This window comes from Pongo pygmaeus, chromosome 16 (genome assembly GCF_028885625.2).
Source record: "Pongo pygmaeus isolate AG05252 chromosome 16, NHGRI_mPonPyg2-v2.0_pri, whole genome shotgun sequence".
Lineage (NCBI taxonomy): Eukaryota > Metazoa > Chordata > Mammalia > Primates > Hominidae > Pongo > Pongo pygmaeus.
Window position 1 is genome coordinate 31,587,058 of NC_072389.2, and position 288,358 is coordinate 31,875,415.

Consider the following 288,358-nt stretch of genomic DNA (forward strand, 5'->3'; position numbering starts at 1 on the left):
GTACATTCATTTCTTTATTACGGCTAGCAGATATTTAAGAATATTAGCACAGGTCTTTGAATAAATTTTGCTTCTAAGAGAAGTTACTATTTATTCCTAATTAGATGGGGAGGAAAGTCTTGAAGAGGAACCTCTATTGTACTTTTTACACTTTTGAACTTATATAAATGTGTGTATTTATGTTTTATCACTCCTATGATCACATGAGATAGAAAGTAAAAGCAAAATAGGTAATACAGATTTTCTAAAATTTCTCATATTTGGATAAAACTCTTCTAAATCACTGTGCAACTCACTTTGTCCGTGGATTTTTCCTACATTAGCATCATCTCTGCTAATTAGGAGCTTTGTGGATGCCATCTTTGTAGTGAAAGAACTATAAGAGTTTCTGTTAGATTATGTTTCTCATCTACTAACGTCCCTTTCCAAGTTATGATGTTAAAGATACCACCAGAAAGTGAAAATGGAAGTTTTTTACATCAAGTTCACGTGTGTGCACACAAAGTCCATCACATTATGACTGTCTTCTAACCAATAGTCTTTTTAGAATATTATGATCCATCTCTATTTGGAAGATGTAAAAAATATGCCTTTTAAAATAAATGGAACACACTATTTTTTCTCTGTGACTGCCCCCTTCTCAGTATAAAATTTTCTCAGCTCATCATATGTATTCTGGTCTATTATTGAGAAAACATGCTTAACTATAGTTTCAAATTAGTTGAACAACTCGCTTTACCTGCTACCTCAGGATTAGAGACAGAGTTATTATTGGGCTACTAGAATTCCTATTTTAAATGTTGCTATGAATTCTTTTAATTTTATATAACCTGGACATTCATTTTGTACATAGTTTTGACATTCTCATACCAGAAATAGGGTTTAGAAATCCATGAGTTTCCAGTTTGTGGCCTACTCCACGTTCCTCAAGGTGGTCATTGAACATAGCCCCTTAAAAAACCTGCTCAAGGTGACTACTCCATATATGACAGCTGAATATCACCTTTATCTCACTTCACTGTCCCCTGAGGGAACTACACAGATATTCGGCAGTAACCACCTCTCAGTCAGACTTTGACTCTGTGGAAATCATGGTTGCTTCACCTTAACCCAGCAATTTGAACTCCTCATGAGAAACCTGCTTGGGTAACACTCCAAAACCCAATGTGATGTTTAGTTTTAGGAGTCAACTAACTGTATTAAGGAATACCTAGAACACTGGCAAAGCATTGCTTCTGGGTCTGTGAGGGTTTCACTAGAAAGGTCTGGTAAGAGTGGGTAAGATCCTGTGATGGAGCAGGGACCCTTGTTAGGGGCCTGTAGCTTCTCCCATCAGGGAAATAAAGGAAAATCATGAGTCCCTTCAAGGGAAATCCCTGGTACCTAGCTAGCACTGAGAAAGAAATGAGGAACTTGATAAGCAAGAAGGTTATAGCAGCCTAAACAATAGCCAAGGAAGTTACAGTCAGAAGATGTTTGTTTTCTTCCAAAGATCACATCTTAACATACATTCCTGAGTCATTTTTCATAAACCTAGACCCCCACCAAATGCACCTGCTGACAAGTACACCTCAGATAAGGGGGGCCTGAAAACTGAATTCTGACTGTCATTCTTTGTACTAAATTTCTTCCTGAGGGACCTAGAGGGAGGCAAATCCATTAGACAAAGAGCTAACATTTTTTTCTGCTGACCCCCAAGTTTTAAAACAAACCTTCTTTTCTTTAACCAATTACAAATCAGAAAACCCTTGAATCTATGTATGGGCTGTAAGCCCCTGCTTCAAACTATCGTGACTTTTCAGGACAAAACCAATGTGTAACCTCCATGTACTGATTTATAATTTTGCCAGTAACTTCTGCTTTCCTGAAATTTACCCTGCTTTAAAAATACCCTGACCTGCAAGCCACTGGGGAAGTGGGAACTTAAGCATCAGCTGCCTCATCCACCTTGCTTGACAATGTCCAGATAAACACCTCCTTTTCTCTCACTGCAAATGTCAGTGTAGATATCTAGTCTTACTTCACTGGGTGAGCAGACCTGAGCTAAATTCTTTAGCAATCCACCCTCTATGTGGGTAGGCACCATCCAGTGGGCTAGGGGTCCTGATAGAATGAAAAAGTAATGAGAATGTTTTTGCTCTCCCTCTCTCCTGGAGCTGGTACACTCTCTGCCTCCTGCCCTTGGACATCTTAACTACAGACTCTCTTCCTTGTGACTCCAGGACTTACTTCTGCATCCCTCCACATTCTCAGGCCTTTGGCCTCAGACTGAGAATTACACTGTCAGCTTTCCTCATTCTGAGACTTTCAGCCTTGGAATGAGCCAGGCTACTGGTACTCCATGGTTTACAGCTTACAGAAGACCTGCCTTGGCTTCCATAATCACGTGACCCAATTTATCTAATTAATGCCCCCCCCCCATCTATCTATATATGTATCCTATTGGTCCTGTATCTCTGAAGAATGCTAAAGCAGGTTTTATTTGTTAAACCATGAATGATTGTAGAGAACCAGAATTTTAGGAATGAGATTCTTTCATTGGTTTTGGGGTTTCTAAAATTAGATCTCTAAACTGATGATACCTAAAAATGCTAAAGACTCTATTACTAACAGTCCAGACAACATTGCTTGTCTATGTCATAAACTGCTTAAGAGATAAGCCTACATCTACCTTTGACACTCCTAATCAACCACTGATAAAAGACAAGGAACTTGGTGATTCTGACAGCACACCTTTAAACATCTGTGGAAAATCAAGGACTCTGCTTCTGGCATTAATGAGTAAAGTGATCGATAAAAAAGATAAGCTAAGAGATTCAAATTTCAGAATTCAGCTTCACATAAAAAGCCTTAGAGCTTCTTATAGTGCTCTGAGTGAGAATTATATCTCCTGTAGTCACAGGGCTGAAAATGCTAAAAGTCAAACACAAACCCTCACTGTGAAGTTGGCTGAATTACTATGAAAGTTGAACTTTCAGCCTGGCAAGGTATCTACTGTAAATTTACAGCACTGTACAGAGAAGAATGGAACTCTGTAGATAGGGTTGGGAACATTTTGGGAGACCATGTTGAGGCTGGAGACGTTGAACTCTGAAATTGTGATGTCTTCTTTGCCAGCAGACCTGACCCACTACTGATACCCTCTTGGCAGTACCCTCTTCACCCACACGGGTATAGGCGGTTCCATCTCTGTCTGAAGGGATTACGCCAGCATTGCCTGAGGGAAAGTTAATGAACTCCCCTGAGGCAGGTGCCGAGGAATGCAATGTGGATTCTCCTAAGGTCCTACACCCACCACTCCTTTTTGCTTCTAGACCTGTAAGTAGACTCAAATCTCAAAATGCCCTTAAAAATGATATACAAAATTTGGCCCATGGGAGGTTCATGACAGCTCAAGAAAACTATTTGAGTTGATAATTTATACAAGCAGAAATCTAGAGAACATGTGTGGAAAAGGGTATTAAGAGTTAGGATAATAGTGGAGGAAATATAAAGTTGGATCACCTGGATTTATTGATATGGACCCATTAAAAAAGATACTGCTTGTAGTTTTGCAGCATGGGAAATTAGAAAGGGCCCTAACAGTTTGGTTGGTTGGCTGAACCATGAATCAAAGATGGCCCTTATTTAGCCAGTTAGATATGCCTGATCTCCCTTGGACTAACTTAGAGGAAGAGATTTAAAGGCTTAGAACAAATGGAACTCCAGAGTTCATTTGTCACTTGGTCTGTGCCCGGCCAGTGGGAGAGCTTTTATATCTTAAATTACTCAAAAGGTAGCCCAAGGCTTAGAAATCCCCTGAAAACTCCACACAGCAAGGAGACCCCAGTCCTCAGCAGAAGCAGAAAAAGCCACTTAAAGCTTAAAGAGAAAGTTGGCTAAACTGTGCTGGGAAACAGAGGAAAACTGGCTCACTCTCTTACCATAGCTCTTCTGGACTCTAATCATCTGGTGGATGTGATCATGCATTCTCTGACAGTAGTCAGCCTCTTTTCCCAGGCACCTATGTCATCAGTCACCAGGCTTATGAATAAAGTGGCCACAAGTGGTAGGGAATGAGGTTTTGCATACACACAGCAACCTGGAATTCCTTTCACCATGGCCAACCAGGTTACAGACCCCTCTGAGTGTTCCAGCTGTCAGCAGCGGAAACTAACACCGAGCCCCCATATGGCACCATTCCCCAGGAAGATCTGCCAATTTCCTTGTGGTAGGTTCATTACATTGGGCAGCTTTCATCAGGGAAGGGGCAGCATTTTGTTCTTCCTGGAATAGTAAGACAGTTACTCTGTCTATAAATTTTACTTCCTTGCATGCAGGTATTCTGTGGAAACTACCATCCATGGACTTAAAGAATGCCTATCTACCATCATGGTATTCCACACAGCATTGCTTCTCAACAAGGAACTCACTTCACACACAAAGAAGGGCAGAAATGAGCTCCTGCTCAGAAACTTCAGTGAATTCACCATGTTCCCTATAATCCTGAAGCAACTCACTTGAAACAATGGTGGAATGACCTTTGGGAGTTACATTTCCAGCACCTGCTACATGACAATACTGTGTAACTGTGGGGCAAGGTTCTCTAGAAGGCTGTATGTGCTCTGAACCAGCATGCATTATATGATGCCATTTCTCCCAAAGCAGTGTGGTCACAAACACTTCATCAGTCTCTAAGGACTCCCAGATATTTCCTATCTTCTAAACCCTCACAAGAATACAGGCTTTTACTAGTCTGCCTCTCCAAGATTGTTTTAGCCTCTGCCCATTACCCAGTTTGAAAGACACTTTCATATTTTCAGGTATTCATTTGCAGCACCAACCTACTTGTCATTACCAGTTTTCTGTATTAGTCCCTTCTTTGTTGTTTAAAACAGAATACAAAATATTGGGTAATTCATAAAGAAAATAAAGGTATTTCTTACCCTTAAGGCATAAATGATGGCTTGGCAGCCTCCACAAATTTCAAATTTTTTTTTTTTTTTTGACAGCCTGGGAGTCCAGAGAGAGAGTTGTCACAGTGCCAGATCCACTGCACAGAGCCCCCAGTAGAAGGATGCAAAACACAAATGTGGGGTTGGAGCTGCTGCAAAGAGTCCCCACCAGGGCAATGCCAAGTGAAGCCACAGCAGTGAAGTCACTGCAGAGAGTTCCACATGGGTAATGCCTAGTGGTACCAATACCAGGATCCCAGGATTGTGAAGTCCTCTATGGCATTCAATGCCTGCCTGGGAAAATTTCAACCGGTAGAGGCACCCACGGGTGATTCACCAAGGAAAACGGTAGCAGTGACACTGCGTAAGGCTTGCCTCTACAACCCTCACCTCAGTGTATTAAGGAGTAAGAAAAAAAGCCTCTCCAGCTTTAAGATGTAATGTTTGCCCTCCTGGACTTCAAATTTACTTAGGGGCTGTTACTGTTTTCTTTGTGTCTATTTCTCTCTTACAGAATGGGAATGTGTATATTATGTTTATCCTGAAATCAACTTTGAAAAAATTCTAACAGTGAGAAAATTATGACTGTAAAAGAGACATGACCTGACTGAATCCATCTTGCCTTTAATCTCCAAGCTGCCCATGTTTGTTCCTGGACAAAGGGAACATTAACATTATAGCCTATCTTTGAAACAAAGATGACAGCCCCTCCTTGAAACAAATCCTTTAATTGCTTGGGGACCAGATCACCTTTGTAAAACCAACAAATTAACCACAAGATTAGAAAATATGGCTCAAGAGTCATACAGCCAGAGGCCATAAGATTACTAACATCCTCAATTGCTCCTAGAGATAGCATTCATACTGTGAAACCTAAGGGGCCTAGGATCCCTATAAATCCACTGTCCGGCCTGCCCTGCAGACTCTTCAGTTAACAAAATTTGCTACACCTCCCTGAAGCAAAAAAAGTTGAAGTTTCCCTCTTATCTTGTTTTATGTCCTTGAAAACTTGACTTGGTAATCATGTGAGGGTGCTGTCCCTTGTTCTCCCGCATACAGAGGGTTGGAATTTCTGGATTCATGTCAGGCAGCCAGTCTGAAAGGATACATGATAATGTCACAGCTAGCTTTAAGGATTCTCTTGAGCAGCTAAAATCCCTGAAGCTTGGAGCTGACTGACCTACATTATTTCTAACCAACAGTCACTGTCCCATACTGTAGCTCAGTAACTAAGGTTTTTCCCTTTTACTGCAGCAGCCTGGGTTTGATTCTCAGCTCAAGCAGTAAGACCTTTCTAGTGTGATATTTGGAGACTTTTTGCCATTCATTCGATGATTTTCTTCTCCATGGATATGTTCTAACTTTCTGTCTTAAATTTTCCTTTCTAAGCTATCTTTGGGGAAATTCTACATCTCACAAAAACTGCTTGCCATCCCTCTGAGACACCTCATGCATCCATGGTTAAGTCATAACCTTAGTTAGGCTTATAAGTTTCTCATGGGCCGTTACCTTTGGAAAAGTTGAAAGCCAAAAATACTACCTATTTGTCTTGGCTAAAATCCATTAATAAAAGATTTCAGCAGATTTTCTTTTGAGAGCTCTGTAATCAAAAATCAACTTGTTTAAAGTTGATATTGAGCTATATGTGTACAGATATATTTTAAAGCCTTTGCTCTCCCTCCGTAAAAGTTTCTCATTCAGTGGAATTCTTTCTGATCCTCCATTTACTCATGTCTGTTCCTCCTTCCTCTTGTAGCTAATCTTTTTGACTCTTGCAGGGACCTGAAATTACTTTGCATTATGAAAAAAAAATTAAGTTTGTAATAGCTAGATAAAAAATATACTTTTTAAAATGAATAATGGGCCGGGCGCGGTGGCTCACGCCTGTAATCCCAGCACTTTGGGAGGCTGATGTGGGCAGATCACGAGGTCAGGAGATAGAGACCATCCTGGCTAACACGGTGAAACCCCCGTCTCTACTAAAAATACAAAAAGTTAGCCAGACATGGTGGCAGGCGCCTGTAGTCCCAGCTACTCGGGAGGCTGAGGCAGGAGAATGGCGTGAACCCGGGAGGCAGAGCTTGCAGTGAGCTGAGATTGTGCCACTGCACTCCAGCATGGGGGACAGAGCGAGACTCTGTCTCAAAAAATAAAAATAAAATAAAATAAAATAAAATAAAATGACTAATGGTAGTTGCTTATAGTAAGTGATTATTACTACAGGGTGATACTCTTTTATTCGTACATTTCAATAAGAAAGGTGTGCTCTAATGGGCTGATTACAAAGTGGGCTGATGGGCGTTGGGTTGTCCAGCAGCCTTGGGGAAATGTCCTACAATGAAATACACTGTGGAAGCATTGCACTGTGTCATCCCATATTGTTTCCCTCTTTAGGGGACCCAGGATTCGGTATAAAAATAAGATTCCTCATTTAGGGGAATCTGTTTTGCCTTCCAGCTCTGCCTGCTTTCTAGGCCCTAGAAACTGCATATTTTCCTGGTTCTGTTCCTTAAAAGGTTCCACCACAAAGGCAATAATCCCATTTAAAAACTTAACAACTTTAAGAAAATCTCCACATGTAAGAGTGTCTACTTTTCCTGGCTATCCTGACTGAACTTTTACCCCCACATTTTTCCTTGGTTTAGATAAAATATAAATTCTCTATAATTATTTCACCTAAGAATTATCCCTTTAAAATAAAAACTTGGAACTGCCTGGTTAAAAACTGTTTAGGGCAGGGAACAGGTAATCAAGAGACTGATGATCTAAAATGAAAAAGAAAAACTTAAAAACTGACAAATGAAGAATCCACATAATTCTACCAGATCTGCTTCTCTATGTCTGCACCCTTATGTGTGATCAACAGAGTTTTCCTGGCGCATTAATCAGTTGTTTAGTAGAAAACTGTAAACAGTTATGGTCAAACTGATTTAGATTGGATAGATTTGTTTATAAAGTTTTATGTAAAAATTGGGTTTGACATTAACAAAACACTAATGCAAAGGTAAAATTTGGTTTTCTCTTTAAACGAGATTTTTGTATAATACTGAGATATAATAAAATATTTTTTATTTGTCTTTTAAATAAGCTGAAAAAAGTAGTGGCGAGAGAAGACACAGATTCAGATGACCTCACGCTGTCTTTATTTGGTCCTGTTGTTTGGGAGCTGAGTCTCCTCTCTACAAATGAATAAAGGCTTTTGCCTTTTTAAATTTTTGAGCTATCACTTTGGCTAAACAAATGATTTGTGCTTATCTGGGATTCTATTTTGTGATATGAAGTGTTTTAAGCCTTTAATATTTGCACACTTTAAAAAATAAAATTATAAACTAATAATTTAATAAAACAATGGTTGTCCTGAGATTATTGTCATCCACAGATTATTTTGCTGTTTTTTTAAAAACTATTCAAAAGATGTTTGCTCTTTGAAATGTTCTCCTGAATACAGGTTTCTGATAACTAAAGATTGTGGCATTGAAATAGGAAAAAAACAAAACAAAACAAACAAACTTCCAGGACTCTCAGAGATAGCTGGTATGTTTATGAGGACTGCAGGCCCAATGTCAGACAAAGTTAACTGCATGGACTGAACTAGTAGAAGACCACAATAATCCTTTTATGACTTGTTGCTTGAAATGTTGCTGATCCTTTTTGTTGTTTTTCAGAGTCAAGACAACATTTTTCTTTTCAGCTATTTACACCTTTTCATGATTGAGTAAACTATATTCCTGTGAACAAAAGATGAAGGATATTTCATTTTCTTTACTTGATTTCTCCAGAATTTGAAAACTATTTATGAGTATTCTATACTATGGAGATATAGTGATTTACACAAGAACAATAAGAATCTGATATCTTTTGTAACAGAAAACAATTGGAGACACTGATTATATTACCAAAGATACGATTATTTTACCAGTGGAATGGCCTACTTTCAGATACAAACAGACAGGCTTGAGGAATTAAAGTTGACTAACAGAGATGATAAAAGCTCCTTAAGAAACCGACCTCATGACTGTTTACACAGGCCTTGTACAGGGTTCCTGACCTGTGGTAAGTATAAAATGTCACATTCTGACAGGCCTATGATTCCTAAATTATCTTGGGACCTGAAGAAGAAGAATTTCAATGAATCTGTACAAGTATTTGCAGGCACAGATACATCCTTTCAAGGCTTTAAAAAAGTCCAATCTGAGATTCCTTAGGGAACAAATTTCCAGCAAACCCAATTTAGAAAGGGCTAATATGGCAAATAGTTATTCTTGCTGAACTTTACGCAAATAATCAGGCTAAGTACAATAATACAAAAACTTATTTTGCAAATAAATATGTCCTACTATGATATGTCTTAGATAAAAATGAGAACTGGAGAGTGAAACATTGTATTTCAGAAAAATACTGTAGCACGCCTGTTGTTAGATTCTAGTCTTGTCCATTGTTTTTGAGCTTTTTATTGTTTTCTGCATTTTGGACTGAATCCTGAAATCTCTCAGAGCTAAAGTCCTCCAACTAACACATTCACATTTTTCTTCCATTTTTCTGACCTGGACTCAATGAAATGGCTACAAACTTCTTCCTGAGGCCCTGCAGGCTGAAGCTTATCCCTTGAGATACAGATGCGAAATATGTGAGACTGTCATTGCTATCCTCCTTTGTAACTTAAAAATGCTTTGAATTTAACATCTGGAGGCACTGTGCCCAATATCAACTTTGGTTATTATTTTATATTTCCATACAAATGCCTGTTATTAAAAATATTTTTGTCTTAATCACATAAGGGGGCCTAGTTCATTTGCAGTGACACCTCCTGGAATGAAACACAGCTAGGATCTATTCTGAGGACTAGGAAACTAGGTGAAATGATATGAGATGGTATATTTAAATTTGCTATTTCCTGTTTATCCCAATTTGTCTTTCTAACAACCTCTGACCCAAATCTCTCTTGACTATTGACCCCATGTCTGATTGGTTCTTGGGGCTATTCACCCGAATCCCTCAGGGATTTAGACGAATTATATAAAGACTTCTGAAGCTAGGACTTCCACTCCTTATATTAGGACTCATTATCCAATAGTCAGCTGTTCACTTAAGGGCTGTACTAAAACTGTGGATGAGAGTACTAACATCTTGGTCATGCAAGCCTAGGAACCCCAACCAGGCACCTGTGAATAATGCAGGCAGCTGCAAAGCAGTTTCATTCCATTTACTCTGGGTCCAAACCCTATGTCAAATATATGCCTTGTCAGCAGGAAGAAGTTAGAACCGTCTCTGGCCTTTTCCCAACTCTGTACCTCAACCCTTAAGAAAAAGATGCAATGAAACTCGGAAGGGGAAATTGAAATCACATTTGCAAAAAGAGTTAACAGTGAGAAAATTATGATAGGGAGAGAGATATGACCTAAGTGACTTCATCTTGCATTTAACCTCCAAGCGGCCCTTGCTTATTAAAACAAAACTAACTTTGGGAGAAATTTACTTTGTAGCTTAACTTTGAAACAAAAATAATAACAGCTCCTCCCTGAAACAAAACCCCTCATTGTTTGGGGACCACATCACCTTTGTAAAACTAACAAATTAACCACAATATTAGAAAGTATGGCTCAGGAGTCATACAATCAGAGGCCACAAGATTAATAACCTCCCCAATGGCTCCTATAAATAACATTACTATTGTAAAACCTAAGATTGGTGTTTGAGGTATTTTTCATAACTTGCCTTCTGACAGATCAGCGGATGCCACCAAAACCAGTAAACTGGCTCAGCTGGATACATGGCCCATACCCAGGAGCTGAGGCAGCAAAGAAGATGGCTTTGACTTCCTAAGATTTCATCCCTGACCCAACCAATCAGCATGTCCCTTTCTCTAATCCCCTGCCCACAAAAGTATCTATAAAAACTCTAGCCTCTGAATATTTGGGGAAGCAGTTTTGAGTACTACGAAAACTCTGCTCTCTCCTTTAGCCAGCTCTACATGTATAAAATTTTCTCTACAACAATTCCCCTATCTTGGTAAAGTGGCTGTATCTGGGCAGCAGCCAACATGAATCCACTGGCCATTAACAACCCAACTGCTGAATTTTGTATGAAGATAACTTGTTTGATTTCATGGGCTGACAGAGCAGACTTCAGATTTGGAACTTTCTGTTGATGCTGGAACAATTTAAGCCTTTCAAATATAGGAATGGGCTAAACTTTTTGTAAGTGACAGGGCATGATTTTTAGAGTCAGAAGCAGAGTCCTGTGGTTGGAATATTGCTTCCCTCCCAAATTTATGCTGAAATTTCATCCCTAACATGGCAGTATTGAATTGTGAGACCTCTAAAATGTGATTGGATCATGAAGAGTTTGACCCCATAAATGAATTAATCCTTTCATGGATTAATACATTAATACTTAAAGATTAATAGTCTATTATGAGAGAAGAGTGGCTTATAAGAAGGGAGACACGATCTTGCATGTCAGCAAGCTCTACTCCATTGCCATACGATACCCTGTAGGCTTCAGAACTCTTCAGAGAGTCCCAACCAGGAACAGGATCTCACCACATACAACCTCTCAACCTTAGACTTTTCAGCCTCCATAACTGTATGAAATACATGTGTTTTCTTTATCAACTACCCAGTTTCAGGTATTCTAAGTAACAGAAAATTGACTAAAACAAAATATTAGTATTACTATGCCCCGTTATTAAGTTCAGTGGATTTTTATAACCATTCCAGACAAGCATACAAATGCTCCAGATCTTTCAGGAATGAAGGTTTGCATCACCCTGCCAGGTAAAGACCCAGGACCAGCAGAGGGGCTTGCTGAAGACAAGGAGAATACCGAATGGGTAGCAGTAGAAGGGAGTTATAAACACCAGACAGGACCAGGTGACCAGTTACAGAAACAAGGATTAAAATTGTCACTAGTATTTCCTATCTACTTTTTAAAGAATACCTTGCGTGTTATATATAAATATATTAGGCAAATAACATTGTTTTTATTTCTCTCTTCTTTTGTCACATAACACATGAATGTATTAAGTTGATATTAGCAGTTAAGTGTTAGTAATTTAACATATTTGTATTTGTATTGAAGTTATGGGTTACCAGGAGAAGAGTAAACATCACCCACAAACTTCTACTACTCTTAAGAAAAATAGTATAGTGTGTTCTGGTTGCACAAAGGATCGTTGCATCATGTTACATACAACTATTGCCTTCTTATTGTCTGTATTTGAAGATTAGTTAGGGCTTAAGGTGATACATATAGGTGCCAACTAGAAAGGTGCTGGACTTGTCATGGTTAATTTAAGATGCTGACTGGATTAAAGAATACCTACAGAATTGGTGAAGCATTACTTCCGGGTGTGTCTGCCAGGGTGTTTGCAGAGGAGACTGATTATGAGTCAGAGAATTTAGTGGGAAAAATCCACCCTCAATGGGGGAAGGCAGCATACAATCTCCTTGGGGACCAAATAGAACCAAAAATGAAAAATTTTTAAAAAGTTTTCATGTCTCTCTCCTGGAGAAAGTAGACTCCTTTTCCTGCCCTTGGAAAAGAGAACTCCATGATCTATGGCCTTGAAACTCCAGAACTTATACCAGTAAATGCCCTGGATTCCCAGGTCATTGGTCCCAAACTGAGAATTACACCAAGGGCTTCCCTGGTTCTGAAAATTTCAGCTTTGGACTGAGCTACCACGCTACAGCATCCAAGGTCCTTAAACTCGCAGATGGCTGTCTTGGGAATTCTCCATCTCTACAATGTTACATGAGTAAATCCCCAAACAAAATGCCACTCATCTAACTATTGTCTATCCATCTATCAACTCTCCCATCTATGTATCTATCTATCTACCTACCTACCTATCTACCTCCCTGTAGTTCTGTCTCTCTGGGGGAAAAAAAAAAAAAAAAAAAAAAAAAAAAAAAAAAAACTGACAAATACACACATAAAGACTTCAGCCAAATGGCACAATACTATGTCTTTCTCTAGTTGCTCCTCCACCACCCCTGCTGCTTATGAGTGTATGTCCTGGAGAGCTCTTCTCTTTCCATCGGCACTTCAAGGAATGCTGCCTCTTCTTACTGGGATTGGTTAGTAATACATTACTCATGCCATTATATACATTTTGTTGATTTCCCTCCTCTGTATTTCACTTTACGAACACACATGGACATCACTTTTCTCCCACTTAGCACTCTCCTAGAGAGTGGTTACCTTGGTAGAAATAAACTAGACACAGGTCAGACAGGAGCCCCAGGGTGTCTTACAGTATAAACAACTACTCTGTGAGAAGGATACCTGGATGTAGCTGGATAGTTGGGCTTTAGGCCATCGACCAGGATAAGTAAGCATCCTATGAAAGGTACAGCCAGTACCAAACCCTAAGTCGTATTGGGCAGGGCTATAGGTTATAGCCACCATCCAGAGAGGCCTTAACAGCAAACAGAAGTAAAAATAAAACACATGCTGTGAAATAAAACACATGCTGTGAGATAATTTTATAAACTATAGTTCCAGGAATCCTTGAGAGGGAAAGTAAAACTGGCAAGGCATTATTTGAAAGTTTGCACTGGAGTGGTAGCTCTCCAAAGATAAAGAAAAATCTCAGGCCAGGTGCGGCGGCTCACACCTGTATTCCCAGCACTTTCGGAGGCCGAGGCGGGTGGATCACCAGGTCAGGAGATCCAGACCATCCTGGCTAACATGGTGAAACCCCGCCTCTACTAAAAACAAAAAAAAATTAGCTGGGCATGGTGGCGGGCGCCTGTAGTCCCAGCTGCTGGGGAGGCTGAGCCAGGGGAATGGTGTGAACCTGGGAGGCAGAGCTTGCAGTGAGCTGAGATCGCGCCACTGCACTCCAGCCTGGGTGACAAAGTGAGACTCCGTCTCAAAAAACAAAACAACAAAAAATCTCTATCTAGAGGATTTCAGCCCTAATCATAGAAATATAAGCAATGATCTCTGTAACTTATTCATTTATTTAATGGGGTTTCACTGTTTCCCAGGCTGGAGTGCACTGGTTATTCACTGGCAGAAGCATAGCACACTACACAGCCTCAAACTCCTGGTACCACATGTTCATCCTACCCACCCTCCCTAGCAGCTAGGACTGACTACAGGTGTGTGCCACCACACTTGCACAGATACAATTTTTAAATAAAAAAAGTTACATTTCTTTTTCTTCCTTCCCATAGTCATTCTATTCATGTGAAGAATGATCATACAAATCATTTTACGATTAGTTACTGCAGATGTAGATGCATTATAGTTTCCAGACAATCTTTTATGCTGTCCACTTGTTACTTGGATCAACTTTATTTTTGAATACTTGAGAAGAAGAATGGGTTTTAGTGTTCCCTGAAGAATAGAGTAAAATAGAAACTCATCTGATTTATATTTTATAATGTTATTGCATTTGTACCATGAGATTTAGGTTCCATGAAGGCTCAATTAACAGGAAGACCTGATCTCAAATATATGAGCCATGTCTACACTTCTATTTATTTTGAAATAATTTTAGATTTACAGAGAGTTGTTAAAATCTTACATAAAGTTGTATATACCCTTCAATTTCCTGTGATATTAATATCACAACAGAACCATAGACTATCTATGAAAACTCAGAAACTGATAAAGGCACAAAACTATTAACTAAAGTACTGACTATCTTCATATTTTACCAGGTTTTCCACTAATGCCATGTTTCCTTTTTTTTGAATCTAATCAAGGATAATATATTATGTTTACTGTCAAGTGTATTATTGTTTATTGCAGCATAGCCAATTACCACGTAGCTTAGTGGCTCAAAAGCACACACAAATTACTCACAGTTTCTCTGGGTCAGGAATCCAGATGTGGATGATGGCCAAGGGTGAGGTCTCACCTGAAGGATCAGCTGGGGAGGAATCATCTTCCAGGTTCACGTGATTGACCAGGGTGAGAAGACTTCACTGATTAATTATTCCAAACCTTTAAAATATCAACAGCAAGATTTTACTAACTGTTCTCCAGAAAAATAAAATGATAGAGAAGAGATCAGTGTGAAATACATTCTATGAGGCAGTTTCCTCTGAGGCCACAACCAAACAAAGGCAGTCCAAACAAGGAAAACTATAAACTAATATGCTTTATGGATACCCAGGCAATAATTCTCAAGGAAATAGTCTGAACACAAATCAGGATCGTAAAACAGAATTAAACACTAATTTATTTATTTATTTACTCAGGATCACAAGTTTGGTAAAACATATAAAAAGAATTAGTGTAATAACTATATTAATATAATAAATGACAAAATTTTCTTTATCATATCTAAAGATATGGAATAAGCACTTTCCAATCCAAAAACCCACTCACAGTAAAAACACTAAACAAATTTTGCATAAAGGGAATGTTCTTACCTAACACAGGCACCCATGAAAAATTCACATGACAACATATGGTATCAAGTAGGTCTCAGTAATTTTCCCAAAATTGTAAAACAAAAGGTTATCTATTCCCACTAATTCAACTAAACATTATGCTTGAGGATGTAATCTATAAAATTAGGCTGGAAAAATAAATATAAGACTTCCAAATTAGAAGGGAAGAAGTCAAACATCTATTGGCCAGTGACATAATCTAATGTATAGAAAATCCTAAAAAATCCACTAAAATAAGGTTGGAACAAAAAAAAATTCAGTATGCATGATCAATGTAATGAACTGCATTCTTATACAATAGAAACTAATCAAATAATGAAACTCAGAAAATAATTTCATTTAACATGGCATCAAAAAGGAAATGTATTTGAAAATAAACTTAATATAACTGCAAGATATATATATTGAAAATAATAAATGATATTGAAGTATTAAAGAAATCCTAAGTAAATGAATAAAATAATTAGTGTAATATACTATGTGAACTAGATTTTCATTGATCAGAAAGCTGTTAAGTATTAACCAAGATGCTTATACTTTCTAAATGTATCTTCAGATTCAATACAAGCCCTACTAAACTTCTAACTTTTTTTTCATTTTTAGCAATTCTTGGACCACTGATTCTAAAATGCATAGAAAAATGCAATTGATTCAGAACAGCCCAAAGAATGTTAAATATTTTTTACAGGAACACAAATGACATTTATAGAAGGTCTGTCCATAGGGGAATGGGGCATAATTCCCCACTTTTCATGTATGTGCTGTGCATAGTGATGTTTTTTCCAAAAGGTACAACATCAAAAGGGCAATAATATTAATTTTATAGTGGAGAAAACTGAGCTAAACTGCCTCATCCATGTGATCAAATAACATTAACTATGATAAAGCATCTGGGCACAGTGGCTCACACCTGTAATCCCAGCACTTTGGGAGCCTGAGGTGAGAGGATCGCTTGGGGCCAGGACTTAGAGACCAGCCTGGGCAATGTAGTGAGACTCTGCCTCTACAAAAGTAAAGTAAAATTAAATCACCCAGATGTGGTGGCGCATGCCTGTAGTCCCATTTACTCAAGAGGCTGGGGTGGAGGATCATTCAAGCCCAAGAGTTCGAGGCTGCAGCGAGCTTTGTTCATGCCACTGCACTCTGGCCTGAGCAACAGAGTGAGACCCTGTCTCAAAAAAAAAAAAAAAAAAAAAGTGATACAGCATGTTGACACTATGTACTCTTGTTATAATATCATGAGAATAAAAGTTTCCCTCTCTGGTTTTCCTCTGCTAAATCCACAACAGCCATCCAACCATTAGGAAAACACCAGAGACATCCCAAAGGAATGATTTCAATGATATCAGAAATAAGGAAAATCTGAGAAACTGGCACACGGTACCTAAATGTGATGTGGTGTCCTGGGCAGAATCCTGGAACGGAATATGGACATAAGGTGAAAACAGAACATCTGATTAATCGTGAATGTTGGTGAATGATAATGTATAATATTGGTTCATCAATTGTGACAAATGTCTCAAATGAATGTAAGAATTTATAAAAGGGAAATTATGTGTTGAATACATATAAACTCTCTGTATGTACTTCTAACTATTCTGTAAATCCAAACTACTCTAAAATAGATTTAAAAAATAAATAAAATATATATATTTTAAAAATTACACTATTGAGCTTACTAAGAAGAACATTGTCGATCTTGTAGTGTCCCAAGTGCTCACCTCCCCATTCCCACCCTTTTTGTTACCCTGGTGAACATTACTGTTATTTTTAATTTTCCTTTTCCCATTCGCAAACTTTTCTTTCTTAGTTTTGGTCTCTAAATTTGTATTTGTAAATAATGTCCTGTTCACTGTTTCTTGTCTTCACAAATAGATAATTACATGTCTCTATCTATATTGCTCAGTAAAATTATGAGAAACATTCAGAGAAATACAGATTTTGATACATTTTACAAAATATTTGACCTGTTTCCTCACAAAGTGAGGACTGAGAACCTGTCCCAGATTAAGCAAGACCTGACGTTGGCAGGTGAACTCTAAGATGGTGCACAATGATCCTCACAGCTCAATTAGAATATCTAATCCTTTCCTTGTGACTTTGGGGAGAAACTCAAACTTGCTTTGATACATTAGAAGACTATAACGTGATAGGATGTCACTTGGGCAATCCTGTTACCTAAGATTATGATACCTGTCTTGCTGCAAGCTCTCTGTCATGGTGGCTTTGATGACACATTCAGCCATGGGAGAGAAGCCAACATGGGAAATAATTGAACGCAGCCTCTGGCCACAGACAGCAAAAAACAGAGGCTCCTGGTCCAGTATCCTGCCGTAGAGGTTGTAATTTATATTTACAACTAATCTAAGCTTCTTTCATATAAAAGTATACTGCCTCAGAAGTAGTGTAACCATCTTATAAAAGAATAGTTCTAATGATTTCTTCGTTTATGCTGTATTTTTCCTTTTGTCCCTCTTTTCCTACCTTTCATTTTACTTATATGTATATCTATCTATCTATCTATCTATATATATACACATATCTATATATCTTATACTTATGAAAATATAATTAAATTAATTGCTGCTTTTCTTTTTTTGAAACACAGTCTTGCTCTGTCACCCAGGCTGGAGTGCAGTGGTGTGTTCTGACCTCACTGCAACCTCTGCCTCCCACATTCAAGCTATTTTCCTGCCTCAGCCTCCTGAGTAGCTAGGATTACAGACGTGTGTCACAATGCCCAGATAATTTTTGTATCTTTTTAGTAGAGATGGGGTTTCACCACATTGGCGAGGCTGGTCTCGAACTCCCAAACTCAGGTGATCCACCCACCTCGGCCTCTCAAACTGCTGTGATTAAAGGACTGAGCCACCATGCCCAGCCTTGCTACTACGTTGTTGAAAGGCACTTGTCTGCTATTGAATATAATTATTTGAAATAAGCTGTTATATGTAAGATCAATTAAGAATATGACAAAAGTTTTTATCATCTTGAGTGACCAATAAAAAAGTATAAAAAAAGTCTGAGATGCTAAGAAAGATGACTGAATTATATGAAAGGCTGAATAAAAACCACAAAAAAAGGAAATGAATGGAAGACAAAATGGAAATGGGCAGGGCAAAAACTAGAAGATAGTAACAAACATGGTGGATATTCATCCAACTATATCAATAATCACTTTGAAAAAGTGTCAACACCTAATTCAGAACAATCATAATCTGAATACCAAGATATGTGTGAGTCTATTTATGAATTAATTTCAATATTGCTTTCATTTTTATATGAATAAAACATAAATTTAAAATTCTAGAAGGACTTTTTCAATAAGTGTAAATAAGTCTATTATGAGTATAAGAGTTTAGACAGAGATATTATTCTTTCTTTGAGGTCCTACTTACGTTTTTGATTCACTGACATACTGTGGATGTCCCCAGTGAGACTACTACAGACATTACATGTTTACCAATCTGAGCTTCCCTTTAGTGATACAAAGGCCAGCTCGCTTGTCCAACTTTCTCTGAGTTTGGCGCACATTGTTCCTTACTCAGCTTCACACTGACAACTACATACATATACGAGATGGTACAGTAATGATGGAGTAATTGCAGGAAGAATGAAACAAAATGTTGTGGTAAAACTTATGGGGATTGGACATGGCTTATCACAGGTAAAAACTGATGATTCATCTGGAAGGATGGATTGCAAGACAGTGCACATCAAACAATGAAGGACAGTGACATCCAAGAGACGAGACGCGAAACAATGAGGGTTACTGTTGCCTCAGGTTACTGCTTGGGGAGAGTTTCCAGGCTGTGATGTGGCATGGACTCTGGAAGACAGTTGGAGTTGAGAAGATGGAACTGACAGTCTGGACAAAGAGGTGGCTGAATTTCATGAAGCCATCCTCCATGGCTGCATGAGGAGGGAGCACATGTGCCAACACCCATGCAGGCTGGACTGTGGTGCCATCATTAATCCACTGAGACATGGTTCACAGGAGTACTGGAGCAGTACAGAAACAAAAAGCAAGGATACAAAGAAAAGTAATTTGAATGAATTCTTTAATAAAGAGTAATTCACATCTATGCTTTCATCTAATTTCTGACTACAAAAAGACAAAGTTTTCCATGACTCAGTGATCTTGCATCAAACCCAAGGATGAAGGAATAGATGCTGTTTAGAAATAAATAGTGTGTTAAGTAGGTTCAGTCACCCTGTGTGGACACCAACCTGCCTTTCTTATGTTATCCTGTTAGTTGTGGCTGGTAAAATCACTACATTATGAAATAATTAAAGTACACTTTTCTACTTATAAGAGAACAATGTATTTGTCACCAAAAGAAGAAGCCAATAAAGGTTTCTTCCTTCATTGATTTTCCTTAAAAAAATCTCCAGGTTCCTTTGCACTTTAGAAATATTTTTTCTCTGTTCTTCACTACATGAATGCCACAAGCTATGCAGTTTGCATTAAGTATAGGGTTGCTCTTTAGACACAGTGAAATTAAATTAAAACCCAGTATACTATTTTCCTAAAATTTACCTTTGCATTTTTTCTTTTTCTCAGCGTTCACTCTTGCTTAGCTCCTTAGAAATGCAAATGTAACCTTTTCCTTCCTTTGTTTCCACCAGTGAAACAACCTGCAAGTATTGCCAGCTTATCTAAGTGTATGTTTCCTTAGAAATTCTAAGGACCAAATGTTGAACCAAAGCAGGCAACATCCAGAATTCTCTCTCACGGGGAGACTGTCTCAAGCCAATAGTTAATCCACATTCCAACTCTGTCCTCAATGACACTGTGCAGACTAACGGATGAACCCTTAGCTAAGTTTTACAGCAAGTCACATAGACCCCGCACCTCCATGTTCCTTCTGCATACCATCCACAAGAAAGTTTCTCTTCTCAAAACCCTGCTTTCTTCCCAAAAAACTGAAGCAGCTACTTTAGATATGAACCTGGTTCTTCTCCATTGCTAAGCTGTGAAATAAAGTCGCTTTCTTTTTACCACCCTCATGCTTGTTACTTGGTATTGTAAGTGACAAGCGGCCAAACCTGTGTTTGGTAACAAATGTGGTGGCCCATATGGGGAGCATTACGTGCTCTGGGCAAGCCAAGCCTGTGAGCTTGGTTTTGCTACCAAGACGGAGGGCTGCCTGTGAGCACCAGCAGCTGAAGGCTGGCAGACCCCACGACAGGAACGTTAGGGAACTTCAAAGCAGCTGCTGAAAATCTTTCATTTCCTAGACCCTCCCTTTCACTTCCTCACAGAACTTCTGCAGCCATCAACACTTCGCTGGTATAAAGAATGTGATCTCTGAATAAGCTGGCAACCCTTGCAACCAAGTGAGCTAGTCGGAGTGCACCTGGCTTTCCTGTGTCTTCTGGGGTGTCGCTGGGGCTTTGCTGTTTCGTCTGGTCCACTAATGGGATTATCATTTCAGTGTTTTACGGATTTGTATATATGGCACTACCGGGCACTGCTCCATTTGGTCTCAGACATCCGTGGAGCTGTTTTGAACAGAGGAGAGAAATTTAGGATTCTACCCAGCCCCTTAACTGGGGTTTCTTTGGAAGCTCACCATTTGTTTGTAAGTGTGAGTGTATGACCTTTGAGTGTGGGCCCTGATCTCTTCCTATCCTTTTCACATCCAACTGCATCTTCCTGACTATCTTGGAAGCCACCTCCAGCCTTACTCATCTCAGTCAAAGGTACCCTTAGCTCTCTCCAGCTGGAAACAGGTTCCTTCGCCCATGACTTGCAGAGGTGGGAGGGATTTGTCTCACACTGTGCGTGTCTAGTGGAGTCTCCCTGATGGGATGTAAGCAAGAGTGGTGGGGGTACCAACCCTATACCATGCAGTGGCTAGAAGGTTCACAAACCTCCTTTTCTTTCTTTTTCTCTTTCCCTCCTTTTAAAAGGCCTGGCAGGAACTTCATATTCTCATTCTCTTTGGGAATTCAGCTGGTTACTTATTAAGACCTACTTTTGTGAACATTTTAAACAGATAGGCAAATTATAGCAAGAAAACTTTAGAGCTCAAATGGTTAACTGCAACTATTAAGTTAAGCAGAGACATCAAAACCTCTCTTCCTCTGTTTTCTTTTCTGCCTGCTTCAAATTGGCTGTTATTAAGCTGTTGGTGCTGTGATAAGACTCATCATTTATGGACTAACTAGAAAGTAAACATAGGAAACTTGTTTAAAACTGAAGGAAAAAAAAAGGTAAAAGATGCTTTTTTAAAAACAAAACTGCCATAAAGATTGCTTTACCCAAATTTTGGTTCACAGCTTTCATTGGATTATATATTGGAGAAAAGAAAATTTAGCCATGGAAACAGGTTTCAGTTTTGTCAGACAATAATTTGTATCCAGCTATTTTTATAAAATACTGAGTGTGTACTGTTATTTTATAGTTAGAATCCCAAGGTAAAAGCTATAAGACCTTTGCTTGTGTGTATATACATATTTAGATATGTTGGTGTGTATGTACACATATTATGTGTTATGTCTAGCCTGCTACCAAATTGACTTATAAGTAAATAAGTGCTCATAAATTAAGTCAGGATGCTTTTCAAGTTCACATAAATTTAGTAATCCTTGACAAATAAAACTGGTTTTAAGATTATTGGTGACATAATATTAGAAATATCTTCAAAATGATCAGTATATATTTTTATCTGAGTTCACTGAACAAATGGTTTTGTATTTATCTCTGTCTATATATTAAGGTGTCAGGATATGACATCAAGGTTATAAGACCATAAACCCAGCGAAAAACAGAATCATTTTTGGTTGTGTGATTTTACAGATGAGTTAGACTAATTTAATATTGCTAGTTCAATGAAAACAGTTAAATCTTCTGTGCTATTGACAAAATGCCCATATATTGAACTTGAAGGTTCTTACTTAGGTAAAACAGCTAATGTCCACAGACTTTAAAAATGGGTAATAGGGACAAAACTAAATAATTACTACTTTGGTGTAATATCCCAGTTTTCAAAAGTACTCTAGGTAAACTGGTAAAATGGAAAAGGTGAGTACATGTAAATGAGATCAATGCTTCTAAGTGAAATTTTTGTATAATTTACACTGTTGGCGGGACTGTAAACTAGTTCAACCCTTGTGGAAGTCAGTGTGGCGATTCCTCAGGGATCTAGAACTAGAAATTCCATTCGACCCAGCCATCCCATTACTGGGTATATACCCAAAGGACTATAAATCATGCTGCTATAAAGACACATGCACACGTATGTTTATTGCGGCATTATTCACAATAGCAAAGACTTGGAACCAACCCAAATGTCCAACAATGATAAACTAGATTAAGAAAATGTGGCACATATACACCATGGAATACTATGCAGCCATAAAAAATGATGAGTTCATGTCCTTTGTAGGGACATGGATGAAATTGGAAATCATCATTCTCAGTAAACTATCGCAAGAACAAAAAACCAAACACCGCATATTCTCACTCATAGGGGGGAATTGAACAATGAGAACACATGGACACAGGAAGGGGAACATCACACTTCGGGGACTGTTGTGGGGTGGGGGGAGGGGGGAGGGATAGCATTGGGAGATATACCTAATGCTAGATGACAAGTTAGTGGGTGCAGCCCACCAGCATGGCACATGTATACATATGTAACTTACCTGCACATTGTGCACATGTACCCTAAAACCTAAAGTATAATAATAATAATAATAATAAAATAAAAAAAAAGACAAAAATAAAATAAAATAAAATAAAATAAAATCTTAAAATTGTTTTGGATGCTTACTAGATGTCTAGGTCATTTCCAATTAAGAAAGGGTTATTATATAGAGAAAACTGTTCTAAAAATTGTGAAATATTTCTCATGTATACAATACTAATATCTGATAGCTCAGGATTTCTTTTTTCCTAGGTTTCTATAAAATGTACCAAAGAAGAGGTGTCCTTATTGAGAAAAAGAATTATTTTGTCTAATTCCAAAGTTATCTAAAAGTTGATTCAAATTATGGGTTTGAAAAGGTTATTTATGAAACAAGCTGGAAAGGATGCAGTAAGCGGTGAAGAGAGATGTGAAGAAAGATATAGATAGCAACATATACTTTTGGTAAAGAAGGTTATAAAGGAAAAAGAGTAATTTTATATGAGAAAGAATCTTGTATGGTAAATTATTCTCCTAAAGTAAAATGATTGGTTATTTAAGAAACACATTCTTATTACAAAGTTAATCTAGAAAAAGAAAATTGAAAAAAATTAAAAAAAGAAGCAGGTACCATAGGACAAGTATACAGTCCAAGCATGTGACAGATGGTCTGTGTAAGTCATGATAAAGCTGGTGAAGGGGAATTTATAAAAGAAATTTTGTATGCAATTAAGTTAGCCATAAGTAAAAAGGAATTGTTGATAAGTCTTTCTAAAGAATGGACCCCTAGGTTAAATCAAGATTTTCTTAAGGTATCAATTTACTCTTAATAAAATTACAATAAATTTTAATTTTCTATTATATAATCTACTTCTTTTGAAAACTTCTGAGATTCAAATCTCAAATGTTCAATTGTTGTCTTGTTGCTATCTGCTTTTTCTCCCTTTGATGTGGCCTGGAATGATAACTCTATCCTTCAGCTTCTTGTCAGCTCCTGTAACTTTTCTCCTTAGCTGTCAATGTTGTTGTGGCTGATGCTGAAATATTTTATCTTAGAGGTCTATAAAAGAAATGTTTTCCTCCAGAATAACCTGATTCTATACTCTTGGGTTTTTGTTGTTGTTGTTGTTTTTGGTGTGTCTAAATTTTCACTGTAATCAGGAAACTTATCATGCAGCTACTAAGAGTCATGTATTCCCCAGTTCTACTCAAAACCTTGTACACACTCTTCCCATGTTTGATTAAATTCAAGCACTTTTTATCTTAAGTTGTACTTCCAGATTATCTAAATGGGTTTTCCTTTGACTTTTTGGTAACTGGCTTAAGAAACAAGATTTTACATTTTATCAAGATAGTTCCTAGGCTGCCTTTGTTAAGGGTTTAATTGCTTTTAAAAAACCCCTGAAATTTGAAAGGAGTAAGGTTTTTACACCCGTGTAACTTTTTCTATTGCCTTTAAAGTCTTTCAATGATCACTTTGGTTAAATGAATAACTATTGTTTTACAAGGACCTGCGGTTTAGTTTTGATCAAATATTTTAAGCTTTCTAACATCTTTCAGAGACATCTCCAAAATTGAATCCTAAATTAAGTCTCTGACTTATTGCTGGGGCTTATCAAAGCTAAAAAACATTAATCACTGTGAAGTGTATCACCACCTCCAACATCCTGAAAAAGTTCTTATCAGGTATTAACTAATCTTTGTGGTGTTAAGGTACAAGGAATTGACTCCTGGATACATGTAGCTCCTCTAAAGAAGACACAGACTCCTGCCAGCATCTAACATCAAACTCAACTTAACCAAAGCCTCATCTGTACACTCAAGCAAAGGCAATAATCAAAGGACACTGCTTTCATGCAACACAGGGATAGCCTGTATTATACTTTATTTAATAATTTTGCTTCTACCTGAAACAGAAATACATGAAATATAATTTATTCTCTGCCTTAATACTAAATAATTTAAATGTTTATCTACCTATAGGCTTCATTTGTTGTCACTCATTCTGTTTTTTTGAGACGGAGTCTCCCTCTGTTGCCCATGCTGGAGTGCAGTGGCATGATCTTGGGTCACTGCAATCTCTGCCTCCCAGGTTCAAGGAATTTGCCTGCCTCAGCCTCCCAAGTAGCTGGGACTACAGGCGTGCACCACCACACCCAGCTATTTTTTTGTATTTTAGTAGAGACTGGGTTTTACCATGTTGGCCAGGATGGTCTCAAACTCCTGACATCGTGATCTGCCAGTCTCAGTCCTGTCACTCTTAGAAAAAAGACAAGGCTTATGGCATTTTTGCTTAAAACGTTCTTAATGGTGAATATTTTGTTTTATTAATATATCCAGAATTTAAAACTGTTCAATTCCTCCAGAACCAGGGACTATCATGGAAGATATGAATGCATGAGATTGTAAGGGCCGATTCTTGTGGAATAAAATTAATTCAGACCCCCCAAATAAAGGATGGGCACATGGATGCCTAAACAGCTAAATAAAATACTTATGTTTTGTATAGCTATAGTTCCTATAAGCCAAGATTACAACAGCTCAATGCATAAAATTCAGAGATGATTCAGTTACATAACCTTACCTTTTGACTTTTAGTTTTGGCTCTTACATTGCTTAAAAGAGGTTTTAAGGATTAATGACTGCCTGCCCATCTTCATTCCAATCTGGCCTACAACATTTAATTGGATATAAGACTTTTGATTCTAAGTCCCTTGGCCATAGTGGTCGCACCAAGGAACATGATGGACACAGGTCACGTAGCACGCCGCTCTGGCATTGACATGAGAGAAAATAAAAGTGTGGCTACTGATACTGCCTCTGGCATACCTAGACAAAAAAGGAGAATATAAACTATAAAATAAAGTCCTAAGCCCCCACCAACTTAATGGACACTCCCTACCCTCATGTTAGCCAAAGCAACCTGAAAAACTAATTCAGGACATGACAACAAGAGGGGTGTTGAACAGGCTTCACTATACCTTCCTCCCATTATGGGAATTTAGGCACAACCAATCAGCATTAATGTTAACAATAAAAACTGTCAAACAGACTCTTTATAACAATAAAATAGCAAATTATGAACAGGACTTAAGAACATGCCAGGCAAGAGTTAAGTCTCACATTCCTACACTTTAAAAAAAGCAGACTATGTTTACAACTGCCACAAGGTTTCTGTGTTTCTCTAGCAGCCAAGCAAGCACTAGCCTCAAGATAAGCTGATTGACTTATCCCAGCCACTGTTCCACCAGCCATAACTACAGATTGAAGTAGACAAGAGACCAATTTTGGTAACTTTCTCCTGATAAATGATCACTCACCAAAAACTAGTTTTGGCCGGTTTACAGTAAATGCACACTTGTATGCCTTTGTCCTCAAAAGAACTTTTGAAATATAGGGCATAATTATAATACATTTAAAAGTTAAGTCTCTGCCCCAAAATCAATGAGTCATATGTTCCATGGATATTTGTTAATACACATGGGTCAGGAACACCTTCAAGAACATTTACAACTCCTCCTGTAGCCTGTTAAGTATAGTTAACCAACTTGTCCTCATATCTCCACAGGAGCTCTGGGTACAGCTGACATTTGGGGCTTTGCACTATAATTAAGACTTAATGTTGTGTGTACTTCCTGGATAACTCCAGAAACATATCCTCAGCCCTAAAAGACATGCACAAGCAAACTAATGCTATGTCTAATCTCATGATGTCTTTAAATCATATGGCTTTAGATATGTTCACCGCAGCCCAGGGTGGCACTTGTGCATTCACTAAGGCTGACCATTTTACACACACCCACACACACACACACCCACTAGATCATTCTCACAATATGACCCAAGCTATGCATGTAGATACCCATATTTCTGCTATAGATGCCCTCTCTCAGGACTCTATGACATCATGATTTAGTCGGCTTCCTGGTGCATAAAATCCTTTTATATATATTATTAATACTGTTAAATGCCCTCTTCAGCTGCTATGAATTTAATTGCTGTTGTACACTCTACATGGAGATGCAGGAAATCATTCTCAGAAATTCTTGGATCCTTACATCATACATGCACAGTAAGTTCCTGCTGAAAACTCAAGAATATTTCAAACTCCAGGTAAACAGGTTCCATTCTAATGCTCCAAAACTATGCTCCCTTTCAGTAGGAAGCACACCAAATGAGTATGATGCTCCAATCCCATAAAAATAAAGTGGAATTTGACAGTGGGGTGTTGTAACCAAGTACTTCATTTTCCTTAACAAAATATTTACTTTTTCTCTTTTTCCTGTGTGTTCATGTCTTACTTAGCTCCTTAGAAATGCAAATTCAAACTTTTCCCTCCTTCCTTTCCACCAGCCAAACAACTGGCAAGCACTGTCAGCTTATCTAAGTATATGTTTGCTTACAAATTACCAAATCTTGAACCAAAATAAGCATCCACCAGAATTCTCCTCCATAGAGATTGTCTCAAGACATCAGTTAATCCACAACCTGACTCTTTCCCCAGTGATGCTGGGCAGACTAACGAATGACCCATGACTAGAGATAAGTCATCCAGCAAGTCATGTAGATCCTGCACCTCCACAACCCTTCTGCATGCCTGTTTGCCAATATTTCTTCTTAAAACCATGTTTTCTGCCCAGAAAACTTATATGGTTCCTTCAATATGAATCCAGCCCTTCCACATTGCTAAGCTCTTTCTTTCACATTGCTAAGTGACTTTCTTTCTTTTTTTCTGGAGATGGAGTCTTCCTCTGTCCCCCAGTAGCTGGGATTACAGGCACACGCCACTGTGCCTAGCTAATTTTTGTATTTTTGTAGAGACAGGGTTTCGCCGTGTTGGCCAGGCTGGTCTTGAACTCCTGACCTCAGGTGATGGTCCTGCCTCGGCCTCCCAAAGTGCTGTGATTACAGATGTTAGCCACAGCGCCTGGCCAGTGACTTTCTTTTTACTACCCTTCTGTTATTTGATTTCGCAAGCAGCCATTGCCAAACCTGGGTTTGGTAACAAAATGGTGCCAGGCTGTAATACAATAGATGAGGGGCACATTTTCCTTAAAGCAGGATCAGTCAAATCTGTTTACAGCACTGAAGCCCACAGACCCTGACTGCTGCCATACCTAGCAGAGCAAGCGCCCATCTATTATTATATATTCGCATAAAATACCAGTGTTTTTGATCTGTGGATTGCTCATGTCTCACACATCTTGAACAAGTGTTCCCAACCCTCGCATGTTTTTTGACTAAGACAACAAAAATTAAAATCTAAAAAGAGCATAAGCATGAAAGCCTTTGGAGAACATTAAGGTAGATGAAAATGACAATAACTAAAAAACTGAAATTCCCTTTTTACAAGTCAATGGCACAAAAGTATTTTCTGATTACAGCACTCAATGTACACATTTTCTAAGTGGTATTTTTTATATCTCTGAGAACTAAAACCAAATTTAATAATCACTCATCAAAAATAAGAAAAATTAATATCTAATAGAATAGGTAATCTGTACAAAGAAATGTCATGTACACATTTATAGAAGTGACGTGGAAGGAATTATGGAGTCCAGTCATTGTCTAAATCTTTGTATAAGGGGAAGATAAAGCAACATCATGAAGTTCACACCTGCACAATGAAGAAGTGATTGCTCCTTGTATTCAGACGTGACTGCTACACAAATCAATACCTTGTTAACCTTTCACACGTACAGCAAACTAAGCCATATAATGGAAAGTTTCACACATCTTTTTAAGCATAAGGATCTGAGCCAAATTTTCTTTTCTTTTTTTTTTTTTTTTTGAGACAGAGTCTCCGTGTTGCCCAGGCAGGAGTGCAGTGACGCGATCTCGACTCACTGCAGGCTCCGCCCCCCGGGGTTCACGCCATTCTCCTGCCTCAGCCTCCCGAGTAACTGGAACTACAGGCGTCTGCCACCTCGCCCAGCTAATTTTTTGTATTTTTAGAATCTGTGCCAATTTTGCCTTGTGGCTTCCAGAACAGTTTCTGTCCTTCTCCTTTTCAACCACAGATATTTCAGAGAAAATTTGCAGAAAAACATAAAACAGAGAATGTGTAACATCTGTCTTTTCTAATAAAAGTGATATTCACATTCAATTTAGGAGAGAGAAATATGAGAAAAGATTAAAATAATTAAAAGTGTTCATTGAAAAATAATTTTGAATGCATTTTTAAAACAGAGAAATAAAGGCCTTAAATACACAACACAAAAATAAAACTTTGGTTTTAGATGATGTTTATGAGAACAAACAAAGAAAAAATATATACCCAAGTGTTAAACACATTTGCACAACAAATCATATCAAAACCAGGATAAATATTACAATGCAAGAAATAAAGTCTTAAGGTATCACTCATCAGCCAGCAGAATCAGTACTGAATAAACTCAGCATTATTCAAAAGAACTGAATTCCCCACCTCACCAACAGAAAGGACAAGGAGCTACTGCCCTTGTGCATGGAGACCCCAAACAGTGGCTGTGAGCTCAGAGGCTCCCATGTGGCTTTGACTTTGGTGGGCATGGTCTGGAGGAGAAACAACCTGTCACAGGGTCATCTACACCAGTGCAGGAGGTTACTATGGCTGCATCTCAAGGTTTTCAATACTACTGGCTGTTGTTGAAAGTATGTATACACAAACTGGGGAGTGGTGTTGGGGGACTGTCTCAGATTCCCAAGGATATTAAGGGATTTAAGAGTCTACAGCAACGTTCTAAGTTCTAAACCAGCCGGATGCGGTGGCTCACGCCTGTAATCCCAGCACATCAGTAGGCTGAGGTGGGTGGATTGCTTGAACCCGGGTAATCGAGATCAGCCTGGGTAACAAGGTGAAACCTCATCTCTACAAAAAATACAAAAAAAAAAAAATTTAACTGGGCATGGAGTTGTGCACCTGTGATCCCAGCTACTTGGGAAAGTAAGGTGGGAGGATTGCTTGAGCCCAGAAGTCAAGGCTCCAGTGAGCCAAGATCTTGCCACTGCACTCCAGCCCAGGTGTAAGAGCGAGATCCTGTCTCAAAAAAAAATAATTTTTTTTTTAAAAGTTCTAAACCTACAGCTTTATTGAAGGTACAGCTGAAAGTACTGGTGTAGCTGCAAGACATGCAGGTTGTTGCATTTTTTACTTCATTACAGAGAAGTACAATGGCTAAAAGAAGAGGCTCTGGGCCAGGCACAGTGGCTTACACCTGTAATCTTAGTACCCTGGGAGACAAAGCAGGGAGGATTGCTTGTGGCTAAGAGTTCTACACTAGCATGGGAAACACAGGAAGACCTGGTCTCTACCAAAAAAAAAAAAAAAAAAAATGAATTAACCAGGCACGGTGGCTTGTGCCTGTAGTCCTAGCTATTCAGGAAGCTGAGAGGGGAGGATCATTTGATCCCACTAGTTCGAACACAGAATCTGCTCTATGACTGAGCCACTATACCCTAGCTGGACAACAGGACGAAAGCTTCTCTCTCTCTTAAAAAAGAAAAAATAAAAAACAATCTCTGGAGAGAAAATTATTGTTCTAAATAGACTCTCTTAATAATAAGACAGTGTGGGTTAGGTGCAGTGACTCACACTTGTAATCCCAGCATGTTGGGAGGCTGAGGCTGGCAGATCACCTGAGGTCAGGAGTTCGAGACCAGCCTAGCCAACATGGTGAAACTCCATCTCTACTAAAAATACAAAACAATTAGCCGGGTGTGGTGGCGCACACCTATAATCCATTACTCGGGAGGCTGAGGCACAAGAATCACTTGAACCTGGGAGAAGGAGGTTGCAGTGAGCCATGATTGCACCATAGCACTCCAGCCTGGGCAACAGAGTGACTCTGTATCAAAAAAAAGATAACAATAATGACAATAATAAGACAGTGTGGAATTTGCACAAAGAAAGAAGAAACAACCAGTAACTTAAAAAATAAAAACAGAGCTAGAATGCAGACATATACATATATAAAAATTAATTTATAGATTGATGCATAGGGGAAAGATCAATTTTTATTAAAATGTTCCAGGAAATAGAATATCCACAGGGAACAACCAAGATCTGACTTTTGACCACACATACACGCAAAATCAATTCTAGTTGGTTCATAGGCTTAAATATAAAAATAATAGAGTATTCAGAAAACAATTTAGGAAAATATCTTCATGACAAAGGGTAGGCTGAGCTGTCTAACTAGACCTGAAAATTATTTACCATGTAAGACAAGACACATTCTACATAGTAAAAGTGAGCAAAGACTCTGGGGCAGACAGTATCAAACTCAAGGTTCCTTTATACCTTTCCTGCAGAAAGTCAGCTCAGACAACGAAATGGACCACAGAAGTGAAAATCGTGCTTACTTCATGAGATGTCAGCATGGATTGTATGAAATGATAACATATAAAGCTTGTAGTATATTATCAAGCCTATAATAACCCCTAAAAATTAATTTTCTAATAAATTGTGAGATATATCATTTGCGTCAATTGTAACATGTCATTGTTTCATACAACAGAATGGAAGAACAAAACCACTAACAAATGAAGAACCTAGTACTTTTATCACTTATAAATAAATCACATAGTAATAATATACATACATTACAATTACTGGGAAAAATATTTTCAATGTTCATACATGTGGATATTTGTCTTGTGTCATTCCTACATGGGATGGAACATACAAGAAAAATACATTGACAAAGTTTTTCCTAAATTTGCTCTCATTGAGATGTAACTCTCCTGAATCACTCTTCAACTCATCAGCTCATGATTTTCCCCATATTATTATCACCTGTGCTAATCTGAAGCTTTGGTGATGCTGCACTTCCTGCGAGATTCCTATGTTGTTTCTCCTGTGAGTTTATCTTTCCAACCTTCTGAAACCCCCTATGCAAGATATGATGTTGATGATATGACCTGAAAATGTCAATGGAAGGTTTATAGACCAAGCTCATGTATATGTAAATGAGGACAGTCACATTATGGTCGCCTTCTCGTCAATAATGTTTTAACACTATCAAATTTAAGGTGCATCTGTGTTTCATAAACGTGAAAATGTGCCCTCTACGATGAATGGAATACACTGTCCTCTGTGACTGAACATTTCTCAGTGTTAGATTATGGTGGCTCATTAACTGTATTCTTATCTGTTATTGAAGAAATATGCTTAAATCTTATCACATAAGTTTACCAAGTGCATTTACATTCTACATAGCTATTAGAGACATTAGAGTTATTAGGGGAATAATATAATTCTTCTGTTATCCATGGAAATGTAGTTTTATGAACTATGGTTTAAGAAATCCATTGAGGAAAAAGACAGAAATTATAAAGAGTTACTTGAAAAATTCACTGGAGTGATAGCTTTCTAAAGACCTAGAAAAAGCTGTATCTTGAAACTTCCCACTGCAATCTTAGGAATATGACCAATGATCCTTGTAAGCTTCATTATAAATTCCATTCTTTCAGCTATAACATTTATGTGGCTCGCTATAACATTCATGTAGCTCTTTTTTATTCATTCCTATTTGCTGTTTTAACCATATGGTTGGTGATCATAGAAATGACTTTATAATTAGTCACTGCAGAAGTAGATGCATAATGGTCTTTATAAAATGTTTTAATCTGCCCCATTGCTACTCTGCTCAACCCTGATTTGGGTACTTGGATTTGAGGATTGGTTTTGGTTTTCCCTCAGGAATACACTGATTGAAGAAGAAACACATAAAGTATGAGTTTCTGTATACTCAAAATTCAGTCAACTTCCTAAACTATGGGAGTTTCTTTATGCGTATGCAGAAACTCACATACAAAAACAAAAACTCACATAATTTAGGAGGTTGACTGAATTTTGCCCTACAGTTTTAAATTCCAGCAAGGCTAAATTAAATAAAGATAAAGTCATGCTCTCAAATATCTAAGACATTCTTTCATTGAACTCCAACTTCTAATCAGGTTAGAGTGTGGAGACAAAGTGTTGGGTATTTGCCTCATGATCTGGTCTAGAATTTGGTTTCTTTTAAATGGTATCTCTTTTAGAATTGTGGTGTCCAGTCCAGCCTCTAAGGAACTGTGGGAAATCCCATCTTCCATGCAGTTAGAGTTTGTCTGGGGACTCATTGCTCAGCACTTTGTCAGCTGCTTTCTCCACTCACTAGCATCCAACTGCAAAAAATCTGTTGTGTAAAAGATTCATATCCAGGTCTCTGTAAGTAGGGACTGGCCTAAACCAATTTATTAGAAACATTTTTTGTACTCTGCTTACCTGCTACCTTGGTGGCTTTAGGGTTAGCAGTGGGCAAAATAATTCCACAATGTGAGTGTCAACAGAAGGCACGGTCCCAAACGATTCCTGATGGAGTCTGTAGAATTAAAAGAACTAAATTAGAACATATTTTTCTGAAAGGTTTGAAGGTACAGTTGTCTTTTGATTACTTGAAGAAGAAATCCCTGTACCAAGAAAACATTATCCTGAAGGCAGAAATACGAGTTATGTTCCCTGTCACTGAAATTTCTTATTCTTGGCTTCTAATATCTGAGAGTCATATCTCCCAAAAATGCTTCAGTGGGATCCTGAATATACACTGCTATATGATGTCCACACATGGGGCTTTCTGGGATATGGGAAGGAAAGGCAGCTTTTTCTGAATAAGTGGTTGCTAACACTCCAACTGCTGAGTGGGTAATGGAGAAGGAGAAAAAGGATGACAGTCCCTAAAGCTTGATGGTGTCTTCTTGAAGCAGGTGCACTTGGGTTTGGAAAGGCAACTAGATAAAAAACGCTAGATTGCTTTTCTCTCCATATGTGCCCATTCATCTCTGGAACCCAAAGTCTTTTGCTTATGTCTTTGTTTTCTTTTAAAAAATATAATACTTTTAGAAAACAAATTTATTTTGAAATAATTGCAGATTTACAAAAAGATACACAGGTAGAACAGACAGTAGCATATACCCTTCAGCTAACTAGAATGTTACTATTATAACCACAATATATTCATGAAAACTAAGAATTTCACTGTTTCAAAACTATTAACTGATCTACAGACTTCCTTCATATTTTATCAGAATTTCTTTTTGTTGTATTTTGTTTTGTTTTTGAGATGGAGTCATGCTCTGTCGCCCAGGCTGGAGTGCAGTGGCGCGATCTTGGCTCACTGCAAGCACCGCCTCCCAGGTTCTGGCCATTCTCCTGCCTCAGCCTCCTGAGTAGCTGGGACTACAGGTGCCTGCCACCATACTTGGCTAAATTTTTGTATTTTTATTAGAGACAGGGTTTCACCATGTTAGCCAGGATGGTCTCGATCTCCTGAACTCGTTATCTGTCCGCCTCAGCCTCCCAAAGTGCTGGGATTACAGGCGTGAGCCACCACACCCAGCCTCAGAATTTCTAATAATGATATATTTATCTGTTCCAAGACCTAATCCAGAATACCACATTGCAGTTACTGTCATATTACTTATGACTTGGTGCATAACAAATTCCTACACATCTTAGTGGTTCAAAACCACACACATATTACTCACAGGTTCTCTAGGTCCTCAGTCCAGATGTAGGTGATGGCCCAGGCTAAGGCTCAGCTGGGGAAGGGTCTCCTTCCAAGCTCATGTAACTGTTCTTAGGATTAACCTCTCTGACCTCATCAAGAAGAATTCATTAGTGAATTATTAGAAACACTTAAACAATTAATACTAATTTATTAAAAATTATTCCAAAAAAGTGGAGAAGGCATGATTTCCCATTGTATACTGAGTTAGTTTACTCTGATACCACAGCTAGATAAAGACATTTCAAATATGGAAAATGAAGAACAATATACCTTATGAATACAGGGGCAAAAATCATCAAGGAAATACTAGTAAAACAAACCATGCTGTTTTGGTTACTGTAGCCTTGTAGTATAGTTTGAAGTCAGGTAGTGTGATGCCTCCAGCTTTGTTCTTTTGGCTTAGGATTGACTTGGCGATGCGGGCTCTTTTTTGGTTCCATATGAACTTTAAGGTAGTTTTTTCCAATTCCGTGAAGAAAGTCATTGGTAGCTTGATGGGGATGGCATTGAATCTGTAAATTACCTTGGGCAGTATGGCCATTTTCACAATATTAATTCTTCCTACCCATGAGCATGGAATGCTCTTCCATTTGTTTGTATCCTCTTTTATTTCCTTGAGCAGTGGTTTGTAGTTCTCCTTGAAGAGGTCCTCCACATCCCTTGTAAGTTGGATTCCTAGGTATTTTATTCTCTTTGAAGCAATTGTGAATGGGAGTTCACTCATGATTTGGCTCTCTGTTTGCATGGTACTGGTACCAAAACAGAGATATAGATCAATGGAACAGAACAGAGCCCTCAGAAATAATGCCACATATCTACAAGTATCTGATCTTTGACAAACCTGAGAAAAACAAGCAATGGGGAAAGGATTCCCTATTTAATAAATGGTGCTAGGAAAACTGGCTAGCCATATGTAGAAAGCTGAAACTGGATCCCTTCCTTACACCTTATACAAAAATCAATTCAAGATGGATTAAAGACTTAAACGTTAGACCTAAAACCATAAAAACCCTAGAAGAAAACCCAGGCATTACCATTCAGGACACAGGCATGGGCAAGGACTTCATGTCTAAAACAACAAAAGCAATGGCAACAAAAGCCAAAATTGACAAATGGGATCTAGCTAAACTAAAGAGCTTCTGCACAGCAAAAGAAACTACCATCAGAGTGAACAGGCAACCTATAAAATGGGAGAAAATTTTCGCAACCTACTCATCTGACAAAGGGCTAATATCCAGAATCTACAATGAACTCAAACAAATTTACAAGAAAAAAACAAACAACCCCATCAAAAAGTGGGCAAAGGACATGAACAGACACTTCTCAAAAGAAGACATTTATGCAGCCAAAAGACACATGAAAAAATGCTCACCATCACTGGCCATCAGAGAAATGCAAATCAAAACCACAATGAGATACCATCTCACACCAGTTAGAATGCCAATCATTAAAAAGTCAGGAAACAACAGGTGCTGGAGAGGATGTGCAGAAACAGGAACACTTTTACACTGTTGGTGGGACTGTAAACTAGTTCAACCATTGTGGAAGTCAGTGTGGCGATTCCTCAGGGATCTTGACCTAGAAATTCCATTTGACCCAGCCATCCCATTACTGGGTATATACCCAAAGAACTATAAATCATGCTGCTATAAAGACACATGCACACGTATGTTTATTGCGGCATTATTCACAATAGTAAAGACTTGGAACCAACCCAAATGTCCAACAATGATAGACTAGATTAAGAAAATGTGGCACATATACACCATGGAATACTATGCAGCCATAAAAAATGATGAGTTCATGTCCTTTGTAGGGACATGGATGAAATTGGAAATCATCATTCTCAATAAACTATCGCAAAAACAAAAAACCAAACACCGCATATTCTCACTCATAGGTGGGAATTGAACAATGAGAACACATGGACACAGGAAGGGGAACATCACACTCTGGGGACTGTTGTGGGGTGGGGGGAGGGGGGAGGGATAGCATTGGGAGATATACCTAATGCTAGATGACGAGTTAGTGGGTGCAGCCCACCAGCATGGCACATGTATACATATGTAACTAACCTGAACATTGCGCACATGTACCCTAAAACCTAAAGTATAATAATAATGAATAAATAAATAAATACAAACCAGAAACATGTAAAAGGTATTATACATTATGTCAAGGGTATTTACCTCAGGAAAGCAAAATTTGTTTCAACATACAACTAGTGCTATGCACCATATTCATATAATAATGAACAAAAACCACATAATCATCTCAGAAGATGCATAGGCACTTGAGAATTCTCAAACTCCCTATGAGAAAGACATGCAGCAAATGAGGCAGATAAGGGAACTGTCTTCCTTTTAAAGGGGATCCATGAAAAACCAACATATCATCGTACGTTATCTGAAAGGTTCACTAATTTCTCCAAGATTAGAAACAAGTCAAGGATTTCCACTCTGGACACTTCTTTTCAACATTGTATTGGAGGATATAGACATGGAAACTAGTCTAGAAAAATAAATGTAAGGCTTCCAGTATGGAAAGGAAGTCAAACTATGTCTGTTGGCATATGACATGATCTTATGTATAAAATTTCCAAAGGGCTCTAATCAAATATGGTTAGAATTTAGAAACGAGTTCAACAAACTTGCAGTATATGTCAATATATGTAAAATCCTCTGAATTTCTATATGCTAGCAATTAACAATCTAAAACAAAAAATTCAGAATGTTCCATTTGAGATGACATCAAAAATAAGTTTATCAAGTTAAGTATAAGATATATACACAAAAACTACAGAAAGCATTTTGAAAAACAATGGAAAAAAAACCTTTGACGATTCATTGCTTATAAAGGTTAATGTTGTTAGGCTGACAATATTTTCCAAATGGATCTATAGATTTAATGCAACCTCTATCAAAATCCCAGGTGACATTTACTTTCTCTAAATTCACAAAGTTTATCTAAAATTCATATATAATGCAATAGACCCAGAGCAGCCTAAATAATTTTAAGAAAGAAGAAGAAAGGTTGGCATGGGAGATACATACTTCCTGACTTCAAAACTCACGACAAAGTAATAGTAATCAAGATTTATAGTACTAGTATAAGAATATAGATGTTGATCAATGTAATAGAATATAATGTTCAAAAATGAATTCTTACATTTATAGTGAAATAATTTTATGTCACCAAATAAATTATATATGGATAAATATTTGTAATAAAACATTTCTGAAACAAGTGCATATTCCATGCAAGTCGAACTCCTGCCTCATACTGAAAATGTAATTGACTCAAAATGATCATATATCTCTATATAATAGCTAAACAGGCCCAAAATATAGAAAATAACACAGGAATACACCTTCCTGGTCTTAGGTTAAACACTCTTTTCTAAGATATGATGCTGAAAGCAAAAGGGAAGAAGAAAACACAGGTATATTAAACCTCACTAGAATTTGAAACTTTTGTGATTCATGCTACACCATCAAAAATAAAGACACCCAAAGAATGCGAGTAAATATTTGCAAACAAAAGCAAAAATTGGCAAATGAAATCTAATTAAACTTAACAGCTTCTGCACAGCAAAAGAAAACTATCAACAGAATGAAAAGACAACCTACAGAATGGGAGCAAAGTTTTGCCAACTATGCATCTGACCAAGGTCTAATATCTAGCATCTATAAGAAACTTAAACAAATGTTCAAGAAAAAAAACCAACCCCATAAAAAACAGGGCAAAGGACATCAACAGACACTTTCAACAGAAGATATATATGCGGCTAACAATCATATGAAGAAAAGCTCAACCTCACTGATCCTTAAAGAAATGCAAATCAAAACCACAATGTGATACCATCTAACACCAGTCAAAATGGCTATTATTAAGAAGTCAAGAAATAACAGATGCTGGCAAGGTTGCGGAACAAAGGAATTACTTACACACTGTTGGTGGACGTCTAAATTAGTTCAACCATTGTGGAAGACAGTATGAAGACTCCACAAAGACCTAAGAACGGAAATATCATTTTACCCAGCAATCCCATTACTGAGCATATACCCAAAGAAATAAAAAGTGTTCTATGAAGAAGACACATGCATGCATATGTTCACTGCAGCACTATTCACAATAGAAAGAACATGGAATCAGCCTAAATGCCCATCAATGGTGGACTGCATAAAGAAAATGTGGTACATATACACCATGGAACACTACGTAGCCATAAAAAAGAATATCATGTCCTTTACAGGAAAATGGATGGAGCTGGAGGCTATTTCCCTTAGCAAACTAATGCAGGAACAGAAAACCAAATACCATATTTTTTCCCTCGTAAGTGGGAGGTGAATGACAAGAACATATAAACACCCAGCGGGGAACAACACACACTGAGGCCTATCAGATGGTGGAGGGTGGGCGGCAAGAGAGGATCAGAAAAAGTAACTAATGGGTACTAGGCTTAGTACGCTGGTGATTAAATAATCTACAACAAACCACCATAACACAAGTTTACCTATGTAACAAATGTGCACATGTACCCTGAAACTTAAAAGTTAAATTAAAAAGCAAATATTTGCAAATTTTATAGGTGATAATGGTCCACTGTTAATCATATATGACAACATCTTAGAGCTCAAAAATAAAAAGGCAAATATCTCAATCAAAAATGGAAATTATTCAAATACCTAATTCTCCAGAAAAGCTACAGTCATGTCCAAATCACATGAAAAGACACTCAATGCCTTTTGCTGTTATGAGGTAGGAGACTGGCAAGTTGTTTCCTAGTCACAACCCTGCTGATCAAAACAAGATCTGGTCCAGACAGCATGTAGTAAAGAAACTGGCAAAAAGAGACAAAGGGATCCCTGGTTGTCCCCATTGCTCACTGGCATGAGACATTCCCTCCAGTGCCATGACTGTTTACAAATTCCATGCCAACAACCCAGAATTTACTAACTCTTTCCATGGCAACAACCCAGAAGTTACTACTCTTGTCCTGGAAAGTTCTGAATAACCTGCCCATCAAGTTTCATTGATCCACCCCTCAATTTACATGTAATTGAAAGTGGGTTTACCTTAGTGTAAAGATAATTGAAAAGAGCCCATAGGTTACCAACCGATGCAATGCCTATGAGTTAGCACTGCTCTTTAAGGAGCAGTAATGTTCAATAAAACATTTCTGTCCATCACCACTGGCTTGCCCTTAAATACTTTCCTGGGCAAAGCCAAGAACCCTGACAGCTGAAGCCCCAAATTTGGGGCTCACCTGTCCTGCAACAATAGGGGGAAGGGAAGTCTAAAAAAACATGATATATACTTCAAAAATCTAAAAGGTATATTGCTATGGGAAAAAATATAAGTTGGAAAAGGCAAAATACTGTGTAAGTCCACCTATGTGACTCTCTAGAAAAGGAAAAAATTATAGTGATAGCAAAGAGTTCGGTGGTAACAAGAGGCTTGGGAGAGAGAAAAGTGGGATCAGTGAAATATAGGAGGTTTCTTTGGGGCAATGAAATTACTCTCTCTGATTCTGTAATGGTGGATACATAATAATGTTTTCTGAATCCTGAAGAACTTTATAACACAAAGAGTGTATCTAAATTGTGCAAATTTAAAACCTTATTTAGTAGGTAGAGGGTTTCCAAGGAGGAATGCCTAAAAAAATAATGTAACTATGCAATGAATATATGGAATAGCCTCACTAAAGAAAGTGGAGGAAAGCAATGGACCTAAGTAATTTGGGTAATAAGTGAATATTCTGAGGCTAAACGCCAAAGTATTTATACCTAAGTACTGTACTTTACTTGATAAAATTGTTTCCCATTGGGGTATAAGTTACCAGTTCTGAAACCACTCTGCATGGATGTTCGGGTAGTATGATTAAGTGAATAGCATCAACTTCTTCACAGGGAGAGTAAGAGAATACACACATCATTCATATGGTGCTGGATTAGATCATATGGTATTGGAAACAGTAGAAATTACACAATTATACAATTAGCCTGGAGTACAATTAAATACACAGTTAGGCTGGAGCACCTAGTAGTGGTTAAAGAAAAGAAAATGCTAAAAACAAAACCAACCAACCATACAACATTGAACCTTAATTATGTGGGTATTTCAAAATTATACCAGAGATATCTAAAAAAACCTTCCAATAGCCAACCATGGAAAAATTTGAGCAATCAAATAAATTAGCATATGTAAAGTACAAAATAAATTTCCATGTTTAGATGATGATATAAATAATTTATGAATAAATATGCAATAGAATAGACACAAGTTTACGGTTGAGGGTTCAGATAAACTTGTAGACATTCTGCCAATAAGAAGGTAGATCATGAATCCCCACTTTCTTTTTTTTTTTTTTTGAGATGGAGTCTGGAGTCTCACTCTGTTGCCCAGGCTGCAGCGCAGTGGTGTGATCTCAGCTCACTGCAAACTCTGCCTCCCAGGTTCAAGTGATCCTTCTGCCTCAGCCCTCCGAGTACCTGGGAGTACAGGCACGAGCACTGTGCCTAGCTAATTTTTGTATTTTTAGTAGAGACGAGGTTTTGCCATGTTGGCCAGGCTGGTTTCAAACTCCTGACCTCAGGTGATCTGCCTGCCTCAGCCTCCAATAGTGCTGGGATTACAGGCATGAGCCATTGTGTTTGGCCCATGACCCGCACTTCTTGAATGTGTGTTGTGTTAGTGACTTTGTTCGGAAACATTCTATGGGGAAAGGGAAAAATAATAATAATTTCACAGTGTGTGATAATTTGATAAAAACAACCTCATCTAAGTGATCAAATTAACATTAACAGTGATAAAGCCTGTTGAGAGCCCGTGCCCTTGGTATGATGTGAGAAGAATTGCATCTTTCCTCTGTCATCTTCCTCTCCTAAACCCACAAATCTAGTCTTATCATGAAAAAACCTCAGAGAAGCCCACATTAGGAATGTCAATGTCATCAAAAACTAGGAAACTCTAAGAAACTGCAACAGTCAGAGAAGTCTAACAAGACATGATGTCTAACTGTGCTGAGGTATCCTGGATGAGATCCTGGAATAGAAATTAGACATTAAGTGAAAATTAAGAAAATCTGAATAAAGTATGAAGAGTAGTTAATGATACTGTTTAAAATTGGTTAATTGTGACAAATGTCCTACATTAAGAAGTTAATAAAAAGAGCAACTGTAGTGGGATAAATGGAAAGTTTATGTACTGTATTTAAAACAATTTTGTAAATCCTAAATGATTCTTAAATGTATAGTTTCTTTTTATTTAAAGTCACTGCTGATCTTATAAAATAGAACATAAACAATATGTTGATAGCCATTAATGGATCTCCTTAGCTTCATCATCTTCCTTAATCACTGAAGGTCGCCATTACTGTGAATTTATTTATCCTCTAATCTGTGTTTGTTATATTTATCTCTATGTTTATATTTCTAATATCCATAATGTTTAGTTTTTCTTGTCTTCAAACTTAGATGACATGTGTTTAATGTATACATGTCCCTAGTTTAAGAAATCATGAGAAAAATCCATACTGTGGGACATCTTACAAAATATCTGACCTGTACATTTCAAAAGGGTCAAGGTCAAGAAAAATAAGTGAAGACTATGAAACTTGCAGATTGGAGAAGGCCTAATGTGTCAGTTAGACCCTGCAATAGTGTCCAATGATCCCCACCTGCAAGAAATACCTGTGATTTGTTGAGTTGCCTCCTCCGTGTCTCACATGACCAACACATGTGAACTCAACTTTTTTCCACCTCAGAGCTCCCCTAGACAGTGGCTACCTTGGTGGGAATGGAGTGGACACAGGTCTGACAAGTGCCACAAGGATGTCTGACAGTATAAACAAATATCCTGTGAGAAGGATGCTGGGTCAAAGATTGTACACTTATGCTTTGGGGTATCCATCAGGATAAATAAGTATCCAATGAAAGGCATACTGTAAATATCCAGGACACAGTTTCCTGGTGTCCTGTTGGACAGGGTAATAATTTACAGTCACTGCCCCTAGAGAGACCTCAAGGGATTATTAGATATAACAAAAATACAAGAGATGTAGAGGTGATTTTATAAATTATGGCTCAAAGATCCCAAGGAGAAGGAAGACAGAAATGGTAAAGTGTTACTTGAAAGTTTGCAGCAGAGTGCAGCTCTCTGAAGACAGAAAATCCTGTATCTTGAGACTTTTTGCCTTAATCTTAGAAATATAGGCAGAGATTATTCTAAGGTGCTTTCCAAATCTGATTCTTCATCCAGATAAACTACATATATTTTTTCTGCCTCCCCTTTTATCCTTCGTATCCCATGAATGATGGTCATGTGAATCTCACTGTAAGCAGGGACTGCAGACACCTGTGCATTGCTGTTTTTTCTTTTTTTTTTATTATTATTATATTTTTAGTTTTAGGGTACATGTGCACAATGTGCAGGTTAGTTACATATGTATACATGTGCCATGCTGGTGTGCTGCACTCATTAACTCGCCAATTAGCATTAGGTATAACTCCTAATGCTATCCCTCCCCCCTCCCCCCACCCCACAACAGTCCCCAGAGTGTGATGTTCCCCTTCCTGTGTCCATGTGTTCTCATTGTTCAATTCCCACCTATGAGTGAGAACATGGGGTGTTTGGTTTTTTGTCCTTGCGATAGTCTACTGAAAAAGATGATTTCCAAATTCATCCATGTCCCTATAAAGGACATGAACTCATCATTTTTTATGGCTGCATAGTATTCCATGATGTATACGTGCCACATTTTCTTAATCCAGTCTATCATTGTTGGACATTTGAGTTGGTTCCAAGTCTTTGCTATTGCGAACAGTGCCGCAATAAACATACGTGTGCATGTGTCTTTATAGCAGCATGATTTATACTCCTTTGGGTATATACCCAGTAATGGGATGGCTGGGTCAAATGGTATTTCTAGTTCTAGATCCCTGAGGAATCGCCACACTGACTTCCACAATGGTTGAACTAGTTTACAGTCCCACCAACAGTGTAAAAGTGTTCCTGTTTCTCCACATCCTCTCCAGCACCTGTTGTTTCCTGACTTTTTAATGATTGCCATTCTGACTGGTGTGAGATGGTATCTCATTGTGGTTTTGATTTGCATTTCTCTGATGGCCAGTGATGATGAGCATTTTTTCATGTGTCTTTTGGCTGCATAAATGTCTTCTTTTGAGAAGTGTCTGTTCATGACCTTTGCCCACTTTTTGATGAGGTTGTTTGTTTTTTTCTTGTAAATTTGTTTGAATTCATTGTAGATTCCGGATATTAGCCCTTTGTCAGATAAGTAGGTTGCGAAAATTTTCTCCCATTTTATAGGTTGCCTGTTCACTCTGATGGTAGTTTCTTTTGCTGTGCAGAAGCTCTTTAGTTTAATTAGATCCCATTTGTCAATTTTGGCTTTTGTTGCCATTGCTTTTGTTGCTTTACACATGAAGTCCTTGCCCATGCCTATGTCCTGAATGGTAATGCCTAGGTTTTCTTCTAGGGTTTTTATGGTTTTAGGTCTAACGTTTAAGTCTTTAATCCATCTTGAATTAATTTTGCATTGCTGTTTTCATGAAATGCTTTGCTCAGACCACTTGTTACTCTTGTCAGTTCCACTTGTTGATACTTAGAAAACGAAACAGGCTTTGATGTTCCCCAAAGAGTGTACTGAATGAAGAAGAAACTCTTATAATGTATAATTTAGAATGTTGAGCATATTTGCACTGAGAGTTTCAGCTTCTACTAGGGCTCAATTCAGTGAACAAGAAGCCCTAATCTCAAGTATAGGAGTCATGCACCCTTTAAACTTTATTCAATATTCAGACTAGAGGGCGGAGACACCATTGGGTTCTTGCCTAAGGATGTGGTGGGATGATGGGGTGTTTTCAATGGCATCTTTCTGAGAATTCTGGTGGCCAATCCAGACTCAGCTATCATGGTAATGTTTAGGAGCTTAGTGCTCAGCACTGTGTCCTCTTGTGCCTGGGACATTATGGTAGCAGAGTTTTATGTCGATCACTTTTCCAGTCTTAACCCTGAGCACACAGAGCTCATTGACCCTCTTGCCACCTAGAGATGAGTCTGTCCTTCTACACATTTACTTCTGTCTCCTTCATGGCCTGCCACTTGGTGATTTTTTTTTTTCTTGAAGAATTTGGTCATGGATGATCTTCACAGTACACATCATAATAGACTATATGTATGCATTGAAATGAAGAGGAAAATGGGATTGTACAAGTCACTTACCTTATAGAAACTCCTGTTATAATGAAATAAAAAGAGCAAACCTCTAGTACTTAAGATTGCCAATTTAAATGAAACCATCCTTTCCTATGGGGTGAATTGTAAGATTAGAGGCATAAGAAGGTTTACTGAATTATAAACGCCCCAAATAATAGCACCTGAATTACTGCTACGATCTTCTCAGAAGTGAGAAATATGGTCAAGGTCAGCTCTGTCTCTCATTCTAGGTCTCCAGGACGCAGGAGTTTGTTTTCTCGCTGAAGCTACGAACATGGTATGGAGAATGTAGCCCATGATCACGGTCTGAAAAAGCAAGAGTCTTGACTTTGTGGATGTCCTTGGGAGTGTAGTATGCAGTCCCATGGCTTACTAAGCTTTGTGGGCATGGTTCCTGGAACATCCCTGGTGTTCCTCTGTAAAGTGGTGTGGCTGTGAACAAGGAGCTATGTTGGGGAAGGGGGACAGTCCTCCCTGCTGTGGGGATCTTTGTTTAGCCAGCACATTTGCAGAGTCAGCACTCAGCCTGCATCCATCTCTGAGATCACTGCATGGTGGGCTGGGGTATGTTGTACTTTCTTTCCTTTTTTCTATTAGGCTATTTCCACCTCTGCACAACACACTCTGTATCACTAACATGCCTCACATTCATATATCTGATATCTGTCTAAAGGTTCATTTCTACGTCTTTTTGAGCAGGAATTAAACTGCAACTCCATGATTATAAACTTTCTTCATATCTAGTTAACTTTCCTCCATGATAATGTCTAATGCTGTGGCTTTTGGGCTTGTCGCTTGAAATGGTTTGGCTGTGTCTCCACTCAAATCTCACCCTGAATTGTAATAATCCCCATGTGTCAAGGGCAGGGCCAGGTGGAGAAAACTGAATCATGGGGGCAGTTTCCCCCATACTATCCTCATAGTAGTAAATAAGTCTCACAAGATTTGATGGTTTTATAAATGGGAGTTCCCCTGCGCAAGTTCTCTTGTGTGCCACTATGTAGGATGTGACTTTGCTCCTCATTTCCCTTCTGCCATGATTGTGAGGCCTCCCCAGCCATGTGAAACTGTGAGCCAATTAAACCTCTTTCCTCTATAAATTACCCAGTCTTAGATATGTCTTCATTAGCAACAAGAGAACAGATTAATATACCACAGGACAACACAGATCCATGATGGGAGTGTCAAGAGAATGTGTGCTCCCATAAATTCGTGATGGAGTCTGCATGAAAGAAAACTGAATTATCACAGTGTTTTCTCAAAGGCTTAAGGCATCATTTTCTTTTAAAACTTGGGGGAAAAAAAAGTATCCCTGTACTAAGAAAACACTCTTAATGCGGAAATATTTATGTTCACCATCACTGGTGTTTCTCAGTCTTCTCTTCTAATGTCTGGAAGTCATGTCTTCTAAAATGTCTTCATAGTGAGATCCTACAAAGACACTTCCAGAAAGTGCCTGAAAACAGGGCCTTCTAACATATGTGAGAAAGGTGTCTTTCCTTGGAAAAGTGGTTATGAACACAGGAATTGATAACTCTGGGTAATGGGAAGTGTCATGGGAAAGAAGAAAATGGATGAGTGTCCCTGGAGCTTGATGGTGTCTTTCTGAAGCAGGTGTCCTGTTGTAGGAATGGGGGATAATAAGGCAAGCTACTTTGCCATAGTCTCCTCATATCTCCATTCATCCTCTGATATGTGGTTTTATTGTGGTTGAAATCTGTCTTTGTTATTGTTGTTTTATTTTTTGGTACCTGAATATTACATTTTAAGAAATATTTTTATTTCATCATAGTTTTAGTTTTACAGAAAGTAGTAAACATAATAGAGTTTCATATATCCTACAGCTTCCTGAAATGTTAACACCTTATATCACAATAGCATATTTATGAAAACTCAGAAATTGACACTGGTACAAAACTATTAACTGGAAAAGGTTTTCTTCATATTTTGCCAGGTTTTCCACTAGTGTCATTTTTCTGTTCTAGGATCTAAACCAAGATACCACATTACATTTACTGTCAGGCATATAACTTACCGATTGTTGTACAACATATTACTACATAGTTTAGACTTTCAAACCCTGCCCTACACAGTACTTACAGTTTCTCTGGGTCAGACGCCTGGCAGAGATTTCAAGGGAAGGCTCATCTGGGGAAGGATCCCCTTCCAAGCTCCTGGGATTCTCAAGAGGATTCGATTTCTTTCCAGGTCAAGATGACCTCACTGGTGAGTTATTCAAAGCCTTTTGGGAATTAATAACAATCAATAAAAACAGACGAGTAGAGAACCTTTCCTAATGCAATGTATGAAGCCAGTGTTCCCTGACACCAGGCTAGACAAAGACATTTCAAGAAAAGATTACAGACCAATATGAAACAGGTAAAAAGTATCAAGGAAATACTATCAAAATTAACTAGTAACATATAAAAAGGAGTATACACTAGGAGCAAAACTATTTATCCCTGCAATATAAGTCTGGTTAAACATACAAAAACAACTGGTGTTATAAACTATACTAATAGAATTTTTTAAAAAGACTCATGGTCACCTCCAAAGACACAGAACAGGCATTTGACAAATTCCAAACCCATTCATGATAAAAGCTCTGGGAAAATTAGGCATAGAAGAAAACTTTCTAAACCTACAAAGAGCATCCATGGAAAACTCACATAACATGAGGAAAGACATATAAGCCAACAGAATAGAGTTGAGCACCCCAAAATCAATCTTTATATATAGGGCAAACTTATTTTCAAGGTTGGAAAATTAATTCAAGATGAAAAAATAGTTTTTCAGCAAATGTTGCTGGGAGAAAGGGATATCCACATGCAAGTTAAACTGTTTCCTCCACCATGTATGTATTTGACTCAAAATAGAATACCTAAGAGCTAAAACTAAAAATCCCACAGAAGAGAACATAATAATAGATTTTCATGGCCTTACATAAAACAATGGATTCTAACATGTGACACAAAAGTACAAGTGACAGAAAAAAAAAAATAGATACATTCAACTTCCTTTTAAGATGCAAAGTACACCCTCAAGACAACTGAAATAATGGAAGAAGATATTCTCAAGTCATATAACTGTTAGGAGACTATTATCCAGAATATATGAAACATTCAGTCATGCACCACCACACCCGGCTAATTTTTGTATTTTTAGTAGAGATGGGGTGTCCCCATGTTACTTAGGCTGGGCTCAAACTCCTGGCCTCAAGTGATCCACACACCTGAGCTTCCCAAATTACTGGGATTACAGTCATGAGCCACCGTGCCCAGCCTCATTCTTCATTATTATTTTCTAAATTTGTATTTCTAAATAATATATTGTTCAGGTTTTTTTTGTCTTCAACATTAGATAAATATGTGTATAAATTAATGTTTAATCTTACTGAAATTATGAAAAAATATAACAAATCCATATTGTGATACATCCTATGGAACACCTGACAAGTTCTTTTCACTAAGATAAAGGTCAAAAAAATAAGTGAAGACCCAGAAACTGATACAGATTACACAGGACCTGATGTGGCAGGTAGGTTCTAAGACGCTTCCCAATGATCCACACCTCTAGATATGCAGAACCGTATTCTAATATCCTCACTGTGAGGTTTAGACATGCCATACCACATGTATAAACAAACACAAAAGGGGCAAAGTGTATGGAACAATGGTTTGTAAGAGAGATTATATCAAACAGCGAAGGACAGTGATACCTGAGACATACAATACTGTGACATGAGCTCTATCACTGCCTCAAGATACCACCTTGGGAGATGTTCCAGGCTGTGGTGTCGCATGGACTTTGGAAGACACTGTAAGTTGAGAAGATGGAACTGAGAGTCGAGTGCAGATTGGCTGGATTGCATCTAGCATTTCTTCACATCTAGCGGTAAGAATGGGAGACATCATCCATGTCAGCATCCATGAAGGCTGGATTGCTATTGTCATCATTACTCACTGAAATATGGTTCACAGAAGTATAGGAGCAATGCAGACAAAGGCAAAGACACAAAGAAAAGTTACTTGAATGATGATTTAATACTGCACAAAGACTGACACCTTTACATGTCGTACCAAAACCAAGGCTTAAAAAATAACCATTCGAGATAAAGTAAATGATGTGTATAAGTTGAATGAACCAACCAAGTTCACACAGACCTACTTTTACCATACAATTTTCACACATGTGGCTGATAAACTCAATACATTAGAAAATAATGAAAGTGGAGCTTTCTGTTTATAAGAGCAGAACAAAATTATCGAAAAATAAGGATTAAAAATATTTTTACCTCCATTTGTTTCCCTATAAAATCTTAAGTTTGCCTTATATTTGGAAAATAATTTGTCCTTTCTTCACTACATAAATTCTACTGCCATTCTAGTTTGCATGGAGTATAGGGTTGCTATTTATATGAAGTAAAATTAAGTTAATTGGTGCCAGGCTGTAATACAATAGATGAGGGGTTGTTATTATTGTTGTTATTTTAACCAAGATCTGTCATTGAAATTCAAGAGACCTTGACTGCAGCCCTAACTGGAAAATCAAATGCCTATCTACTGATTTGGAGCACTTGTAAAATATCAGTGTTCATGCTCTCTTAGTTGCTCACATCTCATAAATCTTGGACACATGTCCCCTATGTCCCTAGAATAATTTTAGAGCATTATACTGATTATTACCTTTCTTGTACAGTAGGCATATGTTACTGAGTTTCAGTGACTCATTCTGTATGAATGCTTCACTCACAAGAGGATGTGCTGTCAACATATTCGTGTTGGCATTAAGGCACTCCTCAGGGCAAGCTCTCAATAAATTCTGGTCTGTTTGTTGGAGTCCTGCTAAATTATATCTGAAAATGGGGCTTTTTGAGACATGTGAGTAATAGGCATCTGTCTTTCAAAAACTGGTTATATAGTTAGCACCAGATGCTAAAACTGGTGACTGAAAAATGCGGAATATGATGAAGAAGGTGAAAGAGGATGAGTCTCTGGAACTTGGGGGGATCTTCCTGAAGCAAGTGTACCTGTGTTTGAGTTGGTAAATCAATATGGAAAGATGCTTTGCTATTCTCTCTCTACGTGCCCTTTCATCTCCTGAGCTGAAGGTATTCTGTTTGTGCTTTGGAATTATTTTCATATCACATTTAATATTATTTCAAAAACATCTTTTTTCTTTGAAATAATTTTAAATACACAGAAATATGCACAGATAGTACAGAAAGCTTTAGATAGCATTGAATTACATGCATTGTAATAGATTATGTAACCATGAGCCCTAAAAAATAGTTGGCACAAAACTATTTATTGAAGTATAGGTTTTTTCCATATTTTACTAGGCTTTTAAGTAATGTCATTTTTCTGTCCAGGATACCATATTGCATTTACTGTCAGGTGTATTATTTATTGCTGAGTAATAAATTCTCACACACTAAGTGGCTCTTACTCACAGTTTCTCTGTGTCATGAATCCAGATGTAGATGATGGCCAAGGACGAGGTCTCAAGTGAAGGTTCAGCTGGGGAAGGATCCTCTTCCAAGTTCATGTGATTGTTGTTAGGAGTCAAGGCCCTGTGCTGGTTGAGATGACTTCACTGGTGAACTATTCCAAACCTGAAAATAATTAATAACAATCTATCAAAACTCTTCATAAAGACTTAAACAACAGTAAAAGTGGAGAAGAGATCACATCCTGATGTATACTATTAGTTTACACTGATATTACAACTAAAGCAAGACATTTCAAGAAAGAAAAATTAAGAACAATATGTTTATAAATAAAGGGCAAATGTCTTCAATAAAATGCTAGCAATACAAATCAGCAAATGTAAAAAGAATTATACACCATCACCAAGGGTATTTGTCTCAGGAATAAAAATTTGGTTTAACATACAAAATAATTAGTGTCATGCTGTATAAGAATAAAATAAAAAACAAAAGCCATATGGTCATCTCAAAAGATGCAGGAAAGGCACCTGAAAAATCCAAAATCCATTTTTGATAACAGTATACAACAAATTAAGCCTATAAGGAAAGTTTCTTTATTTTAAAGGGCATCCACGAAAAACTCAGTATCATCGTAATTTAATTTAAAGGCTCAATAATAGTATAAACTTGGACATACAGATCAAAGGCCTTTTAAAAGGCCTGGCAGGAACTTCATATTCTCATTCTCTTTGGGATTTCAGCTGGTAACTTATTAAGACCTACTTTTGTGAACATTTTAAACAGATAGGCAAATTATAGCAAGAAAACTTATAGAGCTCAAATGGTTAACTGCAACTATTAAGTTAAGCAGAGATATCAAAACCTCTCTTCCTCTGTTTTCTTTTCTGCCTGCTTCAAACTGGCTGTTACTAAGCTGTTGGTGCTGTGATAATACTCATTTTTTTTTGGACTAACTAGAAAGTAAACATAGGAAACTTGTTTAAAACTGAAGGAAAAAAAAAAAGTAAAAGATGCTTTTTTAAAAACAAAACTGCCATAAAGATTGCTTTACCCAAATTTTGGTTCACAGCTTTCACTGGATTATATATTGGAGAAAAGAAAATTTAGCCATGGAAACAGGTTTCAGTTTTGTCAGACTATAATGTGTATCCAGCTATTTTTATAAAATACTGAGTGTGTACTGTTATTTTATGGTTAGAATCCCAAGGTAAAAGCTATTAGACCTTTGCTTGTGTGTATATACATATTTAGATATGTTGGTGTGTATGTACACATATTATGTGTTATGTCTAGCCTGCTACCAAATTGACTTATAAGTAAATAAGCGCTCACAAATTAAGTCAGGATGCTTTTCAAGTTCACATATATTTAGTAATCCTTGACAAATAAAACTGGTTTTAAGATTATTGGTGACATAATATTAGAAATATCTTCAAAATGATCAGCATATATTTTTATCTGAGTTCACTGAACAAATGGTTTTGTATTTATCTCTGTCTATATATTAAGGTGTCAGGATATGACATAAAGGTTATAAGACCATAAACCCAGCGAAAAACAGAATCATTTTTGTTTGTGTGATTTTACAGATGAGTTAGACTAATTTAATATTACTAATTCAATGAAAACAGTTAAATCTTCAGTGCTCTTGATAAAATGCCCATATATTGAACTTGAAGGTTCTTACTTAGGTAAAACATCTTATGTCCACAGACTTTAAAAACGGGTAACAGGGACATAACTAAATAATTACTACATTTGTGCAATATCCCAGTTTTCAAAAGTACTCTAGGTAAACTGGTAAAATGGAAAAGGTGAGTACATGTAAATGAGATCAATGCTTCTAAGTGAAATTTTTGTATAATTTAAAATCTTAAAATCATTTTGGATGCTTACTAGATGTCTGGGTCATTTCCAATTAAGAAAGGGTTATTATATAGAGAAAACTGCTATAAAAATTGTGAAATGGTTCTCATCTATACAATACTAACATCTGATAGTTCAGGATTTCTTTTTTCCTAGGTTTCTACAAAATGTGCAAAAGAAGAGGTGTCCTTATTGAGAAAAAGAATTATTTTGTCTAATTTAAAAGTTATCTAAAAGTTGATTCAAATTATGGGTTTGAAAAGGTTATTTATGAAACAAGCTAGAAAGAAAGCACTAAGTGGTGAAGAGAGATGTGAAGAAAGATACAGAAAGGAACATATACTTTTGGTAAAGAAGGTTAAAAAGGAAAAAGAGTAATTTTATATGAGAAAGAATCTTGTATGGTAAATTATTCTCCTGAAGTAAAATGACTGGTTATTTAAAAAACACGTTCTTATTACAAGGTTAATCTAGTAAAAGAAAACTGAAAAAAATTAAAAAAACAAACAGGTACCATAGGACAAGTATACACCCCAAGCATGTGACAGATGGTCTGTATAAGTCACCATAAAGCTGGTGAAGGGGAATTTATAAAAAAATTTTGTATGCAATTAAGTTAGCCATAATTAAAAAGGAATTGTTAATAATAGTCTTTCTAAAGAATGGTCCCCTAGGTTAAATCAAGATTTTCTTAAGGTATCAATTTACTCTTAATAAAATTACAATACATTTTGATTTTCTATTCTATAATCTACTTCTTTTGAAAACTTCTGAGAGTCATATCTCAAATGTTCAATTGTTGTCTTGCTACTATCAACTTTTTCTCCCTTTGATGTGGCCTGCGATGATAACTCCATCCTTCAGCTTCTTGTCAGCTCCTGTAACTTTTCTCTTTAGTTCTAAATGTTGTTGTGGCTGATGCTGAAATATTTTATCTTGGAGGTCTATAAAATAAATGTTTTCCTCCAGGATAACCTGATTCTATACTCTTGGGTTTTGTTGTTGTTGTTGTTTTTGGTGTGTCTAATTTTCAGTGTAATCAGGAAACTTATCACCCAGCTACTAAGAGTCATGTATTCCCCAGTTCTACTCAAAACCTTGTACACACTCCTCCCACATTTGATTAAATTCAAGCACTTTTTATCTTAAGTTTTACTTCCAGATTATCTAAATGGGCTTTCTTCTAAGGAGAGGCAGTCACACTTAAAAAGGTTTTCCTTTGACTTTTTGGTAACTGGCTTAAGAAACAAGATTTTACATTTTATCAAGATAGTTCCTATGCTTCCTTTATTAAGTGTTTAATTGCTTTTAAAAAACCACTGAAATTTGAAAGGAGTAAGGTTTACACACCCGTGTAACTTTTTCTATTGCCTTTAAAGTCTTTCAATGATCACTTTGGTTAAATGAATAACTATTGATTTACAAGGACCTGTGGTTTAGTTTTGATCAAATATTTTAAACTTTCTAACATCTTTCAGAGACATCTCCAAAATTGAATCCTAAATTAAGTCTCTGACTTATTGCTGGGGCTTATCAAAGCTAAAAAACATTAATCACTGTGAACTGTAACACCACCTCCAACACCCTGAAAAAGTTCTTATCAGGTGCTATTAACTAATCTTTGTGCTGTTAAGGTACAAGGAATTGACTCCGGGATACATGTAGCTCCTCTAAAGAAGACAGACTCCTGCCAGCATCTAACATCAAACACAACTTAACCAAAGCTTCATCTTTAGACTCAAGCAAAGGCAATAATCAAAGGACACTGCTTTCATGCAACACAGGGACAGGCCTGTATTAAACTTTATTTAATAATTTTCCTTCTATCTGAAATAGAAATATATGAAATATAATTTATTCTGTGCCTTAATCCTAAATAATTTAAATGTTTATCTACCTATAGGCTTCCTTTCCGGTCACTCATTCTTTTTCATTTTTTTTTTTTTGAGAGGGAGTCTCGCTCTTTTGCCCAGGCTGGAGTGCAGTGGCACGATCTTGCCTCACTGCAATCTCTGTCTACCAAGTTCAAGCAATTCCCCTGCCTCAGCCTCCCGAGTAGCTGGGACTACAGGCATGCAGCATCACACCCAGCTATATTTTGTATTTTAGTAGAGTCGGGGTTTTACCATGTTGGCCAGGATGGTCTCAATCTCCTGACCTCGTGAGCTGCCCATCTCAGTCCTGTCACTCTTAGAACATGACAAGGCTTATGGCATTTTTCCTTAAAATGTTGTTAATGGTGAATATTTTGTTTTATTAATATATCCAGGATTTAAAACTGTTCAATTCCTCCAGACCCAGGGACTATCATGAAAGATATGAATGCATGAGATTGTAAGTGCCGGTTCTTGTGGAATAAAATTAATTCAGACATTTTTTACTTCATTATAGAGAAGTACCGTGGCTAAAAGAAGAGGCTCTGGGCCAGGCACAGTGGCTTACACCTGTAATCTTAGTACCCTGGGAGGCAAAGCAGGGAGAATTGCTTGTGGCTAAGAGTTCTACACTAGCATGGGAAATACAGGAAGACCTGGTCTCTACCAAAAAAAAAAAAAAAAATTAATTAACCAGGCATGGTGGCTTGTGCCTGTAGTCCTAGCTATTTAGGAGGATGAGAGGGGAGGATCATTTGATCCCAGTAGTTTGAACACAGAATCTGCTCTACGATTGAGCCACTATACCCTAGCTGGACAACAGGATGAGATCCTCTCTCTCTCTTAAAAAAGAAAAAATACAAAACAGTCTCTGGAGAGAAAATTACTGTGCTAAATAGAATCTCTTAATAATAAGACAGTGTGGGCTAGGTACAGTGACTCACACTTGTAATCCCAGCACATTGGGAGGCCGAGGCAGGCAGATCAGCTGAGGTCAGGAGTTTGAGACCAGCCTAGCAAACATGGTGAAACTCCATCTCTACTAAAAATACAAAACAATTAGCCAGGTGTGGTGGTGCACACCTATAATCCGTTACTCAGGAGGCTGAGGCACAAGAATCGTTTGAACCCGGGAGACAGAGGTTGCAGTGAGCCATGATTACACTATAGCACTCTAGCCTGGACAACAGAGTGACTCTGTATCAAAAAAAAAAAAAAAAAAAAAGATAACAATAATGATAATAATAAGAGTGTGTAATTTGCACAAAGATAAAAGAAACAACCAGTAACTTAAAAAATAGAAACAGAGCTAGAATGCAGACATATACATATATAAAAATTAATTTATATGTTGATGCATCGGGGAAAAGATCAATTTTTATTAAAATGTTCCAGGAAATTGAATATCCACAGGGAACAACGAAGATCTGACCTTTGACCTCACATACACACAAAATCAATTCTACTTGGTTCATAGGCTTAAATATACAAATAATAGAGTATTCAGAAAACAATTTAGGAAAATATCTTCATGACAAAGGGTAGGCTGAGCTGTCTAACTAGACCTGAAAATTACTTACCATGTAAGACAAGACACATTCTACATAGCCAAAGTGAGCAACGACTCTGCGGCAGATAGTATCAAACTCAAGGTTCCTTTATACCTTTCCTGCAGAAAGTCAGCTCAGACTCCGAAATGGACCACAGGAGTGGAAATCGTGCTTACTTCTTGAGACGTCAGTGTGGACTATATGAAATGATAACATATAAAGCATGTAGTATATTATCAAGCCTATACTAACCCCTAAAAATTAATTTTCTAATAAATTGTGAGATATATCATTTGCGTCAATTGTAACATGTCATTATTTCATACAACAGAATGGAAGAACAAAACCACTAACAAATGAAAAAACTAGTACTTTTATCACTTATAAATAAATCACATAGGAATAATATAAATACATTATAATTGCTGGAAAAAATATTTTCAATGTTCATACATGTGGATATTTGTCTTGTGTCATTCCTACATGGGATGGAACATACACGAAAAATACATTGACAAAGTTTTTCCTAAATTTCCTCTCATTGAGATGTAACTCTCCTGAATCACTCTTCAACTCATCAGCTCATGATTTTCCCCATATTATTATCACCTGTGCTAATCTGAAGCTTTGGTGATGCTGCACTTCCTGCGAGATTCCTATGTTGTTGCTCCTGTGAGTTTATCTTTCCAACCTTCTGAAACCCCCTGTGCAAGATATGATGTTGATGATATGACCTGAAAATGTCAATGGAAGGTTTATAGACCAAGCTCATGTATATGTAAATGAGGACAGTCACATTATGGTCGCCTTCTCGTCAATAATGTTTTAACACTATCAAATTTAAGGTGCATCTGTGTTTCATAAACGTGAAAATGTGCCCTCTACGATGAATGGAATACACTGTCCTCTGTGACTGCCCATTTCTCAGTGTTAGATTATGGTGGTTCATCAACTGTATTCTTATCTGTTATTGAAGAAATATGCTTAAATCTTATCACATAAGTTTATCAAGGGCATTTACATTCTGCATAACAATTAGAGACATTAGAGTTATTAGGGGAATAATATAATTCTTCTGTTATGCATGGAAATGTAGTTTTACGAACTATTGTTTAAGAAATCCATTGAGGAAGAAGATGGAAATTATAAAGAGTTACATGAAAAATTCACTGGAGTGATAGCTTTCTAAAGACCTAGAAAAAGCTGTATCTTGAGACTTCCCACTGTAATCTTAGGAATATGACCAATGATCCTTGTAAGCTTCATTATAAATTCCATTCTTTCAGCTATAATATGTATGTAACTCTTTTTTCTTCATTCCCATTTGCCGTTTTAACTATATGGTTGGTGATCATAGAAATGACTTTATAATTAGTCACTGCAGAAGTAGATGCATAATGGGCTTTATAAAATGTTTTAATCTGCCCCCTTGCTACTCTGCTCAACCCTAATTTGGGTACTTGGATTTGAGGAGTGGTTTTGGTTTTCCCTCAGGAATACACTGATTGAAGAAGAAACACATAAAGTATGAGTTTCTGTATACCCAATTCAGTCAACCTCCTAAACTATGGGAGTTTCTTTATGTGTATGCAGAAACTCACATACACCAACATGGCACATATATACATATGTAACTAACCTGCACGTTGTGCAAATGTACCCTAGAGCTTAAAATATAATTAAAAAAGAAAGAAAGAAACTCACATACAAAAAAAAAATTCACATAATTTAGGAGGTTGACTGAATTTTGCCCTACAGTTTTAAATTCCAGCAAGACTAAATTAAATAAAGATAAAGTCATGCTCTCAAATATCCAAGACATTCTTCCACTGAACTCCAACTTCTAATCAGGTTAGAGTGTGGAAACAAAGTGTTGAGTGTTTGCCTCATGATCTGGTCTAGAATATGGTTTCTTTTAAATGGCATCTCTTTTGAATTGTGGCGTCCAGGCCAGCCTCTAAGGAACTGTTGGTTTAAGACATTGTGGGAAATCACATCTTCCATGCAGTTAGAGTTTGTCTGGGGACTCATTGCTCAGCACTTTGTCATCTGCTTTCTCCACTCACTAGCATCCAACTGCAAAATCTTATTGTGTAAAAGATTCATATCCAGGTTTCTGTAAGTAGAGACTGGCCTAAACCAATTTATTAGAAACATTTTTTGTACCCTGCTTACCTGCTACCTTGGTGGCTTTAGGGTTGGCAGTGGGCAACATAATTCCACAATGTGAGTGTCAACAGAATGCACGGTCCCAAACGATTCCTGATGGAGTCTGTAGAATCAAAAGAACTAAATTAGAACATATTTTTCTGAAAGGTTTAAAGGTACAGTTGTCTTTTGATTACTTGAAGAAGAAATCCCTGTACCAAGAAAACATTATCCTGAAAGTAGAAATATGATTTATGTTCCCTGTCACTGAAATTTCTTATTCTTGGCTTCTAATATCTGAGAGTCATATCTCCCAAAAATGCTTCAGTGGGATCCTGAATATACACTGCTAAATGATGTCTACACATGGGGCTTTCTGGGATATGGGAAGGAAAGGCAACTTTTTCTGAATAAGTGGTTGCTGACACTCCAACTGGTGACTGGGTAACGGAGAAGGAGAAAAAGGATGACAGTCCCTGGAGCTTGATGGTGCCTTCTTGAAGCAGGTACAGCTGGGTTTGGAAAGGTGACGAGATAAAAAGAACGCTAGTTTGCTATTCTCTCCCTATGTGCCCATTCATCTCTGGAAGCCAGTTTTTTACTTACGTCTTTGTTTTCTTTTTAAAAATTTAATAATTTTAGAAAACAAATTTATTTTGAAATAATTTCAGGTTTACAAAAAGATACACAGGTAGAAAAGACAGTTTCATATACCCTTCAGCTAACTAAAATGTTACTATTATAACCATAGTATATTCATGAAAACTAAAAATTTCACTATGTTTCAAAACTATTGACTGATCTACAGACTTCCTTCATACTTTACCAGAATATCTAATAATGATATATTTATCTGTTCCAAGACCTAATCTAGAATACCACATTGCAATTACCGTCAGGTATATTACCTAAGACTTGGTGCATAACAAATTACTATACATCTTAGTGGTTCAAAACCACACACATATTACTCACAGTTTCTCTGGTTCTTCAGTCCAGATGTAGGTGACGGCCCAGGCTAAGGCTCAGCTGGGGAAAGGTCTCCTTCCAAGCTCATGTAACTGTTCTTAGGATTAACCTCTCTGACCTCATCAAGAAGAATTCACTAGTGAATTATTGGAATCATTTAAACAATTAATACTAATTTATTACAAATTATTCCCAAAAAGTGAAGGCGTGATTTCCCATTGTATACTGAGTTAGTTTAACCTGATACCACAATTAGACAAAGACATTTCAAATATGGAAAATGAAGAACAGTACACCTTATGAATACAGGGGCAAAAATCATCAAGGAAATATTAGTAAAACAAACCAGAAACATGTAAAAATTATTATACACTATGTCAAGGGTATTTACCTCAGGAAAGCAAAATTTGGTTCAACATACAATACAACTAGTGCTATGCATTATATTCATATAATAAAGAAAAAAAACACATAATCATCTCAGAAGATGCATAGGCACTTGAGAATTCTCAAACTCCCTATGAGAAAAATATGCAGCAAATGAGGCAGATAAGGGAACTGTCTTCCTTTTAAAGAGGATCCATGAAAAACCAACATGTCATCATAGGTTATCTGAAAAGTTCACTAATTTCTCCAAGATTAGAAACAAGACAAAGATTTCCACTCTGGACACTTGTTTTCAACATTGTACTGGAAGATATAGACATGGCAATTAGTCTAGAAAAATAAATATAAGGCTTCCAGTATGGAAAAAAGTCAAACTCTGTATGTTGGCATATGACATGATCTTATGTATAAAATTTCCAAAGGACTCTAATCAAATATGTTTAGAATTTATAATTGAGTTCAACAAACTTCCAGTATATAAGGTCAATATATAAAATCCTCTGAACTTCTATATGCTAGCAATTAACGATCTAAAACAAAAAACTCAGAATGTTCCATTTGAGATGACATCAAAAATAAGTTTGTCAAATTAAGTATAAGATATATACGCAAAAACTATAGAAAACATTTTGATAAAAATAAATGGAAAAAAACCTTTGACTATTCATTGCTTATAAAGGTTAATGTTGTTAGGTTGGCAATGTTTTCCAAATGGACCTATAGATTTAACGCAACCTCTATCAAAATCCCAGGTGACATATCTTTTCTCTAAATTCACAAAGTTTATCTAAAATTCATATATAATGCAATAGACCCAGAGCAGCCTAAATAATTTTGAGAAAGAAGAAAAAAGGTTGGCATGAGAGATACATACTTCCTGACTTCAAAACTCACTACAAAGTAAGAGTAATCAATATTTACAGTACTAGTATAAGAATATAGATGTTGATCAATGTAATAGAATATAATGCTCAAAAATGAATACTTATAGTGAAATAATTTTATAATATCACTAAATAAATTATATATGGATAAATATTTTTACTCAAATATTTCTGAAACAAGTGCATATTCCATGTGAGTTGAACTCCTGCCTCACACTGAAAATGTAATTGACTCAAAATGATCATATATCTCTATATAATAGCTAAACAAGCCCAAAATATAGAAAATAACACAGGAATACATCTTCCTGGTGTTAGGTTAAACAATCTTTCCTAAGATATGATGCTGAAAGCAAAAGAGAAGAAGAAAAAAACAGGTATATTAAACCTCGTTTGAATTTGAAACTTTTGTGATTCACGCTACACCATCAAAAATAAAAACACCCAAAAAATGGGAGTAAATATTTGCAAAGAAAATCAAAAACTGGCAAATTAAATCCAATTAAACTTAAGAGCTTGTGCACAGCAGAAGAAAACTATCAACAGAATATACAGACAACTTACAGAATGGGAGAAAAGTTTTGCAACCTATGTGTCTGACCAAGGTCTAATATCCAGCATCTATAGAGAACTTAAACAAATGCTCAAGAAAAAAAAAAAAAACCATAAAAAAGAGGGCAAAGGACATGAACAGACACTTTCAACAGAAGATACATATGTAGCTAACAATCATATGAAGAAAAGCTCAACCTCACTGATCCTTAAAGAAATGCAAATCAAAACCACAATATGATACCATCTAACACCAGCCATCTAACTAATTGGTGGATGTCTCCATTAGTTCAGTCATTGTGGAAGGCAGTGTGGAGATTCCACAAAGACCTAAAAACAGAAATATCATTTAACCCAGCAATCCCATTACTGAGCATATACTCAAAGAAATAAAAGGTGTTCTATTAAGAAGGCACATTCATGCATATGTTCATTGCAGCACTATTCACAATAGCAAGAACATGGAATCAGCTTAAATGCCCATCAATGGTGCACTGCATAAAGAAAATGTGGTACATATACACCATGGAACACTACGCAGCCATCAAAAAGAATATCATGTCCTTTACAGGAAAATGGATGGAGCTGGAGGCTATTATCCTTAGCAAACTAATGCAAGAACAGAAAACCAAATACCATATTTTTTTCCTCATAAGTGGGAGGTAAATGACGAGACCAAATAAACATACAGCGGGGAACAACACACACTGAGACCTATTGGAGGGTGGAGGGTGGGAGGCGAGAGAGGATCAGAAAAAATAACTAATGGGTACTAGGCTTAGTACACTGATAATGAAATAATCTACAACAAACCACCATAACACAAGTTTACCTGTGTAACAAATGTGCACATGTACCCTGAAACTTACAAGTTAAATTATAAAGCAAATATTTGCAAATTTTCTAGGTGATAATGGTCCATTGTTAATCAAATATGACAACATCTTAGAGCTCAAAAATAAAAAGGCAAATATCTCAATCAAAAATGGAAATTATTTAAATACCTAATTCTCCAAAAAAGCTACAGTCATATCCAAATCACACGAAAAGACACTCAATGCCTTTTGCCATTATGAGATAGGAGACCGGCAAGTTGTTTTCTAGCCACAACCCTGCTGATCAAAACAAGATCTGGTCCAGACAGCATACAGCGAAGAAACTGGCAAAAAGAGACACAGGGATCCCTGGTTGTCCTCACTGCTCACTGGCATGAGACATTCCCTCCAGTGCCATGACTGTTTACAAATTCCATGCCAACAACCTGGAATTTACCACCTCTTTCCATGGCAACAACCGAGAAGTTACTGCTCCTTTCTTAGAAAGTTCTGAATAACCTGCCCATCAAGTTTCATTGATCCACCCCTCAATTTACATGTAATTGAAAGTGGGTTTACCTTAGTGTAAAGATAGTTGACAAGAGCCCATAGGTTACCAACCAATGCAATGCCTATGAGTTAGCACTGCTCTTTAAGGAGCAGTACTGTTCATTAAAAGATTGTTGTCTATCACCACTGGCTTGCCCTTAAATACTTTCCTGGGCAAAGCCAAGAACCCTGACAGCTGAAGCCCCAAATTTGGGGCTCACCTGTCCTGCAACAATAGGGAAAGGGAAGTCTAAAAAAACATGATATATACTTCAAAAATCTAAAAGGTATATTGCTATGCGAAAAAATATAAGTTGGAAAAGGCAAAATACTGTGTATCTCCACCTATATGATTCTCTAGAAAAGGAAAAAAGTATAGTGATAGCAAAGAGTTTGGTGGTAACAAGGGGCTTGGGAGAGAGACAGACAGAATCAGTGAAATATAGGATGTTTCTTTTGGGCAGTAAAATTACTCTCTCTGATAGTGTAATGGTGGATACATAATAATGTTTTCTGAATCCTGAAGAACTTTATAACACAAAGAGTGTATCTAAATTATACAAATTTAAAATCTTATTTAGTAGGTAGAATTTTTCCAAGGAGGAATGCCACCCAAAATAATATAACTGTGTAATGAATGTATGGAATAACCTCACTAAAGAAAGTGGAGGAAAGCAATGGACCTAAGTAATTTGGGAAATAAGTGGACATTCTGAGGCTAAAAGCCAAAGTATTTATACCTAAGTACTGTACTTTGCTTGGTAAAATTGTTTCCCATTGGGGTATAAGTTACCAGTTCTGAAAGCACTCTGCATGTGCGCTCAGGTAGTACGATTAAGTGAATAGCATCAACTTCTTCATAGGAAGAGTAACAGACTACATACATCATTCATATGGTGCTGGATTAGATCACATGGTGTTGGAAACATTAGTAGGAATTACACAATTATACAGTTAGCCTGGAGTACAATTAAATACACAGTTAGCCTGGAGCACCTAGTAATGGTTAAAGAAAAGAAAATGCTGAACAACAACAAAACCAACCAACCATAAAACATTGAACCTTAATTATGTGGGTATTTCAAAATTATACCAGAGACAACTAAAAAACCTTCCAATAGGCAACCATGGAACAATCTGAGCAATCAAATAAATTAGCATATGTAAAGTATAAAATAAATATCCATGTTTAGATTACGATATAAATAATTTATGTATAAATGAATAAATGTGTAATAGAAAAGACACTCTTATCTTTGAGGGTTCAAATAAATTTGTAGACATTCTGCCAATAAAAAGGTAGATCATGAATCCCCAATTTTTTTTTTCTTTTTGAGATGAGGTCTAGAGTCTCGCTCTGTTGCCCAGGCTGGAGTGCAGTGGCGTGATCTCAGCTCACTGCAAACTCTGCCTCCCAGGTTCAAGTGATTCTCCTGCCTCAGCCTCCTGAGTAGCTGGGAGTACAGGCGCATGCACTGTGCCTAGCTAATTTTTGTATTTTTAGTAGAGATGAGCTTTTGCCATGTTGGCCAGACTGGTCTCAAACTCCTGACCTCAGATGATCTGCCTGCCTCAGCCTCCCACAGTGCTGGGATTACAGGCGTGCGCCATCATGCTTAGTCCATGACTCTCACTTCTTAAATGTGTGTTGTGTTCGTGACTTTGTTCTGAAACATTCTATAGGGAAAGGGAAAAATAATAATTTCACAGTGTGTGATAATTTGATAAAAATGACCTCATCTAGGTGGTCAAATTAACGTTAACAGTGATAAAGCCTGTTGAGAGCCTGTGCCCTTTGTATGATGTGAGAATGGCACCTTTCCTCTGTCATCTTCCTCTCCTAAACCAACACATCTAGTCTTATCATGAAAAAAAACCTCAAGAGAAATCCCACATTAGGAATGTCAATGTCATCAAAAACTAGGAAACGCTAAGAAACTGCAACAGTCAGAGAAATCTAAGGAGACATGATATTTAACTGTGCTGAGGTATCCTGGATGAGATCCTGGAATAGAAATTAGATATTAAGTGAAAACTAAGAAAATCTGAATAAAGTATGAAGAGTAGTTACTGATACCGTTTAAAACTGGTTAATTGTGGCAAATGTCCTAAATTAAGAAGTTAATAAAAAGAGCAACTGTAGTGGGATATATGGAAAGTCTATGTAATATATTTAAAAGAATTCTGTAAATCCTAAACAATTCTTAAAAGTATAAGGTTTCTTTTTATTTAAAGTCACTGCTGACCTTATAAAATAGAACATGAGCAATATGTTGATAGCCGTTAATGGATCTCCTTAGCTTCATCATCTTCCTTAATCACTGAAGGTAACTATTACTATGAATTTATTTGTTATCCTCTAATTTGTGTTTGTTATATTTATCTCTTTGTTTATACTTCTAATATCCATGTTTAGTTTTTCTTGTCTTCAAACTTAGATGACGTGTTTAATGTATACATGTTCCTAGTTTAATCATGAGAAATCATGAGACAAATCCATATTGTGGGACATCTTACAAAATATCTGACCTGTACATTTCAAAAGGGTCAAGGTCAAGAAAAATAAGTGAAGACTATGAAACTTGCAGATTGGAGAAGACCTAATGTGTCAGTTAGACCCTGCAATGGTGCCCAATGATCCCCACCTGCAAGAAACACCTGTGCTTTGTTGAGTTGCCTCCTCCCTGTCTCACATGACCAACACGTGTGAGCTCAACTTTTTTCCAACTCAGAGCTCCCCTAGACAGTGTCTATATTGGTGGGAATGTAGTCGACACAGGTCGAACAAGTGCCACAAGGGTGTCTGACATTATAAACAAATATCCTGTGAGAAGGATGCTGGGTCAAAGATTGTACACTTACGCTTTGGGGTATCCACCAGGATAAATAAGTATCCCATGAAAGGCACACTGTAAACATCCAGGACACAGTTTCCTGGAGTGCTGTTGGGCCGGGTGATAATTTATAGTCACTGTCCCTAGAGAGACCTCAAGAGATTATTAGACGTAACAAAAATACAAGAGATGCAGAGGTGATTTTATAAATCATGACTCAAAGATCCCATGGAGAAGGAAGATAGAAGTGGTAAAGTGTTACTTCGAAGTTTGCAGCAGAGTGCAGCTCTCTCAAGACAGAAAATTCTGTATCTTGAGACCTTCTGCCTTAATCTTAGAAATATAAGCAGAGATTATTCTAAGGTGCTTTCCAAATCTGATTCTTCATCCAGATCAACTACATATTTTTTTCTCCCTTCCCTTTTATCCTTCATATCCCATGAACGATGGTCATGTGACTCTCACTGTAAGCAGGGACTGCAGACGCATGTGCCTTGCGGTTTTCACGATATGCTTTGCTCCGACCACTTGTTACGCTTGTCAGCTCCACTTGTCAATACTTAGAAAACGAAACAGGATTTGGTGTTCCCCAAAGCGTGTACTGAATGAAGAAGAAACTCATGTAATGTATAATTTAGAATGTTGAGCATATTTGCACTGAGAGTTTCAGCTTCTACAAGGGCTCAATTCTGTGAACAGGAAGCCCTAATCTCAAGTTTAGGAGTCATGCACCCTTTAAATTTTATTCACTATTCAGACTACAGGGTGGAGACAGCATTGGGTTCTTGCCTAAAGATGTGGTCAGATGATGGGGTGTTTTCAATGGCATCTTTCTGAGAATTCTGGTGGCCAATCCAGACTCAGTACAAATCATATTTTCCACGCTATCATGGTAATGTTTGGGAGCTTAGTGCTCAGCACTGTGTCATCTGTGCCTGGGACATCATGGAAGCAGAGTTTTATGTCTAATCACTTTTCCAGTCTTAACCCTGAGCACACAGAGCTCATTAACCCTCTTGCCACCTAGAGATGAGTCTGTCCTTCTACGCATCTACTTGTGGCTCCTACATGGCCTGCCACTTGATTTTTTTTTTTTTTTTTTTTTTTTTTTTTTGCTGAAGAATTTACTCATGGATGATCTTCACAGTTCATATCATAATAGACCACATATATGCATTGAAATGAAGAGGAAAATGGGATTGTACAAGCCACTTACCTTATAGAAACTCCTGTTATAATGAAATAAAAAGAGCAAACCTCCATGACTTAAGATTGCCAATTTAAATGAAACCGTCCTTTCCTATGGGGTGAATTGTAAGATTAGAGGGGTAAGAAGGTTTACTGAATTATAAATGCCCCAAGTAACAGCACCTGAATTGCTGCTACAGTCTACTCAGAGTGAGAAATATGGTCAAGGTCAGCTGTGTCTCTCATTCTAGGTCTCCAGAACACAGGAGTTTGTTTTCACACTGAAGCTATGAATATGGTATGGAGAATGTAGCCCATGATCACAGTCTGAAAAAGCAAGAACCTTGACTTTCTGGATGTCCTCGGGAGTGTAGTATGCAGTCCCATGGCTTAGTAAGCTTTGTGGGCATCGTTCCTGGAACATCCCTGGTGTTCCTCTGTAAAGTAGTGTGGCCTGTGAACAGGGAGCTGTGTTGGGGTAGAGGGAACAGTCCTCACTGCTGTGGGGATCTTTGTTTAACCAGCACAGATGCAGAGTCAGCACTCAGCCTGTGTCCATCTCTTACATCACTGCATGGTGAGCTGGGGTATGTTGTACTGAGCTGTTCTTTCCTTTTTTCTATTAGGCTATTTCCACCTCTGCACAACACACTCTGTATCACTAACATGCCTCGCTTTCATACATCTAATGTCTAAAGGTTCATTTCCACGTCTTTTTGAGAAGGAATTAACCTACAACTCCATGATTATAAACTTTCTTCATATCTAGTTAACCTTCTTCCATGATAATATCTATTGAAATGGTTTGGCTTTGTCTCTACCCAAATCTCACCTTGAATTGTAATAATCCCCATGTGTCAAGGGCAGGGCCAGGCGGAGAAAACTGAATCATGGGGGCAGTTTCCCCCATACTATTCTCATGGTAGTAAACAAGTCTCACAAGATTTGATGGTTTTATAAATGGGAGTTCCCCTGCACAAGTTCTTTTGTCTGCCACTATGTAGGATGTGACTTTGCTCCTCATTTCCCTTCTGCCATGATTGTGAGGCCTCCCCAACCATGTGCAACTGTGAGCCAATTAAACATCTTTCCTTTATAAATTACCGAGTCTTAGATATGTCTTTATTAGCATCATGAGAACAGATTAATATACCACAAGACAATATAGATCCACGATGTGAGTGTCAAGAGAATGTGTGGTCCCAGAAATTCATGGTGGAGTCTGCATGACGAGGAAAACTGAATTATCACAGTGTTTTCTCAAAGGTTTAAGGCATCATTTTCTTTTAAAACTTGGGGAATAAAAGGAATCCCTGTACTAAGAAAACACTCTTAATGCGGAAATATTTATGTTCACCATCACTGGTGTTTCTCAATCTTCTCTTCTAATGTCTGGAAGTCATGTCTTCTAAAATGTCTTCATAGTGAGATCCTACAAAGACACTGCCAGAAAGTAACTGAATACAGGGTCTTCTAACATATGTGAGAAAGGCGTCTTTCCTTGGAAAAGTGGTTATGAAAACAGGAATTGATAACTGGGTAATGGGAAGTGTGATGGGAAAGAAGAAAATGGATCAGTGTCCCTGGAGCTTGATGGTGTCTTTCTGAAGCAGGTTCCCTGTGTAGGAATGGGGGATAATAAGGCAAGCTACTTTGCCATAGTCTCCTCATATCTCCATTCATTCTCTGATCTGTGGTTTTATTGTGGTTGAAATCTGTCTTTGTTATTGTTGTTTTATTTTTTGGTACCTGAATATTACATTTTAAGAAATATTTTTATTTTATCATAGTTTTAGTTTTACAGAAAGTAGTAAAGATAATAGAGTTTCATATATCCTACAGCTTCCTGAAATGTTAACACCTTATATCACCATAGCATATTTATGAAAACTCAGAAATTGACAGTGGTACAAAACTATTAACTGGAAAAGATTTTGTTCATATTTTACCAGGTTTTCCACTAATGTCATTTTTCTCTTCTAGGATCTAATCCAAGATACCACATTACATTTACTGTCAGGCATATAACTGACCAATTGTTGTATAACATATTACTACATACTTTAGACTTTCAGACCCAGCCCTGCATAGTACTTACAGTTTCTCTGGGTCAGATAACTGGCAGACATTTCAAGGGAAGGCTCATCTGGGGAAGGATCCCCTTCCAAGCTCCCGAGATTCTTGGAAGGATTCAATTTCTGTCCAGATCAAGATGACTTCACTGGTGAGTTATTCAAAGCCTTTTGGGAATTAATAACAATCAATAAAAACAGACCAGTAGAGAACATTTTCTAATGCAATGTATGAAGCCAGTGTTCCCTGACACCACAGCTAGACAAAGACATTTCAAGAAAACAAAATTACAGACCAATGTGAAACAGGTAAAAAGTATCAAGGAAATACTATCAAAATTAACTAGTAACATATAAAAAGGAGTATACACTAGGAGCAAAACTATTTATCCCTGCAATATAAGTCTGGTTAAACATACAAAAACAACTGGTGTTATAAACTATACTAATAGAATTTTTTAAAAAGACTCATGGTCACCTCTAAACACACAGAACAGGCATTTGACAAATTCCAAACCCATTCACCATAAAAGCTCTGGGAAAATTAGGCATAGAAGAAAACTTTCTAAATCTACAAAGAGCATCCATGGAAAACTCACATAACATGAGGAAAGACATATAAGACAACAGAATAAAGTTGAGCACCCCAAAATCAAACTTTATATATAGGGCAAACTTATTTTCAAGGTTGAAAAATTAATTCAAGATGAAAATATAGTTTTTCAGCAAATGTTGCTGGGAGAAAGGGATATCCACATGCAAGTTAAACTGTTTCCTCCACCATGTATGTATTTGACTCAAAATAGAATATCTAAGAGCTAAAACTAAAAATCCCACAGAAGAGAACTTAATAATTGATTTTCATGGCCTTACATAAAAAAATGGATTCTAACATGTGACACAAAAGTACAAGTGACAGAAAAAAAAATAGATACATTCAACTTCCTTTTAAGATGCAAAGTACACCCTCAAGACAACTGAAATAATGGAAGAAGATATTCACAAGTCATATAACTCTTAGGAGACTATTATCCAGAATATATGAAACATTCAGGCATGCACCACCACACCCGGCTAATTTTTGTATTTTTAGTAGAGATGGGGTTTCGTCATGGTACTTAGGCTGGGCTCAAACTCCTGGCCTCAAGTGATCCACACACCTGAGCTTCCCAAATTACTGGGATTACAGGCATGAGCCACCATGCCCAGCCTCATTCTTCATTATTGTTTTCTAAATTTGTATTTCTAAATAAAATATTGTTCAGGTTTTTTTTTTGTCTTCAACATTAGATAAATATGTGTATAAATTAATGCTTAATCTTACTCAAATTATAAAAAAAATAACAAATCCATATTGTGATACATCCTATGGAACACCTGACAAGTTCTTTTCACTAAGACCAAGGTCAAAAAAATAAGTGAAGACCCAGAAACTGATACAGATGAGACAGGACCTGATGTGGCAGGTAGGTTCTAAGATGCTTCCCAATGATCCACACCTCTAGATATGCAGAACGGTATTCTAATATCCCCACTGTGAGGTTTAGACATGCCATACCACATGTATAAACAAACACAAAAGGGGCAAAATGTATGGAACAATGGTTTTTAAGAGAGATTATATCAAACAGTGAAGGACAGTGATACCTGAAACATACAATACTGTGACATGAGCTCTACCACTGCCTCAAGATACCACTTTGGGAGATGTTCAAGGCTGTGGTGTGGCATGGACTTTGGAAGACACTGTGAGTTGAGAAGATGGAACTGAGAGTTGAGAACAGATTGGCTGGATTGCATCTAGCATTTCTTCACATCCAGTGGTAAGCATGGGAGACAGCATCCATGTCAGCATCCATGAAGGCTGGACTGTTACTGTCATCATTACTCACTGAAATATGCTAGATGACGAGTTAGTGGGTGCAGCGCACCAGCATGGCACATGTATACATATGTAACTAACCTGCACACTGTGCACATGTACCCTAAAACTTAAACTGTAATAAAAAAATTAGAAAATAATTAAAATTAAATTCTTAAAATAAATATAAAAAAAAAGAAGTACAGGAGCAATGCAGAAAAAAAGGCAAAGACACAAAGAAAAGTTACTTGAATGAAGATTTAATATTGCACAAAGACTGACAACTTTACATGTTGTACCAAAACCAAGGCTTAAAAAATAACCATTCGAGATAAAGTAAATGATGTGTATAAGTAGAATGAACCAACCAAGTGGACACAAACCTACTTTTACTATACAATGTGCCTGATAAACTCACTATATTATAAAATAATGAAAGTGATGAAAGTGGAGCTTTCTATTTATAAGAGCAGACCAAAATTATCAGAAAAATAAGGATTAAAAATATTTTTACTTCCATTGGTTTCCCTATAAAACCTTAAGTTTGCTTTATATTTGGAAAATAATTTGTCACTTTCTTCACTCCATAAATTCCACTGCCATTCTAGTTTGCATGGAGTATTGAGTTGCTATTTATATGCAGTAAAATTAACTTAAATGGTGCCAGGCTGGAATATAATAGATGAGGGGTTGTTATTATTGTTGTTATTTTAACCAAGATCTGTCATTGAAATTCTCCGTGTACAGTATTGAAGTCAAGAGACCCTGACTGCAGCCCTAACTGGAAAATCAAATGCCCATCTACTGATTTGGAGCACTTGTAAAATATCAGTGTTCATGCTCTCTTGGTTGCTCACATCTCATAAATCTTGGACACATGTCCCCTATGTCCCCAGAATAATTTTAGAGCATTATACTGATTATTACCTTTCTTGTACAGTAGACATATGTTATTGAGTTTCAGCGACTCATTCTGTATGAATGCTTCACTCACAGGAGGATGTGTTGTCAACATAGTTGTGTTGGTATTAAGGCACTCCTCAGTGCAAGCTCTCAATAAATTCTGGTCTGTTTTTTGGAGTCCTGCTAAATAATATCTGACAAAGGGGCTTTTTGAGACATGTGAGTAACAGGCATCTGTCTTTCAAAAACTGGTTATGTAGTTAGCACCAGATACTAAAACTGGTGACTGAAAAATGCAGAATATGATGAAGAAGATGAAAGAGGACGAGTCTGTGGAACTTGGGGGGATCTTCCTGAAGCAAGTGTACCTGTGTTCAAGTTGGCAAATCGATATGGAAAGATGCTTTGCTATTCTCTCTCTATATGCCCATTCATCTCCTGAGCTGAAGGTATTCTGTTTGTGCTTTGGAATTATTTTCATATCACATTTAATATTTTTTCAAAAACATCTTTTTCCTTGAAATAATTTTAAATACACAGAAATATGCACAGATAGTATAGAAAGCTTTAGATATCTTTGAATTACATGCATTGTAATAGATTATGTAACCATGAGCCCTAAAAAATAGTTGGCACAAAACTATTTATTGAAGTATAGGTTTTTTCCATATTTTACTAGGCTTTTAAGTAATGTCATTTTTCTGTCCAGGATACCATATTGCATTTACTGTCAGGTGTATTATTTATTGCTGAGTAATAAATTCTCACACACCAAGTGGCTCTTACCGTTTCTCTGTGTCATGAATCCAGATGTAGATGATGGCCAAGGACGAGGTCTCAAGTGAAGGTTCGGCTGGGGAAGGATCCTCTTCCAAGTTCATGTGATTGTTGTTAGGAGTCAAGGCCCTGTGCTGGTTGAGATGACTTCACTGGTGAACTATTCCAAACCTGAAAATAATTAATAACAATCCATCAAAACTCTTCATAAACACTTAACAGTAAAAGTGGAGAAGAGATCACATCCTGATGTATACTATTAGTTTACACTGATGTCACAACTAAAGCAAGACATTTCAAGAAAGAAAAATTAAGACCAATATGTTTATAAATAAAGGGCAAATGTCTTCAATAAAATGCTAGCAATACAAATCAGCAAATGTAAAAAGAATTATACACCATCACCAAGCGTATTTGTCTCAGGAAAAAAATTTGGTTCAACATACAAAATAATTAGTGTCATGCCCTATAAGAATAAAATAAAAAACAAAAGCCATATGGTCATCTCAAAAGATGCAGGAAAGGCATCTGAAAAATCCAAAATCCATTTTTGATAACAGTATACAACAAATTAAGCCTATAAGGAAAGTTTCTTTATTTTAAAGGGCATCCATGAAAAACTCAGTATCATCGTAATTTAATTTAAAGGCTCAATAATAGTATAAACTTGGACATACAGATCAAAGGAATATAGTAGAATTGAACGTCCAAAAATTAATCTTTACTTTTATAGTCAAATGATTTTATAAGGTTGCCAAGCCAATTCAATATGGAAAAATATATTTGTAACAAATATTGCTAGGACAATTGAATATCCACAAGCAAGTTGAACTTCTCACTCATACCATATACATAATTGGCTCAAAATAATCATATATCCAAATGTAAGATCTAAATAGACCAAACCCTTAGAAGATAATATAGAAATACATAATTTGGGTCTTAGGTTAAACGATAATTCCTATCATTTCTAAGATATGATACTTAAAGCCCAAGAAAAGGAAATAAAAAACATGAATATATTTAACTTTGGAAGAATTAAAATCTTCTGAGATTAAAAGTACATAATTAAAAGTAAAAAGATAATGCAAATAATAGAAGAAAATCTTCACAATCACATAGCAGAAAAGAATCTATTAGCCACAACATATAAAATATTTTACAACTCAAAATAAAAAGGCAAATATCACAATCAAATTGGTGAACTATGTGAATAGACATGTATGCAAAGATACTATATTCATATCTAGTAAGCACTTGATATGAGGCCTAAGTCTTTTGTCATTAGGAAAATGCAACTCTAAACAACCATGAGATACACTTCATAAATCTAAAGGGTATATTGCAAAAAAAAGTAAATTTAAAAAGGCAAGTTACTTTGTGTGATTTCGGTTAGGTGACACTCTGGAATGTGAAAAAGTAGAGAAATAATAAAATGTTTGCTATTTACTAGGAGCTTGGAAAAGAGGCAGGTCAAACTGATGAGGTACAGCAGATTTGCTCTAGGAAGTGAAATTATTCTGGTATCATACTGTAATGATAAATACATGATTATATTTAACAAATCCTAAATAACTTTATAATACAAAAGGTGAACTTAAAATACACAAATTAAAAACCTTCTACATTAGGTAGCAGATAGCACGGGGCTATACACATAACAGAATTAAATAACACATCAGTGAAATAACCTCACTGAATGGAGTGGGGGAAAAGCAGCTGACCCAAGGAACGTAGCAAGTAAGTGGATATTCTGAGTCTAAAGGGTATAGATTTATCCATGAAAACTTTAGTTGGTAAAGTTCCTTCTCATGGCCATATGTATTTCTAATTCTGAAAACCACTTATACAAGTCTTTCGGATTATTTGATTAAATAACAGAACCATCTTTATCACTGTTAGTGTGGTAGGCTACACACAAGTAAGCGGGAAATAGGTGCACTGATTCACTTGGTACTGGATTAGATCATGGGGTGCTGGAGGATTATTAGGAATTCATGTTCAACTTAAAGATACAGATATATGAGAAAATATTTGTGTGTGTCTGTGTGTGAATCAGTATACACAGATGTGTTTGCTCTGTCAGCACACAAGATCACGAATCAACAGATGCCACAGGAGCAATGAATATGCCAAGGGCCCAGATCTCCATTTTTAATTCAATTTTCCAATAAGAAGAACTAGGGCTCTGTGAAAAAAAAAATGGTTAATACCAGGCCGTGAGGAAATCCACACAATTAGCTTAAGCACCTGGTAGTGCCAGAAAAAATAAAATGCCAAATAACAGTGCAAACAACTAACCAACCACATAACAACAGAAAAGCTTAATTATGGTAGTGTTTCAAAATGACAAATGATCCAACTGAAACACCTTCCAACAGCCAACACTGCAACAATTTAAACAAATAAATGAAGTAGTACAAGAGTAAAAGAAATATCCATGTTTGCATACTGATAAAAATGATTGCATAAATATAACGATTATTGCAGGAGAACAGACACTTTCAGGATGAAAGGTCCAAATAACTTTTGGTAGACATTCTGCTTATAAAGTGGAGCATTTTTTGTTTTGTTTTGTTTTTTGTTTTTCAAAATGGCAGATTGGAGACTTTGTTAGTGTGCCTCATCTGCTTACAAAGAGCAAAATAGTATCTACAGATTCACACTGTGAATTTGTATCCAACAATCACAGGAACTCAACAGAAAAAGTGAAAGAACCTTTGGATACTTTGAAAGGAGCAGCAGGCAGCAACTTGCACCATGTGTCAGATGGGCAACTGAGCCTTCAGAGTGCAAAAGGGGGAGACTCTCTCTGTGATACATTCCCACTGGGGAACCAGGCAATCGAGGTCACAGGGAAGCGCCTTAACCCTGCCCAGCACTGGAGCTGACTTAGAGAGGAGGGGACCATGAAACAAGGAGTGGCATCTGGGTGTGCTACGTGTGCACTCCCAGATCCCAGCATGGACAGAAGGAAGATATTTCTGACCCTAATTCATAGAAGATCTTGCAGAAATCAGCCAAGTAACCCAGGCAGCAGTCACGCACTGGAAGAAGCTCCCAACTGAGGGAGAAGCTGACCAACTAAGATTTGTATTTGATCTAATATTGAGCAGAGGATGAACCCCCTAAGGCCTGAACCAAGGGGTGTGCAGGAAGCGTTCTTGTGCCAGGGTCATGGGAGCTGGGTGCTGCTGCTTCACATGTCAAATCAAGGGGTGTGGCCTCAGAGCTACTGTTTCAGTTTCAGTCTCCAGTGGGAAGTCTTGCAGCCTGGGGCAGGTTTGTGCTCGGAGCCTAGACTGCCTGGGACTTAGCTGGCTGTTGTGGGTGTTTGCCAGAAGAAGTCTGCATGTGTAAGACCTTCTGTGTTAAGGTCGTGGGAATTGACCTGCCACTTGCTACCCCTCTCTCCATCTACAGACTCTCATGTGGCAGAGGTGTTCTCCTCCCTAGAACATTATCCCAGTGGTCAGGGAACTGTCCACTGACCCCATTGTGGCTTCTGCTTACACCCAGACTTGGAGAGGCAGAGTATGGACTTTCCTGACCCAGCCCACACTCGGCTTTGCCCCTCTACCTGTCCTAGTACCAGAACAGGAACAGGGGAACAGGGACTTTTCAGAGTTCCGTGCCACTTCCCATCAGCTGACTACTTCCCCTGGGTAACAAAGGTTAAGCATAAATCCCACCACCATGACTGCAGCTGGCTCTCTCCTGCAAGTGCCACCTTCTGGCCCATGGTCAACCAACAAAGTCCATTACAACATCTGCTGGTGCACTAACATGGTACTCATATAAATGTAGACATACAGACCAGAGGAACAGAACAGAGACCCAAGAAATGAAGCCAAATACTTACGATTAACTGATTTTCAACAAAGCAGACAAAAACATACACTGAGGAATGAACACCCCATTCAATAAAAGGTGCTGTGAAAATAAGATAGCCACAGGCAGAAGAATGAAACTAGATCCTCCTCTGTCACCATATATAAAAATTAACTCAAGATGGATTAAAGACTTAAATGTAAGACATGAAACCGTAAAGATATTGGCTTAGGCAAATCTAAGACCCCGAAAGCAACTACAACATAAACAAAAACAAATAAATGGGGCTTAGCGAAACTGAAAAGCTTCTGCACAGCGAAAGAAATAATCGACAGAATAAAGAACCAACCTACAGAATGGGAGAAAATATTTGCAAACTGTCCATCCAACAAAGGACTAATCCAGAATCTACAAGAAACACAAACAAATCAGCAAGAAAAAAAAATACCCCATTAAAAACTGGGGAGATGACGTGAACAGGCAAAAGAAGATACAGAAATGGCCAGCAAACATATGGAAAAAAATGCTCAACATCACTAATCATCAGGAAATGCAAATTAACACCACAATGCGATACCAATCTTACCCTAGTCAGAAGGACCTTTATGAAAAAGTCAATAAATGATAGATATTGGTGTGGATGAGGTGAAAAGGGAATGCTTAGACACCCTTGGTGGGAATGTAAATTAGTATAACCTGTATGGGAAACAGTATGGAGATTTCTCAATGAACTTTTAAAAGCAGAGCTACCATTCAATCTAGCAATCTCACCACTGGGTAGGGACCCAAATGAAAAGAAGTCATTCTATCAGGGGCCACCTCCAGTCTTCCTGGACCCCGCAATTCGGGGGTTTCAGGCTCCGGACAAGTGCAGGGTTCTCCATAAAGGCAGCCTCAGTGGTGGACCTGACCCCTAGCAGCCCCACACGGAGGGAGCGGAGGGGCGCATTCTGCAGCCTGCTGCAGAGGATAAAAGGCAAATTCCACCTAGTGAACAAGAGGCACCTGTGGCAGCTCCCCTGGGGCTGCGGGAGTACAGGTGAGAGTGGCTGGCGGCCTGGCGCACAAGTGTCTGCAAAGCACATGCTCAGAAACCTGGAGCAGACAGGCAAAGGTAGTGGTCGCAGAGACTTTGGTTCAGGGGCTCAACATGCAGGCCAGGGATGTGGCCCATCACCTAGTCGCTGGAAGCACTTTGTGCTCCTCACTCGGCTTCCTGCTGCAAATTGTAACAACATATTTCAGAGGACTTGGGGGAAATTCGCCCTCCGGGCACCTTCAGGTTGGTTCTCATTGGCATTCTGCCGGGGAAGGGAGGAAGTCCCCTAGGATGGTGTGAAGGAGGGGTGCCGGACCTCGGGCTTGGCACATAGGCGAGCTCCACTTCCCAGCCCCGAAGCCCTTATTGCATCTGCTGCAGACTCCGTCAGACTGGGCAAGGTGATCCAAGAGTTCATCCAAGTGAGAAATCCGGGTTAAGTTAGGTGTTGCTGCCCAGCGGGAGACCCGAGCCTGCCTTCTTCCTGGGCCTGAGTGAAGTGACATGGCCACTACCGGGGCTGGGGTCCAGGGAAGCCTGTTTCTGGTGTCACTGTGCTCTGTGCCAAGTAGGGAGAAATGTTTTTAAGGAGTTGACAACAACTCCTGAGAAAGCTTTTCAGTGGTTACTGGAGGACTTGCACTCTGGAAATGCAGAGAACCCAGGACTGCTGCCAGGATTAACTGGGTGACTACACACGAGAGGGCAGACAGAGTCTGGCTCATTTCAGTACACTGCATGGGTTAGCTGCCACCATCAGCTGTGATGGGAACATGTGGTGATTGCTTCAGGAGATGACAGTGGCCCTGAGGAGTCTGGAGCCTGGGAGGTCCCAGATCAAGGCGCCAGCAGGTTTGGTGTCTGGAGACAGCCCACTTCCTGGCTTATAGTCAGTGGGTTTCTCTTGTGCTGGCATCTCTCCCACTCCTAGGCTAGGCTCCTTCTGCAACCAATCGTTAGCTGCCAACCCCTAAGGGCCAGGCAATACATTTGTAAATTACAACCTGGCACACCCAAGGTAGCAGGAGGAGAAGGAGCAACGTTTTGTCTTGGCAGTCAAGCTTCCTTGTTGGCTGGCACCCAATGTGCATTTCAGGTTTTTATGGTTCCTTGTCTGAGGTTATTGTAGCTGATTCCCAGGGTATCCTAATCTAAGAAGCAGTGAGTGAGCAGTGAGTTAGAAGCAGCAAGTGAGCCTGAACTTTGCTAACTGGAAGGACTGGCTGTCCCCTCCCCTTACCTTCCAGTATCTCTCCCTGACTGCCATGGACAAGATAGCCCCACCTAAAATAACTGAAGGCACTTCAGTTCTGTGTTGCTTTTCCTTGCAAAACATAGGTAAGATCTTAAAAAGATCCTGGAAGTGTGTCTGTGTGGCATGCATCGAGGTACGTATCCTTCCTTGAGGTGTGTTAGTTTCATCTTTCAGTACTCAGAGTTGTCTCCATAGTGCCAGGGACGGAGGAGGTGCCAACCCCCTGTGCTCAGCCAGGATGCCCTGGCCTGGCCATGCCTTCTGAGGCTTCCACAGACCTAAGAGGGACTAAGAGCTGGGGTCAAAATGTTCCTGTCACTGACGCCCTGCTTCCGGAAAGAAGGAGATCCAAAAGGAAAAAGAAAAGATGTTGGAACATTGTTTTTTCCTTAGCCACATCCTTTAGGGGTTGGGGTGGGACAAAATAAACATATGCTCAAGAAGACAGTCTATGCTGAAAATGACATACACTGTAACCACCCAATGGGTTCACCTTACCTGCTGCCTAAAAGAGTTGATTTATCAAGACAGGAAAATTGCAATAGAAAAAGAGTAATTCACGGAGAGCCAGATGTGGAGGACACTGGAGGAGTTTTATTATTACTCAAATCAGTCTCCCAGGACATTCAGGTATCAGTGTTTTTAAGGATAATTTGGTGGGTGGGCGAAGGCCAGTGAGTTGGGAGTTCTGATTGGTCAGATCAGAGATGGAATCACAGGGAGTCCAAGCTGTCCTCTTATGCTGAGTCAGTTCCTGGGTGGAGGCCACAAGATCAGATCAGGCAGTTTATCCACCAGGGTTGTGCCAGCTGATCCATCAAGTGCAGTGTCTGCAAAATATCTCAAGCACTGATCTTTGGAGCAGTTTAGGGAGGGTCAGAATCTTATAGCCTCCAGCTGCATGACTCCTAAGCCATAATTTCTAATCATGTGGCTAATTTGTTAGTCCTACAAAGGCAGTCTAGTCTCCAGGTAAGAAAGAGGTTTGTGTTGAGAAAGGGCTGTTATTGTCTTTGTGTTAAACTATAAACTGTAAATTAAGTTCCTCCCAAAGTTAGTTTAGCTTATGACCAGGAAGGAACAAGGGCTACTTAAAAGGTTAGAAGCAAGACGCAGTCGGTTAGGTAGCCAGGTGCAGAGGCTCACACCTGTAATTCCAGTACTTTGGGAGGCAGAGGCAGGTGGATCGCTGGAGGCCAGGAGTTCTAGACCAGCCTGCTCAACAAGGCAAAACCACATCTCTACTAAAAATACAAAAATTAGCCAGGTGTGTCACGCCTGCAGTCCCAGCTCCTCCAGGGACTGAGGCACAAGAATTCCTTGAACCCAGGAGCCAGAGGTTGCAGTGAGACAAGATTGGTCCACTGCACTCCAGCCTGTAGGACAAAGTGAGACCCTCTCTCTTTCTCTCTCTCTCTCTCTCTGTCTCTCTCACACACTCACACACACACACACACACACACACAGTCATTCTGTCAAAAAGGCACTCACATTTCGAGGTTTATCACAGCACAATTCACAATTGCAAAAATATGAAATCAACCTAAGTGCCCATCAACCAATTAGTGGATAAAGAAAATATGTGTGTGTTTGTGTGTATGTGTGTGTATATATTACAGAATACTACTCAGCCATAGAAAAGAACAAAATAATGTTTTTCAAAGCAATTTGGCCATTATCATAATTGAAGTAACTCAGGAGCAGAAAACCAAATACTGCATGTTCTCACTTATAAGACTGGGGTAAGCAATGGATATGCAGGAGCATGCAGAGGGGGATCATGGACATTAAAGATTCAGAAAGGAGGAGGGTTGGAGGCAAGTGTGGGATAAAAAATTACCTATGAGGTAAAATGTACACTATTCGGGTGACAGGTACAAAAAAAGCCCCAGACTTCACCACCATACAATTCATGCATGTAACCAAAAACTACATGTAATCCCAAAGCTATTGAAATTTTAATAAATTTATTTCAAAGAAAAAGCAGTGGTGTATGATTCTCCCAGTATTGAGTGTGTGTTGTATATAGTGACTTTTTTTATACACACAACATGAAAAGGGAAAAAAAAATAATTTTACAGAAGAGATTTTTAGAACTAAAAGATTTTTACCCAGGTGATCAAATTAATATCAACAGTGATAAAGCCTGTTGACAGCTCGTGCCCTGGATATTAGGTGATAGGAATGGTACTTTTCATCTATATTCCTCCTCCCTTAAGCCCAGAAGTCCAGTCTCATCATGAGAGAAACATCAGAGAAATCCCAGATTAGAAACATCAATGGCATCAAAAGCAAGGAAACTCTGAGAAACTATCACATTCAATGGAGCCTATAAAGCCATAATATCTAAATGTGATGACATATCCTGGAAGAGATCCTAAAACACAAACTTAACATTAAGCAAAAACTAAAAAATCAGAATAAAGTATGTATAGTACTCAATGACAATACATGATATTGGTTGGTTAATTTTGACAAATGTTTCACGCTATGAGATTAATAATAAAGGACACTGTGCATGGAGTATATGGAAACTCTCTACTAGATTTGCAACTATTCTGTAAATGTAAAACCATAGAACCATTTTTTGTTTTTGTTTTTGGTTTTTGTTTTTTTTTTTTTTGAGACAGAGTCTCCCTCTGTTCCCCAGGCTGGAGTGCAGTGGCGTGATCTCGGCTTACTGCAACCTCCACCTCCTGGGGTCAAGTGATTCTGCTGTCACAGCCTCCTGAGTAGCTGGGATTAGAATCGTCCATCACCATGCCAGGCTAATTTTTTGTATTTTTACTAGAGACAGGGTTTTGCCATGTTGGTCTCAAACTTCTGACCTCAGGTGACCTGCCTGCCTCAGTCTCCTAAAGTCCTGGGATTATAGGCGTGATCCACTGTGCCCGGCCTTGGAAAACCATTCTTTAAAACTTGTTTTTGTTGTTGTTGTTGTTGTCGTTAATGTCACTCCGAAGCTTAAAAAAACAAATCATTAGCAATATTATTGATACTTCCTTTGTGCATTTCCTTAATTTCTCAGTTTTCCTTAAGCACTGAACTTAACTATATCGTGAATTGTCATTCCATACTTTAAAAATAGTTTTTCCCCTTTGAGTATTTCTGGATACTATATTCTTTAGGTCTTTTTTGTCTTCAGATTTAAGCGAAGGTGTTTAATTCATTAATAGTCCTAGTTTAATCATGAGAAAACATCAGCTGAAACCACATCGTGGGACATCCTATTAAATACCTGACGGGCACTTTTCAAAAGGGTCAAGGTCATGAAAAAGAAGTGAAGGCCAGGAAACTGTTTCATATGGGAGAATACCTCATGTGTCACGTAGACTCTAAGTCTCTGCCCATTTATCCCCACCTTCTCATATATACAACCTTCTACTGTAATCCCACCCAAGTGAGTCTAAGCAGGAATTCTGACTTGCTTTGAAACAATAGAATAGTGCAAAGGTATAGAAGTGTCACTTGGATTCTTATATATGATGATGATTTTGGTCTTGCTAGAAATGTCTCTCTCGATGGATTTTATGAAGCCATGTCAGAGAAGCCCCCTTGGCAAGGCACTTTATTTAGCCAATGGCCAACAGCCAGGAAGGTAAGAGGCTTTTTGTGCAATAGACTGTTCTACAGTTGGAAATACTATATTTAAAACTAACCATACTGCCCAAAGAAGTTTACAGATTAAATGCCATTCCTACCAAAATACTAATGACATTCTTCACAGAACTAGAAAAAAACTGTGTTAAAATTCATATGGAACCAAAAAAGAGCCCCAATAGCCAAGGCAACCATAAACAAAAAGAACAAACCTAGAGGCATCATGTTACCTGACTTCAAACTATACTACAGGGATAAAGTAACCAAACAGCATGGTGCTGGTACAACAGCAGGCACATAGACCACTTGAACAGAATAGAGAGCCTAGAAATAAGGCTGCACACCAATGACCATCTGATCTTTGACAAAGCTGACAAAAAACAAGCAATGGGGAAAAGATTCTCTAATCAATAAATGGTGCTGGGAGAACTGACTAGCCATATGCAGAAGACTGAAACTGGACCCCTTCCTTACACCATATACAAAAATTAACTCAAGGTGGATTAAAGACTTAAATGTAAAACCCTAAATTATAAAAACCCTGGAAGACAACCTAGGCAATACCATCCTGGATATAGGAATAGGCAAAGATTTCATAAAAAAACTCTGAAAGCAATGGCAACAAAAGCAAAAATTGGCAAATGTGATCCAATTAAACTTAAGAGCTTTGCACAGCAAAAGAAATTATCATCAGAGTGAACAGACAAACTATAGAATGGGAGAAAATATTTGCAAACTATGCATCTGATGAAAGTATAATATCCAGCATCTAGAAAATACTTAAACAAATTTATGAGAGAAAAACAATCCCATTAAAAAGTAGGCAAAGCACCAGGCGCGGTGGCTCACGCCTGTAATCCCAGCACTTTGATAGGCCAAGGTGGGCAGATGATGAGGTCAGGAGATCGAGACCATCCTGGCTAACGTGGTGAAACCCCGTCTCTACTAAAAATACAAAAAATCAGCCAGGTGTGGTGACATGCACCTGTAGTCCCAGCTACTTGGGATGGGGAGACAGGAGAATCGCTTGAACCCGGGAGGCGGAGGTTGCAGTGAGCCGAGATTGTGCCACTGCACTCCAGCTTGGGTGACAGAGTGAGACCCCATCTCAGAAAAGAAAAAAAAAAGTAGCAAAGTATAAGAACAGACAATTTTCAAAACAGGACACACATGTGGCCAACAAGCATATGAATAAAAGCTCAATATCACTGATCATTAGAGAAATGAAAATCAAAACCACAATGAGATACCATCTCACACCAGTCAGAATGGCTATTATTAAAAAGTCAAAATAACACATGCTGGTGAGGTTGCAGATAAAAAGGATCACTTACACACTGTTGGTAGGAGTGTAAGTTCATTCAACCATTGTGGAAAGCAATATGTCAATTCCTCAAAGAGCTAAAATCAGAACTACCATTCAACTCAGCAATCCCATTAAAGGGTATACACCAAGAAGAATAGAAATCATTCTTCCAAAAAGACACATCCACATGAATGTTCATTGGAGCACTACTTACAAGAAAAAAAGACATGGAATCAACTTAAATGCCCATCAATGACAGGATGGATAAAGAAAATGTGGTACATATATATCATGGAATACTATGTAGGTGAAAAAAAAGAATGACATCATGTCTTTTACAGGAACGTGAATGGAGCTAGAAGCTATTATCCTTAGCAAACTGACACAGGAGCAGAATACCAAATTATCACATATTCTCACTTTTAAGTGGGAGCTAAATGATGAGAACTCATGAACACAAAGAACGGAACAAAGGACACTGGGGCCTACTTGTAAGTGAAGGGTAGAAGGAGGGAGAAGAGCAGCAAAAGTAAACATTGGCTAGTAGGCTTAGTACCTGGGTGATAAAATGATCTGTACAATAAACCTCCATTACACAAGATTACCTATACAGCAAAACTATACATGTATCCAAAAACCTAAATTTAAATATATAAAGTTAAAAAAAATCAAAATCATATAAAAACTATAAAAAAATAAAAAAAACTAAACTGAGCAACTTTTCAAATAAAGTTATGTTGCTTCACAGTTACTGTATCTTATAACAAATAATCCTAATTCCTTTCTCCTGTCCTTTGCATTATTGCTGATATCCACTTCATATATATATGTGTATATATATACATACACACACACATACAAACACACATGCACATGTGCATATATCTGTACACATATATACTTATACATAAGATATATGCATAGGCTTATATTATTTAACAATTTTTCTATTATTTTCAAGAAATTGTTTTCTCTTATAATAAACTAAGAATATAAAAATGTTACACCAATAAAAAGTTAAAATTATATATAACTGATATTTTTAGAAATACAAGAGATGGAAAAATGTAAAATGCTCAATGAGAACCACAAAAGGCAGAAAATGAATGGAAGATGAAAATAGGAAGAAGGAACAACGACAACAAAACGAAAATATTGACAAATATGATAAATATTAATCCAACTGTATCGCTTACCACTTTGAATGTCAATGGTCTAACTGCACCAAGTAAAAGACAGATTTACAAAGTGAATCAGAAAACAAGACACAACTGTTATTTATAAGCCCAACCTAAATATAAAGACAAATAAAAGTAAATGAATGGAACAAAATGTACGATGCTAACTCTAATCAAAGTAAACGAGAGGAGCTATATGAATTACAGGCAGAGCTGACTTCAAAGCAAGAAAAGTTATCAGGAATAAAGAAGGGCATTACATAGAGATGAAGAGCCATTCTTCCAAGAAGATGTCATAATTCTTAAAGCCTATGAGCCTGATAACAGAGCGTAAACTATGAGACAGAAATCAACAGAACTACAAGGAAAAAGATGAATTCAGTATTATAGTTGGAAACATTAACACCCTATATCAGATACGGACAGATCCAGCAGGCAGTAATTCAGGAGGGAAAAGCTGAACTCAACAGCACCAACAAGCAACTGGGCATAACTGACACCTACAGTCTCCTTCCCTCAACTACTGCAGATGACACATTCTTCTTAAGCTCACGTGGAATATTCAGCAAAATGTGCCACATTCCGGGACAAAAAATACCCTAACAATTTTTAAAAAGTAAATCATACAATGTCAGCTCTAAGACCACAGTGGAATTAAAATAGAAATCAAAGGATGACTGGAATGATAACTGTAATATCCCAAAATGCACTGAGATTAAACAACACGCTTCCATACAATATATGGGTCAAAGAAGATATCTCCAGAGAAATTTTTTTAAATTAACTAAATGAAAATAAAAACACAATTTATCAAAGTTTGTAGGATGAAACGAAAGCAGAATATACAGGCAAATAAATACCATTGAACACATACATAGGAAAGGATGAAAAGACCAAAAATCTGTCATCTGTGTTGCCACCTTTGGAACCTAGAAAAAGAAGAATATATGAAATCTAAAGTCAGTAAAAGAAAAGCAATAACGTTGTTAACAGTAAAACAAAAGAAAAGTTAAAGCAACTGGAATTTTCAAACACATACTATCTTAACAGTTCTCAGAACACAGAGGCATCCAAAATTAACAGGGCAAACAAAGCACCCCCAACACCCGCCTTGCTTATGGGCATGTAGCCATGACCCCCTCAGAAATGGGAACCCCGCGCTTCAGAAATGATCAGTCTCAGGCTACATGAGGCCTGGCAGTATCATTTCCTCCGAAGTCATGCTGTACATTTTAGAAAAGCTAAATAATATATTTTTAGTGTCCTCACCATAAAGTATTAGCTGGTGAGTTGATGCAGATGTTAATTAGCTTGATTGAATCTTCCCCAATGAATACAAGAATCAAAATATCACACTGTTTTCCATAAATATACGCAATGTGTCAACTAAAAATAAAAGTTTTGGTGAATTCTTTATCTATGAATAATTCACAAATAGGAAACGTAGGTAAATAACAATTGTTACATCCATAATATAAAAGGGCATATGTGACAGAAAGAAAGCTTTTTAAATGTACGTTACGGTCTCGGAAACACTGAGAAATCCTGAGGTTTGAAGAACAAACAGGGACGACAACACAGGCAGGCACCGCCGCAGGAACAAGCGCGCTTTCGCGGAGAAGCAACTTGGAAAGCGCAACGCTGACCCCGCAGACATCCGCCCTTAGTTCCCCTGTAGATCTCACCGCCCTCTGCCCCTCAGCCTCGCCCTCCCATCGCCGCCCTCCACCCTCCTCCCTCACTCCCTGTCAGCCTCGCCCTGCACCCGCGGCCCTCACGCCCCACTTGGGCCTGGCTCCCGCCCCCAAGCCCAGCCTGAGCGGCAGCCTCGGGTCCCCTCACTGCGCAGCTGCGACCTCCGCGCCCGCACTTCCCTTCAGGCTGCTCCCAGCCTCACCTGTGTGGGCGCCAGGTGGAGAGGAGCCCGTAGATCTGAGTTTTCTCGTCCATGGATCCCACCTACACCTGCAAAAGGACTGAGGGGGCAGAAACCTGCACTGGCTGGGAAGTGAGGTTCTGAGCGATGGAGAAAAGGCGGTGAACAAGGGCTGCCCCATGAGCCCTGCAGTCAGGCAGCCCAGGGTCCTCTTTGCTCTTCTCCACCCTCGTTTCTCCCAGACCCACGCCCCCCTGGCCTAGCCCAGGAGCCTCTCCAGGGGACAGGGCCCACTCACTCCTCAACGTCCTTCCCATAGGCTGAGCTCATGGGCTGGGGTAACATCTCAGGGAACCAAACCCAGACATTGGAATCCCTCCCCACAGAGCTCAGTCCTCAGGGAGCGGCCCTCCCTGCCTCCCCTGCCCAGTCCCTCTGTGGTCTGCCCTTCCTGCTCCTGAGTCCTCACCAATTACTCATCCCAGCGGTCCTTCCAATCCACCGCCCTCTTCTCATGGCCTGGCCTGTGCGGGGCACACATGTTTTCCTCCTGGCTTTCCCTCCAGTCTCCTGGACCCACTGCGCCTCACTCTCCAGCATCTCCTCCAATGTTCCTCCTCCTGGAGGCTTCCCTTGTCCATCCCATCCCAGGCCTGAAACCTGTCCTCTCAGTTCCCAAGGGCAGCTCTTCCACCTTATAGTTTAATTTTTGTCAACTTTTCTGAAACCCTATTGGACAGAAGCATCACAGAACATGGCAACTTTGTCTGTGGTGTCTCTGAGCCCCACACATGTCCTGGACAAAAAGCAACTCTGAAAATTCTCTGGTAATCTATAAAAGTATAAATCACTTTTAAAAGATTATTATCTGATAAAAGAAAATAAATCGAAGTTCCCACTTCTTTTCTACAAACGATAATCGGAAAACATTTGCTGTGTGGAGTTGTATGCACAAATTTTCGGAGTGGCTTTTTTTTTTTTTTAACTGAAGAAGCCATTTTGGTATTTACTCATCAAAGAGTAAGAGAAGAATACACACCTATATTATGAGCCATAAGGATAAGGAAATGTGTTGCAGACGTTTACAAATACTATGTAGAAGGAATCAGAGATTCAAGCCAGTATCTACAAATTTCAGGTAAAAGAAAAACAATATGCCGAAGTTTATTCGTGCATATTAACAAAATAACTGGTTTTTGTGTGCTGGAAGGGAGTCTTGATGTTCCATCTATTCAAATTAATGCTTTTGAACCTTGCAAATTAGAAGAAACTAAGCCACATACAATACCCTTTTTAAGTATGTGTCTAGCAAATTTTGTCTTGTGGTTCCTAGCAAACTTTCTGCACCTCTTCAACTAGAAGTATTTCTGAGGAAATTTGTGGAAAACAGTTATAGAGAATGGGTGATATTTCCATTAATTTAATAAACAGTGACAAAATATAAAAATAAAGATATTTTGAAAAATGGTTATGAATAATTAAACAAAATAAAAGGCATTAATACGCAATACAAAGATTTAAATTTGGTCATACATGATGGTTATATGATGATAAAAAAGTACGTTTACACGGAAAGTGTCAAAGTCCTTTGCACACCAAAACAAACACTGTTTCATTTGTTCAAAACAAATACTGTGTCATTTGTTTTCAGACAGCAAACAGAATGATTCTTTGACACACTCAATCTTTCCAAGAAATAACCGAATTCCCCAACCAACACCAGAATCAGAGCAAGAAAATGTTGGTGTTTCCCATGAAGACACCACAGAGACAGGCTCAACTCTCCTGCATCTACTCAGGCACTGTCTTGGATAGGCGTGGTCTGGAGGAGATAAACCTTGTCTAGTGAGTTGTCTGTGTCTGTGCAGGAAGCACCCAGGGATGTTTGTTTTGTAAAAATACAAAAGTATACATTTGGTTGTAGATGATGGCTATGTGACCAAGAAAAGAGTGTTTTCTTTGTGATTAATACACAAGTGTGAAACACATTTGTACACAAAACCAAAAACCAAGATTTAACATTACAGTGCCAGGACGGAAGGATAAATGTGCCATTGGTCAGAAAGAAGAATGATTATGTAACAAATTTATGCTCAAACAAAATAACTGAATTCCCCACCCCACCCAACAGGGAGCTCCTCCCCTTGTGCATGCAGACCCCACAGAGAGGTTCTGAGCTCAGAGGCTCCCTCCTGGTCCTGCCTTTGATGTGCATCGTCTGGAGGAGGAGACCCATGTCCACAGCATCATCTACAGCAAGGCAGTAGGCAGCCGGGGCTGCATCTCCAGGTTTTCCCACCACTTGCTGTTGTTGAAGGTATGAAATACATAAACTGAAGAGTGGTGTTCACAGATCTTATAAGATTAACTAAGACATTACAGACAAAAGAGACAACGATGATATTCTGAAACTCTAAAGCCACTGATTGATTCAAAGTCCAGCTGAGAGTATTGGTGTAGGTGAAAGGCATGGAGATTTTTAATCTTCTTTCACTTCATTAAGAGAATGGTCACAAAATTATCGTATTAAATGAAGTCTGTTAGCAACTAAGAAAGTGTTGCATTTGCACAGAGACAGAGGAATAAACCAATGAAAAAAGAAAACAGCATAAATACAGACGTGTATATATGAACATATCATTTGTAAGTCAATAAATGGGGACAGATCAATTATTCTCAAATTATTCAAAAAACTGAATATTCACAAGGGAATTAAAATCTGACCTTTAACTTCATTTTACACACAAAATCAGGTAGGTCACAGATGTGTATATATATATATATATATATATATATATACATACACACATACATATTTAGTACAGTATGTAGAACACATAAGAAAATATCTCTGGGACTATGTGGTAGGGTAAGATACCTGAAACTAGCCCTAGGAAGCACTAATTATATAAGAAAATATTCTACATATTCTACATAGTTGACTTGAGCAAGGACTTTGGAGACAGACTGAATCAAACTCAAAGCACTTTTAATCCTTTCATATAGTGCTTAGTGTCAGATTCGGAACTGGCCCATGGCAGTGGTAACAGTGCCCACCTCTTGAGATGTCAGGTGGGTTTGTATAAAATAATATATAAAGTATGTAGTATAATATCACGTCTATACATATCATTAAGACTAATTTTTATAATAAATTGTGAGATTTATCTTTTAGATTTATATATCAGAATGAAATAATAAAACCACTAATAAATAATGGAGCAAATATTTCTAATAAGTTTTATAATTATTTTAAAAACTTTCCTCTACTAACACGTTTATATTTGCCTTGTATCATTCCTGTGATTACATGAGACAGAACATATATGCAAAATACATTTACAAAGGTATTCCTAACACTTACTTCATTCAGAACAAACTCTCTGAATCACTTTCAACTCATCTTGTCCATGATTTTCCCCACAATATCATCATCTGTGCTAATCACAAGCATCGATAGTGCTGCATTTCTCATGGGACTCCTATGCTACTCTGTGTAAGTTTATCTTTCCAGTCTCCTGACACCCTTCTGTAAGTTTTGATGCTTGATGTAATTACTCAAAGATGTCTTTGGGGAGGTTTAGACCAAGTTCATGTGTGTGTGCCCAAGAACAACCACATCATGACTGCTTTCTGGCAATAATTTTATAACCCTTTCAAACAGAAGGAGCATCTCTCTTTAAAAGATGTTAAAATGTTTACCAAAGAATTGTTTACACTCTTTTTCTGTGTGACTGTCTACTTCTCAGTGTTAAACATTGGTGGCTGAGGCAGGAGAATCGCTTGAATCCCTGGGGCGGAGGTTGCAGTGAGCTGAGATTGTGCCACTTCACTCCAGCCTGGGTGAAACAGTGAACTCCGTCTCAAAAAAAAAAAAAAAAAAAAAAATCATGATGGCTAATCTGCTATATTTTAGTCTGTTATTAAGTAAACATTCTTGTATATATTTTCACATTAATTTACCAACTCTATTTACATTCTACTTAGTTATTAGAAATTTTAGACTTATTAGTGAAGTGCTGTAATTGTTTTATAAACTATGGTTCAAGAAATCTATTGATGAGGAAGTTATAAATTGTAGAGAGACGCTTGAAATTTTTCCTGAAGTGTTAGTTTTCTAAAGACTAAGGAAAATCTATATTTAAAAAAAAATGTGTCCTAAAGTTAGAAATATAAGCAATGATCCCTGCAAGCTATATTACAAATTCAATTCTTTAATCATAACATTCTTTATCTCTGTTTTTCTTCATTCTCATTCACCCTTTTAATCACACAAATGGTGATAATACATAGTCACTGTAGAAGCAGATGCACTGTGATCCTCATAAAATGCTTTGTTCTGCCCCCTTGCTACTCTGGCAAACTCTACTTTTGGACACTTGGATATTGAAATTAGTTTTCCTGTTTCCTTGGGAAAATATTAAGTGAAGAAGAAACTCATACAATTCATAATTTAGGACTTTGACTGAAATTTCACCTACAGTTTTAGACTCCAGGAAGGTTGAATTACATGAACATGAAGTAATGATGTTAAATATATGAGCCATTCATCCATTGAACTACAACTCCTAATCAGGCTAGAGTGTGGAGACAGCATGTTGGAGCGTTTGTCTTATATTGTGGTCTAACACTGGGGTTTGTTTGCAATGACATCTTTTTTTAGAATTGTGGTGGCCTGTGTGAATTTAGTGGCTTAGTATATTGTGGGAAATCATGCCTTCCATGCTATTAAAGCACTTGTTTGGGCACTCAGTGCTCAGCACTCTGTTCTTTGAGTCCATGACAAACAATATGGCAGTAGAGTTTTGTGTATGTTGCCTGTTTTCCTTTAAACTTGAGAACTCACAGCTCAATTATTGTGACCACCATGTGGTAGTCCTCATAACTCATGTCCAGGTCTAACTGTAGCTCATATCTGTCACTCTGGCCATTTTTGGGTCATTTATTGGTGGGCAGAATATTCACAGTATGCATCATAATAGATCAAAAAGTATGCATTAAAATAAAGACAAACAGAAGATCTGTCATTTAAGTATTGTACTATAGTATCTTCAGTTAAGATTTTAAAAAATGGAATAAACCTCCTTTGAGATGTCAAATTTAAAAGAGGAGTCGTGTCGTAAAGAGTAAAGTACATGGAACTTGGAAGACTTGGAAGGTTTCTTAAAGTATAGATGCTCAAATAACAGCACCTAAATCACTTCTATGCTGATATCAGAAGTGAAAAATGTGGTCCAGGTCAGTCATATCTCTCGCTCTAGGTCTCCAGGCTGCAAGATCTTATTTTCTCATGTAAGCTATCAATGTGCTATAGAGAATATGCCCCATGTTTATGGACCATCATAAAGGCAATAGTCTTGGCTTTGTCTATGTCTGTGTGAGGGCAGCATGCAGACTCACGGCTTGGTAGGCTGTGTAGGCATGGTTCTTTGGCACAACCCTGGTGCTAACACCACAGAGTGCTGTGAACTATGAACAGGGACCTATGTGGGGGAGAGCTGGACAGTTCTTCCTGCTGTGAGATTCCTTGTTTAGCCAGAACATGTGCAGAGTCACCATTTAGTCTGGGTTCATCTCTTAGATCACTGCATGGTGGGGGCAGATCTGTTACATACTGTTTTTTCTTGTATCTACTGAGCTTTCTCCAGCCATACACAGCATATGCTGAATCACTTACATGACTTCACCTGCCAAAAACCAGTTGTCTACAGATTCATATTGAGGTCTTAGTAAGCAAGCATTGTCATCAACCACCATATTTAGAAGCATTGTTTGTGTGCCCTACTCACCTTCTGCCATGATGACATTTATTCTGTGGTCTTTGACCTTGGAAATGGACAATATAATTCCAAGATGTGAAGAGCAACAGAATATATGGTCCCAAATAATTCATGATGAGAGAAATAGAAATTATCACAGTGATCTGATAATCAGTTGAAGAATAAATCCCTGTGCCAAGGGAAATAAAACACTCTCCTGATTGTAGAAATACAATTTGTGTTCCCTGTCACTGATATTTTGCAATATCGGCTTCTAATGTCCAGCAGTCATTTTTTCCAGAAAGGCTTTAGTGGAATTAGGTGAACAAACTGCCAGACTATGTCTGAAAATGGGGCGTCCTGGGATATATGAGGAACAGGCACCTCTCTCTGAAGGAGTGGTTATTGACACTTAAAATGTTCCTGGATAATTAGTAGCATGATTTCAAAGGCAAAAATGGATGAGAGTCCCCGGAACTAACTATGTTTAACTGAAGCAGGTGCACCTGGGTTCGGAATGGTGGACAGATTAGGAAAGCTCTGGTGCTGTTCTTTCCCTACTTGCCCACCCCATCTCCTGAAACCAAGCTAATGTGCTTGTGTCTTTTTGTTGGTTTTTGTTTTGCACCAAAATATGATTTTAAAATTATTTTGAAATCATATTTGACTTACAGAAGGAGGTATATATAGTGCAGAGAGTTTCATATACCTTTCACCTTAAAGGAATGTTAACACATTATATAACCATAGACTATTCATGAAAACTGAGAAATTGACAGTGTTATAAAACCATCAATGGAACTACAGACTTTCTTCATAGTTTTCTTCAGGTTTCCAATAATGTCACTTTTCTATTACACTATCTAATCTAGGATACCACATTACATTCAATGCCAGGTGTGTTACTTAGCTATTGTTGTATAACAAATTCCCACACAGCTTAGTGGCTGAAAAGCACATACACATTACTCACAGTTTCTCTTGGTCAGGAATCTAGATGGAGAAGATGGCCAAGGCTGAAGTCTCCCCTGAAGGTTCAGCTGGGGAAGGATCCTCCCCAGGCTCACATGACTGTTGTTAGGATTTAAATTCCGGTTACATGTTAAGATGACTTCACTAGGAAATTATTTCATACCTTTAAAGAATTAATACAAATTCATTATGAATTCTCTAAAAACATTAAACAACAGCAATGACAGCAGTGGAGAGATCACTTCCCAATGCACACTATGAGGTACTTTATCCTCATACCAAAATTAGACTAAAACATTTCAAGAAAGGAAAATTAAGACCAATATGCCTTATGAATAAAGACGCAAAAATCCTTAAGGAAATAATAGCAAAACAAATCAGCAACATGCAAAAAGTATCATACATTATGGCTAAGGGTATTTCCTCAGGAATGCAAATTTTGTTCAACATACAATTCATGCACTGTATTAATGAAATAAAGCAGAGAACGTACACGATCATCTCAAAGACACAGAATAAGCACTTGACAAATCAAAAACACATTCCTGATAAAGATATGCAGCAAATTAGAACTGTAAAGAAACTGTCGTCACTTTAAAGCATCCAAAAACAGAAAAACCCTCATATGATATAAAAGTTTTCTGAAAGGCTCAATACTTTCTCCAAGATTAGAAATAAGACAAGGAATTTCATTCTGGCCACATTTTTTCCCCACATTATGCTAGAGGATGTAGCAAGGACAATTAGTCTAGAAAAATGAATATAAGACATCTAGTATAAAAGAAAGTAAAACTCTCTTGGCAATTGACATGATTTGTGTATAGAACATCAAAATGACTCTAATAAAATAGAATGCAAATGAAATATAAGCTCAATACAGCTCCAGTACAGAAGGTCAGTATATAGAAATATGTACTTCTATATACTAGAAATTAACAAACTAAACAAAAAACTCATAAATCCATGCTATTTAAACTAGCATCAAAAAGGAAAAATAGGTAAGAATAAATTCAACAAAATATGCATATGACATATATATTGAAAACTGTAAGATACATTAATGTAATTAATAAAATTGTATAAAAACAAAAATATTGAACGATCATTGATTAAAAGGCTTGATATTATTAAGTTGACAATACTTTTTATATGGCTCTATAGATTTAATGCAATTTCTATGAAAATTCCAGGTGACCTTTTTTCACTAACTTGTCAAACAGATTTTAAATTGTATATATAATGCAATAGAGAAGAGTTAAAATAATTTTGAAAAGAAAACAGAATTTGTAAAATACTCATACTTTCTGATTTTAAAACTAAAACAAAGCGATACTAATTAATATGTGTGGTGTAGGCATACAGATAAATAGAATAAAATCGAATATTAAAAAGTTAACCTTTACATTTACGGTCAAATAATTTTAAAAGTGCTCCAAGTAAATTCAATATGGAAAAGTATATTTTTCATCAACGGATTCTGTGACAAGTCGACATCGTCAACATCAACAGGCAAGTTAAACTCCTCCCTCACAGTATATGCATAAATAGTTCAAATTAGTCACTGATATGGTTTGGACTTGTGTCCCTGCCCAAATTTCATGCCACAGCGTAATCCCCAATGTTATAGGAGGGACCTGGTGGGAGGTGATTAGATAATGGGGGAAGATTTCCCCTTGCTGTTCTCATGATAGTAAGTGAATTTTCATGAGATATCATTATTTAAGTGTGTAGGACCTCACCCTTCTTTCTCTTCTTCCTTCTCAGGCCATAAAAGATGTGTCTGCTTTCCCTTCTCCTTCTGCCATGATTGTAAGTTTCCTGAGGCCTCCCCAGCCATGTTTCCTCTACAGCCTGCAGAACTATGAGGCAATTAAACCTCTTTGCTTTATAAATTACCCAGTTTCAGGTAGTTCTTTATAGCAACGCAAGAACAGGCTAATACAGAAAATAGCTACCGGGAGTGGGGCATTGCTATAAAGATACTTGAAAACGTGGAAGTGATTTTGAAACCGGGTTATAAGCAGAGGTTGGAACAGTCTGGAGGGGTCAGAAAAAGATAGGAATATGAGGAGAAGTTGGAACTTTCCACAGACTGGTTAAATTGTTGTGACCACAATGCTGATAGTGACATAGGCTATGAAGTCTAGGCTGAGGTGGTCTCAGATGGAGATGAGGAACTTATTGGGAACTAGAGTAAGGGTCACTCTTGTTATGTTAGCACGAGACTGGTGTCATTGTGCCCTTGCTCTAGGGATCTGTGGAACTTTGAATTTGAGACTGATGATTTAGGGTATCTTGTGGAAGAAATTGCTAAGCAGCAAAGTGTTCAAGATGTGGCCTGGCTGCTTCAAACATTGTATTGTGATAGTGTGTGCAAAGTGATGCTATGAAACTAAAACTTATATTTAAAAAACAGGCAGAGCATAAAAGTTTAGAAAATTTGCAGTCCAGCCATTTTGTAAAAAAGAAAAATCTGACCAGGTACTGTGGCTCTTACCTGTAATCCCAGGACTTTGGGAAGCTGAGGCAGGCAGATCACAAGGTCAGGGGTTCAAGAACAGCCTGGCCAATATGGTGAAACCTCATCTCTACTAAAAATACAAAAATTAGCTGGGCGTGGTGGCACATGCCTGTAGTCCCAGCTACTCAGGAGGCTGAGGCAAAACAATTACTTGAACCTGGGAGGGGGAGATTGCAGTGAGCTGAGATCCCACCACTGCACTCCGGCCTGGGAAACAGAGTGAGACTCCATCTGAAAAAAAAAAAAAAAATAGATCAATGGAACAGAACAGAGCCGTCAGAAATAATGCCACATATCTACAACTATCTGATCTTTGACAAACCTGACAAAAACAAGAAATGGGGAAAGGATTCCCTATTTAATAAATGGTGCTGGGAAAACTGGCTAACCATATGTAGAAAGCTGAAACTGGATCCCTTCCTTACACCTTATACAAAAATCAATTCAAGATGGATTAAAGACTTAAATGTTAGACCTAAAACCATAAAAACCCTAGAAGAAAACCTAGGCAATACCATTCAGGACATAGGCATGGGCAAGGACTTCATGTCTAAAACACCAAAAGCAATGGCAACAAAAGCCAAAATTGACAAATGGGATCTAATTAAACTAAAGAGCTTCTGCACAGCAAAGGAAACTACCATCAGAGTGAACAGGCAACCTACAAAATGGGAGAAAATTTTCGCAACCTACTCATCTGACAAAGGGCTAATATCCAGAATCTACAATGAACTCCAACAAATTTACAAGAAAAAAACAAACAACCCCATCAACAAGTGGGCGAAGGACATGAACAGAGACTTCTCAAAAGAAGACATTTATGCAGCCAAAAAACACATGAAAAAATGCTCACCATTACTGGCCATCAGAGAAATGCAAATCAAAACCACAATGAGATACCATCTCACACCAGTTAGAATGGCAATCATTAAAAAGTCAGGAAACAACAGGTGCTGGAGAGGATGTGGAGAAACAGGAACACTTTTACACTGTTGGTGGGACTGTAAACTAGTTCAACCCTTGTGGAAGTCAGTGTGGTGATTCCTCAGGGATCTAGAACTAGAAATTCCATTTGACCCAGCCATCCCATTACTGGGTATATACCCAAAGGACTATAAATCATGCTGCTATAAAGACACATGCACACGTATGTTTATTGCCACATTATTCACAATAGCAAAGACTTGGAACCAACCCAAATGTCCAACAATGATAGACTGGATTAAGAAAATGTGGCACATATACACCATGGAATACTATGCAGCCATAAAAAATGATGAGTTCACATCCTTTGTAGGAACATGGATGAAATTGGAAATCATCATTCTCAGTAAACTATCGCAAGAACAAACAACCAAACACCGCATATTCTCACTCATAGGTGGGAATTGAACAATGAGAACACATGGACACAGGAAGGGGAACATCACACTTCGGGGACTGTTGTGGGGTGGGGGGAGGTGGGAGGGATAGCATTGGGAGATATACCTAATGCTAGATGACGAGTTGGTGGGTGCAGCGCACCAGCATGGCACATGTATACATATGTAACTTACCTGCACGTTGCGCACATGTACCATAGAGCCTAAAGTATAATAATAATAATAATAATAATAAAAAGAAAAAAAAAAAAAAGAAGAATCCATTTTCTGGGGAGGAATTCAAGCCAGCTGCAGAAATTCACATTAGAGGAGCCAAATTAGCTGGGCACGGTGGCTCATGCTTGTAATCCCAGCACTTTGGGAAGCTGAGACAGGTGGATCACGAGATCAGGCGATTGAGACCATACTGGCTAACATGGTGAAACTCCGTCTCTACTAAAAAACACAAAAAATTTGCCAGGCGTGGTGGTGGGTGCCTGTAGTCCCAGCTGCTCCAGAGGCTGAGGCAGGAGAATGGCATGAACCCGGGAGGCTGGAGCTTGCAGTGAGCCAAGATCATGCCACTGCACTCCAACCTGGGCGATAGAGCAAGACTCCATCTCAAAAACAAACAACCAAAAAAAAAAACAAAAGAGGAACAGAATTTTAATAGCCAAGATAATAAGGAAAATGCCTCAAAGCCACTTTACAAACCTTCCCATCAGCCCCTCCCATCATAGGCACAAAAGCCTAAGAGAAAATAATGGTTTTAAGGACCTAGCCCAAGGCCTTGGTGCCCTGTGCAACCTTGGGCCACTGCTGCCTGTGCCCCAGCTGCTCCAGCTCCAGCTATGATTAAAAGATCCCCAGATACGTATCAGGCCACTGCTCCAGGAGGTGCAAGCCATAATCCTTGGCAGTTTCCACTTGGTGTTAAGTCTGAAGGTACACAGAGGGAAAGAGGTGAGGCTTGGGAGCCTCTGCCTAGATTTCAGAGAATATATGCAAATACCTTGATGCCCAGGCAGAAGTCTGCTACAGTGATGGAGCCCTTAGGGAAAACCTGTACTAGGACAGCAGAGAGAAGTACAGAGTTGGAGCCCCCACAAAGAGTCTCCACTGGGGACCTAGTGGAACTGTGAGAAGAGGGCCCCTGTCCTCCAGACCCCAGAGTGGTATATCCACCAACAGCTTGCACTATGTGCCTGGAAAAGCCACAGGCACTCAATGCCAGCCCTTGAGAGCAGCCATGGTAGCTGAGCCCTGCCAAGCCAGAGAGGTAGAGCTTCCCAAGGCCTTGAAAGCCCATCCCTTGCATCAGTGTGGCCTGGATGTGAGATACAGACTCAAAGGAGATCATTTTGGAACTTTAAGATTTAATGACTGCCCTGCTGGGTTTCAAACTTGCATGAGGCCTGTTGCCCCTCTGTTCTAGCTGATTTCTAACTTTTGGAATGAGTGTATTTACCCAATACCTGTACCCCCATTGTACATTGAATGTAAGGACTTTGCTTTTGATTTTACAGGCTCATGGGTAGAAGGGACTTGCCTTATCTCTGATGAGACTTTGGACTGTGGACTTTTGAGCTAAAGCTGAAATGAGTTAAGGGTTTGGTGACTATTGACAAGGAATGATTGTATTTTGCAATATGAGAAAAACATGATATTTAGGAGGGCCAGGTGCAGGATGATATGGTTTAGATTTGTGTCCCCTCCCAATCTCATGGCAAATTGTAATCTCCAGTGTTGGAGGGGCCTGGTGGGAGGCGACTGACTCATGGGGGTAGATTCCCCCTTGCTGTTCTTATATAGTGAGTTATCATAAAATATGGTTGTTTAAAAGTGTGTGGCACTTCCTTCTTCTATCTATTCCTCCTTCTCCGGCCACATAAGATGTGCTTGCTTCCCCTTTGCCTTCCACCATGATTGTAAGTCTCCCCAGTCATGCCTCCTATACAGCCTGTACAACTGTGGATATATTAAACCACTGTTCTTTATTAATTACCCAGTCTCAGGTAGTTCTTTGTAGCAGTGTAGGAACAGATTAATACAATCATACACTTAAATAGACAAAACTAAAAACAAAAACAAATTGTTTAACAAAGGTTAAACAATGGTTTCTAAGATATGAAAACTAATGCACAAGAGGAAGGAGAAAATAGATATATTGAAACATCACTAATAACATATATCATAATGTAAGGTACATAATAAGAGAATAAAAACAATTTAAAGATGGGAGAAAAGTCTTTGTATGTCAAATAGCCAATAAGAATTTATAATCCAGAATATATTACAACATCTTACAACTCAAAAATCCAAAGGCAAATGCTACAATCAAAAGTGGAAAACTTGAACAGTCATGTCTCCAAAGAAGCTATAGTAATGTTTAATAAGCATATGGAAAGATGCTCAATGCCTCTGTCATTAGGGAAATGCAAATCCCAACCATAAGATATCCTTTACTGATCCAAAAGGCATATTACTAAGTCCAAAAAGCAATTTGGAAAAACCAAAATACTTTTTTTAAAAAAATGTATGACACTCTAGAAAAGGCATAAGTATAGAGACAGTAAAGAGTTTACTGGTTACCAGGGTCTCAGCCAAAAGGAAAGACAAATCTGTAAAGATAGAAAATTTCCTTTTGTATATTATTATGTATGCTACTGTAATGTGGATAAAAGATACAGTTTTTCACCTCCCACAAAACTTTATAACACAAAGAGTGAGCCTAAAAGTACGTAAATTAACAAAAAACTTATTTAGTAGATAGGAACAGCCCAGGAAGAAACGCAGAGAAAATACTTTATACAAATCTATGAAATAATCCACTGAAGGAAGGGGAAAAAGAAGCTGACCTAAGCAACTGACATAATAAGTGCAGATTCTGTCTAAAGGCTAAAGGATTTATACATAAGCAGTTGGTATACGTAAACAGGTGGTAAGGGTGTTTCCCATGGGGTTGTATGTTTCTTATTCTGAAACCACTATGCGTGCATTTTCAGGTGGTTAAATATTACAGTGGTAGGCTACTTACAGATAAGTGAGATGGGTAGACAGATTCACATGGTGCTGAATAAGATTAGGTGGGACTGAGGATGCTGCAGGAATTCATGTTTAATTTAATGTGGATACATATGGAGACTTGTAGAAATTTGTAAACATATGTGTGTATTTACTCTTCGTTCTGTTAGCTAACAAGGCCTCCAATCAACACATTCCCCAGTAACAATGTGTACAACCAGTGAGTGCCCAAATCTTCATTTTTAATTTCATTCTCCAACAAAAAAGGTAGGGATCTGTGAGAAAAAGGTTAATAATAGACGTCAACAGGGACTAAATACAATTAGCCTGGTGTATCTAGTGGTGATCAAACAAGACAAAATACTCAACAACAATGCAACCAATGAATCAGCCATATCACAATGTCAAATCTTAAATATAGTGGTATTTCAAAATCACAGGGGACTCAATTGAAAGACTTTCTGATGGCATTCAGCCTCATACTGAGAGTTTAACGAAGGTTTTCTCTGGTTTGAGCATTTTGGACTTAAACTATGGTACCCAACAAGCATCCCAGGATCTCCAGCTTTACATGGCATGTGGTGGAAATGGTCAGCCTCCATAATCATGTGATTCAGTTCCCCTAAAAATCCGTATCATTCTTTCTATCTATCTATCTATCTATCTATCTATCTATCTATCTATCTATCACTAACCCCTATGTATCTATACTGTTGGTTCTGCTGCTCTAGATAACCCTGACTAGTATAGATTTCGGTAGTAAGAATGGTTTTATAGGAAGATAATTTTAAGGATGAGTGTCCTTAATCAAATTTGGGGTTTCCAGAATAGGCTTTCTAATCTGATTGGTCCTAAATTCTAAGAACTGTACTTCTAACAGTAGAAAGAGCAATGACAGTCAATGACATGAACTGTTTTTAGAGATCCCCAAAATATCTGCATTTCATACTCTTAATTAAGCACTGATAAGAGGCAAGGTACTTGTTTACTCTGTATGTCATACAGACATTTGTGTAAAACCATGGAACATAATTATGATGGGTTTGTTACTTCTAATTCACTGGGAAATTTGAGGAAAGACAATAATGAGCTTAGGGATTCAATTTTGCAGAACCAGCTCCACATAAACAGCCTAAGAGTTTCTACCTGTGCTCTGAGCCAGAAAACTCTGCTAGCCACAGGGAAGTATTTGCTAAAGGTCAAACACAAGCCCTTATCATGGCACTGGCTGAATTACAAGAAACACTGAACTCCTCAGTCTGGCAGGGTGTCTACTGTTGAAGTGGAAGTTGAGAAAGAATAGCATCCTGTAACTTGGGATGAGGATGGATGGGAAGACTGATGTGGCTGGGGACATTGATCTCCTAAATTCCAATGAGTTTTTATTGCCAGCAGAAGTGGCCTCCTTACAGCCACCCCCTTGGCAATGGCCTTCCCACACAAAGTGATGTAGGCCTTTCCATATGTGTCTGAGTAGCTTACATCTACAATGCCTAAGGAAACGGTAATGGCTTACCCTGAAGCAGCTGTCAAACAATACATTGCTGATTATCTTCAAAACCCACCCCTGACAGCTGTGTTTCTTCTAGACTCATGGTGAGACTAAAGTTACAACAGGCGCCTAAAGATGATGGATAGTATTTCCCATGAGGAGGTGTGATATATATCAAAAAAGCTACCTGAGTTTTCTAACTAATGCAAACAGAAATCTGAATTCCCTATGTGGAAATAAAGATTATGGGTGTGGATAGCTGGGTGTGGTGGCTTGTACCTGTAGTCCGGGGTACACGGGAGGCGGAGGTGGGATGAATGCTGGAACCCAGGTGTTTGAAGGTGCAGTGAGTGACGACTGTACCACTGCACTCCAGCCTGGCCAAAAGAGCAAGACCTCATCTGTAAGAAACAAAAACAAGAAAAAAAAAGTGTTGATAATGGTGGAAAGAATATAAACTTGAATCAGTTCAAATTTAATGATATGGGGGATTAAGCAGAAATTCTGGTTTAATGTTGCAGCTTGGGTATTTAAGGATGGTATTAGTAGTTTTATGACTGGTTGGCTGAAATATAGTTCAACAGATGTATGACCATGAGCAAGTCGGTGATTCCCCCAGTTTCCCTGTATTATGTTGGATGAAGGAATTCATAGGCCTGGGGAGTTAGGAATGCTAGAATGGATTTGCCATTTAAAAGCAACTTACAACAGAGCATGGTGGCTCGCGCCTGTAATCCCAGCACTTTTGGAAGCCGAGATAGGTCCATCACTTAAGGTCAGGAGTTTAAGACCAGCCTTGCCAACATGGTGAAACCCCATCTCTACAAAAAACTACAAAAATTAGCCAGACATGGTGGCACACACCTGTTGCCCCAGCTACTCAGGAGGCTGAGGCAGGAGGATGGTTTGAATCCAGGAGGCAGAAGTTGCAGTGAGCTGAGATCATGCCACTGCACTCCAGCCTGGGCAAAAAAGTGAGACTCTGTCTCTAAGTAAATAAATAAATAAATGCAACTTACCCATATTGATAGACTCCAGAAAACATACTGTTTATCAGGATTTTGTTAGGTGGATTTATGAGGGGAGGCTGGGCACAACTGAAGAGCTCCCTGATCTCTCTTCTCTGTAGACCAGACCTTAATATAGAAACCACAGTACACCAATTGGAAAATCAAAATGCAATGGGAATAACTGGGTTTCAAGGAACCTTGGGAGCAAGCAGCAACATTCAATCTTCAAAGGCAAGGTTGGCATAGTTATGTCAATGGACAGCAAAGGCAAAGCAACAATCAGGTTCATCTGATTCCTATAGATTTATGTTGCTGGCTAGTTTATTATAGTGTTCTTGGAACTGAAATACACAGGTAGCCTACTAAATGCTTACTTGATTTGAAGAAGCAGAAAATCTTTAGATCAAATGAACAAGATTCTGCCTCAAATCCTAAAAACCAGAGACTCATAGAACCTCACTCAATTCTCACAACTGAGCCAGTATAGAAGAAATTTTGTATGCAATTAAGCCATAATTATAAAGGAATTGTTAATAATAGTCTTTCTAAAGAATGGTCCCCTGGGTTAAATCAAGATTTTCTTAAGGTATCAATTTACTCTTAATAAAATTACAATACATTTTGATTTTCTATTCTATAATCTACTTCCTTTCAAAACTTCTGAGATTCATATCTCAAATGTTCAATTGTTGTCTTGCTGCTATCAGCTTTTTCTCCCTTTGACGTGGCCTGGGATGATAACTATCCTTCAGCTTCTTGTTAGCTCCTGTAACTTTTCTCCTTAGTTCTAAATGTTGTTGTGGCTGATGCTGAAATATTTTATCTTAGAGGTCTATAAAAGAAATGTTTTCCTCCAGGATTACCTGATTCTATACTCTTGGGTTTTTTTGTTGTTGCTGTTTTTCGTGTGTCTAAATTTTCACTGTAATCAGGAAACTTATGCAGCTACTAAGAGTCATGTATTCCCCAGTTGTAGTCAAAACCTTGTACACACTCTTCCCATGTTTGATTAAATTTGCTGATTAAAATTGTTAATGGCATGGTTGGGAAGGGAATCAACACTATTAAGCTTAAGTACCTTGTAGTGCCAGAAAGTAAGAAAAAGTTAAACAACACAACCAACCAACACACTACACAAACCAAATCAAATAGCAATAATATGGGTATTTCAAAGTGGTAAAGCAGCTGACTGAAAGGCCTTCTAATGACCAGCACTAGAGCAATTTGAACAATACAATAAACTATTCTAATCACAGTGGAAATAAATATTTATTATTTGCCAATATTCCACATAATATAAATGATTGATTAAATAAATGTAAAATAAATGCTGGAGAACAGATACATTGCCTATGGTAATGAAATACAAATGATACTATAGAAGTTCTGCCCTAAGGAGGTGAAGAATAATTCCCCACTTGTTAAGTATGCGCTGTGCATAGTGACATGGAAAAGGGGAAAATTAATTTCACAGTGGAGAAACTGGACCCACACTGCCTCATCCAGGTGCTCAAATTAGTATCAATAGTGATAAGAGCATTTTGATAATATATGCCCATGATATAATGAGTATTACACTCACCCCTGTCTCTTCTTCTTCCTCATCTGCAACTTCAGTCTAATTGTTAGTAAAAACAATCATAGAAATCCTAAATGGAGAATGTCAATTCCAACAAAAACATGGAAATTCAGAGAAACTGCAGAGACAGAAAAGGCTTAAGGAGACATGATATCTAAATGTGTTATCCTGGAAGAGATCCTAGAACAGAAAACAAACATTAAGTAGGAAGAAAAGAAATCTGATTAATATGTGGATATCAGTGAATGAGAATGCATAATGTTGGTGTGTTAATTGTGACAAATACCCATGCTCATATAAGAGGTTAATAATAATGGAAACTCTGTGTTGGTTGCATATTAACTCTCCATGCTGACTATGCAACTGTTCTGTAAGTCCAAAGCTAACGTAAAATAGAAAAGTATTTTCTTTTTTGAAAAATTCACTGCTGACCTTAACAAATTGAATATTATCAATATTGTTGATGCCCCAAATGTGCATCTCCCCAATTTCATTGCATTTTTTACCCCCATGAAGGTTACTATTATTTTCAGTTTCCTCTTTGTCATTTCCTTTTTATATTATTTTTGTGTCTAGGTTTATATTTCTAAGTAATATATTGTTGAGTTTTCATTGTCTTCAAATTAAGATAAAGGTGTTCAAAATAAGTCTATAATTCTATTCAAATAATGAGAAATCATCAGATGAATCCACATTGTGATGATTCCTATAAAATATCTGACCAGTTCTTTTCTTAGGGGCTAAGATTCTTCAGATAAACAAAGACTGGGAAACTGTTGCACATCAGACAGGACCTGATGTGGCTGGTAGACCTTAAGATGGTGCCCAGTGATCCCCACCTGCCAGGGTGCATGACCTTGTATTGTAATCCTCTCCCTGTGAGTATGGGAATGAAATGTGACTTGCTTTCCTACCACACAGTAATACAAGAATATTAGATGTCACACGACTGATCATGTCACGTAAAATTGTGAATTTTTTTTTTTTTTTTTGTCTTGCTAGCAAGCTCTTTGCCTTGATGGCTTTGATAGAGCATTCTGCCACGTGGGAGAAGTCCACATGGGAAGAAACTGAATGCAGCCTCTGGTCAACAGACAGCAAGGAACTGAGGCTGCCCTACAGTTTGCAATTTAAATTTCTGACTAATCCAAGCCCCCTTTCAAGTAACAATATATCACTTAAGATGTAGTGTGAACACCTTACAGTAACAGAATAACCCACATTCATTCCTTCTATCACTTATTGCAGTTATTCATCTTACTTACATAAGCATAAATGCACATAAATGTTTGTATGTATATATATATGCACACACAATGATATATATTTAACCATATCTAATCAAATATATTCATACTACTATTGTTTTTAACAAGCTGTTATTTGTTAGATTAATTAAAAATAAAATTATTACCTAGATTAGCCACTAACAAGGTAAAAAAAAAAGATACGCTAAGAAATGAGATGAATTGATATAAAGTGCTCAAAACAACAAAAGGTAGAAAATGAGTGAAATACAAAAATAGGAACAAAGACAAATCAACAACTGAAAGATAGTAACAAATTTGGTAGATTTTTAATCCGACTATATCAATCATCACTTTAAATGTCAATGTTCTAAATGCACTACTTAAAGGACAGAATGCATCAATAAAAGGGGGCATGGGATAGAAATAAAAAATTCATGTAACATGTTACAATCTGAGAAACACGAGAACATCATGAGGTTTGCAGGAGAATATCAAGGAACATCTACGAAGTCACGCAGACAGGCCAGGCATGGTGATCAACACCTGTAATCCCAGCACTATGGGAGGCCCAGGAGGGTGGATCACTTGAGGTTAGGAGTTTGAGACCAATGTGGCCAACATGGGGAAACCCCATCTCTACTAAAAATACAAAAATTAGCTGGGCATGGTGGCACCTGCCTGTAATCCTGGCTAGTCAGGAGGCTGACGCAGGACAATCGCTGCAACTCGGGAGGCAGAGGTTGCAGTGAGCTGAGATGCAGTCACTGCACTCCAGCCTGGGCTACAAGAGCAAAACTCCATCCCAAAAATAAAATAAAATGATAAAATAAAATAAAGACCAAAACTACCAGACAGCTTACAGATAGGGGATTTTAAAGACACAGAGGCAGGGGTAACACACAGTCATAAATTAATATATTGACGTTACACATTGGTTTTAGCCTAAAAGGATGAAGTATCTTGAAGTGGAAGCTTACAGGTCATAGGGGGATTCAAAGATTTTCTGATTTGTGATTATTCAAGAAAGTAAAATTTGTCAGAAAATTTGGGATCAGCAGAAAATAATGGTACATCTGGCTCATAGACATAACATCCTGTAGGCCCCTCAGGAAGAAATTCAGAATAAAGAATGGCAGAGTTCATTTCATAGATCCCCTTTATCTGAGCTCTATGTGCCAGTGGATCCAGTTAGTAGAGGGGCAGCTTTCTGAAAAACAACTCAGGGACATATGTTAAGCTTTGAGTTTTAGTTTCTATAGGGAACCCCATATTCTCATGACTCTCAATTCCTTGCTACTGTTTTAAATTCTTGCTTGTCAAGTGGCTCATGTACTTCTCAGAGGTAGAGAGGTGCCTGGAATTTCTGTGAAGGGACTCAAGATTTTCCTTTATTTCCATGTTTGGGGTGGTACACAGGCCCCTATGAGGGGTCCCTGCACCTTCTCAGGCCCTAAAGAAATCCTCACCTGCTTGTGGGACTCCTGAATTTCTTCTACCATTTTCTTGCTTTTGTATTGCTTGCTGCTTTCAGGTGAGAATATTCCTGTTCAACCTTGGAGGATGAATCTCATCTTCACTGGCCAAGACATTTGGATGACTGTTCATATATGAATTATGTCTAGAGTACCAAAGTTCAGTATAAAATAATACACATCAGTGGATCCACTATTATTTAATAGAAAGGTGGGTAAATTATTGACTATGTCAATTAAAATGGAGATATAAATATTTGCCAGCAGAAAAATATTTTTAAAATATTAAGCTAAATGAGAACAAATAATAAAATATTTCAACACCCTTCCTAAAAGTGATTGTTACAAACGTATTTGCTGAGTAGAGCAAAATTGTGTCTACATTTTCTAAGTGGCATTTTAAAAATTTGTCATGAGACTATGTATTACTGCCTCAATTTCAGAGCCATTCTTGGTCTGTTCAGGGATTCAGTTCCTCCCTGGTTCAGTCTTGGGAGGATGTATTTGTGCAGGAATTTTTCATTCTTTCTAGATTTTCTAGTTTATGTCCATGGAGTTGTTCATTATATCCTCTGCTGGTTGTTTATATTTCTATGCGGTTGGTGGTAATATCACCCTTGTTATTTCTGATAGCATTTTATTTGAATCTTCTCAACATCACTCATTATTAGAGCAATGCCAATCAAAACCAACATGAAATACAATCTAACACCCCTCAGAATGGCTATATTAAAAGTCAAATATAACAAATAACAAATAGTCAAACAAATAACAGAGGCTGGCAAGATTGTGGAGAAAAAGGAACACTCATACACTGTTGGTGGGAGTGTAAATTAGTTTAACCATTGTGGAAGACAGTGTGGTGATTCCTAAAAGACCTAGAGACAGAACTTCCATTTGACCCAACAATCCCGTTTCTAAGTATATATCTAAAGGAATATAAATCATTCTGTTATAAAGACACGAACACATATGTTCACTGCAGTACTATTCACAATAGCAAAAACATGGAATCAATCTCAATTGTCCATCAACGATAGACTGTATAAAGAAAATGTTGCACATATACACCATGGAATACAACACAGCTATAAATAACCAGATAATGTCTTTGCAGGGACATGAATGGAGCTGCAGTCCATTATTCTTAGCAAGCTAACACAGAAGCAGAAAACCAAATACCTCCATGTTCTCACTTATAAGTTGGAGCTAAATGATGAGAACACATGGACACATAGAGGGGAACAACACACTCAGAGTTCCTGAAACCATCAGTCTGGTTTCCAATGAATGGGGCAATCAGACACACAAGCACACCAAGGCTTAACCATTCTGGCCACTGGAAGGGAAAGAAACTACCCAGGAATGCCACCTGCTTCTAACTAGCTGATCACATGATTGGGGCTCTAGGGAATGTCTCTTTACCTGCTGAGATGTTTCCGTCTTGGGGAACTTCCTTTCTCTTCTTGCCACTGCACCAGCTGCCGACTACACTTCCTTACCACAGGGCAAGTGACATCTGAAGAGGATTAGAGACTTCAGAGCTGGGAAAGGCAACCAGAATCCCCCCTGAACTGCCTCTGCCTGTTCTGTGATGTCACCTGAGCTCTGCTCTGTTTACATATAGCCGCTTGTGACATCATCTGGGCGTGTATGGAGTCTGTATCTATGTCAAGAACTGTGCTTTGCTCCACTTGGAGTCAGCTGATTGGCGGCAGGGCATCTGAAATTGAGAGGAGGTTTCAGGACTTTTACCCAGCCATTTAGTGGGGATCTGTCTGGGACTGTGCAGTCTGAATCTGCAGCTGTAAAAGTATATGATATCTACATTTAGGCCCTCATCTCTGTCTCTCTCTCCTCCTCCTCCTTTACTCTGCAAGGTGATCTGCATAAGCCCCACTCCATCCAGGATCCAGCCCTGGAGGGAAACAGCCTCCACTGCCCTAGCAGGGTCACTCTTTTTAGGGCCCTGGAGTACTTTTCACAACTGTGCCAGTTTTCATGGGGAAAGGAAGGATGTGAGCTATTCCACAGGTTATCTAAAGGGCTTGCCACCATGCTTATGCTGCTTAATGTTGTTTATGTGAAAAAAAGCTTAACAGCATATGGGATAAATATTTAGGCAGTTCTGACTCCAACCCCTCTGCCCTTTTTGTGGGCCTAATTGACCATTTAATTTGTTGCCATTTGGTTACCCTCTACTAGGGTACTAAGTACAGTAGAACGTGGACTTGGGATGAAGTTGATGTGCTGGTGGGGCCAGACGGGGTGTGGCGGGGCGATGGTGGGGCAGTGCTGTGCTAGCTGGTGCTAGTCACTAGCCTACCCAAGGAGTTTATTCTCTGATCTCTTTGGCTGTCCCAGCTGTGTGGTGATATTTGGACAAGTGTTCCTTTTAGGACCATGGGTGGTGTTACTGCACTGCTTATATGAAGCTAGAAAAGTCTTTGCAACCCATAGAGGTCTGGTTGAAGGATGTGAGCAGTGCAGAACAGAAGAGAGACAACAAATATATGTTGTCATCACTGTTTCAACAGGGATGAGAATATGTATATAGAAACCAAGTCAGGAGGGGAAACAAGGTCTCTATCCCCTCTGGGAGGCCCCTGGGGCATACCCTAGCTAACAGTAGAGCCTATAGCTATCAGCCCATGACTAAGAGAAAAAGTCTATTATAGCAGTGCTGTTTGGGCTGTGGACAAGTTAGGTTATAAATTTTGACCTCTGAATGGACGTAACCTATACTAGTCTTTAATGCAGTTAGACTCATTTTGTCAGAGGTCTGGAAAATTAGAAAAAATACCATATGTCCAAGCCTTCATGCTTTTCGAAAATCAAGATTCATACCATGAGGGAAGACGCAAGATGCCAGCTGTACCAAAGGACAGAATGTAAAAAGGGCTCTTCACAAGCCAGAGAGCCAAACTCAGACAGAAAGTAATGAAGAAGAATTAGGACTTTTAAATGTCCTACACCCAAGCTGTTTTAGCAGCTCCAGCCACCACAGCCCGAACGCATGTGGCCTCTGCTCCACCCTTAACAGCTCCCACTGCAGTGGGAGCCCTATGGGGCCCTTAGCGCTGGCCTCTGCATTGGCCCGGATTGCCTTGATGCTACCAAGTGAGGCATCAGACCAATAACAGGGAGCTACTCTGCTGCCTCATTATAATGAGAGAACAGAGATGGCCTCTCCCTCCAGTGCTTGACAGGGTACAGGATTTAGCAAGGAAGTGCCATGGCAGGAGCAAGGGAATTCCCATTTACAAGGATGGCCATGGGTGGCTTGGATGTGAGTGGGCAACCTGTCAGACATTACTGGACATTCAGCCCATTTCAACATCAAACTTGTGAAACAGAAAAACTCCACCCCACTTTATAGAATGGATCCCCACAAAATGACTGATCTCTATGTGTCTATCTGTGCCACCCACCAGTGTACCTGAGCAGATGTGCAGTCTCTCCTAAATATGCTTCTGATTGCAGACCAAAGAAGATCCAGAGTCTTGGTGCCTCCATGAAACAAATCCAAATACCCCAAACCTGAAGGGACCATTCTGGATGCAAACCCTAATTGGGGCTCCAATTGATAAGCGGATATGGCCCATCTGGAATATTCACAAATATTCATCCTGTTTGGACTCAGGAAAGGGATACCAAAACAGGAAGCCTCACTAGGAATGACCACTTCCCCGCTCGAGAGACAAAGAAACAGAAGTTTTAACCATAAATGTGGAATGAACAAGGAAGCCTCTGCATCAGAAAAATCAGGCAAGCCTCTGGAACACAGCCAGTGTGCCTAGTGTAAGGAGAAAGGGCACTGAAAGGATGACTGTCCCAAAGGAAAGGACCAAGGGGCCAGAAAAACGAGGAATATGATGAGGGAAAAGCCCACAGTCAAATAATGGAGCAGGCTCACTGCTCTGACCACGGACAGGGATGCCTGGGGGTTCGCCTTAATCCCTCAGAGACAATGAAAATTTCCCCACAAAAAGCCTGGGTACAACTGACAGTGAGGAAAAAATTAATTGATTTCCTGGTTGATACTGGGCAAACTATTCCGTTCTTAACACTTTACGAGCAAAAAGCTCCAAAATGATTGTACCTGTGAAAGGAGTTGCAAGAATAATGCAACAAAAGGCTTTCCTACAACCTTTAGAATGTAAACTACAAAGTCTGGATCTAAGGCATTGCTATTTCTATATGCCAGAATGCCCAATTCCCTTGCTGGGAAAAGAGCTATTATGCAAATTAAATACTCAAGTAATTTCTCCCCAGAGAAACAACTACAGCTGCAGGTCCTGCTAGAGCAAGCACTGCAACTAAGATGTTATTCACTTGCCTGAAGAAGAAACAAGAATTCTCCCTTAGAAGTCTATGAGAGAGTGTGTAATTGTGAACAGGCAGACGGAATCCCAGGAAAAACAAGAAATACACAGTGAGTGCAGATAGACAAAATAGAAGGGGCTACTGTGCCCTGGGTGGCGGGGGGAAAGCGAATAAAAAAATCAGTATACATTAATAAAGAAAGCCTTAGAAGGAATACAGCCTGTCTTTCAAAAATTTGAGAAGTAGATTGATTCGTCCTTGCAGATCCCCATATAATAGCCCTATTGTGCCTATAAGGAAGCTACACTTCAACAAATATCAATTTGCCCAAGGCCTGAGAGCCGTTAATAAAATAGTCTTGGATATTCACCCAATTGTGCCTAACCCATATATTCTACTGACTGCTATACAGAGATATTATGAGTGCTTTTCAGTGCTAGATCTAAAAGATGTATTTCTCTGCATTCCAATTGAAGAAAAGACCCAGCAATTATTATTACTTTTTTAATGACAAGACCCAGAGACTAAAACAACCTTTCAATACTGTTAGACAGTGGGGCCTCAATGTGTTAAAAAAACGCACCAACAATTTTTGGGGAAATAGTGTCAAAAGACTTAGGAGACTTACAACAAGATTAAGAAGGCTGGCTACAACACATAGATAATTAATACCAGCCACAACTATATGAAATGCTTAGCCGACCTCATCTTAGTTCTAAATCACCTGGTACAATATGGATACAAATATTCCCAGGAAGCCCCTAATAGGTAAGTAGAAAGTAACCTGTCTTGGCTTTAGGTTAAAGCAAGGCCAAAGGAGCCTGGTCTGGTAAAAAAAAAAAAAAAACCAGGCAATAGCAACCATAAAGCCCCAGAGAATGGGGGCAACTACAGGATACTTAGAAAGGGTTAGCTTCTGCCAGATTCGATTCCTACATTTGGACTAATGACTAAAACCCTTTATGAATCCCTAAACGGACTAGACTCAGAGGCCCTGCTCTGGACATCGAAAGGTCAACAAACATTTTATACCATCAAAAAAAAGCTGATATCAGCCCCCACACTGGGATACCAAATTCCCAAAAGCTGTTCAAATTCTATATCCAAGAGAAACAAACCATAGGTCTGGGTGTGCTAATCCAAACGCTGGGAGATGCCCCACAATCCATGGCCTATTTCTCCAAACAATTATGCCAAAGATTAAGGGATGGCCCCCCTTCCTCTGGGCAAAAGCACCCACTGTGAAGTCCTACAGGTAGTAGAACAATTTACTCTGGGACAGCCAGTTACCAGTTACCGTGTTTGTGCCCCGTCAGGGGCTGACTCTGCTAGAACTAAAGGGAGGCTACTGGCTCACTGTGGGGTGAGTGGGCAGATACCAGGCCATCCTCTTATATGATCCAAATATCACCCTACAAACCACCATGGCTCTAAACCCTGCCTCACTGCTCTCAGCCACTGAACACAATCCTGGGTTAAAGCATGACTGTAAATCCTTGATGCAGCTTATTCAAGCATGCTGAACCTGTCAAACTAGACAATGAGTGCTCTGGACTTGAACCACACTGATGGGAGCAGCTTAATGAAAGACGTGCACAGAGCTGGATGTGCCACCGTGACTAACAAAAGGGTAGTAGAAGTCCATGCCCTTTCTGCAGCTACCTCCGCACAAAGAGGTGAGTTAATTGCTCTTACCTGAGTCTTTAGAACTGTCCCAGAAAAAGGGAATCTGATTCCATACATGCATTCCTGGTAATCCACGCCCACTGGGTGTTTTCGAAACATAGAGGAGGCTGCTTGAAATGAGAAAATACGGACATTAAACACCCAAAAGAAATTCTGGCCCTAGTAAAGGCAATTGCCTTGCCTGCCCAGGCCTCGATCATGCACTGCGCCCCAACACCAGAGAGAGAATTCACAACCAAAGGTAACCAGGAAGATGGCAAAGCTGCAAAATGAGCTGCTAGGGAGGCACAGGATCTGGGACATGAATACTCCATTTGGAATTACTAGATTTTAAACCTCATTACACTGAACAAGATCCCAAACGTGCCCGAGCCAGGGGTTTGAGAAAAGAGATTTCAATTCCCCTGGAAAACTGACACCTACAGGATGATGAAACCCCAAGGCCTTGGTTTATCCAATCTCAAAACATCTACATAAAGGAACGCACTATAGGAGTGATGCCCTCGCCAACCTAGTGCAACCACATCTCAGTAGCCCACACTTCTGAAATATCATTCGGAAACTTACCCAAGGATGCATCTTGTGCACTACAAACAAACAATCCCAAAATGGAATGTAGCCCTCCTAAAAAGGGGATATAGTACAAAGGGCTGAGTCCCTTCAAAGACTGAAAGGTGGGCTTCACTCAGATGCCTACCTGGTTATGTGAGCCAAGGAAAGATCTGAAGTTATTAATAAGAGAAAAAGGAGGAGAGTTAAGCGATACACTTTTGTCAACATGAAGTTCTCAATAAATTCTAGAGTAATAAGTACATACTTGATCTTTGCTGAAACTACCTGAATGGGTGTAGACAGGGACTTTCCTCCAAAACAAAACAGACTGCTGGGTCTGTGGGGGAGGTACCCCTTTCTCCACTGCTGACTTGCCGTTGTACATCCAAGCTACCACCTCGAGCACTTGGAGTTATGTTTATACATAGGACAAGAGTAAAAATTCTCACCCATTTCCCATCTATAATTACAGTACCACTCACCATGAGTGCTTCACTTTTGGGGAAAGCTGGAAACAAATCTTCCATCTGGCTCATAAGCAGGTTAATATCACCCCCTCTATAGACTATGCTGTACATGACAACATAGGATGGCTGATGATGGTGCAAATTCAGGCAATGGGTCATGCACCTCTACACATCCAAAAGCACAAGAGCAACACACCCCACACTAGCAGCCAGGCTAAGGGATGGTTACCTCTTAGCAATGTGGACAAACCCATCCACTGACTAATAATATGTGGCTAGGATGGCAAAATAGTATCAAGCTACATGGTGGGGCCTATCCTTTCTCCTGGAGTTAGCTATGGGTCTGAGGCAGTCATAGCTGGTCTTACTTACCTTACAGCTGGACTGGCAAATACACCTGGGGGTGCCCTTACCTACCAGGACACATCCTGTCCCATCTGGACCCTCTGCCTGACAACCGGGAAAATGTGAAGGCCAGACAACACCATAAAAAATGGGCACCCTGTTGGTTCTACTCACTAGCTGCCTTTTCTCCCAGATAGCAAACATAGATGTAGAATTATAAGTAGAGTCCCTAAGTATAGAGCTGCTGCCTGTAATGACAACTAACCCAACATTACCCTTCCCACTGAAAAAATTCACAGATTAGACAAGTGGCTCTATAGAACCCTATGGCATTAGGTATCCTAACTGCAGCCCAGTGTGACACTTGTGCATTAAGATTGAATGGTGCGTATACACACCAGATTATTCTCACTATATAATCTAAGCTATGCACGCACCGAATACTCATATTTCTGCTATAAATGTCCTCTCCCAGGATCCCACGATGTCATGGTTTAGTCGACTTCCATGTCCATGGAAGACTCTCATATATGGTATAATTGGTATTCTGCTCTCTGTTCTGTTTGGTTGCTGTAGTTTTTGTCAATTTTCAAGATCTGTATGGAGATGCAGGAAAACCCTTCCCAGAAACTTTTGGGTCCCCACACTATAATGCTCCAACACATTCTCACGTTAGTGTGGGAACCCTCGAATATTTCCAACTCCAGGTAAACAGATTCCAATCTGATACCCTCTAACTGTGCCCCTTTTCAGCAGGAAGAAGCTAGATGGACTGTGTTGCCCACTTTCCTTGGAAATGGAATGGTCTTTTATGGTGAAGGATTGTAATTGAGTAATATAGCTTCAAAATACATTTAAGTTTTTTTCTTTCTGCTTTTTTTTTTCTTCCCAGTCTCAAGATGTAACCTTGAAGCAAACTGCAGAAGCCATTGCTTTAGTCTTCAAGTAGAACCTTGAAATATACTTGGGAACCACACCCCCTTCGGTTTCCCACTGTACATGTCCATGCCTTATACACATTTACCTAACTGTATGCTGGCTAAACTCACACCATGCATACTTATCTAACTATATGCCTGTCAAAAAAATACCAGAGGCTAATTTAAAATGAACCAAACATAAAGGCCCAGCTGTGGAACTGTCTCTCTCTTAAAGATTGCCTCAAGATGGATATCTACAGCCTGGCACTATCAAGATGGTATCAGTCTGTCTCCAGATGGACCATAACTAAAGATACACATTGGAGTAAGACACAGACTCCCTGAATCTGCACAACACCTGCATGCCTCCCATGTCATGCGTCATGCTTCCCTTTCTTTAAACCCCCGCCCTCTGCCCAAAATTTTGAACTGGTTTATAGAGGTGTAATCCAGCCATTTCCCTACTGCTGGATTTGAAAAATAAAGTCACTTTCCTTTCACCCTGCACGTCCTCCTTGTCATTGCTTTTGCATGCATAGAACAGCTGGACCTGCACTCAGTTACATGTGTATCATAAGAGGAATGGAACATGGCACTTTTCTCCCTGACTGCCAATGACTATTTGGAAACAGGGGTGCCCCATCTTCTGTATTACGGTATACTATTTAAGAAACAGACTTATACTTTCACTTAAGCTGACCAACTCCATTTACCCTCTACCTAGCAGTGGAGGCAAAAACAATTCAATCTTGAAAGCTAATTCACCATGTTGACTTCTGATTAACCCCTATTCTGGGACTGCCTCTAAGCTTTCTGTATAAATATTTTTTTCCTTTATATGCACACTAGGGGATAACATTTCTATTGTATCTACTGTTCTTTGTGAAAATCATGATTTTTCTGTAAATCCTGCCCTTAGGTCAGAACCATCATGACTATAAATCCTGTGCTTAGATTCACATGGCATTTCTGTCTTTCCCTGACAGGTAGACTTCAGTTTTCCTACACATTCCTTCCCCATGGTATATAAGTCCTATGTGAGACTCAAATATCTGTTCATAAATCCCTATTAAATGTTTCTTTCTAAGAGACTGGTTATATCAGCCTCTATCTTCAGCTGTTCAGCTTCCTCATATTTTGGTGGTAGGTTTGCATAGACCTGCCTTCCATGGAATTCTAACTATTAAAAATGGAGAGCTTTTAGTGGAGTACTGAAATCCCTATTTTACATATGTAGAAATAATTTTTAAAATGATGGTCCTAGAAATCTGTTGAGGAGGAAGCAGAATTGCAATGAGTTACATGAATGTTTCCCTGACCTAGATTTAAGGCTTCAGGAAGACTGAATAAAGTGAACATGAAATCATGGTCTCAATTATATGAGCCACACATCCATTGAACTCTAACTTCCAATCAGTCTAAAGTGTGGATGGACAAAGAGTGTTAGGTACTTGCCTCATGAAGAGGTCTAGGAATTTGGCTTGTTTGCAATGATAGTTTTTGAAAATTATAGTGTCCAGGACAGCCACTCTGAAACCTGGTAGCTTAGTATATTCTGGGAAATCATAATTTTTGTGCTGTCAGAGAGGTTGTTTGGGAACTTGGAGCACCACACGATGTCATCTGTGCCTGTGATATCATTTAGCACAGCTTTGAATTTAGTGCCTGTTTTCTTTTAAACCTCGTCTCTCCAGTCTCCATCTCCCTGATATGCCACATTGAGATGGGTTACACCTTGTATGCATTTACTTATGTCTAACTTATGGCTTGCCATTCTAGCTTTTTTTTTTTTTAATTGCTTCCTGGTTTGGTGAAGCACAATCTTCACACTCTTCATCAGGATAGATTAGAAAACATGCATTGAAATGAAGATAAAAAGGGATTTGACAAGTCACCTAAGTATGATAGTATCTCCAGTTCAAATGAAATAAATGGAAACACCCACCATGTTTTAAAATGGGAACCTTAAATGAAGCTGTCATGTCTCAAATAATAAAGTATGAGCTTAAAGAAGTTAGTTTTCTTGAATTACAAATGCTCAAATAACACCACCTAAGTAACAGTTATCCTCATCTAAGAATGAGAAATGACATCCATGAAGCTGAATGTCTCTTCCAAGTTTCTAGGTCACAGGAGCTCATTTTCTCACTGTCACTATTACTGTGGTGTAGACAATAGACCCCATGTTTATAGACCAAAAAACAAGTCAACATTCTACATGGCCATGGGTGTGCAGAATGAAGTCTGATGTCTTTGTGGGTTTTTAGGCATGGTCCCTGGAAACAACCCTGGTGCTGTCCAGCAGCGTGTTGTACAGGAAGTTGTGTGTGGGGTGAGTGGAGAGTCCTTCCTGCTGTGGGATTATCTGTTTAGCCAGCACATATGCAGAATCACCACTCAGCCTGTGTCTATCTCTTAGATCACTGCTGGAGGGCTGGGGATATGTTGTATTTTCTTCCTTCCTTTCCTTCCTTCCCTCTTTCCTTCTTTCCCTCTTTCGTCTCTCTCTTTCTCTCTTTCTTTCTCTCTCTTTCTTTCTTGGGTCTGACTTTATTGCTCAGGCTGCAGTGCAGTCACACAATCATAGCTCACTGCAGCCTTGACCTCTTGGGCTCAATCCATCCACCTGCCTCAGCCTCCTGAGTAACTGGGACTACCAGTGTGTGCCATTATACTCAGCTAATTTTTCTATTTTTTTGTAGAGAAACAGTTTCTCCATGTTGCCCAGGCTGTTCTTGAAATCCTGGACTCAAGCAATCCACCCACTTTGGCCTTCAAATGTGCTGGCATTACAGGCACGAGCCACCACACCTGGCCTGTTGTTTTGCCTCTATCAGGTTTTCCATGCCTGTGCAAAACCTATTTTGAATCTCACCTGCCAAAAATCTGGTGTGAAAAGATTTTTTTGTCCAGGTCCAGATAAGTAGAAACTGCCAAAACCACCTACTACCATAAATATACATCTTTTGTATTCCACCCACCTGCTGTCATGATGATGCCCATTTGGTGATTTTGGGATTGCTGATATAATTCTGGTATTCAACAGAATACAAGCTTCCATAAAATTCCTGATGAAGAACGTGGAGAGAAAAGAAATTATCATAGAATTCCAACAAGGCTTGAAGGCAGAATTATCTTTACAAAACTAAGCCTGTATTAATAAAAAAAGCATAATATGAAAATATAACTTACATTTCTTGTCACTAACATTCCTCAATCTTGGTCTTTGGCATCCAGAAACTTTGTCTGCCAAAATATGTTCAGTGGGATCCTGTAGATATGTTCCTAAATGATATTTGAAAATGGGACTTTCTGGGATATGTGAGGCATAGGCAAATATCTCTGAAAAGAGAGAGGTTACTGACACTCAGACATTACTTGGTAATAAAGAGTGTGATGGGGAGGTCAAATATGGACAAGAGTTCCTTGAGTTTGATGGTGGCTTCCTGAAGTAGATGGATGTATGTATGGAAGGGTAAATGTATGCGGAAATCTGCTTGGCTATTGTTTTTCTATATGTCCCTTCATCTTTTGATGCCAATTTTTCTTTTTGAGTCTTGATCTCCCTCTGTTTCCCAAGCTGGAGTGCAGTGACACAATCATGGCTCACTTCAGTTTAGAACTCCTGGGCTCAAGCAATCCTCCCAAGTCAGCCTCCCCAGAAACTGGGATAACATATGCATGCCTGTCTTTTTGAATTAAAAATAAAAAATCAAAGATTTCATTTTAAAATAATTTTAGATATACATAAAGATGCAAACATAGTACAGCTAGTTTTACATACCCAGGAGTTTACTAGAATGTTAACATCTTATTTATATATCCATAATGTATTTATGAAAACTAATAAACTTACAGTGGTTTAAAACTATCAACTGAACTACAGACTTTCTTCTGAGTTTACCAGGTTTTCTAGTAATGCCATTTTTCTGTTCCAGAATCTAATCCAGGGTAGTATTATAAATTAAAGGTACTATCTTTTGTAATAGTTATCAGTTGCTGCACAACAAATTGCCACATAGTGTGGTGGCTCAAAACCACACACACATTACTTACAGTTGCTCTGGGTCAGGAATCCAGATGTAGATGACGTCCAAGGCTGAGGTCTCAACTGAAGGCTCATCTGGAGAAGGATCCCCTCAAAGACCAGGTGACAGTTGTTAAGATTCCATTTCCTACCCTGGACTGATCATGGTGGGTCAAACTTGTAATCCCAATGCTTTGGTAGGTTGAGGCAGGAGGATTACTTGAGGCTAGGGGTTCAGGACCAGCTTGGGCAACATGGTTAGAATCTGTTTCTACTACACAAGAAAAAAAGGAAGAAAAGAAAAGAAGATAAAAGATTAGCCAGACATGGTGGCATGTGCCTGTGGCCCCAGCTACTCAACTGGCTGAGGCAAAAGGATTGCTTGACCCCAGGAGTTCAAATCTGCAGTGAGCTACATTCATGCCACTGTGCTCCAGCCTGGATGCAGAGTGAGACCCTGTCTCTGAAAAAAAAAAAAAAAAAAATCCTGATTTGGTCAAGAAGACATCACCAGTGAATGATTTTACATCTTCAAATAATTAATACCAATTTATCACATATTTTTCAAAAAATAAACAGTAAACCTCAAGCCTGTGGCACCTAGCAGTGAAATGAGGAGCAAGCAACCCAGCCAAGGATTTTGACATAATGTGGTCTTGTCCCTCCGTTCATCAGCCATCATTACCTGCAATTCAAATTCCACTTCCCAGAGAAGGAGGAAACTGGTGGCAGCCACATGTGCAGCACAGCAGTGTCGGCTCCAGCAACAGCCCAGTTCCCAGGGTGTGCCTCTGGCTTCACGGAACTCACCTGCTGCACTAGTTTGCCAACTGTTTGTTTTTCTAAGTCATCATCTGGGAATAGATAACAACTTTAATAATAATATTTAAATCCTTGTTTTGTTCACGTTTTAAGTTTTTAAAAACTCTGATATTCTATTTTTTATAGATATTTACGAAGGCTCACACAATGTGTCACTTCAAATGTCTACATTTTAGGTCTCCTGAGCATACAAACTAAATTGACCTTAATGAAATACCAGAATTTAAATCTTGTATTTCTTCTAAATAATGTGCACCTGTTTGTCAACCCATATTTTCATCTTTGTCTATACTTGTAGCTAGTGTAAAGAAAGAAATATGCAAAACAATGAAATCATATTAAAAAGAGTAATTTATCACCCACCTTTCTCTCTCCCTTTCTAGTGTTTTGTAAATCTCCATCTATGTAGCCCAATTACATCTCTTTACTACTCTGATTTGGTTTTATTCACTTATACAATATAATTGTTTGCAAAATCTGAAAATTATCTTGAAAAAATGTACATTTTTTCTCCTTTTCATGTGTTCAATTCTATTTGTGCTAAATAAATTTAGACCTTTCACATAAAAAAACTATAAGAACAACATGAAGAATAGATCACTTTCCAATGTGAATTATCAGCCTTATACCACAGCTAGATAAAGTTACTGAAGAAAAACTATGATCAATATGACTTATGAACATAAACACAAAATTAAAGGAAATACTATCAAAACAAATAACAGACATGTAAAAATTTATAAATTTTGACGAAAGTATACATCTTACGAATGCAAATTTGGTTCAACATACAAAAAGAATTAGTGCCATAAACTATATTAAGAGATAAGGGACACAATACACATGGGCATCTTAAAAGATGAACAATAAGCACTTGCTAAATTGAAATTTAATTTATTATAAAAACATGCAAGAAGATAGGCAAATAAGAAGTTTCTTCACCATGAAAGCACAGAAAACCTCACATGACATCCTAAATGTTCTGAGAAGCTGAAACACTTTCTTGTAAAATTAGAAACAAGAGGACGATATCACTTTCACAGTTTTAGTCACCACTGTATTGGAGGATGTGGACTAGGTAATTGGTGTAGAAAATAAACATAACACAGTCAGATTGGAAGGAAAGTCAGATTATGTCTCCAAGTGACATGATCCTGCCTAGAGACATCATAAAAACTCTAATAAAACATAACAAAATATGAAAAAAGGGTTAAGCAAGCTTGTAGTACAGCTTAGTACAGGTCAATATATAAAATCAACTGTATTTTTATTTATTAGCAATTAACAATCTAAAAACAAATTTTCAAAAACCATTTCATGTAAAATGGCATAAAAGTTAAATATCTATGAATTAATTTAATAAAATAAGTATAAGATACATATACTGAGGACTATAAAACATGTGAAACAAATTAATACAATTATAAATTAAATACATTGAGCTTTCACTGATTACAAAGCTTAGTATCATTAGGTTGCTGATACTTTCCAAATATATCTAATGCAATCCCTAGCTAAATCCTAGGTGACATTTTCTCCCTAAATTGGCAACTTTACTGTAAAATTCATATATACAGCAATCGAATTCCAGAACAGACAAAAATAATTTTGAAAAAGAACAAAGTTTGTGTAGTAAAATCCTACTTTCTGATTTCAAAACATACTACAAAAGAAATAGTAATCAAAATTGTGTTAAGGATATGGAATAACAAAAGACCCAGGATAGCCATAGCTATCCTAAGCAGAAAGAACAAAACTAGAGGAATTATATTACCTGACTTCAAATTATACTAGAGAGCTATAGTAAACGAAACGGCATGGTATTGGAATAAAAATACCCATATAGGCCTATGGAACAGAATAGAAAACCAAGGAACAAATCCACAGCCCTACAGTTATGTCATTTTCGACAAAGTTGCCAAGAATGTACACTGGGGAAAAAGCCAGTCTCTTAAATAAATGGTGCTGGGAAAACTGGTTATCGATATGCAGAAAAATGAAACTAGAACTCTGTCTCTCACTGTATGCAAAAAATCAAATCAAAATGGATTAAAGACTTAAATTGAAGACCTCCAATTATGAAACTATTACAAGAAAACATTAAGGAAACTCTCCAGTATGTTGGTCTAGAAGAAAATTTCTTACATGCATGGTAAAACAATTTTACAAGGTTGACAAGTGAATTCAATATACAGAAATATTTCCCCACACAGTGTTGCTGGGACAAATGGACATTGACATGCAAGTCATCTCCTCCCTAGCACCATATGCATGATTCACTCAAATTAATAATGCACCTAAATATAGGAGCCAAATAGACCAAATCCATAGAACAGAATATAAGAATACATCTTCATGGCTGAAATAAATTGGATCTTTGTCCCCACCAAATCTCATGTCAAATTGTAATCTGCAGTGTTTGCTGTGGAATCTGGTGGGAGCTGATTGGATCCTGAGGGTGATTTTCATGAATGGTTTAGCACCACTGGTGTTTTTCTCCTGATAGTGAGTGAGTTCTCACAAGATCTGGTTGCTTAAAAGTGTGTAGCACTCCAGCCCCTCTCTTCATCCTGCTCTGGCTGTGTGAAGTGCTGGCTCCCCCTCTGCCTTCCACCATGATTGGAAATTTCCTGAGGCCTTCCCAGAAGCAGAAGTCACTATGCTTCCCATACAGCCTGCAGAACTGTGAGCCAATTAAGCCTCTTTTCTTTATATATTACCCAGTCTCAGTATTTCTTTATACCAATGGGAGAACAGACTAATACAGTAGCCTTGGGTTAAACAGTGGTTTGTAAGCTATGACACCTAAAGCAAATGAACATAATTTTAAAAAGACATAAGGAACTTCATCAGAAATCAAGTATTAAAATTAAAAAACAGACACTTGGAACTCATTACAAAAAAGTATTGTGTGATTCAAAGTACATGGTTAAAAGTAAAAAGGCAACACCAAAGGATGAGAGAAAATCTTTAAAAATCTCATAGCTAATTAGGGTCTGTTATCCAGAATAGATAAAAAGTCTTACTTCTTGAAAATAAAAAGGCAAACGTCTTAATCAAAAATGGCAAATAATTTGAAGAGTCATTTTTCCAAAAAAAGTTGTAGTCTTGTCCACTAAACACATGAGAACATGCTCAATTCTTTTGTTATTCAAGAAATGCAAATCTAAACAACCATAAGATATACTTTAGAAACCTCAAAGCTATTTTGATAACTAAATAAAACGAGTTGGAAAAGGCAAAATACTATCTGATGCCATTTATATAACACTCTGAAAAAGAAAAAAGTACAGAGACAATATTCGATGAGTACGAAGGGATTGGACCACAGAAAATTTGAATCAGTAAAGTACAAGAAATGTCTCTGGGGCTGTGAAATTGTTCTATATGACAATGTGACACTGAATATGTGACACTGTTATTCAAGACCTACAGAACTTCATAACACACAGACAGTAAAATAAAAACCTTATTTAGGCCAGGCGCCGTGGCTCACGCTGTAATCCCAACACTTTGGGAGGCTGAGGTGGACGGGATCACTTCAAGAGAGGAGTTCAAGACCAGCCTAGCCAACATGGTAAAACCCTGCTTCTACTAAAAATACAAAATACAAAAATTAGCCATGCATGGTGGCACATGCCTATAATCCCAGCTACTCCAGAGGCTGAGGCAGGAGAAGTCCTTGAACCTGGGAGGCAGAGGTTGAGGTAAGCCAAGATCGCACCACTGAACTCTAACCTGGGGAACAGAGCAAGACTGTATCCAAAAAAAAAAAAAAAAGCCTTATTTAGTTGATAGAGAGATTAACTAAATAATATAACTGTATAACAAATGTGTGAAATAAGCTCACTAGAGTGGGAAAAGGGGGCTGACCTAAGTAAATTAGGAAATAGAGGGAGATTCTGAGATTCTAAGTCAAAAGGACAAATAATTTGTATATAAGGACTTAGTTTTAGCTGGTAAAGCAGTTTCCCAGGGGTGTATAAATTACCACTTTTGAAAACACTATGCATGTATTTTTGGATGATATCATTAAGTTAACAAAGCCAACTAGTTCCATGTTAGAGGTGCAAGCTACATACAAGCGAGTTGGAACAGGTACATAGCTTCATGTGGTACTGGATTAGATCATGTGCTGCCAGAAACATTACATGGAACTCATGGTTAGTTTAATATAGATACATATGCATACATGTTGAAATATTTATACACATGTATGTATTTGTAAGTCAGTAAACACATGTGTATTCTTTTGCTCAGTCAGCTGACAAGGCCTCAAGTCATCAGATGCCGTAGGGGCAATGAATATACCACAGTCTCTAGATCTTCATTTCTAATTCCATTTTCCATTCAAAGGAACTAGGGCATTGTGAAGAAACGGTGGATAATAGGGATAGACAGCGAATAAACATAATCAGCCTGCAGCACCTAGTAGTGCCAGAAGAAAAGAAAATGCCAACCAACAATGCAACAAACCAAACAGCACACAACACCAACAAACCATAAGTATGGGGAGATTTCAAAATTATAGAGGATCCAACTGAAAGAAAGTCCCAGCCGGGAGTGGTGGCTCACGCCTGTACTCTCAGCACTTTGGGAGGCCAAGGCGGGCGGATCATGAGGTCAGGAGATCGAGACCATCCTGGATAACATGGTGAAACCTTGCCTCTACTAAAAATACAAAAAATTAGCTGGGCATGGTGGCGGGTGCCTGTAGTCCCAGCTACTCGGGAGGCTGAGGCAGGAGAATGGCATGAATCCGGGAGGCAGAGGTTGCACTGAGTCGAGATCGCACCTCTGCACTCCAGCCTGCGCGACAGAGTGAGACTTCATCTCAAAAAAAAAAAAAAAAAAAAAAAGAAAGAAAGAAAAAGAAAGTCTCTTGGACAATACTGAAGCAATTTGAGCAATAAACCAAATTAATTATTTCAAGTGAAGTGTAAAATAAGTACCCATATTTGTCTATGGGTAGAACAATGATGGAATAATATGGAACAATTGAAGAAGAATTGGCATTTCTTCATTGTGATTAATTCCAAATAATTTTTGCAGACACTCTACCCCTAGGAAGTGGAACATAATTCTTCACTTCTTATTTGTGTGTTGTGTAGTGACTTCTTTTTGAAACATACAACATGGAAAGGAGAAGAAAAAAAACAGTAATTTCACTGTGCAGAAATTTGATTGGAACTATCTCATTCAGGTGATTAAATTAACATCAAAAGTGATAAAGCTGTTACAGTCTGTACCCTTAACAGGATGTGATGAGAATGGCACTTTCCCTCTGTGGTCTTCCTCCCTGAAACCTACAATCCAGTCTAATCATGAAAGAAACACCAAAGAAATCCCAAATTAGGAATGCCAATGTCATAGCAATCATGGAAACTTGGAGAAATTGTCACAGTCAAAGTCGATTAAGGAGCATGAATTGTAAATGTAGTGAGGTATCCTCGATAGGATCCTGGAACAGAAACTCGACATTAAATGATGACTAAATCAATCTGAATAAAGTGTGGATAGTTAATAATAGTGTAATACTGGTTGGTTCATTGTGACTAATATCCCACACTAATGTAAGGGGGTTATTGAGGAACATGGTGTATGGAGTCTGTGGAAACTCTATGTATTATATTTGAAACTGCTCTGTAAATCTGAAACTGTTCTTAAATTTCAAAAGTTTATCTTATTTTAAGCCTTTGCTGAGCTCATAAAACAGAAAGAACATTAACAATATCATTGATGCCCCCTGAATGTATCTCCTGAATTTCATCATCTATGTTAACAGCTGAAGGTAACTATTATTATGGATTATCTTTGTCAGTCTCTAATTTTCTTATATTCATTTTTCCTGTATGTTTGTATATATAAATACTGTATTGTTTTGTCTCTTATCTTTAAACTTAAATAAATATAAATATTGAAAATATTGAATTTAATCCATATCCCTAGTCTAATTATGAGAAGACATCTGACAAATTCATATTGTGGGAAATTTTACAATAGAACTGACTAGTCCTTGTTAAAAGGGTCAAGGTAATAGAAAATAAGTGAAAACTGAAAAACTATTTCATATTGGAGAAGATCAGATGTGGTAGGTAGAACTTAAGATGGCAGCCAACGACTCCAACCTCTAAGTATAAGTGAAGTTGATAAGTAACTTTGTATTTTAATTCCTTCTAATGAATGTAGTCAGAAACTGTGAGTTGCTTAAAATCAACAGAATACTACAATGGTGATGGGACATTAGTAGGATGATGATGTTACATTAGATGGTGATTCTTGTGTTGCTAGCAAAGTCCCTCCTCCCTTGGTGGTTTGATGGAACATTTGCCATATGGGAGAAGCCAACATGGGAGGGAACTGAATGCAGAAGCAGGCCAAAGCCAACAAAGAACTGAGGCCCTTGGTCCAAAACCCTTACCCAGAGTTTGCAATATTACATTTAAAATGAATCCAAGATACTTTTCAAAAAGTGTTTTTTGAAAAAACACTGTATCACTCACAGGTAGTATCAATATCTTAGAATAAAAAAAAATCTTAACTCTTTTGTTCTCCCTATTAGTACTGTCATTCATTTCACTTATACATGAATATACATGCACATATACATGTATATTTATATACACATAACATATAGACATAAGCATGCCTAATCAAATAGATTGGTGCTACTATTATTTTCCAGAAACCATTATCTGTGAGACTAAATTAAGAATATGAAAAATAAAAGTTGTATTCCATAGGGCAACCACTAAAATAGTAAAAAAAAAGTTATATAATTGATATGCTAAGAATGGAGAGAAAACAGAATTGCATAAAATTCTCAATTAAAACCTCAAAACACAGAAAATAAGTGAAGTACAATAACGGGAAGAAAGAACAAGGGCAACAAATCAAAAAGAGTAACAAATATGGTTGATATTAATCCAACTCCATTGGTTGTCAATAGTCTAAAAGCATCAATCAAAGAACTGAGAATGTCAGCATAGATCAATAAAGTCAACCCAGCTAAATGATGTTAAGTAAAATCTATGAAATATAAAGACATGTATACATTTAAAATAAATAGATGAAACAAAATAGCCTAAGCTAACACTTATCAAATAAAGGAAGAGTCGCTACATGAATTACACACAGAGAAGTCTTCAAGCAAGGAAAGTCACTAAAAGTAAAGACGGGCATTACACAAAGATGAAGGGGTCAGTTCTCCAGTACAGCATAATAACCCTTAAAGCATTTAAGCGCCTAACAACAGAATGTCAAACTATGTAAGGCCAAAACTGACATAACTGCAAAGAGAAAGAGATTAATTCATTATTATAGTTGGAAACCTCAACCCTCTCTGTCAGATAGTATTTGTCTGCAACTGTACAGTTACTGTCATCTATACACAAGGGTTACCTCAGCTCCATCCAAGTGCCAAGCATTTTCAGGAATGGAGATGTGCCTTCGTATATTACTGGAGGCATCTCCTGCAGGGGCTCCACAACAGGGGCAGCACTGGTCTCATAGTGTCTTGGCCCTATGATAGCATGCATCTCCCAAAGGACTCGATAGCATGCATCTCCCAAAGGACTGGTGGAGCGGGTGCTACATTGTTGCAGGTACACATGCCACTTCTGTATAATGGAGGCTTGAGAAATAGCTGATATTGGCCTGGAAAACAACCCTTCTATCCAGCCCTTAATAGAGAGATCTGTTCTCATTGTTACTGGCAGATGATCAGTTACAGGCTCAATGTGCTGCATGGTCCTGCATGCTCCCAGAACCTGTTGTTCAATTGGAGAATACTGGGTTTCAGCACATTTCCATAGCTGTGACCAGAATCTTAGAAGAGCTGCTTTGCCATGCTGAATATGACAGAGGACCTGTTTTGTCCCTTCAGGGTTTACAGACACATCAAAAGACACTGGTATCCCAGAAGGGGGGAACTAGAGCTTGTGCCTGAGCAATCAATATTTTAGCCTTTTCAAATGCTACCACTTGTTCTTTAGTTCTTTATCCTAGATCTTTTTTTTTTTTTTTTTTTTTGAGACAGGGTTTCTAGCTCTTTTGCCCAAGTTGGAGTGCAGTGGCACGATCTCAGCTCACTAAATACTCCACCACCCAGCTTCAAGCAACTCTCATGCCTCATCCACACAAGTAATTGGGATTACAGGTATGAATCACCATGCCTGGCTAATTTTTTGTATTTTTAATAGAGAAGAGGTTTCACTACGTTGGCCACGCTGGTCTCGAACTCCTGGCCTCAAGTGATCTGCCTGCCACGGTCTCCCAAAGTGCTGGGATTACAGGTGTGAGCTACTGTGCCCAGCTGAGATTGCTTCTTTAATAGTCAGTATAGGGGAGGCAAACATTGAGATAAACATGGAATGAAAGCCCACCGGTATCCCAAAAGACCTAGGAAACTTTGTAACTGTTTAACTGTTTTAGGTATGGAAAATTGTTATATTTTCTCAATGACCAAGCCGGAAATAAGGTGTGTCTTACCTGGCCAAGTGACCCATAGGAACTTTGCAGCTGGTTCCAGGCCTTGTACTTTTGTGAGTTGATGGCCCATCCTCTGGATTGAAGAAGGGTTGTCAATGCGTTTCCTTATTGCTGTAGCAATGACAAGTCTTCAGAAGTTAGAGTATCATCAATATAATGACTGCAAGTCAGGGTAAAAAGGATGCTAAGGAAGGCATTAGCTAAATCTAACACAGCATGATAAGTGCCTATGTTTTGTATTAATTACTCAATCACTTGAGTTATATTACATAGAGCAGCATGTATCTTAGAAAGATCAGTAGTGTCCACTCATCTACTGTCATATCCAAGTGCCATCAGATTTTCTTATTGGTCACACAGGATGGCTGAAAGGACTCTGGGCTGGCCAGATAATATTAACTTTGGCCAGTTTCTCCATGGTGGCTGTGATTTCTTGTATTCTACCAGGAAGATGGTATTGTCTCACATTAACAATACATTGTGGGGGAGGGAGGTGTACACCTTCCCATTTTGCCTCCCATCTTAATATAGCCTTTGTCATAGGTGAGATTCCCCCACAGATGTTTGTAAAGTGCATCCTAAGAAGACATCCATACTCAAGATGTTTTCTGCAATAGGTGAGATAAAGACAGGAGAGTAAGCAAGGGGGAACTCCAGACAAAACTAAGGAGGAGAGGAGTTTGTTTCTCTCAGATTTTTAACCCCTCACAACCATCTATAGCTTCGCACTTACCAGGGTGTCTCTCTGGATTTCCATCAATTGAGACACATTCTGCACCTGTGTCCACTAAAGCTAAGGTTCTCCTACTGCTGTTTTAGACTCCAATCAATAGTGAGCTCCAAATACAGCCTCTGGTCACCCCCTATTGATCTCACACAGAAGCAGCCTTGACCCTACCTATGATCTCCAGGCTGGAAAGAAGTCCACCCCTGAATTGCAGAGATTGGGATCCTTTTACCAAAGGTTTCTTCCTGTCTTTCTCCCTCTTCTGGTGGAGGTGGGGGAGGTACTTAGAAGGTGTCTAAACTATTGATCAGGAGTCAGATCTTTCCAAACCCCACTAATACGCCATTGGGTTGCCCATCTATATTCTCTTTGTCAATCCCAGCTGAAATCAGATCATACCACATTTGTTTCCTAGTAACCTTAATTGTGCCTTTATAAACTCCTTTTTTCAGTCCAGCAGACTTTGTTTCTCCCTTTTTCCATTTTCCTTTAGCAACCAGTCAGACCTAATATCTTCCCTTTTGAGTTTCTAGGAAATCTGAAATGGCTTTCCCTATATCTTGTCCCATAAGGGGGTTATTGCACTTCCGGGGGTACTTCTGTCTCCATTTTTCAGGTTCATTCCCTTCTAGGGAGATATCATCCTCACTGGTGTCCCATAGCTGCATCATTCATGTACATAAGGCTTTCTCTTGGCAGCTGTTTAAAAGTTTTTGTTATATCCAGTAATCCTACCCAGGCCTGTGTGTGTTGGAATTTTGCTTTCCACTGCATGAACAGTTTCACTCTCAAATGGGAAGGATAATGATCTTCCTCCTCTGAGTTAAACTCTATATCATCATCTGCCTCACTGGTTGGTTCCCAAGAATTACAGGTATTTGCATCCCAGCCTGCATTGGCAAGGACAGTCCACACATTCAGCTGGCACAGCTTTCTCTCTCCCAGCCACACAAAGTGGCAAGGTACAATTTCCAACTGTGCCTCTTGAGTTTCAAGTTTATCAAAAAACCAGACACTAACACAGACATGGAAGTTCTCATCCCTTTCTCACTGCGATTCTTTTCCTAGCTTCCCTACACTTGCCTCAGCTGCTACCTGCGCTTTCGTGACCACTCACATAGATAATAACAGCAGCAAACTCACTGCTGTCAGTTTTGCCACCTTTTTCACCACAGTGAGTCATACTTTTTAGTAACATTTTACTAAAAAGCTTTAAACACACATAGCGGTCCATCGATATGTAGCATATGGGTAACGCCACCGACGTGGATGAGGAGGGCCACTCGTAAAACGTCCTCCACAGATGCTTCTTTCCCCTTGTCCATACTTTGGTTTCCTGGCTGGCCATTTGCTCTGTTAAAGGGCCGTATACACAAAGCAACTCTGAAATGCCAAAGGATCTGAAAAATTAAAGAAGAAGGCAGAAAATCCATTTAGTCAGTACTGGTTAATTTATTGATGGAACTTACACGCAGAAGTATAACCTTGGATGGCTGCAGGTAGGTAGTTGTTCACACTGTTACTCTCCAGACCCAGGGTTAATACTCCACAGGGAAAGGGTATACATGCTTTAGCAAGGCAATTAAAAGCAACCCTCCAGAATGGACAAGGAGGCTACATGCCTCATAGCCTGTAATTTTTGTGGTAACACCCAGGTTGACATGATTTTACACTAAGGACAGTTAATAAATGAGAGATCAGAAGGCATTCATGGAACCGGGGCAAATCAAAAGTAATATGGTGGACTAGCATCCAAGTTGGGTCACTTTGTCTCCACAGGTTCTGTGACCTGCTGTTTTTTCGAAGTACAGCTGGGAATATTAATGTAAGTGCAAGACATGCAAGGTTTTATACTTCCCTGTCTTCAGTAGCACAGTGATGAAGAGAACAGTCTCTGGAGGGAAATGTCTAATGTGAAATGAACTCTCCAAAAAATAAGAAGATGTAATATTTGAACACAGACAGAAGAATCAACAGGCCAGGCACGGTGGCTCACACCTGTAATCCCAGCACTTTGGGAGGCCAAGGAGGATGGTCAGGAGATTGAGACCAGCCTGACCAACATGGTGAAACCCCATCTCTACTAAAAATAAAATAAAATAAAATAAAATAGCCAGGTGTGGGGACATGTGCCTGTAGTCCCAGGCACTCAGGAGGCTCAGGCAGGAGAATTGCTTGAACCCGTGAGGGAGAGGTTGCAGTGAGCCAAGATCACAACATTGCACTCCAGCCTGGGTAACAGAGTGAGACTCTGTCTCAAAAAATTAATAATAATAAAATAAAGAAGAATCAATAAAAATAAAACAGAGTTGAAAATCTGATAGATGCCTATATAAACAAATAATCCAAAAGAATAAGTAAAGGAAAAAGGTGAATTTTCTTTTTTTTTTTTTTTTGAGACGGAGTCTCACTCTGTCACCCAGACTGGAGTGCAGTGGCGCCATCTTGGCTCACTGCAACCTCCGCCTCCCAGGTTCACACAATTCTCCTACCTCAGCTTCCCAAGTAGCTGGGACTACAGGTGCCCACCACCATGCCTGGCTAATTTTTTGTATTTTTAGTAGAGATGAGGTTTCACTGTGTTAGCCAGGATGGTCTCGATCTCCTGACCTCGTGATCCACCTGCCTTGGCCTCCCAAAGTGCAGGGATTACAGGCGTGAGCCACCGCGCCAGGCTGGGAAAAGATGAATTTTCAATAAATATTTCAGGATACTGAATGTCCATCTGGAGAAATAAAATTTACTTTTAAACTCATGCACAAAATCGACTTCAGGTGGATTATAGACCTCCATAGAAAAAAGAATTCAATGGAGTATTTAGAATTTAATATAGGAAAATAGTTCCATTACAATAGGGTAGGTGAGGAATTCTTAAAAAGCACCTACAAAGTGTTTATTCTAAGAGAGAAGTGCTATTCTAACATAGTTGATGTGAGTAGGAACACTGGGTCAAGCTCAAGGTTGTTCTAAGTCTTTTCCTGTAGGGCTTCAGCTCAGATTCAGAGCTACAACTTTCAGAAGGTCACAGTAGTCTCTACCTCTTGAGGTGCTGTGACAACTTAATGCACTCATACACAAAATGTGTAGACAATAGCAGGTTTGAAAGGAAAATAAAATCTCAGAACACTAAATCACTATGCCCAATGGGAAAGTTACGCTTGGGAACTGTGTCACACTAAAACTGACTTCCTTTTTTTCCCAAATAGATAGCTGTAATTATACATGGTTACTTTATCTTATGCAAAATGTAGATCCAGCAAACATGAGATGAATGCATAATCGACTTTATCCCCCACTCCTCTATTTTCACATATAAAATGTGGCTTCAGTGAGTGCTAATCAAAGCCTCACGAGAATGCAAACACTTGCCTCAGTGCCTAGCCCTCTTTTGTTTTTCCCACCTTCCCCTACTGCTCACTTTTTCCCCTTTAAATGCTGAAGTCATCAAAACTCTCTTTGGAAAAAGCACAGAACACAGATCCTGCTGTAACTTGTGTTGCTTTTTCCCATGTACATTCTCAACGTTGGCAAGATCTAGCTCTAAATTTATTGAGACCTGCCTCAATCACTTTTCGGTTTACATTTTGGAAACCATAACGAGTTCTGTGCAGAGTTTGGCCCTTTGGCCTGCAGCAACTCTCCTAGCAGGGCCCTGGTACAGCCAACTGGAAGCTTTGTATTGCTCTGACTGATTGCATGATTTGCTGAGGTCTGGGAGCCTCCCCCTACAGAGATCCCTGATCTCCCAAACTTTTTGTTTGAGGTCTGAGGTATGTTCTCTTCTAGAACTCCCTTTCTGGGAGTTTGCTGCTTCTGAGGAGGCAGAGAGCAGTCTTCTGCTTGGGCCAGCATCTCCAAGTAAGGAGCTGGCTGGGGGTTTTTAAATTGGATTTGGTAGCTTTAAGTCTAGCTTTCTTGTTAGCCAGTTATAAATTCTTAGGTTCAAAGATCTCAACTTATGTAAATTGTGCAATCACTTTTTCTCCCTGTTTTGGTAAAAATCACTGTCTGTCTCCTCTACAAAGTTTTGATGGAGATATATAAAAAAGATTTTAGAGATCTCATATTCTTAATCATTGATTAGAAAATCAAATTTTACAAATGACTTACAATAGCGTCATGACTGTCCTTGAGAATTCTGGCTCTGTACATTAAAATCTCTTAGCATTGCTTGAAATTCATAAGACATACCCTTGATTAAAGGGCATGGTCAAATATTTAACTTTCTTTGGGTTCAATGCACATACATGTGTTAGTGTGTGTTCCAAAATTGTACACCAAACTTCTGTGACACACAATTTACTTGTATTACAAACCTGCAAATGTACCCCTGAACCTAAAACAAAATAATTTGTAAAATAAAATAGAAATGTCTTCAGAATTCAATTTAGATATTTGGTCTGAACTGGTCAGGCAAGTCAGATACTGTTTTTGCTGGATGTTTTAGGGCCATAAACTGCTGTGTGATATTTTAAATAATTGTTTGACTTGTCTTTCTTATAGCCATAGTAAGGTCAGGGGACATATATTGTTCTCCCTAGCCCAGCTGTGCCCTCTGACTACACTGGGAAGGGTCAGATGTTATTGGCAGCTCTGTCTTTTGTCCCTGGCTCTGCACCTGATACATAAGTAAAATTTCTTACTTCCTAGATTTTTTCACTACAAATAAGAGTTACTGAGGGGTAACATTACAATTAACATATATAATTGAATCTACTAGATGCATCCAAAGTGTATAATAAAAGTGAGATGTGTTTTTAGAAAAAAAAACGCTATAGAAAGGTATGAGAAATGTGTTTTCCTTACAAAGGGAAAGTACTTTGTCTACGGTAGAGGTTTCCAAGTTGTCTTTAAATTAAAGGCAAACTGATGGTTTAAATTAAAGGCAAACTGATGGCTAAATGGATACAGAAAGTTGGGGCTTGGTGTGGTGGTTCATTCTTGTAATCCCAGCACTTTTGGAGGCCAAAATGGGAGGACTACATGAAGTCAGCAGTTTGTGACCAGCCTGGGTAACAAAGTGAGATACCATATCTACAAAAAAAAAAAAAAAAAATGAGCCAGGCACAGTGGTGTGTGCCTGTTGTCTCAGCTACTCAAGAGGCTAAGGTGGAAGGACTGCTTGAAGCTAGGAATTTGAAGCTATGGTAAGCTATGACTGTGTCACTGCATTCCAGCCCAGGTGATAGAGTGAGACCTTGTCTCAAAAAAAAAGGTAAAAGAAGCTTGGAGAGAATTTTTTTGTTGTTGTTCTAAGGTAAAATCATAGGACAAAACTGAAAGTTCAGCTGAATTGTAGATTTGTAGCAGATTGATCTTGCAAAAGAAATATTGTTTGTGTCCAAGTGGGCTGAAATTTAAAGGGTATTATTATTCAGTCTTTCTATAAATTGAACATTAAAAAGCACATTTATGCAAGCCCAGGATCTGGACATGATTTTTTCAGAGAACTTATCTGCTTCTCAGTAAAAAACAGTAAAAGGTTAACAAGCATTTCTTAAATCTTACCTTATGATTAAACTGATTGATATTTGATGAATTCATTTATAAAATTTTATTAAAATTGCTTTAGTATTAACACCACGCTATGCAAAGGTAAAGTTGGTTTTCTTTTTTGAACCAGGATTTTGTTTAATATTAAGAGAGAGTAAAAGATTTTTGTTTGCCTTTTGGGCAAACTGCAGAAGAAGAAGAGGGGAGTAAGGTTCAGTTGGTCTCATACTATATTTATTAGGTCTTACTGGTTTTTCATTTTTTCAGGGTATTTTTGTTTGTATTTCTGAGACAGGGTCTCACTCTGTCAGCCAGGCTGGAGTGCAGTGGTGTGATCTCGACTCACTGCAACCTCCACGTCATGGGTACAAGTGATCCTCTTTCCTCAGCCTCTGTAGTAGCTAGGACTACAGGCACACACCAATACAAGCAGATAATTTACAAATTTCTTTTCTGTAGAGACGAAGTCTCACTATATTGCCCAGGCTTGTCTTGAACTCCTGGGCTCAAATGATCTTCCCATGTCAGCCTCCCAAAGCAATGGAATTACAGGCACAAGCCAATGCACTCAGCCTGATATTAGACCTTATGGTTTAACAAACTGAATCTCCTTTCTCTATATCAAAGAATAAAGGTTTTTGCTTTTTAGAAATATTTAAAATATCATCTTTGGCTTAATGAGTAATTTATTTCATCGTGATTGATGATTCCATTTTGTAACATCAAGTGTTTCAAACCTTTGATATTTGACAAACTTTCCAAATCAAATTCTAATTTAGCCTTAGTGACCTAATTAACTTTTTGAATATTACGTCACCTGAAGTCCAACAGGGACACATCAGCCACATTTAACATGTTAAAATCATACAGAAGCATGGTGAAATATTTAACTTTGAGTTCTATTTACCTAAATATTAGCATGTGCTCCAAAATCATATGAGATGCCAATAATTCTGACATGCCTTACTATATGTTATCAGTAATAATTATGATTATGTTAAATTGTTGTATGACACAGAAATAAGCAAATTTCTTCTCAACTGTACCTGTAACTACCACTGTCCTAAGAGTTTTCCATTCACAATTATTGTTTTACTTTGATTATTCTCAAAAAGTGGTTTATAAAAAACCAGTGGGCCAAAACTTGCTGCTTTAGAAGAGTTCGTGAAAATGACTCTGACAGGTTTTCTTGAATTTAGGTTTCTGATAACTGTGGAGATTGTGCCATTGTACTAATGAAAACAACAACAATACAAACAACAAAACTCCCAGGACTCTAATTAACAGGCTGATATGTTCATGAGGATTGCTAAGCCAATATAAAGTAGAACAAGTTAATTGTGTGGGACTGATGTAACAGAAGACTGAAACAACTTATTAGGACTTTTTTATTTGAAACATTCATGATTATTTTTGATTTTCGGAGTAAAGAAAACTTTTTTCTTAGCTATTTATAGTTTTTAACAATTGAATATGGTACACTCTTTAAAGAAAAATTTCAAGTATACTTCTTTCTCTTTACCTGATTTCCCCAGAATTTGAAAACTATTTCTGAATATTCTTAATTTATGGTAATATAAGTTATTTGCATATGATCAATAACAATTTTTTTTTGGTAACGGGACACAATTGGAGACACTGGTTACCTTGTCAAGGCTTTGGCTGGAATAGCATATTTTCATCTATGAGCAGATTGCTTTGAGAAATTCAGGTTGAATAATAGAACCAATAAAATTCCTTTGGAGAGACTGGCCCTGTGCCTTCTCTATGCAGTTTCTTTACAGATTTTCTGATCTGTGGTAAGAAATGCATGTCACTTTCTGACAGGCCTAGGAACTCCAAGTAATCTTGCGACCTCAAGATGAGAGGAATTCACCCAGTTCAGTTATTTGCAGGCACAATAAATCCTTGTTTGAGCTTGAGGGGCTATTTGAAAAGTCAAACAGTAGACACTTTGTTCAAAAAAAAGTTCCATCAATGCCAACTTAGAAGAGCCTATATGGAAAAAAAATACTCTTGCTGCACTTTATGAAAATAATCAGGCCAAGTACAATAGAACTAAAACTTATTTTGGAAATAAATTGGTCTTACTATGATTTTTCTTTAGTAAAAATGGAAGACTATAGAAAGAAAAAATGTATTTCAAATGAAACTACAGTACATCTTTTATTGGATTCTAGCCCTGTTCATTGTCCTCCAGTTTTATTATTGGTTTACAATTTAGCTAGACTGGATACTAAATTCTTTGCTGGCTACAAGTCTCAAAACTAACATTTTCAATGTTTTTTTTTCTTTCCCATTTTTTTCTGACTTGGAATTAGTAGAAAATTGTGCTTTTTTTAAAGCCCGGCAGATTGAAACTAAAAAACTTAAACTTTGGGAGAAATAACAGCATCTTATTTATTTACCTAAAACATTCCATGACTGTCTACTTATATATGGACTTCTCTGTAATACAGTCTATTGGTTTTCAAGGATTGCTCTCTACTTTGTTGCTATAATCCAGCTGTGTCTCTTTTTGCTTCTCTTTTCCCTTTATTTCTTATTCCCCTTATTTCTTCACAACCTTCTAGAATGAGTCTCCTTAAAAACGTGGATCCTAACCTTCTAGGAATAAACCATCCTAATGTTGAAAGATTAGGGGAAAAACATAACCAAACACTCATTTTCTTCTAAAATGCTTTCTCTGAAATATTTTGAAGAACAAGGAAAATAAAATCTTGGGATCCAAAACTCACTAGGCCAAAGGAAAAGTTGGGAACTGAGTCATGCTAATACTACCTTCCTTTTGTTCCCAAAGAGACAGCTGTAATTTCACAAGGTTGCTTATCTTATGTAAAATGTAGATCTACCACGCACAAGACAAATGCACAATCAACTTTTTCCCCATTCCTCTTTACACATGCAACATCTGGATGCAGTGAGTGCTAATCCAGGCCTCATAAGGCCTCATGTAAAAAATATGTCTTTTAAAATAAAAGTAACACTTGCCTCACTGTCTTTCCCCCCTTTCTTTATCCTGCATCCACTTCTGCCTGTTCTCACCCCTATAAATATGGAAGTCAGCAAAACTCTCTTTGAAAAAGGCACAGGCCACCGAGCCTACTGTGACTTGTGTTTCTTTATCCTTAAACTTGGCAAAATAATTCTCTGAAATGAATGAGATCTGTGTCAGTGATTTTTGGTTTACATAGGTCTACACTAAACACTAAGTCAGTATTTCCTACTAGTGACAGCTTTTTTCAAGTAATTGCAAGAAGTATCATATGTATCAATAGTAAAATACATCATCATTTTACATCACAATAAAAGCATATAACTATTGAAAAACTATGACATCACAAAAATTTTATCTCACATATGTTGAAAATACTTTTTGTTTGAAATGCCTGTTCCTCGGTGCCATAAAGAAATAGCACTTGAATATAATTTCCTCAGCAAGGCCATTTCTGTATTTTCTGCAGAAGGGGTACACTCACCAGCAGTTTTGCCATGAGAGTACACCAAACAAAAGAGACATGGTCATTTATAACCTGATGCTTCTACCCTACTACTGTGTCCAGTTTCCATTGGCTGGAACAGGACCTCACATTCTGTATTTGTCCCGATTGGCTAGCAACTTAGAACTTTTTAAAAGAGGCAAAGGCAGAGGAGTACAAAGGAAGGAGGAAGTAAGTTTTGGAATGCTGAGAAAGGTAAAAACACCTTCAAATAAGGAAGAGGAACAGGCTATGACCTAATGCTTGCTTGGACCAATATAAGCATGCCAGGGCAAATATTTAGGCTAAATTGTGGGAGCTAAGAACATAAAGTGCATTGATTTCTTTATTAAGGCTAGCAGATATTTAAGAATGTTAGCACAGGTCTTTGAATAAATTTTGCTTCTAAGAGAAGTTACTACTTATTCCTAATGAGATGGGGAGGAAAGTTTCTGAAGACGAACCTCTACTTTACTTTTTACACTTTTGAACTTATATAAATGTGTGTATTTATGTTATATCACTACTATGATCATGAGACAGAAAGTGAAAGCAAAATAGGTAATAAAGATTTTCTAAAATTTCTCATATTTGGATAAAACTCTTCTAAATCACTGTGCAACTCACCTTGTCCATGGATTTTTCCTACACTAGCATCATCTCTGCTAATTAGGAGTTTTGCGGATGCCATATTTGTAGTGAGAGAACTATAAGAGTTTCTGTTAGATTATGTTTCTCATCTACTAACGTCCCTCTCCAAGTTATGATGTTAAAGATACCACCAGAATGTGAAAATGGAAGTTTTTTACATCAAGTTCACTTGTGTGCACACAAAGTCCATCACATTATGACTATCTTCTAATCAATAGTCTTTTTAGAATATTATGATCCATCTCTATTTGGAAGATGTAAAAAATATGCCTTTTAAAATAAATGGAACACACTATTTTTCCCTGTGACTGCCCCCTTCTCAGTATAAAATTTCGTCGGCTCATCATATGTATTCTGGTCTATTATTGGGAAAACATGCTTAACTATAGTTTCAAATTAGTTGAACAACCCCATTTACCTGCTACCTCAGGATTAGAGAGAGAGTTATTATTAGGCTACTAGAATTCCTATTTTAAATATTGCTGTGAATTGTTTTAATTTTATATAACCTGGGCATTCATTTTGTACATAGTTTTGACATTCTCATACCAGAAATAGGGTTTAGAAATCCATGACACTTTCCACTTTGGGGCCTCCTCCATGTTCCTCAAAGTAGTCATTGAACATAGCCCCTTATAAAACCTGCTCAAGGTGACTACTCCATATAAGACAGCTGAATCCCACCTTTATCTCACCCCACTGTACCCTGTGGGAACTGCACAGATATTCGGCAGTAACCACCTCTCAGTCACACTTTGACTGTGGAAATCATGGTTGCTTCACCTTAACCCAGCAATTTGAACTCCTCATGAGAAACCTGCTTGGGTAACACTCCAAAACCCAATGTGATGTTTAGTTTAGGAGTCAACTAACTGTATTAAGGAATACCTAGAACACTGGCAAAGCATTACTTCTGGGTCTGTGAGGGTTTCACCAGAATTGTCTGAAATGTGAGTCGGTAGACAGAGTGGGTAAGATCCTGTGATGGAGCAGGGACCCTTTGTTAGGGGCCTGTAGCTTCCCCAAGCAGGGAAATAAAGGAAAATCGTGAGTCCCTTCAAGGGAAATCCCTGGTACCTAGCTAGCACTGAGAAAGAAATGAGGAACTTGATAAGCAAGAAAGTTATAGCAGCCTAAACAATAGCCAAGGAAGGTACAGTCAGAAGATGTTTGTTTTGTTCCAAAGATCACATCTTAACATACATTCCTGAGTCATTTTTCATAAACCTAGACCCCCACCAAATGCATCTGCTGACAAGTACACCTCAGAAAAGGGGGGCCTGAAAACTGAATTCTGACTGCCATTCTTTGTACTAAATTTCTTCCTGAGGGACCCAGAGGGAGGCAAATCCATTAGCCACAGAGCTAACTTTTTTTTCTGCTGACCCCCCAAGTTTTAAAATGAACCTTCTTTTCTTTAACCAATTACAAATCAGAAAACCCTTGAACCTATGTATGGGCTGTAAGCACTTGCTTCAAAATATCATGACTTTTCAGGACAAAACCAATGTGTAACCTCCATGTACTGATTTATAATTTTGCCAGTAACTTCTGCTTTCCTGAAATTTACCCCTGCTTTAAAAAAACCCTTACCTGCAAGCCACTGGGGAAGTGGGAACTTAAGCATTAGCTGCCTCATCCGCCTTGCTTGACAATGTCCAGATAAACACCTCTTTTTCTCCCACTGCAAATGTCAGTGTAGATATCTAGTCTTACTGCACTGGGTGAGCAGTCCTGAGATGAATTCTATAACAATCCACCCTCTATGTGGGTAGGCACCATCCAGTGGGCTGGGGGCCCTGATAGAATGAAAAAGTAATGAGAATGATTTTGCTCTCCCTCTCTCCTGAAGCTGGTACACTCTCTGCCTCCTGCCCTTGGACATCTCAACTACAGACTCTCTTCCTTGGGACTCCAGGACTTACTTCTGCATCCCTCCACATTCTCAGGCCTTTGGCCTCAGACTGAGAATTACACTGTCAGCTTTCCTCATTCTGAGACTTTCAGCCTTGGAATGAGCCAGGCTACTGGTACTCCATGGTTTACAGCTTACAGAAGACTTGTCTTGGCTTCCATAATCACGTGACCCAATTTATCAAATTAATGCCCCCCATCCATCTATCAATATCCGTATCTGCTTGGTCCTGTATCTCTGAAGAATGCTAAAACAGGTTTTATTTGTTAAACCATGAATGATTGTAGAGAACCAGAATTTTAGGAATGAGTTTCTTTCATTGGTTTTGGGGTTTCTAAACTTAGATCTCTAAACTGATGATACCTAAAAATGCTAAAGACTCTATTTCTAATAGTCCAGACAACATTGCTAGTCCATGTCATAAACTGCTTAAGAGATATGCAAACATCTACCTTTGACACTCCTAATCAACACTGATAAAAGACAAGGAACTTGGTGACTCTGAAAGCACACCTGTAAACATCTGTGGAAAATCAAGGACTCTGCTTCTAGCATTGATGATTAAAGTGATGGATAAAAAAGATAAGCTAAGAGATTCAAATTTCAGAATTCGGCTTCACATAAAAAGCCTTAGAGCTTCTTACAGTGCTCTGAGTGAGAATTTTATCTCCTATACTTATGGGGATGAAAATGCTAAAAGTCAAACACAAACCCTCACCATGCAGTTGGCTGAATTACTATGAAAGTTGAACTTTCAGCCTGGCAAGGTATCTACTATAAACTTATAGCACTGTACAGAGAAGAATGGAACTCTGCATATTGGGTTGGGAACATTTTGGGAGACCATATTGAGGCTGGAGACATTGAACTCTGAAATTGTGATGTCTTCTTTGCCAGCAGACCTGACCCACTACTGACACCCTCTTGGCAGTAGCCTCTTCACCCACATACAGGCGGTTCCATCTCTGTCTGAAGGGATTACGCCAGCATTGCCTCAGGGAAAGTTAATGGACTCCCCTGAGGCAGTTGGCGAGGAATGCAATGCGGATTGTCCTAAGGTCCTACACCCACCACTCCTTTTGGCTTCTAGACCTGTAAGTAGACTCAAATCTCAAAATGCCCTTAAAAATGATATACAAAGTTTGGCCCACTGGAGGTTCATGACAGTTCAAGAAAACTATTTGAGTTTATAATTTATACAAGCAGAAATCTGAAGAACATGTGTGGAAAAGGGTATTAAGAGTTAGGATAATAGTGGAGGAAACATAAAGTTGGATCACCCGGATTTATTGATATGGACCCATTAAAAAAGATACTGCTTGTAGTTTTACAGCATGGGAAATTAGAAAGGGCTCTAACAGTTTGGTTGGTTGGCTGAACCATGAATCAAAAGATGGCCCTTATTTAGCCAGTTCAATATGTCTGATCTCCCTTGGACTAACATAGAGGAAGAGATTTAAAGGCTTAGAACAAATGGAACTCCAGAGTGCATTTGTCCTTTGTCCTGTGGTGCCCAGCCAGTGCGAGAGCTTTTATATCTTAAATTACTCAAAAGGTAGCCCAAGGCCTAGAAATCCCCTGAAAACTCCACACAGCAAGGAGACCCCAGTCCTCAGGAGAAGCAGAAAAAGCCACTTAAAGCTTAAAAAGAACGATGGCTAAACTGTGCTGGGAAACAGAGGAAAACTGGCTCACTCTCTTACCATAGCTCTTCTGGACTGTAATCATCCGGTGGATGTGATCATGCATTCTCTGACAGTAGTCAGCCTCTTTTCCCAGGCACCTATGTCATCAGTCACCGGGCTTATGAATAAAGTGGCCACAGTGGTAGGGACTGAGGTTTTGCATACACACAGCAACCTGGAATTCCTTTCACCATGGCCAACCAGGTTACAGACCCCTCTGAGTGTTCCAGCTGTCAGCAGCAGAAACTAACACCGAGCCCCCATATGGCACCATTCCCCAGGAAGATCTGCCAATTTCCTTGTGGTAGGTTCATTACATTGGGCAGCTTTCATCAGGGAAGGGGCAGCATTTTGTTCTTCCTGGAATAGTAAGACAGTTACTCTGTCTATAAATTTTACTTCCTTGCATGCAGGTATTCTGTGGAAACTACCATCCATGGACTTAAAGAATGCCTATCTACCATCATGGTATTCCACACAGCATTGCTTCTCAACAAGGAACTCACTTCACACACAAAGAAGGGCAGAAATGAGCTCCTGCTCAGAAACTTCAGTGAATTCACCATGTTCCCTATAATCCTGAAGCAACTCACTTGAAACAATGGTGGAATGAACTTTGGGAGTTACGGTTCCAGCACCTGCTACATGACAATACTGTGTAACTGTGGGGCAAGGTTCTCTAGAAGGCTGTATATGCTCTGAACCAGCATGCATTATATGGTGCGATTTCTCCCGAAGAAGTGTGGTCACAAACACTTCATCAACCTCTAAGGACTCCCAGATATTTCCTATCTTCTAAACCCTCACAAGAATACAGGCTTTTACTAGTCTGCCTCTCTAAGATTCTTTTAGACTCTGCCCATCACCCAGTTTGAAAGACACTTTCATATTTTTAGCTATTCATTTTCAGCAAGAACCTACTTGTCATTACCAGTTTTCTGTGTTAGTCCCTTCTTTGTTGCTTAAAACAGAATACAAAATCTTGGGTAATTTATAAAGAAAATAAATGTATTTCTTATACTTGAGGCATAAATGATGGCTTGGCAGCCTCCACAAATTTCAAAGTTTTTTTTTTTTTTTGACAGCCTGGGAGTCCAGAGAGAGAGGTGTCACAGGGCCAGATCCACTGCAGAGAGCCCCCAGTAGAAGGATGCCAAACACAAATGTGGGGTTGGAGCTGCTGCAAAGAGTCCCCACCAGGGCAATGCCAAGTGAAGCCACAGCAGTGGAGTCACTGCAGAGAGTTCCACATGGGTAATGCCTAGTGGAGTTGAAGAAGTGGTACCAATACCAGGATCCCAGGATTGTGAAGTCCTCTATGGCATTCAATGCCTGCCTGGGAAAATTTCATCCAGTACAAGAACCCACGGGTGATTCACCAAGGAAAACCTTAGGGGTGACATTGCCTAGGGCTTGCCACTCCAACCCTCACCCCAGGGTGTTAAGCGGTAAAAAAAAAAAAAAAAAAAACAAGGCTCTCCAGCTTTAAGATGTAATGTTTGTCCTCCTGGACTTCAAATTTACTTAGGGGCTGTTACTGTTTTCTTTGTGTCTATTTCTCTCTTATAGAATGGGAATGTGTACATTACATTTATCCTGAAATCACCTTGGAAAAAATTCTAACAGTGAGAAAATTATGACTGTAAAAGAGATATGACGTGACTGAATCCATCTTGCCTTTAATCTCCAAGCTGCCCTTGTTTGTTCCTGGACAAAGGGAACATTAACATTATAGCCTATCTTTGAAACAAAGATGAAAGCCCCTCCTTGAAGCAAATCCCTTGATTGCTTGGGGACCAGATCACCTTTGTAAAACCAACAAATTAACCACAAGATTAGAAAATATGGCTCAGGAGTCATACAGCCAGAGGCCGTAAGATTACTAACATCCTCAATTGCTCCTAGAGATAGCATTCATACTGTGAACCCTAAGGGGCCTAGGATCCCTATAAGCCCACTGTTTGGGCTGGCCCTGCAGACTCCTCAGTTACAAAATTTGCTACACCTCCCTGAAACAAAAAAGTTGAAGTTTCCCTCTTATCTTGTTTTATGTCCTTGAAAACTTGACTTCATAACCATGTGAGGGTGCTGTCCCTTGTTCTCCCACATACAGAGGGTTGGAATTTTTGCATTCATGTCAGGCAGCCAGTCTGAAAGGATACATGATAATGTCACAGCTAGCTTTAAGGATTCTCTTGAGCAGTTAAAATCCTTGAAGCTTGGAGCTGACTGACCTACGTTATTTCTGAACAATAGCCACTGCCCCATACTGTAGCTCAGTAACTAAGGTTTTTCCCTTTTACTGCAGCAGCCTGGGTTTGATTCTCAGCTCAAGCAGTAAGCCCTTTCTACTGTGATATTTGGAGACTTTTTGCCATTCATTCGATGATTTTCTTCTCTATGGACGTCTTCTCACTTTCTGTCTTAAATTTTCCTTTCCAAGCTATCTTTGGGGAAATTCTAAATGTTGCAAAAACTGCTTGCCATCTCTCTGAGACACCTCATGCATCCATAGTTAAGTCATAACCTTAGTTAGGCTTATAAGTTTCTCATGGGCCGTTACCTTTGGAAAAGTTGAAAGCCAAAAATACTACCTATTTGTCCTGGCTAAAATCCATTAATAAAAGATTTCAGCAGATTTTCTTTTGAGAGCTCTGTAATCAAAAATCAACTTGATTAAGGCTGATATTGAGCTACATGTGTACAGATACTATTTTAAAGCCTTTGGTCTCCCTCTGTAAAAATTTCTCATTCAATGGAATTCTTTCTGATCCTCCATTTACTCCTGTCTGTTCTTCCTTCCTCTTGTATCTAACCTTTTTGACTTGCAGGACCTGAAACTACTTTGCATTATGAAAAAAAAATTAACCTTGATGTGTAATAGCTAGATAAAAAATGTCCTTTTTAAAATGACTAATGGTAGTTGCTTATAGTAAGTGACTATTACCACAGGGTGATACTCTTTTATATGCACATTTAAATAAGAAGGGTGTGCTCTCATGGGCTGATTACAGAGTGGGCTGATGGGTGCTGGGTTGTCCAGCAGCCTTGGGAAAATGTCCTTACAATGAAATACACTGTGGAAGCATTGCAGTGTGTCATGCCATACTGTTTGCCTCTTTAGGGGATCCAGGATTCGGTATAAAAATAAGATTCCTCATTTAGGGGAATCTGTTTTGCCTTCCAGCTCTGCCTGCTTCCTACGCCCTAGAAACTGCATGCTTTCCTGGTTCTGTTCCTTAAAAGGTTCCACCACAAAGGCAATAATCCCATTTAAAAACTTAACAACTTTAAGAAAATCTCCACATGTAAGAGTGTCTGCTTTTCCTGGCCATCCTGACTGAACTTTTACCCCCACATTTTTCCTTGGTTTAGATAAAATATAAATTCTCTATAATTATTTCACCTAAGAATTATCCCTTTAAAATAAAAATTTGGAACTGCCTGGTTAAAAACTGTTTAGGGCAGGGAACAGGTAATCAAGAGACTGATGATCTAAAATGGAAAAGAAAAACTTAAAAACTGACAATTGAAGAATCCATATAACTCTACCAGATCTGCTTCTCTATGTCTGTGTATTTATATGCTTCATATATGCAATATTTTGCTGACAAACTATATAAAAGAGCCCTAATTAACTAGCATATATATGTACTTAAATAAAATATTTTATCAGAAAACATTTAACTAAAATGCTTTTTAGTTCACATGACTAATAATCTGAATAATAAAGATAGCTTTAAAGATTATTCGTACAGTAAAATTATTTCTTCAACGTTTAGACATTTGGTCTAAATTAGGCAGGTCAGATATTCTGTTTGCTGTTTTAAGGTTATGAATATCTATGACTTTTTGTAAGTGTCCAACCTGCCTGCATTAGAGCCAGCAGCTTCTAGGTAAAGCCTGGGGATGTGTTGAGTTAACCACGCCCCCTAGCTATGTTGGAAAGAGTCAGACATTATCTTCATTTCTGTCCTGTATCCTAGGCTTTGCACTTGGTACGAAATCAAAATTGCTTTCACTAAAAATAAAAGTTGTGAAGATTTAACATTGTAACACATGTAATTGATACTACTGAGAAAAGATTTACATTCAAGGTATATAAAAATTATAAAATGTGCTTTTGTAAAAAGTCATAAGAAGACCTAAAGATATTGTTTTGTTTAAAAAAGTAATCTTGTCTAAATTAGAGGTTTTAAAAATTGTCTTAAGCTAAAAAATAATAGGACAAAATAGAAGGTTTAAGCAAGTTATAAAAGGTTTGTAAAAGATTGGTCTTGTAAAGAAAGTTCTGTGTGTGAGTGTGAGCAACTTGCCAAAACTTGAAGCAGGTTACTTAGTTTTTCTACAGAATGATCATTAATATAAAAATCACAGTAATACAGGCTCAGAATCTGCCCCCTTATGTGTGATCAGCAGAGTGTTCATGGAGAATTAATCAGCTGTTTAGCAGAAAATTTTAAACAGTTATGCTCAAACTGATTTAGATTGGATAGATTTGTTTATAAGGTTTTAAGTAAAAATTAGGTTTCACATTAATAAAACACTAATGCAAAGGTAAAATTTCATTTTCTCTTTAAACAAGATTTTTGTATAATACTGAGAGATAATAAAATATTTTTTATTTGTCTTTTAAATAAACTGAAAAAAGTAGGGGAGACAGAAGATACAGATTCAGATGGCCTCATGCTGTCTTTATTTGGGCCTTTTGTTTGGGAGCTGAGTCTCCTCTCTACCAATGAATAAAGGCTTTTGCCTTTTTAAATTTTTGAGCTATCATTTTGGCTAAACAAATGATTTGTGCTTATCTGGGATTCTGTTTTGTGATATGAAGTGTTTTAAGCCTTTAATATTTGCACACTTGGAAAAATAAAATTATAAACCAAGAATTTTTATTTTAACTCATTAGCCTTTTAAGTATTAGGTCCCCTGAAGTCCAAAAGAGACATATTTGGCTTATTTGGTATATTAACCAACCTACAGAAAACATTGTCAAATACAAAATCATATTTAACTTTCTTTGGATTATATTTATATAAATGTTATTAGTATGTATTCCAAAATTATATGGTTCCTATAATTCTAATATGCCTTAGTATATATTATCAGTAATAATTATGATTATTATGTTGAATTGTTATGTGCCACAGAAATGACCAGATTTCTTTGTCGATTGTGTCTTTAACAATGGCCTCGTTGGACACAGTGACTCAAGCCTGTAATGTCCTCACTGGGCATGGTGGCTCATGCCTGTAATCCTAGAACTTTAGGAGGCTAAGTTGGGAGGATTGTTTGAGCTCAGTTGTTTGAGATCAGCCTGAGCAAGATAGTGAGACCTTAGATCTACAAAAAAGTCAAAAAATTAGTTGGATGTGGTAGCACTTGCCTGTGGTCCCAGCTCCTCTGGAGGCTGAAGAAAGAGGATTGCTTGATCCCAGGAAGGTGAGGCTACAGCGAGCCATAATTGTGCCACTGGACTCCAGCCTGGGTGACTTGAGACCCTGTCTCAAAAAAATCAAAGTAAAATTAATAAAACAATGGCTGTCCTGAGATTATTGTCATCCACAGATTATTGTGCTCTTTTTTTAAAAACTATTCAAAAGGTGTTTGCTCTTTGAAATGTTCTCTTGAATACAGGTTTCTGATAACTAAAGATTGTGGCATTGAAATTGGAAAAAAACAAAACAAAACAAACAAGCTTCCAGGAGCTGCTATGTTTATGAGGACTGCTGGTCCAATGTCAGACAATACAAGAGTTAACTGCATGAACTGAACTAATAGAAGACCAAAATAATCCTTTTATGACCCATTGCTTGAAATGTTGCTGACCCTTTTTGTTGTTTTTCAGAGTGAAGACAACATTTTCTTTTCAGCTATTTAGAGCTTTTAATTATTGAGTACAGTATATTCCTGTGAGCAGAAGTTGAAGGATATTTCATTTTCTCTACTTGATTTCTCCAGAATTTGAAAACTATTTATGAGTATTCTATACTATGGAGATACAGTTATTTACATAAGTACAATAAAAATCTCATTTCTTTTGTAACAGAACACAATTGGAGACACTGATTATTTTACCAAAGATATGGTTACGTTACCATTGGAATGGCCCACTTTCAGATACAAACAGACAGGCTTGGGGAATTAAAACTGGCTAACAGAGATGATAAAAGCCCCTTAAGAAACCGACCTCATAACTGCCTACACAGGCCTTGTACAGGGTTCCTGACCTGTGGTAAGTATAAAATGTCACATTCTGACAGGCCTGTGATTCCCAAATTTTCTTGGGACCTGAAGAAGAGAGAAATTCAACCAATCTGTACAAGTATTTGCAGGCACAGGTACACCCTTTCAAGGCTTTAAAAAAGTCTAATCTGAGATTTCTTAGGGAACAAAGTTCCAGCACACCCAATTTAGAAAGAGCTAATATGGCAAATAATTATTCTTGCTGAACTTTACACAAATAATCAGGCTAAGTATAATAATGTCAAAACTTATTTTGCAAATAAATGTGTCCTACTATGATATGTCTTAAATAAAAATGAGAACTAGAGAGCGACATGTATTTCAGAAAGATACTATAACGCACCTGTTGTTAGATTCTAGTCTTGTCCATTGTTTTTGAGCTTTTTATTGTTTTCTGCACTTTGGACTGAATCCTGAAATCTCTCAGAGCTAAATTCCTCAAACTAACACATTCACATTTTTCTTCCACTTTTTTAACTGAACTCAATGAAATGGCTACGACCTTCTTCCTGAGGCCCTTGCATGCTGAAGCTTATCCCTTGAGATACAGATGTGAAATATGTGAGATTGTCATCATTGTCCTCCTTTGCAACTTAAAAATGCTTTGAATCTAACGTCTGAATACACTGTGCCCAACATCAACCTTTGTTAATGTTTTCTATTTCCTTACAAATGCCTGTTATTAAAAATACGTTTTGCCTTAATCACATAAGGAGGCCTAGTTCATTTGCAGTGACACCTCCTGGAATGAAACACAGCTAGGATCTATTCTGAGGACTAGGAAAGTAGGTAAAATGATATGAGATGGTATATTTAAATATATCCTTTCCTGTTTATCCCAATTTGTCTTTCTAACAACCTCTGACCCAAATCTCTCTTGACTATTGACCCCATGTCTGATTGGTTCTTGGGGCTATTCACCTAAATACCTCAGGGATTTAGACGAATTATATAAGGACTTCTGAAGCTAGGACTTCCACTCCTCATATTAGGACTCATTATCCTATAGTCAGCTGTTCACTTAAGTGCTGTACTAAAAGTGTGGATGAGAGTACTAACGTCTTGGTCATGCAAGCCTAGGAACCCCAACCAGGCACCTGTGAATACATGCGGGCAGCTGCAAAGCAGTTTCATTCCATTTACTCTGGGCCAAACCCTATCTCAAGTATATGCCTTGTCAGCAGGAAGAAGTTAGAATGGTCTTTGGACTTGTCCCAACTCTGTACCTCAACTCTTAAGAAAAAGATGCAATGAAACTCAGCAAGGGGAAATTGAAATCACGTTTGCAAAAACAGTAACAGTGACAAAATTATGATAGGGAGAGGGACATGACCTAAGTGACTTCATCTTGCATTTAACCTCCAAGCAGTCGTTGCTTATTCCTGGGCAAAAACAAAACCAAATTTGGGAGAAATTTACTTTGTAGCTGAACTCTGAAACAAAGATAATAACAGCTCCTCCCTGAAACAAAACCCCTCATTGTTTGGGGACCACATCACCTTTGTAAAACTAACAAATTAACCACAATATTAGAAAGTATGGCTCAGGAGTCATACAATCAGAGGCCACAAGATTAATAACCTCCCTGATGGCTCCTATAAATAACATTACTATTGTAAAACCTAAGATTGGTGTTTGAGGTATTTTTCATAACTTGCATTCTGACAGATCAGTGGGTGCCACCAAAACCAGTAAACTGGCTCATCTAGATATGTGGCCCACACCCAGGAGCTGAGGCAGCAAAGAAGATGGCTTTGACTTCCTAAGATTTCATCCCTGACCCAACCAATCAGCATGTCCCTTTCTCTAACCCCCTGCCCACAAAACAGTCTATAAAAACTCTGGCCTCTGAATATTTGGGGGAGCAGTGTTGAGTAATAAGAAAACTCTGCTCTCTCCTTTAGCTGGCTCTACATGTATAAAATTTTCTCTACAGCAATTCCCCTATCTTGGTAAAGTGGCTCTATCTGGGCAGCAGCCAACATGAACCCATTGGCCATTAACAACCCAACTGCTGAATTTTGTATGAAGATAACTTGTTTTGAGTTCATGGGCTGAAAGAGGAGACTTTAGATTTGGGAACTTTCTGCTGGTGCTGGAACAATTTAAGCCTTTGAACTATTGGAATGAAATAAAGTTATTGTAAGTGACAGGGCGTGATTTTTTGAGTCAGAAGTGGAGTCCTGTGGTTGGAATATTGCTTCCCTCCCAAATTTATGCTGAAATTTCATCCCTAACATGGCAATATTGAATTGTGAGACCTTTAAAAGGTGATTGGATCATGAAGAGTTTGATCCCATAACTGAATTAATCCTTTCATGGATTAATAAATTAATATTTAAAGATTAGCAGTCTATTATGAGAGAAGAGTGGCTTATAAGAAGGGAGACACGATCTTGCATGTCAGCAAGCTCTACTCCATTGCCATACGATACCCTGCAGACTTCAGAACTCTTCAGAGAGTCCCAACCAGGAACAGGATCTCGCCACATACAACCTCTCAATCTTGGACTTTTCAGCCTCCATAACTGTATGAAATACATGTGTTTTCTTTATCAACTACCCAGTTTCAGGTATTCTGTTATAAGTAACAGAAAATGGAGTAAAACAAAGTCTTAGTATTACTATGCTCCGTTATTAAGTTCAATGGATTATTACAACCATTCCAGACAAGAATACAAATGCTCGATGTCTTTCAGGAATGAAGGTTTGCATCACCCTGCCAGGTAAAGACCCAGTACCAGCAGAGGGGCTTGCTGAAGACAAAAAGAATACAGAATGGGTAGGAGTAGAAGGGAGTTAGAAGTACCAGACAGGGCCGGGCATTGTGGCTCACGCCTGTAATCCCAGCACTTTGGGAGGCGAAGGCAGGCAGATCATGAGGTCAGGAGATCAAGAGCATCCTGGCTAACACAGTGAAACCCCATCTCTACTAAAAATACAAAAAAATTAGCTGGGCGTGGTGGCAGGCACTTGTGGTCCCAGCTACTCAGGAGGCTGAGGCAGGAGAATGGTGTGAACCTGGGAGGCGGAGCTTGCAGTGAGTCAAGATCACACCACTGCAGTCCAGCTGGGGTGACAAAGTGAGACCCTGTATCAAATAATAATAATAATAATAATAATAATAATAATGAAGTAAATAAATACATACATACATACCAGACAGGACCAGGTGACCAGTTACAGAAACAAGGATTAAAATTGTCACTAGTATTTCCTATCTACTTTGTTAAGAATACATTTGCATGTTATATATAAATATATTAGGTAAATAACATTGTTTTTATTTCTCTCTTGACACATAACACAAGAATGTATTAACTTGATATTAGCAGTTAAGTGTTAGTAATTTAACATTTGTACTGAAGTTAGGGGGTATCAGGAGAAGAGTAAACATCACCCACAGACTTCTACTACTCTTAAGTAAAATAGTATAGTGTGTTCTGGTTGCACACAGGATCATTGCATCATGTTAGGTAGAGCTATTGCCTTCTTATTGTCTGTATCTGAATATTAGTTACGGCTTAAGGTGATACATATAGGTGTCAACTAGAATGGTGCTGGACTTGTCATGTTTAATTCAAGGTGCTGACTGGATTACAGAATACCTCGGGAATTGGTAAAGCATTACTTCTGGGTGTGTCTGCCAGGGTGTTTCCAGAGGAGACTGATGTATGAGTCAGGGAATTTAGTGGGAAAAATCCACCCTCAATGGGGCAAGGCAGCATACAATCTCCTTGGGGACCAAATAGAACCAAAAATGAAAAATTTTTAAGAAGTTTTCCTGTCTCTCTCCTGGAGAAAGTAGACTCCTTTTCCTGCTCTTGGAAAAGAGAACTCCATGATCTATGGCCTTGAAACTCCAGAACTTATACAGTAAATGCCCTGGATTCTCAGGCCATTGGTCCCAAACTGAGAATTACACCAAGGGCTTCCCTGGTTCTGAAGATTTCAGCTTTGGACTGAGCTACCACGCTACAGCATCCAAGGTCCTTAAACTCGCAGATGGCTGTCTTGGGAATTCTCCATCTCTACAATGTTACATGAGTAAATCCCCAAACAAAATGCCACTCATCTAACTATTGTCTATCTATCAACTCTCCATCTATGTATCTATCTATCTACCTACCTACCTCCCTCCCTGTACTTCTGTCTCTCTGGAAAAAAAGACACAAAAACTGACAAATACACCCATAAAGACTTCAGCCCAATGGCGCAATACTATGTCTTTCTCTAGTTGCTCCTCCACCACCCCTGCTGCTTATGAGTGTATGTCCTGGAGAGCTCCTCTCTTTCCACTGGCACTTCAAGGAATGCTGCCCTCTTCTTACTGGGATTGGTTAGTAATACATTACTCATGCCATTATACACATTTTGTTGAGTTGCCTCCTCTGTATTTCACTTTACGGACACGCATGGACATCACTTTTCTCCCACTTAGCACTCTCCTAGAGAGTGGTTACCTTCGTAGAAATAAACTAGACACAGGTCAGACAGGAGCCACAGGGTGTCTCACAGTATAAACAACTACTCTGTGAGAAGGATACCTGGATGTAGCTGGACAGTTGGGCTTTAGGCCATCGACCAGGATAAGTAAGCATCCCATGAAAGGCACAGCCAGTACCAAACCCTGAGTCGTATTGGGCAAGGCTATAGGTTATAGCCACTACCCAGAGAGGCCTTAATAGCAAACAGAAGTAAAAATAAAACACATGCTGTGAGATAATTTTATAAACTATAGTTCCAGGAATCCTTGAGAGGGAAAGTAACAATGGCAAGGCATTATTTGAAAGTTTGCACTGGAGTGGTGGCTCTCCAAATATAAAGAAAAATCTCAGGCCAGGCGTGGTGGCTCATGCCTGTAATCCCAGCACTTTGGGAGGCCGAGGCGGGCAGATCATGAGGTCAGGAGATCAAGACCATTCTGGCTAACACAGTGAAACCCAGTCTCTACTAAAAACACAAAAAAATTAGCTGGGTGTGGTGGCGGGCGCCTGTAGTCCCAGCTGCTGGGGAGGCTGAGTCAGGAGAATCGCATGAACCTGGGAGGCAGAGCTTGCAGTGAGCTGAGATCGCACCACTGCACTCCAGCCTGGGTGACAGAGCAAGACTCCGTCTCAAAAAAAAAAAAAAAAAAAAAAATCTCTATCTAGAGGATTTCAGCCCTAATCATAGAAATATAAACAATGATCTCTGTAACTTATTTATTTATTTATTTATTTAGGTTTCACTGTGTTGCCCAGGCTGGAGTGCACTGGTTATTCACTGGCACAAGCATAGTACACTACACAGCCTCAAACTCCTGGTACCACATGTTCATCCGACCCATCCTCCCTAGCAGCTGGGACTGACTACAGGTGTGTGCCACCACACTTGCACAGATACAATTTTTAAATCAAGAAAGTTGCATTTCCTTTTCCTCTTTCCCATGGTCATTCTAATCATGTGAAGAATGATCATACAAATCATTTTATGATTAGTTACTGCAGATGTAGATGCATTATAGTTTCCATACAATCTTTTACGCTGTCCACTTGTTACTTGGATCAACTTTATTTTTGGATACTTGAGAAGAAGAATGGGCTTTAGTGTTCCCTGAAGAATAGAGTGAGTAAAATAGAAAATCATCTCATTTATATTTTATAACATTATTGCATTTGTACCATGAGTTTTATGTTCCATGAAGGCTCAATTAAGTTAACAGGAAAACCTGATCTCAAATATATGAGTCATGTCTACACTTCTATTTATACTGAAATAATCTTAGATTAACAGAGAGTTGTTAAAATCTTACATAAAGTTGTATATACCCTTCAATTTCCTGTAATATTAATATCATAGACTATCTATGAAAACTCAGAAACTGACAAAGGCACAAGACTCTTAACTAAAGTACTGACTGTCTCCATATTTTACCAGGTTTTCCACTAATGCCATGTTTCCTTTTTTTTTGGATCTAATCCAGGATAACATATTATGTTTACTGTCAAGTCTATTATTGTTTATTGAAGCATAGCCAATTACCACGTAGCTTAGTGGCTCAAAAGCACACACAAATTACTCACAGTTTCTCTGGGTCAGGAATCCAGATGTGGATGATGGCCAAGGCTGAGGTCTCACCTGAAGGATCAGCTGGGGAGGAATCATCTTCCAAGTTCACGTGATTGACCAGGTTGAGAAGACTTCACTGATTAATTATTCCATACCTTTAAAATATCAATAGCAATATTTTATTAACTGTTCTTAAAAAAATAAAATAATAGAGAAGAGATCAGTGTGCAATGCATTCTATGAGGTAGTTTCCTCTGAGGTTACAACCAAACAAAGATAATCCAAAAAATGAAAACTATAAACTAATATGCTTTATGGATACCAAGGCAGTAATTCTCAAGGAAATAGTTTCAACACAAATCAGGATCATAAAACAGAATTAAACACTAATTTATTTATTTATTTACTCAGGATCATAAGTTTGGTAAAACAGAATAAAAAGAATTAGTGTAATAACTATATTAATGTAATAAATGACAAAATTTTCATTATCACAACTAAAGATATGGAATAAGCACTTTCCAATTCAAAAACCCACTCACAGTAAAAACATTTAAATTTTGCATAAAGGGAATGTTCTTAGCTAAAACAGGCACCTATGAAAAATTCACATGACAACACACAGTATCAAGTAGGTCTCAGTAATATTCCCAAAATTAAAAACACAAAAGGTTACCTATTCCCACTAATTCAACTAAACATTATGCTTGAGGATATAATTTATAAAATTAGGCTAGAAAAATAAATATAAGACTTCCAAATTGAAAGGGAAAAAGTCAAACAATCTATTGGCCAGTGACATAATCTAATATATAGAAAATCCTAAAAAATCTACTAAAATAAGGCTGGAAGAAAAAAAAATTCAGTATGCATGATCAATGTAATAAATTGCATTCTTATACAACACAAACTAATCAAATAATGAAACTCAGAAAATAATTTCATTTAACATGGCATCAAAAAGGAAATATATTTGAAAATAACATAATAACTGCAAGATATATATACTGAAAATTACAAATCATATTTAAGTATTAAAGAAATCCTAAATAAGTGAATAAAAGAATTAGTGTAATATACTATATAAACTAGATTTTCATTGATCAGAAGGCTATTAAATATTAACCAAGATGCTTATAATTTCTAAATGCATCTTCAGATTCAATACAAGCCCTACTAAAATTCTAACTTTAATCTTTTTCATTTTTAGCAATTCTTGGACCACTGATTCTAAAGTACACAGAAAAATGCATTTGATCCAGAAAAGCCCAAAGAATGTTAAATATTTTTTACAGAAATACAAATGATATTTATAGAAGGTCTGCCCATAGGGGAATGGGGCATAGTTCCCTACTTTTTATGTATGTGCTGTGCATAGTAATGTTTTTTGCAAAAGGTACAACATGAAAAGGGGAGTCATATAAATTTTATAGTGGAGAAAACTGTGAGCTAAACTGCCTCATTCATGTGATCAAATAACATTACCATGATAAAGCAGCTGGGCACAGTGGCTCACACCTATAATCCCAGCACTTTGGGAGCCTGAGGTGAGAGGATCGCTTGGGGCCAGGACTTAGAGACCAGCCTGGGCAATGTAGTGAGACTCTGCCTCTATAAAAGTAAAAGTAAAAGTAAATCACCCAGATGTGGTGGCACATGCCTGTAGTCCCATCTACTCAAGAGGCTGAGGTGGAGGATCATTCAAGCCCAAGAGCTCGAGGCTGCAGTGAGCTTTGTTCACGCCACTGCACTCTGGCCTGAGCAACAGAGTGAGACCCTGCCTCAAAAAACAAACAAACAAACAAAGTGATATAGCATGTTGAAACTATGTATTCTTGTTATAGTATCATGAGAATAAAACTTTCTCTCTGTGGTTTTCCTCTGCTAAATCCACAACAGCCATCAGCCATCCAATCATTAGGAAAACACCAGAGATATCCCAAAGGAGGGATTTCAATGACACCAGAAACAGGAAAAATCTGAGAAACTGGCACACGATATCTACATGTGATGTGGTGTCCTGGGCAGAATCCTGGAACAGAATATGGACATTACATGAAAACAGAACATCTGATTAGTTGTGAATCTTGGTGAATGATAATGTATAATATTGGTTCATCAATTGTGACAAATGTCTCAAATGAATGTAAGAATTTATAAAAAGGAAATTATGTGTTGAGTATATATGAACTCTCTGTATGTACTTCTAACTATTCTATAAATCCAAAACTATTGTAAATAGATTTAAAATAAATAAATAAAATATGTATTTTTTTAAAATTACACTATTGAGCTTACTAAGCAGAACATTGTCGACCTTGTAGTGTCCCAGGTGCTCACCTCCCCATTCTCACCCTTTTTGTTACGCTGGTGAACATTACTATTATTTTGAATTTTCCTTTTTCCATTTGCTAACTTTTCTTTCTCAGTTTTTGGTCTCTAAATTTGTATTTGTAAATAATGTCCTGTTCGCTGTTTCTTGTCTTCACAAATAGATAATTACATGTCTCTATCTATATTGCTCAGTAAAATTATAAGAAACATTCAGAGAAATCCAGATTGTGATACATTTTACAAAATATGTGACCTGTTTTCTCACAAAGGCCAAGGTCAGCAAAGTAAGTGAGGACTGAGAACCTGTCCCAGATTAAGCAGGATCTGACGTTGGCAGGTGAACTCTAAGATGGTGCACAATGATCCTCACAGCTTGGTGTATACAACCCAATATTCTCATCCTTTCCTTGTGACTTTGGGGAGAAACTGAGACTTGTTATGATACTTCAGAAGACTACAACATGATAGGATGTCACTTGAGTCATCCTGTTACCTAAGATTATGATACCTGTCTTGCTGCAAGCTCTCTGTCATGGTGGCTTTGATGACACATTCAGCCATGGCAGAGAAGCCAACATGGGAAATAATTGAACGCAGCCTCTGGCCACAGACAGCAAAAATCTGAGGCTCCTGGTCCAGTATCCTGCCCTAGAGGTTGAAATTTATATTTACAACTAATCTAAGCTCCTTTCATATAAAAGTATACTGCTTCAGAAGTAGTGGAACCATCTCATTAAAGAATAGTTCTATTTCTTCCTTTTTCCTGTATTTTTCCTTTTGTCTCTCTTTTCCTATCTTTCATTTTACTAATAGGTGTGTGTATGTATATATATATATGTGTGTGTGTGTATATATATCTTATACTTACAAAAATATAATTAAGTAAATTGCTGCTTTTTTTTTTTTTTTTCCTGAAACAGAGTCTGGCTCTGTCACCCAGGCTGGAGTGCAGTGGCGCATTCTCAGCTCACTGCAACCTCTGCCTTCTGCATTCAAGCGATTCTCCTGCCTCAGCCTCCTGAGTAGCTGGGATTACAGTCGTGCGTCACAATGCCCAGCCAATTTTTGTATTTTTTTTAGTAGAGATGGGGTTTCACCATGTTGGCGAGGCTGCTCTCGAACTCCTGACCTCAGGTGATCCACCCACCTCAGCCTCCCAAACTGCTGGGATTAAAGGACTGAGCCACCACGCCCAGCCTTGCTACTATTTTTTTGAAAGGCACCTGTCTGCTATTGAATATAATTATTTGAAATAAGCTGTTATATGTAAGATCAATTAAGAATATGACAATTAAAAGTTTTTATTATCTTGAGTAACCAATAAAAAAGTATTAAAAAAGTCTGAGATGCTAAGAAAGAAGAATGAATTATATGAAATGCTGAATAAAAACCACAAAAAAAGGAAACGAATGGAAGACAAAAATGGAAACGGGCAGTGCAAAAACTAGAAGATAGTAACAAACATGGTGGATATTCATCCAACTACATCAATAATCACTTTCAAAAAGTGTCAAAACCTAATTCAGAAGAATCATAATCAGAATATCAAGATATGTGTGAGTTACTTTATAAATTAATTTCAATATTGCTTTCATTTTTATATGAATAAAACGTAAATTCAAAATTCTGGATGGACTTTTTCAATAAGTGTAAATAAGTCTCTTATGTGTATAAGAGTTTAGACAGAGATATTATTCTTTCTTTGAAATTCTACTTCAGTTTTGGATTCCCTGACATACTGTGGATGTCCCCAACGAAACTACTACAGACATTACATATTCACCAATCTGAGCTTCCCTTTAGTGATACAAAGGCCAGCTCGCTTGTCCATCTTTCTCTGTGAGTTTGGCGCACATTGTTCCTTACTCAGCTTCACACTGACAACTACATACATATAGGCAGCGGTACAGTAATGATGGATTAATTGCAGGAAGAATGAAACAAAATGTTGTGGTAAAACTTATGGGGATTGGACATGGCTTATCACAGGTAAAAATGGACGATTCATCTGGAAGGATGGATTGCAAGGCAGTGCACATCAAACAATGAAGGACAGTGACATCCTAGAGACACGAAACAATGACAATTACTGTTGCCTCAGGTTACTGCTAGGGGAGAGTTTCCAGGCTGTGGTGTGGCACAGACTCTGGAAGACACTCGGAGTTGAGAAGATGGAACTGACAGTCTGGACAAAGAGGTGGCTGAATTTCATGAAGCCGTCCTCCATGGCTGCATGAGGAGGGAGCACATGTGCCAACACCCATGCAGGCTAGACTGTGGTGTCATCATTACTCCACTGAGACATGGTTCACAGGAGTACTGGAGCAGTACAGAAACAAAAAGCAAAGATACAAAGAAAAGTAACTTAAATGAATTCTTTAATAAAGATTAATTCACCTTTATGCTTTCATCTAATTTCTGACTACAAAAAGACAAAGTTTTCCATGACTCAGTGATCTTGCATCAAACCCAAGGATGAAGGAATAGATACTGTTTAGAAATAAAGTAAACAGTGTGTTAAGTAGGTTCAGTCACCCTGTGTGGACACCAACCTGCCTTTCCTATGTTATCCTGTTAGTTGTGGCTGGTAAAATCACTACATTATGAAATAATTAAAGTACACTTTTCTACTTATAAGAGAACAATGTATTTGTCACCAAAAGGAGAAGCCAATAAAGGTTTCTTCCTTCATTGATTTTGCTTAAAATAATCTCCAGTTTCTTTTGCACTTTAAAAGTATTTTTTCTCTGTTCTTCACAACGTGAACGCCACAGGCTATGTAGTTTGCATGAAGTATAGGGTTGCTCTTTAGACACGGTGAAATTAAGTTAAGTTGTAACCCAGTATACCATTTTCCTAAAAATTACCTTTGCATTTTTCCTTTTTCTCAGTGTTCACCTCTTGCTTAGCTCCTTAGAAATGCAAATGTAATCTTTTGCTTCCTTCATTTCCACCAGTGAAACAACCTGCAAGTACTGCCAGCATATCTAAGTATATGTTTCCTTAGAAATTCTAAGGACCAAATGTTGAACCAAAGCAGGCAACATTCAGAATTCTCCCTCACAAGGAGACTGTCTCAAGACAATAGTTAATCCACATTCCAACTCTTTCCTCAATGACACTGGTCAGACTAATGGATGACCCCTTAGCTAAGTTTTACAGCAAGTCACATAGACCCCACACCTCCATGTTCCTTCTGCATACCATCCACAAGAAAGTTCCTCTTCTTAAAACCCTGCTTTCTTCCCAGAAAACTGAAGCAGCTCCTTTAGATATGAACCTGGTTCTTCTCCATTGCTAAGCTGTGAAAGAAAGTCACTTTCCTTTTACCACCCTCATGTTTGTTATTTGATATTGTAAGTGACAAGTGGCCAAACCTGTGTTTGGTAACAAATTCGGTGGCCCGTAGGGGAGCATTATATGTTCTGGGCAACCCAAGCCTGTGAGCCTGGTTTTGCTACCAAGGCAGAGGATTGTCTGTGAGCACCAGCAGCTGAAGGACAGCAGAGCCCATGGCAGGAACGTTAGGGAACTTCCAAGCAGCTGCTGAAAATCCTTCATTTCCTAGACCCTCCCTTTCACTTCCTCACACAACTTCTGCAGCCATCAACACTTTGCTGGCACAAAGAATGTGACCTCTGAAGAAGCTGGCAGCCCTTGCAACCAAGTGAGCTAGTCGGAGTGCACCCGGCTTTCCTGTGTCTTCTGGGGTGTCGCTGGGGCTCTGCTGTTTCGTCTGGTCCACTAATGGGACTATCATTTGAGCGTTTTACAGATTTCTATTTGTGGCACTATGGGGCATTGCTCCATTTGGTCTCAGACACCCGTGGAGCTGTTTTGAACAGAGGAGAGAATTCTGGATTCTACCCAGCCCCTTAACTGGGGTTTGTTTGGAAGCTCACCATTTGTTTGTAAGTGTGAGTGTGTGACCTTTGAATGTGGGCCCTGATCTATTCCTATCCTTTTCACATCCAACTTCATCTTCATGACTGTCTTGGAAGCCACCTCCAGCCTTACTCATCTCAGTCAAAGGTACCCTTAGCTCTCTCCAGCTGGAAACAGGTTCCTTCGCCCATGACTTGCAGAGGTGGGAGGGATTCGTCTCACACTGTTCGTGTCTAGGGTAGTGGGGTCTCCCTGATGGGATGTAAGCAGGAGTGGTGGGGGTACCAACCCTATACCATGCAGTGGCTAGAAGGTTCACAAACCTCCTTTTCTTTCTTTTTCTCTTTCCCTCCTTTTAAAAGGCCTGGCAGGAACTTCATATTCTCATTCTCTTTGGGATTTCAGCTGGTTACTTATTAAGACCTACTTTTGTGAATATTTTAAACAGATAGGCAAATTATAGCAAGAAAACTTTAGAGCTCAAATGGTTAACCGCAACTATTAAGTTAAGCAGAGTCATCAAAACCTCTCTTTCTTCCTCTGTTTTCTCTTCTGCCTGCTTCAAATTGGCTGTTACTAAACTGTTGGTGCTGTGGTAAGACTCATTATTTATGGACTAACTAGAAAGAAAACAAAGGAAACTTGTTTAAAACTGAAGGAAAAAAAGGTAAAAGATGATTTTTTTAAAAACAAATCTGCCATAAAGATTGCTTTACCCAAATTTTGGTTCATTGGATTATATATTGGAGAAAACAAAATTTAACCATGGAAACAAGTTTTAGTTTTGTCAGACAATAATGTGTATCCAGCTATTTTTATAAAATACTGAGTGTGTACTGTTATTTTATGGTTAGAATCCCAAGGTAAAAGCTATTAGACCTTTGCTTGTGTGTATATACATATTTAGATATGTTTGTGTGTATGTACACATATTATGTGTTATGTCTAGCCTGCTACCAAATTGACTTACAAGTAAATAAGTGCTCATAAATTAAGTCAGGATGCTTTTCAACTTCACGTAAATTTAGTAATCCTTGACAAATAAAACCGGTTTTAAGATTACTGGTGACATAATATTATAAATATCTTCAAAATGATCAGCGTATTTTTTATCTGAGTTTACTGAACAAATGGTTTTGTATTTATCTCTGTCTATATATTAAGGTGTCAGGATATGACATCAAGGTTATAAGACCATAAACCCAGCCAAAAACAGAATCATTTTTGTTTGTGTGATTTTACAGGTGAGTTAGACTAATTTAATATTACTAGTTCAATGAAAACAGTTAAATCTTCTGTGCTATTGACAAAATGCCCATATATTGAACTTTAAGGTTCTTACTTAGGTAAAAAACCTAATGTCCACAGACTTTAAAAATGGGTAATAGGGACATAACTAAATAATTACTACATTTGTGCAATATCCCAGTTTTCAAAAGTACTCTAGGTAAACTGTTAAAATGGAAAAGCTGAGTACACGTAAATGAGATCAACACTGCTAAGTGACATTTTTGTATAATTTAAAATCTTAAAATCATTTTCGATGCTTACTAGATGTCTAGGCCATTTCCAATTAAGAAAGAGTTATTATATAGAGAAAACTGTTCTAAAAATGGTGAAATGGTTCTCATCTATACAATACTAACATCTGATAGTTCAGGATTTCTTTTTTCCTAGGTTTCTATAAAATGTGCCAAAGAAGAGGTGTCCTTATTGAGAAAAAGAATTATTTTGTCTAATTCAAAAGTTATCTAAAAGTTGATTCAAATTACGGTTTGAAAAGTTTATTTATGAAACAAGCTGGAAAGGAAGCAGTAAGTGGTGAAGAGAGATGTGAAGAAAGATACAGATAGGAACATATACTTTTGTTAAGGAAGGTTATAAAGGAAAATGTAATTTTATATGAGAAAGAATCATGTAAGGGAAATTATTCTCCTAAAGTGAAATGACTGGTTATTTATTTTATTTTATTTTATTATTATTATACTTTAAGAGTTAGAGTACATGTGCACAATGTGCAGGTTAGTTACATATGTATACATGTGCCATGCTGGTGGGCTGCACCCAACAACTTGTCATTTAGCATTAGGTATATCTCCTCATGCTATCTCTCCGCCCCCCCCACCCCACAACAGTCCCCAGAGTGTGATGTTCCCCTTCCTGTGTCCACGTGTTCTCATTGTTCAATTCCCACCTATGAGTGAGAACATGCGGTGTTTGGTTTTTTGTCCTTGCAATAGCTTACTGAGAATGATGATTTCCAATTTCATCCATGTCCCTACAAAGGACATGAACTCATCATTTTTTATGGCTGCATAGTATTCCATGGTGTATATGTGCCACATTTTCTTAATCCAATTACTGGTTATTTAAGAAACATGTTCTTATTACAAGGTTAATCTAGAAAAAGAAAATTGAAAAACATTAAAAAAAGAAACAAGTACTATAAGACAAGTATACAGTCCAAGCATGTGACAGATGGTCTGTGTAAGTCATGATAAGACTGGTGAAGGGGAATTTATAAAAGAAATTTTGTATGCAATTAAGTTAGCCATTAAAAAGGAATTGTTAATAATAGTCTTTCTAAAGAATGGTCCCCTAGGTTAAATCAATATTTTCTTAAGGTATCAATTTATTCTTAATAAAATTACAATAAATTTTGATTTTCTATTCTATAATCCACTTCTTTTGAAAACTTCTGAGATTCATATCTCAAATGTTCAATTGTTGTCTTGCTGCTATCAGCTTTTTCTCCCTTTGATGTGGCCTGGGATGATAACTCTATCCTTCAGCTTCTTGTCAGCTCCTGTAACTTTTCTCCTTAGTTCTAAATGTTGTTGTGGCTGATGCTGAAATATTTTATCTTAGAGGTCTATAAAAGAAATGTTTTCCTCCAGGATAACCTGATTCTATACTCTTGGGTTTTGTTGTTGTTTTTACTGTGTCTAAATTTTCACTGTAATCAGGAAATTTATCATGCAGCTACTAAGAGTCATGTATTCCCCAGTTCTACTCAAAACCTTGTACACACTCTTCCCATGTTTGATTACATTCAAGCACTTTTTATCTTAAGTTGTACTTCCAGGTTATCTAAATGGGCTTTCTTCTAAGGAGAGGCAGTCACACTAAAAAAGGTTTTCCTTTGACTTTTTGGTAACTGGCTTAAGAAACAAGATTTTACATTTTATCAAGACAGTTCCTATGCTGCCTTTATTAAGTGTTTAATTGCTTTTTAAAAACCCCCAAAATTTGAAAGGAGTAAGGTTTTTACACCCGTGTAACTTTTTCTACTGCCTTTAAAGTCTTCCAATGATCACTTTGGTTAAATGAATAACTATTGTTTTACAAGGACCTGTGGTTTAGTTTTGATCAAATATTTTAAGCTTTCTCACATCTTTCACAGACATCTTCAAAATTGAATCCTAAATTAAGTGTCTGACTTACTTCTGGGGCTTATCAAAGCCAAAAAACATTAATCACTGTGAAGTGTATCACCACCTCCAACACCCTGAAAAAGTTCTTATCAGGTGATATCAACTAATCTCTGTGGTGTTAAGGTACAAGGAATTGACTCCTGGATACATGTAGCTCCCCTAAAGAAGACATAGACTCCTGCCAGCATCTAACATCATACTTAACTTAACCAAAGCCTCATCTTTAGACTCAAGCAAACGCAATAATCAAAGTACACTGCTTTCATGCAACACAGGGAAAGGCCTGTATTATACTTTATTTAATAATTTCCCTTGTATCAGAACTAGAAATATATGAAATATAATTTATTCTGTGCCTTAATGCTAAATAATTTAAATGTTTATCTACCTATAGGCGTCCTTTCCTATCACTCATTCTTTTTTTTTTTGAGAAGGAGTCTCGCTGTATTGCCCAGGCTGGAGTGCATTGGCATGATCTTGGCTCACTGCAATCTCTGCCTCCCGAGTTTAAGCAATTCCTCTGCCTCAGCCTCCCGAGTAGCTGGGACTACAGGCATGCACCACCATGCCCAACTTTTTTTTTTGTATTTTAGTAGAGACGGGGTTTTACCATGTTGGCCAGGATGGTCTCGATCTCCTGACCTTGTGATCCACCTGTCTCAGTTCTGTCGCTCTTAGAACAAGACAAGGCTTATGGCATTTTTGCTTAAAATGTTGCTCATGGTGAATATTTTGTTTTATTAATATATCCAGAATTTAAAACTGTTCAATTTCTCCAGAACCAGGGACTATCATGGAATATATGAATGCATGAGATTGTAAGGGCCGGTTCTTGTGGAATAAAATTAATTCAGACCCCCCAAATAAAGGATGGGCATATGGATGCCTAAACAGCTAAATACAATACTTATGTTTTGTTTAGCTATAGTTCCTATAAGCCAAGATTACAACAGCTCAAAGCAGAAAATTCAGAGACAATTCAGTTACATAACCTTACCTTTTGACTTTAAGTTTTTGGCTCTTACATTGCTTAAAAGGGGTTTTAAGGATTAATGACTGCCTGCTCACCTTCATTCCAGTCTGGCCTACAACATTTAATTGGATACAAGACTCTTGATTCTAAGTCCCTTGGCCATAATGGTTGCACCAAGGAACATGGTGGACACAGGTCAGGCAGCACGCCGCTCTGGCATTGACATGAGAAAAAATAAAAGCGTGGCTACCGATACTGCCTCTGGCATACCTTGACAAAAAAGGAGAATATAAACTATAAAATAAAGTCCTAAGCCCCCAACAACTTAATGGACACTCCCTACCCCCATGTTAGCCAAAGCAACCTGAAAAACTAATTCAGACCATGACAACAAGAGGGGTGTTGAACATGCTTCACTATACCTTCCTCCCATTATGAGAATTTAGGCACAACTGATCAGCATTAATGTTACAATAAAAACTGTAAAACAGACTCTTTATAACAATAAAATACCAAATTATGAACAGGACTTAAGAACATGCCAGGCAAGAGTTAAGTCTCATATTCCTACACTTTACAAAAAGCAGACTATGTTTACAACTGCCACAAGGTTTCTGTGTTTCTCTAGCAGCCAAGCAAGCACTACCCTCAAGATGAGCTGACTGACTGACCCCAGCCACTGTTCCACCAGCCGTAACTACAGACTGAAGTAGACAAGAGACCAATTTCGGTAATTTTCTCCTGATAAAAGATCACTCACCATAAACTAGTTTTGGCCGGTTTACAGTAAATGCACACTTGTATGTCTTTGTCCTCAAAAGAACTTTTGAAATATAGGGCATAATTATAATACATTTAAAAGTTAAGTCTCTGCCCCAAAATCAATGAGTTATATGTTCCATGGATATTTGCTAATACACATGGGTCAGGACCACTTTCATGACTATTCACAACTCCTCCTGTTGCCTGTTAAGTATGTATAGTTAACCAACTTGTCCTCATATCTCCACAGGAGCTCTGGGTGGAAGTGACATTTGGGGCTTTGCACTATAATTAAGACTAAATGCTGTGTGTACTTCCTGGATAACTCCAGAAACATCCTCAGCCTTAAAAGACATGCACAAGCAAACTAATGCTATGTCTAATCTCATGATGTCTTTAAATCATATGGCTTTAGATATCTTCACTGCAGCCCAGGGCGGCATTTGGGCATTCATTAAGGCTGACCATTTTACACACATACACACACACACACACACACACTAGATTATTCTCACAATATAACACAAGCTATGCATGTAGATACCCATATTTCTGCTATAGATGCCTTCTCTCAGGACTCTATGGCATCATGATTTAGTCGGCTTCCTGGTACGTAAAATCCTTTTATATATATTATTAATACTGTTAAATGCCCTCTTCAGCTGCTATGAATTTTATTCCTGTTGTACACTCTACATGGAGATGCAGGAAATCATTCTCAGAAATTCTTGGATCCTCACACCATATACGCACAGTAAGTTCCTGCTGAAAACTCAAGAATATTTTCAACTCCAGGTAAACAGATTCCATTCTAATGCTCTATAACTATGCTCCCTTTCAGTAGGAAGCAGACCAAATGAGTACGATGCTCCAATACCATAAAAATAAAGTGGAATTGGATAGTGGGGTGTTGTAACCTAGTACTTCATTGTCTAGAGAAAAAATATTTATTTTTCTCTTTTTCCTGTGTGTTCATATCTTACTTAACTCCTTAGAAATGCAAATTCAAACTTTTCCCTCCTTCCTTTCCACCAGCCAGACCACCAGCAAGCACTGTCAGCTTATCTAAGTATATGTTTGCTTACAAATTACCAAATCTTGAACCAAAATAAGCATCCACCAGAATTCTCCTTCATAGAGAGATTGTCTCAAGACATCAGTTAATCCACAACCTGACTCTTTCCCCGGTGATGCTGGGCAGACTAACAAATGACCCATGACTAGAGATAGGTTATCCAGCAAGTCATGTAGATCCTATACCTCCATACCCCTTCTGCATCCCCTGCTTGCCAATATTTCTTCTTAAAACCCTGTTTTCTGCCCAGAAAACTTATATGGTTCCTTTAGATATGAATCCAGCCCTTCCACATTGCTAAGCTCTGGAATAGTGACTTTGTTTTGTTTTTTTTTTGGAGACGGAGTCTCACTCTGTCCCCTAGTAGCTGGGATTACAGGCACATGCCACTATGCCAGACTAATTTTTGTATCTTTAGTAGAGACAGGGTTTTGCCATGTTGGCCAGGCTGGTCTTGAACTCCTGACCTCCGGTGATCATCCAGCCTCGGCCTCCCAAAGTGCTGGGATTACAGATGTGAGCCACTGCACCTGGCCAGTGACTTTCTTTTTACTACCCTTCTGTTATTTGATTTTGCAAGTAGCCATTGCCAAACCTGGGTTTGGTAACAAAATGGTGCCAAGCTTTAGTACAACAGATGAGGTGCACTTTTTTCCTTAAAGCATGGTCTGTCAATTCTGTTTACAGCACTGAAGCCCACAGACCCTGACTGCTGTCGTACCTAGCAGAGCAAGTGCCCATCTGTTATTATATATTCCCATAAAATACCAGTGTTTTTGCTCTGTTGATTGCTCATGTCTCACACATCTTGAAGAAGTGTTCCCTATGTCCTGAATGGTAATGCCTAGGTTTTCTTCTAGGGTTTTTATGGTTTTAGGTCTAACATTTAAATCTTTAATCCATCTTGAATTGATTTTTGTATAAGGTGTAAGGAAGGGATCCAGTTTCAGCTTTCTACATATGGCTAGCCAGTTTTCCCAGCACCATTTATTAAATAGGGAATCCTTTCCCCATTTCTTGTTTTTGTCAGGTTTGTCAAAGATTAGATACTTGTAGATATGTGGCATTATTTCTGACGGCTCTGTTCTGTTCCATTGATCTATATCTCTGTTTTGGTACCAGTACCATGCTGTTTTGGTTACTGTAGCCTTGTAGTATAGTTTGAAGTCAGGTAGTGTGATGCCTCCAGCTTTGTTCTTTTGGCTTAGGATTGACTTGGCGATGCGGGCTCTTTTTTGGTTCCATATGAACTTTAAAGTAGTTTTTTCCAATTCTGTGAAGAAAGTCATTGGTAGCTTGATGGGGATGGCATTGAATCTGTAAATTACCTTGGGAAGGATGGCCATTTTCATGATATTGATTCTTCCTACCCATGAGCATGGAATGTTCTTCCATTTGTTTGTATCCTCTTTTATTTCCTTGAGCAGTGGTTTGTAGTTCTCCTTGAAGAGGTCTTTCACATCCCTTGTAAGTTGGATTCCTAGGTATTTTATTCTCTTTGAAGCAATTGTGAATGGGAGTTCACTCATGATTTGGCTCTCTGTTTGTCTGTTATTGATGTATAAGAATGCTTGTGATTTTTGCACATTGATTTTGTATCCTGAGACTTTGCTGAAGTTGCTTATCAGCTTAAGGAGATTTTGGGCTGAGACAATGGGGTTTTCTAGATATACTATCATGTCATCTGCAAACAGGGACAATTTGACTTCCTCTTTTCCTAATTGAATACCCTTGATTTCCTTCTCCTGCCTAATTGCCCTGGCCAGAACTTCCAACACTATGTTGAATAGAAGTGGTGAGAGAGGGCATCCCTGTCTTGTGCCAGTTTTCAAAGGGAATGCTTCCAGTTTTTGCCCATTCAGTATGATATTGGCTGTGGGTTTGTCATAAATAGCTCTTATTATTTTGAGATACGTCCCATCAATTCCTAATTTATTGAGAGTTTTTAGCATGAAGGGTTGTTGAATTTTGTCAAAGGCCTTTTCTGCATCTATTGAGATAATCATGTGGTTTTTGTCTTTCGTTCTGTTTATATGCTGGATTACATTTATTGATTTGCGTATATTGAACCAGCCTTGCATCCCAGGGATGAAGCCCACTTGATCATGGTGGATAAGCTTTTTGATGTGCTGCTGGATTCTGTTTGCCAGTATTTTATTGAGGATTTTTGCATCAATGTTCATCAAGGATATTAGGACTTCATGTCTAAAACACCAAAAGCAATGGCAAAAAAAGCCAAAATTGACAAATGGGATCTAATTAAACTCAAGAGCTTCTGCACAGCAAAAGAAACTACCATCAGAGTGAACAGGCAACCTACAAAATGGGAGAAAATTTTTGCAACCTACTCATCTGACAAAGGGCTAATATCCAGAATCTACAATGAACTCCAACAAATTTACAAGAAAAAAACAAACAACCCCATCAAAAAGTGGGCGAAGGACATGAACAGACACTTCTCAAAAGAAGACATTTATGCAGCCAAAAAACACATGAAAAAATGCTCACCGTCACTGGCCATCAGAGAAATGCAAATCAAAACCACAATGAGATACCATCTCACACCAGTTAGAATGGCAATCATTAAAAAGTCAGGAAACAACAGGTGCTGGAGAGGATGTGGAGAAATAGGAACACTTTTACACTGTTGGTGGGACTGTAAACTAGTTCAACCCTTGTGGAAGTCAGTGTGGCGATTCCTCAGGGATCTAGAACTAGAAATTCCATTTGACCCAGCCATTCCATTACTGGGTATATACCCAAAGGACTATAAATCATGCTGCTATAAAGACACATGCACACGTATGTTTATTGCCGCATTATTCACAATAGCAAAGACTTGGAACCAACCCAAATGTCCAACAATGATAGACTGGATTAAGAAAATGTGGCACATATACACCATGGAATACTATGCAGCCATAAAAAATGATGAGTTCACGTCCTTTGTAGGGACATGGATGAAATTGGAAATCATCATTCTCAGTAAACTATCGCAAGAACAAAAAACCAAACACCGCATATTCTCACTCATAGGTGGGAATTGAACAATGAGAACACATGGACACAGGAAGGGGAACATCACACTCTGGGGACTGTTGTGGGGTGGGGGGAGGGGGGAGGGATAGCATTGGGAGATATACCTAATGCTAGATGACGGGTTGGTGGGTGCAGCGCACCAGCATGGCACATGTATACATATGTAACTTACCTGCACATTGCGCACATGTACCATAAAACCTAAAGTATAATAATAATAATAATAATAATAATAAAAAAAGAAAAAAAAAAGAAAAAAAAAAAAAAAAAAAAAAAAAGAAGTGTTCCCAACCCTCGCATTTTTTTGTCTAAGACAACAAAAATTAAAATCTAAAAAGAGCATAAGCGTGAAAGCCTTTTGAGAACATTAAGGTAGATGAAAATGACAATAAATAAAAAATTGAAATTCCCTTTTTACAAGTCAATGGCACAAAAGTATTTTCTGCTTACAGCACTCAATGTACACATTTTCTAAGTGGTATTTTTTAGATCTCTGAGAACTAAAACCAAATTTAATAATCACTAATCAAATATAAGAAAATAATTAATATCTAATAGAATAAGTGTTCTCTACAAAGAAATGTCATATACACATTTATGGAAGTGAGGTGGAAGGAATTATGGAGTCCAGCTATTGTCTAAATCTTTGTATAAGGGGAAGATAAAGCAACATCATGAAGTTCACCCCTGCACAATTAAGAAGTGGTGGCTCCTTGAATTCAGACATGAAGTGTTACTGTACTGCTACACAAATCAATACCTTGTTAACCTTTCACACGTACAGCACACTAAGCCATATAATGGAAAGTTTCACACATGTTTTCAAGCATAAGGATCTGAGCCAATTTTGCCTTATGACTTCCACAACAGTTTCTGTCCTTCTCCTTTTCAACCACAGATATTTCAGAGAAAATTTGCAGAAAAACATAAAACAGAGAATGTGTAACATCTGTCTTTTCTAATAAAAGTGATGTTCACATTCAATTTAGGAGAGAGAAATATGAGAAAAGATTAAAATAATTAAAAGTGTTCATTGAAAAATAATTTTGAATGCATTTTTAAAACAGAAGAATAAAGACCTAAAATAGACAACACAAAAATAAAAATTTGGTTTTAGATGATGTTTATGAGAACAAAAAAAGAAAAAAATTATACCCAAGTGTTAAACACATTTGCACAACAAATCATATCAAAACCAGGATAAATATTACAATGCAAGAAATAAAGTCTTAAGGTATCACTGGTCAGCCAGCAGAATCAGTATTGAATAAACTCAGCCTTATTCAAAATAACTGAATTCCCCACCTCACCAACAGAAAGGACAGGGAGCTGCTGCCCTTGTGCATGGAGACCCCATACAGTGCCTCTGAGCTCAGAGGCTCCCATGTGGCTTTGACTTTGGTGGGCATAGTCTGGAGGAGAAACAACCTGTCACAGGGTCATCTACACCAGTGCAGGAGGTTACTATGGCTGCATCTCAAGGTTTTCAACACTACTGGCTGTTGTTGAAAGTATTTATACATAAAGTGGGGAGTGGTGTTGGGGGATTGTCTAAGATTCACAAGGATATTAAGGGATTTAAGAGTCTACAGCAACGTTCTAAGTTCTAAAACAGCTGGGTGCGGTGGCTCACGCCTGTAATCCCAGCACTTCAGTAGGCTGAGGTGGGTGGAATGCTTGAACTCGGGAATTCGAGATCAGCCTGGGCAACAAGGTGAAACCCCATCTCTACAAAAAATACAAAAAATAAAATAAAATAAAATAACTGGGCATGGAGCTGTGCACCTGTGGTCCCAGCTACTTGGGAAAGTGAGGTGGGAGGATTGCTTGAGCTCAGAAGTCGAGGCTCCAGTGAGCCAAGATCTTGCCACTGCACTCCAGCCCAGGTGTAAGAGCGAGATCCTGTCTCAAAAAAAATTAAAATTTATTTTTTTAAAAAAGTTCTAAACCTACAGCTTTATTCAAGGTACAGCTGAAAGTATTGGTGTAGGTGCAAGACATGCAGGTTGTTACATTTTTTACTTCATTATAGAGAAGTGCCGTGGCTAAAAGAAGAGGCTCTGGGCCTGGCACAGTGGTTTATACCTGTAATCTTAGCACCCTGGGAGACAAAGCAGGGAGGATTGCTTGTGGGCTAAGAGTTCTACACTAGCATGGGAAATACAGGAAGACCCGGTGTCTACCAAAAAAAAAAAAAAAAAAAAAGAATTAACCAGGCACGGTGGCTTGTGCCTGTAGTCCTAGCTATATAGGAGGCTGAGAGGGGAGGATCATTTGATCCCAGTAGTTTGAACAAAGAATCTGCTCTACAATTGAGCCACTATATCCTAGCTGGACAACAGGACAAAATCCTCTCTCTCTCTTAAAAAAGAAAAAATACAAAACAATCTTTGGAGAGAAAATTATTGTGCTAAATAGACTCTCTTAATAATAAGACAGTGTGGGCTAGGTGCAGTGACTCACACTTGTAATCCCAGCATGTTGAGAGGCCGAGGCGGGCAGATCACCTGAGGTCAGGAGTTTGAGACCAGCCTAGCCAACATGGTGAAACTCCATCTCTACTAAAAATACAAAACAATTAGCTGGGTGTGGTGGCGCACACCTATAATCCGTTACTCGGGAGGCTGAGGCACAAGAATCACTTGAACCCGGGAGGAGGAGGTTGCAGTGAGCCATGATTGCGCCATAGCACTCCACCCTGGGTGACAGAGTGACTCTGTATCAAAAAAAAAAAAAAAGATAATAATAATGATAATAATAAGACAGCGTGGAATTTGCACAAAGATAGAAGAAACAACCAGTAACTTAAAAAATAAAAACAGAGCTAGAATGCAGACATATACATATATAAAAATTAATTTATATGTTCATGCATGGGGGAATGATCAATTTTTATTAAAATGTTCCAGGAAATTGAATATCCACAGGGAACAACCAAGATCTGACCTTCGACCTCATATACACACAAAATCAATTCTAGTTGGTTCATAGGCTTAACTATAAAAATAATAGGGTATTCAGAAAATAATTTAGGAAAATATCTTCATGAAAAAGTGTAGGCTGAGCTGTCTAACTAGACCTGAAAATTATTTACCATGTAAGATAAGACACACCCTACATAGTCAAAGTGAGCAAAGACTCTGGGGCAGTGTCAAAGTCAAGGTTCCTTTATACGTTTCCTGCAGAAAGTCAGCTCAGTCTCCAAAATGGACCACTGAAGTGAAAATCATGCTTACTTCTTGTGATGTCAGTGTGGATTGTATGAAATGATAACATATAAAGCATGTAGTATATTATCAAGCCTATAATAGCCCCTAAAAATTAATGTCCTAATAAATTGTGAGATATATCATTTGCATCAGTTGTAACATGTCATTATTTCATACACCAGAATGGAAGAACAAAACCACTAACAAATGAAGAAACTAGTACTTTTATCACTTATAAATAAATCACATAGTAATAATATAAATACATTATAATTACTGGAAAAAGTATTTTCAATGTGAATACATGTGGATATTTGTCCTGTCATGCCTATGATTACATGGGATGGAACATACAAGAAAAATACATTGACAAAGGTTTTCCTAAATTTTCTGTCATTGACATGTAGCTCTCCTGAATCACTCTTCAACTCATCTGCCCATGATTTTCCCCATATTATTATCACCTGTGCTAATCTGAAGCTTTGGTGATGCTGCACTTCTCGTGAGATTCCTATGTTGCTCTTGACAGTTTATCTTTCCAACCTTCTGAAACCCCCTATGCAAGATATGATGTTGATGATATGACCTGAAAATGTCAATGGAAGGTTTATAGACCAAGCTCATGTATATGTAAATGAGGACAATCTCATTATGGTTGCCTTCTCGTCAATAATGTTTTAACACTATCAAATTTAAGGTGCATCTGTGTTTCATAAACGTGAAAATGTGTCCTCTAGGATGAATGGAATACACTGTCCTCTGTGACTGAACATTTCTCAGTGTTAGATTATGGTGGCTCATCAACTGTATTCTTATCTGTTATGAAGAAATATGCTTAAATTTTATCACATAAGTTTACCAAGTGCATTTACATTCAAGATAGCTATTAGAGACATTAGAGTTATTAGTGGAATACCATAATTCTTCTGTTATGCATGGAAATGTACTTGTATGAACTATGGTTTAAGAAATCCATTGAGGAAGAAGATAGAAATTATAAAGAGTTACTTGAAAAATTCACTGGAGTGATAGCTTTCTAAAGACCTACAAAAAGCTGTATCTTGAAACTTCCCACTGCAATCTTAGGAATATGACCAGTGATCCTTGTAAGCTTCATTATAAATTCCATTCTTTCAGCTATAACATTTATGTAGCTCTTTTTCCTTCATTTCCATTTGCCGTTTTAACCATATGGTTGGTGATCATACAAATCACATTATAATCAGTCACTGCAGAAGTAGATGCATAATGGTCTTTATAAAATGTTTTGATCTGCCCCCTTGCTACTCTGCTCAACCCTAATTTGGGTACTTGGATTTGAGGATTGGTTTTGGTTTTCCCTCAGGAATACACTGATTAAAGAAGAAACACATAAAGTATGAGTTTCTGTACACCCAAAATTCAGTCAACCTCCTAAACTATGGGAGTTTCTTTAAGTGTATGCAGAAACTCACATACAAAAACAAAAACTCACATAATTTAGGAGGTTGACTGAATTTTGCCCTACAGTTTTAAATTCCAGCAAGGCTAAATTAAATAAACATAAAGTCATGCTCTCAAATATCCAAGACATTCTTTCATTGAACTCCAACTTCTAATCAGGTTAGAGTGTGGAGACAAAGTGTTGGGTGTTTGCCTCATGATCTGGTCTAGAATTTGGTTTCTTTTAAATGGTATCTTTTTTAGAATTGTGGCGTCCAGGCCAGCCTCTAAGGAACTGTTGGTTTAAGATATTGTGGGAAATCACATATTTCATGCAGTTAGAGTTTGTCTGGGGACTCATTGCTCAGCACTTTGTCATCTGCTTTCTCCACTCACTAGCATCCAACTGCAAAATCCTATTGTGTAAAAGATTCATATCCAGGTCTCTGTAAGTAGAGACTGGCCTAAACCAATTTATCAGAAACATTTTTTGTACTCTGCTTACCTGCTACCTTGGTGGCTTTAGGGTTGGAAGTGGGCAACATAATTCCATAATGTGAGTGTCAACAGAATGCACGGTCCCAAACAATTCCTGATGGAGTCTGTAGAATTAAAAGAACTAAATTAGAACATATTTTTTCTGAAAGGTTTGAAGGTACAGTTGTCTTTTGATTACTTGAATAAGAAATCCCTGTACCAAGAAAACATGATCCTGAATGCAGAAATATGATTTATGTTCCCTGTCACTGAAATTTCTTATTCTTGGCTTCTAATATCTGAGAGTCATATCTCCCAAAAATGCTTCTGTGGGATCCTGAATATACACTGCTAAATGATGTCTACACATGGGGCTTTCTGGGATATGTGAAGGAAAGGCAACTTTTTCTGAATAAGTGGTTGCTGACACTCCAACTGGTGACTGGGTAATGGAGAAGGAGAAAAAGGAAGACAGCCCCTGGAGCTTGATGGTGGCTTCTTAAAGCAGGTGCACCTGGGTTTGGAAAGGTGACGAGATAAAAAGAACGCTAGTTTGCTATTCTCTCCCTACGTGCCCATTCATCTCTGGAAGCCAGTTTTTTGCTTATGTCTTTGTTTTCCTTTTAAAAATATAATAATTTTAGAAAACAAATTTATTTTGAAATAATTTCAGATTTACTAAAAGATACACAGGTAGAAAAGACAGTTTCATATACCCTTCAGCTAACTAAAATGTTACTACTATAACCATAGTATATTCATGAAAACTAAGAATCTCACTATGTTTCAAAACTATTAATTGATCTACAGGCTTCCTTCATATTTTACCAGAATTTCTAATAATGATATATTTATCTGTTCCAAGACCTAATCCAGAATACCACATTGCAATTACCGTCAGGTATATTACCTAAGATTTGGTGCATAACAAATTACTATACATCTTAGTGGTTCAAAACCACACACATATTACTCATAGTTTCTCTGGTTCTTCAGTCCAGATGTAGGTGACGGCCCAGGCTAAGGCTCAGCTGGGGAAAGGTCTCCTTCCAAGCTCATGTAACTGTTCTTAGGATTAACCTCTCTGACCTCATCAAGAAGAATTCATTAGTGAATTATTCGAATCACTTAAACAATTAATACTAATTTATTACAAATTATTCCCATAAAGTGGAGAAGACATGATTTCCCATTGTATACTGAGTTAGTTTACCCTGATACCACAACCAGACAAAGACATATACCTTATGAATACAGGGGCAAAAATCATCAAGGAAATATTAGTAAAACAAACCAGAAACATGTAAAAAGTATTACACACTATGTCAAGGTAAATACCTCAGAAAAGCAAAATTTGGTTCAACATACAATACAACTAGTGCTATGCACTATATTCATATAATAAAGAAAAAAAAACCACATAATCATCTCAGAAGATGCATAGGCACTTGAGAATTCTCAAACTCCCTATGAGAAAAATATGCAGCAAATGAGGCAGATAAGGGAACTGTTTTCCTTTTAAAGAGGATCCATGAAAAACCAACATGTCATCACAGGTTATCTGAAAGGTTCACTAATTTCTCCAAGATTAGAAACAAGACAAGGATTTCCACTCTTGACCCTTGTTTTCAACATTATGCTGGAGGATATAGACATGGCAATTAGTCTAGAAAAATAAATATAAAGCTTCCGGTATGGAAAGAAAGTCAAACTCTGTCTGTTGGCATATGACATGATCTCCTGTATAAAATCTCGACTCTAATGAAATATGTTTAGAATTTACAAATGAGTTCAACAAACTTGCAGTATATAAGGTCAATATATAAAATCCTCTGAATTTCCATATGCTAGCAACTGACAGTGTAAAACAAAAAACTCAGAATGTTCCATTTGAGATGACATCAAAAATAAGTTTCTCAAATTAAGTATAAGATATATACACAAAACTATAGAAGAAATTTTGTTAAAAAATAAATGGAAAAAAAACTTTGACTATTCATTGCTTATAAAGGTTAATGTTGTTAGGCTGACAATATTTTCCAAATGCATCTATAGATTTAATGCAACCTCTATCAAAATCCCAGGTGACATTTCCTTTCTCTAAATTCACAAAGTTTATCTAAAATTCATATATAATGCAATAGACCCAGAGCAGCCTAAATAATTTTGAGAAAGAAGAAAAAAGGTTGGCATGGGAGATACATACTTCCTGACTTCAAAACTCACTACAAAGTAATAGTAATGAAGATTTATGGTACTAGTATAAGAAAATAGATGTTGATCAATATAATAGAATATAATGCTCAAAAATGAATACTTATATTTATAGTGAAATAATTTTATAATATCACCAAATTATATATGGATAAATATTTTTACGCAAATATTTTTGAAACAAGTGCATATTCCACGTAAGTTCATCTTCTGCCTCACACTGAAAATGTAATTGACTCAAAATGATCATATATCTCTATATAATAGCTAAACAGGCCCAAAATATAGAAAATAACAACAGGAATACATCTTCGTGGTCTTAAACAGTCTTTCCTAAGATATGATGCTGAAAGCAAAAGGGAAGAACAGAAAACAGGTATATTAAACCTCATTAGAATTTGAAACTTTTGTGATTCACACTACACCATCAAAAATAAAGACACCTATAGAATGGGAGTAAATATTTGCAAACAAAAGCAAAAACTGGCAAATTAAATCCAAGTAAACTTAAGAGCTTGTGCACAGCAGAAGAAAACTATCAACAGAATATACAGACAACTTACAGAATGGGAGAAAAGTTTTGCAACCTATGTGTCTGACCAAGGTTTAATATCCAGCATCTATAAGGAACTTAAACAAATGTTCAAGAAAAAAAAAATCAACCCTATAAAAAAGAGGGCAAAGGACATGAACAGACACTTTCAACAGAAGATACATATGTAGCTAACAATCATATGAAGAAAAGCTCAACCTCACTGATCCTTAAAGAAATGCAAATCAAAACCACAATGTGATACCGTCTAACACCAGCCATCTAACTAATTGGTGGATGTCTCCATTAGTTCAACCATTGTGGAAGGCAGTGGGGAGATTCCACAAAGACCTAAAAACAGAAATATCATTTAACCCAGCAATCGATTACTGAGCATATACCCAAAGAAATAAAAAGTGTTCTATTAAGAAGGCACATTCATGCATATGTTCATTGCAGCACTATTCACAATAGCAAGAACATGGAATCAGCCTAAATGCCCATCAATGGTGGACTGCATAAAGAAAATGTGGTACATATACATCATGGAACACTACGCAGCCATAAAAAGAATATCATGTCCTTTACAGGAAAATGGATGGAGCTGGAGGCTATTATCCTTAGCAAACTAATGCTAGAACAGAAAACCAAATACCGTATTTTTTCCCTTATAAGTGGGAGGTAAATGATGAGAACACATAAACACACAGCGGGGAACAACACACACTGAGGCCTATTGGAGGGTGGAGGGTGGGAGGTGAGAGAGGATGAGAAAAAATAACTAATGGGTACTAGGCTTAGTACATTGATGATGAAATAATCTACAACAAACAAACATAACACAAGTTTACCTATGCAACAAATGTGCACAGGTACCCTGAAACTTACAAGTTAAATTAAAAAGCAAATATTTGCAAATTTTCTAGGTGATAATGGTCTATTGTTAATCGTATATGACAACATCTTAGAGCTCAAAAATAAAAAGGAAAATATCTCAATCAAAAATGGAAATTATTCAAATACCCAATTCTCCAAAAAAGCTACAGACATATCCAAATCACACGAAAAGACACTCAATGCCTTTTGCCGTTATGAGATAGGAGACCGGCAAGTTGTTTTCTAATCACAACCCTGCTGATCAAAACAAGAACTTGTCCAGACATCATACAGTGAAGAAACTGGCAAACAGAGACACAGCGATCCCTGGTTATCCTCATTGCTCACTGGCATGAGACATTCCCTCCAGTGCCATGATTGTTTATAAATTCCATGCCAACAACCTGGAATTTACCACCTCTTTCCATGGCAACAACCCAGAAGTTACTGCTCCTTTCCTAGAAATTCTGAAGAACCTCCTCATCAAGTTTCATTGATCCACTCCTCAATTTACATGTAATTGAAAGTGGGTTTACCTTAGTGTAAAGATATTTGACAAGAGCCCATAGGTTACCAACTGATGCAATGCCTATGAGTTAGCACTGCTCTTTAAGGAGCAGTAATGTTCAATAAAATGCTGTCTATCACCACTGGCTTGCCCTTAAATACTTTCCTGGGCACAGCCAAGAACCCAGCCAGCTGAAGCCCCCAATTTGGGGCTTACCTGTCCTGCAACAAAAGGAGAAGGGAAGTCAAAAAAACATGATACATACTTCAAAAATGTAAAAGGTATATTGCTACATGAAAAAATATAAGTTGGAAAAGGCAAAATACTGTGTAATTCCACCTATACGATTCTCTAGAAAAGGAAAAAATTATAGTGATAGCAAAGAGTTTGGTGGTAACAAGGGGCTTGGGAGAGAGAAAGGTGGGATCAGTGAAATATAGGAGGTTTCTTTTGGGCAGTGAAATTACTCTCTCTGATATTGTACTGGTGGATACATAATAATGTTTTCTGAATCCTGAAGAACTTTATAACACAAAGAATGTATCTAAATTATGCAAATTTAAAACCTTGTTTAGTAGGTAGAAGTTTTCCAAAGAGGAATGTCTCCCCCAAAATAATATAACTATGTAATGAATGTATGGAATAACCTCACTAAAGATAGTGGAGGAAAGCAATGGACCTAAGTAATTTGGGAAATAAGTGGATATTCTGAGGCTAAAAGCCAAAGTATTTATACCTAAGTACTGTACTTTACTTGGTAAAATTGTTTCCCATTGGGGTATCAGTTACCAGTTCTGAAACCACTCTGCATGGATGTTCAGGTAGTATGATTAAATGAACAGCATCAACTTCTTCACAGGGACAGTAAGAGAATACATACATCATTCATATGGTGCTGGATTAGATCATATGGTGTTGGAAACATTAGTAGAAATTACACAATCATACACTTAGCCTGGAGTACAATTAAATACACAGGTAGCCTGGAGCACCTAGTAGTGGTTAAAGAAAAGAAAATGCTGAACAACAACAAAACCAACCAACCATACAACATTGAACCTTAATTATGTGGGTATTTCAAAATTATGCCAGAGACAACTAAAAAACCTTCCAATAGGCAACCATGGAACAATCTGAGCAATCAAATAAATTAGCATATGTAAGGTATAAAATAAATATCCATGTTTAGATGATGTTATATGAATAAATGTGTAATAGAATAGACACGCTTATGGTTGAGAGTTCCAATAAATGTGTAGACATTCTGCCAATAAAAAGGTAGATCATGAATCCCCACTTTTTTTTTTTTTTGAGATGGAGTCTGGAGTCTCGCTCTGTTGCCCAGGCTGGAGTGCAGAGGCGTTATCTCAGCTCACTGCAAACTCTGCCTCCCAGGTTCAAGTGATTTTCCTGCCTCAGCCTCCCGAGTGGCTGGGAGTACAGGTGTGTGCACTGTGCCTAGCTAATTTTTGTATTTTTAGTAGAGATGAGCTTTCGCCATGTTGGCCAGACTGGTCTCGAACTCCTGACCTCAGATGATCCGCCTGTCTCAGCCTCCCACAGTGCTGGGATTACAGGCGTGAGCCATCGTGCTTAGTCCATGACTCCTCACTTCTTAAATGCATGTTGTGTTAGTGACTTTGTTCTGAAACATTCTGTGGGGAAAGGGAAAAATAATAATTTCACAGTGTGTGGTAATTCGATAAAAACGACCTCATCTAGGTGATCAAATTAACATTAACAGTGATAAAGCCTGTTGAGAGCCTGTGCCCTTGGTATGATGTCAGAAGAATGGCACCTTTCCTCTGTCATATTCCTCTCCTATACCCACAAATCTAGTCTTATCATGAAAAAAACCTCAAGAGAAATCCCACATTAGAGATGTCAGTGTCATCACAAACTAGGAAATGCTAAGAAACTGCAACAGTCAGAGAAATCTAAGGAGACATGATATGTAACTGTGCTGAGGTATCCTGGATGAGATCCTAGAATAGAAATTAGACATTAAGTGAAAGCTAAGAAAATCTGAATAAAGTATGAAGAGTAGTTAATGATACTGTTTAAAACTGGTTGTGACAAACGTCCTAAATTAAGAAATTAATAAAAAGGGCAACTGTGGTGGGATATACGGAAAGTCTATGTAATATATTTAAAACAATTCTGTAAATCCTAAACGATTCTTAAGTGTATAAGGTTTCTTTTTATTTAAAGTCACTGCTGACCTTATAAAATAGAACATGAGCAATATGTTAATAGCCGTTAATGGATCTCCTTAGCTTCATCATCTTCCTTAATCACTGAAGGTAACTATTACTGTGAATTTATTTGTTATCCTCTAATTTGTGTTTGTTATATTTATCTCTATGTTTATATTTCTAATATCCATAATGTTTAGTTTTTCTTGTCTTCAAACTTAGATGACATGTGTTTAATGTATACATGTCCCTAGTTTAATCATGAGAAATCATGAGACAAATCCATACTGTGGGACATCTTACAAAATATCTGACCTGTACATTTCAAAAGGGTCAAGGTCAAGAAAAATAAGTGAAGACTATGAAACTTGCAGATTGGAGAAGACCTAATGTGTCAGTTAGACCCTGCAATAGTGCCCAATGATCTCCACCTGCAAGAAATACCTGTGCTTTGTTGAGTTGCCTCCTCCATGTCTCACATGACCAACACGTGTGAGCTCAACTTTTTTCCAACTCAGAGCTCCCCTAGACAGTTGCTATATTGATGGGAATGGAGTGGACAGAGGTCGAACAAGTGCCACAAGGGTGTCTGACAGTATAAACAAATATCCTGTGAGAAGGATGCTGGGTCAAAGATTGTACACTTATGCTTTGGGGTATCCACCAGGATAAATAAGTATCCCATGAAAGGCACACTGTAAACATCCAGGACACAGTTTCCTGGAATCCTGTTGGGCAGGGTGATAATTTATAGTCACTGTCCCTAGAGAGACCTCAAGAGATTATTAGACGTAACAAAAATACAAGAGATGCAGAGGTGATTTTATAAATCATGACTCAAAGATCCCATGGAGAAGGAAGATAGAAGTGGCAAAGTGTTATTTGAAAGTTTGCAGCAGAGTGCAGCTCTCTGAAGACAGAAAATTCTGTATCTTGAGACTTTCTGCCTTAATCTTAGAAATATAAGCAGAGATTATTCTAAGGTGCCTTCCAAATCTGATTCTTCATCCAGATCAACTACATATTTTTTTTCTCCCTCCCCTTTTATCCTTCATATCCCATGAACGATGGTCATGTGAATCTCACTGTAAGCAGGGACTGCAGACGTATGTGCCTTGCGGTTTTCACAATATGCTTTGCTCTGACCACTTGTTACTCTTGTCAGCTCCACTTGTTGATACTTAGAAAATGAAACAGGCTTTGATGTTCCCCAAAGAGTGTACTGAATGAAGAAGAAACTCATGTAAAGTATAATTTAGAATGTTGAGCATATTTGCAATGAGAGTTTCAGCTTCTACAAGGGCTCAATTCAGTGAACAGGAAGCCCTAATTTCAAGTTTAGGAGTCATGCACCCTTTAAATTTTATTCACTATTCAGACTAGAGGGTGGAGACAGCGTTGGGTTCTTGCCTGAGGATGTGGTCACATGATGGGGTGTTTTCAATGGCATCTTTCTGAGAATTCTGGTGGCCAATCCAGACTCAGTACAAATCATATTTTCTGAGCTATCATGGTAATGTTTGGGAGCTTAGTGCTAAGCACTGTGTCATCTGTGCCTGGGACACCATGGAAGCAGAGTTTTATGTCTAATCACTTTTCCAGTCTTACCCCTGAGCACACAGAGCTCATCCACCCTCTTGCCACCTAGAGATGAGTCTGTCATTCTACACATCTACTTCTGGCTCCTTCGTGGCCTGCCACTTGATTTTTTTTTTTTTTTTCTGAAGAATTTACTCATGGATGATCTTCACAGTACATATCATATAGACCACATGTATGCATTGAAATGAAGAGGAAAACGGGATTGTATAAGTCACTTACCTTATAGAAACTCCTGTTATAATGAAATAAAAAGAGCAAACCTCCATGACTTAAGATTGCCAATTTAAATGGAACCATCCTTTCCTATGGGGTGAATTGTAAGATTAGAGGAGTAAGAAGGTTTACTGACTTATAAATGCCCCAAATAATAGCACCTGAATTACTATTACTGTCTTCTCACAAGTGAGAAATATGGTCACGGCCAGCTGTGTCTCTCATTCTAGGTCTCCAGGACGCAGGAGTTTGTTGTCTCACTGAAGCTATGAATATGGTATGGAGAATGTAGCCCATGATCACAGTTCAAAAAAGCAAGAGTCTTGACTTTGTGGATGTCCTTGGGAGTGTAGTATGCAGTCCCATGGCTTAATAAGCTTTGAGGGCATCATTCCTGGAACATCACTGGTGTTCCTCTGTAAAGTAGTGTGACCTGTGAACAGGGAGCTGTGTTGGGGAAGAGGGAACAGTCCTCACTGCTGTGGGAATCTTTGTTTAACCAGCACATTTGCAGAGTCAGCACTCAGCCTGTGTCCATCTCTTACATCACTACATGGTGAGCTGGGGTATGTTGTACTCTGTTGTTCTTTCCTTTTTTCTATTAGGCTACTTCCACCTCTGCACAACACACTCTGTATCACTAACATGCCTCGCTTTCATACATCTAATGTCTAAAGTTTCATTTCCACGTCTTTTTGAGCAGGAATTAACCTACAACTCCATGATTATAAACTTTCTTCATATCTAGTTAACTTTCTTCCATGATAATGTCTATGCTGTGGATTTTGGGCTTGTCACGTGAAATGGTTTGGCTGTGTCTCCACCCAAATCTCACCTTGAATTGTAATAATCCCCATGTGTCAAGGGCAGGACCAGGTGGAGAAAACTGAATCATGGGGGCAATTTCCCCCATACTATCCTCATGGTAGTAAACAAGTCTCACAAGATTTGACGGTTTTATAAATGGGAGTTCCCCTGCACAAGTTCTCTTGTCTGCCACTATGTAGGATGTGACTTTGCTCCTCATTTGCCTTCTGCCATGATTGTGAGGCCTCCCCAGCCACGTGAAACTGTGAGCCAATTAAACCTCTTCCTTTTATTAATTACCCAGTCTTAGATATGTCTTTATTAGCATCATGAGAACAGATTAATATACCACAGGACAACACAGATCCATGATATGAGTGTCAAGAGAATGTGTGGTCCCATAAATTCGTGATGGAGTCTGCATGATGAAGAAAACTGAATTATCACAGTGTTTTCTCAAAGGCTTAAGGCATCGTTTTCTTTTAAAACTTGGGGAATAAGAGGAATCCCTGTACTAAGAAAACACTCTTAATGAACAAATATTTATGTTCACCATCACTGGTGTTCCTCAATCTTCTCTCCTAATGTCTGGAAGTCATGTTTTCTTAAATGTCTTTATAGTGAGATCCTACACTGCCAGAATGCCTTGGAAAAGTGGTTATGAACACACGAATTGATAACTGGGTCATGGGAAGTGTGATGGGAAAGAAGAAAGTGGATGAGTGTCCCTGGAGCTTGATGGTGTCTTTCTGAAGCAGGTACCCTGTGTAGGAATGGGGGATAATAAGGCAAGCTACTTTGCCATAGTCTCCCTATGTCTCCATTCATCCTCTAATCTGTGGTTTTATTGTGGTTGAAATCTGTCTTTCTTATTGTTGTTTTATTTTTTGGTACCTGAATATTACATTTTAAGAAATATTTTTATTTTATCATAGTTTTAGTTTTACAGAAAGCAGTAAAGATAACAGAGTTTCATATATCCTACAGCTTCCTGAAATGTTAATACCTTATATCCCAATAACATATTTATGAAAACTCAGAAATTCACACTGGTACAAAACTATTTACCGAAAAAGATTTTCTTCATATTTTACCCGGTTTTCCACTAGTGTCATTTTTCTGTTCTAGGATCTAATCCAAGATACCACATTACATTTACTGTCAGGCATATAACTGACCGACTGTTGTATAACATATTACTACATAGTTTAGACTTTCAAACCCAGCCCTACATAGTACTTACAGTTTCTCTGGGTCAGATATCTGGCAGAGATCTCAAGGGAAGGCTCATCTGGGGAAGGATCCTCTTCCAAGCTCCTGGGATTCTTGGGAGGATTCAATTTCTTTCCAGGTCAAGATGACCTCACTGGTGAGTTATTCAAAGCCTTTTGGGAATTAATAACAATCAATAAAAACAGACAAGTAGAGAACCTTTCCTAATGCAATGTATGAAGCCAGTGTTCCCTGACACCAGGCTAGACAAAAACATTTCAAGAAAAGAAGATTACAGACCAATATGAAACAGGTAAAAAGTATCAAGGAAATACTATCAAAATTAACTAGTAACATAAAAAGGAGTATACACTAGGAGCAAAACTATTTATCCCTGCAACGTATGTCTGGTAAAACCTACAAAAACAACTGGTGTTATAAACTATACTAACAGAATTTTTTAAAAAGACTCATGGTCACCTCCAAACACACAGAATAGGCATTTGACAAATTCCAAACCCATTCATGATAAGAGCTCTGGGAAAATTAGGCATGGAAGAAAACTTTCTAAATCTACAAAGAGCATCCATGGAAAACTCACATAACATGAAGAAAGACATATAAGCCAACAGAATAGAGTTGAGCACCCCAAAATCAATCTTTATATATAGGGCAAACTTATTTTCAAAGTTGGAAAATTAATTCAAGATGAAAAAATAGTTTTTCAGCAAATGTTGCTGGGAGAAAGGGATATCCACATGCAAGTTAAACTGTTTCCTGCACCATGCATGTATATGACTCAAAATAGAATATGTGGCTAAATGTAAGAGCTAAAACTAAAAATCCCACAGAAGAGAACATAAAAATAGATTTTCATGGCCTTACATGAAATAATGGATTCTAACATGTGACACAAAAGTACAAGTGACAGAAAAAAAAATAGATACATTGAACTTCATGTGGATCAATACCTTTTAAGATGCAAAGTACAACATCAAGACAACTGAAATAATGGAAGAAGATATTCTCAAGTCGTATAACTGTTAGGAGACTATTATCCAGAATACATGAAACATTCAGGCATGCACCACCACATCCAGCTAATTTTTGTATTTTTAGTAGAGATGGGGTTTCGCCATGTTTCTTAGGCTGGGCTCAAACTCTTGGCCTCAAGTGATACACCCACCTGAGCTTCCCAAATTGCTGGGATTACACGCACGAGCCACCGTGCCCAGCCTCATTCTTCATTATTATTTTCTAAATTTGTATTCCTAATTAATATATTGTTCAGGTTTTTTTTGTCTTCAACATTAGATAAATACGTGTATAAATTAATGTTTAATCTTACTGAAATTATGAAAAAATATAACAAATCCATATTGTGATACATCCTATGGAACACCCGACAAGTTCTTTTCACCAAGATCAAGGTCAAAAAAATAAGTGAAGACCCAGAAACTGATACAGATGAGACAGGACCTGATGTGGCAGGTAGGTTATAAGATGCTTCCCAATGATCCACACCTCTAGATATGCAGAACCCTATTCTAATATCCTCACTGTGAGGTTTATACGTGCCATACCACATGTATAAACAAACACAAAAGGGGCAAAGTGTATGGAACAATGGTTTGTAAGAGAGATTATATCAAACAGCGAAGGACAGTGATACCTGAGACATACAATACTGTGACATGAGCTCTACCACTGCCTCAAGTTACCACTTTGGGAGACGTTCCAGGCTGTGGTGTGGCATGGACTTTGGAAGACACTGTGAGTTGAGAAGATGGAAATGAGAGTTGATTACAGACTGGCTGGATTGCATCTAGCATTTCTTCACATCCAGTGGTAAGAATGGGAGACAGCATCCATGTCAGCATCCATGCAGGCTGGACTGCTATTGTCATCATTACTCACTGAAATATGGTTCACAGAGGTACAGGAGCAATGCAGAAACAAAGGCAAAGACACAAAGAAAAGTTACTTGAATGAAGATTTAATATTGCACAAAGACTGACGCCTTTACATGTTGTACCAAAACCAAGGCTTAAAAAATAACCATTCGAGATAAAGTAAATGATGTGTGTAAGTCGAATGAACCAACCAAGTGGACGCGAACCTACTTTTACTATATAATTTTCATACATGTGGCTGATAATCTGAATATAGTATAAAATAATAAAAGTGGAGCTTTCTATTTATAAGAGCAAAACAAAATTATCAGAAAAATAAGGATTAAAGATATTTTTACCTCCATTTGTTTCCATATAAAACCTTATGTTTGCTTTATATTTGGAAAATAATTTGTCACTTTCTTCACTACATAAATTCTACTGCCCTTCTAGTTTGCATGGAGTATAGGGTTGCTATTTATATGCAGTAAAATTAAGTTAAATGGTGCTAGGCTGCAATATCACAGATGAGGGGTTGTTATTATTGTTGTTATTTTAACCAAGATCTGTCATTGAAATTCTCCATGTACAGTACTGAAGCCAAGAGACCCTGACTGCAGCCCTAACTGGAAAATCAAATGCCCATCTACTGATTTGGAGCACTTGTAAAATATCAGTGTTCACGCTCTCTTGGTTGCTCACATCTCATAAATCTTGGACACATGGTCCCCTATGTCCCCAGAATAATTTTAGAGCATTATACTGATTATTACCTTTCTTGTTCAGTAGACATATGTTATTGAGTTTCAGCGACTTATTCTGTATGAATGCTTCACTCACAAGAGGATGTGTTGTCAACATAGTCGTGTTGGCATTAAGGCACTCCTCAGTGCAAGCTCTCAATAAATTCTGATCTGTTTGTTAGAGTCTTGCTAAATAATATCTGACAATGGGGCTTTTTGAGACATGTGAGTAATAGGCATCTGTCTTTCAAAAACTGGTTACGTAGTTAGCACCAGATACTAAACCTGGTGACTGAAAAATGCTGAATATGATGAAGAAGATGAAAGAGGACAAGTCTCTGGAACTTGGGGGGATCTTCCCGAAGCAAATATACCTGTGTTAGAGTTGGTAAATCGATATGGAAAGATGCTTTGCTATTCTCTCTCTACCTGCCCTTTCATCTCCTGAGCTGAAGGTATTCTGTTTGTGCTTTGGAATTATTTTCATATCACATTTAATACATTTTTCAAAAGTATTTTTCTTTGAAATAATTTTAAAGACACAGAAATATGCACAGATAGTACAGAAAGCTTTATGTATCTTTGAATGACATGCAATGCCATAGATTATGTAACCATGAGCCCTAAAAATTAGTTGGCACAAAACTATTTATTAAAGTATAGGCTTTTTCCATATTTTACTAGGCTTTTAAGTAATGTCATTTTTCTGTCCAGGATATCATATTGCATTTACTGTCAGGCGTATTATTTACTGCTGTATAATAAATTCTCACACACTAAGTGGCTCTTACAGTTTCTTTGTATCATGAATCCAGATGTAGATGATGGCCAAGGACGAAGTCTCAAGTGAAGGTTCAGCTGGGGAAGGATCCTCTTCCACATTCGTGTGATTGTTGTTAGCAGTCAAGGCCTGTGCTGGTTGAGATGACTTCACTGGTGAACTATTACAAACCTGAAAATAATTAATAACAATATATCACAAACTCTTCATAAAAACTTAAACTACAGTAAAAATGGAGAAGAGATCACTTCCTGATACATAGTATTAGTTTACACTGATATTACAACTAAGGCAAGACATTTCAAGAAAGAAAACTTAAGACCAATATGTTTTATAAATAAAGGGCTAAGGTCTTCAATAATATGGTAGCAATACAAATCAGTAAATGTAAAAAGAATTATACACCATCACCAAGGGTATTTGTCTCAGGAATGCAAATTTGGTTTAACGTACAAAATAATTAGTGTCATACCCTATAAGAATAAAATAAAAAACAAAAGCCATATGGTCATCTCAAAAGATGCAGGAAAGGCACCTGAAAAATCCAAAATCCATTTTTGATAACAGTATACAACAAATTAAGCCTATAAGGAAAGTTTCTTTATTTTAAAGGGCATCCATGAAAAACTCAGTATCATCATAATTTAATTTAAAGGCTCAATAATAGTATAAACTTGGACATACAGATCAAAGGAATATAGTAGAATTGAATGTCCAAAAATTAATCTTTACCTTTATACTCAAATGATTTTATAAGGTTGCCAAGCCAATTCAATCTGGAAAAATATATTTGTAACAAATATTGCTAGGACAATTGAATAGCCACAAGCAAGTTGAACTTCTCACTCACACCATATACATAATTGGCTCAAAATAATCATATATCCAAATGTAAGACCTAAATAGACCAAACCCTTAGAAGATAATATAGAAATACATAATTTGGTTCTTAGGTTAAACAATAACTACTATAATTTCTAAGATATGATACTTAAAGCCCAAGAAAAGGAAATAAAAAACATGAATATATTTAACTTTGTAAGAATTAAAATCTTCTGAGATTAAAAGTACATAATTAAAAGTAAAAAGATAATGCAAATAATAGAAGAAAATCTTCACAATCACATAGCAGAAAAGAATCTATTAGCCACAACATGTAAAATATTTTACAACTCAAAATAAAAAGGCAAATATCACAATCAAATTGGTGAACTATCTGAATAGACATGTATCCTAAGATACTATATTCATGTCTAGTAAGTACTTGATATGAGGCCTAAGTCTTTTGTCATTAGGAAAATGCAATTGCAAACAACCATTAGGTATACTTCAAAAATCTAAAGGGTATATTGCAAAAAAAAGTAAATTTAAAAAGACAAAATACTTTGTGTGATTTCAGTTATGTGACGCTCTGGAATGTGAAAAAGTAGAGAGATAATAAAATGTTTGGTATTTACTAGGAGCTTGGAAAACAGGCAGGTCAAACTGGTGAGGTACAGCAGATTTGTTCAAGGCAGTGAAATTATTCTGGTATCATACTGTAATGATAAATACATGATTATATTTTACAAATCCTAACTAACTTTAGAATATAAAAATGAACTTAAAATATACAAATTAAAAACCTTCTACAGTAGGTAGCAGATAGCATGAGGCTATATACACAATAGAATTAAATAACATGTCAGTGAAATAATGTCACTGAATGGAGTGGGAGGAAAGCAGCTGACCCAAGGAACGTAGCAAGTAAGTGGATATTCTGAGTCTGAAGGGTAAAGATTTATCCATAAAAACTTTAGTTGGTAAAGTTCTTTCTCATGGCCATATATATTTCTAATTCTGAAACCACCCATACAAGTCTTTTGGATTACGTGATTAAATAACAGAACCATCTTTATCACTGTTAGTGTGGTAGGCTACACACAAGTAAGCAGGAATAGGTGCACTGATTCACATGGTACTGGATTAGATCATGGGGTGCTGGAGGATTATTAGGAATTCATGTTTAACTTAAAGGTACAGATACATGATAAAATAATTGTGTGTGTGTGTGTGTGTGTGTCTGTGTCTGTGTGTGAATCAGCATACACAGATGTATTTGCTCTTTCAGCACACAAGATCACAAATCAACACATGCCCCAGGAACAATGAATATGCCAAGGGCCCAGGTCTCCATTTCTAATCAATTTTCCAATACGAAGAACTAGGGCTCTGTGAAAAAAAAAAAAGGTTAATACCAGGCTTGTGAGGAAATCCACACAAATAGTTTAAGCACCTAGTAGTGCCAGAAAAAATAAAATGCCAAACAACAGTGCAAACAACTAACCAACCACATAACAGCAAAGCTTAATTATGGTAGTGTTTCAAAATGACAAATGATTCAACTGAAAGACCTTCCAATAGCCAACACTGCAACAATTTAAACAAATAAATGAAGTAGTAGAAGTAAAGAGTAAAAGAAATATCCATGTTTGCATACTGATAAAAATGATTGCATAAATATAATGATTATTGGAGGAGAATAGACACTTTCAGGATGAAAGTTCCAAATAACTTTGGTAGACATTCTGCTCATAAAGTGGAGCATTTTTTGTTTTGTTTTGTTTTTTGTTTTTCAAAATGGCACATTGGAGACTTTGTTAGTGTGCCTCACCTGCTTAGAAAGAGCAAATTTGTGTCTAGAGATTCACACTGTGAATTTCTATCCAACAAACACAGGAACTCAACAGAAAAAGTGAAAGAACCTTTGGATACTTTGAAAGGAGCAGCAGGCAGCAACTTGCACCAAGTGTTAGATGGGAAACTGAGCCTTCAGAGTGCAAAAGGGGGCGACTCTGTCTGTGACACATTCCCACTGGGGAACCAGGCAGTCGAGGTCACAGGGAAGCGCCTTAACCCTGCCCAGCGCTGGAGCTTACAGAGGAGGGGACCATGAAAGAAGGAGTGGCACCTGGGTGTGCTGCGTCTGCACTCCCAGATCCCAGCAGGGACAGAAGGAAGATATTCCTGACCCTAATTCATAGAAGGTCTTGCAGAAATCAGCCAAGTAACCCAGGCAGCAGTCACGCACTGGAAGAAGCTCCCAACTGAGGGAGAAATTAACCAACTAAGATTTGTATCTGATCTAATATTGAGCAGAGGATGAACCCCCTAAGGCCCGAACCAAGGGGCGTGCAGGAAGCACTCTTGTGCCAGGGTCATGGGAGCTGGGTACCGCTGCTTCACATGTCAAATCAAGGGATGGGGCCTCAGAGCTACTGTTTCAGTTTCAGTCTCCAGTGGGAAGTCTTGCAGCCTGGGGCAGGTTTGTGTTCTGAGCCTAGACTGCCTGGGACTTAGCTGGCTCTTGTGGGTGTTTGTCAGAAGAAGTCTGCGTGTGTAAGACCTTCTGTGTTAAGGTCATGGGAATTGACCTGCCACTTGCTACCCCTCTCTCCATCTACAGACTCTCATGTGGCAGAGGGTGTTCTCCTCCCTGGAACATTATCCCAGTGGTCAGGGAACTGTCCACTGACCCCCATTGCGGCTTCTGCTTACACCCAGACTTGGAGAGGCAGAGTATGGACTTTCCTGACCCAGCCCACACTCGGCTTTGACCCTCTACCTGTCCTAGTAGCAGAACAGGAACAGGGACTTTTTAGAGTTCCGTGTCACTTCCCATCAGCTGACTACTTCCCCTGGGTAACAAAGGTTAAGCATAAATCCCACCACCATGACTGCAGCTGGCTCTCTCCTGCAAGGGCCACCTTCTGGCCCACGGTCAACCAACACAGTCCATTACAACATCTGCTGGTGCACTAACATGATACTGGTATAAATGTAGACATACAGACCAGAGGAACAGAACAGAGACCCCAGAAATGAAGCCAAATACTTACGATTAACTGATTTTCAACAAAGCAGACAAAAACATACACTGAGGAATGAATACCCCATTCAATAAAAGGTGCTGGAAAAATAAGATAGCCACATGCAGAAGAATGAAACTGGATCCTTATCTGTCACCATACGTAAAAATTAACTCAAGATGGATTAAAGACTTAAATGTAAGACATGAAACCATAAAGACATTGGCCTAGGCAAATGTGAGACCCCGAAAGCAACTACAACATAAACAAAAACAAATAAATGGGACTTAGCTAAACTGAAAAGCTTCTGCACAGCAAAAGAAATAATCGACAGAATAAAGAAACAACCTACAGAATGGGAGAAAATATTTGGAAACTGTCCTTCCAACAAAGGATTAATCCAGAATCTACAAGAAATACAAACAAATCAGCAAGAAAAAAATAAATAACCCCATTAAAAACTGGGGAGATGACATGAACAGGCAAAAGAAGATATACAAATGGCCAGCAAACATATGAAAAAAAAAAATGCTCAACATCATTAATCATCAGGGAACGCAAATTAACACCACAATGCGATACCAATCTTACCCTAGTCAGAAGGACCATTATGAAAAAGTCAATAAATGATAGATATTGGTGTGGATGAGGTGAAAAGGGAATGCTTAGACACCCTTGGTGGGAATGTAAATTAGTATAACCTGTATGGGAAACAGTATGGAGATTTCTCAATGAACTTTTCAAAGCAGAGCTACCATTCAATCTAGCAATCCCACCACTGGGCATGAATCCAAATGAAAAGAAGTCATTCTATCAGGCGCCACCTCCAGTCTTCCTGGACCCCGCAATTCGGGGGTTTCAGGCTCCGGACAAGTGTAGGGTTCTCCATAAAGGCAGCCTCGGTGGTGGACCCGACTCCTTGCAACCCCACACGGAGGGAGCGGAGGGGCGTGTTCTGCAGCCTGCTGCACAGGATAAAAGGTAAATTCCACCTGGTGAGTAGAAGGCACATATGGCACCTCCTCTGGGGCTGTGGGAGTACCGGCAAGGGTGGCTGGCGGCCTGGCGCACAAGTGTCTGCGGAGCACATACTCAGAAAACTGGGGCAGACAGGGAAAGGTGGTTGTCGCAGAGACTTTGCTTCAGGGGCTGAACACACCGGCCAGGGAAGTGGTCCATCACCTAGTCTCTGGAAGCACTTTATGCTCCTCACTCAGCTTCCTGTTACAAATCATGACAACATATTTCAGAGGACTTGGGAGAAATTCGCCCTCTTGGCGCCCACAGGTCGGTTCTCTGTGGCGTTCCGCCAGGGAAGGGAGGAAGTCCCCACGGATGGTTTGAAGGAGGGGTGCCTGATCTCGGGCTTGGCACATGGGTGAGCTCCACTTCCCGGCCCCAAAGCCTTTATTGCATCTGCTGCAGACTCCATCAGACTGGGCACAGTGATCCAAGAGTTCACCCAAGTGAGAAATCCAGGTTAAGTTAGGTGTTGCTGCCCAGCGGGAGACCCAAGCCTGCCTTCTTCCTGGGCCTGAGTGAAGTGACATGGCCACTGCCAGGGCTGGGGGCCAGGGAAGCCTGTTTCTGGTGTCAATGTGCTCTGTGCCAAGTAGGGAGAAATGTTTTTTCTCCTGAGAAAGCATTTCAGTGGTTACTGGAGGACTTGCACTCTGGAAATGCAGAGAACCCAGGACAGCTGCCAGGAGTAACTGGGTGACTACACACGAGAGGGCAGACAGAGCCTGGCTCATTTCAGTACTCTGCATGGGTTAGTTGCCACCATCAGCTGTGATGGGAACATGTGGTGATTGCTTCAGGAGATGACAGTGGCCCTGAGGAGTCTGGAGACTGGGAGGTCCCAGATCAAGGCGCCAGCAGGTCTGGTGTCTGGTGACAGCCCACTTCCTGGCTCATAGTCAGCGGCTTTCTCTTGTGCTGGCATCTCTCTCACTCCTAGGCTAGGCTCCTTCTGCAACCATTCATTAGCTGCCAACCCCTAAGGGCCAGGCAATACATTTACAAATTACAACCTGGCACATCCAAGGTAGCAGGAGGAGAAAGAGCAACTTTTTGTCTTGGCAGCCAAGCTTCACTGTTGGCTGGCACTCAATGGGCATTTCAGGTTTTTATGGTTCCTTGTCTGAGCTTATTGTAGCTGATTCCCAGGGTATCCTTATCTAAGAAGCAGTGAGTGAGCAGTGAGTTAGAAGCAGTGGGTGAGCCTGAACTTTGCTAACTGGAAGGACTGGCTGTCCCCTCCCCTTACCTTCCAGTCTCTCTCCCTGACTGCCATGTACAAGATAGCCCCACCTAAAATAACTGAAGGCACTTCAGTTCTGTGTTGCTTTTCCTTGCAAAACATGGGTAAGATCTTAAAAAGATCCTGGAAGTGTGTCTGTGTGGCATGCATCAAGGTACCTATCCTTCCTTGAGGTGTGTTAGTTTCATCTTTCAGTACTGAGTTGTCTCCATAGTGCCAGGGAGGGAGGAGGTGCCAACCCCCTGTGCTCAGCCAGGATGCTCTGTCCTGGCCAGGCCTTCTGAGGCTTCCACAGACCTAAGAGGGACTAAGAGCTGGGGTCAAAATGTTCCTGTCACGACACCCTGCTTCTGGAAAGGAGATCCAGAAGGAAAAAGAAAAGATGTTGGGACCTTTTTTTTTTCCCCTAGCCACATCCTTTGGGGTTTGGGGTGGGACAAAATAAACATATGCTCAAGAAGACAGTCTATGCTGAAAATGACATATAGTGTAACCACCCAATGGGTTCACCTTACCTGCTGCCTAAGAGAGTTGATTTATCAAGACGGGAGAATTGCAATAGAAAAAGAGTAATTCATGGAGAGCCAGCTGTGGAGGACACTGGAGGAGTTTTATTATTACTCAAATAAGTCTCCCAGGACATTCAGGTATCAGTGTTTTTAAGGATAATTTGGTGGGTGGGGGAAGGCCAGTGAGTTGGGAGTTCTGATTGGTCAGATCAGAGACCGAATCACAGGGAGTCCAAGCTGTACTCTTATGCTGAGTCAGTTCCTGGGTGGAGGCCACAAGATCAGATCAGGCAGTTTATCCACCAGGGTTGTGCCAGCTGATCCATCAAGTGCAGGGTCTGCAAAATATCTCAAGCACTGATCTTTGGAGCAGTTTAGGGAGGGTCAGAATCTTGTAGCCTCCAGCTGCACGACTCCTAAGCCATAATTTCTAATCATGTGGCTAATTTGTTAGTCCTACAAAGGCAGTCTAGTCTCCAGGTAAGAAAGAGGTTTGTGTTGAGAAAGGGCTGTTATTGTCTTTGTTTTAAACTATCAACTGTAAAGTAAGTACCTCCCAAAGTTAGTTTAGCTTATGCCCAGGAAGAAACAAGAGCTGCTTAAAAGGTTAGAAGCAAGATGGAGTCGGTTAGGTTAGATCTCTTTCACTGTCTCAGTCATAATTTTGCAAAGGTGGTTTCAGCCAGGTGCAGAGGCTCACACCTGTAATTCCAGTACTTTGGGAGGCAGAGGCAGGTGGATCACTTGAGGCCAGGAGTTCTAGACCAGCCTGGCCAACAAGGCAAAACCCTATCTCTGCTAAAAATACAAAAATTAGCCAGCTGTGTCACGCCTGCAGTCCCAGCTCCTCCAGCAGCTGAGGCACAAGAATTCCTTAAACCCAGGAGGCAGAGGTTGTGGTGAGTCGAGACTGGGGCACTGCACTCCAGCCTGTAAGACAAAGTGAGACCCTGTCTCTCTCTGTCTCTCTCTCTTTCACACACACACACACACACACACACACACAGTCATTCTATCAAAAAGGCACTTACACTTCTACATTCACAATTACAAAAATATGAAATCAATCTAAGTGCCCATCAACCAATTAGTGGAAAAAGAAAATGTGTGTGTGTGCGCGTATGTATGTATATATGTGTATTACAGAATACTCAGCCATAGAAAAGAACAAAATAATGTTTTTCAAACCAATTGGGCCATTATCATAATTGAAGTAACTCAGGAACAGAAAACCAAATACTGCATGTTCTCACTTATAAGACTGGGGTAAGCAATAGACATGCAGGAGCATGCAGACGGGGATCATGGACATTAAAGATTCAGAAAGGAGGAGGGTTGGAGGCAAGTGAGGCATAAAAAATTACCTATGAGGTAAAATGTACACTATTCGGGTGACAGGTACACTAAAAGCCCCAGACTTCACCACCATACAATTCATGCATGTAACCAAAAACTACATGTAATCACAAAGCTATTGAAATTTTAATAAATTTATTTCAAAGAAAAAGCAGTGGTGTATGATTCTCCCAGTATTGAGTGTGTGTTGTATAGAGTGACTTTTTTTAAACACACAACATGAAAAGGGAGAAAAAGAATAATTTTACAGAAGAGATTTTTAGAACTAAAAGATTTTGATCCAGGTGATCAAATTAACATCAACAGTGATAAAGCCTGTTGACAGCTTGTGCCCTGGATATTAGGTGATAGGAATGGTACTTTTCATCTGTATTCTTCCTCCCTTAAGCCCAGAAGTCCAGTTCCATCATGAGAGAAACAGCGGAGAAATCCCAAATTAGAAACGTCAATGGCATCAAAAACAAGGAAACTCTGAGAAACTATTACATTCAATGGAGCCTATAAAGCCATAATATCTAAATGTGATGACATATCCTAGAAGAGATCCTAAGACATAAACTTAACATTAAGCAGAAACTAAAAAATCAGAATAAAGTATGTACAGTACTCAATGACAATACATGATAAAGGTTGGTTAATTTTGACAAATGTTTCACACTACGAGATTAATAATAAAGGACACTGTGCATGGAGTATATGGAAACTCTCTACTAGATTTGCAACTATTCTGTAAATGTAAAACCATAGAACTGTTTTTTTTTTTTTTTTTTTTTTTTTTTTTTTTTTTTTTTGAGACAGTCTCCCTCTGTTGCCCAGGCTGGAGTGCAGTGGCGTGATCTCGGCTTACTGCAACCTCCACCTCCTGGGGTCAAGCGATTCTCCTGTCTCATCCTCCCGAGTAGCTGGGATTAGAATCGTCCATCACCATGCCAGGCTAATTTTTTGTATTTTTACTAGAGACAGGGTTTTGCCATGTTGGTCTCGAACTCCTGACCTCAGGTGGTCTGCCTGCCTCAGTCTCCTAAAGTGCTGGGATTACAGGCATGACCCACTGTGCCCGGCCTTGGAAAACCATTCTTTAAAACTTGGTGTTTTTTGTTGTTGTTGTTGTTGTTAATGTCATTCCCAAGGTTAAAAAAAACCAGTCATTAGCAATATTGTTGATACCTCCTTTGTGCATCTCCTTAATTTCTCAGTTTTCCTTAAGCACTGAACTTAACTATATTGTGAATTGTCATTCCATACTTTAAAAATAGTTTTTCCTCTTTGAGTATTTCTGAATACTATATTCTTTAGGTCTTTTTTGTCTTCAGATTTAAGTGAAGATGTTTAATTCATTAATATTCCTAGTTTAATCATGAGAAAACATCAGTTGAAACCACATCGTGGGACATCCTATTAAATACCTGAGTGGTACTTTTCAAAAGGGTCAAGGTCATGAAAAAGAAGTGAAGGCCAGGAAACTGTTTCATATACGAGAATACCTCATGTGTCACGTAGACTCTAAGTTGGTGCCCATTTATCCCCACTTTCTCATATACACAACCCTCTACTGTAATCCCATCCAAGTGAGTCTAAGTAGGAATTGTGACTTGCTTTCAAATAATAGAATAGTGCAAAGTATAGAAGTGTCACTTGGATTCTTATATATGATGATGATTTTGGTCTTGCTAGAAATGTCTCTCTCGATGGATTTTATGAAGCCATGTCAGAGAAGCCCCTTTGGCAAGGCGCTTTATTTAGCCAACTGCCAACAGCCAGGAAGGTAAGAGGCTTTTTGTGCAATAGACTGTTCTACAGTTGGAAATATTATATTTAAAACTAACCATACTGCCCAAAGAAGTTTATAGATTAAATGCCGTTCCTACCAAACTACTAATGACATTCTTCACAGAACTAGAAAAAAACTGTTAAAACTCATATGGAACCAAAAAAGAGCACTAATAGCCAAGGCAATCATAAACAAACAGAACAAAGCTTGAGGCATCATGTTACCTGACTTCAAAATATACTACAAGGATAAAGTAACCAAACAGCATGGTGCTGGTACAATAGCAGGCACATAGACCACTTGAACAGAATAGAGAGCCTAGAAATAAGACCGCACACCTATGACCATCTGATCTTTGCCAAAGCTGACAAAAACAAGCAATGGGGAAAAGACTCTCTATTCAATAAATGGTGCTGGGAGACCTGGCTAGCCATATGCAGAAGACTGAAATTGGACCCCTTCCTTCTACCATATACAAAAATTAACTCAAGATGCATTAAAGACTTAAACGTAAAACCCTAAATTATAAAAACCCTGGAAGACAACCTAGGCAATATCATCCGGATATAGGAATAGGCAAAGATTTCATAACAAAAACTCTGAAAGCAATCACAACAAAAGCAAAAATTGGCAAATATGATCCAATTAAACTTAAGAGCTTTGCACAGCAAAAGAAATTATCATCAGAGTGAACAGACAAACCATAGAATGGGAGAAAATATTTGCAAACTATGCATCTGATTAAAGTATAATATCCGGCATCCATAAAAAACTTAAACAAATTTATGAGAGAAAATCAAACAACCCCATTAAAAAGTAGGCAAAGCACTGGGCATGGTGGCTCACGCATGTAATCCCAGCACTTTGGGAGGCTAAGGCGGGCGGATCATGACGTCAGGAGATCGAGACCATCATGGCTAACATGGTGAAACCCCGTCTCTACTAAAAATACAAAAAATCAGCCAGGTGTGGTGGCATGCACCTGTAATCCCAGCTACTTGGGAGGGGGAGACAGGAGAGTCGCTTGAACCCGGGAGGTGGAAGTTGCAGTGAGCCGAGTTCGCGCCACTGCACTCCAGCTTGGGTGACAGAGTGAGACCCGGTCTCAAAAAAGAAAAAAAAAAGTAGCAAAGGATAAGAACAGACAATTTTCAAAACAGGACACACATGCGGCCAACAAGCATATGAATAAAAGCTCAATATCACTGATCATTAGAGAAATGCAAATCAAAACCACAATGAGATACCATCTCACACCAGTCAGAATGGCTATTATTAAAAAGTCAAAATAACACATGCTGGTGAGGTTGCAGATAAAAAGGATCACTTACACACTGTTGGTAGGAGTGTAAGTTCATTCAACCATTGTGGAAAGCAATATGTCAATTCCTCGAAGAGCTAAAATCAGAACTACCATTCAACTCAGCAATCCCATTACAGGGTATACACCCAGAGAAATAGAAATCATTCTTCCAAAAAGACACATCCACATAAATGTTCATTGGAGCACTACTTACAAGAAAAAAGACATGGAATCAACTTCAATGCCCATCAATGACAGGATGGATAAAGAAAATGTGCTACATATATATCATGGAATACTATGTAGCTGAAAAAAAAGAATGAGATCATGTCTTTTACAGGAACATGAATGGAGCTAGAAGCTATTATCCTTAGCAAACTAACACAGGAGCAGAATACCAAATTATCACATATTCTCACTTTTAAGTGGGAGCTAAATGATGAGAATTCATGAACACAAAGAACGGAACAAAGGACACTGGGGCCTACTTGTAAGTGAAGGATAAAAGGAGGGAGAAGAGCAGCAAAAGTAAATATTGGCTAGTAGGCTTAGTATCTGGGTGATAAAATGATTTGTACAATAAATCTCCACTACACAAGATTACCTATATAACAAAACTATACATGTATCCACAAACCTAAATTTAAATGAAGTTAAAAAAATCAAAATCATATAAAAACTATAAAAAATAAAAAAATACTAAACGGAGCTACTTTTCAAATAAAGTTATATTGCTTCACAGTTACTGTATCTTATAACAAATGATCCTAATTCCTTTCTCCTGTCCTTTGCATTATTGCTGATATCGACTTCATATATATACGTGTATATATATACATGTACACACACACATACAAACACACATGCACATGTGCATATATCTGTACATATATACTTATACATAAGATATATACATAGGCATATATTATTTAATAATTTTTCTATTTTTTCAAGAAATTGTTTTCTCTCATAATAAACTAAGAATATAAAAATGTTACACCAATACAAAGTTAAAAATTATATATAACTGATATTTTTAGAAATACGAGAGATGGAAAAATGTAAAATGCTCAATGAGAACCACAAAAGGCAGAAAATGAATGGAAGATGAAAATAGGAAGAAGGAGCAAGGAAAACAAATTGAAAACATGGACAAATATGATAAATATTCATCCAACTGTATCGCTTACCACTTTGAATGTCAATGGTCTAACTGCACCAAGTAAAAGAAACAGATTTACAAAGTTAATCAAAAAACAAGACGCAGCTATTATTTATAAGCTCAACCCAAATATAAAGACAAATAAAAGTAAATGAAGGGAACAAAATGTATGATGCTAACTCTAATCAAAGTAAACGAGAGGAACTATATGAATTACAGGCAGAGCAGACTTCAAAGCAAGAAAATTATCAGGAATAAAGAAGGGCATTACATAGAGATGAAGAGCCATTCTTCCAAGAAGATATCATAATTCTTAAAGCCTATGAGCCTGATAACAGATCGTAAACTATGAGGCAGAAATCAACAGAACCACAAGGAAGAAGATGAATTGAGTATTATAGTTGGAAACATTAACTCCCTATATCAGATACGGACAGATCTAGCAGGCAGTAATTCAGGAGGGAAAAGCTGAACTCCACAGCACCAACAAGCAACTGGGCATAACTGACACCTACAGTCTCCTTCCCTCAACTACTCCAGATGACACATTCTTCTTAAGCTCACATGGAATATTCAGCAAAATGTGCCACATTCCGGGACAAAAAATACCCTAACAATTTTTAAAAAGTAAATCATACAATGTCAGCTCTAAGACCACAGTGGAATTAAAATAGAAATCGAAGGATGACTGGAATGATAACTGTAATATCCCAAAATGCATTGAGATGAAACAACACACTTCCATATAATATATGGGTCGAAGAAGATATCTCCAGAGAAATTTTTTTAAATTAACTAAATGAAAATAAAAACACAATTTATCAAAATTTGTAGGATGAAAGGAAAGCAGAATATATAGGCAAATAAATACCATTGAACACATACATAGGAAACAATGAAAAGACCAAAAATCTGTCATCTGTGTTGCCACCTTTGGAACCTAGAAAAAGAAGAATATATTAAATCTAAGGTCAGTAAAAGAAAAGCGATAACGTTGTTAACAGAGTAAAACAAAGGAAAAGTTAAAGCAATTGGAATTTTCAAACACACATTATCTTAATAGTCCTCAGAACACAGAGGCATCCAAAATTAACAGGGCAAACAAAGCACCCCCAACACCCCCCTTGCTTACGGGCATGCAGCCATGACCCCTCAGAAGTGGGGACCCCGCGCTTCAGAAATGATCAGTCTCGGGCTACTGAGGCCGGGCAGTATCATTTCCTCCGAAGTCATGCTGTACATTTTAGAATAGCTAAATTATAGATTTTTAGTGTTCTCGCCATAAAGTATTAGCTGGTGAGTTGAGGCACATGTTAATTAGCTTGATGGAATCTTCCCCAATGAATACAAGAATCAAAATATCACACTGTTATCCATAAATATACGCAATGTGTCAACTAGAAATAAATGTTTTGGTAAATTATCTATGAATAATTCACAAATAGGAAACGTAAGCAAATAACAATTGTTATGTCCATAATATAAAAGGGCATATGTGACAGAAAGAAAGCTTTTTAAAAGTACGTTATGGTCTGGGAAACACTGAGAAATCCTGAGGTTTGAAGAAGAACAAACAGGGACAAAGACACAGGCAGGCACCGCCACAGGAACAAGCGCGCGTTCACGAAGAAGCCACCCGGAAAGCCCAACGCCGACCCCGCAGACATCCACCCTTAGTTCCCCTGTAGATCTCACCGCCCTCTCCCCCTGTCAGCCTCGCCCTCAGATCGCCGCTCTCCACCCTCCTCCCTCACTCCCTGTCAGCCTCGCCCTCCACCCGCGGCCCTCACGCCCCACGTGGGCCTGGCTCCCGCCCCCAAGCCCAGCCGCGCTGCGTGGCAGCCTCGGGTCCCCTCACTGCGCAGCTGCGACCCCCGCACCAGCACTTCCCTTCAGGCTGCTCCCAGCCTCACCTGTGTGGGCGCCAGGTGGAGAGGAGCCAGCAGATCTGAGTTTTCTCGTCCATGGATCCCACCTACACCTGCAAAAGGACTGAGGGGGCAGAAACCTGCACTGGCTGGGAAGTGAGGGTCTGAGCGATGGAGAAAAGGCGGCGAACAAGGGCTAAAGCTGAAATGAGTTAAGGGTTCGGTGACTATTGAGAAGGAATGATTGTATTTTGCAATATGAGAAAAACATGATATTTAGGAGGGGCCAGGTGCAGGATGATATGGTTTAGATTTGTGTCCCCTCCAAATCTCATGGCAAATTGTAAACTCCAATGTTGGAGGAGGGGCCTGGTGGGAGGCGACTGACTCATGGGGGTGGATTCCCCCTTGCTGTTCTTATATAGTGAGTTATCACAAAATATGGTTGTTTAAAAGTGTGTGGCACTTCCTTCTTCTATCTATTCCTCCTTCTCCAGCCATGTAAGATGTGCTTGCTTCCCCTTTGCCTTCCACCATGATTGTAAGTCTCCCCAGTCGTGCCTCCTGTACAGCCTGTAGAACTGTGGATATATTAAACCACTTTCCTTTATTAATTACCCAGTCTCAGGTAGTTCTTTGTAGCAGTGTGGGAACAGACTAATACAATCATACACCTAAATAGACAAAACTAAAAACAAAAACAAATTGTTTAACAAAGGTTAAACAATGGTTTCTAAGATATGAAAACTAATGCACAAGAGGAAGGAGAAAATAGATATATTGAAACATCACTAGTAAAATATAATTTAAAGTACATAATAAAAGAATAAAAACAATTTAAAAATGCGAGAAAAGTCTTTGTATGTCAAATAGCCAATAAGAATTTATAATCCAGAATATATTACAACATCTTACAATGCAAAAATCCAAAGACAAATGCTCCAATCAAAAACAGAAAATTTGAACAGTCATGTCTCCAAAGAAGCTATAGTAATGTTTAATGAGCATATGGAAAGATACTCAATGCCTCTGTCATTAGGGAAATGCAAATCCCAAACATAAGATATCCTTTACTGATCCAAAAGGCATATTACTAAGTCCAAAAAGCAATTTGGAAAAAGCAAAATACTTTTTGTTTTAAAAAATATATGACACTCTAGAAAAGGCACAAGGATAGAGACAGTAAAGAGTTTACTGGTTACCAGGGTCTCAGCCAAAAGGAAAGACAAATCTGTAAAGACAGAAAATTTCTTTTTGTATATTATTATGTATGCTACTGTAATGTGGATAAAAGATACAGGTTTTCAATTCCCACAAAACTTTATAACACAAAGAGTGAACCTAAAAGTATGTAAATTAACAAAAAAACTTATTTAGTAGATAGGAACAGTCCAGGAAGAAATGCAGAGAAAATACTTTATACAAATTTATGAAATAATCCACTGAAGGAAGGGGAAAAAGAAGCTGACCTAAACAACTGACATAATAAGTGCAGATTCTGTCTAAAGGCTAAAGGATTTATACATTAGCAGTTGGTATACATAAACAGGTGGTAAGCGTGTTTCCCATGGGGTTGTATTTTCTTATTCTGAAACCACTATGCGTGCATTTTCAGGTGGTTAAATATTACAGTGGTAGGCTACATACAGATAAGTGAGATGGGTAGACAGATTCACATGGTGCTGAATAAGATCGTGTGGGACTGAGGACGCTGTAGGAATTCATGTTTAATTTAATGTGGATACATATGGAGACTTGTAGAAATTTGTAAACATATGTGTATATTTACTCTTTGCTCTGTTAGCTAACAAGGCCTCCAATAACACATTCCCCAGTAACAATGTGTACAGTGAGTGCCCAAATCTTCATTTTTAATTTCATTCTCCAACAAAAAAGTTAGGGATCTGTGAGAAAAAGGTCAATAATAGACTCGAACAGGGACTAAATACAATTAGCCTGGAGTATCTAGTGGTAATCAAACAAGACAAAATGCTCAGCAACAATGCAACCAATGAATCAGCCACATAACAATGTCAAATCTTAAATATGGTGGTATTTCAAAATGACAGGGCACTCAGTTGAAAGACTTTCGGATGGCATTCAGCCTCATACTGAGGGTTTAACCAAGATTTTCTCTGGTTTGAGCATTTTGGACTTATACCCAACAAGCATCCTAGGATCTCCAGCTTTACATGGCATGTGGTGGAAATGCTCAGCCTCCATAATCATGTGATTCAGTTCCCCTAAAAATCTCTATCTATCTATCTATCTATCTATCTATCTATCTATCTATCTATCTATCTATCTATCGCTAGCTCCTATGTATCTATCCTATTGGTTATGTTGCTCTAGATAACCCTGACTAGTATAGATTTGGGTAGTAAGAACAGTGCTATAGGAAGAGAATTTTAAGGATGAATGTCCTTAATAAAATTTGGGGTTTCCAGAATAGGCTTTCTAATCTGATTGGACCCAAATTCTAAGAACTGTATTTCTAACAGTAGAAAGAGCAATGACAGTCAATGACATGAACTGTTTTTAGAGATCCCCAAAATATCTGCATTTGATACTCTTAATTAGACACTGATAAGAGGCAAGGTACTTGATTACTCTGTATGTGATACAGACATTTGTGTAAAACCATGGAACATAATGATGATGGGTTTGTTGCTTCTAATTCACTGGGAAATTTGAGGAAAGACAATAATGAGCTTAGGGATTCAATTTTGCAGAACCAGCTCCACATAAACAGCCTAAGAGTTTCTACCTGTGCTCTGAGCCAGAAAACTCTCTTGTAGCCACAGGCATTTGTTAAAAGTCATACACAAGCCCTTATCATGCTACTGGCTGAATTACAAGAAACACTGAACTCCTCAGTCTGGCAGGTTGTCTACTGTTGAAGTGGAAGTTGAGAAAGAATAGCATCCTGTAACTTGGGATGAGGATGGATGGGAAGACTGATGTGGCTGGGGACATTGATCCCCTAAATTCTAATGAGTTTTTACTGCCAGCAGAAGTGGCCTCCTTACAGCCACCCCCTTGGCAATGGCCTTCCCACACAAAGTGATGTAGGCCTTTCTATATGTGTCTGAGTAGCTTACATCTACAATGCCTAAGGAAACGATAATGGCTTCCCCTGAAGCAGCTGTCAAACAATACATTGCTGATTATCTTCAAGACCCACCCCTGACAGCTGTGTTTCTTCTAGACTCATGGTGAGACTAAAGTTACAACAGGCCCCTAAAGCTGATGGATAGTATTTCCCATGAGGAGGTGTGATATATGTCAAAAAAGCTACCTGAGTTTTCTAACTAACGTAAACAGAATTCTGAAGACCCTATGTGGAAATAAAGATTATGGGTGTGGATAGCTGGGTGTGGTGGCTTGTACCTGTAGTCCCGGCTACACGGGAGGCTGAATTGGGATGAATGCTGGAACCCAGGTGTTTGAAGCTGCAGTGAGTGATGACTGTACCACTGCACTCCAGCCTGGCCGAAAGAAGAAGATCTCATCTGTAAGAAACCAAAACAAGAAAAAAAAAAAAGTGTTGATAACAGTAGAAGGAATGTAAACTTGAATCAGGCCAAATTTAATGACACAGGGCCCTTAAGGAGATATTCTGGTTTAATTTTGCAGCTTGGGTATTTAAGGATGGTATCAGTAGTTTTATGACTGGTTGGCTGAAGTATACTTCAACAGATGTATGACCATGAGCAAGTCGGTGATTCCCCCATCTTCCCTGTATTATGCTGGATGAAGGAATTCATAGGCCTGGGGAGATAGGAATGCTAGAATGGATTTGCCATTTAAAAGCAACTTACAGCAGGGCATGGTGGCTCATGCCTGTAATCCCAGCACTTTGGGAAGGCGAGACAGGTCCATCACTTGAGGTCAGGAGTTTAAGACCAGCCTTGCCAACATGGTGAAACCCCATCTCTACAAAAAACTACAAAAATTAGCCAGACATGGTAGCACACACCTGTTGCCCCAGCTACTCAGGAGGCTGAGACAGGAGGATGATTTGAATCCAGGAGGCAGAGGTTGCAGTGAGCTGAGATCATGCCACTGCACTCCAGCCTGGGCAAAAAAAGTGAGACTCTGTCTCTAAATAAATAAATAAATAAATAAATAAATAAATGCAACTTACCCATATTGATAGACTCCAGAAAACATACTGTTTATCGGGATTTCGTTAGGTGGATTTGTGAGGGGAGGCTGGGCACAACTGAAGAGCTCCGTGATCTCTCTTCTCTGTAGACCAGACCTTAATATAGAAACCACAGTACACCAACTGGAAAATCAAAGTGCAATGGGAATACCTGGGTTTCAGGGAATCTTGGGAGCCAGTGGCAACACTCAATCTTCAAAGGCAAGGTTGGCATAGTTATGTCAATGGACAGCAAAGGCAAAGCAACAATCAGGTTCATCTGATTCCTATAGATTTACGTTGCTGGCTAGTTTATAGTAGTGTTCTTGGAATTCAAGTACACAGGTAGCCTACTAAATGCTTACTTGATTTGAAGAAGCAGAAAATCTTTAGATCAAATGAACAAGATTCTGCCTCAAATCCTAAAAACCAGAGACCCATAGAACCTCACTCAATTCTCACAACTGAGCCAGTATAGAAGAAATTTTGTATGCAATTAAGTTAGCCATAATTAAAAAGGAATTGTTAATAATAGTCTTTCTAAAGAATGGTCCCCTAGGTTAAATCAAGATTTTCTTAAGGTATCAATTTACTCTTAATAAAATTACAATACATTTTGATTTTCTATTCTATAATCTACTTCTTTTGAAAACTTCTGAGATTCATATCCCAAATGTTCAATTGTTATCTTGCTGCTATCAGCTTTTTCTCCCTTTGATGTAGCCTGGGATGATAACTCTATCCTTCAGCTTCTTGTCAGCTCCTGTAACTTTTCTCCTTAGTTCTAAATGTTGTTGTGGCTGATGCTGAAATATTTTATCTTAGAGGTCTATAAAAGAAATGTTTTCCTCCAGGATAACCTGATTCTATACTCTTGGGTTTTGTTTGTTTGTTTGTTGTTTTTGGTGTGTCTAAATTTTCAGTGTAATCAGGAAACTTATGCAGCTACTAAGAGTCGTGTATTCCCCAGTTCTACTGAAAACCTTGTACATACTCTTCGCATGTTTGATTAAATTCAAGCACTTTTTATCTTAAGTTGTACTTCCAGATTATCTAAATGGGCTTTCTTCTAAGAAGAGGCAGTCACAGTAAAAAAGGTTTTCCTTTGACTTTTTGGTAACTGGCTTAAGAAACAAGATTTTACATTTTATCAAGATAGTTCCTATGCTTCCTTTATTAAGTGTTTAATTGCTTTTAAAAAACCCCTGAAATTTGAGAGGAGTAAGGATTTTATACCCGTGTAACTTTTTCTATTGCCTTTAAAGTCTTTCAATGATCACTTTGGTTAAATGAATAACTACTGTTTTACAAGGACCTGTGGTTTAGTTTTGATCAAATATTTTAAGCTTTCTAACATCTTTTACAGATATTTCCAAAATTGAATCCTAAATTACGTCTCTGACTTACTGCTGGGGCTTATCAAAGCTAAAAACCATTAATCACTGTGAAGTGTATCACCACCTCCAATACCCTGAAAAAGTTCTAATCAGGTGCTATTAACTAATCTTTGTGGTGTTAAGGTACAAGGTATTGACTCCTGGATACATGTAGCTCCTCTAAAGAAGACACAGACTCCTGCCAGCATCTAACATCAAACTCAACTTAACCAAAGCCTCATCTTTAGACTCAAGCAAAGGCAATAATCAAAGTACACTGCTTTCATGCAACACAGGGACAGGCCTGTATTACACTTTATTTAATAATTTTGCTTCTATCTGAAATAGAAATATATGAAATATAATTTATTCTGTGCCTTAATACTAAATAACTTAAATGTTTATCTACCTATAGGCGTCCTTTCCTGTCACTCATTCTTTTTTTTTTTTGAGACAGAGTCTCGCTCTGTTGCCCAGGCTGGAGTGCAGTGGCATGATCTTGGCTCACTGCAATCTCTGCCTCCCGGGTTCAAACAATTCCCCTGCCTCGGCCTCCTGAGTAGCTGGGACTACAGGTGCGCACCACCACGCTCAACTATTTTTTTGTATTTTAGTAGAGACAGGGTTTTACCATGTTGGCCAGGATGGTCTCGATCTCCTGACCTCGTGATCCGCCCGTCTCAGTCCTGTCACTCTTAGAACAAGACAAGGCTTATGGCATTTTTGCTTAAAATGTTGTTAATCGTGAATATTTTGTTTTATTAATATATCCAGAATTTAAAACTGTTCAATTCCTCCGGACACAGGGACTATCATGAAAGATACGAATGCATGAGATTGTAAGGGCCAGTTCTTGTGGAATAAAATTAATTCAGACCCCCCAAATAAAGGATGGGCACACGGATGCCTAAACAGCTAAATAAATTACTTATGTTTTGTATAGCTATAGTTCCTATAAGTCAAGATTACAACAGCTCAATGCATACAATTCAGAGACAATCCAGTTATATAACCTTACCTTTTGACTTTTAGTTTTTGGCTCTTACATTGTTTAAAAGGGGTTTTAAGGATTAATGACTGCCTGCCCATCTTCATTCCAGTCTGGCCTACAACATTTAATTGGATATAAGACTTTTGATTCTAAGTCCCTTGGCCATAGTGGTCGCACCAAGGAACATGATGGACACAGGTCACGTAGCACGCCGCTCTGGCATTGACATGAGAGAAAATAAAAGTGTGGCTACCGATACTGCCTCTGTCATACCTTCACAAAAAAGGAGAATATAAACTATAAAATAAAGTCCTAAGCCCCCAACAACTTAATGGACACTCCTTACCCCCATGTTAGCCAAAGCAACCTGAAAAACTAATTCAGGACATGACTACAAGAGGGGGTTGAACAGGCTTCACTATACCTTCCTCCCATTACGGGAATTTAGGCACAACTGATCAGCATTAACGTTACAATAAAAACTGTAAAACAGACTCTTTATAACAATAAAATACCAAATTAAGAACAGGACTTAAAAACATGCCAGGCAAGAGTTAAGTCTCATATTCCTACACTTTAAAAAAAGCAGACTATGTTTACAACTGCCACAAGGTTTCTGTGTTTCTCTAGCAGCCAAGCGAGCACTACCCTCAAGATAAGCTGATTGACTGACCCTAGCCACTGTTCCACCAGCCATAACTACAGATTGAAGTAGACAAGAGACAAATTTCAGTAGTTTTCTCCTGATAAAAGATCACTCACCATAAACTAGTTTTGGCCGGTTTACAGTAAATGCACACTTGTATGTCTTTGTCCTCAAAAGAACTTTTGAAATATAGGGCATAATTATAATACATTTAAAAGTTAAGTCTCTGCCCCAAAATCAATGAGTCATATGTTCCATGGATATTTGTTAATACACATGGGTCAGGACCACCTTCATGAATATTTACAACTCCTCCTGTAGCCTGTTAAGTATGTATAGTTAACCAACTTGTCCTCATATCTCCACAGGAGCTCTGGGTACAACTGACATTTGAGGCTTTGCACTATAATTAAGACTAAATGCTGTGTGTACTTCCTGGATAACTCCAGAAACACGTCCTCAGCCCTAAAAGACATGCACAAGCAAACTAATGCTATGTCTAATCTCATGATGTCTTTAAATCATATGGCTTTAGATATCTTCACTGCAGCCCAGGGTGGCACTTGTGCATTCATTAAGGCTGACCATTTTACACACATACACACACACACACAGACACAGACACACACACACACACACCAGATTATTCTCACAATATAACCCAAGCTATGCATGTAGATACCCATATTTCTGCTATAGATGCCCTCTCTCAGGACTCTGTGGCATCATAATTTAGTCAGGTTCCTGGTGCATAAAATACTTTTATAGATATTATTAATACAGTTTAATGCCCTCTTCAGCTGCTATGAACTTTATTGCTGTTGTACACTCTACATGGAGATGCAGGAAATCATTCTCATAAATTCGTGGATCCTTACACCATACATGCACAGTAAGTTCCTGCTGAAAACTCAAGAATATTTCCAACTCCAGGTAAACAGATTCCATTCTAATGCTCTATAACTATGCCCCCTTTCAGTAGGAAGCACACCAAATGAATATGATGCTCCAACTGAATAAAAATAAAGTGGAATTTGACAGTGGGGTGTTGTAACCAAGTACTTCATTTTCCTCAAAAAATATTTACTTTTTCTTTTTTCCTGTGTGTTCATGTCTTACTTAGCTCCTTAGAAATGCAAATTCAAACTTTTACCTCCGTCCTTTCCACCAGCCAAACCACCAGCAAGCACTGTCAGCTTATCTAAGTATATGTTTACTTACAAATTACCAAATCTTGAACCGAAATAAGCATTTACCAGAATTCTCCTCCATAGCCAGACTGTCTCAAGACATCAGTTAATCCACAACCTGACTCTGTCCCCAGTGATGCTGGGCAGGCTAACGAATGACCCAAGACTAGAGATAAGTCATCCAGCAAGTCATGTAGGTCCTACACCTCCACACCCCTTCTGCATGACCTGCTTGCCAATATTTCTTCTTAAAACCCTGTTTTCAGCCCAGAAAACGTATATGGTTCCTTTAGATACGAATCCAGCCCTTCCACATTGCTAAGCTCTGGAAATAAAGTGACTTTCTTTTTTTTTTTTTTGGAGACAGAGTCTCCATCTGTCCCCAGTAGCTGGGATTACAGGCACATGCCATTCTGCTTGGCTAATTTTTGTATTTGTAGTAGAGACAGGGTTTTGCCATATTGGCCAGGCTGCTCTTGAACTCCTGACCTCAGGTGATCATCCTGCCTCGGCCTCCCAAAGTGCTGGGATTACAGATGTGAGCCACCATGCCCAGCCAGTGACTTTCTTTTTACTACACTTCTGCTATTTGGTTTTGCAAGTGGCCATGGACAAACCTGGGTTGGTAACAAAATGGTGCCAGGGTGTCATATGATAGATGAGGGGCATATTTTTCCTTAAAGCAGGATCTGTCAATTCTGTTTACAGCACTGAAGCCCACAGACCCTGACTGCTCTCATACCTAGCAGGGCAAGTGCCCATCTGTTATTACATATTCCCATAAAATACCAGTGTTTTGCTCTGTTGATTGCTCATGTCTCACACATCTTGAACAAACGTCTCCAATCTTTGCCTAAGTTTTGACTAAGACAGCAAAAGTAAAACTAAAAAATTCACAAGCATGAAAACCTTTTGAGACTATTAAACCGGATGAAAATGATAATAAACAAAAGATTGAAATTCCTTTTTGTAAGCTAATGGCACAAAAATATTTTCTGACTACAGCACATGATGTACACACTTTCTAACTGGTATTTTTTGTATCACTGAGAACTAAAAACGAGTTTAAAAACCACTCATCAAAAATAATAATTCATATCTAATAGAATGGGTGATCTGTACAGAGAACTGTCATGTACACGTACATGGAGGTGAGTTGGAAGGAATTATAGAATCCAGTCAATGTCTAAATCTTTTGTACAAGGAGAAAGTGAAACAACATCATGAAGTTCAAACCTGCACGGTTGAGAAAAGGTTGCTCCTTGCATTCAGATGTGAAGTCTAACTTTCCTGCCACACAAATCAATACCTTGTTAATCTTTCACATGTACAGCAAACTAAGCCATAGAATAGAAAGTATGACAGATCTTTTTAAGCATAAGATCTTTTTAATGTGGGACAATTTTGTCTTGTGGCTTACAGAATAGTTTCTGTTCTTCTTTTTAACCAGAGCTATTTAAGAGGAAATTTCTGGAAAATCATAAAACAGAATGTGTAATGTCTGTCGCTTCTAATAAAAGTGATATTAACTTTCAATTTATGAAAGAGAAATAGGAGTAAAGATGAAAATAATTGATATGGTTCACTGAAAAATAATTATGAATGCATTTTTAAAATAGAGAAATGAAGGCCTTAAATCTATGACACAAAAACAAATATTTGGTTTTAGATGATGTTCACATGACCAAAAAAAAAGAGAATATTTATACACAAGTGTTTAAGACATTTGCACAACAAATTAAATCAAAATCAAGGAGAAATATCACAATGTAAAATCTAAAGTCTTAAGGGGTCATTGGTCAGCAAACAGAATCATTTTTGAACAAACTCAGCCTTTTTTAAAAGACTTGAATTCCCTACCTCAACCCACAACCTAGGCAGGGAGCTGCTGTCCTTGTGCATGCAGAGCCCCCAGAGAGGCTCTGAGCTCAGAGGCTCCCCTGTGAACCTGCCTTTGTTGGGGGTGGTCTGGAGGGGGACCCTGTTCACAGGATCATCTACAGCAGGGCAGGAGGTAGCCAGGGCTGCCTCTCCAGGTTTTCAACAACCTTGGCTGTTGTTAAAGACACTAAATACATAAAGTGGGTAGTGGTGTTCGGAGACTGCCTAAGATTCACAAGGACATAGACATTTAAGAGTCAATAGCAACGTTCTAAAGTTGTATATCCACAGCCTTATTCAAGGTACAGCTGACAGGATTGGTGTAGGTGCAAGGCATGCAGGTCTGAACTTTATTCACCTCATTATAGAGCAGCTCAGTGGTTAAAAGAACAGGCCCTGGACCAGGCATAATGGATCACGCTTGCAATCCCTATGCTTTGGGAGACTAAGGAGGGTGGATTGCTTAAGGCCAGGAGTTCTAGATCAGCCTGGGCAACAAGGAGAGACCTCCTCTCCACTAAAAAAATTAAAAATTAGCCGGGCATGGTGGCTTGCACCTGTAGTCCCAGCTACTCAGGAGGCTGAGTGGGGAGGATCACTTGAGTCCAGCAGCTCACACACAGAATGTGTTCTGTGTTTGTGCCACTGTACCCCAGTTGGCGTGAGAGAACAAAATTATTTCTTAAAAAAGAAGAAAAAGAACAATCTCTAGAGAGAAAATTCTTGAATAGACTCTCTTAATAATAAGAATGTGGAGGGAGGAGCCAAGATGGCCGAATAGGAACAGCTCTCTTCTACAGCTCCCAGCGTGAGCGACCCAGAAGATGGGTGATTTCTGCATTTCCATCTGAGATACCGGGTTCATCCCACTAGGGAGTGCCAGACAGTGGGCGCAGGTCAGTGGGTGTGCGCACCGTGCGCGACCCGAAGAAGGGTGAGGCATTGCCTCACTCGGGAAGCGCAAGGGGTCAGGGAGTTCCCTTTCCTAGTCAAAGAAAGGGGTGATGGAGGGCACCTGGAAAATCGAGTCACTCCCACCGAAATACTGCGCTTTTCTGTCGGGCTTAAAAAACGGCACACCAGGAGATTGTATCCCACACCTGGCTCAGAGGGTCCTACGCCCACGGAGTCCCGCTGATTGCTAGCATGGCAGTCTGAGATCAAACTGCAAGGTGGCAGCGAGGCTGGGGGAGGAGTGCCCGCCATTGCCCAGGCTTCCTTAGGTAAACAAAGCAGCTGGGAAGCCCGAACTGGGTGGAGCCCACCACAGCTCAAGGAGGCCTGCCTGCCTCTGTAGGCTCCACCTCTGGGGGCAGGACACAGAGAAACAAAAAGACATCAGTAACCTCTGCAGACTTAAATGTCCCTGTCTGACAGCTTTGAAGAGAGCAGTGGTTCTCCCAGCACATAGCTGGAGATCTAAGAATGGGCAGACTGCCTCCTCAAGTGGGTCCCTGACCCCTGACCCCCAAGCAGCCCAAATGGGAGGCACCTCCCAGCAGGGGCAGACTGACACCTCACACGGCCGGCCAGGTACTCCAACAGACCTGCAGCTGAGGGTCCTGTCTGTTAGAAGGAAAACTAACAAACAGAAAGGACATCCACACCAAAAACCCATCTGTACATCATCATCATCAAAGACCAAAAGTAGATAAGACCACAAAGATGGGGAAAAAACAGAGCAGAAAAACTGGAAACTCTAAAAAGCAGAGGACCTCCCCTCTTCCAAAGGAACGCAGTTCCTCACCAGCAACAGAACAAAGCTGGACGGAGAATGACTTTGACGAGCTGATAGAAGAAGGCTTCAGACGATCAAATTACTCCGAGCTATGGGAGGATATTCAAACCAAAGGCAAAGAAGTTGAAAACTTTGAAAAAAATTTAGAAGAATGTATAACTAGAATAACCAATACAGAGAAGTGCTGAAAGGAGCTGATGGAGCTGAAAACCAAGGCTCGAGAACTACGTGAAGAATGCAGAAGCCTCAGGAGCCGATGCAATCAACTGGAAGAAACGGTATCAGCGATGGAAGATGAAATGAATGAAATGAAGCGAGAAGGGAAGTTTAGAGAAAAAAGAATAAAAAGAAACGAGCAAAGCCTCCAAGAAATATGGGACTATGTGAAAAGACCAAATCTACGTCTGATTGGTGTACCTGAAAGTGACGGGAAGAATGGAACCAAGTTGGAAAACACTCTGCAGGATATTATCCAGGAGAGCTTCCCCAATCTAGCAAGGCAGGCCAACATTCAGATTCAGGAAATACAGAGAACACCACAAAGATACTCCTCGAGAAGAGCAACTCCAAGACACATAATTGTCAGATTCACCAAAGTTGAAATGAAGGAAAAAATGTTAAGGGCAGCCAGAGAGAAAGGTCGGGTTACCCTCAAAGGGAAGCCCATCAGACTAACAGCGGATCTCTTGGCAGAAACTCTACAAGCCAGAAGAGAGTGGGGGCCAATATTCAACATTCTTAAAGAAAAGAATTTTCAACCCAGAATTTCATATCCAGCCAAACTAAGCTTCATAAGTGAAGGAGAAATAAAATACTTTACAGACAAGCAAATGCTGAGAGATTTTGTCACCACCAGGCCTGCCCTAAAAGAGCTCCTGAAGGAAGCACTAAACATGGAAAGGAACAACCGGTACCAGCTGCTGCAAAATCATGCCAAAATGTAAAGACCATCGAGACTAGGAAGAGACTGCATCAACTAACGAGCAAAACAACCAGCTAACATCATAATGACGGGATCAAATTCACACATAACAATATTAACTTTAAATGTAAATGGACTAAATGCTCCAATTAAAAGACACAGACTGGCAAATTGGATAAAGAGTCAAGACCCATCAGTGTGCTGTATTCAGGAAACCCATCTCACGTGCAGAGACACACATAGGCTCAAAATAAAAGGATGGAGGAAGATCTACCAAGCAAAAGGAAAGCAAAAAAAGGCAGGGGTCGCAATCCTAGTCTCTGATAAAACAGACTTTAAACCAACAAAGATCAAAAGAGAGAAAGAAGGCCACTACATAATGGTAAAGGGATAAATTCAACAAGAACAGCTTACTATCCTAAACATATATGCACCCAATACAGGAGCACCCACATTCATAAACAAGTCCTGAGTGACTTACAAAGAGATTTAGACTCCCACACATTAATAATGGGACACCCCACTGTCAACATTAGACAGATCAACGAGACAGAAAGTCAACAAGGATACCCAGGAATTGAACTCAGCTCTGCACCAAGCAGACCTAATAGACATCTACAGAACTCTCCACCCCAAATCAACAGAATATACATTTTTTTCAGCACCACACCACACCTATTCTAAAATTGACCACATATTTCGAAGTAAAGCTCTCCTCAGCAAATGTAAAAGGACAGAAATTATAACAAACTATCTCTCAGATCACAGTGCAATCAAGCTAGAACTCAGGATTAAGAATCTCACTCAAAAACGCTCAACTACATGGAAACTGAACAACCTGCTCCTGAATGACTACTGGGTACATAACGAAATTAAGGCAGAAATAAAGATGTTCTTTGAAACCAACGAGAACCAAGACACAACATATCAGAATCTCTGGGATGCATTCAAAGCAGTGTGTAGAGGGAAATTTATAGCACTAAATGCCTACAAAAGAAAGCAGGAAAGATCCAAAATTGACACCCTAACATCACAATTAAAAGAACTAGAAAAGCAAGGGCAAACACATTCAAAAGCTAGCAGAAGGCAAGAAATAACTAAAATCAGAGCAGAACTGAAGGAAATAGAGACAGAAAAAACCCTTCAAAAAATTAATGAATCCAGGAGCTGGTTTTTTGAAAGGATCAACAAAATTGATAGACCGCTAGCAAGCCTACTAAAGAAAAAAAGAGAGAAGAATCAAATAGATGCAATAAAAAATGATAAAAGGGATATCACCACCGATCCCACAGAAATACAAACTACCATCAGAGAATACTACAAACACCTCTATGCAAATAAACTAGAAAATCTAGAAGAAATGGATAAATTCCTCGACACATACACTCTCCCAAGACTAAACCAGGAAGAAGTTGAATCTCTGAATAGACCAATAACAGGAGCTGAAATTGTGGCAATAATCAATAGCTTACCAACCAAAAAGAGTCCAGGACCAGATGGATTCACAGCCGAATTCTCCCAGAGCTACAAGGAGGAACTGGTACCATTCCTTCTGAAACTATTCCAATCAATAGAAAAAGAGGGAATCCTCCCTAACTCATTTTATGAGGCCAGCATTATCCTGATACAAAAGCTGGGCAGAGACACAACCAAAAAAGAGAATTTTAGACCAATATCCTTGATGAACATTGATGCAAAAATCCTCAATAAAATACTGGCAAACAGAATCCAGCAGCACATCAAAAAGCTTATCCAACATGATCAAGTGGGCTTCATCCCTGGGATGCAAGGCTGGTTCAATATACGCAAATCAATAGATGTAATCTAGCATATAAACAGAACCAAAGACAAAAACCACATGATTATCTCAATAGATGCAGAAAAGGCCTTTGACAAAATTCAACAACCCTTCATGCTAAAAACTCTCAATAAATTAGGTATTGACGGGATGTATCTCAAAATAATAAGAGCTATCTATGACAAACCCACAGCCAATATCATACTGAATGGGCAAAAACTGGAAGCATTCCCTTTGAAAACTGGCACAAGACAGGGATGCCCTCTCTCACCACTCCTATTCAACATAGTGTTGGAAGTTCTGGCCAGGGCAATTAGGCAGGAGAAGGAAATAATGGGTATTCAATTAGGAAAAGAGGAAATCAAATTGTCCCTGTTTGCAGATGACATGATTGTATATCTAGAAAACCCCATTGTCTCAGCCCAAAATCTCCTTAACCTGATAAGCAACTTCAGCAAAGTCTCAGGATACAAAATCAATGTACAAAAATCACAAGCATTCTTATACACCAACAACAGACAAACAGAGAGCCAAATCATGAGTGAACTCCCATTCACAATTGCTTCAAAGAGAATAAAATACCTAGGAATCCAACTTACAAGGGACGTGAAGGACCTCTTCAAGGAGAACTACAAACCACTGCTCAAGGAAATAAAAGAGGATACAAACAAATGGAAGAACATTCCATGCTCATGGGTGGAAGAATCAATATCGTGAAAACGGCCATACTGCCCAAGGTAATTTACAGATTCAATGCCATCCCCATCAAGCTACCAATGACTGTCTTCACAGAATTGGAAAAAACTACTTTAAAGTTCATATGGAACCAAAAAAGAGCCCGCATCCCCAAATCAATCCTAAGCCAAAAGAACAAAGCTGGAGGCATCACACTACCTGACTTCAAACTATACTACAAGGCTACAGTAACCAAAACAGCATGGTAATGGTACCAAAACAGAGATATAGATCAATGGAACAGAACAGAGCCCTCAGAAATAATGCCACATATCTACAAGTATCTGATCTTTGACAAACCCGAGAAAAACAAGCAATGGGGAAAGGATTCCCTATTTAATAAATGGTGCTGGGAAAACTGGCTAGCCATATGTAGAAAGCTGAAACTGGATCCCTTCCTTATACCTTATACAAAAATCAATTCAAAATAGATTAAAGACTTAAACGTTAGACCTAAAACCATAAAAACCCTAGTAGAAAACCTAGGCATTACCATTCAGGACACAGGCATGGGCAAGGACTTCATGTCTGAAACACCAAAAGCAATGGCAACAAAAGCCAAAATTGACAAATGGGATCTAATTAAACTAAAGAGCTTTTGCACAGCAAAAGAAACTACCATCAGAGTGAACAGGCAACCTACAGAATGGGAGGCACCCAAAGAATGACAGAATATATTTGAAAATTGCAAATTTTATAGGTGATAATGGTCTGTTATCCAGAATACGCAATGTCTTGCAACTTAAAATTAAAAAGGCAAATATCCCAATCAAAAATGGCAAAATCTTAAATAGCCAATTCTCAAAGGAAAGCCATAGTCATATCCAAAATCACATGAAAATATGCTCAATGTCTTTTGTCATTATGAGGTAGGAGACTGGAAGGACTTGTTTTCTGGTTTCACAACCTTGATGACCAAAATAAGATCTGCTCCAGACACGATAAAGTGAAAAAACTGGCAGAAGCCAGTACATTGTGGCAAATGTGATCCCTGGCAGTCTTCATTTGTCACTCACATGAGACACTCCTACCAACCACATAACTGTTTACAAATTCCATGGCCACAACTCAGAAGTTATTGCCCCTTTCCATGGAGGCAACCTAGAAGTCACTGCCCCTTTCCATAGCTACAACCTAGAAGTCACTGCCCTTTTCCTGCCTCAATTTGCCTTGACCTGCCCCTCAATTTGCATATAATTAAAAGTGGGTTTGATTGCATATAAATACAGTTGCCAAGAGGCCTATATGTTGCCAACTCTGAATACACTTCTTAAGAGTTAGCCCTGCTCTGGTAAGAGCACTACCATTCAATAAATATTGGAGTCTAACATCACCCACTTGCCCTTAAATTCTTTCCTGGACAAAGCTAATAATCCTCTCAGGATAAGCCCCAATTGTGTGACTCACCTGTCCTACAAAAATTAGGTGAAGGCAAATCTAAAAACCATGAAGTGCACTTCAAAAATCTAAAAAGCATATTGCTAAAAAATATAAGTTGGAAAAGGTAAAATACTATGAAAAGGCAAACTTGTTACCTAATAAATAAGGTTTTTAATTTGCATAATTTAGGTACACTCTTTGTGTTACAAAGTTCTTCAGGATTTGGAAAACATTATTATGTATTCACCATTACAGTATCAAAGAGAGTAATTTCACTGCCCAAAAGAAATCTTTGGTAGTTCACTGATTTCACCTTTTTCTCTCCCAAGCCCCTTGTTACCATCGAACCCTTTACTATCACTACACTTTTTCCTTTCCTAGAGAGTCATAAAAATGGAATTACACAGTATTTTGACTTTTTCAACTTGTATTTATTACATAGCAATATACCTTGTTCAGGTAGTATGATTAAATTAACATCAACTTGCTCACAGGGAGTGCTAGATTGCATACAAATAAGAATGAGTGGATCCATTTATGTAGTGCTGAATTAGGTCATATGGTGTTGGAAACATTAGTAGAAATTATAAAATTACCAAATTAGCCTGGAGCACAATTAAATACACAGACTGGGGCATATAGTAGTGACTGAACAAAAGAAAATGCCAAACAACAACAAAACCAACCATCCACACAACATCAAACTTTAATTATGGAGGTATTTCAAAATGATACAAGAGACAACTTAAAAACCTTCCAATAGCCAACACTGGAACAATTTGTGCAATTAAAAAAAAAATAGTGGCCAAGCATGGTGGCTCATGCCTGTAATCCCAGCAATTTGGGAGGCCAAGGAGGGTGGATCATCTGAGGTATGGAGTTTGAGACCAACCTGGCCAACATGGTGAAACCCCGTCTCTACTAAAAATACAAAACTTAGCCAGATGTAGTGTCTCATGCCTGTAATCCCAGCCACTTGGGAGGCTGAGGCATGAGAATCGCTTGAACCCAGGGGGCAGAGGTTGCAATGAGCTGAGAACACACCATTGCACTCCAGCCTGGGCAACAGAGAAAGGCTCTGTCTCAAAAAAGAAAAAATGCACATATGCATTGTAAAATAAATACACATATTTAGATAATGATATAAATAAAAGATGCATGTATAAATGAATAAATTAATACACACAAAATAATTGGAAGAGAATAGGCACATGTTTATGGTGAAGGTTTAAAGAAATTTGTAGACATTCTGCCAATAATGAATGTCTACTCTTGTTGACAGTTTGTACTCTTGTTATGATACGATGAGAATGGCACTTTTTGGCCAGGCACAGTGGTTCATGCCTGTAATCCCAGACTAGCCTGGCCACCATATTAAGACCTATCTCTATGACAAAATAAATATCACTTGAGCCCAGGAGTTTGACCCTGGCCTGGGCAACATGGTGAAACCTTGCCTCTACCAAAAAAACTAACAAACAACAACAACAATACATTACTCCAGCATGGTACCACATACCTGTAGTCTCAGCTACCCTGGAGGTTGAGAGGGAAGGATCCTTAAGCCCAGAAGATGGAGGCTATAGTGAGCCAAGCTCATGACACTGCACTCCAGCCTGGGAAAGAGAGTGAGAATATTCTAAGTTGCTTTCCAAATCCAATTCTTCATTTAGATCAACTATTTATCTTTCTCTCCCTCTCCTTTTATTCTTCCTATTTCATAAACAATGGTCATGTGAATCTCACTGTAAGCAGTCGCTGCTGATGCAGGCACATTAGAGTTATCATGAAATGCTTTGCTCTGACCACTTGTTACTCTTGTCAACTCCACTTGTAGATACCTGGAAAATGAAACAAGCCTTGGTGTTCCCTGAAGACTGTACTGCATGAAGAAGAAACTCATATAATTTACAATTTAGAATGTTGAGCATATTTGCACTGAGAGTTTCAGCTTCTATGAGGGCTCATTTCAGTGAACAGAAAGCCCCAATGTCAAATAGAGGAGTCCTGCACCTTTTAAGCTTTATTCTCTATTCAGGGTAGAGGGTGGAGACAGGGTTGGGTTCAGGCTTCATGGTGTGGTCAGACAATGAGATGTTTTCAATAGCATCTTTCTGAGAATTCTGGTGGCCAATCCAGCCTCAGTACAATGTGGTCACAGGTGGTTTACTGTCTTGTGAGAAATCATAACTTCCATGCTATGGTGGTAGTGTTTGGGAGCTCGGTGCTCAGCACTGTGTTTGTTCTCTGTGCCAGGGATATCATGGTAGCACAGTTTTGTGTCTATCACCTTTCCTATCTTAATCCTGGTCACTCAGAACTCATTGACCCTCTTGCTACCTAGAGATGAGTCTCTCCTTAGACACATCAACTTCCATCTCCTTCATGGCCTGCCACTTGGTGATTTTTTTTTTCCTGAATAGTTTGGTCATGAATGATCTTCACAGTACACATCATAATAGACCATATGTATGCATAGAAATGAAGAGAAAAATGGGATTTGACAAGTCACTTACCTTAAAGAAACTCCTCTTATAATGAAATGAAAAGAGCAAACTTCCATGTACTAAGATTGTCAACTTTTTTTTTTTTTTTTTTTTTTGAGACAGTCTCACTCTGTCCCCCAGGCTGCAGTGCAGTGGCATGATCTCGGCTCACTGCAAGCTCCGCCTCCTGGGTTCACGCCATTCTCCTACCTCAGCCTCCCAAGTAGCTGGGACTACAGGCGCCCACCACCATGCCCGGCTAATTTTTTGTATTTTATTAGAGACAGGGTTTCACCATGTTAGCTAGGATGGTCTCAATCTCCTGAGCTTGTGATCCGCCAGCCTTGGCCTCCCAAAGTGCTGGGATTACAGGTGTGAGCCACCATGCCCCACTTAAGATTATCAATTTGAATGAGGCTCTCATTCCTATCGGGTGAATTGTAAGCTCAGAGGGGTAAGAAAGTTTACTGAATTAGAAATGTCCCAAATAATAGCACCTGAATTACTGCTACAATCTTCTCAGAAGTAAGAAATGTGGTCAAGGTGAGCAGTATCGCTTACTCCACCTCTCCTGGACGCAGGAATTTATTTTCTCACTGGAGTTATGAAGTTTGTACGGAGAATGTAGCCCATGATCACGGTCTGAAAAAGCAAAAAGAGTCCTAACTTTGTGGATGTCCTTGGGAGTGTAGCATACAGTCCCATGGCTTAGTAAGCTTTGTGGGCATCGTTCCTGGAACAACCCTGGTGCTCTCCCATAAAGTGGTGTGGCCTGTGAATGGGGAGCTGTGTGGGGGAAGAGGGGACATTCCTCCCTGCTGTGGGGATCTTTGTTTAACCACCACAGATGCAGAGTCAGCACTCAGCCCGTGTCCATCTCTTAGATCACTGCATGGTGGGCTGGGATATGTTGTACTGTGCTGTTCTTTCCTTTTTTCTAATAGGCTATTTCCACCTCTGCACAACACACTCTGTATCACTAACATGCCTCACTTTCATATGCCTGGTGTCTAAAGGTTCATTTCAGGTCTCTGTAAGCAGGAATTAGCCTACAACCCCATGATTAGAAGCTTTTATTTTCATACCTAGTTAACCTTCTACACTATGATGTTGTCTATGCTGCAGCTTTTGGGCCTCTCACTGGACAAAAGAAATCCATGACGTTATAGCATCAGGGGACTGTGTGGTGCCATGAATTCATGATGGAGTCTGCATAATAAAGGGAACTTAATTATCATAGGGTATTCTCAAAGGCTTTAAAAAACTTCAAAACTTGAACAAAAGAATCTCTGAACTAAGAAAACACTCCTAAAGTAGAAATATTATTTATGTTCCTCATCACCGGTATTCCTCAATCTTGTCTGGAAGTCATGTCTTCCAAAATGTCTTTAGTGAGATCCTACAAAGACACTACCACAAAGTGCCTGAAAGTAGGGCCTTCTAACATATGTGGGGCAGGCATCTTTCTTTGAAAAAGTGGTTACTCTTATATGAACTGGTGACTGGGTAATGGAGCATATGATGGGATAGAAGAAAATGGATGAGAGTCCCTGGAGCTTGATGAGGTGCCTGAAGCCTGAAGCAGGTGCCCTGTGTAGGAATGGGCATAATAAGGCAAGTACTTTGCCTTTCACTCCCTGCATCTCCACTCATCCTCTCATCCAAGGTTTCTTGTTGTTTACGTCCATCTGTGTTGGTATTTTTTTTGTTCCGAAATAATGCATTTTAAGAATATTTTTATTTGAAAATAATTTTAGTTTTACAGAAAGTTGCAAAGATAATGCAGTTTTACATAATCTACAGCTTTCTGAAATGTTAACAACTTACGTAACCAGAATGTATTTATGAAAACTCAGAAATTGACAGTGGTACAAAACTATAAACTGAAATACAGTTAATAGTTTTGAAGCATTAACTGAAATACAGACTTTCTTAGTATTTTGCCAGGTTTTCTACTGATGTCATTTTCTGTTCTAGAATCTAATTACATTTACTGTCAGGTATATTACCTATAGGTCGCTGTATAACATATAACCGAACAGCTTAGATGTTCAAACCCACACATAAATATTACTTAACATTTTCTCTGGGTCAGAGGACCCAGGCTGAGGTTTCAAGCGAAGCCTCCCCTGGGGAAGGATCCCTTTCCCAGCTCATGTTAGTGTTGATAGGATTCAATTTTTTTCTAGGTTGAGATGACTTCACTGGTGAATTATTCTAACCCCTTTGAGAATTAATAACAATCCTTCATTACCTAATCTTTCAAGAAAAAAAATAAAACAGAGGAGCAGAGAACGCTTCCCAGTACGCCGCATGAGGCCTGTTTTCCCTGATAGCACAACTTGACAAAGAGATTTCAAGAAAGGAAAATTACAGACAAATATGCCCCATGAAACAGAGGCAAAATTTCTGAAGGAAATACTATCAAAATAAACCTGTAACCTAATAAAAATAGACATTATGAGCAAAGTCATTTGTCCCTGAAATATGTTTTGTTAAACATACAAAAACTATTAGTGTAATACACTATATTAATAGAATGAAGGACAAAAGCTTCATAATTATCTCTAAAGATACAGAATAAGCAGTTGAAAAATCCAAAACACATTCATGATAACAAGGCCGAGCAATTTAGGCATAGAAGGAAATTTTCTTAAGTGATAAAAGGCATCTATGAAAAACTCACACAACAACACACCGTATTATGAATGTATCAGTAATTTGTTCAAAAAATTAGCAACATGACAAGGATGTATGCTCTTGCTACTTTTATTCAGTATTGTATTGGAACATGTAGCCAGGGTAATTAGGCAAGAAACATAACTATAAGACTTCTAGAAAGAAAAGGATGAAGTTAAGCTATCTCTATTCATAAGTGACACAATCCTGTGTATAGAAAATCCTAAGGAAATCACTAAAATAAGATTAGAACCAAAAAATGAGTTCAGTAACATTTTAGCATACTAGGGCAATAAAAATCAATTGTATTTCTATACAGTGTCAATTAATCTAAAATAAAACATAAAAAACAATTCCATTAAAAATACTGTCAAAAAGAAATAGACATTTGGGGGCAAAGTGGACCAACCTAAGGAATATAAAAATAAGGAGAGAGTCCTAGTTTAAAGGTCAAACTATCTGTACATAAATTCTCTTCTTTAGTTAGAAACATTCTTTCCCATGGGGGTATGAATTACCATTTCTAAAACTACCCTGCATGTATTTTGGACTCATTGATTATATAAAGGAGGCCAACTATCTCACTGTTAGCGTGGAAGGTTACATACAAGGAGTGGGAATGGGGAAATTGATTCATGTGGTCTTGAATTAGATCATGGGTGCTGGAAACATTAATAAGAATTCATGCTGAACTTTACATAGCCATAAATGGAGAAATGTTGTAGAAATGCATATACATATATCAGTGTGAGTTACATACATACATATAATCCTTTGCTCTGTCATGTGACAAAGCATAGAATTAACAGACGCCTAGCAGAAATGAGAACACCATTGCCGAGACCTTTGTTTCTAATGCCATTCACCAAAAAAGGAACTAGGAATTTGGGGGAAAATGGTGAATGGCATGGTTGGGAAGGGAATCAACACTATTAAGTTTAAGTACCTTGCAGAGCCAGAAAGTAAGAAAAAGTTAAACAACACACTACACAAACCAAATCAAATAGCAATAATATGGGTATTTCAAAGTGGTAAAGCAGCTGACTGAAAGGCCTTCTAATGACCAGCAGTAGAGCAATTTGAACAATACAATAAACTAGTCTAATCACAGTGGAAATAAATATTTATTATTTGCCAATATTCCATATAATATAAATAATTGATTAAATAAATGTAAGATAAATGCTGGAGAACAGACACATTGCCTATGGTAATGAAATACAAACGATACTATAGAAGTTCTGCCCTAAGGAGGTGAAGAATAATTCCCCCCTGTTAAGTACGCGCTGTGCATAGTGACTTTTTTTTTCAAAAAGTCCGACTTGGAAAGGGGGAAAATTAATTTTACAGTGAAGAAACTGGACCCACACTGCCTCATCCAGGTGCTCAAATTAGTATCAATAGTGATAAAAAGCATTTTGAGAATATATGCCCATGGTATAATCAGTATTACACTCACCCCTGTCTCTTCTTTTTCCACATCTGCAACTTCAGTCTAATTGTTACTAAAAACAATCATAGAAATCCTAAATGGAGGATGTCAATGCCACGAAAAACATGGAAATTCAGAGAAACTGCAGAGACAAAAAAAGCTTAAGGAGACATGATATCTAAATGTGTTATCCTGGAAGAGATCCTAGAACAGAAAACAAACAGTAAGTAGGAAAAAAACAAATCTGATTAATATGTGGATATCAGGGAATGAGAATGCATAATGTTGGTGTGTTAATTGTGACAAATACCCATGCTAATATAAGAGGTTAATAATAATGGAAGCTCTGTGTTGGTTGCATATTAACTCTCCATGCTGACTATGCAACTGTTCTGTAAGTCCAAAGCTAACGTAAAATAGAAAAGTTTTTTTCTTTTTTTAAAAATTCACTGCTGACCTTAACAAACTGAATCTTATCAATATTGTTGATGCTCCAAATGTGCATCTCCCCAATTTCATGGCATTTTTTACCGCCATGAAGGTTACCATTATTTTCAGTTTCCTCTTTGTCATTTCCTTTTCATATTATTTTTATGTCTAGGTTTATATTTCTAAATGATATATTGTTCAGTTTTTATTGTCTTCAAATTAAAATAAAGGTGTTCAAAATAAGTCTATAATTCTGTTGAAATAAGAAATCATCAGATGAATCCACATGGTGATGCTTCCTATAAAATACCTGACCAGTTCTTTTCATAAGGGTGAAGATTCTTCAAGATAAACAAAGACTGGGAAACTGTTGCACATCAGACAGGACCTGATGTAGCTGGTAGACCTTAAGATGATGGCCAGTGATCCCCACATGCCAGGGTGCATGACCTTCTATTGTAATTCTCTCCCTGTGTGTATGGGCATGAAATGTGACTTGCTTTCATACAACACAATAATATAAGAATATTAGATGTCACACGAATGATCATGTTATGTAAAGTTGGGATTTTTTTTTTTTTTTTGTCTTGCTAGCAAGCTCTTTGCATTGATGGCTTTGATATAGCATTCTGCCACGTGGGAGAAGTCAACATGGGAAGAAACTGAATGCAGCCTCTGGTCAACAGACAGCAAGGAACTGAGGCTGCCCTACAGTTTGCAATTTAAATTTCTGACTAATCTAAGCCCCCATTCAAGTAACAATATATCACTTAAGATGTACTGTGAACACGTTAAAATAAAAGAATAAACCACATTCTTTCCTTCTATCACTTATTTCAGTTATTCATCTTACTTATACAAGCATAATTGCACATAAATATTTGTATGTATATATATATGCACACACAATGATATATATTTAACCATATCTAATCAAATATATTCATACTACTATTGTTTTTAACAAGCTGTTGTGAGATTAATTAAGAATAAATTACCTAGATTAGGCACTAAAAAGGTAAAAAAAAAAAGGGATACACTAAGAAATGAGAGGAATTGATATAAAGTGCTCAAAACAACAAAAGGTAGAAAATGAGTGAAATACAAAAATAGGAACAAAGACAAATCAACAACTGAAAGACAGTAACAAATTTGGTAGATTTTTAATCCAACTATATCAATAATCACTTTAAATGTCAATGTTCTAAATGCACTACTTAAAGGACAGAATGCATCAGTAAAAGGGGGCATGGGATAGAAAGAATAAATTCATGTAACATGTTACAATCTGACAAACACGAGAATATCATGAGGTTTGCAGGAGAATATCAAAGAACATTTAAGAAGTCACGCCAAGTCAATCCTAAGCCAAAAGAACAAAGCTGGAGGCATCACACTACCTGACTTCAAACTATACTACAAGGCTACAGTAACCAAAACAGCATGGTACTGGTACCAAAACAGAGATATAGATCAATGGAACAGAACAGAGCCGTCAGAAATAATGCCACATATCTACAACTATCTGATCTTTGACAAACCTGACAAAAACAAGAAATGGGGAAAGGATTCCCTATTTAATAAATGGTGCTGGGAAAACTGGCTAGCCATATGTAGAAAGCTGAAACTGGATCCCTTCCTTACACCATATACAAAAATCAATTCAAGGTGGATTAAAGACTTAAATGTTAGACCTAAAACCATAAAAACCCTAGAAGAAAACCTAGGCATTACCATTCAGGACATAGGCATGGGCAAGGACTTCATGTCTAAAACACCAAAAGCAATGGCAACAAAAGCCAAAATTGACAAATGGGATCTAATTAAACTCAAGAGCTTCTGCACAGCAAAAGAAACTACCATCAGAGTGAACAGGCAACCTACAAAATGGGAGAAAATTTTTGCAACCTACTCATCTGACAAAGGGCTAATATCCAGAATCTACAATGAACTCCAACAAATTTACAAGAAAAAAACAAACAACCCCATCAAAAAGTGGGCAAAGGACATGAACAGACACTTCTCAAAAGAAGACATTTATGCAGCCAAAAAACACATGAAAAAATGCTCACCATCACTGGCCATCAGAGAAATGCAAATCAAAACCACAATGAGATACCATCTCACACCAGTTAGAATGGCAATCATTAAAAAGTCAGGAAACAACAGGTGCTGGAGAGGATGTGGAGAAATAGGAACACTTTTACACTGTTGGTGGGACTGTAAACTAGTTCAACCCTTGTGGAAGTCAGTGTGGCGATTCCTCAGGGATCTAGAACTACAAATTCCATTCGACCCAGCCATCCCATTACTGGGTATATACCCAAAGGACTATAAATCATGCTGCTATAAAGACACATGCACACGTATGTTTATTGCGGCATTATTCACAATAGCAAAGACTTGGAACCAACCCAAATGTCCAACAATGATAGGCTGGATTAAGAAAATGTGGCACATATACACCATGGAATACTATGCAGCCATAAAAAATGATGAGTTCACGTCCTTTGTAGGGACATGGATGAAATTGGAAATCATCATTCTCAGTAAACTATCGCAAGAACAAAAAACCAAACACCGCATATTCTCACTCATAGGTGGGAATTGAACAATGAGAACACATGGACACAGGAAGGGGAACATCACACTTCGGGGACTGTTGTGGGGTGGGGGGAGGGGGGAGGGATAGCATTGGAAGATATACCTAATGCGAGATGACGAGTTGGTGGGTGCAGTGCACCAGCATGGCACATGTATACATATGTAACTTACCTGCACATTGCGCACATGTACCATAAAACCTAAAGTATAATAATAATAATAATAATAATAATAATAAAAGAAAAAAAAAAAAAAAAGAAGTCACGCAGACAGGCCAAGCATGGTGGTCAACACCTGTAATCCCCGCACTATGGGAGGCCGAGGAGGGCGGATCACTTGAGGTTAGGAGCTTGAGACCAATGCGGCCAACATGGGGAAACCCCATCTCTACTAAAAATACAAAAATTAGCTGGGCATGGTGGCACCTGCCTGTAATCCTGGCTACTCAGGAGGGAGGCTGAGGCAGGAGAATCGCTTGAACTTGGGAAGCAGAGGTTGCAGTGAGCTGAGATGGAGTCACTGTACTCCAGCCTGGGCTACAAGAGCAAAACTCCATCCCAAAAATAAAATGAAATGATAAAATAAAATAAAGACCAAAACTACCAGACAGCTTACAGATAGGGGATTTTAAAGACACAGAGGCAGGGGTAACACACAGTCATAAATTAATATATTGACGTTACACATTGGTTTTAGCCTAAAAGGATGAAGTATCTTGAAGTGGAAGCTTACAGGTCATAGGGGGATTCAAAGATTTTCTGATTTGTGATTATTCAAGAAAGTAAAGTTTGTCAGAAAATTTGGGATCAGCAGAAAATAATGGTACTTCTGGCTCATAGACATAACATCCTGTAGGCCCCTCAGGAAGAAATTCAGAATAAAGAATGGCAGAGTTCATTTCATAGATCCCCTTTATCTGAGCTCTATGTGCCAGTGGATCCATTTAGTAGAGGGCCAGCTTTCTGAGGGACATATGTTAAGCTTTGAGTTTTAGTTTCTATAGGGAACCCCATATTCTCATGACTCTCAATTCCTTGCTACTGTTTTAAATTCTTGCTTGTCAAGTGGCTCATGTACTTCTCAGAGGTAGAGAGGTGCCTGGAATTTCTGTGAAGGGACTCAAGATTTTCCTTTATTTCCATGTTTGGGGTGGTACACAGGCCCCTATGAGGGGTCCCTGCACCTTCTCAGGCCCTAAATAAATCCTCATCTGCTTGTGGGACTCCTGAATTTCTTCTACCATGTTCTTGCTTTTGTATTGCTTGCTGCTTTCAGGTGAGCATATTCCTCCTCAACCTTAGAGGACGAATCTCATCTTCACTGGCCAAGACATTTGGATGACTATTCACAAATGAATTATGTCAAGAGTGCCAAAGTTCAGTATAAAATAATACACATCAGTTGATCCACTATTATTTAATAGAAAGGTGGGTAAATTATTGACTATCTCAATGAAAATGGACATATAAATAGTTGCCAGCAGAAAAATATTTTTTAAATATTAAGCTAAATGAGAACAAATAATAAAATATTTTAACACCCTTCCTTAAAGTGATTGTTACAAATATATTTGCTGAATACAGCAAAATTATGTGTACATTTTCTAAGTGGCATTTTAAAAATTTGTCACTGAGACTATCTATTACTGCCTCAATTTCAGAGCCATTCTTGGTCTGTTCAGGGATTCAGTTCCTCCCTGGTTCAGTCTTGGGAGGGTGTATTTGTGCAGGAATTTTTCATTCTTTCTAGATTTTCTAGTTTATGTCCATGGAGGTGTTCATTATATTCTCTGCTGGTTGTTTATATTTCTGTGGGGTCGGTGAAAATATCACCCTTGTTGGTTCTGATAGCATTTATTTGAATCTTCTCAACATCACTCATTATTAGAGCAATGCCAATCAAAACCAACATGAAACACCATTTAACGCCAGTCAGAATGGCTATATTAAAAAGTCAAATATAACAAATAACAAATAGTCAAACAAATAACAGAGGCTGGCAAGATTGTGGAGTAAAAGGAACACTTATACACTGTTGGTGGGAGTGTAAATTAGTTTAACCATTGTGGAAGACAGTGTGGTGATTCCTAAAAGACCTAGAGACAGAACTTCCATTTGACCCAACAATCCCATTTCTAAGTATATATCCAAAGGAATATAAATCATTCTCTTATAAAGACACATGAACACATATGTTCATTGCAGCACTACTCACAATAGTAAAAATATGGAATCAATCTAAATTGTCCATCAACGATAGACTGTATAAAGAAAATGCGGCACATATACACCGTGGAATACAACGCAGCTATAAAGAAGAACCAGATGATGTCCTTTGCAGGGACATGAATGGAGCTGCAGTCCATTATTCTCAGCAAGCTAACACAGGAAAAGAAAACCAAATACCTCCATGTTTTCACTTATAAGTGGGAGCTAAATGATGAGATCACATAGAGGGAACAACACACTCAGAGTTCCTGAAACCATCAGTCTGGTTTCCAGTGAATGGGGCAATCAGACACACAAGCACACCAAGGCTTAACCATTCTGGCCACTGAAAGGGAAAGAAACTACCTAGGAATGCCACCTGCTTCCAACTAGCTGAGCCCATGATTGGGGCTCTAGGGAATTTCTCTTTACCTGCTGAGATGTTTCCGTCTTGGGGAACTTCCTTTCTCTTCTTGCCTCTGCACCAGCTGCCGACTACACTTCCTTACCACAGGGCAAGTGACATCTGAAGAGGATGACAGACTTCAGAGCTGGGTAAGGCAACCAGAATCCCCCCGAACTGCCTCTGCCTGTTCTGTGATGTCACCTGAGCTCTGCTCTGTTTACATATAGCCGCTTGTGACATCATCTGGGCGTGTATGGCGTCTGTATCTATGGCAAGACCTGGGCTTTGCTCCACTTGGAGTCAGCTGATTGGCGGGAGGGCATCTGAAATTGAGATGAGGTTTCAGGACTTTTACCCAGCCCTTTAGTGGGGATCTGTCTGGGACTGTGCTGTCTGAATCTGCACCTGTAAAGGTAAACAATATCTACATTTGGGCCCTCATCTCTGTCTCTCTCTCCTCCTCCTCCTTTACTCTGCAAGGTGATCTGCATAAGCCCCACTCCATCCAGGATCCAGCCCTGGAGAGAAACAGCCTCCACTGCCCTTGCAGGGTCACTCTTTTTAGGGCATTGGAGTACTTTTCACAACTGTGCCAGTTTTCATGGGGAAAGGAAGGATGTGAGCTATTCCATAGGTTATCTAAAGGGCTTGCCACCATGCTTATGGTGCTTAATGTTGTTTATGTGAAAAAAAGCTTAACAGGATATGGGATAAGTATTTAGGCAGTCCTGACTCCAACCCCTCTGCCCTTTTTGTGTGCCTAATTGACCATTTAATTTGTTGCCATTCGGTTACCCTCTACTAGGGTACTAAGTACAGCAGAATGTGGACTTGGGATGAAGTTGATGTGCTGGTGGCCTGGGCCGGTGGGGGGGCGGGGTGATGGTGGGGCAGTGCTGTGCTAGCTGGTGCTAATCACTAGCCTGCCCAAGGAGTTTATTCTCTGACCTCTTTGGCTGTCCCAGCTGTGTGGTGAGATTTGCACAAGTGTTCCTTTTAGGACCATGAGTGGTGTTATTGCACTGCTTATATGAAGCTAGAAAAGTCTTTCCAGCCCATAGAGGTCTGGTTGAAGGATATGAGCAGTGCAGACCAGAAGAGAGATAACAAATAAAAGTTGTCATCACTGTTTCAAAAGGGATGAGCAGTATGGATATAGAAACCAAGTCAGGAGGGGAAACAAGGTCTCTATCCCCTCTGGGAGGCCCCTGGGTCATACCCTAGCTAAGTGTAGAGCCTATGGCTATCAGCCTATGACTAAGAGAAAACCGGTCTATTGTTGCAGTGCTGTTTGGACTGTGGACAAGTCAGGTTATAAATTTTGACCTCTGAATGGACGTAACCAATACTAGTCTTTAATGCAGTTAGACTCATTTTGTCAGAGGTCTGGAAAATTAGAAAAAATACCATATGTTCAAGCCTTCATGCTTTTCGAAAATCAGGATTCATACCATGAGGGAAGATGCCAGCTGCTAGCTGTACCAAAGGACAGAATGGAAAAAAGGCTCTTCACAAGTCAGAGAGCCAAACTCAGACAGAAAGCAATGAAGAAGAATTAGGGCTTTTAAATGTCCTACACCCAGCTGTTTTAGCAGCTCCAACCACCACAGCCAGAACGCACGTGGCCTCTCCTCCACCCCTAACAGCTCCCACTACTGTACTGCCATACGGGGCCCTTAGCACTGGCCTCTGCATTGGCCCGGATTGCCTTGATGATACCAAGTGAGGCATCAGACCAATAAGAGGGAGCTTCTCTGTCACCTCAGTATAATGAGAGAACAGAGACGGCCTCTCCCTCCAGTGCTTGACAGGGTACACAATTTAGCAAGGAAGTGCCATGGCAGGAACAAGGGAATTCCCATTTACAAGGATGGCCATGGGTGGCTTGGATGTGAGTGGGCAACCTGTCAGACATTACTGGACATCCAGCCCATTTCAACATCACACTTGTGAAACGGAAAAACTCCACCCCACTTTATAGAATGGATCCCCAGAAAAGGAACGATCTCTATGTGTCTATCTGTGCCACCCACCAGTGTACCTGAGCAGATGTGTAGTCTCTCCTAAATATGTTTCTGATTGCAGACCAAAGAAGATCCAGAGTCTTGGTGCCTCCATGAAACAAATCCAAATACCCCAAACCTGAAGGGACCATTCTGGATGCAAACCCTAATTGGGGCTCCAATTGATAAGGGGATATGGCCCATCTGGAATATTCGCAAACATTCTTCCTGTTTGGACTCAGGAAAAGGGTACCAAAACAAGAAGCCTCACTAGGAATGACCCCTTCCCTGCTCCAGAGACAAAGAAACAGAAGTTTCAAACATAAATGTGGAATGAACAAAGAAGGCTCTGCAGCAGAAAAATCGAGGCAAGTCTCTGGATCACAGCCAGTGTGCCTAGTGTAAGGAGAAAAGCCACTGAAAGGATGACTGTCCCAAAAGAAAGGACCAAGGGGCCAGAAAAAGGAGGAATATGAGGAGGAAAAAGCCCACAGTCAAATAATGGAGCAGGGTCACTGCTCTGACCATGGACAGGGATGCCTGGGGGCTCCCCTTAATCCCTCGGACACAATTAAAATTTCCCCACAGGAACCCTGGGTACAACTGACAGGAAAAAATTAATTGATTTCCTGGTTGATACTGGGCAAACTATTCAGTTCTTAACACTTTACAAGCAAAAAGCACCAAAATGTTTGTACCTGTGACAGGAGTTGCAAGAATAATGCAACAAAAGGCTTTCCTACAACCTTTAGAATGCAAACTAGAAAGTTTGGACCTATGGCATTGCTATTTCTATATGCCGGAATGCCCAATTCCCTTGCTGGGAAAAGACCTATTATGCAAATTAAACACTCAAGTAATTTCTCCACAGAGAAACAGCTGCAGCTGCAGGTCCTGCTAGAGCAAGCACTGCAACTAAGATGTTATTCACTTGCCTTAAGAAGAAACAAGAATTCTCCCTTAGAAGTCTATGAGAGAGTGTGTAATTGTGAATAGGCAGACAGAATCCCAGGAAAAACAGGAAATACACAGTGAGTTACGATAGAAAAAAAAGAAGGGGCTACTGTGCCCTGGGCGGCCTTGGGGAGGCGAATAAAAAAATCAGTATACATTAATAAAGGAAGCCTTAGAAGGAATACAGCCTGTCTTTCAAAAATTTGAGAAGTAGATTGATTCATCCTTGCAGATCCCCATAAAATAGCCCTATCATGTCTGAAAGGAAGCTACACTTCCTCTCCCAGGATCCTGCAATGTCATGGTTTAGTCGACTTCCAGGTCCATGGAAGACTATCATATATAGTATAATTGGTATTCTGCTCCCTGTTCTGTTTGCTTGCTGTAGTTTTTGTCGCTTTTCAAGATCTGTATGGAGATGCAGGAAAAACCTTCCCAGAATTTTTTGGGTCTCCAGTCTATAATGCTCCAACACATTCTCACATAAGTCTGGGAACCTACAAATATTTCCAACTCTAGGTAAACAGATTCCAATCTGATATCCTCTAACTGTGCCCCTTCTCAGCAGGAAGAAGCTATATGGACTGTGTTGCCCACTTTCCTTGGAAATGGAATGGTCTTTTATGGTTAACTTAGAGCTCCCCTAGACAGTGGCTACCTTGGTGGGAATGGAGTGGACACAAGTCCAACAAGTGCCACAAGGGTGTCTGACAGTATAAACAAATATCCTGTGAGAAGGATGCTGGGTCAAAGATTGTACACTTATGCTTTGGGGTATCCACCAGGATAAATAAGTATCCCATGAAAGGCACACTGTAAACATCCAGGACACAGTTTCCTGGAGTCCTGTTGGGCAGGGTGATAATTTATAGTCACTGTCCCTAGAGAGACCTCAAGAGATTATTAGACATAACAAAAATACAAGAGACGTAGAGATGATTTTATAAATTACGGCTCAAAGGTCCCATGGAGAAGGAAGACAGAAATGGTAAAGTGTTACTTGAAAGTTTGCAGCAGAGTGCAGCTCTCTGAAGACAGAAAATCCTGTATCTTGGACTTTTTGCCTTAATCTTAGAAATATAAGCAGAGATTATTCTAAGTTGCTTTCCAAATCTGATTCTTCATCCAATTAAACTACATATTTTTTTCTCCCTCTCCTTTTATCCTCCGTATCCCATGAATGATGTTCATGTGAATCTCACTGTAAGCAGGGACTGCAGACGCCTGTGCATTGCTGTTTTCATGAAATTCTTTGCTCTGACCACTTGTTATTCTTGTCAGTTCGACTTGTTGACACTTAGAAAATGAAACAGGCTTTGATGTTCCCCAAAGAGTGTACTGAATGAAGAAGAAACTCTTATAATGTATAATTTAGAATGTTGAGCATATTTGCACTGAGAGTTTCAGCATCTACTAGGGCTCAATTCAGTGAACAAGAAGCCCTAATCTCAAGTATAGGAGTCATGCACTCTTTAAACTTTATTCAGTATTCAGACTAGAGGGTGGAGACAGCATTGGGTTCTTGCCTAAGGATGTGGTGGGATGATGGGGTGTTTTCAATGGCATCTTTCTGAGAATTCTGGTGGCCAATCCAGACTCAGCTATCATAGTAATGTTTAGGAGCTTAGTGCTCAGCACTGTGTCCTCTGTGCCTGGGACATCATGGTAGCAGAGTTTTATGTCTATCACCTTTCCAGTCTTAACCCTGAGCACGCAGAGTTCATCAACCCTCTTGCCACCTAGAGACAAGTCTGTCTTCTACACATCTACTTCTGCCTCCTTCATGGCCTGCCACTTGGTGATTTATTTTCCTGAAGAATTTACTCATGGATGATCTTCACAGTACACATCATAATAGACCACATGTATGCATTGAAATGAAGAGGAAAACGGGATTGTACAAGTCACTTTCCTTATAGAAACTCCTGTTATAATGAAATAAAAAGAGCAAACCTCCATGACTTAAGATTGCCAATTTAAATGAAACCATCCTTTCCTATGGCATGAATTGTAAGACTAGAGGGGTAAGAAGGTTTACTGAATTATAAATGCCCCAAATAATAGCACCTGAATTACTGCTACAATCTTCTGAGAAGTGAGAAATATGGACCAGGTCAGCTGTTTCTCTCATGCTAGGTCTCCAGGATGCAGGAGTTTGTTTTCTTGCTGAAGCTACGAACATGGTATGGAAAATGTAGCCCATGAACATGGTCTGAAAAAGCAAGAGTCTTGACTTTGCGGATGTCCTTGGGAGTGTAGTATGCAGTCCCATGGCTTACTAAGCTTTGTGGGCATGGTTCCTGGAACATCCCTGGTGTTCCTCTGTAAAGTGGTGTGGCTGTGAACAGGGAGCTGTGTTGGGGAAGGGGGACAGTCCTCCCTGCTGTGGGGATCTTTGTTTAGCCAGCACATTTGCAGAGTCAGCACTCAGCCTGCATCCATCTCTGAGATCACTACATGGTGGGCTGGGGTATGTTATACTTTCTTTCCTTTTTTCTATTAGGCTATTTCCACCTCTGCACAACACGCTCTGTATCACTAACATGCCTCACCTTCACATATCTGATGTCTAAAGGTTCATTTCCATGTCTTTTTGAGCAGGAATTAACCTACAACTCCATGATTATAAACTTTCTTCATATCTAGTTAACTTTCCTCCATGATAATGTCTAATGCTGTGGCTTTTGGGCTTGTCGCTTGAAATGGTTTGGCTGTGTCTCCACCCAAATCTCACCTTGAATTGTAATAATCCCCATGTGTCAAGGGCAGGGCCGGGTGGAGAAAACTGAATCATGGGGGCAGTTTCCCCCATACTATTCTCATGGTAGTAAACAAGTCTCACAAGGTTTGATGGTTTTATAAATGGGAGTTTCCCTGCACAAGTTCTCTTGTCTGTCACTATGTAGGATGTGACTTTGCTCCTCATTTGCCTTCTGCCATGATTGTGAGGCCTCCCAAACCATGTGCAACTGTGAGCCAATTAAACCTCTTTCGTTTATAAATTACCCAGTCTTAGGTATGTCTTCATTAGCATCATGAGAACCAATTAATACACCACAGGACAACATAGATCCACGATGGGAGTGTCAAGAGAATGTGTGCTCCCATAAATTTGTGATGGAGTCTGCATGAAAGAAAACTGAATTATCACAGTGTTTTCTCAAAGGCTTAAGGCATCATTTTCTTTTAAAACTTGGGGAAAAAAAGAATCCCTGTACTAAGAAAACACTCTTAATGCAGAAATATTTATGTTCACCATCACTGGTGTTTCTCAATCTTCTCTTCTAATGTCTGGGAGTCATGTCTTCTAAAATGTCTTTATAGTGAGATCTTACAAAGACACTGACAGAAAGTGCCTGAAAACAGGGCCTTCTAACATACGGGAGAAAGGCGTCTTTCCTTGGAAAAGTGGTTATGAACACAGGAATTGATAACTCTGGGTAACGGGAAGTGTGATAGGAAAGAAGAAAATGGATGAGTGTCCCTGGAGCTTGATAGTGTCTTTCTGAAGCAGGTGTCCTGTTGTAGGAATGGGGGATAATAAGGCAAGCTACTTTGCCATAGTCTCTCTATATCTCCATTCATCCTCTGATCTGTGGTTTTATTGTGGTGGAAATCCGTCTTTGTTATTTTTGTTTTATTTTTTGGTACCTGAAGATTACATTTTAAAAACTATTTTTATTTTATCATAGTTTTAGTTTTACAGAAGGTAGAAAAGATAATAGAGTTTCATATATCCTACAGCTTCCTGAAATGTTAACACCTTATATCCCCATAGCATATTTATGAAAAGTCAAAAATTGACAGTGGTACAAAACTATTAACTGAAAAATATTTTCTTCATATTTTACCAGGTTTTCCACTAATGTCATTTTTCGGTTCTAGGATCTAATCCAAGATACCACATTACATTTTCTGTCAGGCATATAACTGACTGATTGTTGTATAACATATTACTACATAGTTCAGACTTTCCAACCCAGCCCTACATACTACTTACCGTTTCTCTGGGTCAGATGCCTGGCAGAGATTTCAAGGGAAGGCTCATTTGGGGAAGGATCCCCTTCCAAGCTCCTGAGATTCTCGGGAGGATTCAATTTCCGTCCAGGTCAAGATCAGTTCACTGGTGAGTTATTCAAAGCCTTTTGGGAATTAATAACAATCAATAAAAACAGACAAGTAGAGAACATTTCCTAATGCAATGTATGAAGCCAGTGTTCCCTGACACCACAGCTAGACAAAGACATTTCAAGAAAAGAAAATTACAGACCAATATGAAACAGGTAAAAAGTATCAAGGAAATACTATCAAAATTAACTAGAAAGATACAAAAAGGAGTATACACTGGAAGGAAAACTATTTATCCCCACCATGTAAGTCTGGTTAAACATACAAAAACAACTGGTGTTATAAACTATACTAATAGAATTTTTTTAAAAGACTCATGGTCACCTCTAAAGACACAGAACAGGCATTTGACAAATTCCAAAGCCATTCATGATAAGAGCTCTGGGAAAATTAGGCATAGAAGAAAACTTTCTAAATCTACAAAAAGCATCCATGGAAAACTCACATAATATGAGGAAAGACACATAAGCCAACAAAATAGAGTTGAGCACCCCAAAATCAATCTTTATATATACGGCAAACATATTTTCAAGGTTGGAAAATCAAGATGAAAAAATAGTTTTTCAGAAAATGTTGCTGGGAGAAAGGGATATCCACATGCAAGTTAAACTGTTTCCTGCACCATGTATGTATTTGACTCAAAATAGAATATGTGGCTAAATGTAAGAGCTAAAACTAAAAATTCCACAGAAGAGAACATAAAAATAGATTTTCATGGCCTTACATAAAACAATGGATTCTAACATGTGACACAAAAGTACAAGTGACAGAAAAAAAATAGATGCATTAAACTTCATGTGGATCAATATCTTTTAAGATGCAAAGTACACCATCAAGACAACTGAAATAATGGAAGAAGACATTCTCAAGTCATGTAACTGTTAGGAGACTATTATCCAGAATATATGAAACATTCAGGCATGCACCACCACACCTGGCTAATTTTTGTATTTTTATTAGAGATGGGGTTTCGCCATGTTACTTAGGCTGGGCTAAAACTTCTGGCCTCAAGTGATCCACCCACCTGAGCTTCCCAAATTGCTTGGATTACAGGCATGAGCCACCATGCCCAGCCTCATTCTTCATTATTATTTTCTAAATTTGTATTTCTAAATAATATATTGTTCAGGTTTTTGTCTTCAACATTAGATAAATACATGTATAAATTAATGTTTAATCTTACTCAAATTATGAAAAAATGTAACAAATCCATATTGTGATCCATCCTATGGAACATCTGACAAGTTCTTTTCACTAAGACTAAGGTCAAAAAAATAAGTGAAGACCCAGAAACTGATACAGATGAGACAAGACCTGATGTGGCAGGTAGGTTCTAAGATGCTTCCCAATTATCCGCACCTCTAGATATGCAGAATCCTATTCTAATATCCTCACTGTGAGGTTTAGACATGCCATACCACATGTATAAACAAACACAAAAGGGGCAAAGTGTATGGAACAATGGTTTGTAAGAGAGATTATATCAAACAGTGAAGGACAGTGATATCTGAGACATACAATACTGTGACATGAGCTCTACCACTGCCTCAAGATACCACTTTGGGAGACGTTCCAGGCTGTGGTGTGGCATGGACTTTGGAAGATACTGTGAGTTGAGAAGATGGAACTGAGAGTCGAGTGCACATTGGCTGGATTGCATCTAGCATTTCTTCACATCCAGTGGTAAGAATGGGAGACAGCATCCATGTCAGCATCCATGAAGGCTGGACTGCTATTGTCATCATTACTCACTGAAATATGGTTCACAGAAGTACAGGAGCAATGCAGAAACAAAGGCAAAGACACAAAGAAAAGTAACTTGAATGAAGATTTAATATTGCACAAAGACTGACGCCTTTATATGTTGTACCAAAACCAAGGCTTAAAAAATAACCATTCGAGATAAAGTAAATGATGTGTGTAAGTCGAATGAACCAACCAAGTCGACACAAACCTACTTTTACTATACAATTTTCAAACATGTGGCTGATAAACTGAATATATTATAAAATAATGAAAGTGGAGCTTTCTAAGAGCAGAACAAAATTATCAGAAAAATAAGGATTAAAAATATTTTTACCTCCATTGGTTTCCCTATAAAACCTTAAGTTTGCTTTATATTTGGAAAATAATTTGTCACTTTCTTCACTACATAAATTCTACTGCCTTTCTAGTTTGTATGGAGTATAGGGTTGCTATTTATATGCAGTAAAATTAAGTTAAATGGTGCCAGGCTGTATACAATAGATGAGGGGTTGTTATTATTGTTATTTTAACCAAGATCTGTCATTGAAATTCTCCATGTACAATATTGAAGCCAAGAGACCCTGACTGCAGCCCTAACTGGAAAATCAAATGCCCATCTACTGATTTGGAGCACTTGTAAAATATCAGTGTTCACACTCTCTTGGTTGCTCACATCTCATAAATCTTGGACACATGTCCCCTATGTCCCCAGAATAATTTTAGAGCCTTATACTGATTATTACCTTTCTTGTACAGTAGACATATGTTATTGAGTTTCAGCGACTCATTCTGTATGAATGCTTCCCTCACAGGAGGATGTGCTGTCAACATATTCGTGTTGGCATTAAGGCACTCCTCAGTGCAAGCTCTCAATAAATTCTGGTCTGTTCGTTGGAGTCCTGCTAAATAATATTTTAAAATGGGGCTTTTTGAGACATGCGAGTAATAGGCATCTGTCTTTCAAAAACTGGTTACATAGTTAGCACCAGATGCTAAAACTGGTGACTGAAAAATGTGGAATATGATGAAGAAGATGAAAGAGGATGAGTCTCTGGAACTTGCGGGGATCTTCCTGAAGCAAGTGTACCCGTGTTCGAGTCAGTAAATCGATATGGAAAGATGCTTTGCTATTCTCTCTCTATGTGCCCTTTCATCTCCTGAGCTGAAGGTATTCTGTTTGTGCTTTGGAATTATTTTCTTATCACATTTAATACTTTTTTCAAAAATATTTTTCTTTGAAATAATTTTAAAGACACAGAAATATGCACAGATAGTAGAGAAAGCTTTAGATAGCTTTGAATTACATGCAATGTAATAGATTATGTAACCATGAGCCCTAAAAAATAGTTGGCACAAAACTATTTATTGAAGTATAGGCTTTTTCCATATTTTACTAGGCTTTTAAGTAATGTTGTTTTTCTGTCTAGCAGACCACATTGCATTGACTGTCAGGTGTATTATTTATTGCTGAATAATAAATTCTCACACACTAAGTGGCTCTTACTCACAGTTTCTCTGTATCATGAATCCAGATGTAGATGATGGCCAAGGACGAGGTCTCAAGTGAAGGTTTCAGCTGGGGAAGGATCCTCTTCCAAGTTCATGGGATTGTTGTTGGGAATCAAGGCCCTGTGCTGGTTGAGATGACTTCACTGGTGAACTATTCCAAACCTGAAAATAATAACAATCTATCACAAACTCTTCATAAACACTTAAACAACAGTAAAAGTGGAGAATAGATCACTTCCTGATGTATACTATTAGTTAGTTTACACTGATATTACAACTAAAGCAAGACATTTCAAGAAAGAAAAATTAAGACCAATATGTTTTATAAATAAGGGGCAAATATCTTCAATAAAATGCTAGCAATACAAATCAGGAAATGTAAAAAGAATTATACACCATCACCAAGGGTATTTGTCTCAGGAATGCAAATTTGGTTCAACATACAAAATAATTAGTGTCATGCCCTATAAGAATAAAACAAAAAACAAAAGCCATATGATCATCTCAAAAGATGCAGGAAAGGCACCTGACAAATCCAAAATCTATTTTTGATAACAGTATACAACAAATTAAGCCTATAAGGAAAGTTTCTTTATTTTAAAGGGCATCCATGAAAAACTAACTATCATCATAATTTAAAGGCTCAATAATTGTATAAAAATGGACATACAGATCAAAGGAATATAGTAGAATTGAATGTCCAAAAATTAATCTTTACCTTTATAGTCAAATGATTTTATAAGGTTGCCAAGCCAATTCAATATGGAAAAATATATTTGTAACAAATGTTGCTAGGACAATTGAATAGCCACAAGCAAGTTGAACTTCTCACTCACACCATATACATAATTGGCTAAAAATAATCATATATCCAAATCTAAGATCTAAATAGACCAAACCCTTAGAAGATAATACAGAAATACATAATTTGGGTCTTAGGTTAAACAATAACTCCTATAATTTCTAAGATATGATACTCAAAGCCCAAGAAAAGGAAATAAAAAACATGAATATATTTAACTTTGGAAGAATTAAAACCTTCTGAGATTCAAAGTACATAATTAAAAGTAAAAAGATAATGCAAAGAATTGAAGAAAATCTTCACAATCACATAGCAGAAAAGAATCTATTAGCCACAACATATAAAATGTTTTACAACTCAAAATAAAAAGGCAAATACCACAATCAAATTGGTGAACTATCTGAATAGACATGTATCCAAAGATACTATAGTCATGTTTAGTAAGCACATGATATGAGGTCTAAGTCTTTTGTCATTAGGAAAACGCAACTCTAAACAACCATTAGATACACTTCACAAATCTAAAGGGTATATTGCAAAAAAAAGTAAATTTAAAAAGGCAAATTACTTTGTGTGATTTCGGTTATGTGACACTGCAATGTGAAAAAAATATAGAGATAACAAAATGTTTGGTATTTACTAGGAGCTTGGAAAAGAAGCAGGTCAAACTGGTGAGGTACAGCAGATTTGCTCTAGGCAGTGAAATTATTCCGGTATCATACTGTAATGATAAATACGTGATTATATTTTACAAATCCTAAATAAATTTGTAATACAAAAAGTGAACTTAAAATATACAAATTAAAAACCTTCTACAGTAGGTAGCAGACAGCATGGGGCTATACACATAATAGGATTAAATAACACATCAGTGAAATAACATCACTGAATGGAGTGGGGGAAAAGCAGCTGACTCAAGGAACATAGCAAGTAAGTGGATATTCTGAGTCTAAAGGGTAAAGATTTATCCATAAAAACTTTAGTTGGTAAAGTTCTTTCTCATGGCCATATACATTTCTAATTCTGAAACCACCTATACAAGTCTTTTGGATTACGTGATTAAATAACAGAACCATCTTTATCACTGTTAGTGTGGTAGGCTACACACAAGTAAGCGGGAATAGGTGCACTGATTCACATGGTAATGGATTAGATCATGGGGTGCTGGAGGATTACTAGGAATTCATGTTTAACTTAAAGATACAGATACATGAGAAAATATTTGTGTGTGTGTGTGTGTCTGTGTGTGTGTGTGTGTGAATCAGTATACACAGATGTGTTTGCTCTGGCAGCACACAGGATCACGAATCAACAGATGCCCCAGGAGCAATGAATATGCCAAGGGCCCAGATCTCCATTTCTAATTCAATTTTCCAATAAGAAGAACTAGGGCTCTGTGAAAAAAAAAATGGTTAATACCAGGCTTGTGAGGAAATCCACACAATTAGCTTAAGCACCTAGTAGTGTGAGAAAAAATAAAATGCCAAGAAAAAATAAAATAAAATAAAAATAAAAATAAAATAAAACTAAAATATTTTTTCTAGTAGTGCCAGAAAAAATAGAATGCCAAACAACAGTGCAAACAACTAACCAACCACATAACAACAGAAAAGCTTAATTATGGTAGTGTTTCAAAATCACAAATGATCCAACTGAAAGACCTTCCAACAGCCAACACTGCAACAATTTAAACAAATAAATGAAGTAGTATAAGAGTAAAAGAAATATCCATGTTTGCATACTGATAAAAATGATTGCATAAATATAATGACTATTGGAGGAGAATAGACACTTTCAGGATGAAAGTTCCAAATAACTTTTGGTAGACATTCTGCTCATAAAGTGGAGCATTTTTTGTTTTGTTTTGTTTTGTTTTGTTCAAGATGGCACATTGGAGACTTTGTTAGTGTGCCTCACCTGCTTAGAAAGAGCAAAATAATGTCTAGAGATTCACACTGTGAATCTGTATCCAACAATCACAGGAACTCAACAGAAAAAGTGAAAGAATCTTTGGATACTTTGAAAGGAGCAGCAGGCAGCAACTTGTACCATGTGTCAGATGGGCAACTGAGCCTTCAGAGTGCAAAAGGAGGAGACTCTCTCTGTGATACATTCCCACTGGGGAACCAGGCAATCGAGGTCACAGGGATGCACCTTAACCCTGCCCAGCGCTGGAGCTGACTTAGAGAGGAGGGGACCATGAAACAAGGAGTGGCACCTGGGTGTGCTTCGTGTGCACTCCCAGATCCCAGCAGGGACAGAAGGAAGATATTCCTGACCCTAATTCATAGAAGATCTTGCAGACATCAGCCAAGTAACCCAGGCAGCAGTCACGCACTGGAAGAAGCTCCCAACTGAGGGAGAAGCTGACCAACTAAGATTTGTATTTGATCTAATATTGAGCAGAGGATGAACCCCCTAAGGCCCGAACCAAGGGGCGTGCAGGAAGCACTCTTGTGCCAGGGTCATCGGAGCTGGGTACTGCTGCTTCACATGTCAAATCAAGGGGTGTGGCCTCAGAGCTACTGTTTCACTTTCAGTCTCCAGTGGGAAGTCTTGCAGCCTGGGGCAGGTTTGTGCTCTGAGCCTAGACTGCCTGGGACTTAGCTGGCTGTTGTGGGTGTTTGCCAGAAGAAGTCTGCGTGTGTAAGACCTTCTGTGTTAAGGTCATGGGAATTGACCTGCCACTTGCTACCCCTCTCTCCATCTACAGACTCTCATGTGGCAGAGGGTGTTCTCCTCCCTGGAACATTATCCCAGTGGTCAGGGAACTGTCCACTGACCCCCATTGTGGCTTCTGCTTACACCCACACCTGGAGAGGCAGAGTATGGACTTTCCTGACCCAGCCCACACTCGGCTTTGACCCTCTACCTGTCCTAGTAGCAGAACAGGAACAGGGACTTTTCAGAGTTCCGTGTCACTTCCCATCAGCTGACTACTTCCCCTGGGTAACAAAGGTTAAGCATAAATCCCACCACCATGACTGCAGCTGGCTCTCTCCTGCAAGGGCCACCTTCTGGCCCACGGTCAACCAACACAGTCCATTACAACATCTGCTGGTGCACTAACATGATACTGGTATAAATGTAGACATACAGACCAGAGGAAAAGAACAGAGACTCAAGAAATGAAGCCAAATACTTATGATTAACTGATTTTCAACAAAGCAGACAAAAACATACACTGAGGAATGAACACCCCATTCAATAAAAGGTGCTGGGAAAATAATATAGCCACATGCAGAAGAATGAAACTGGATCCTCCTCTGTCACCATATATAAAAATTAACTCAAGATGGATTAAAGACTTAAATGTAAGACACGAAACCGTAAAGACATTGGCTTAGGTAAATCTAAGACCCCGAAAGCAACTACAACATAAACAAAAAACAAATAAATGGGACTTAGCGAAACTTAAAAGCCTCTGCACAGCAAAAGAAATAATCGACAGAATAAAGAACCAACCTACAGAATGGGAGAAAATATTTAGAAACTGTCCATCCAACAAAGGATTAATCCAGAATCTAGAAGAAACACAAACAAATCAGCAAGAAAAAAATAAATAACCCCGTTAAAAACTGGGGAGATGATGTGAACAGGCAAAATAAAATATACAAATGGCCAGCAAACATATGGAAAAAAAAAATGCTCAACATCACTTATCATCAGGGAATGCAAATTAACACCACAATGCGATACCAATCTTACCCTAGTCAGAAGGACCATTATGAAAAAGTCAATAAATGATAGATATTGGTGTGGATAAGGTGAAAAGAGAATGCTTAGACACGCTTGGTGGGAATGTAAATTAGTATAACCTGTATGGGAAACAGTATGGAGATTTCTCAATGAACTTTTAAAAGCAGAGCTACCATTCAATCTAGCAATCTCACCACTGGGTAGGGACCCAAATGAAAAGAAGTCATTCTATCAGGCGCCACCTCCGGTCTTCCTGGACCCCGCAATTCAGGGGTTTCAGGCTCCGGACAAGTGCAGGGTTCTCCATAAAGGAAGCCTCGGTAGTGGACCCGACCCCTTGCAGCCTCACAGGGAGGGAGTAGAGGGGCGTGTTCTGCAGCCTGCTGCACAGGATAAAAGGCAAATTCTATCTGGTGAGCAAGAGGTGCCTGTGGCAGCTCTGCTGGGGCTGCAGGAGTACAGGTGAGAGTGGCTGGCGGCCTGTCGCACAAGTGTCTGCGGAGCACATGCTCAGAAAACTGGGGCAGACAGGCAAAGGTAGTGGTCGCAGAGACTTTGGTTCAGGGGCTCAACACACCGGCCAGGGATGTGGCCCATCACCTAGTCTCTGGAAGCATTTTGTGCTCCTCACTCAGCTTCCTGTTTCAAGTCGTGACAATGTATTTCAGAGGACTTGGGGGAAATTCGCCCTCCTGGCACCTTCAGGTTGCTTCTCATTGGCACTCTGCTGGGGAAGGGAGGAAGTCCGCTAGGATGGTGTGAAGGAGGGGTGCCCAACCTCGGGCTTGGCACATGGGTGAGCTCCACTTCCTGGCCCCGAAGCCCTTATTGCATCTGCTGCAGACTACGTCAGACTGGGCACGGTGACACAAGAGTTCACCTAAGTGAGAAATCCGGGTTAAGTTAGGTGTTGCTTCCCAGCGGGAGACCCGAGCCTGCCTTCTTCCTGGGCCTGAGTGAAGTGACATGGCCACTGCCAGGGCTGGGGGCCAGGGAAGCCTGTTTCTGGTGTCACTGTGCTCTGTGCCAAGTAGGGAGAAATGTTTTTAAGGAGTTGACGACAACTCCTGAGAAACCATTTCAGTGGTTACTGGAGGACTTGCACTCTGGAAATGCAGAGAACCCAGGACAGCTGCCAGGATTAACTGGGTGACTACACACGAGAGGGCAGACAGAGCCTGGCTCATTTCACTACTGTGCATGGGTTAGTTGCCACCATCAGCTGTGATGGGAACATGTGGTGATTGCTTCTGGAGATGACAGTGGCCCTGAAGAGTCTGGAGACTGGGAGATCCCACATCAAGGCGCCAGCAGGTTTGGTGTCTGGTGACAGCCCACTTCCTGGCTCATAGTCAGCGGGTTTCTCTTGTGCTGGCATCTCTCTCACTCCTAGGCTAGGCTCCTTCTGCAACCATTCATTAGCTGCCAACCCCTAAGGGCCAGATAATACATGTGCAAATTACAACCTGGCACACCCAAGGTAGCAGGAGGAGAAAGAGCAACTTTTTGTCTTGGCGGCCAAGCTTCATAGTTGGCTGGCACCCAAAGTGCATTTCAGGTTTTTATGGTTCCTTGTCTGAGCTTATTGTAGCTGATTCCCAGGGTATCCTAATCTAAGAAGCAGTGAGTGAGCAGTGAGTTAGAAGCAGTGAGTGAGCCTGAACTTTGCTAACTGGAAGGACTGGCTGTCCCCTCCCCTTACCTTCCAATCTCTCTCCCAGACTGCCATGTATAAGATAGCCCCACCTAAAATAACTGATGGCACTTCAGTTCTGTGTTGATTTTCCTTGCAAAACATGGGTAAGATCTTAAAAAGATCCTGGAAGTGTGTCTGTGTGGCATGCATCGAGGTACGTATCCTTCCTTGAGGTGTGTTAGTTTCATCTTTCAGTACTCAGAGTTGTCTCCATAGTGCCAGGGAGGGAGGAGGTGCCAACCCCCTGTGCTCAGCCAGGATGCTCTGGCCTGGCCAGGCCTTCTGAGGCTTCCACAGACCTAAGAGGGACTAAGAGCTGGGGTCAAAATGTTCCTGTCACTGATGCCCTGCTTCTGGAAAGGAGATCCAGAAGGAAAAAGAAAAGATGTTGGGACCTTTTTTTTTTCTTTTCCTAGCCACATCCTTTGGGCGTTGGAGTGGGACAAAATAAACGTATGCTCAAGAAGACAGTCTATGCTGAAAATGACATATAGTGTAACCACCCAATGGGTTCACCTTGCCTGCTGCCTAAAAGAGTTGATTTATCAAGACAGGAAAATTGCAATAGAAAAAGAGTAATTCACGGAGAGCCAGCTGTGGAGGACACTGGAAGAGTTTTATTATTACTCAAATAAGTCTCCCAGGACATTCAGGTATCAGTGTTTTTAAGGATAATTTGGTGGGTGGGGGAAGGCCAGTGAGTTGGGAGTTCTGATTGGGTCAGATCAGAGACCGAATCACAGGGAGTCCAAGCTGTACTCTTATGCTGAGTCAGTTCCTGGGTGGAGGCCACAAGATCAGATCAGGCAGTTTATCCACCAGGGTTGTGCCAGCTGATCCATCAACTGCAGGGTCTGCAAAATATCTCAAGCACTGATCTTTGGAGCAGTTTAGGGAGGGTCAGAATCTTGTAGCCTCCAGCTGCATGACTCCTAAGCCATAATTTCTAATCAAGTGGCTAATTTGTTAGTCCTACAAAGGCAGTCTAGTCTCCAGGTAAGAAAGAGGTTTGTGTTGAGAAAGGGCTGTTATTGTCTTTGTTTTAAACTATAAACTGTAAAGTAAGTTCCTCCCAAAGTTAGTTTAGCTTATGCCCAGGAAGGAACAAGAGCTGCTTAAAAGGTTAGAAACAAGATGCAGTCGGTTAGGCAGCCAGGTGCAGAGGCTCACACTTGTAATTCCAGTACTTTGGGAGGCAGAGGCAGGTGGATCACTGGAGGCCAGGAGTTCTAGACCAGCCTGGCCAACAAGGCAAAACTCCATCTCTACTAAAAATACAAAAATTAGCCCGGTGTGTCATGCCTGCAGTCCCAGCTCTTCCAGAGACTGAGGCACAAGAATTCCTTGAACCCAGGAGGCAGAGGTTGCAGTGAGACGAGATTGGTCCAGTGCACTCCAGCCTGTAGGACAAAGTGAGATCCCCTCTCTTTCTCTCTCTCTCACACACACACACAGTCATTCTATCAAAAAGGCACTTACACTTCTAGGTTTATCACAGCACAATTCACAATTGCAAAAATATGAAATCAATCTAAGTGCCCATCAGCCAATTAGTGGATAAAGAAAATGTGTGTGTATGTGTGTGTGTGTATGTATGTATGTATATTACAGAATACTACTCAGCCATAGAAAAGAACAAAATAATGTTTTTCTAAGCAATTTGGCCATTATCACAATTGAAGTAACTCAGGAGCAGAAAACCAAATACTGCATGTTCTCACTTATAAGTTTGGGGTAAGCAATGGATATGCAGGAGCATGCAGAGGGGGATCATGGACATTAAAGATTCAGAAAGGAGGAGGGTTGGAGGCGAGTGATGGATAAAAAATTATCTGTGAGGTAAAATGTACACTATTCGGGTGACAGGTACACTAAAAGCCCCAGACTTCACCACCATACAATTCATGCATGTAACCAAAAACTACATGTAATCCCAAAGTTATTGAAATTTTAATAAATTTATTTCAAAGGAAAAGCAGTGGTGTATGATTCTCCCAGTATTGAGTGTGTGTTGTATAGAGTGACTTTTTTTAAACACACAACATGAAAAGGGAGGAAAAGAATAATTTTACAGAAGAGATTTTTAGAACTAAAAGATTTTGATCCAGGTGATCAAATTAACATCAGCAGTGATAAAGCCTGTTGACAACTTCTGCCCTGGATATTATGTAATAATGATGGTACTTTTCATCTATATTCTTCCTCCCTTAAGCCCAGAAGTCCAGTCTCATCATGAGAGAAACATCAGAGAAATCCCAATTTAGAAACGTCAATGGCATCAAAAACAAGGAAACTCTGAGAAACTATCACATTCAATGGAGCCTATAAAGCCATAATATCTAAATGTGATGACGTATCCTAGAAGAGATCCTAAAACATAAACTTAATATTAAGCAAAAACTAAAAAATCAGAATAAAGTATGTATAGTACTCAATGACAATACATGATATTGGTTGGTTAATTTTGACAAATGTTGCACGCTATGAGATTAATAATAGACACTGTGCATGGAGTATATGGAAACTCTCTACTAGATTTGCAACTATTCTGTAAATGTAAAACCATAGAACCGTTTTTTGTTGTTGTTTCTGTTTTTTGCTTTTGTGTTTTTTGAGACAGAGTCTCCCTCTGTTGCCCAGGGTGGAGTGCAGTGGAGTGATCTCGGCTTACTGCAACCTCCACCTCCTGGGGTGAAGCGATTCTCCTGTCTCAGCCTACCGAGTAGTTGGGATTACAATCGTCCACCACAATGCCAGGCTAATTTTTTGTATTTTTACTAGAGACAGGGTTTTGCCATGTTGGTCTCAAACTCCTGACCTCAGGTGATCTGCCTGCCTCAGTCTCCTAAAGTACTGGGATTACAGGCGTGAGCCACTGTGCCCGGCCTTGTAAAACCTTTCTTTAAAACTTGATTTTTGTTGTTGTTGTTATTAATGTCACTCACAAGCTTAAAAAAAAAAAATCATTAGCAATATTGTTGATACCTCCTTTGTGCATCTCCTTAATTTCTCAGTTTTCCTTAAGCACTAAACTTAACTATATTGTGAATTGTCATTCCATACTTTAAAAACAGTTTTTCCTCTTTGAGTATTTCTGAATACTATATTCTTTAGGTCCTTTTCGTCTTCAGATTTAAGTGAAGGTGTTTAATTCATTAATAGTCCTAGTTTAATCATGAGAAAACATCAGCTGAAACCATATCGTGGGACATCCTATTAAATACCTGACTGGCACTTTTCAAAAGGGTCAAGGTCATGAAAAAGAAGTGAAGGCCAGGAAACTGTTTCATATAGGAGAATACCTCATGTGCCACGTAGACTCTAAGTGGGTGCCCATTTATCCCCACCTTCTCATATACACAACCTTCTACTGTAATCCCACTCAAGTGAGTCTAAGCAGGAATTGTGACTTGCTTTGAAACAACAGAATAGTGCAAAGGTATAGAAGTGTCAGTTGGATTCTTATATATGATGATGATTTTGGTCTTGCTAGAAATGTTTCTCTCGATGGATTTTATGAAGCCATGTCAGAGAAGCCCCCTTGGCAAGGCACTTTATTTAGCCAATGGCCAACAGCCAGGAAGGTAGAGGCTTTTTGTGCAATATGCTGTTCTACAGTTGGAAATATTATATTTAAAACTAACCATACTGCCCAAGGAAGTTTACAGATTAAATGCCGTTCCTACCAAACTACTAATGACATTCTTCACAGAACTAGAAAAAAACTGTTAAAACTCATATAGAACCAAAGAAGAGCCCCAATAGCCGAGGCAATCATAAACAAAAAGAACAAAGCTGGAGGCATCATATTATCTGACTTCAAACTACACTACAGGGATAAAGTAACCAAACAGCATGGTGCTGCTACAACAGCAGGCACATAGACCACTTGAACAGAATAGACAGTCTAGAAATAAGGCCGCACACCTATGCCCATCTGATCTTTGACAAAGCTGACAAAAACAAGCAATGGGGAAAAGACTCTCTATTCAATAAACGGTGCTGGGAGAACTGGCTAGCCATATGTAGAAGACTGAAACTGCACCCCTTCCTTACACCATATACACAAACTAACTCAAGATGGATTAACGACTTAAATGTAAAACCCTAAATTATAAAAACCCTGGAAGACAACCTAGGCAATACCATCCTGGATATAGGAATAGGCAAAGATTTCATAATAAAAACTCTGAAAGCAATGGCAACAAAACAAAAATTGGCAAATGTGATCCAATTAAACTTAAGAGCTTTGCACAGCAAAAGAAATTATCATCAGAGTAAACAGACAAACTATAGAATGGGAGAAAATATTTGCAGACCATGCATCTGATGAAAGTATAATATCCAGCATCTAGAAAGTACTTAAACAAATTTAAGAGAGAACAACAAACAACCCCATTAAAAAGTAGGCAAAGCATCGGGCGCGGTGGCTCACGCCTGTAATCCCAGCACTTTGGGAGGCCAAGGTGGGCGGATCATGAGGTCAAGAGATTGAGACCATCCTGGCTAACATGGTGAAACCCTGTCTCTACTAAAAATACGGAAAATCAGCCAGGTGTGGTGACATGCACCTGTAGTTCCAGCTACTTGGGAGGGGGAGACAGGAGAATTGCTTGCAACCGGGAGGCGGAGGTTGCAGTGAGCCAAGATCACGCCATTGCACTCCAGCGTGGGTGACAGAGTGAGACCTGGTCTCAGAAAAGAAAAAAAAAAAGTAGCAAAGGATAAGAACAGACAATTTTCAAAACAGGACACACATGCGGCCAACAAGCATATGAATAAAAGCTCAATATCACTGATCATTAGAGAAATGCAAATCAAAACCACAATGAGATACCATCTCACACCAGTCAGAATGGCTATTATTAAAAAGTCAAAATAACACATGCTGGTGAAGTTGCAGATAAAAAGGATCACTTACACACTGTTGGTAGGAGTTTAAGTTCATTCAACCATTGTGGAAAGCAATATGTCAATTCCTCAAAGAGCTAAAATCAGAATTACCATTCAACTCAGCAATCCCATTACAGGGTATACACCCAGAGGAACAGAAATCATTCTTCCAAAAAGACACATCCACATGAATGTTCATTGGAGCACTACTTACAAGAAAAAAGACATGGAATCAACTTCAATGCCCATCAATGACAGGATGGATAAAGAAAATGTGCTACATATATATCATGGAATACTATGTAGCTGAAAAAAAGGATGAGATCATGTCTTTTACAGGAACATGAATGGAACTAGAAGCTATTATCCTTAGCAAACTGACACAGGAGCAGAATACCAAATTATCACATATTCTCACTTTTAAGTGGGAGCTAAATGATGAGAACTCATGAACACAAAGAACGGAACAAAGGACACTGGGGCCTACTTGTAAGTGAAGGGTAGAAGGAGGGAGAAGAGCAGCAAAAGTAAATATTGGCTAGTAGGCTTAGTACCTGGGTGATAAAATGATCTGTACAATAAACCTCCATTACACAAGATTACCTATATAGAAAACTATACATGTATCTACAAACCTAAATTTAAAGATATAAAGTTAAAAAAAATCAAAATCATATAAAAGCTATAAAAAACAAAAAAATACTAAACAGAGCTAGTTTTCAAATAAAGTTATATTGCTTCACAGTTACTGTATCTTATAATAACAAATAATCCTAATTCCTTTCTCATGTCCTTTGCATTACTGCTGATATCCACTTCATATATATATGTGTGTATATATATACATATACACAAACATATACAAACACACATGCACATGTGCATATATCTGTACACATATATACTTATACATTATATGCACAAGCTTATCTTAACAATTTTTCTATTATTTTCAAGAAATTGTTTTCTCTTATAATAAGCTACGAATATAAAAATGTTAAACCAATAAAAAGTTAAAATTATATATAACTGATATTTTTAGAAATGTGAGAGATGGAAAAATATAAAATGCTCAGTGAGAACCACAAAAGGCAGAAAATGAATGGAAGATGAAAATAGGAAGAACGAACGAGGATAACAAATCAAAAACATTGACAAATATGATAAATATTAATCCAACTGTATCACTTACCACTTTGAATGTCAAAGGTCTAACTGCACCAAGTAAAAGACACAGATTTACAAAATGAATCAAAAAACAAGACGCAACTGTTATTTATAAGCCCAACCTAAATATAAAGACAAATAAAAGTAAATGAATGGAACAAAGTGTACGATGATAACTCTAATCAAAGTAAACAAGAGGAGCTAAATTAATTACAGGCAGAGCAGACTTCAAAGCAAGAAAAGTTATCAGGAATAAAGAAGGGCAATACATAGAGATGAAGAGCCATTCTTTCAATAAGATGTCATAATTCTTAATGCCTATGAGCCTGATTGATAACAGAGCGTAAACTATGAGACAGAAATCAACAGAAACACAAGGAAAAAGATGAATTCAGTATTATAGTTGGAAACATTAACACCCTATATCAAATACAGACAGATCTAGCAGGCAGTAATTCAGGAGGGAAAAGCTGAACTCAAGAGCACCAACAAGCAACTGGACCTAACTGACACCTACAGTCTCCTTCCCTCAACTACTGCAGATGACACATTCTTCTTAAGCTCACATGGAATATTCAGCAAAATGTGCCACATTCCGGGACAAAAAATACCCTAACAATTTTTAAAAAGTAAATCATACAATGTCAGCTCTAAGACCACAGTGGAATTAAAATAGAAATCGAAGGATGACTGGAATGATAACTGTAATATCCCAAAATGCACTGAGATTAAACAACACACTTCCATATAATATATGGGTCAAAGAAGATATCTCCAGAGAAATTTTTTTAAATTAACTAAATGAAAATAAAAACACAATTTATCAAAATTTGTAGGATGAAAGGAAAGCAGAATATATAGGCAAATAAATACCATTGAACACATACATAGGAAAGGATGAAAAGACCAAAAATCTGTCATCTGTGTTTCCACCTTTGGAACCTAGAAAGGGAAGAATATATGAAATCTAAAGTCAGTAAAAGAAAAGCGATAACGTTGTTAACAGACTAAAACAAAGGAAAAGTTAAAGCAACTGGATTTTTCAAACACATATTATCTTAATAGTTCTCAGAACACAGAGGCATCCAAAATTAACAGGGCAAACAAAGCACCCCCAACACCCCCCTTGCTTACGGGCATGCAGCCATGACCCCTCAGAAATGGGGACCCCGCGCTTCAGAAATGATCAGTGTCGGGCTACTGAGGCCGGGCAGTATCATTTCCTCCGAAGTCATGCTGTACATTTTAGAATAGCTAAATTATAGATTTTTAGTGTTCTCGCCATAAAGTATTAGCTGGTGAGTTGATGCACATGTTAGTTAGCTTGACTGAATCTTCCCCAATGAATACAAGAATCGAAGTAACACACTGTTATCCATAAACATACGCAATGTGTCAACTAAAAATAAAAGTTTTGGTAAATTCTTTATCTATGAATAATTCACAAATAGGAAACGTGGGTAAGTAACAATTGTTATGTCCATAATATAAAACGGCATATGTGACAGAAAGAAAGCTTTTTAAATGTACGTTACGGTCTCGGAAACACGGAGAAATCCTGAAGTCTGAAGAACAAACAGGGACGAAGACACAGGCAGGCACCGCCACAGGAACAAGCGCGCGTTCCTGGAGAAGCCACCGGGAAAGCTCAACAAGGACCCCGCAGACATCCGCCCTTAGTTCCCCTGTACATCTCACCGCCCTCTCCCCCTGTCAGCCTCGCCCTCCCATCGCCGCCCTCCACCCTCCTCCCTCACTCCCTGTCAGCCTCGCCCTCCACCCGCGGCCCTCACGCCCCACTTGGGCCTGGCTCCCGCCCCCAACCCCAGCCTGCGCGGCAGCCTCGGGTCCCTTCACTGCGCAGCTGCGACCCCCGCGCCCGCACTTCCCTTCAGGCTGCTCCCAGCCTCACCTGTGTGGGCGCCAGGTGGAGAGGAGCCGGCAGATCTGAGTTTTCTCTTCCATGGATCCCACCTACACCTGCAAAAGGACTGAGGGGGCAGAAACCTGCGCTGGCGGGGAAGTGAGGGTCTGAGCGATGGAGAAAAGGCGGTGAACAAGGGCAGCCCCATGAGCCCTGCAGTCAGGCAGCCCAGGGTCCTCTTTGCCCTTCTCCACCCTCGTTTCTCCCAGACCCACGCCCCCCTGGCCGAGCCCAGGAGGCTCCCAGGGGGACAGGGCCCACTCACTCCTCAACGTCTTTCCCATAGGCTGTGCTCATAGGCCGGGGTAACATCTCAGGGAACCAAACCCAGACATTGGAATCCCTCCCCACAGAGCTCAGTCCTCAGGGAGCGGCCCTCCCTGCCTCCCCTGCCCAGTCCCTCCGTGGTCTGCCCTTCCTGCTCCTGAGTCCTCACCAATTACTCATCCCAGCGGTCCTTCCAATCCACCGCCCTCTTCTCATGGCCTGGCCTGTGCGGGGCACACACGTTTTCCTCCTGGCTTTCCCTCCCCTGTCTCCTGGACCCACTGCGCCTCACTCTCCAGCATCTACTCCAATGGTCCTACTCCTGGAGGCTTCCCCTGTCCATCCCATCCCAGGCCTGAAACCTGTCCTCTCGGTTCCCAAGGGCAGCTCTTCCACCTTATAGTTTAATTTCTGTCAACTTTTCTGAAACCCTGTTGGACAGAAGCATCACAGAACATGGAAACTTTGTCTATGGTGTCTCTGAGCCCTACACATGTACTGGACAAAAAGCAACTCTGAAAATTCTCTGTTAATCTATAAAAGTATAAATCACTTTTGCCAGGGGCTCAAGGGGAAGGAAGGAGGGATGAATAGGTGTAGCGCAGGGGATATTTAGGTCAGTGAAACTAGTAGTCTGTAGTATTCTGTAATGGTGAATATGTATCATTATACATTTTTCAAAATCCATAGAATATACAGCACAAAGAGTAAACTCTAATGTTAACTATGTACATTAGTTGATGATAACACATCAATATCAGCTCATTATTTATAACAGGAACACAGCTAGTTGTAACCACATCTTTAGTGATTTTCAGGCAAAGTGTGACACTTGGTTAGAGAGACAGAATTTCATAGTTTAGTTCACTGAACTCCTGGAGTTTTACGGTAACGAATCAGAAACATCAGGTTTTTCTGTTCATTTATTTCTGTCTCTGGGTGCATAAATATACATATATCCCTCTTCCCCCCAACAAAGGAGGGCAAATTAGGGTGATCCAGGTAGGATACAAAAAAAAGTATGCATTGGACAGCCTAATTTCAGGCAAGAAAATGATCATGTAAGGCTTAAAATTTGAGAAAATCATTTTTTTGTTCATTACCATGTATATTAAGTTTAAAACTAAAATACACATATAGGAAGTTATAATATGGTGTGATATGAACTGCAATGAAGATATTTAAAAATCCAGTAATTCTGAATATGAACTTTCTCCTTAGACTCTGGTTCTAATCTTCACTCTGCCACTAGCTACTGATGTCAGGCAAATTGCTTAACGTTCTTTAGCTTCAGTTTCTTTGTCTGGAGAAAACTCATAGCAATATTTACCTAATAGAATCATTGTAAAGATTAAATGTGATGTTTATGAAATGTTTAGCACAGTGCCTGTCATACAATAAAAACATAATAAATAGTGGTAAAAAAAAAGATTATTATCTGATAAAAGAAAATACATTGAAGTTCCCACTTCTTTTCTACAGAGGAGAATTGGAAAACATTTACTGTGTGGAGTTGTATGCACAAATTTTCCGAGTGGCTTTTTTTTTTTTAACTGAAGAAGCCATTTTGGTATTTACTCATCAAAGAGTAAGAGAAGAATACACACCTATATTATGAGCCATAAGGATAAGGAAATGTCTTGCAGACGTTTACAAATACTATGTAGAAGGAATCAGAAATTCAAGCCAGTATCTACAAATTTCAGATAAAAGAAAAACAATATGCTGAAGTTTATTCATGCATATTAACAAAATAACTGGTCTCTGTGCTGTAAGGGAGCCTTGTTCCATCTGTTCAAATTAATGCTTTTGAACCTTGCAAATCAGAACAAACTAAGCCACATACAAAACCCTTTTTAAGTATGAGTCTCTAGCAAATTTTGTCTCGTGTTTCCTAGTAAACTTTCTGCACCTCTTCAACTAGAAGTATTTCTGAGGAAATTTGTGGAAAACAATTATAGACAATGGGTTATATTTCCATTAATTTAATAATGAGTGATAAAATATAAAAATGAAAGATATTTTGGAAAATGATTATGAATAATTAAACAAAATAAAAAGCATTAACACAAAATACAAAAATTTAAATTTGGTCATACACGATGTTTATGTGATGATAAAAAAGTACGTTTACACGGAAAGCATCAAAGGCCTTTGCACACCAAAACAAACACTGTTTCATTTGTTCAAAACAAATACTGTGTCATTTGTTTTCAGACTGCGAACAGAATGATTCTTTGACACACTCAATCTTTCCAAGAAATAACCAAATTCCCTAACCAACACCAGAATCAGCAAGAAAATGTTGGTGTTTCCCATGAAGACACCACAGAGACAGGCTCAACTCTCCTGCATCTACTCAGGCACTGTCTTGGATAGGGGTGGTCTGGAGGAGGTAAACCTTGTCTAGTGGGTTGTCTGTGTCTGTGCAGGAAGCACCCAGGGATGTTTGTTTTGTAAAAATACAAAAGTATACATTTGGTTGTACATGAAGGCTATGTGACCAAGAAAAGTGTTTTTTTGCGTGTTTAATACACAAGTGGGAAACACACTTGTATACAAAAACAAAAACCAAGATGTAACATTACAGTGCCAGGACTGAAGGGGAAATGTGCCATTGGTCAGAAAGAAGAATGATTATTTAACAAATTCATGCTTATACAAAATAACTGAATTCCCCACCCCACCCAACAGGGAGCTCCTCCCCTTGTGCATGCAGACCCCACAGAGAGGTTCTGAGCTCAGAGGCTCCCTGCTGGTCCTGCCTTTGATGTGCATCCTCTGGAGGAGGAGACCCATGGCCACAGCATCATCTACAGCAAGGCAGGAGGCAACTGGGGCTGCATCCTCAGGTTTTCCCACCACTTGCTGTTGTTGAAGGAATGAAATACATAAACTGAAGACTGGTGTTCACTGATCTTATAAGATTAACAAAGACATTACAGACATAAGAGACAATGATATTCTGAAACTCTAAAGGAACTGATTGATTCAAAGTCCAGCTGAGAGTATTAGTGTAGGTGAAAGGCATGGAGATTTTTAATCTTCTTTCACTTCATTATGGAAAAGCACAGTCATTAAGAGAATGGTCACAAAATTATTGTATTAAATGAAGTCTGTTAGCAACTAAGAAAGTGATGCATTTGCACAGAGACAGAAGAATAAACCAATGAAAAAAGAAAACAGCATAAATACAGACATGTATATATGAACAAATCATTTGTAAGTCAATAAACGGGGACAGATCAATTTTTCTAAAACTATTCAAAAAACTGAATATTCACAAGGGAATTAAAATCTGACCTTTAACTTCATTTTACACACAAAATCAGGTGGATAACAGACACATATATATTTATATATAAATATATAAATATATTTCTATATAAATATAAATCAATATATTTATAAATATATAAATCAATATATTTCTATAGAAATATATAAATATATTTCTATAGAAATATATGAATATATATAGAAATATATAAATAAATATATATAAATATATCTGTCAATAAATATATGTGTCAATAAATATATAAATATATGAATATATATAAATATATATAAATATATATGAATATATATAAATATATGAATATATATAAATATATATGAATATATATAAATATATAAATATATATAAATATATAAAGAAATATATAAAAATACATATATCAATATATAAATACATATAAATATGTATAAATATATATAAATATATAAAAATATAAATATATATAAATATATAAAAATATAGATAAATATATATAAATATAGATATAAATATACATAAATATAAATAAATATAGATATAAATATATATAAATATAAATAAATATATATAAATATATATACATATAAATATATAAATATATATAAATATATATATAAAGATTTATAAATATATATAAAATATATACAAATATATATAAATATATATAGATAAATATATATAAATATATATAAATATATATAAATATAGATAAATATATATATAAATATATATAAATATATATAAATATATATATAAATATAGATAAATATATATATAAATATATATAAATATATATATAACTACATATAAATATATATATAACTATATATAAATATATATCAATAAATATATATAAATATATATCAATAAATATATAAATATATATAAATATATATAAATATATAAATATATATAAATATATAAATATATAAATATATATAAATATATATAAATATATATAAATATATAAATTTATCTATAAATATATAAATTTATCTATAAATATATAAATATATATAAATTTATCTATAAATATATATAAATATATATAAATTTATCTATAAATATATATAAATATAAATAAATTTATATATATATATATAAATATATATAAATATATATAAATATATATAAAGTATATAAATATATATAAATATATATGTAAATAAATATAAATATATATAAATATATATGTAAATATATATATAAATATATATAAAAATATATGTAAATATATAGAAATATATATAAATATATATGTAAATATATATATAAATATATATAAAAATATATGAATATATATATTAAATATATAAATATATATGTAAATATATATATATATATAAAAATATATGAATATATATATTAAATATATAAATATATATATAAATATATAAATATATATAAATATATAAATATATAAATAGATAAATATATAAATATATAAATATATAAATATACAAATATATAAATATATATAAATTTATGTATATAAATATATATAAATATATAAATATATCTAAATATATAAATATATATAAATATATATAAATATATAAATATACAAATCTATAAATATATAAATACATATATAAATATATAAATACATATACAAATATATATAAAAATAATATACAAATATATAAATAATATATAAATGTATATATAATATATATAATGTATATTATTTCATATATAAAATATATATTTATTTTATATATATTTATAAATATTTTATATCTACTTATATAATTATAAATATATTTATATATTTATATATCTATAAATTTATATATATATATTTAGTACAGTATGTAGAACACATAAGAAAATACCTTTGGGACTATGTGGTAGGGTAAGATACCTGAAACTAGACCTAGAAAGCACTAATTATATAAGAAAACATTCTACATATTCTACGCAGTTGACTTGAGGAACGACTTTGGAGACAGACTGAATGAAACTCAAAGCACTTTTAATCCTTTCATGTAGTGCTTAGTGTCAGATTCAGAACTGGCCTGTGGCAGTGGTAACAGTGCTCACCTCTTGAGGTGTCAGGTGCGTTTGTATAAAATAATATATAAAGCATGTAGTATAATATCATTTGTATACATATCATTAAGACTAATTTTTATAATAAATGGTGAGATTTATATTTTAGATTTATATATCAGAATAAAATAATAAAACCACTAATAAATAATGGAGCAAATATTTCTAGTTAGAGTTTTATAATTACTTTAAAAACTTTTCTCGACTAACACGTTTATATTTGTCTTATATCATTCCTGTCATTACATGAAACAGAACAGATATGCAAAGTACATTTACAAAGGTATTGCTAACACTTATTTCATTCAGAACAAACTCTCTGAATCACTTTCAACTCATCTTGTCCATGATTTTCCCCACAATATCATCATCTGTGCTAATCATAAGCACTGATGGTGCTGCATTTCTCATGGGATTCCTATGCTACTCTATGTAAGTTTATCTTTCCAGTCTCCTGACACCCTTCTGTAAGTTTTGATGCTTGATGTAATTACTCAAAGATGTCTTTGGGGAGGTTTAGATCAAGTTCATGGGTGTGTGCCCAAGGACAACCACATCATGACTGCTTTCTGGCAATAATGTTAAAACCCTTTCAAATAGAAGATGCATCTCTCTTTAAAAAATGTTAAAATGTTCACCAAAGAATTGTTTACACACTTTTTCTCTGTGACTGCCTACTTCTCAGTGTTAAATCATGGTGGCTGAGGCAGGAGAATCGCTTGAACCCCAGGGGCGGAGGTTGCAGTGAACCGAGATCGCGTCACTTCACTCCAGCCTGGGCAAAACAGCGAACTCCGCCTCAGAAAAAAAAAAAAAAAAAAAAAAAAAAAAAAAAAAAAAAACCATGGTGGCTAATGTGCTATATTTTAGTCTGTTATTAAGTAAACATTGTTGTATATATTTTCACATTAATTTACCAATTCTATTTACATTCTACTTAGTTATTAGAAATTTTAGACTTATTAGTGAAGTGCTGTAATTGTTTTATAAACTATGGTTCAAGAAATCTATTGATGAGGAAGACATAAATTGTAGAGAGACACTTGAAATTTTTCCTGAAGTGTTAGTTTTCTAAACACTAAGGAAAATCCATATTAAAAAAATTGTGTCCTAAAGTTAGAAATATAAGCAATGGTTCCTGCAACCTATATTACAAATTCAATTGTTTAATCTATAACATTTTTGATCTCTGTTTTTCTTCATTCTCATTCAACCTTTTAATCACACAAATGGTGATAAAACATAGTCACTGTAGAAGCAGATGCATTGTGATCTTCATAAAATGCTTTGTTCTGCCCCCTTGCTACTCTGGCAAACTCTACTTTTGGACACTTGGATATTGAAATTAGTTTTCCTGTTTCCTTGGGAAAATATTAAGTGAAGAAGAAACTCATACAATTCATAATTTAGGACTTTGACTGAAATTTCACCTATAGTTTTAGACTCCAGGAAGGTTGAATTGCATGAACATGAAGTAATGATGTTAAATATATGAGCCATTCATCCACTAAACTAGAACTCCCAATCAGGCTAGAGTGTGGAGACAGCATGTTGGAGCGTTTGTCTTATATTGTGGTCTAACACTGGGGTTTGTTTGCAATGACATCTTTTTTTAGAATTGTGGTGGCCTGTGTGAATTTAGTGGCTTAGTATATTGTGGGAAATCATACCTTCCATGCTATTAAAGCACTTGTTTGGGCACTCAGTGCTCAGCACTCTGCCTTTGTGTGCATGACAATATGGCAGTAGAGTTTTGTGTGTATTGCCTGTTTTCCTTTAAACTTGAGAACTCAGAGCTCAAATATTGTGAACACCATGCGGTCGTCCTCATAACTCATATCCAGGTCTAACTGTGGCTCATATCTGTCACTCTGGCCATTTTTGGGTCATTTGTTGGTGGGCAGAATATTCACAGTATGCATCATAATAGATCAAAAAGTATGCATTAAAATAAAGACAAACAGAAGATCTGTCATTTAAGTATTGTACTATAGCATCTTCAGTTAAAATTGAAAAAAAATGGAATAAACCTCCTTTAAGATGTCAAGTTTAAAAGAGGAGTCGTGTCTTAAAGAGTAAAGTACATGGAATTTGGAAGACTTGGAAGGTTTCTTAAAGTACAGATACTCAAATAACAGCACCTAAATCACTTCTATGCTGATATCAGAAGTGAAAAATGTGGTCGAGGTCAGCCATATCTCTCGCTCTAGGTCTCCAGACTGCAAGATCTCATTTTCTCATATAAGCTATCAATGTGCTATAGAGAATATGCCCCATGTTTATGGACCATCATAAAGGCAATAGTCTTGGCTTTGTCTATGTCTGTGTGAGTGCAGCATGCAGACTCACGGCCTGGTAGGCTGTGTAGGCATGGTTCTTTGGCACAACCCTGGTGCTAACACCGCAGAGTGCTGTCAACTATGAACAGGGACCTATGTGGGGGAGAGCTGGACAGTTCTTCCTGCTGTGAGATTCCTTGTTTAGCCAGAACATGTGCAGAGTCACCATTTAGCCTGGGTCCAACTCTTAGATCACTGCATAGTGGGGGGAGATCTGTTACATACTGCTTTTTCTTGTATCTACTGAGCTTTTCCAGCCATCCATACACAGCATATAGGGAATCACTCACATGACTTCACCTGCCAAAAACCAGTTGTCTACAGATTCATATCGAGGTCTTAGTAAGCAAGCATTGTCATCAACCACCATATTTAGAAGCATTGTTTGTGTGCCCTACTCACGTGCTGCCATGATAAGATTTATTCTGTGGTCTTTGACCTTGGAAATGGACAATATAATTCCAAGATATGAAGATCAAAAGAATATATGGTCCCAAATAATTCATGATGAGAGAAATAGAAAGTATCACAGTGATCTGATAATCAGTTGAAGAACAAATCCCTGTACCAAGGGAAATAAAACACTCTCCTGATTGTAGAAATACAATTTGTGTTCCCTGTCACTGACATTTTGCAATATTGGCTTCTAATGTCCAGCAGTTATTTTTTCCAGAAAGGCTTTAGTGGAATTATGTGAATAAACTGCCAGACAATGTCTGAAAATGGGGCGTCCTCGGATATATGAGGAATAGGCACCTCTCTCCGAAGAAGTGGTTCCTGACACTTAAAATGTTCCTGGATAATGAGTAGCATGATTTCAAAGGCAAAAATGGATGAGAGTCCCCAGAGCTGTGTTTAACTGAAGCAGGTGCACCTGGGTTCAGAATGGTGGCTAGATTAGGAAAGCTTTCCTGCTTTTCTTTCCCTGCTTGCCCACACCATCTCCTGAAACCAAGCTAATGTGCTTGTGTCTTTTTGTTGGTTTTTGTTTTGCACAAAAATATGATTTTAAAATTATTTTGAAATCATATTTGACTTACAGAAGGAGGTATATATAGTGCAGAGAGTTTCATATACCATTCAGCTTAAAGGAATGTTAACACATTATATAACCATAGACTATTCATGAAAACTGAGAAATTGAAAGTGTTACAAAACTATCAATGGAACTAAAGACTTTCTTCATAGCTTTCTTCAGTATTCCCATAATGTCACTTTTCTATACCAGTATCTAGTCTAGGATACCACATTACATTTAATGCCAGGTGTATTACTTAGTTATTGTTGTATAACAAATTCCCACACAGCTTAGTGGCTGAAAAGCACATACACATTACTCACAGTTTCTCTTGGTCAGGAATCTAGATGGAGAAGTTGGCCAAGGCTGAAGTGTCCCCTGAAGGCTCAGCTGGGGAAGGATCCTCCCCAGGCACACATGATTGTTGTTCGGATTTAATTCTGGTTCCATGTTAAGATGACTTCACTAGGAAATTATTTCATACCTTTAAAGAATTAATACAAATTCATTATGAATTCTCTACAAACATTAAACAACAGCAACGACAGCGGTGAAGAGATCACTTCCCAATGCACACTATTAGGTACTTTATCCTCATACCACAATTAGACCAAAACATTTCAAGAAAGGAAAATTAAGACCAATATGCCTTATAAATAAAGAGGCAAAAATCCTTAAGGAAATAGCAGCAAAACAAATCAGCAACATGCAAAAATTATTATACACTACGGTTAAGGGTATTTCCTCAGGAATGCAAATTTTGTTCAACATACAATTCATGCACTGTATTAATGGAATACACCACAGAACCTGCACGATCATCTCAAAGACACAGAATAAGCACTTGACAAATCAAAAACACATTCCTCATAAAGATATGCAGCAAATTAGGAATATAAAGAAACTGTCTTCACTTTAAAGCATCCAAAAACATAAAAACCCTCACATGACATAAAAGTTTTCTGAAAGGCTCAATACTTTCTCCAAGATTAGAAATAAGACAAGGAATTTCATTCTGGCCACATTTTTTCCCCACATTATGCTAGAGGATGTAGCAAGGACAATTAGTCTGGAAAAATGAATATAAGACATCTAGTATAAAAGAAAGTAAAACTCTGTTGGAAATTGACATGATTTGCATATAGAACATCAAAATGACTCTAATAAAATACAATGCAAATTAAAATATAAGTTCAATACAGTTCCAGTACACAAGGTCAGTATATAGAAATATGTACTCCTATATACTAGAAATTAACAAACTAAACAAAAAACTCAGAAACCCATGCTATTTAAAATAGCATCAAAAAGGAAAAATACATAAGAATAAATTTAACAAAATACGCATACAACATGTGTATTGAAAACTGTAAAATACATTGAATGTAATTAATAAAATTCTATAAAAACAGACAAATATTGAATGATCATTGATTAAAAGCCTTGATATTAAGTTGACAATACTTTTTATATGGCTCTATAGATTTAATGCAATTTCCATGAAAATCCCAGCTGTCCTTTTTTCACTAACTTGTCAAACAGGATTTTAAATTGTATATATAATGCAAAAGAGAAGAGTTAAAATAATTAAAAAAAAACAGAATTTGTAAAATAGTCTCATACTTTCTCATTTTAAAATTAAAGACAAAGCCATACTAATTAAGATGTGTGGTGTAGACATACAGATAAATAGAATAAAATTGAATATCAAAAAGTTAACCTTTACATTTATGGTCAAATAATTTTACAAAGGCTCTGAGTAAATTCAATATGGAAAAGAATTTTTTTCATCAACAGATTCTGGGACAAGCCGACATCATCAACATCAACAGGTAAGTTAAACTCTTCCCTCACACTATACGCATAAATAGTTCAAATTAGTCACTGATATGGTTTGGACTTGTGTCCCTGCCCAAATCTCATGCCACATTGTAATCCCCAGTGTTACAGGAGGGGCCTTGTGGGAGGTGAATGGATAACAGGGGAAGATTTCCCCTTGCTGTTCTCATGACAGTAAGTGAATTTTCATGAGATATCGTTATTTAAGTGTGTAGGACCTCACCTTTCTTTCTCTTCTTCCTTCTCAGGCCATAAAAGATGTGCCTGCTTTCCCTTCTCCTTCTGCCATGATTGTAAGTTTCCTGAGGCCTCCCCAGCCATGTTTCCTCTACAGCCTGCAGAACTATGAGGCAATTAAACCTTTTTGCTTTATAAATTACCCAGTTTCAGGTAGTTCTTTATAGCAATGCAAGAACAGGCTAATACAGAAAATTGCTACTGGGAGTGGGGCATTGCTATAAAGATACTTGAAAACGTGGAAGTTACTTTGAAACCAGGTAATGAGCAGAGGTTGGACAGTCTAGAGGGATCAGAAAAAGATAGGAATATAAGGAGAAGTTTGGAACTTTCCAGAGACTGGTTAAATTGTTGTGACCACAATGCTGATAGTGACAAGGGCTATGAAGTCCAGGCTGAGGTGGTCTCAGATGGAGATGAGGAACTTATTGGGAACTAGAGTAAGGGTCACTCTTGTTATGTTAGCACAGAGACTGGTGGCATCGTGCCCCTGATTTAGGGATCTGTGGAACTTTGAATTTGAGACTGATGATTTAGGGTATCTTGTGGAAGAAATTGCTAAGCAGCAAAGTGTTCAAGATGTGGCCTGGCTGCTTCAAACAGTGTATTGTGATAGTGTGTGCAAAGTGATGCTACGAAACTAAAACTTATATTTAAAAAACAGGCAGAGCATAAAAGTTTAGAAAATTTGCAGTCCAGCCATTTTATAAAAAAGAAAAACCTGACCAGGTACTGTGGCTCATACCTGTAATCCCAGGACTTTGGGAAGCTGAGGCAGGCAGATCACAAGGTCAGGGGTTCAAGACCAGGCTGGCCAATATGGTGAAACCTCATCTCTACTAAAAATACAAAAATTAGCTGGGCGTGGTGGCACATGCCTGTAGTCCCAGCTACTCAGGAGGCTGAGGCAGAAGAATTAATTGAACCTGGGAGGGGGAGATTGCAGTGAGCTGAGATCCCACCACTGCACTCCGGCCTGGGCAACAGAGTGAGACTCCATCTCAAAAAAAAAAAAAAAAAAAAGAAGAATCCATTTTCTGGGGAGGAATTCAAGCCACCTGCAGAAATTCACATTAGAGGAGCCAAATTAGCTGGGCACGGTGGCTCACACCTGTAATCCCAGCACTTTGGGAAGCTGAGATGGGTGGATCACGAGATCAGGAGATTGAGACCATGCTGGCTAACATGGTGAAACTCCGTCTCTACTAAAAAACACAAAAAATTAGCCAGGCGTGGTGGTTGGTGCCTGTAGTCCCAGCTGCTCCGGAGGCTGAGGCAGGAGAATGGCGTGAACCCGGGAGGCTGGAGCTTGCAGTGAGCCAAGATCATGCCACTGCACTCCAACCTAGGCGACAGAGCAAGACTCCGTCTCAAAAACAAACAACCAAAAAAAACAAAAACAAAAGAGGAACCGAATTTTAATAGCCAAGACAATAAGGAAAATGCCTCAAAGCCACTTCAAAAATCTTCCCATCAGACCCTCCCATCATAGGCAAAAAAGCCTAGGAGAAAATAATGGTTTTAAGGACCTAGACCAAGGCCTCGGTGCCCTGTGCAACCTTGGGCCACTGCTGCCTGTGCCAAAGCTGCTCCAGCTCCAGCTATGATTAAAAGATCTCCAGATATGTATCAGGCCACTGCGCCAGGAGGTGCAAGCCATAATCCTTGGCAGTTTCCACTTGGTGTTAAGTCTGAAGGTAGACAGAGGGAAAGAGGTGAGGCTTGGGAGCCTCTGCCTAGATTTCAGAGAATATATGCAAATGCCTTGATGCCCAGGCAGAAGTCTGCTCCAGTGATGGAGCCCTTAGGGAAAACCTGTACTAGGGCAGCAGAGAGAAGTATAGAGTTGGAGCCCCCACAAAGAGTCTCCACTGGGGGCCTAGTGGAACTGTGAGAAGAGGGCCCCTGTCCTCCAGACCCCAGAGTGGTATATCCACCAACAGCTTGCACTATGTGCCTGGAAAAGCCACAGGCACTCAATGCCAGCCCTTGAGAGCAGCCATGGTAGCTGAGCCCTGCCAAGCCAGAGAGGTAGAGCTGCCCAAGGCCTTGAAAGCCCATCCCTTGCATCACTGTGGCCTGGATGTGAGATACGGAGTCAAAGGAGATCATTTTGAAACTTTAAGATTTAATGACTGCCCTGCTGGGTTTCAAACTTGCATGGGGCCTGTTGCCCCTCTGTTCTAGCTGATTTCTAACTTTTGGAATGAGTGTATTTACCCAATGCCTGTACCCCCATTGTATATTGAAAGTAAGGACTTTGCTTTTGATTTTACAGGCTCATGGGTAGAAGGGACTTGCCTTATCTCTGATGAGACTTTGGACTGTGGACTTTTGAGCTAAAGCTGAAATGAGTTAAGGGTTTGGTGACTATTGACAAGGAATGATTGTATTTTGCAATATGAGAAAAACATGATATTTAGGAGGGCCAGGAGCAGGATGATATGGTTTAGATTTGTGTCCCCTCCCAATCTCATGGCAAATTGTAAACTCCAATGTTGGAGGAGGGGCCTGGTGGGAGGCAACTGACTCATGGGGATAGATTCCCCCTTGCTGTTCTTATATAGTGAGTTATCACAAAATATGGTTGTTTAAAAGTGTGTGGCACTTCCTTCTTCTATCTATTCCTCCTTCTCCAGCCACATAAGATGTGCTTGCTTCCCCTTTGCCTTCCACCATGATTGTAAGTCTCCCAAGTCATGCCTCCTATACAGCCTGTACAACTGTGGATATATTAAACCACTGTTCTTTATTAATTACCCAGTCTCAGGTAGTTCTTTAGAGCAGTGTGGAAACAGACTAATACAATCATACACCTAAATAGCCAAAACTAAAAACAAAAACAAATTGTTTAACAAAGGTTAAACAATGGTTTCTAAGACATGACAACAAATGCACAAGAGGAAGGAGAAAATAGATATATTGAAACATCACTAATAAAATATATCATAATGTAAGGTACATAATAAAAGAATAAAAACAATTTAAAAATGGGAGAAAAGTCTTTGTATGTCAAATAGCCAGTAAGAATTTATAATCCAGAATATACTACAACATGTTACAACTCAAAAATCCAAAGGCAAATGCTACAATCAAAAGTGGGAAATTTGAACAGTCATGTCTCCAAAGAAGCTATAGTAATGTTTAATAAGCATATGGAAAGATGCTCAATGCCTCTGTCATTAGGGAAATGCAAATCCCAACCATAAGATATCCTTTACTGATCCAAAAGGCATATTACTAAGTCCAAAAAGCAATTTGGAAAAACCAAAATACTTTTTTTTAAAAAATGTATGACACTCTAGAAAAGGCGTAAGTATGGAAACATTAAAGAGTTTATTGGTTACCAGGGTCTCAGCCAAAAGGAAAGACAAATCTGTAAGGATAGAAAATTTCCTTTTGTATATTATTATGTATGCTACTGTAATGTGGATAAAAGATACAGTTTTTCACCTCCCACAAAACTTTATAACACAAAGAGTGAACCTAAAAGTATGTAAATTAACAAAAAAACTTATTTAGTAGATAGGAACGGCCCAGGAAGAAACGCAGAGAAAATACTTTATACAAATCTATGAAATAATCCACTGAAGGAAGGGGAAAAAGAAGCTGACCTAAGCAACTGACATAATAAGTGCAGATTCTGTCTAAAGGCTAAAGGATTTATACATAAGCAGTTGGTATACATAAACAGGTGGTAAGGGTGTTTCCCATGGGGTTGTATGTTTCTTATTCTGAAACCACTATGCGTGCATTTTCAGGTGGTTAAATATTACAGTGGTAGGCTACATACAGATAAGTGAGATGGGTAGACAGATTCACATGGTGCTGAATAAGATTGTGTGGGACTGAGGACGCTGCAGGAATTCATGTTTAATTTAATGTGGATACATATGGAGACTTGTAGAAATTTGTAAACGTATGTGTGTATTTACTCTTCGTTCTGTTAGCTAACAAGGCCTCCAATCAACACATTCCCCAGTAACAATGTGTACAAGCTGTGAGTGCCCAAATCTTCATTTTTAATTTCATTCTCCAACAAAAAAGGTAGGGATCTGTGAGAAAAAGGTTAATAATAGACTTCAACAGGGACTAAATACAATTAGCCTGGTGTATCTAGTGGTGATCAAACAAGACAAAATACTCAACAACAATGCAACCAATGAATCGGCCATATCACAATGTCAAATCTTAAATATGGTGGTATTTCAAAATCACAGGGGACTCAATTGAAAGACTTTCTGATGGCATTCAGCCTCATACTGAGGGTTTAACCAAGGTTTTCTCTGGTTTGAGCATTTTGGACTTAAACTATGGTACCCAACAAGCATCCCAGGATCTCCAGCTTTACATGGCATGTGGTGGAAATGGTCAGCCTCCATAATCATGTGATTCAGTTCCCCTAAAAATCCCTATCTATCATTCTATCTATCTATCTATCTATCTATCTATCTATCTATCTATCTATCGCTAACCCCTATTTATCTATCCTGTTGGTTCTGTTGCTCTAGATAACCCTGACTAGTATAGATTTTGGTAGTAAGAACGGTTCTATAGGAAGATAATTTTAAGGATGAGTGTCCTTAATCAAATTTGGGGTTTCTAGAATAGGCTTTCTAATCTGATTGGTCCTAAATTCTAAGAAGTGTACTTCTAACAGTAGAAAGAGCAATGACAGTCAATGACATGAACTGTTTTTAGAGATCCCCAAAATATCTGCATTTTATACTCTTAATTAAGCACTGATAAGAGGCAAGGTACTTGTTTACTCTGTATGTGATACAGACATTTGTGTAAAACCATGGAACATAATTATGATGGGTTTATTACTTCTAATTTACTGGGAAATTTGAGGAAACACAATAAAGAGCTTAGGGATTCAATTTTGCAGAACCAGCTCCACATAAACAGCCTAAGAGTTTCTACCTGTGCTCGGAGCCAGAAAACTCTCTTGTAGCCACAGGCAAGTATTTGTTAAAAGTCATACACAAGCCCTTATCATGGCACTGGCTGAATTACAAGAAACACTGAACTCCTCAGTCTGGCAGGGTGTCTACTGTTGAAGTGGAAGTTGAGAAAGAATAGCATCCTGTAATTTGGGATGAGGATGGATGGGAAGACTGATGTGGCTGGGGACATTGATCTCCTAAATTCCAATGAGTTTTTATTACCAGCAGAAGTGGCCTCCTTACAGCCACTCCCTTGGCAATGGCCTTCCCACACAAAGTGATGTAGGCCTTTCCATATGTGTCTGAGTAGCTTACATCTACAATGCCTAAGGAAACGGTAATGGCTTCCCCTGAAGCAGCTGTCAAACAATACATTGCTGATTATCTTCAAGACCCACCCCTGACAGCTGTGTTTCTTCTAGACTCATGGTGAGACTAAAGTTACAACAGGCCCCTAAAGCTGATGGATAGTATTTCCCATGAGGAGGTGTGATATATATCAAAAAAGCTACCTGAGTTTTCTAACTAATACAAACAGAAATCTGAATTCCCTATGTGGAAATAAAGATTATGGGTGCGGATAGCTGGGTGTGGTGGCTTGTACCTGTAGTCCCGGCTACACGGGAGGCTGAGGTGGGATGAGTGCTGGAACCCAGGTGTTTGAAGGTGCAGTGAGTGACGACTGTACCACTGCACTCCAGCCTGGCCAAAAGAGCAAGACCTCATTTGTAAGAAACCAAAACAAGAAAAAAAAAAAAGTGTTGATAACGGTGGAAGGAATATAAACTTGAATCAGTTCAAATTTAATGATATGGGGCCATTAAGCAGAAATTCTGGTTTAATGTTGCAGCTTGGGTATTTAAGGATGGTATTAGTAGTTTTATGACTGGTTTGCTGAAATATAGGTCAACGGATGTATGACCATGAGCAAGTCGGTGATTCCCCCATCTTCCCTGTATTATGTTGGGTGAAGGAATTCATAGGCCTGGGGAGACAGGAATGCTAGAATGGATTTGCCATTTAAAAGCAACTTACAAGAGGGCATGGTGGCTCGCGCCTGTAATCCCAGCACTTTTGGAAGCCGAGATAGGTCCATCACTTAAGGTCAGGAGTTTAAGACCAGCCTTGCCAACATGGTGAAACCCCATCTCTACAAAAAACTACAAAAATTAGCCAGACAAGGTGGCACACACCTGTTGCTGAGGCAGGAGGATGGTTTGAATCCAGGAGGCAGAAGTTGCAGTGAGCTGAGATCATGCCACTGCACTCCAGCCTGGGCAAAAAAGTGAGACTCTGTCTCTAAGCAAATAAATAAATAAATGCAACTTACCCATATTGATAGACTCCAGAAAACATACTGTTCATCAGGATTTTGTTAGGTGGATTTATGAGGGGAGGCTGGGCACAACTCAAGAGTTCCCTGATCTCTCTTCTCTGTAGACCAGACCTTAATATAGAAACCACAGTACACCAATTGGAAAATCAAAATGCAATGGGAATAACTGGGTTTCAGGGAATCTTGGGAGCAGGTAGTAACACCCAATCTTCAAAGGCAAGGTTGGCATAGTTATGTCAATGGACAGCAAAGGCAAACAACAATCAGGTTCATCTGATTCCTATAGATTTATGTTGCTGGCTAGTTTATTATAGTATCCTTGGAATTGAAGTACACAGGTAGCCTACTAAATGCTTACTTGATTTGAAGAAGCAGAAGATCTTTAGATCAAATGAACAAGATTCTGCCTCAAATCCTAAAAACCAGAGACTCACAGAACATCACTCAGTTCTCACAACTAAGCCAGTATAGAAGAAATTTTGTATGCAATTAAGCCATAATTAAAAAGGAATTGTTAATAATAGTCTTTCTAAAGAATGGTCCCCTAGGTTAAATCAAGATTTTCTTAAGGTATCAATTTACTCTTAATAAAATTACAATACATTTTGATTTCCTATTCTATAATCTACTTCTTTTGAAAATTTCTGAGATTCATATCTCAAATGTTCAATTGTTGTCTTGCTGCTATCAGCTTTTTCTCCCTTTGACGTGGCCTGGGATGTTAACTATCCTTCAGCTTCTTGTTAGTTCCTGTAACTTTTCTCCTTAGTTCTAAATGTTGTTGTGGCTGATGCTGAAATATTTTATCTTAGACGTCTATAAAAGAAATGTTTTCCTCCAGGATTACCTGATTCTATACTCTTGGGTTTTTTTGTTGTTGCTGTTTTTCGTGTGTCTAAATTTTCACTGTAATCAGGAAACATATGCAGCTACTAAGAGTCATGTATTCCCCAGTTCTACTCAAAACCTTGTACACACTCTTCCCATGTTTGATTTAATTTTCTGATTAAAATGGTTAATGGCATGGTTGGGAAGGGAATCAACACTATTAAGCTTAAGTACCTTGTAGTGCCAGAAAGTAAGAAAAAGTTAAACAACACAACCAACCAACACACTACACAAACCAAATCAAATAGCAATAATATGGGTATTTCAAAGTGGTAAAGCAGCTGACTGAAAGGCCTTCTAATGACCAGCACTAGAGCAATTTGAACAATACAATAAACTATTTTAATCACAGTGGAAATAAATACTTATTATTTGCCAATATTCCACATAATATAAATAGTTGATTAAATAAATGTAAAATGCTGGAGAACAGATACATTGCCTATGGTAATGAAATACATATGATACTATAGAAGTTCTGCCCTAAGGAGGTGAAAAATAATTCCCCACTTGTTGAGTATGCGCTGTGCATAGTGACTTTTTTCAAAAAGTACCACATGGAAAGGGGGAAAATTAATTTTACAGTGGAGAAACTGGACCCACACTGCCTCATGCAGATGCTAAAATTAGTATCAATAGTGATAAAAGCATTTTGATAATATATGCCCATGATATAATGAGTATTACACTCACCCCTGTCTCTTCTTCTTCCTCATCTGCAACTTCAGTCTAATTGTTAGTAAAAACAATCATAGAAATCCTAAATGGAGAATGTCAATGCCAAGAAAAACATGGAAATTCAGAGAAACTGCAGAGACAAAAAAGGCTTAAGGAGACACGATATCTAAATGTGTTATCCTGGAAGAGATCCTAGAACAGAAAACAAACATTAAGTAGGAAGAAAAGAAATCTGATTAATATGTGGATATCAGTGAATGAGAATGCATAATGTTGGTGTTAATTGTGACAAATACCCATGCTAATATAAGAGGTTAATAATAATGGAAACTCTGTGTTGGTTGCATATTAACTCTCCATGCTGACTATGCAACTGTTCTGTAAGTCCAAAGCTAACGTAAAATAGAAAAGTTTTTCTTTTTTGAAAAATTCACTGCTGACCTTAACAAACTGAATATTATCAATATTGTTGATGCCCCAAATGTGCATCTCCCCAATTTCATGGCATTTTTTACCCCCATGAAGGTTACTATTATTTTCAGTTTCCTCTTTGTCATTTCCTTTTTATATTATTTTTATGTCTAGGTTTATATTTCTAAGTAATATATTGTTGAGTTTTCATTGTCTTCAGATTAAGACAAAGGTGTTCAAAATAAGTCTATAATTCTATTCAAATAATGAGAAATCATTAGATGAATCCACATTGTGATGATTCCTATAAAATACCTGACCAGTTCTTTTCTTAGGGGCTAAGATTCTTCAGATAAACAAAGACTGGGAAAGTGTTGCACATCAGACAGGACCTGATATGGCTGGTAGACCTTAAGATGGTGCCCAGTGATCCCCACCTGCCAGGGTGCATGACCTTGTATTGTAATCCTCTCCCTGTGAGTATGGGAATGAAATGTGACTTGTTTTCATACAACACAATAATACAAGAATATTAGATGTCACACGACTGATCATGTTACGTAAAATTGTGATTTTTTTTTTTTTTTTTTTGCCTTGCTAGCAAGCTCTTTGCCTTGATGGCTTTGATAGAGCATTCTGCCACGTGGGAGAAGTCCACATGGGAAGAAACTGAATGCAGCCTCTGGTCAACAGCCAGCAAGGAACTGAGGCTGCCCTACAGTTTGCAATTTAAACTTCTGACTAATCCAAGCCCCCTTTCAAGTAACAATATATCACTTAAGATGTAGTGTGAACACCTTACACTAACAGAATAACCCACATTCATTCCTTCTATCACTTACTGCGGTTATTCATCTTACTTATATAAGCAGAAATGCACATAAATGTTTGTATGTATATATATATGCACACACAATGATATATATTTAACCATATCTAATCAAACATATTCATACTATTGTTTTTAACAAGCTGTTATTTGTTAATTAAAAATAAAATTATTACCTAGATTAGCCACTAAAAAAGTAAAAAAAAAAAAGATACGCTAAGAAATGAGATGAATTGATATAAAGTGCTCAAAACAACCAAAGGTAGAAAATGAGTGAAATACAAAAATAGGAACAAAGACAAATCAACAACTGAAAGATAGTAACAAATTTGGTAGATTTTTAATCCGACTATATCAATCATCACTTTAAATGTCAATGTTCTAAATGCACTACTTAAAGGACAGAATGCATCAATAAAACGGGGCATGGGATAGAAAGAATAAATTCATGTAACATGTTACAATCTGAGAAACACGAGAACATCATGAGGTTTGCAGGAGAATATCAAGGAACATCTAAGAAATCACGCAGACAGGCCAGGCATGGTGGCCAACACCTGTAATCCCGGCACTATGGGAGGCCCAGGAGGGAGGATCACTTGAGGTTAGGAGTTTGAGACCAACGTGGCCAACATGGGGAAACCCCATCTCTACTAAAAATACAAAAATTAGCTGGGCATGGTGGCACCTGCCTGTAATCCTGGCTACTCAGGAGGGAGGCTGAGGCAGGAGAATCGCTTGAACTCGGGAAGCAGAGGTTGCAGTGAGCTGAGATGGAGTCACTGTACTCCAGCCTGGGCTACAAGAGCAAAACTCCATCCCAAAAATAAAATAAAATGATGAAATAAAATAAAGACCAAAACTACCAGACAGCTTACAGATAGGGGATTTTAAAGACACAGAGGCAGGGGTAACACACAGTCATAAACTAATATATTGACGTTACACATTGGTTTTAGCCTAAAAGGATGAAGTATCTTGAAGTGGAAGCTTACAGGTCATAGGGGGATTCAAAGATTTTCTGATTTGTGATTATTCAAGAAAGTAAAATTTGTCAGAAAATTTGGGATCAGCAGAAAATAATGGTACTTCTGGCTCATAGACATAACTTCCTGTAGGCCCCTCAGGAAGAAATTCAGAATAAAGAATGGCAGAGTTCATTTCATAGATCCCCTTTATCTGAGCTCTATGTGCCAGTGGATCCATTTAGTAGAGGGCCAGCTTTCTGAAAAACAACTCAGGGACATATGTTAAGCTTTGAGTTTTAGTTTCTATAGGGAACCCCATATTCTCATGACTCTCAATTCCTTGCTACTGTTTTAAATTCTTGCTTGTCAAGTGGCTCATGTACTTCTCAGAGGTAGAGAGGTGCCTGGAATTTCTGTGAAGGGACTCAAGATTTTCCTTTATTTCCATGTTTGGGGTGGTACACAGGCCCCTGTGAGGGGTCCCTGCACCTTCTCAGGCCCTAAATAAATCCTCATCTGCTTGTGGGACTCCTGAATTTCTTCTACCATGTTCTTGCTTTTGTATTGCTTGCTGCTTTCAGGTGAGCATATTCCTGCTCAACCTTAGAGGATGAATCTCATCTTCACTGGCCAAGACATTTGGATGACTATTCATAAATGAATTATGTCAAGAGTGCCAAAGTTCAGTATAAAATAATACACATCAGTTGATCCACTATTATTTAATAGAAAGGTGGGTAAATTATTGACTATGTCAATGAAAATGGACATATACATAGTTGCCAGCAGAAAAATATTTTTTTTTTTTTTTTTTTTTTTTTTTTTTTTTTTTTTTTTTATTTATTTTTTTTTTTTTTCTTTTATTACTATTATTATTATACTTTAGGTTTTATGGTACATGTGCACAATGTGCAGGTAAGTTACATATGTATACATGTGCCATGCTGGTGCGCTGCACCCACCAACTCGTCATCTAGCATTAGGTATATCTCCCAGTGCTATCCCTCCCCCCTCCCCCCACCCCACAACAGTCCCCAGAGTGTGATGTTCCCCTTCCTGTGTCCATGTGTTCTCATTGTTCAATTCCCACCTATGAGTGAGAATATGTGGTGTTTGGTTTTTTGTTCTTGCGATAGTTTACTGAGAATGATGATTTCCAATTTCATCCATGTCCCTACAAAGGACGTGAACTCATCATTTTTTATGGCTGCATAGTATTCCATGGTGTATATGTGCCACATTTTCTTAATCCAGTCTATCATTGTTGGACATTTGGGTTGGTTCCAAGTCTTTGCTATTGTGAATAATGCCGCAATAAACATACGTGTGCATGTGTCTTTATAGCAGCATGATTTATAGTCCTTTGGGTATATACCCAGTAATGGGATGGCTGGGTCGAATGGAATTTCTAGTTCTAGATCCCTGAGGAATCGCCACACTGACTTCCACAAGGGTTGAACTAGTTTACAGTCCCACCAACAGTGTAAAAGTGTTCCTATTTCTCCACATCCTCTCCAGCACCTGTTGTTTCCTGACTTTTTAATGATTGCCATTCTAACTGGTGTGAGATGGTATCTCATTGTGGTTTTGATTTGCATTTCTCTGATGGCCAGTGATGGTGAGCATTTTTTCATGTGTTTTTTGGCTGCATAAATGTCTTCTTTTGAGAAGTGTCTGTTCATGTCCTTCGCCCACTTTTTGATGGGGTTGTTTGTTTTTTTCTTGTAAATTTGTTGGAGTTCATTGTAGATTCTGGATATTAGCCCTTTGTCAGATGAGTAGGTTGCGAAAATTTTCTCCCATTTTGTAGGTTGCCTGTTCACTCTGATGGTAGTTTCTTTTGCTGTGCAGAAGCTCTTTAGTTTAATTAGATCCCATTTGTCAATTTTGGCTTTTGTTGCCATTGCTTTTGGTGTTTTAGACATGAAGTCCTTGCCCATGCCTATGTCCTGAATGGTAATGCCTAGGTTTTCTTCTAGGGTTTTTATGGTTTTAGGTCTAACATTTAAGTCTTTAATCCATCTTGAATTGATTTTTGTATAAGGTGTAAGGAAGGGATCCAGTTTCAGCTTTCTACATATGGCTAGCCAGTTTTCCCAGCACCATTTATTAAATAGGGAATCCTTTCCCCATTTCTTGTTTTTGTCAGGTTTGTCAAAGATCAGATAGTTGTAGATATGTGGCATTATTTCTGACGGCTCTGTTCTGTTCCATTGATCTATATCTCTGTTTTGGTACCAGTACCATGCTGTTTTGGTTACTGTAGCCTTGTAGTATAGTTTGAAGTCAGGTAGTGTGATGCCTCCAGCTTTGTTCTTTTGGCTTAGGATTGACTTGGCGATGCGGGCTCTTTTTTGGTTCCATATGAACTTTAAAGTAGTTTTTTCCAATTCTGTGAAGAAAGTCATTGGTAGCTTGATGGGGATGGCATTGAATCTGTAAATTACCTTGGGAAGGATGGCCATTTTCACGATATTGATTCTTCCTACCCATGAGCATGGAATGTTCTTCCATTTGTTTGTATCCTCTTTTATTTCCCTGAGCAGTGGTTTGTAGTTCTCCTTGAAGAGGTCTTTCACATCCCTTGTAAGTTGGATTCCTAGGTATTTGATTCTCTTTGAAGCAATTGTGAATGGGAGTTCACTCATGATTTGGCTCTCTGTTTGTCTGTTATTGATGTATAAGAATGCTTGTGATTTTTGCACATTGATTTTGTATCCTGAGACTTTGCTGAAGTTGCTTATCAGCTTAAGGAGATTTTGGGCATATTTTTTAAATATTAAGCTAAATGAGAACAAATAATAAAATATTTCAACACCCTTCCTAAAAGTGATTGTTACAAACGAATTTGCTGAATAGAGCAAAATTATGTGTACATTTTCTAAGTGGCATTTAAAAAATTTGTCACTGAGACTATTTATTACTGCCTCAATTTCAGAGCCATTCTTGGTCTGTTCAGGGATTCAGTTCCTCCCTGGTTCAGTCTTGGGAGGGTGTATTTGTGCAGGAATTTTTCATTCTTTCTAGATTTTCTAGCTTATGTCCATGGAGGTGTTCATTATATCCTCTGCTGGTTGTTTATTTTTCTGTGGGGTCGGTGGTAATATCACCCTTGTTGTTTCTGATAGCATTTATTTGAATCTTCTCAACATCACTCATTATTAGAGCAATGCCAATCAAAACCAACATGAAATACAATCTAACACCCATCAGAATGGCTATATTAAAAAGTCAAATATAACAAATAACAAACAGTCAAACAAATAACAGAGGCTGGCAAGATTGTGGAGAAAAAGGAACACTTATACACTGTCGGTGGGAGTGTAAATTAGCTTAACCATTGTGGAAGACAGTGTGGTGATTCCTAAAAGACCTAGAGACAGAACTTCCATTTGACCCAACAATCCCATTTCTAAGTATATATCCAAAGGCATATAAATCATTCTGTTATAAAGACACACGAACTCATATGTTCACTGCAGCACTATTCACAATAGCAAAAAGATGGATTCAATCTCAATTGTCCATTAACGATAGATTGTATAAAGAAAATGTTGCACATATACACCATGGAATACAACACAGCTATAAAGAAACAGATGATGTCTTTGCAGGGACATGAATGGAGCTGCAGTCCATTATTCTTAGCAAGCTAACACAGGAGCAGAAAACCAAATACCTCCATGTTCTCACTTATAAGTGGGAGCTAAATGATGAGATCACGTGGACACATAGAGGGGAACAACACACTCAGAGTTCCTGAAACCATCAGTCTGGTTTCCGATGAATGAGGCAATCAGACACACAAGCACACCAAGGCTTAATCGTTCTGGCCACTGGAAGGGAAAGAAACTACCCAGGAATGCCACCTGCTTCCACCTAGCTGAGCCCATGATTGGGGCTCTAGGGAATTTCTCTTTACCTGCCGAGATGTTTTTGTCTTGGGGAACTTCCTTTCTCTTCTTGCCTCTGCACCAGCTGCCGACTACACTTCCTTACCACAGGGCAAGTGACATCTGAAGAGGCTGACAGACTTCAGAGCTGGGTAAGGCAACCAGAATCCCCCCTGAACTGCCTCTGCCTGTTCTGTGATGTCACCTGAGCTCTGCTCTGTTTACATATAGCCGCTTGTGACATCATCTGGGCGTGTATGGAGTCTGTATCTATGTCAAGACCTGCGCTTTGCTCCACTTGGAGGCAGCTGATTGGCGGGAGGGCATCTGAAATTGAGATGAGGTTTCAGGACTTTTACCCAGCCCTTTAGTGGGGATCTGTCTGGGACTGTGCAGTCTGAATCTGCAACTGTAAAAGTGTATAATATCTCATTTTAGGCCCTCATCTCTGTCTCTCTCTCCTCCTCCTCCTTTCCTCTGCAAGGTGATCTGCATAAGCCCCACTCCATCCAGGATCCAGCTCTGGAGGGAAACAGCCTCCACTGCCCTAGCAGGGTCACTCTTTTTAGGGCACTGGAGTACTTCTCACAACTGTGCCAGTTTTCATGGGGAAAGGAAGGATGTGAGCTATTCCACAGGTTATCTAAAGGGCTTGCCACCATGCTTATGCTGCTTAATGTTGTTTATGTGAAAAAAAGCTTAACAGCATATGGGATAAATGTTTAGGCAGTCCTGACTCCAACCCCTCTGCCCTTTTTGTCTGCCTAATTTACCATTTAATTTGTTGCCATTCGGTTACCCTCTACTAGGGTACTAAGTACAGCAGAACGTGGACTTGGGATGAAGTTGATGTGCTGGTGGGCTGGGCCGGTTGGGGGGCGGGGCGATGGTGGGGCAGTGCTGTGCTAGCTGGTGCTAATCACTAGCCTGCCCAAGGAGTTTATTCTCTGACTTCTTTGGCTGTCCCAGCTGTGTGGTGGTATTTGGACAAGTGTTCCTTTTAGGACCATGGGTGGTGTTACTGCACTGCTTATATGAAGCTAGAAAAGTCTTTCCAACCCATAGAGGTCTGGTTGAAGGATGTGAGCAGTGCAGAACAGAAGAGAGACAACAAATATATGTTGTCATCACTGTTTCAACAGGGATGAGAATATGTATATAGAAACCAAGTCAGGAGGGGAAACAAGGTCTCTATCCCCTCTGGGAGGCCCCTGGGGCATACCCTAGCTAACAGTAGAGCCTATAGCTATGAGCCCATGACTAAGAGAAAAACGGTCTATTATTGCAGTGCTGTTTGGGCTGTGGACTAGTTAGGTTATAAATTTTGACCTCTGAATGGACGTAACCTATACTAGTCTTTAATGCAGTTAGACTCATTTTGTCAGAGGTCTGGAAAATTAGAAAAAATACCATATGTTCAAGCCTTCATGCTTTTCGAAAATCAAGATTCATACCATGAGGGAAGATGCCAGCTGCCAGCTGTACCAAAGCACAGAATGGAAAAACGGCTCTTCACAAGCCAGAGAGCCAAACTCAGGCAGAAAGCAATGAAGAAGAATTAGGACTTTTACATGTCCTACACCCAAGCTGTTTTAGCAGCTCCAACAACCACAGCCAGAACGCATGTGGCCTCTGCTCCACCCTTAACAGCTCCCACTGTGGTGGGAGCCCTATGGGGCCCTTAGCACTGGCCTCTGCATTGGCCCAGATTGCCTTGATGCTACCAAGTGAGGCATCAGACCAATAAGAGGGAGCTACTCTGCCGCCTGAGTACAATGAGAGAACAGAGATGGCCTCTCCCTCCAGTGCTTGACAGGGTACAGGATTTAGCAAGGAAGTGCCATGGCAGGAGCAAGGGAATTCCCATTTACAAGGATGGCCATGGGTGGCTTGGATGTGAGTGGGCAACCTGTCAGACATTACTGGAGATCCAGCCCATTTCAATATCAAACTTGTGAAATGGAAAAACTCCACCCCACTTTATAGAATGGATCCCCACAAAATGATCTCTATGTGTCTATCTGTGCCACCCACCAGTGTACCTGAGCAGATGTGCAGTCTCTCCTAAATATGCTTCTGACTGCAGACCAAAGAAGATCCAGAGTCTTGGTGCCTCCATGAAACAAATCCAAATACCCCAAACCTGAAGGGACCATTCTGGATGCAGACCCTAATTGGGGCTCCAATTGATAAGTGGATATGGCCCATCTGGAATATTCACAAATATTCATCCTGTTTGGACTCAGGAAAGGGGTACCAAAACAGGAAGCCTCACTAGGAATGACCCCTTCCCCACTCCAGAGACAAAGAAACAGAAGTTTTAACCATAAATGTGGAATGAACAAGGAAGCCTCTGCATCAGAAAAATCAGGCAAGCCTCTGGAACACAGCCAGTGTGCCTAGTGTAAGGAGAAAGGGCACTGAAAGGATGACTATCCCAAAGGAAAGGACCAAGGGGCCAGAAAAAGGAGGAATATGATGAGGAAAAAGCCCACAGTCAAATAATGGAGCAGGGTCACTGCTCTGACCACGGACAGGGATGCCTGGGGGTTCCCCTTAATCCCTCAGAGACCATTAAAATTTCCCCACAAGAAGCCTGGGTACAACTGACAGTGAGGAAAAAATTAATTCATTACCTGGTTGATACTGGGCTAACTATTCAGTTCTTAACACTTTATGAGCAAAAAGCACCAAAATGATTGTACCTGTGATAGGAGTTGCAAGAATAATGCAACAAAAGGCTTTCCTACAACCTTTAGAATGTAAACTACAAAGTCTGGATCTAAGGCATTGCTATTTCTATATGCCAGAATGCCCAATTCCCTTGCTGGGAAAAGATCTATTATGCAAATTAAATACTCAAGTAATTTCTCCCCAGAGAAACAACTATAGCTGCAGGTCCTGCTAGAGCAAGCACTGCAACTAAGATGTTATTCACTTGCCTTAAGAAGAAACAAGAATTCTCCCTTAGAAGTCTATGAGAGAGTGTGTAATTGTGAATAGGCAGACGGAATCCCAGGAAAAACAAGAAATACACAGTGAGTGCAGATAGACAAAATAGAAGGGGCTACTGTGCCCTGGGCGGCGGGGGGAAAGCAAATAAAAAAATCAGTATACATTAATAAAGGAAGCCTTAGAAGGAATACAGCCTGTCTTTCAAAAATTTGAGAAGTAGATTGATTCATCCTTGCAGATCCCCATATAATAGCCCTATTGTGCCTATAAGGAAGCTACACTTCAACAAATATCAATTTGCCCAAGACCTGAGAGCCATTAATAAAAATAGTCTTGGATATTCACCCAGTGGTGCCTAACCCATATATTCTACTGACTGCTATATAGAGACATGAATGCTTTTCAGTGCTAGATCTAAAAGATGTATTTTTCTGCATTCCAACTGAAGAAAAGACCCAGCAATTATTATTACTTTTTTAATGACAGGACCCAGAGACTAAAACAACCTTTCAATACTGTTGGACAGTGGGGCCTCAATGTGTTAAAAAAACACACCAGCTTTGTTCTTTTGGCTTAGGATTGACTTGGCGATGCGGGCTCTTTTTTGGTTCCATATGAACTTTAGAGTAGTTTTTTCCAATTCTGTGAAGAAAGTCATTGGTAGCTTGATGGGGATGGCATTGAATCTGTAAATTACCTTGGGAAGGATGACCATTTTCATGATATTGATTCTTCCTACCCATGAGCATGGAATGTTCTTCCATTTGTTTGTATCCTCTTTTATTTCCTTGAGCAGTGGTTTGTAGTTCTCCTTGAAGAGGTCTTTCACATCCCTTGTAAGTTGGATTCCTAGGTATTTTATTCTCTTTGAAGCAATTGTGAATGGGAGTTCACTCATGATTTGGCTCTCTGTTTGTCTGTTATTGATGTATAAGAATGCTTGTGATTTTTGCACATTGATTTTGTATCCTGAGACTTTGCTGAAGTTGCTTATCAGCTTAAGGAGATTTTGGGCTGAGACAATGGGGTTTTCTAGATATACTATCATGTCATCTGCAAACAGGGACAATTTGACTTCCTCTTTTCCTAATTGAATACCCTTGATTTCCTTCTCCTGCCTAATTGCCCTGGCCAGAACTTCCAACACTATGTTGAATAGAAGTGGTGAGAGAGGGCATCCCTGTCTTGTGCCAGTTTTCAAAGGGAATGCTTCCAGTTTTTGCCCATTCAGTATGATATTGGCTGTGGGTTTGTCATAAATAGCTCTTATTATTTTGAGATACGTCCCATCAATTCCTAATTTATTGAGAGTTTTTAGCATGAAGGGTTGTTGAATTTTGTCAAAGGCCTTTTCTGCATCTATTGAGATAATCATGTGGTTTTTGTCTTTCGTTCTGTTTATATGCTGGATTACATTTATTGATTTGCGTATATTGAACCAGCCTTGCATCCCAGGGATGAAGCCCACTTGATCATGGTGGATAAGCTTTTTGATGTGCTGCTGGATTCGGTTTGCCAGTATTTTATTGAGGATTTTTGCATCAATGTTCATCAAGGATATTGGTCTAAAATTCTCTTTTTTTGTTGTGTCTCTGCCAGGCTTTGGTATCAGGATGATGCTGGCCTCATAAAATGAGTTAGGGAGGATTCCCTCTTTTTCTATTGATTGGAATAGTTTCAGAAGGAATGGTACCAGCTCCTCCTTGTACCTCTGGTAGAATTCGGCTGTGAATCCATCTGGTCCTGGACTTTTTTTGGTTGGTAAGCTATTGATTATTGCCACAATTTCAGCTCTTGTTATTGGTCTATTCAGAGATTCGACTTCTTCCTGGTTTAGTCTTGGGAGGGTGTATGTGTTGAGGAATTTATCCATTTCTTCCAGATTTTCTAGTTTATTTGCATAGAGGTGTTTGTAATATTCTCTGATGGTAGTTTGTATTTCTGTGGGATCGGTGGTGATATCCCCTTTATCATTTTTTATTGCATCTATTTGATTCTTCTCTCTTTTTTTCTTTATTAATCTTGCTAGCGGTCTATCAATTTTGTTGATCCTTTCAAAAAACCAGCTCCTGGATTCATTTATTTTTTGAAGGGTTTTTTGTGTCTCTATTTCCTTCAGTTCTGCTCTGATTTTAGTTATTTCTTGCCTTCTGCTAGCTTTTGAATGTGTTTGCTCTTGCTTTTCTAGTTCTTTTAATTGTGATGTTAGGGTGTCAATTTTGGATCTTTCCTGCTTTCTCTTGTGGGCATTTAGTGCTATAAATTTCCCTCTACACACTGCTTTGAATGCATCCCAGAGATTCTGGTATGTTGTGTCTTGGTTCTCGTTGGTTTCAAAGAACACAAAGCTGGAGGCATCACACTACCTGACTTCAAACTATATTACAAGGCTACAGTAACCAAAACAGCATGGTACTGGTACCAAAACAGAGATATAGATCAATGGAACAGAACAGAGCCGTCAGAAATAATGCCACATATCTACAACTATCTGATCTTTGACAAACCTGACAAAAACAAGAAATGGGGAAAGGATTCCCTATTTAATAAATGGTGCTGGGAAAACTGGCTAGCCATATGTAGAAAGCTGAAACTGGATCCCTTCCTTACACCTTATACAAAAATCAATTCAAGATGGATTAAAGACTTAAATGTTAGACCTAAAACCATAAAAACCCTAGAAGAAAACCTAGGCATTACCATTCAGGACATAGGCATGGGCAAGGACTTCATGTCTAAAACACCAAAAGCAATGGCAACAAAAGCCAAAATTGACAAATGGGATCTAATTAAACTCAAGAGCTTCTGCACAGCAAAGGAAACTACCATCAGAGTGAACAGGCAACCTACAAAATGGGAGAAAATTTTTGCAACCTACTCATCTGACAAAGGGCTAATATCCAGAATCTACAATGAACTCCAACAAATTTACAAGAAAAAAACAAACAACCCCATCAAAAAGTGGGCGAAGGACATGAACAGACACTTCTCAAAAGAAGACATTTATGCAGCCAAAAATCACATGAAAAAATGCTCACCATCACTGGCCATCAGAGAAATGCAAATCAAAACCACAATGAGATACCATCTCACACCAGTTAGAATGGCAATCATTAAAAAGTCAGGAAACAACAGGTGCTGGAGAGGATGTGGAGAAATAGGAACACTTTTACACTGTTGGTGGGACTGTAAACTAGTTCAACCCTTGTGGAAGTCAGTGTGGCGATTCCTCGGGGATCTAGAACTACAAATTCCGTTCGACCCAGCCGTCCCATTACTGGGTATATACCCAAAGGACTATAAATCATGCTGCTATAAAGACACATGCACACGTATGTTTATTGCGGCATTATTCACAATAGCAAAGACTTGGAACCAACCCAAATGTCCAACAATGATAGACTGGATTAAGAAAGTGTGGCACATGTACACCATGGAATACTATGCAGCCATAAAAAATGATGAGTTCACGTCCTTTGTAGGGACATGGATGAAATTGGAAATCATCATTCTCAGTAAACTATCGCAAGAACAAAAAACCAAACACCGCATATTCTCACTCATAGGTGGGAATTGAACAATGGGAACACATGGACACAGGAAGGGGAACATCACACTCTGGGGACTGTTGTGGGGTGGGGGGAGGGGGGAGGGATAGCATTGGGAGATATACCTAATGCGAGATGACGAGTTGGTGGGTGCAGCGCACCAGCATGGCACATGTATACATATGTAACTTACCTGCACATTTGCACATGTACCATAAAACCTAAAGTATAATAATAATAATAATAATAATAAAAGAAAAAAAAATAAAAATTTAAAAAAAAAAAAAAAAAAAAAACACACCAACAATTTTTGGGGACATAGTGGCAAAAGACTTAGGAGACCTACAACAAGATTAAGAAGGCTGGCTACAACACATAGATAATTAATACCAGCCACAACTATAGGAAATGCTTAGCCGACCTCATCTTATTTCTAAATTACCTGGTACAATATGGATACAAATATTCCCAGGAAGCCCCAAATAAGTAAGTAGAAAGTAACCTGTCTTGGCTTTAGGTTAAAGCAAGGCCAAAGGAGCCTGGTCTGGTAAAAAAAAACCAGGCAATAGCAACCATAAAGCCCCAGAGAATGGGGGCAACTACGGGGATACTTAGAAAGGGTTAGCTTCTGCCAGATTTGATTCCTACATTTGGACTAATGACTAAAACCCTTTATGAATCTCTAAATGGACTAGACTCAGAGGCCCTGCTCTGGACATTGAAAGGTCAACAAACATTTTATACCATCAAAGAAAAGCTGATATCAGCCCCCACACTGGGATACCAAATTCCCAAAAGCTGTTCAAATTCTATATCCAAGAGAAACAAACCGTAGGTCTGGGTGTGCTAATCCAAACGCTGGGAGATGCCCCACAATCCATGGCCTATTTCTCTAAACAATTATGCCAAAGATTAAGGGATGGCCCCCCTTCCTCTGGACAAAAGCACCCACTGTGAAGTCCTACAGGTAGTAGAACAATTTACTCTGGGACAGCCAGTTACCAGTTACTGTGTTTGTGCCCCGTCAGGTGCTGACTCTGCTAGAACAAAAGGGAGGCTACTGGCTCACTGTGGGGTGAGTGGGCAGATACCAGGCCATCCTCTTATATGATCCAAATATCACCCTACAAACCACCATGGCTCTAAACCCTGCCTCACTGCTCTCAGCCACTGAACACAATCCTGGGTTAAAGCATGACTGTA

The 288,358-nt window shown here is 38.4% G+C and overlaps 2 long non-coding RNA genes across 4 annotated transcripts; both read right to left on the bottom strand.

Annotated features, from left to right (window-relative positions):
• Positions 1 to 8,302: 8,302 nt before the first annotated feature.
• Positions 8,303 to 175,276, bottom strand: LOC129013558 (uncharacterized). 3 transcript variants are annotated; one of them, XR_010123914.1, is made up of 20 exons: positions 127,589 to 128,210; positions 118,962 to 119,130; positions 118,306 to 118,550; positions 117,231 to 117,317; positions 100,922 to 101,043; positions 94,742 to 94,996; positions 92,246 to 92,407; positions 71,438 to 71,599; positions 67,914 to 68,055; positions 58,613 to 58,724; positions 57,665 to 57,761; positions 50,203 to 50,364; positions 48,521 to 48,638; positions 46,851 to 46,992; positions 44,912 to 45,056; positions 34,489 to 34,595; positions 33,230 to 33,326; positions 16,378 to 16,514; positions 14,754 to 14,894; positions 8,461 to 8,662 (listed from the first exon to the last, which is right to left on the bottom strand). It is a non-coding gene; the product is annotated as an uncharacterized LOC129013558 (long non-coding RNA). The 3 variants fall into 3 exon arrangements; XR_010123915.1 differs by lacking the exons at positions 92,246 to 92,407; positions 94,742 to 94,996; positions 100,922 to 101,043; ... (2 more) ...; positions 118,962 to 119,130; positions 127,589 to 128,210 and adding exons at positions 84,512 to 84,566; positions 85,155 to 85,181; XR_010123916.1 differs by lacking the exons at positions 16,378 to 16,514; positions 92,246 to 92,407; positions 94,742 to 94,996; ... (3 more) ...; positions 118,962 to 119,130; positions 127,589 to 128,210 and adding an exon at positions 174,474 to 175,276 and having other exon boundaries at positions 8,303 to 8,662; positions 58,613 to 58,719.
• Positions 175,277 to 235,554: 60,278 nt separating this feature from the next.
• On the bottom strand, positions 235,555 to 255,448 carry LOC134738261 (uncharacterized). Its single transcript, XR_010123919.1, has 6 exons — positions 254,632 to 255,448; positions 241,487 to 241,649; positions 238,105 to 238,246; positions 237,111 to 237,228; positions 236,172 to 236,316; positions 235,555 to 236,029 (listed from the first exon to the last, which is right to left on the bottom strand). It is a non-coding gene; the product is annotated as an uncharacterized LOC134738261 (long non-coding RNA).
• Positions 255,449 to 288,358: the final 32,910 nt, after the last annotated feature.